Here is a 254,901-nt window from a genome sequence, read left to right on the forward strand (position 1 = left end):
CTAGTATTGACTAGATACGTGCCTGTACTTGGTATCATTACAGTGGATGTAAGGTGTAGATCCACTAATGACGTTTGTTTACATTTTGACGCCGGTGAGCTACGGTGTGTAGTGAAGCATGTTTAGCTATTCCTCATCCTGCAGGGATGATACTTGTAAGAAACTTACTTTATTTGTCGCCATGGAGACCAGGATTAGTGATTTAGAAGTCGCTAAAACACTGCATATGCGAATGGACTTTAGCCGCTCGCTATCTAGACATGTCTTAAAGGCCTACTTTTTTGGGACAGCATGGTGGCCAGCTATTAAGTCGTCTGTTTTCATCGCAAAATTCCACAGTATTCTGGACATCTGTGTTGGTGAATCTTTTGCAATTTGTTCAATGAACAATGGAGACAGGAAAGAAGAAAGCTGTAGGTGGGAAGCGGTGTATTGCGGCCGACTGCAGCAACACAAACACAGCCGGTGTTTCATTGTTTACATTCCCGGAAGATGACAGTCAAGCTTTACCATTGGCCTGTGGAGAACTGGGACAACAGAGACTCTTACCAGGAGGACTTTGAGTTGGATGCGCAGACGCGGTACCGTGAGTACGCATGCAGCTGCGGCTTCCAAACATTTGATCGCTTGCCCGTACGTGCGTGCCGCTATGTGCATGTCACGTTCGTAACTTTGGGGACTTTGGGGAAATATATGTGCTGTATGAACTTTGGGGAGGTGAACGGTACTTTGGGCTGTGGGATTGAGTGTGTTGTGCAGGTGTTTGAGTTGTATTGGCGGGTTATATGGACGGGAGGGGGGAGGTGTTTGTTATGCGGGATTAATTTGTGGCATATTAAATAAAAGCCTAGTTGTGTTGTGGCTAATAGAGTATATATATGTCTTGTGTTTATTTACTGATTTAGTCATTCCCAGCTGAATATCAGGTCCCACCCGCCTCTCACAGCATCTTCCCTATCTGAATCGCTCCCACTGCCCTCTAGTCCTTCACTCTCACTTTCCTCATCCACGAATCTTTCATCCTCGCTCAAATTAATGGGGAAATCGTCGCTTTCTCGGTCCGAATCGCTCTCGCTGCTGGTGGCCATGATTGTAAACAATGTGCAGATGTGAGGAGCTCCACAACCTGTGACGTCACGCTACTCGTCTGTTACTTCCGGTACAGACAAGGCTTTTTTTATCAGCGACCAAAAGTTGCGAACTTTATCGTCGATGTTCTCTACTAAATCCTTTCAGCAAAAATATGGCAATATCGCGAAATGATCAAGTATGACACATAGAATGGACCTGCTATCCCCGTTTAAATAAGAAAATCGCATTTCAGTAGGCCTTTAAAGCACCTCTTCCTGAGGGCGTTTCAGTGTTATAACTTCACCTTTTTCGTTAGTTTTTAAGCCAAAATGCATTCGTTCTCCCTTTTCTGTCTACACACTGTGTCTGGTTAGTACTCCGTGATTGTGCGCTGCCGAACATGCTCGTCTGCTTGTAAACCAGCAATGTCACGACGTGACGACTGCGGGGGACCGGTACTTTTTAGAGGCGGTATAGTATCGAATATGATTCATTAGTATCACGGTACTATACTAATACTGGTATACCCTAATGTAGATATATATAGGCTATACTGACGCGCGATCTAGACTACATAACCTGTTTAAGCACGTTAAAAGGTGCGCTGCGGTGTTGTGAAGTGGATCTGGAATGATCCAGGCACAAGAAAAGGCATATTGCAAGACGTTAAAAATGCCAACAGACAACAAAACAAATTAATTGAATTAATTTTTTAAGCAGCCCTTTAAGTCATCCAGCAGCTACAAAATTATAAAAGGCTACTGCTGAATGAACGCTGTGTCTATTTTTTTTGTTTACTTCTGACACTCTAAATATGTTGACACACACACAGATGGAATAATCTCTCTCTCTCTCAATAATCTGTCTTTGCAGGACGTTCGCCTCCATTCTCACAGCCATTTGTGCGAAACTGTGCCAGTTAGCACAAACATTACAAACATGCTAAATAAACTCTTTTAGTCTTGGTAAATCCCATCGCAAGTGCTAAATGATTATATTTGCATCTTCTCCTTTCCGTATTGCGGGCGTTCTGATCATATATATTCTGCATATTCGTGAAGACCGACACACTAACTCAGGGGTCGGGAACCTTTTTGGCTGAGAGAGCCATAAAAGCCAAATATTTAAAAATGTATTTCCGTGAAAGCCATATCATATTTTTTAACACTGAATACAACTAAATGCGTGCATTTTTAAATACGGCCAACATTTTTAGAGTACCGTATTTTTCGGATTATAAGTCACAGTTTTTTTCAAAGTTTGGCCGGGGGTGCCACTTATACTCAGGAGTGACTTATGTGTGGAATTATTAACACATTACCGTAAAATATCAAATATTATTATTTAGCTCATTCACATAAGAGTCTAGACGTAGAAGATTTCATGGGATTTAGCGATTAGGAGTGACAGATTGTTTGGTAAACGTATAGCATGTTCTATATGTTATAGTTATTTGAATGACTCTTACCATAATGTTACGTTAAAATACCAGGCACGTTCTCAGTTGGTTATTTATGCCTCATATAACGTACACTTATTCAGCCTGTTGTTCACTATTCTTTATTTATTTTAAATTGCCTTTCAAATGTCTATTTTTGGTGTTGGGTTTTATCAAATAAATTTCCCCAAAAAATGCGACTTATACTCCAGTGCGACTTATACAGTATATGTTTTTTTCCTTCTTTATTATGCATTTTCGGCCAGTGCGACTTATACTCCGGAGCGACTTGTACTCCGAAAAATACGGTATAATAAGTCTCTTTTTCTTTTTAATAACAGTTATTCTGAAGATAACCAATAATAAATAAAATACTTCTTACAATTAATGCGACTTCTGGTGCTGTACGGTTTTGCTGATGGCTTTGTAGTCTGGTTGATATGTGGTTATTTTTAACACTGTGATTACCAGCGGAATTATTCATTACTTATCGTGTTAAGCAATGTCAGCTAGGATTTATCTGAGAGCCAGATGCAGTCATCAAAAGAGCCACATCTGGCTCTGGAGCCATAGGTTCCCTACCCCTGCACTAACTGGATTGCACTCTCTAATAGCGCTCTCTGCGCACGAGCTTAGTAGATCAGCTTTGCATGTACTATCAAGTTTGCTCGTGTTTTAATACACGCAAACCTTTAGTAGATCATGCCCTTTGTCTTCCAATGACAACTGACGAAGACATGAGGCTAAGACAGGGGTCAGCAACCCGTGGCTCTCGAGCCACATGATGCCCGAGTGGCTCCCTGGAGCATTTTTAAAAAAGGATTGAAAATGGAAAAAGATGGGGGAAAAATAATGTAAAATCTTCCACTCCCTCTTTGTCTCATTTTGTTCAGCAAATGTTTTATACTGTGTGTAAATGCACAAAGGTGAGATTTGTTGATGTTATTGACTTGTTAGACTGCTAATCAGGCATATTTGGTCAGAGCATGACTGCAAGCTAATCAATGCTAACATGCTATTTAGGCTAGCTGTGTGTACATATCACATCATTATGCCTCATTTGTAGGTATATTTGAGCTCATTTAATATCCTTTACTTTTATCCTCTTTGGATTTAATGTATATTTGTATGTCTCATGACACTTTATCGGTATGTAATATTGGCTGCATTTCAGATAGTTGTTTGTGTGCCATGTTGTTCCAGACCACAGCAAACATTACCATGTTGTTCCAGACCACAGCAAACATTACCTAGCTTGCCAAAGATTGTAATAAATCTATTAGAAGAAGACAGCCTGTCGTTTCCTTTAACTTGGACACACACATCTATACCTTTAGCCATTCTAAGCCAGTAATTTCCAGGAGTTATCTCACCTTCTGAGTAGCCTCTGATTCACTAATGGTTTCTAATTAGAGATGTCCGATAATATCGGCCTGCCGATATTATTGGCCGATAAATGCTTTAAAATGTAATATCGTAAATTATCGGTATCGTTTTTTTTATTATCGGTATCCGGTTGTTGTTTTTTTTTTTTTTTTTTTTTATTAAATCAACATAAAAAACACAAGATACACTTACAATTAGTGCACCAACCCAAAAAACCTCCCTCCCCCATTTACACTCATTCACACAAAAGGGTTGTTTCTTTCTGTTATTAATATTCTGATTCCTACATTATATATCAATATATATCAATACAGTCTGCAAGGGATACAGTCTGTAAGCACACATGATTGTGCGTGCTGCTGGTTCACTAATAGTACTAACCTTTAACAGTTAATTTTACTCATTTTCATTAATTACTATTTTCTATGTAACTGTTTTTATATTGTTTTACTTTCTTTTTTATTCAAGAAAATGTTTTTAATTTATTTATCTTATTTTATTTTATTAATATTTTAAAAAAAGGACCTTATCTTCACCATACCTGGTTGTCCAAATCAGGCATAATAATATGTTAATTCCACGACTGTATATATCAGTATCGGTTGATATCGGTATCGGTAATTAAAGAGTTGGACAATAGCGACATTTCGGATATCGGCAAAAAGCCATTATCGGACATCCCTATTTCTAATGTTGTAAAAATGTGTAGAATAAATATTACATTTCAACATTTCTGTCAACAAAGATTTGCTTCAGCCTGCGACACAAAGTCATTTTGATAGTAGGCTATTATAGCTATTATAGACACTTACACCATGTGTTGTCTTCATTATAACACTTATATAAGACTTTTAAAGTCATTTTGATAGTAGGCTAATATAGCTAATATAGACACTTACATCATGTGTTGTCTTCATTATAAGACTTCCATCCATCCATCCATTTTCTACCGCTTGTCCCTTTCGGAGTCGCGGGGGGTGCTGGAGCCTATACAGCTTTTCATTTTTTGCGGCTCCAGACAGATTAGTTTTTTGTATTTTTGGTCCAATATGGTTCTTTCAACAATTTGGGTTGCCGACCCCTGGACTAAGGGGACACGTTGTGCAAAATGCTTTCTAAAATTCCCAGATGTCCCCAAGCTAGTGCAAAAATAAGATAAAACAGAACAAAACAAAACAAATAAAGCCCCCAAAAGCTAAACGCATATTGAACTGAGGTCTGAAACTTTAAAGTTGTTCCCAAAATTCTGAATTATACGACCGTGTTGAATCTGAATAACTTATCTCCCCCCCCCCCCCCCCCCCCCAGTGTCACATGATGTGCACATCAGTGAGCTTGCATACAGAGACCAGATCCACATTATGCATCCATGTGGTGTCACACTAGGAGTTTGTTTGAAGTTTCAGGCTTCCTTCAGACCAATATTTTATCCATATTTTCGATAAACAAAGGAATATCTGTACCCATGTGCTCCAAATAATGAGGATGGATCCATGAAAGAAATAAACTTGACTGATGCAAATGGTGCAATGAAAAGAAGCACTGTTAGATACTGTAACACATGACCTATACATGCACCCCACCCCCCTTTACCCTTTGTTACAGTGTAAGGACAAAGTGCTGGCAAGCACGTGTGGAGGAAAAGGAAGCTCGACTCCAGGACACTGACAAAAAAAGCAAACGTACAACAAAGCAAAGAAGAGGTGGGGGAAAAGATGGAAAATATGAGAGGGATCTTAAAATTGATACACCCTCTTCTGGAGTTGTATTTTAATATAATTTCATGTTATTTCATATTTACAAACCACTATCTTATGGAGAAAGATGTCATTGTTGAGATTTATTACTAATCAGATTTACTAAAAGTAAAATAATTTTTACGTTCCCCAGGGGAAGGAGACGACACAAGGACAGGAATAAGTTCAACGGGTTTATCGAACTTAATGATGTGTTGGGGTGTGTATGCTACTACGAGTGTATGGTGTAAGACGATGTGAAGAATTAGCAATGTAAATGTTACCAGAGGGTGTTGTCCGTGCGTGTTGGATGAATTGTCCAAAAGTCCAGAGGGGCAAGGCAAGAAGGGAGTCCGTGAGCAAGCGAGAGGTCGGGGGTTGGAGAGAGGCGTCGAGGTCCGTGTCCGAGCGGGGGTCGAGGATCGTGGGAAGCAGTCCAAATTTCGGAGGGAAGCCCAAAGAAACGAGGCGCACAGCTCGATCACTGGAGACGGAAGGAATACTGCGGGGGACGCAGGGGACATGTAAGACACGGGCAGAGGGAAAGCACAGAGAGCAGGTACGAGGAGGGAAGCCAGAGACGGCATGCTTACTACAAAGAGTGAACTACAAACCCCGTTTCCATATGAGTTGGGAAATTGTGTAAGATGTAAATATAAACGGAATACAATGATTTGCAAATCATTTTCAACCCATATTCAGTTGAATATGCTACAAAGACAGCATATTTGATGTTCAAACTGATAAACTTTTTTTTTTTTGCAAATAATCATTAACTTTAGAATTTGATGCCAGCAACACGTGACAAAGAAGTTGGGAAAGGTGGCAATAAATACTGATAAAGTTGAGGAATGCTCATCAAACACTTATTTGGAGTATCCCACAGGTGAACAGGCAAATTGGGAACAAGTGGGTGCCATGATTGGGTATAAAAGTAGATTCCATGAAATGCTCAGTCATTCACAAACAAGGATGGGGCGAGGGTCACCACTTTGTCAACAAATGCGTGAGCAAATTGTTGAACAGTTTAAGAAAAACCTTTCTCAACCAGCTATTGCAAGGAATTTAGGGATTTCACCATCTACAATTCGTAATATCATCAAAGGGTTCAGATAATCTGGAGAAATCACTGCACGTAAGAAGCTAAGCCTGTGACTTTCGATCCCTCCGGCTGTACTGCATCAACAAGCGACATCAGTGTGTAAAGGATATCACCACATGGGCTCAGGAACACTTCAGAAACCCCCTGTCAGTAACTACAGTTGGTCGCTACATTCTTAAATGCAAGTTAAAACTCTCCTATCCAAGGCAAAAACCGTTTATCAACAACACCCAGAAACACCGTCGGCTTCGCTGGGCCTGAGCTCATCTAAGATGGACCGATACAAAGTGGAAAAGTGTTCTGTGGTCTGACGAGTCCACATTTCAAATTGTTTTTGGAAACTGTGGACGTCGTGTCCTCCGGACCAAAGAGGAAAAGAACCATCCGGATTGTTATAGGCGCAAAGTTGAAAAGCCAGCATCTGTGATGGTATGGGGGTGTATTAGTGCCCAAGACATGGGTAACTTACACATCTGTGAAGGCGCCATTAATGCTGAAAGGTGCATACAGGTTTTGGAGCAACATATGTTGCCATCCAAGCAACGTTACCATGGACGCCCCTGCTTATTTCAGCAAGACAATGCCAAGCCACGTGTTACATCAACGTGGCTTCATAGTAAAAGAGTGCGGGTACTAGACTGGCCTGCCTGTAGTCCAGACCTGTCTCCCATTGAAAATGTGTGGCGCATTATGAAGCCTAAAATACCACAACGGAGACCCCCAGTCTGTTGAACAACTTAAGCTGTACATCAAGCAAGAATGGGAAAGAATTCCACCTGAGAAGCTTAAAAAATGTGTCTCCTCAGTTCCCAAACGTTTACTGAGTGTTGTTAAAAGGAAAGGCCATGTAACACAGTGGTGAACATGCCCTTTCCCAACTACTTTGGCACGTGTTGCAGCCATGAAATTCTAAGTTAATTATTATTTGCAAAAAAAAAAAAAAAAGTTTATGAGTTTGAACATCAAATATGTTGTCTTTGTAGTGCATTCAATTGAATATGGGTTGAAAAGGATTTGCAAATCATTGTATTCCGTTTATATTTACATCTAACACAATTTCCCAACTCATATAGAAACGGGGTTTGTAAGATATTTTACTTTATTCTATTTTATTTTTTTCCCTGAACACTAATAAAGCATTTTTGAGGCAAAAAATAGAGACTTTTCAGCTCAGCAAAGAACTCTCTGTGAAAGGACATTTTTAAATATAGTAGTAGTACTTTTCATTTCATACAATTCTAGACCAAACTGTCATGACAGTTACTTTTCTTTAGGAATCATTTTGTACTTGACTGTGATGATTTTGTGCAAAAAAGTTTGTATGTTCGGCACTGGATCTTCAGGTCTAATGATGGCGTCGGCCATCATTAGATCCAGGTGCACTGATTGTAGATTGCCCGATGCGGGAAGAGCGAGCAGGGGCGCTTGCTGCGGATGGAATGCGGGATTGCTCATGCGCCGTGACAATAATAATCTGGAATGTTCAAACTATTATGTTTTCATCGTTGCACTTTGCTAAAAAAAACAACAAAAAAACAGGGATTCCAAAAAGTGGCTCTATGACCATTTCTGACCCGTATCAATGTTTTTGAATGACTCTCGACATGTTGTAAAAACAAAGTAACTAATGAGATGTTTTATTAGATATTATACCAGTTTTTGATTTTTTTTTTCTTATTACACAGATGTTTTGTTCAGTTTGCTTAAATATCAGAATCAGAATCAGAAATACTTTAATAATCCCCGAGGGGAAATGAAGATTTTCAGTCCAATCCCATTCAAGAGCAGACAAACATTACAGGGAGACAGAAGAGGATCGCTTACAAAAAAGTTGAGAAACAAGTAAATGCTGGGGAGGGGAGTGGGGGGGGGGGTGAGAAAAAAAAATTAAGTCCAAGCCTGGGCCCCTGCATGTGTGTAAGAGGGAATATATCAGATATATCAGAGGTGGGAGAAAGTTAGTGTTTTGCAAGTCCCGAGTAAACCAAGTCTTTGATCCCAAATCTCAAGTCAAGTCGCAAGTCAAGACAAACCAGATTAAGTCAAGTTCCAAGTCATCATCTTGAAATGTTCGATTCCTTACAACTCAAAGGCGCTGTTTAGTGTTTATGTTCATCGTAAAGTGCCATAAAACATATGCGCCATATGTGTTCTGAATTGATTTTTTTTTTCAACACAATAAAACCAAGGTTTCTTTGATTCCCACCCGCGTTGATCATGCTTTAATCTTATAGTTATTATGAGAGCACGGACGTAGGAGTCAGGACTTAAAACACTGGCGCACATGTAAATAACAGTTATTCACAACAGGAAGTAGTTATGTGGCTGAGCTAGGAATAAGCTTTCAGCTCCCTCCGGCGAGGCAGTCTGAACCATCACAGCTCCTTCCTTGTTGCCGACTCTTAGTCCTGCCCAGGTGAGGTCGTCCGTGCCGCTGCCTCCGTTCCTCCATGTTCTGGGGATGTCGCCTGAAACGACGGCAGCTGCGTGAGCGCCCATCCCGAGCATGTCCATCTCCTCATTTAGCTGCAGTGATGGTTCTTCCAGGGACACCCTGCACGCCAACCGAAGCAACGCCTACACTCGCCGCCGCCACCTGACGCTTCTTGGCTGTATGCAGGGGACTCATGGCCTGGACTGGCGGGCAGTTTGGCCCTCCACTCTACTTTAGTTTTGGCCTTCTTAAACGTCTGGTAACAATTTTGTCCTGTCATGATCCTTCATGCCAGTTTTGGACTTTGTTCATCATTCTCCTTTGTTTTTTGCCATTTCCTGTTTGCGCTCTTACTTACTTACAAACCCCGTTTCCATATGAGTTGGGGAATTGTGTTAGATGTAAATATAAACGGAATACAATGATATTCAATTGAATGCACTACAAAGACAAGATATTTGATGTTCAAACTCATAAACTTTTTTTTTTTTTGCAAATAATAATTAACTTAGAATTTCATGGCTGCAACACGTGCCAAAGTAGTTGGGAAATGTTCACCACTGTGTTACATGGCCTTTCCTTTTAACAACACTCAGTAAACGTTTGGGAACTGAGGAGACCCATTTTTTAAGCTTCTCAGGAGGAATTATTTCCCATTCTTGCTTGATGTACAGCTTAAGTTGTTCAACAGTCCACAGTTTCCAAAAACAATTTGAAATGTGGACTCGTCAGACCACAGAACACTTTTCCACTTTCTATCAGTCCATCTGAGATGAGCTCAGGCCCAGCAAAGCCGACGGCGTTTCTGGGTGTTGTTGATAAACGGTTTTCGCCTTGCATAGGAGTGTTTTAACTTGCACTTACAGATGTAGCGACCAACTGTAGTTACTGACAGTGGGTTTCTGAAGTGTTCCTGAACCCATGTGGTGATATCCTTTACACACTGATATCGCTTGTTGATGCAGTACAGCCTGAGGGATCAAAGGTCACGGGCTTAGCTGCTTACGTGCAGTGATTTCTCCAGATTCTCTGAACCCTTTGATGATATTACGGACCGTAGATGGTGAAATCCCTAAATTTCTTGCAATAGCTGGTAGAGAAAGGTTTTTCTTAAACTGTTCAACAATTTGCTCACGCATTTGTTGACAAAGTGGTGACCCTCGCCCCATCCTTGTTTGTGAATGACTGAGCATTTCATGGAATCTACGTTTATACCCAATCATGGCACCCACCTGTTCCCAATTTGCCTGTTCACCTGTGGGATGTTCCAAATAAGTGTTTGATGAGCATTCCTCAACTTTATCAGTATTTATTGCCACCTTTCCCAACTTTTTGTCACGTGTTGCTGGCATCAAATTCTAAAGTTAATGATTAAAAGGTTTATCAGTTTGAACATCAAATATGTTGTCTTTGTAGCATATTCAACTGAATATGGGTTGAAAATGATTTGCAAATCATTGTATTCCGTTTATATTTACATCTAACACAAATTCCCAACTCATATGGAAACGGGGTTTGTAGTTCCACTTCCCTTGTTGACATGCCAGGCATTGACTTAACTCTTGTTGTGAGCGCTGTTCTCCTCACCTGTACCCTACTTAGTGTCAGCTGTTCGTAGTTGCCAATCAGGAGGGTATCGATACATTCTGGTATCAGTACCAATGGTGATATTGAGACAACACTATTTTAAAGTCATCAAAATTGTGATTCGAGTCACTTGACATACAAAGCACAAGACATGCACCTGGGGATAGGCTGATTGGCAACACTAAATGGTCCCTAGTGTGTGAATGTGAGTGTGAATGTTGTCTGTCTATCTGTGTTGGTACAAGGTGTACGCCGCCTTCCGCCTGAGTGCAGCCTGAATAGGCCCCGGCCTCCCCGCGACCCTGAGAGGGACAAACGGTAGAAAATGGATGGATGGATGGATGGATTTTATTTATTAGAGAATTAGCTACCAGCCTTTAAGCAGTGTTTAATGTTTCATTTTATTAATCATTAACCCTCTGGGAACATTCGATTTTAATTATCTTGAAAGCCAAACAGGACATAAAAGTACTCAAGTTTATGAAGGGCATGAAAACATTTTGGACTCATATTTTCTCTTGCTTTTTTAAGCTATAGTCCTAAACAAAATATCAAAAATATATCGTTGTTTGTTGCTTTTTTTTTTTACCCTTTCTGTACCCAAAACCAACCTAACGGTGACTTTAAATGTGCCTATTGTGAGAACCCTAATAAGTTAAAGTTAAAGGCCTACTGAAACCCACTACTACCGACCACGCAGTCTGATAGTTTATATATCAATGATGAAATCTTAACATTGCAACACATGCCAATACGGCCAGGTTAACTTATAAAGTGCAATTTTAAATTTCCCGGGAAACTTCCGGTTGAAAACGTCTCTGTATGATGACGTATGTGCGTGACATCAATAGTTGAATCAGACATTTTGGAATAGGTCGGTCGCCAGCTTAAATCGTCTTTTTTCATCGCTAAATTCCACAGTATTCTGGACATCTGTGTTGGTGAATCTTTTGCAATTTGTTCAATTAACAATGGAGACTGCAAAGAAGAAAGCTGTAGGCGGAATCGTGTATTAGCGCGGCGGCTGCAGCAACACAACCAGGAGGACTTTGAGTTGGCGAGCAGACGCGCTATCGTGACTACAGCTTTGTCTTTCAAACATTTGATCGCTTGCCCGTACGTGCGTGCCGCTATGTGCATGTCACGTACGTAACTTTGGGGAAATATATGTTTCTTGCCGACTCTGATGGCGGCCGGGGTGTCGTCGAAATCTACAACGCCCACCGCCGCACTGCTGTCCTCACCTGTCTGGGTTGACTTCCTCCTTCTGCGGGCCGCCGACCGCATCGATAATCGGGTGAAGTCCTTCGTCGCGCCGTCGATCGCTGGAACGCAGGTGAGCACCGGTGTTGATGAGCAGATGAGAGCTGGCGTAGGTGGCGAGCTAATGTTTTTAGCATAGCTCTGTCGATGTCCCGTAGCTAAGTTAGCTTCAATGGCGTCGTTAGCAACAGCATTATTAACCGTGTGGTTACAGGTCCAGAGTTTGGTAGTATTGTTGATCTTATTTCTGTCTATCTTTCCAGTCAGGGGCTTATTTCTTTTGTTTCTATCTGCATTTAAAGGGGAACATTATCACAATTTCAGAAGGGTTAAAACCATTAAAAATCAGTTCCCAGTGGCTTATTTTATTTTTCGAAGTTTTTTTCAAAATGTTACCCATCACGCAATATCCCTAAAAAAAAGCTTCAAAGTGCCTGATTTTAACCATCGTTATATACACCCGTCCATTTTCCTGTGACGTCACATAGTGATGCCAATACAAACAAACATGGCGGATAGAACAGCAAGATATAGCGACATTAGCTCGGATTCAGACTTGGATTTCAGCGGCTTAAGCGATTCAACAGATTACGCATGTATTGAAACGGATGGTTGTAGTGTGGAGGCAGGTAGCGAAAACAAAATTGAAGAACAAACTGAAGCTATTGAGCCATATCGGTTTGAACCGTATGCAAGCGAAACCGACAAAAACAACACGACAGCCAGCGACACGGGAGAAAGCGAGGACGAATTCAGCGATCGCCTTCTAACCAACGATTGGTATGTGTTTGTTTGGCATTAAAGGAAACTAACAACTATGAACTAGGTTTACAGCATATGAAATACATTTGGCAACAACATGCACTTTGAGAGTGCAGACAGCCCAATTTTCATCAATTAATATATATCTAAATGTTTTTAAGCTAAATTATTGGTAAACACAGTTTATGTATAATAATTTACGTAAAACCGCGAGTAATGAATAAAGTTTTCATCAATTAATATATTCTGTAGACATACCCTCATCCGCTCTCTTTTCCTGAAAGCTGATCTGTCCAGTTTTGGAGTTGATGTCAGCATCTGCTTTGAGTGTCGCAGGATATCCACACATTCTTGCCATCTCTGTCGTAGCATAGCTTTCGTCGGTAAAGTGTGCGGAACAAACGACTGACCATTTCGTCGGCTTTCCCCACAGCCTCGTATTTTGAACAAATTTCGTCCAATTTCTTGCCACTTTCGCATCTTTGGGCCACTGGTGCAACTTGAATCCGTCCCTGTTCGTGTTGTTACACCCTCCGACAACACACCGACGAAAGTGAGAAAATGGCGGATTGCTTCCCAATGTGACGTCATCGCTCCGAGAGCGAATAATAGAAAGGCGTTTAATTCGCCAAAATTCACCCATTTAGAGTTCGGAAATCGGTTAAAAAAATAAATGGTCTTTTTTCTGCAACATCAAGGTATATATTGACGCTTACATAGGTCTGGTGATAATGTTCCCCTTTAAGCACGATGCTATCACATTAGCTCCGAAGCTAAAGTGCTTCACCGATGTATTGTCGTGGAGATAAAAGTCACTGTGAATGTCCATTTCGCGTTCTCGACTCTCATTTTCAAGAGGATATAGTATCCGAGGTGGTTTAAAATACATATCCGTGATCCACAATAGAAAAAGGAGAGAGTGTGGAATCCAATGAGCCCTTTTGTACCTAAGTTACGGTCAGAGCGAAAAAAGATGCGTCCTGCACTGCACTCTAGTCCTTCACTCTCACGTTCCTCATCCACAAATCTTTCATCCTGGCTCAAATTAATGGGGTAATCGTCGCTTTCTCAGTCCGAATCGCTCTCGCTGCTGGTGTAAACAATGGGGAAATGTGAGGAGACTTTCAACTTGTGACGTCACGCTACTTCCGGTACAGGTAAGGCTTTTTTTTATCAGCGACCAAAAGTTGCGAACTTTATCGTCGTTGTTCTCTACTAAATCCTTTCAGCAAAAATATGGCAATATCGCGAAATGATCAATTATGACACATAGAATGGATCTGCTATCCCCGTTTAAATAAAAAACATTCATTTTAGTAGGCCTTTAAAGTTAAAGTACCAATGATTGTCACACACACAATAGGTGTGGCGAAATTATTCTCTGCATTTGACCCATCACCCTTGATCAGCCCCTGGGAGGTGAGGGGAGCAGTGGGCAGCAGCGGTGGCCGCGCCCGGGAATCATTTTTGGTGATTTAACCCTATTAGAGCCATAACATAATATATGACATTTTTTAATAAAAGCCCCCATAAAAAACTGATGCAGTTAAGACCTATCCAATGTACTGAAACAGCAGTCTGAGAAATATCCGTTTAGGAATGAGAGAGTAATCATTTTCGCTGGAGGGAGAGAGAAAAAAAGGCGCTAAACGGTGTATATCTGAGCTCCCTGTGTTCAATTTAATGCTTTGACAGAAATCCTACTGTTCGACATCGCAGAGTTCTCAGACAAATGCAATCTGAAAGCAAGCTAATAGCCGTGTAGCTCAACCCGAAATGTGCAAATTGTTAATGAGGAGTGAATATTGACAGAGCAGCTGCTGCAGCTTATTATCAGCTCCGCTCTACAGGCTGTTTTCAGGGAAACACCTTCATTTGGCAACCCGACGTCTTATTAATTTCAGCGATAAGCCGGCTTTTTGTGTCGAACCGAGGCTACTTATTTTTCCCTCTACCGCCGGGGAAATGGAATCATAAAAGACACTTCTCCCGTAAATGAAAAAGGCCGTCGTAAAGGCACATTACCCCGAAGTACATTTCTCTGCACCTTCCATTCTTATCAATATCACCCTCCGTCCCCTTGTGCCTCCTCTGGCCCCCCTTCAGGAGCCCTTGAAACAACGCTTAAAAGCTTTAGGAAGAGACGCAATATGTCATTGCAGTAACGCAAGATAAAATAAAAGTCGTTTAAAGCTGAAACCCCGAGTTGTTTTTCTCCCGGCGCCGTCAGTCTTATAGTCTTCCTCGACACGTACATTATTTGAAGAAGAGCTTAGTGAGCAGAGTGTACTTCCATTTCCATACATGCATTTTCTTGTTACTGTCAATATGCAAAAATGATACTCACTATAGCCGGGGAGGCATAATGTACTCCAAGCAGGGACATCAATAACTGAGCCGGAAAAGGAGAAACGCAAAAAGGCCTCGGATGAAGATAAGCTATATAACATTTACAACGCATTAAACACAAAAACGTCGAAAATATAAAGCTTGCACTTTCGCCGAGGAGACAGACGCTCATTCATCTGTAAGAGGAAGGAGGGAATAAAAAAAGGCAGCTTTGTGTGTTTCATTTACTCCAGCAAAGTCAGTTATCTGTTTGCAGACAAGTCTTTTTCTCCTGCTAGACCACCATCACACACACACACACACATTATTAAAGCGACAATATGTCATAATTTGACCATAAAATAACCGTTTAAAAAACAATTTGACGGTACGCTAGCTTCTAATAGGTAGAATAGTATATTTGTCATTGTTGTGACAGTGCAGGAACTCCTATTTTAAAGGGGACCTATGATTATTAAAGTTAAAGTTAAAGTACCCATGATTGTCGCACACACACGAGGTGTGGCGAAATTATTCTCTGCATTTGACCCATCACCCTTGATCACCCCCTGGGAGGTGAGCAGTGAGCAGCAGCGGTGGCCGCGCCCGGGAATCATTTTTGGTGATTTAACCCCCAATTCCAACCCTTAAAGGAGAACATTTTCACCAGACCTACAGTATGTAAGCGTCAATATATACCTTGATGTTGCAGAAAAAAGACCTTTTTTTTTTTTAACCGATTTCCGAACTGGGCAGCACGGTGGAAGAGGGGTTAGTGCATCTGCCTCACAATACGAAGGTCCTGAGTAGTCTTGGGTTCAATCCCGGGCTCGGGATCTTTCTGTGTGGAGTTTGCATGTCCTCCCCGTGACTGCGTGGGTTCCCTCCGGGTACTCCGGCTTCCTCCCACCTCCAAAGACATGCACCTGGGGATAAGTTGATTGGCAACACTAAATTGGCCCTAGTGTGTGGATGTGAGTGTGAATGTTGTCTGTCTATCTGTGTTGGCCCTGTGATGAGGAGGCGACTTGTCCAGGGTGTACCCCGCCTTCCGCCCGATTGTAGCTGAGGTAGGCTCCAGCGCCCCCCGCGACCCCAAAGGCAATAAGCGGTAGTAAATGGATGGATGGATGGATTTCCGAACTCTAAATGGATGAATTTAGGCGAATTAAACGCCTTTCTAATATTCGCTCTCGGAGCGATGACGTCACAACGTGGCGTCACATCGGGAAGCAATCCGCCATTTTCTCAAACACCAAGTCAAATCAGCTCTGTTATTTTCCGTTTTTTCGACTGTTTTCCGTACCTTGGAGACATCATGCCTCGTCGGTGTGTTGTCGGAGGGTGTAACAACACAAACAGGGACGGATTCAAGTTGCACCAGTGGCCCAAAGATGCGAAAGTGGCAAGAAATTGGACGTTTGTTCCGCACACTTTACCGACGAAAGCTATGCTACGACAGCGATGGCAAGAATGTGTGGATATCCTCCGACACTCAAAGCAGATGCATTTCCAACTGCACTGGACAGATCAGCTTTCAGGAAAAGAGAGCGGATGAGGGTATGTCTACAGAATATATTAATTGATGAAAACTGGGCTGTCTGCACTCTCAAAGTGCATGTTGTTGCCAAATGCATTTCATATGCTGTAAACCTAGTTCATAGTTGTTAGTTTCCTTTAAAGGGGAACATTATCACCAGACCTATGTAAGCATCAATATATACCTTGATGTTGCAGAAAAAAGACCATATATTTTTTTAACCGATTTCCGAACTCTAAATGGGTGAATTTTGGCAAATTAAACGTCTTTCTATTATTCGCTATCGGAGCGATGACGTCACATTGTGACGTCACATCGGGAAGCAATCCGCCATTTTCTCAAACACCGAGTCAAATCAGCTCTGTTATTTTCCGTTTTTTCGACTGTTTTCCGTACCTTGAAGACATCATGCCTCGTCGGTGTGTTGTCAGAGGGTGTAACAACACGAACAGGGACGGATTCAAGTTGCACCAGTGGCCCAAAGATGCGAAAGTGGCAAGAAATTGGACGTTTGTTCCGCACACTTTACCGACGAAAGCTATGCTACGACAGAGATGGCAAGAATGTGTGGATATCCTGCGACACTCAAAGCAGATGCATTTCCAACTGGACTGGACAGATCAGCTTTCAGGAAAAGAGAGCGGATGAGGGTATGTCTACAGAATATATTAATTGATGAAAACTGGGCTGTCTGCACTCTCAAAGTGCATGTTGTTGCCAAATGTATTTCATATGCTGTAAACCTAGTTCATAGTTGTTAGTTTCCTTTAATGCCAAACAAACACATACCAATCGTTGGTTAGAAGGCGATCGCCGAATTCGTCCTCGCTTTCTCCCGTGTCGCTGGCTGTTGTGTCGTTTTCGTCGGTTTCGCTTGCATACGGTTCAAACCGATATGGCTCAATAGCTTCAGTTTCTTCTTCAATTTCGTTTTCGCTACCTGCCTCCACACTACAACCATCCGTTTCAATACATGCGTAATTTGTTGAATCGCTTAAGCCGCTGAAATCCGAGTCTGAATCCGAGCTAATGTCGCTATATCTTGCTGTTCTATCCGCCATGTTTGTTTGTATTCACTATGTGACGTCACAGGAAAATGGACGGGTGTTTATAACGATGGTTAAAATCAGGCACTTTGAAGCTTTTTTTTAAGGATATTGCATGATGGGTAAAATTTTGAAAAAAACTTTGAAAAATAAAATAAGCCACTGGGAACTGATTTTTAATGGTTTCAACCCTTCTGAAATTGTGATAATGTTCCCCTTTAAAGTTAAAGTTAAATTACCCATGATTGTCACACACACACACGAGGTGTGGCGAAATTATTGTCTGCATTTGACCCATCACGCTTGATCACCCCCTGGAAGGTGAGGGGAGCAGTGAGCAGGAGCGGTGGCCGCGCCCGGGAATCATTTTTGGTGATTTAACCCCCAATTCCGACCCTTAATGCTGAGTGCCAAGCAGGGAGGTAATGGGTTCCATTTTTATAGTCTTTGGTATGATTTGGCCGGGGTTTGAACTCACGACCTACCGATCTCAGGGCGGACACTCTAACCACTATACCATACCAATTTTATTCATAAAGGATTTCTTAACTTTAGTTTCGACCGTGACAGAAAAAAATAGCGGTCATCAGGGGCACCGAAAAGGGGGGGTAAAGGAGACGGATTCTAGGGGCCCATGATGGAGGGGGGCCCAGAGAGGCCCCTAATGATGATGAAATTATAATACAGAAAATTAATGATACTGTGTTGGGGGCCCTGTAAAGATTCTTTTCATGTGGCCCAAAATCCCTAGCGGCGCCCCTGGCGGTCATGTTCGTCTTTAAGATATACATTTTAACAGTGTACATTTTGAAAAGATTCATTTGCAGTCTTAAGGGAACACCTCTACACATGAATCGTTCGTAGACAAACTAAAAATAGGGTGGAGTAAAATTGACGCAAAACTAACACCAAATCATATCCAATACATACTATCTAGACCACAATGAAGTGTTTTAAATGTAGATTAAAATCATCATAGGTCCCATTTAATGTTATAGAATAGAGTTGGACCAGGCAGGAACCCTAATTCACCTGCTCAGTGGTCTTGTGGTTAGAGTGTCCGTCCTGAGACTGGAAGGTCGTGAGTTCAAACCCCCGGCCGAGTCATACCAAAGACTATAAAAAGGGGACTCATTGCCTCCCTGGGTTGGCATCAAGGGTTGGAATTGAGGGTTAAATCACCAAAATGATTCCCGAGCGCGGCCACGGCTGCTGCTCACTGCTCCCCTCACCTCCCATAGGGTGAACATGGAGATGGGTCAAATGCAGGGGATAATTATCGTTGGGACTTTAACTTTTTAACTTTAATTTGTTACGTTAGCAAGAGCAAAAAGGTTCCATACTGTGGATTTTCTTACTTAATTATAATTTCATTTAAAATATCTAAGTACGTAAATTACTATTCTGTTCAACTTGTATGTCACAAAATTCAGTAAAAGTGAAATTGCATTGTTTTTAAACATAATTTGTATGTTTTCTATTTCTTTTAGTATGGCTGCCGGCACACTTTTTTATGTGCAATACTTTTTATAGTTTTCTGAATTAAATTAGATGCATGTTTTGAACTAAAACAAATTTTGGGGCGAAAACAAATATCAATAATTATGTTTTATCGTGTTATATTTTTAACATTATTAAAACATAATTTTTTAATTCATCCCAAATCCCCTTTGACCGGGATTCCATCCCAGTACCATGTTTTTTTGTGACAAGCACTACCAGTGTGTGCCGCGGACAACAGTATGTCTGCTTGGGGAATTTTGTCATTATATTCTAATCAATGACGGAGCAGGAAGCAGCGAGGAATATACTAAAATTGCATATGAACATGCTTTCATATGCTATGTCATTCATAAAGTGACATTTTACATGCGCTTCTTTAGGCAAAACAGTGTTTAGTGTTTATTACAATAATTCTGGGGGCGTTCACAGATTGCAAATGAACCCACGCCCCACCCTCTTCAAAAGTATCATAATCTATCTTTTTAAAATATACACAGTTTAAATGAATAAATAATAAATGATAAATGGGTTGTACTTGTATAGCGCTTTTCTACCTTCAAGGTACTCAAAGCGCTTTGACACTACTTCCACATTTACCCATTCACACACACATTCACACACTGATGGAGGGAGCTGCCATGCAAGGCGCTAACCAGCACCCATCAGGAGCAAGGGTGAAGTGTCTTGCTCAGGACACAACGGACATGACGAGGTTGGTACTATGTGGGGATTGAACCAGGGACCCTCGGGTCGCGCACGGCCACTCTTCCACTGCGCCACGCCATAATAAATATATATATATCGTATTATAACTAATTGGCATTATTGGAAATGACTGCCAGATTCAGTTTCAGGAGCAAAAAAATACATATATATCTTATCATTACATAGATTCACCCTGTCACAACTTTAAATAAACCTACAAACTTGCCGATCGATTTAGACTCTGGATCAAAAATGTTGTTTTTAGCAGCATTTATGTCACTGCATGTCGTACGTCTGTGTTATTATGCACATACCATGATTAAAAAAAATATATTATCTTATCATTTTTTTTTGTTTCCTCATAGCTTGATGTAGAGGGGGAGAAGTCCTGGCTCAGAGTTTGACTTAATGTACCACAGTGATTCTCAAACAGTGGTATGGGTACCACTAATGGTGCGCAAGTGTTTTATTTTTAAATATTCAAACACAGTGTTACTGTTCAAACTGTGTGTAATGTTACAGTGGCAAAAAATATTAAATGCACCTGTATATTTATAGGTCCACTTCAAATAATATAGTAGTTTTACATGCATTATAAAAAGGAAAATGTATTCCATACGATATTTGTTTTTGTTGTGTGTATATATATTAGAGATGCGCGGATAGGCAATTATTTCATCCGCAACCGCATCACAAAAGTCGTCAACCATCCGCATCCACCCGAACCAACATTTTATCAAAACCACACCCGCCCGCCATCCGTCAGTTGTTATATATCTAATATAGACGATGCAAGCATATTAGTGAGGTTATAAAGCTTTTGCCTGTTAAAGAAAGGAGACTGATCCAATGCAGCAGAGACTGCGTGCCACGCATTAATATATCTTGGCCACACATTAGTGGCTAAGTTATATTAATGCGTGATAATATTATTTATCATTATTATAGTATTATTGTCATTTCCATTAAGAAAGTGTTGACTATTGTTGCCAATGCCCTCAGATCAGGAGTGCGTTCCTCACACTTTGTGTGCGCAGTTGCAGAAAGCAGAACGAGGCTTTTAAGAAGTTAAAACAATGTTTTAGAAAGACTAGGCCTATATTTTCGTTAGGTAAAAAAAATGTTCTGAATTTATTTCAATGAATATTAACTTGGTAATGTTATAATGCTCAAATAGGGACGAGGGTGGGGTGCACAGTGAAACAGTGAACAATTTTGCGACAAAGATGAACCTTTATTGATTGATCTGCAGCCATGACAAAATATCAGACAATCTCCATTGTCAACGACAGGCAGGAAAATAAAGATAAACACATAGCCTATGTTGTAGGCATAGGCTCATACGTTTTTAAGTTGAAATAAAAAAAAATAAAAAAAATGTGCCTCATAAGCCTTAGGCTGTCAATCACGCACACAAACTTAAATTATACAATAACATATGTATGTCATCTCTATTTAAACAAAAATAAATTAAATTAATAATAATAACAAATTACCTGCAACTTATTGGCCAAGGCAAATAGCTGAAGGGGGGAAATCAAACCCATCAGACTGCACTTTATCATCAAACTTGAATTATAATGAAAATAGACGGTCGCGACAAACAAAGCAGGCTAAATATCCTTACATTGTCGCCAATCGGAGATGCGCTTCACTTGAAAGCGAGGCCAAATAATTATTCACACATAGTAGTATATCTCGAATAGAAAAAAACCACAATAAACAACGCCATTGCCTTAATTCCTTTGCACTGTAGTGCGCCCAAACAACACGTAACCATCAAAATTATTTAGCTGACCGAACCCAATATAGGTTAGACATGGGCTCATTTGGTATAGCCTATAGGTAAAGTAGACTAATTCGTTTAACATATCCAACCGTATGTCTACTTACTTTTTTTTTTGTTAGCACTATGCAGGAACAAAATGGCATCTACAGTGCCAGGATTCATGCGAGAGCGCCTGGCCTCTAAAATGCGCCCTGCTGCGCTGAAGGAGCGCTCACTTGCGCCACTTGTTGCATGGGACGCGGTGCCTGATTAATAATTGACTGTTTCAAAGAGTGCTGCTCGTTTTTCGTATGTGGGTAACAACATTTAACTATGTATATATATTTCCGAATTGGTTCAACCGCCAACCGCCCGCATCTATTTTTACCCGCCCGACCCGCGGTTTATCCGCGGACTCCGCGGTTGTCTCCTCAGTGGCCTAGTGGTTAGAGTGTCCGCCCTGAGATCGGTAGGCTGTGAGTTCAAACCCCGGCCGAGTCATACCAAAGACTATAAAAATGGAACCCATTGCCTCCCTGCTTGGCACTCAGCATCAAGGGTTGGAATTGGGGGTTAAATCACCAAAATGATTCCCGGGCGCGGCCACTGCTGCTGCCCACTGCTCCCCTCACCTCCCAGGGGGTGATCAAGGGTGATGGGTCAAATGCAGAGAATAATTTCGCCACACCTAGTGTGTGTGTGACAATCATTGGTACTTTAACTTTAACTTTAAACCGCGCATCTCTAATATATATATTTATTAATTTTTTATTTTATTTTATTTTATTCTATTTTTTTCCCCGAGTTTTATTGATGTAAAATGTTCTTTATCACATTGTTTACATGTCTAATAAAGATTTGGTTAATGTATGATGTCTCAGGTGTGATTCACTACAATAGAGCCCCACAGTACACTGGATTCCAGTTAATTGAAATACCACAACACTGGATATTGTTCAGATAAGTTAAATTGAATTTAAGAACTTGCACACATAGCAACACTGGAGGTGACTATGACGTGCGCATTTTCCGCGCATGCGTATTAGGTCGCGTTGCACCGGAGGGGGCAGGGGGTCTTAAACGGTGGCATTGTTGTGTGTTAGGTTAGGTGTGATTTACCCTGACGGAGCCTATGGCTGCTGGACGAATTGGCTGGGGAGAAGGAAGTTTGGCCATGTCTGCTTAGGCTACTTCCCCCGCTACCCGACTTCGGATAAACGGAAGAAGGTGAATGGATGGACGATCTTCTTTATAACATGCTTTTTCTGCACATTCACACAGCAAAATGCAAGTTTATCGTGTGACTACCATGTTTCTATCTATAAAAATGTGTCGGAAGAGCAGCAGTTTGAGAGGACTCCCCTAAAAAGCATCAGTGTGCACCTCCTGCGGGCCAATTGGTGCGCCACATAACACATGTTCCTCCCTGCTGGCAGCCTCGAGAGCAGAGCAGGCCTGCTCGGTCTGTGGTGATGACTTCAGTTGCTTCTGGTGCATTTTCTCCCACTGGTTTGACATTCAAGATTGCTCAATTATGTATGAACGGCAAGCAATATCCTTTACCATCAGGCCCCCATGAAACATATTTCATTTTCAAGGGCTGCACGACACAATCAGAGCCTCTGTGTCATTATGACTTATTAAAAAGGAAAATTATCAGAGGATCTGCGGACTGGTGTCCAGATGGAGGGCGGCGTTGGCGGCCGTCGCTTTCTTCAGGATGCTAGAAAGATGCCTAGCGAATTCTATGAAGAGAAGGGCCATCATTCATAGTTTGCGTGAGATGCTTTTGAACCGAAATGAGCAACTTTCAGGAATAATCAATCCTCGGACTTGTTACAATACACTTGAAGTACTTTCGTGACTAGTTTCCGCTTCCTCCACACAGTCTCATAATGAGAAAACACAGTTGAGCAGAGAAAAGACATCTCAAACAACATGTTTACCCTTCACACAACATGGTGGAATTAAAAATGGATGAGCGCCTCCATCCATTATTTCAGCCTCCAAATGGCAAAATCTGTATAAACCTCTGAGTATCCGTCTGGGTGAAAATAAATAAATCAAACATGCACTTCAGCCTTTCCTGCTCATTTTCTGCGCGGGGTATGTTTTCGTGTTAGAGAGGACGCCGCGTCCTGCTCTTGCAAACACAAGCGGCTTTCTCAACATATATAAATAAACCAAGAGTTTTCAATTAGCGTTCACGTCTTTTCTGTTAATTCAAATGATTTTGTCACATTTGCGAGGCACTGCATTTAATATTTAGTCCACTTCCAGACATCCAAAGCAAGCACAATTCCCAGCTGAATTTCCCCCTATCTGAAGTATTCTAATTTGTGAACACTGGGGTGTCAGAAGCGATTTTGCTGTAAAGCCACTAATTATATGCAACATCGACGCGATGTGGAGGGGAAAACGTTAAAAATTTAGCATCACAAGACAAATGGAAGAAATGCGTGCTGAAACAAGGAAAAGAGGCACTAACATTCACAGCTTTGCCATGAATAATGCAGGAATTTGCCTCCTCCGCCAGCACCCTCTCAGACTGGCTGCGGTGTCACTCGCGTTTTTATCTAAAATATGTGTTTATGACTTTTAACATGCAGCACTGCTCTTTGCATCCACTCATTAAAGGAACTGTTGACTGCATGAGGCAATGTTCAGTGAGCTGATGTTATTAGCAGTGCTGGGAAAACACGGAAAGAGATCATTTGAGCGAGAGCAGACTTTGTGTGATTATACAAATTACATTTTTCTCCCTCAGTGAGAATATAATGCGGGAGAGGGTGGGGGGGGGTAAATGTTGCAAGACGGACGGTATTTTTTTTTATCAGGGCTATTAAAGTTAACGCGTTAACACATGCGATTCGTCACAAAAAAATATTGCATTATAAAGACAGATTATTTCCTTTATCCTCATGTGCGGGTGGTTACCTGAAAAGTGTGGGTTGTTACACAATGGGTGATCAGGTCAATGCAAAGACAAGTGAGGAGAATCGCAAATTGGCTTTTAAAATATACCCCCCACATTAAACTGATTGAGCTAATAAATGATGTGCATTCAAGTAGAACATTTAAAAAAATGCTCCTGTATGCCATTCTGACAATAAAATTGCATATGTGTCCAAATATTGGGGTCTTTTTTTTCAAATTAATTTAAATCACGCAAGCAGGTAAAATTAATTTAAAAAGTAATTACATTTTGATTTGAAAAATTAATTGTTTGACAGCACTCATTTTTATCTCTATTAAATAGATTTAAAAACGTTACAATGTCAAGTTGTTTTTTTATGAATCATAATTACTTCTTTTATTTATCTTTAAATCCAATTTTATTTCCATTATTTATTCTAATTGACTTCTTATCATATTTTCTATTTGTTTTTTCATTCATTCATTATAGAAATTTGTTTCGCATTATTTGTTATGGCAAATATAGTATCTTTATTTGCATGAATTCAAAAGTGGAGATGTGCCGATTGATCGGTCACTGATCAGTTTTGGACATTTTTCGTGACAATGTACTTGATCGCCATTACCGATTAATGCATTTTATTGCCAACAACAAATGCCAATCCACTTTAGCTGACAATGTAATCATTTGTTGTCCCCCGGCTAGCAACTAATTATGTGTCTCCAGACACAGTGTGGAGCCGCTCCTCTAGGACAGTGGTTCTCTACCTTTTTTCAGTGATGTACCCCCTGTGAATTTTTTTTAATTCAAGTACCCCCTAATCAGAGCAAAGCATTTTTGGTTGAAAAAAAGAGATAAAGAAGTAAAATACAGCACTATGTCATCAGTTTCTGATTTATTAAATTGTATAACAGTGCAACATTTTGCTCATTTGTAGTGGTCTTTCTTGAACTATTTGGAAAAAAGATAGGTTTTTATTTATATTTATAAAGGATTTTTTACTTGTTGCTATTTTTAGAATATTTTGAAAAAAATCTCACGTACCCCTTGGCATACCTTCAAGTACCCCTGCTCTAGGATAATAAAAATCACCATCCGTTAGACTTAGACTTAGACTTAGACTTAGACAAACTTTAATGATCCACAAGGGAAATTGTTCAACGCAGTAGCTCAGTTACAATGATGGAAAGTGTAAGGATGGAAAGGACACTGCAGGTATAAATAGACTAATATAGCGATAAAAAATCTAACATATATACGAATATATACATAATATGTGTACAGAATAATATATATACAGATATATTATATTATGTCTATAACATATATACAATATATACTGTACAATATACAATATATACAACAGATGTACAATATTACAGTATATACAGTATATGTGACAGCAGCAGCATAAAATAGAGAGTATATCCAGCAGGAAATAGAAAATAGACATTATAAACATTATAAACAAAGAGAAGTAGCTAACATGTCAGGTGTCAGGTAATTTTATTTACGGAAAATAAACTGCATTTCTTTGCATCTTAAGTATCATTATCAGCATTATCACTGGAGGACGAGGCCGATCATCTTACACGGAGGAAGAGAATAAGGAAGTAGTTTAAATATTCTGTTGTTGATATTGTTAAACTGTCAACTTCACTCACCATAAACACCTTGTAAAAATGTACAGTTGATACATGTGATCGGTCTTGGTATCGGCCGATCTTACTCACGGATGATCCAAATCAGCAGCATTAAATTATTTAAAATATTTAAAAGAATGTCCAGCCGTAGTTCAGTTTGAAAAGATTTGCAGTGCATACAAAAGTGAGGCTTTCTAAAAAATCATAAGGGGTTTACAATTACTATTATTTGCATTATTTGGATATTTATTTACTTATCATTTGTTGGTATTACTGTCCCTACTTGTACAGTATATGTATGTGCCTATACATATGTATGTTGTGTTAAAAAAAAGGTGTTAATAATATTTATAATATTTTAAAATAAGACCAGTAAATTGTAGATGATAATGACAAGAAAGCTAGGTAGTCATTTTATGAATAAGATGTTGGAGTAAATAAATTAGGCTTATCCCACTTCTTTTTTAATACAAAAAAAAACCTAATCATTATATATATTGTTTTATATTTTATGTGTTTTCATTTGTTTCTATATCTGTACTTTACTGTAATGTTATTATGATTACTCTTCTTTGTATTATCATTTCTAAAGCTTTGTTTTTATGGCCAAAATAAACTACTAGTACTGTGTGTTTAGTACGACTTTTCTCCTTTTTCAACTACATTATCTGTTTATTTATTTGGTATTTTGGACATTTTTCTACCTTCTACGCATTTATTATGGTCATATTTACTATCATAACTGTTTCTTTTTAACACGAGAGCTTTACAAACGCAGAATAAAAAAGGAGTCTGTACTTTCATGTGCTTGCCAAATGGCATGCAGCAATGTGCACTTCCTGCATAGAAGTGCAAAGGAGGTTGATAAACTGTTGCAGCATCGAGCTGACAGCCGCTAACATCACCCGCCTCTCCTCACTCTGTTAACCAAGACTGACACGCCGGGTCATCTTTGCGCCAACAAACAAGTTGGCTTCGTTTCCAAGCAATTCTTCATCGCTCCTTTTAAACCGTAATTGTATTCCCTATCATTAGGTGTTGTAAAGTCTATTGAACCCTGGTAAACCTACATTTACTAAACTGGAACTGGTAATGAAATAGTGTTTTAATTAGGGTGGGGTGTCTGAAGGGGTCCTGGTTTTGTTTTGGCTTTGTGGTTGACTGAAGGGTGCACATCCACTGGAATATCCTAATTAAGACGTGCCGTTTAACTGTTTACAGCCAAAGCCAGCGCCATTGTTTATGCCCCTCATGCCAAGAGCAGCGCCTGCAGTATGTGAACAGTCACTACTCTATGAGTCAATACAAATATATCTTTTTTTTTGTAGGTTTTTTTTTCGGGGCCGGGTCATTTTTCAAGCTTGACTGATTGAAAGTGGTACGACTACTCAAGGTAACAACTGCAGAGGGGGTGAGGCGGGGGGGGGTTGCTTCTTGTATAATGCAGTCTTTGGCAGGCTCTCTCTTTGTATTAGTAGGGAAATGTGCACTAAGTTAAAAATGCTCATGTGAAAAAACATGGAATGTATTAAATTAATGGTCTCTTTTGCCTGGGGGCAGTAATGAAAAGGGACCCCCAATGAGTTCATTTTTCACGGCTTCGGTTATGCACTCAACACTCTAATTGAATTTCAATGTAAGTTTTACAAAGTCTTTATTACCCTGACGCTTGATGTAAATTACATGTGATATATATCGTGGGACTTTCAGCCATTAAGTAATTTAATTGTGACATGCACTTTCCACACACCTCGTGCTTTTATTCATATGCCGAGTCTATGGGAAGAAGACTGGGAAGACATTGAGGGGAAGAGCGGCTCCTAAAAAGGAGTAATTGCTCTTGGAGCGAGGGGCGGAAGGGTATTTATCCTAGAGCGTAGACACGGGGATGTTTGCAGATGATACCGGGGAGTATACCGTACTGTAGATATATCTAACAGATTCATCCGGTGAGGATGCAAGTAAGATATCTTCCAGCAAATCTTATGTAAAAAGCAAGCGTTTGCACAAACTGTTGCACAAGGCAAAGTTGGGGGGAAAAAAGACCTGAGTCAACGTTATAAGGACTCTAGATGGAATTCAGCTATGAGCTAAATCTGGTGTATTTAATCAAAAAAAAACTATTCACGAATGAAACTCGAAAAATGTGAATACATTGCAAAGGTTACTTTATTCCAGCATTTATATTTACAAGGTAAAATTAATATATGGCGTAGGCTCATACCATGCAACATATTGCGTGCAATAATTAAAGACTTCTTTTGAAATAATTGTGATGATTATGGCTTACAGCTAACGAAGAACTTGGATGAAAATCTCTGTAAAAAAAACTGTAAGTCGTGATCATCAAAATCATAACAAATAAAGGCTTGACACATGTCACTTTGCAGGCAAGGTGTCATGTCTGTGTAATCATGTTTTGTTTTAGTCATGTTTTTAGTTATTGGACTCTTTAGTTTCTGGCTTTTCACTCCCTTGTCTTGTTTCCATGATTACCCATTAGTTTCACCTGTTCCACGTTTGGACTCATTGTGCACTCTTGTTTGTCACCATAGCAACCCATTAGTTTTCACCTGTCACGTCACGCACCTGTTTCACGTTTTGAGTCACGCACCTGTTTTCGTTAATCATGTCTGTAGTATTTAAGTTCATTGTTTTTCAGTTTGTCTTTCTGGTGACATCCCCGCATTTATACTCTCCACACACTTATGACCCTTGCTGCGCTTTTTAATGCCGTTTTTTCATCCAAGTAAGTTTTCTTTATTCAAGCCATAGTTTGCAAGTTTTGTTTAATTGTTCATAGTTTCTGCCAATGTGCAAGTTCTGTGTTTATAGTCTAGTTTTGTACCTCCGCCCCTGTGCGCACCTTTTGTTTGATCTTTTTTTTTGTAGTTATAGTGTTTAAATAAATCATGTATTCCCCTTCACGCCACGTATGGTCCAAATCTTTTGCACCTCGGGAGAACAAACCACGCCATAGTCCAAGTCGTGACACAAGGAGGTTATGTCACATATTAGTTTCACATTTGGATTTGAACTGTTGAAATGCATGGACTTTTGCACGATATTCTAATTTTTTTAATGTTGCACTTGTATACTAAGGTTGCTCAAATACATTCTGTTTATTGTTTATTCCGATTTTAAATCGATTAAAAATTTAAAAAAAAATGTTTTTTTTAAGAATCGGTTTTTAAATGACATTTTTAAATAATCTCTACGCTTACTTGCATATATGTCATACATCAGCAACCAAACAGAGGTTTTGTAACCTGGAACCTGTTTTGAAAAGGTTTTATTACATTTTAACCACTGTACCAAAAAATATATTGTGAGATTCAGTTTGAATCGAGAACCGTGTTGAATAATCAATAATCGATTCTGAATGGAAAAGTGAGATAACTAAAGAGTTTGTGTTAAAATGTCATTTGCATTTGTAACTGGAAATGACACAAGGTTAGAAAAGACACATTCAAATTCAAAATTCAAATAAAATACTGTTGATGGACGTGTGATCTACTAAGGCTATGTGTACAACTGATAACAAGTGCAAAAGTATTTCAGTTATTTAAATAGGGTTTCTGTGTGTACTTTGTCACCAAGGAGACACTCCACATTGATGACATAATATGCTCCAACAGTCTAAGCTATGCTGTTTTTCATCATGTTGATGACATGCAGCACACAAATTCACAATGAACTACATTTTCTATGTAATATAGAACTGCGATCTATACGACAAAACCCATTTTTTTGCACCTCAAAGGTGCACTCTGGGAGATGCCGGTATTTAGGATAGTTCATCTGGAATGATCCGGACGCACGAAAACACATATTGCAAGACGTTTTTTTCATATGGGAGGTATATTATTAATAAAACACCTCCTATATGAAAAAAAACAAACACAAGCAGACACCAAAACTAATGAACTTATTTTGTTTTAATCAGCTATAAAATTAAAAAATGATATTGCTGAATTGACAATGTGTCCATTATTTTTATTTCTGACAAAATATTGATGTTGATATGCACACAGCCGGAGGATTCTCTGTCCATTGTTTGTCTTTACAGCACAATCGCCTCCTTTTTTCACCGTCGTTTGTGCATTACTGTGCCAGTATGCACACACATTCCAGACTAAAAAAAGAAACAAAACAGCGGCCGCAGAACAGTTTTAGTCTTGATAAATCCCATTGCGAGTGCTAAATGATTATATTGGCATCTCGTCCTCCCAGTATTGTGGGTGTTCTGATAATCAGCATATATTCTGCATATTCATGAAGACAGACACGCTAAATGTTATGCTCTCTATTTTGCTCTCTATTTTGCTCATTTAAGCGAGACAATCCTGTGCACACGAGTTTAGTAGATCAGCTTTGCGTTTGCTGTAGTAGGCCAGGCCCATTGTGTTTGAAGACTATGATTTTGTCACTGGAATGGAGGGTAATAGGCAGTTTTTAAAAGAGTTCTATAATTTCTAACTGTCTGTTAAGTCGTGAATGTGTACAGGCTGAGTCCTGACTGGTGATAGGATGAGCGTGACGATGTCAAGGAATGGAAATGAATAGTTGCACAAGAGAGACGCTGACCTCATCTTCCAGGTTTCCAAAAAGGAACATTTCAGAAACGAAAGAGTTTAATTGTGCAATGACAGATTCCTTTGCCTTCACTGACAACAACGTTGGCCTGCCTGTCTGTTTGATATGTTGAAATTAGAAAATAACAACAAATGTTACAAACACATAGCATTTTCTAAAAAGTGTTAATATATTTAAAAGTAAGCGTCATACCACGCTGGACTTGCACAGGAACTCGAGTGTTAAGTCAAGCAGCGCTAGTCAGTGAGCTAAAGGCTGAAGGCTAAAGGCTGTCAACTTGCTGTGCAGTGCAGCTCTTAATGCACTGGGGAGTAGGGATGTAACGATATTAAATTTAATATGACAGGTATTATGACCGAAATTATCATGATAATACATATATATACACACAGCTATATATATATATATATATATATATATATATATATATATATATCAGTGACGTGCGGTGAGGTTGATGGCTGGTGAGGCACTGACTTCATCACAGTCAGATTTACAAACATATGAACCCTAAAGAGTATCTTATTCACTATTTGATTGGCAGCAGTTAACGGGTTATGTTTAAAAGCTCATACCAGCATTCTTCCCTGCTTGGCACTCAGCATCAAGGGTTGGAATTGGGGGTTAAATCAACAAAAATTATTCCCGGGCGCGGCGCCGCTGCTGCCCACTGCTCCCCTCACCTCCCAGGGGGTGATCAAGGGATGGGTCAAATGCAGAGGACAAATTTCACGACACCTAGTGTGTGTGTGACAATCATTGGTACTTTAACTTAACTTTAACTTTACACATACAAACTGTAGCACACAAAAAAGCACATTTAATTAAAAAAATGTTATTATGGTCTTACCTTTACTTATAAGTGCGGGAACAGTGGTGTTCGTGTTGGAGGAGTTGTGAATGAATGAAATATGAAATCCGTGCTGCAGTCTGCAGGTGTACCTAATTTTGTGTCCCTGCAGTTGTTCACGGCTCCTCCGGCGCGAGCATTATTGTTTTTGCACTTTTTGGCTTCTTGTTAAGTGACCTTTTTTGGGTGTACTCGGTCTTGCACGTGGAGGGTTTGGGTGTGGGCTTTGGTTGGTGTGGCGCTCCCGTCGGGGGGTGCATTCTGCGGCCGGGGTGCATTAACCGGCACCAGGAGGCGGGATTACTGCGAGTCTCACACAGTGCGTCTTCGCAGCAGTTTTATGATTGCTCAGCACAAGAAATACGTTACACACATACAGTTGTTGACAAAATACACTGTACATTATATACCTCAGCTAACTAAACTATGGAAATGTATAATATAGTTCATATAGCAATACGGTCTCACTGCACAGCAGGCCAGCAGTTAGCCGAGTCCGCATTTCATGTTGAGGCACAACTGAGTGACGTGCCTCAACTGGCTGCTGATCACCGCACCGTCTCTTCTCAGTATTTGAACGGCAAATGTGAAAATTCAGCGATTTTAAATAAAAATAATCTAAAACTGGTGAAGTTAAATGGAAAATAACTTTATAGTATAATCACTGAATACATATAACAATTTAATAAATTTTTTTTCTTTTTACATTTTTTTTCTTTCCATGATGGCAGGTGAGTGACCGCACGTCACTGATATATATATATATATATATATATATATATATATATATATATATATATATATATATATATACATACGTGTGTGTGTGTGTGTGTTTGTATATATATATATATATATATATATATATATATATATATATATATGTGTGTGTAAGTATAATATATGTGGATAAGCGGAAGAAGATGGATGGATGGATGGATGTGTGTGTGTATATATACATATGTATGTGTATATATAATGCAGAGAGTAATTTCACCACACCTAGTGTGTGTGTGACTATCAGTGGTTCTTTAACTTAATATATATGTATATGTACATATATGTATGTATATATGTACAGTATATATACATATACATACATATACATATACATACACATATATATCCATCCATCCATTTCCTACCGCTTGATCACTTCGGGGTCGTGGGGGGCGCTGGAGCCTATCTCAGCTACAATCGGGCGGAATACACATATATATATATATATATATATATATATATATATATATATATATATATATATATATATATATATATATATACACATCAGGTACATCTTTTTGGGCTTAACTGTGAGTTTTCTGTCTCCATCTAGTGTTTCTGTTTCAGACATCCTGAGAATAAACTCAAAAACATCACCTCCCTTTTCCTTTAAAATTAAGGCCACTTAAAGAACAAAACGCTATTGAAAAAAACCCACATAAATCTTCATTTCTGTGTAAAACAAGAAGTGTGTATGGAAACAAGATGTTTGACTGCTGAGGCTGATTTGACCTGATCATTAGCGGGGGGAAGAGGCTTGACCTGAGATTTCCTCTGTTGTTTGCTCAGGAAAACGGGGCGTTATTGTAAAAGGACTGTTAAGATAAATAACCCTGCTGTTTCCATGGCAAAGACACAAACACTGAAGACAAAAGAGCCCGAGATAATAAATCCAATACTGTCAGTTTTGTTTGCTTTTCGGAGTGTTTTTAAGGGAAATATGGCTGCAAAACAAGAGGCACTTTTTCCACGGAGAAAATGAAATCAGATCTTCTTTTTTTTCTGTACAGGACATGTTACATATTAGTGTCCGGTGCAAAATGGCTAATAGGAATAACTGACACCATATTTTGCCTTAGGATCAGGAAACTCCTTGTACAGCTGTATACATGTTTTTATAGCCTCCCAAAGAAAGCCTATTGTCTTTAAATTCCAAAGAATGCTTTGTCCGGCCTTGAAATTTAAGTGAAAATCCATCCCGGTCGCTCCCACTCTTTTTTTCTTTTTTTTTTGCAGGCTGAACAATTGAAGTGAACATGTACCTCTGCCTTATTCATGAGGTCACTTTAAGTTCACCTCATTACGACAACTCTGGGTTCAAATTGCCATTAAGTTTTAATATCAGACATGTGTACATTAACATAAAAAGGGAAGTCGCGATGAATGAAATAAAAAGTGCCGGCTTCAGTTGCTACGCTTTCATCAGTGTCAGGCCTTGTTCACACTGCAGGTCAATTCCGATTTGTTTGCCCACATGCGACCTGTATCGGATATTTTCATGTAAGTGTGAACAGTGCAATTCCGGATTTTTCATATCCGACCCAGGCCTTATCCGTATGTGGAAATAAAACAGATATATATGCAATGCATCCTCAATGTGAACCCTACCGCATTCAGGTCGCGTTCATCCGACCACATCGTCACCAAAATAAACGGTTGCAATATAAATAGTTGACAACAGACAAGAAAACAGGTACAAATAAAATGTTTTAGGAACTTCAGTGAAAGTTGTACCATTTCTTCACTATAAAAGTGGGTGACATTGTTATCGCCAGGAAGGATGAGGTCACCTACCTAGGTTCCATTCTAGAGGCTAATCTTTCCTGTGATAAAATGGCAACCAAGGTAATCAAAAAGGTCAACCAACGAACAAGATTTCTCTATAGAATCTCCTCTCTGGTCAACAAAAGCACCATGAGGGTTCGGGCGGGAACTCTCATTCAACCCTTTTTCGATTACGCATGTACCTCCTGGTACCCTAGCACCTCCAAAACCCTCAAATCTAGACTCCAAACATCCCAGAACAAGCTAGTCAGATTACTTCTAGACCTCCACCCCAGATCACACCTCACTCCTACCCACTTCTCCAAAGTGGGCTGGCTCAGGGTGGAAGACAGAGTAAAACAACTTGCACTGAGCCTTGTCTATAAAATCCGCTACACCTCCCTGATACCGAAGTACATGTCAAACCACAACACCAGGGGGAGCTCCACTAACCACGTTAAACGCAGATTCCGATCTAACAAAGGTCTTAACTCATTCTCTTTCTATGCCACATCAATGTGGAATGCACTCCCAACAGGTGTAAAAGAAAGGGCATCTCTATCCTGCTTCAAAACCGCAATAAAAGAACACCTCCAGGCAACTTCAACCCTAAACTAACACCCTCCCTTCCTCATCATACCTCTTCGGATTGTAAATAATCAAATGTAAACAATCAAATGTAGTCACTTTTTCTTATAATTTCTGATCTCTCTCTCTGTGTCCAATACTTGCTGTACATATGTACCAAGTCAGACCTACACTGTTCCAATGTCAATTTCTCTGATGATGACAATTGTTGATACCAACCAAACTTAACCCCCCTCCATATCCCCGGATTGTAAATAATGTAAATAATTCAATTTATATACTGTGATGATTATCTTGTGTGATGACTGTATTATGATGATAGTATATATCTGTATCATGAATCAATTTAAGTTAAACAAGTTGAAAAACTTATTCGGGTGTTACCATTTAGTGGTCAATTGTACGGAATATGTACTTCACTGTGCAACCTACTAATAAAAGTTTCAATCAATCAATCAATCAATCCTGTCTCCGACTGCTCGCCCACAAACGGGCTCTTCAAGAAGACATCAAAGCAAAACTGCCAGAGCCAAAATATTTGTCCTCTTTCTTCTTATTAATGTTCTACGCGCAATAATTTGGTCCAGAAAATGTTGACTTTGATTGCACTGAGACTGAGGCCGACTACAGTGGAAGCCATGTTGTGTACTTAGGTAAACACTGCAGTGCATGCAACGTGATGATGTCATGTGTGCATGCGGGTCAGGTTGCAATCACATTAGAAATCACCTTTTTTTTTTTTAACGGTCACTAAAAATATCGTATTTGACAAAAAATCCGAATTGGACATCCGGCCCTGCAGTGTAAACTCCTGAGTTCAGTTGAAAACTTGGGAGACCAACATTTTTGCAGCAAATTCCTAAAACCACCAGACTTCTCCTGTTCTACAGAGGAACTTGGACCACTGTAAACACATTGGCAGATCCCATTGGCATTTTAACCTTGCTAGCAAGCATAGAACAGTGGGGTCATTTATAACTTGTCATTTACATAACTGAGGCGTTCTTAAAAGGCACCTCTTTGTGTCCTGTAGTTTTTTGATAGTTACAATTGTTTTCTTTATGTGATTTCTATTCGGGCTCCAGTACTCTGGAATGCCATACCAGCAACAGTCAGATGCATACTTGCCAACCCTCCCGATTTTCCCGGGAGAGTCCTGAATTTCAGTGCCCCTCCCGAAAATCTCCCGGGGCAACCAATCTCACGAATTTCTCCCGATTTCCACACAGACAAAAATATTGGGGGCGTGCCTTTAGCGTCCTCTCTCACCTGAAACCTTCACCCTTTAACGGCCGCACGCTGTCCTCAGTCACGTCCGCTTTTCCTCCATATAAACAGCGTGCCGACCCAGTCACATAACATCTATGGCTTTTGGAACTCAGTGCACACACAACAACCTATCTGGATTCCATAAGAGATTCGATAAAGAATCGGTTCGATAAGAGGATTCGCTAATGGCATCGACATCGATAATTTCTTAACGAACATCATCCCTATCCTCCTTCTTTTATATATACAAAATAAAAGAAATACTTGAATTTCAGTGATTTACAGCTATAATATATATATATATATATATATATATATATATATATATATATATATATATATATATATATATATATATATATATATATATATAATATAATATAATATAATATATATATATAGGGACGGCGTGGCGCAGTGGAAGAGTGGCCGTGCGCGACCCGAGGGTCCCTGGTTCAATCCCCACCTAGTACCAACCTCGTCATGTCCGTTGTGTCCTGAGCAAGACACTTCACCCTTGCTCCTGATGGATGGCAGCTCCCTCCATCAGTGTGTGAATGGGTAAATGTGGAAGTAGTGTCAAAGCGCTTTGAGTACCTTGAAGGTAGAAAAGCGCTATACAAGTACAACCCATTTATCATTTATTTATCATATATATATATATATATATATATATAGCTGTAATTCATTGAAATTCAAGTTAAGAAATATTTGAATTTCAGTGAATTACAGCTATATATATATATATATATATATATATGTATATATATATATATATAATAAAATAAATACTTGAATTTCAGTGAATTACAGCTATATATATATAGCTGTAATTCACTGAAATTCAAGTTAAGAAATATTTGAATTTCAGTGAATTACAGCTATATATGTATATATATATGTATATATATATATAATAAAATAAATACTTGAATTTCAGTGAATTACAGCTATATATATATATATATATAGCTGTAATTCACTGAAATTCAAGTATTTATTATATATATATATATATACTGTAATATATATATATATATATATATATATATATACACACACATATATATATATACACACCCCCAGCGGGCCTTTTGAATATCTCTCTAATTCTGAGATCTCAAGGTTGGCAAGTATGGTCAGATGCCACCTTGGTAGAAGCATTTAAGTCCACCTTAAAACTCACCGATATACTCTAGCTTTTGAACAGACTCTGTCTTAGACCAGTTGACCTGCCGCTTGCCCCCCTCTCCTGCATGGAGAGGTTACCAGGTGGCCACGGATAATCATTGGAGAGGTACTAGTCTGGAGCAGGCGCCAGCTGTTCAAAGTCGTGACCCGGGGAGGACCACTCTATCATTGCATTGGTCGGTGACATTTGCGGATAATAATTACTGCATTTTTCGGAGTATAGGTCATAAAGGAGTATAAGTCGCACCTGCTGAAAATGCATAATAATGAAGGAAAAAAACATATATAAGTCGCATTTTTGGGGGAAATGTATTTGATCAAACCCAATACCAAGAATAGACATTTGAAAGGTAATTTAAAATAAATAAAGAATAGTGAACAACAGACTGAATAAGTGTACGTTATATGAGGCATAAATAACCAACTGAGAACGTGCCTGGTATGTTAACGTAACATATTATGGTAAGAGTCATTCAAATAACTAGAACATATAGAACATGCTATACGTTTACCAAACAATCTGTCACTCCTAATCGCTAAATCCCATGAAATCTTATACGTCTAGTCTCTTACGTGAATGAGCTAAATAATATTATTTGATATTGTTACGACTTGGCGAGAATGAGGACTCAGGTGCAGAAGGGGAACAATTGACACAGGCTTTATTTAAACAGTTTTCTTTGAAATCTCTTTGAACAGAGTGATTAAAACAAAGCGGCTACAGAACCTAGCTTTGATACATTAGAGAAACAAAAGACATATAGGCATAAGGCCATAAACAGAAAGTCACTCCATAGGGAGGAAAAAGGCAACAGCAAAATTACACACGAATCTAATAACAAAAAAATCTATGATTAGCTACAAAAAGGTAAAAAAAATCATGCAGAGGAGACTAGAAACTATAAACAGAAAGTACGCTACAAAGAGCTGATATAACTACAAACTAAAGCGCTCCAAGAGGAGGAAAAAAGGAAGGCAAGGCACTATGAAATAACACACAAAAAACTTGATCAAAAAACTTTAGCAAACGAAAATCACTCTTTCTCAGAGGAAACAAAGAAATCAATAAATAAGGCGAGGCAATACTTAACAACTTGGTTTGATGCTGTGGACAAAGGCTGGAGGTACGTGACGAGACGATATACTCTGGCACAAGACAAGAGGAGGAAGAGACATTTATACACATGAGGGAGGGTGACACAGGTGGGCACAATCAGGCAATCAGGAGAGACATCAGACCAGTGAAACGGGAGGAAGGGCAAGTGACCTGAAATGAGAGGGAGAGTTAACCTTTCAAAATAAAACAGGAAATGACAAGACAACATGAAACCAGACGAAACCCAGACAAGACTTCACCCAGGTGTGACAGATATTTTACGGTAATGTGTTAATAATTTCACATATAAGTCACTCCTGAGTATAAGTCACACCCCCAGCCAAACTATGAAAAAAACTGCGACTTATAGTCCGGAAGATACGGTACTGGTTTGCAAAAAATATTGTTAATCCAATTAGGTAAAATTGCATAATCTCCCACGGCAGCACAGTGGTTGAAAAACTACTGCAGAGGACGCTGGTTCTCAGGAATATACAAAATAAGACTAATAGTGAAGGGAGAAGTCCGGCCCCCCGCTGCTTAGCTTTCTGCAAATGTGGCCCCCCAAGTTGAATGTCCCTGATGTAAGAAATGTGTCACAACCCAAGGCTGCTCCATGCTCACCCCGGTAGGGGAGAGATGTGCCTCATCAGGTGCGAGGATGAGGAACGGCAAGAGCAAACACAGGAGTCTTTACGACGCCTCATCGAGATTACTGGCCTTTAAGAAGCCCTGAGACAGCGCCAATCCCAAGTAGCGCTTTATCTTGACAGTTTGCGCCGCGTTGTTTGCCTTTTCTGTGAAGCCGGGCCATGAAAGAGCAGCCTGTGTCTGATTCCCATCTAATTGTTAACATTCACCGGGCCTTCCACAGCATGCACGTGGCGTGGCCATGCAGCAGGTACAGACAGAGGCCCGCCAAAAGAGGTCCGTGCTCGCTGCTCTGCGTTGTTACTGCTGAAGTACTAGTTAGCGCACAGCTCGTCGACATCATCAACAACAACAACATCAACAAACAGGAATTGATGGCGAGTGTTTATTATGGAGTTTAATTGCTTCTCATCTGGAGTATCTGACAGTTGCGGTTAATGAGAGAGGGAGAGGAGGCACATGCTGTTGGCAGCCTGCTTTACAGCACAAGACATATGCGTGTGTGTGTGTGTGTGTGTGTGTGTGTGTGTGTGTGTGTGTGTGTGTGTGTGTGTGTGTGTGTGTGTGTGTGTGTGTGTGTGTGTATCTTTTTTCTGTTTATTGTGTCCAAGTTATTATGCACTGATCTATTCATCCATTCTTCCGTCTGTCATAATTTTTTTTTTTTATTTGAATCAGAAGTTTGCAATGCAGGTTTTCAAACTATCACATAAATGTGTCCTTTCTTTCTACGACCTGTAAATAAATATCTACTGTATGTCTACCCTGTTTACGCCAACCAACCACAACATGACCTCTTGCACTGCTTAATTATACAAGAGCGTATCATTAAATGCTGCTTTTACAAAGAAAACAATGCTCAGTTTTACACTGAATATTAGCACTTAATACGTCAAGGAACCATATTTGACCACTTAGAATTACAGTAATCTCTTGTTATTTGCTATTAATTGGTTCCGGACATGACCAAGACTTTCCACAAAGTGTTTATCATTACCGTATTTTTCGGAGTATAAGTCGCACCTGCCGAAAATGCATAATAAAGAAGGGAAAAAACATATATAAGTCGCACTGGAGCCCGGCCAAACTATGAAAAAAACTGCGACTTATAGTCCGAAAAATACGGTAATTATAAATGAAATATTTTCACAGCAAGAGCATAAACAAAAGCTGTTTATAAACTTCTAAATACATTTTTTAACATTATGTGAACCCTCTAGACCAGGGGTCGGCAACCCGCGGCTCTAGAGCCGCATGCGGCTCTTTAGCGCCGCCCTAGTGGCTCCCTGGAGCTTTTTCAAAGATGTATGAAAAATGGAAAGAGATGAGGGGAAAAAAATATATTTTTTGTTTTAATATGGTTTCTGTAGGAGGACAAACATGACACAAACCTCCCTAGTTGTTATAAATCCCACTGTTTATATTAAACATGCTTCACTGATTCCAGTATTTGGCGAGCGCTGTTTTGTCCTACTAATTTTGGCGGTCCTTGAACTCACCCTAGTTTGTTTACATGTATAACTTTCTCCGACTTTCTAGGACGTGTTTTATGCCACTTCTTTTTCTGTCTCATTTTGTCCACCAAACTTTTAACGTTGTGCATGAATGCACAAAGGTGAGTTTTGTTGATGTTATTGACTTGTGTGGAGTGCTAATCAGACATATTTGGTCACTGCATGACTGCAAGCTAATCGATGCTAACATGCTATTTAGGCTAGCTATATGTACATATTGCATCATAATGCCTCGTTTGTAGCTATAATTGAGCTCATTTAGTTTCCTTTAAGTCCTCTTAATTCAATGTATATCTCATGACACACTATCTGTATGTAATATGGCTTTTAATTTTTTTGCGGCTCCAGACAGATTTGTTTTTGTATTTTTGGTCCAATATGGCTCTTTCAACATTTTGGGTTGCCGACCCCTGCTCTAGACATAAAATATCACTCTTTAGTCACCTTTACACCTTTTTAACCCAACATAGTAATTCTGCCGAGGCTGAGCCAACAGCCAACAGCACGCTCTTTGGTCTCCTCTAGTAGCCAATACTACTGTAGTATTGTTTTTTTAGTTAATTTAGCCATTTTTATGCTGAACAATGCTTATTTTGTAGAAAAATGTTGTAGAATATGGTTTTAAAAAACAGTTAAAGTGCAATGTGGCCAGGGATGACACGCTACGCGCCTTCCTATAAGGAAGTATTCGAACCAGGTGACTTCAACCAGCCAATGAGGGATGAAAAATCAGCCCTCGCCACATCATTGTTATTTATTTGTTTTTAATTTTTTTGCCTTTTGGTTCGGGTGTTCGGTTCGGTGGCACTTTCATGACTTCTGCGGTGCTTTTTTGTGAACTTCTGGATCTGCCTCCCGGGAGCCTTTTGGCCATGGAGACCAGTTGCTGGGTCTATGCCACACCAGAGTCCGTTTGGAGAGACTGGAGGAGTATGCGGATGAAGAGACAAGGCTGCGGAGCTGGTGCTGAGCGCCGGGACGGATAAGCTTCACAGTGTCTTGGCTGAATGAGCAGGTGTCGGACACCTCGGTCTCCTTGGACGTATCCTCGCTCATCCATGCGGACTGGACACTGGCCGAGATTTAGTGGGCGGCCGAGGGTGGAGTCGGCTCTCTTGGTTGCTTTGTTGGGGCTGCTCCTGTCTCTGGTCATGTTCCCCCCACCCCAGCAGACGATGGCGTGGAACACCGCAGAGGTCACTACAGTGTATATGTTTTGGTTTTACTGTATTAGGTTATTTTACTTTTGTGGTTGTGTGCAGAAGTGCCGCCCCCAGTGTTTACCTGTTTTCTTACCTTTTTTGTAAGGGGCGTCGGAAGTTGGCTGACCTGTCAGCGATCCTGTTCTGTCTCCCTGTAATGTTTGTCTGCTCTTGAATGGGATTGTGCTGAAATTCTTAATTTCCCCTCGGGATTATTAAAGTATTTCTGATTTTGATCATGCTTTGAAGTTTGTGGCTTCATTCCATCGCAGATTTTTTTCCATCCATCCATTTCCTACCGCTTGTCCTTCTCGAGGTCGCGGGCGATGCTGGAGCCTATCTTTTACGTTCTATTTATTTATTGCATGAATTAAGCATAACAACGGCTGAATAAACTAAAAATATCAATACTACGGTAGCATTGGCCATGAGAAGGGACTAAACCAATCAGAACAACTGTTCAGTATAGTGGCCACTGATTGGCTGAGCCTAATGCAACGTTAAAGGGGAACATTATCACAATTTCAGAATGATTAAAACCATTAACAATCAGTTCCCAGTGGCTTATTATATTTTTCAAAGTTTTTTTCAAAATTTTACCCATCACGCAATATCCCTAAAAAAAGCTTCAAAGTGCCTGATTTTAACCATCGTTATAAACACCCGTCCATTTTCCTGTGAATGTTTGGTTCTCATGGCGAGAACCAAACATTACTTAACAATTTATTTATGTAATTAATAATACTAATTGTCTATTCATTCATTTTGTTTATTTACTTGTTTATTTATTTATCACTGTGTTGTTTCAAATATAGTACAAACAAATGTTAATAACTGATATGATACAAAAAGGGGCATGATTAAATAGGCTCTGCTTCCTCCTATTCCTTTTCGGACCTGCTGAAATGAAAAAAAAATGCAAATGTGTGATGTATTACATTGTAATTGTATGCATGTCTACGTCTATGATTGTGTGTTTTTTATAGGTGAAAACACACACCAACACATGTGTAGCATGATGTCAATGACATGTGAGTCTGTAATAGAAGAAGTTCACTTTCCTTAACCAGCATTTATTTTCAAAATCACAGTGTTACTGTTCAAAATGTGCGTAATGTTACAGTGACCAAAAATATTAAATACACTTAAATTACTTGAATATACCTATGCCTGGTGTAAATGAATACTTAGGCCTACTAGGCAATTGCTATTCGTACGACTACAACTGCTGTAGTAGGTTTAATAATATGATTCCCGAGCGCGGCCACCGCTGCTGCTCACTGCTCCCTTCACCTCCCAGGGGGTGGAACAAGGGGATGGGCCAAATGCAGAGGTTAATTTCACCACACCTTGTGTGTGTGTGACTATCAATGGTACTTTAAATACACAGGTCCCATTTTAGAACCTTTAGATTAAAAAAAACATGCATTTTAGGCTAATTAGAAATTGTCTATAGGTGTGAATGTGAGGGTTAATGGCTGGAGACTACACCAGCTGAGACAGGCTCCATCTTGAGGAGGAGCAGTATAGAAAATGGGTGGCAGACGTTCATAACGATTAGTCAAAATCAACTTGTACTAGTTGTAGGTGCTCCACTGACCAGCCAAGTGCACAAACAAATGACGGCCATTACCAGCACTTTACATTTGTCATTCAACGGGTTTGTTATTATTGTGGTTGTAGTTTACAGTGTCACACAGTAGGAAGGGGATTCATAGGGCCCCATTTGTCACAGTTTACCTGACACATGAAACGTGACAAACACTTTCGGAATATCGGATATCGGCAAAAAGCCATTATCGGACATCCCTAGTTGTGAGTTCAAACCTCGGCCGAGTCATACCAAAGACTATAAAAACGGGAGCCATTACCTCCCTGCTTGGCACTCAGCATCAAGGGTTGGAATTGGGGGTTAAATCACCAAAAATTATTTTTGGGCGTGGCCACCGCTGCTGCTCACTGCTCCCCTCGCCTCCCAGGGGGTGATCAAGGGTGATGGGTCAAATGCAGAGAATAATTTCGCCACACCTAGTGTGTGTGTGACAATCATTGGTACTTTAACTTTAACCGTGCTGCTTACGGCCATACTACCCTGAGCACGCCCGATCTCGTCAGATCTCGTCAGATCTAGGTCGGGCCTAGTTAGTGCTTGGATGGTAGACCGCCTGGGAATGCCTGGGTGTTGAATATCTTAAAATGTGTTTTGTGGCAATTCCACCTTTGACCACAACGTCAGTTGCTATATTTTCAGCAGACTGCATTGCATAATTATTCAAGTTAAAGTTCCAACGGTAGTCATCCCCATGTTCACCCCCTGGGAGGTGAGGGGAGCAGTGAGCAGCAGCGGTGGCCGCGCTCGGGAATCATTTGGTGATTTAACCCCCAATTCCAACCCTTGATGCTGAGTGCCAAGACCCACTCCCCCTCTTCCTCTGACGCGAGATCCACCCAGAAACGGGGCCACTTGAATCCCTTCCCTACTGTACCATTTTCCTGCATCATGCTGGCAGTGTTATCTTACTACAAACGACAACCACAATAATAAGTCAATTAAAAAATATATATATTTTCAAATAGCCGCCCTGCATGCAACGCAACCTGTGTGTGTGTGTGTGTGTGTGTGTGTGTGTGCGGTTTCACACAATCACATGCTCTTTGCAGCAGTCGTCCAAATTCAAGCAAAGACAGGATATCTCTCAAATTGGGCCTCTTCCTTATTTTATTTTTTTTCATGTGGGCTGCAACAGGCCTGGCTGTGGTCCAACCAGAGACCTCCCTGACATTGTCCAGTGTCTCACACACACACACACACACACACACACACACACACATAAAAACAGGTAGGTAATGGTAGATAGTGCAAGATGCTTTGGAGGAGCAGAAAAGGAGCTTAGTTGTTTATGATGCTGTTGCTTCTCTGATGATAGTCCTTGTAGGCCCAGAGGCCCACCTAAACAAGGCGTGGAAACACACACCGCCACAAGCACCATCAGACGCTTGCCATCCCATTCATAAATTTCTCTTCTTAAACCCGCCCCTTTTACTACTCCGGCTCAGCGGGCCCATGTGGGAACAATTAGGTTTCCCGGCGAGTTTGGCAAAGGTCCGTAGCAACAGCTGCAGATGTTTTTATTTACCTTTTGCTCTGCTGCTGGATAATGTCCCCGGCACATCTGCTACTGTGCAACCTAACTGCGGTTACATGCGTGGTTGACCCATAATTCTGTAATTACCCGCCAGGCGAGATGAAAAGGCCCGACAACCGCTCTCAGCCACACGTATCGCCTTCCTTCCCCCCAACCCCCTCCCTTCCTCCGGTGGCGTGAAACGCTGTCGCGGCTGTGCCAAAAGCAAATGCGCGGAGAGAAGAGGAGGCTGGGGATGCCCAAACTTCCGCAACTTGGTGTTGTTAGATAAACAGTTGTATAGTAGTGGAGATGTGACCTCTGCGAACGAGTCAAATCTTTCGAACGGCTCTTTTAAAGGGGAACATTATCACAATTTCAGAAGGGTTAAAACCATTAAAAATCAGTTCCCAGTGGCTTATTTTATTTTTCGAAGTTTTTTTCAAAATTTTACCCATCACGCAATATCCCTAAAAAAAAGCTTCAAAGTGCCTGATTTTAACCATCGTTATATACACCCGTCCATTTTCCTGTGACGTCACATAGTGATGCCAACACAAACAAACATGGCGCATAGAACAGCAAGCTATAGCGACATTAGCTCGGATTCAGACTCGGATTTCAGCGGCTTAAGCGATTCAACAGATTACGCATGTATTGAAACGGATGGTTGTAGTGTGGAGGCAGGTAGCGAAAACAAAATTGAAGAAGAAACTGAAGCTATTGAGCCATATCGGTTTGAACCGTATGCAAGCGAAACCGACGAAAACGACACGACAGCCAGCGACACGGGAGAAAGCGAGGACGAATTCGGCAATCGCCTTCTAACCAACGATTGGTATGTGTTTGTTTGGCATTAAAGGAAACTAACAACTATGAACTAGGTTTACAGCATATGAAATACATTTGGCAACAACATGCACTTTGAGAGTGCAGACAGCCCAGTTTTCATCAATTAATATATTCTGTAGACATACCCTCATCCGCTCTCTTTTCCTGGGGGTCTGGCGGCAGATTTCTTTGACTTTATCGTTGGAAATGCATCTGCTTTGAGTGTCGCAGGATATCCACACATTCTTGCCATCTCTGTCGTAGCATAGCTTTTGTCGGTAAAGTGTGCGGAACAAACGTCCAATTTCTTGCCACTTTCGCATCTTTGGGCCATTGGTGCAACTTGAATCCGTCCCTGTTCGTGTTATTACACCCTCCGACAACACACCGACGAGGCATGATGTCTCCAAGGTACGGAAAACAGTCGAAAAAACGGAAAATAACAGAGCTGATTTGACTCTGTGTTTGTAATGTGTTTGAGAAAATGGCGGATTGCTTCCCGATGTGACGTCACGTTGTGACATCATCGCTCCAAGAGCGAATAATAGAAAGGCGTTTAATTCGCCAAAATTCACCCATTTAGAGTTCGGAAATCGGTAAAAAAAATATATGGTCTTTTTTCTGCAACATCAAGGTATATATTGACGCTTTCATAGGTCTGGTGATAATGTTCCCCTTTAAGTGAATGAGGCCTTTTTAATTAAAAAAAATCGCCCAGGCCTGTTGTAAAGTAGTTTGTCAGGTTTGTCCCTGACAGTTTGGTTATGTTTTAGTTTTTCCTCTGTGTTTGTCTTTGTTTCCTGTCAGCGCTCTTATTTTGGTTGTTTCCTGCTTTTCTCCCTGAGTGCTGTTTTCCCTCAGCTGCTACTTAAACCTGCCTTGCCTTCCAGTCTGGGCTGGAATATTGTCGTTCGAGCTGATACTTGTCGCTAAGACTTGTCGATGTCAGTGTAGCTGTATGCGATAGCGGTAAGCTGTATTCTGTAGCTGTTTGTAGCTTGCTGTCTTTTTGTTCCTCGTCTTCTAATTCCTGACTTCCTGTCTCCTGGTTCCTGGTTTGTGTTTTCTTTATTTCATGGACATTAAATCATGTTTTGTTGCACCAATCCTGCCTTCTCTGTAGTGATGGGTTGATGAGGCGTCATGAAGCGTTTCGACACATTGCAAAACTGTATTGATACTGTGTCGATACTGTGTCGCTAAATACTGACATCTGCTGGACATTAAAAATCCCTACAGGCAACCTATGGACTCAACTGACACTGACTTTATGACCTAGTATATACAATAATATAAACCAAGTCATTGTATTTCATTTAGGATTATTTCATATCTTCATTTAAATAAAAATATATTTTTATCTTTTTAGATACAGTCAATAAATAATGTGAACATGTATCATAACTAGGGATGTCCGATAATGGCTTTTTGCCGATATCCGATATTCCGATATTGTCCAACTCTTTAATTACCGATACCGATATCAACCGATACCGATATCAACCGATCAGGGGCACCGAAAAGAGGGGTAAAGGAGACGGATTCTAGGGGCCCATGGTGGAGGGGGGCCCAGAGAGGCCCCTAATGATGATGAAATTATAATACAGAAAAAATAATGACACTGTGTTGGGGGCCCTGTAAAGATTATTTTCATGGGGCCCAAAATCCCTAGCGGCGCCCCTGCAACCGATATATACAGTCGTGGAATTAACACATTATTATGCCTAATTTGGACAACCAGGTATGGTGAAGATAAGGTACTTTTAAAAAAATAATAATAAAATAAGATAAATAAATTAAAAGCATTTTCTTGAATAAAAAAGAAAGTAAAACAATATAAAAACAGTTACATAGAAACTAGTAATTAATGAAAATTAATTACAAGTGTATGTAAACTTTTGACCACGACTGTACAGCTTATGTAGGTTGGAATTATATCAATCGAAATCTCATAATTGCTACCTGTCATTGTTTACTTGATCATAATAAAAAACTAAAAAATATATATATAATAACGAGCCAGTCTTTTGATTGCCTCTTTGAGAAGAACGGTACCTCAACACCAGTGTTCTAAATAAGTGTTGCTTCATCAAACAAACGCAACCAGCTATGTAATCTGATAAGTAATGGATGAATTTTGATGAACATTTTCAGAACATTTCTGAAAAAAGTCCTGGGACATGTGCTTCTTTATTTTTTTTATTTTTTGTTTTATTATTCATATATGAGCTTGTCAAAATACTTGTTGACAAAAATGTTGTCAATATACGGTATGGACCAGTGATTCTCAAACCGTGGTACGCGGGCTCCATCTTGTGGTACGCCAAAGAACCACTTGATTAAAGTAGTGTTTTATTTTCATATTTTCAAAATCACAGTGTTACTGTTCAAAATGTGCGTAATGTTACAGTGGCCAAAAATATTAAATACACTTAAATTACTTAAATATACCTCTGCCTGGTGTAAATGAATACTTAGGCCTACTAGGCAACTACATTTTAATGTTTGTCATTATGGTGGTACTCAGAAAGCCAAATATTTTTGGAGTTGGTGCTTGGTGAAAAAAATATGACAACCACTGGTATAGATAAACAACCAGCCATCCCTTATAGGCTAATCAAGGCTTATACCGTTTGGTTTGTTTCCTGGTATGGTAAATAATGCTAAAATAACCACAATATAGCAATGTTTTTTACCTTAATTGCTATGACTATTCTGTTTGAGGAAACCTTAAGCCTTGATGTGTGTGCGTGTGTACGCTCAGTATCATTGGGTAGTACATTTTTACGAGTAGCACATTTTCTCAGAACACCGGCTCCCTTCAAATAACCATTAATCCCACCTCTAATATGTAGTATTTACTTAATTACACTGCCTTCTACATATGTACAATCAACGTTTTGATGGTGGCATCATGGTCGTGTGCTCTGAGCAACTGGCTCATACTCGCAATAGACGCAAAAGAGAAGGTTTTGCTTTACAAAAGGAAGTTTTGATGTCTGTAATGTAAATAGGAAAGCTACTATATTTCTATTATAAACAAAGTAAAGCAGAGATGTGAGAAGTCTGCCCTTGAGGCCGTTTGCAGACCACAGCATATCCGAAAACTAAAACTAGACATGGTTTACTTCAGGACATGAAGGAGGTTACAAAGAAATGTTAAACAATACACAATATTACACTAGTACTTGTCATTCTTTATTTTTTTTTATGTATACTGCCCTCAGTGTAAAAAGTTGTAACCCTTCCTGATGTAGAGTGAAATTAGTCCACTTTATTTTATGTTTTAACTGCTAAAATATACCCTGCACCAGGGGTGGTTAGGTGGGTGGTAAGTGAGGAAGTTGCACAGGGGCCCGTTGTAAAAATATATATATATATATTCTAAATAATTAAATCTGTCAGTTATAAAAAAAAAAAAATCCACATCATAAATGTTAATATTAATATAATGTTGCCATGGAAATTCAATAATAAGGTTGAATCAAATCAAGAATGTCTAAAGTCTGTGGCAGCATAGCAGAACATTAACTATGGTGCGTTCAAGGACCCTGGATGAAAGGTGGAAACTGAGGCATCACTGAGTTAAGACAGGAGAAGCACTAATAATAATAATAATTTATTATTATCATATTAATAATGTTAATGATGTATTATTATGTTCCTATCAGGTAATTTCTACTAATCTGGACATGTTTAAACATATTTAAGTGAAGAATGACTATTTATTCAAATTCAGACTTTATAATGTACAGTACAGGCCAAAAGTTTGGACACACCTTCTCATTCAATGCTTTTTCTTTATTTTCATGACTATTTATTTACATTGTAGATTGTCACTGAAGGCATCAAAACTATGAATGAACACATGTGGAGTTATGTACTTAACAAAAAAAGGTGAAATAACTGAAAACATGTTTTATATTCTAATTTCTTCAAAATAACCGCCCTTTGCTCTCATTACTTTTTCGCACACTCTTGGCATTCTCTCGATGAGCTTCAAGAGGTAGTAACCTGAAATGGTTTTCACTTCACAGGTGTACTTGAAGCTCATCGAGAGCATTGGTATTGTTCATTATCGATAGCGCTATTTCTATTGGTATTTGTATTGCTCCATTTGTAGTGTAATAATGCTCATTGTCATTTCTGTATTATTTTTTATTTTCGCTAACTGCTTATTTGCTATTACTTTTACCATCATATTTGTACATGTCGTATTTGCTGATGTTGCTCTATTGTTGTTGCTGTTGTTGTTGTTGTTGTTGTGTTTGCTGTTGTTGTTTTTGTCTCTCTGTCTAATCCCCCTCTTGTCCCCACAATTTCCCCCTCTGTCTTCCTTTTTTCTCTCTTTCTATCCCCTCCTGCTCTGGCCCGGCTGCACCAAATGATAATATAAATACATTTAATAAAGTCAAATACAAATAAGGCAACAAGTGAAGTATCCTACACTTCTCTTTTGTAAAGTAAATCTGAACAGCCGATATGGGCATCTACATCAACTATATGATTTGCCTGAGAAGCTGGACAGGACATATATTTAAAAAAATAAAATAAAAAAATAAAAATAAAAAAGAAGAAGCTCATCGAGAGAATGCCAAAAGTGTGCAAAGCAGTAATCAGAGCAAGGGTGGCTATTTTGAAAAAAATAGAATATAAAACATCCATCCATCCATTTTCTACCGCTTATCCATTTCGGGGTCGCGGGGGGTGCTGGAGCCTATCTCAGCTACAATCGGGCGGAAGGCGTGGTACACCATGGACAAGTCGCCACCTCATTGCAGGGCCAACACAGTATGTTTTCAGTTATTTCACCTTTTTTTGTTAAGTACATAACTCCACGTGTTCATTCATAGTTTTGATGCCTTCAGTGACAATCTACAATGTAAATAGTCATGAAAATAAAGAAAACGCATTGAATGAGGAGAAGGTGTGTCCAAACTTTTGGCCTGTACTGTATTTGTCGGCACATTTTTATAAAAAAATCTAACTTTCAAAATCTAAATTAAATTATTTGGGGGGGTATGTAGATTTGTTCTAGATGGTTTCAACCGAATGCATGCAATAATTCGTTTTTTAGTGCATATAAACATACCAAGTGTGTGTGTATGGGGCGGCGACCTTTTGGAGGAGAGGCCCGTCGGTGCTATGCCCCTGCTTACGAATCTAAATATTTTCCCAGGATAATAAGGATTTGGGACATAAACGTATGTTTTGAACTGTAATAGAAACAGGGGGAAATTGTGTGACGATTCCAACTCCAAGCCAGGATCAAACTTTTGATCCATGAAGTTGCAAGTGTGTTGGCAAGTCTTAAAAGTTTTTAAGTATCTTCCAAAGCAACCTCAAAGCAGTCGTTTTTTGTTTTTTTTAAAAAAGGACTTGTTTTGAATAATGATGAGTAATTATCAGCAATAACAATGACGACCATACGTGTGTGTGTGTGTGTGTGTGTGTGTGTGTGTGTGTGTGTGTGTGTGTGTGTGTGTGTGTGTGTGTGTGTGTGTGTGTGTTGGGGCCGTTAGATTGGATGCCACCACGCTTAGCATCTCCCAGATGTGCAAACCATATGTTCTGACTGAAATTAAAACAAAATAGGAACAGTGGAACATGAAAAGGTTTTTTTTTAACTTTGTAAAGATAGTTAACAGTCCCTACAGATAGGGTGACGGCCGAGAAGACGCCACATGAAAGAGGCGCGGATGCTGCTGTGCTTTTTGAACCTCTCGTTCCTATTTCCTGCTCGTAAGTTCACCCAGCAGATGGGGACCAAAGGCGCAAGGAAGTTTAGATTTTCTGCCCCACAGCCCATTGTATATGATGCATGTAAGTGCGTAACACTGCAGTGTTATCATTTACAGATGCTTGAGTGCATAGCAGGAGGTCACAACAACAATGGGGGAAAAGGGCAAACACACACACACACACACACACACACACACACACACACAAACACACACACACAAGGACGGCTCTTCCGCCATTCTAATATTAATTGCTGGCATTTTGTGGATAATACATTCAAGATCCGGCAGTCAAACTCATTTATGATCTGCACTTGCAATGGGGCGTTTCAAATCTTTCGTCTTGATTGAATTGGTATTTTCTATGTGGTTATTTCAATGATAAGATGTGAGTTGATTAAATGTGCGAGAGTTTTGAGAGAAAACATGTTAAACTGGTTAAGTGGTTTTAAAAAAAAAAGCTTGTGGGGGAATTTCACTTTAAGATGAGGTCTTTAAAACAAATGCAACAGTGTCCTCTACTGGCAATTTAGTGAACTGCAACAGAGTGGTACAGTACTCAGGAAAAACAAATGTGCCTTTAATTTAAAACAATGTCTCTAACAATTTTTTCCTATGGCAGCTATTTTGATTAAATGAAAACAGCTGAAAGCTTTTCCTATTTATATAAGATGGATAAATGTTATATGTTTAGATTGTAACCGTGTGCTGAGGTCATTGAAGTGTAACTGCAAGACGCCTGCTATTTTTATGTCACTGCTGCAACCAAACTACAGTCATTTAACTTGTTTTATTGATTTCTTGATAGCATACCTGTCAGAGTCCTATGATTCTCCCTATGTGGCACATTAGTGTTGTTTAAGGACTGCAATTGGCTGACCCGTACCCCTATCTTTGACAGTGGCATCAGCTGTGTAGTGTTGTCTGCAAATTATATAAACATGTTTATCTAAAAGCCTGCCTCGTTTAGGTCTGGATAACCTCTACCCACAAGGTTTGGATGGATTTCTGAGTGTAAAGCAAGCCTTGACACGAATGCAGACCTAAAGAAGCAGAACAATCAATAAATGTTCCTACAAGGGAAATTAGATTCATAATCTGATAAATACAATATTGCCCAAGTTACTACACCCATTACATCTCAGCAACTGCAATTATTACAGTATATATTTTCAAAGCTCAATACTACAGAAATGAAACTTGGATATACTGAAAATGAATCGACATAAAGCCATTATTGTATTGCCTATTCAGTCAATCACGGCGGTCTGCATGAGTGCTGCCGACGCTGGGGAGTTGTGGTTCATTAGCTTTGTGTACATGGACACAGTTAATCGGGTTGAAAGCATAACCGGAATAAAAATGCTTCATGTAAACACGCCATTAGGAATCTTCTTACCAGACCACACACGTTCGGATAAAAATGTCCCTCTGATCGAGACGGGTGGTTTATTCAGATTGGAGCGCACAAAAATACTTCTTTCAAAGTTTGGGTCAAAATTATCCTTACTGGTCATGTCTATACTTTGGTGGTGGAGGGGGAACTAAATTTAATAGTGTCACAATGAAGCGATTGTCTTGCTGCTGTCTTCCCCTATTCAACATGTACAGAATTTTGAATTTGTTGCTCTTAAAACGAGACTAGCAAAAACAAAAGCACAGCTCCATTTCAAAGAGAGAAAAAGAGAGGTAAAACAAAAGTAGCGAACAGAAGGAAAATTTGATAGATAAATAACGTGACAGTGTTTACAGCGGAAAACACTGCTTTTTCTTCTTCTACTTCCGTTTAGGGTATGTGTTGCACATGTCAAAATGAAGTATTCCAATTTAAGGTGTGATGCATGAAAACGCACGTCATAATCGGATCATTTTTTTCAGGGTCCATGTACACAGTAACATTCTAATACCAATCATGATCACATTAAATACATTTTGCCCATGTACACTTTGCTATTGATGGAAAGATAACAATGGTGCTCGCACTAAATATCTACAATTTGGACATGTTCACTGAGAGGTGTACTCACTATTGTGTTGGCAGCCATTTTATGGAAGTATTGTTGTAGCAAAACAATATGCGAATGCAAAACCCAATCTGTTTGTGTGTAATCAGATCTACTTTGTGTATATATGTTTTGATTTGTGTGTGTATAAAAAAAAAATCAATGTGTCCATGTTGCAATTTGTGTGGGTGTTACTAAGATTTGAGAGTTTGTGTAAAAAAAAAATGTGTGTATTTGTTGCAATTTGTGAATGTGTAAAATAAAACTGTGTGTCTGTGTTCTAATTTGTGTGTTTGTGTTGCGACTTGCGTTTCTGGTCCAGATCAAAAACCACTGTACATAACGTTTTCAAACCTGGACAAGATTATTCCACAGAACCTGAAGATTCATATAAAACACTGTGATTTGTGAAACCTTCATTCTATTTGTGAAAATGTAATTAAGGCCAATCTAACTCGTGTAGAGCTCCCCAAACAAGCAATATCAAATATATGAGCACATTTCTGGCTGTTAGAGCATGCAAAAGTTGTAGGACAATGTTAGGTCACGTGAAATTTACCTCTATTGGATTCTAGCACGATTGACAACCTTAAGTCAAATGTAGTCCGTCCGCCCCAAAATTTAAAAAAAATGTGACCGATGACATGCCGTACTGCAGTGATTCCCAAACTGTGGTAGCCGGTCTACGGGCTCCATCTAGTGGTAGGCCGAAAAATCACTTTATTAAATATTGAACCACAGTGTTACTATTCAAACCGTTTGGAGTGGTACAGTGGCCAAAAATAATAACTTTACTTGTTAAATAAAACGTCTGCCTTGTTTTTAATGAGTACTTCGGCTTACCAAGCTAAAACTATTTTTTGGTACTTGACGAGACATGTTTTTCTGAGGTGGGACCTGGTATTAAAAAAAGTTTGAGAACCACTGACCTACTAAATATGATCGATGGCTTTAGGTCGGGGCTCGGCAACGCTCGGCTTTCGAGTCACAAGCGGCTCTTTAGCGCCGCCCTAGTGGCTCCCAGGAGATTTTTCAAAAATGTATGAAAATGGGAAAAGATGAGGAACAATTAGGGATGTCCGATAATGGCTTTTTGCCGATATCTGATATTCCGATATTGTCCAACTCTTTAATTACTGATACCGATATCAACCGATACCGATATATACAGTCCTGGAATTAACACATTATTATGCCTAATTTGGACAACCAGGTATGGTGAAGATAAGGTTCTTTTTAAAAATTAAAAATAAATAAAAAATAAGATAAGATAAATAAATTAAAAAATATATATTGAATAAAGAATAAAGTAAAACAATATAAAAACAGTTACATAGAAACTAGTAATTAATGAAAATTAGTAAAATTAACTGTTAAAGGTTAGTACTATTCGTGGACCAGCAGCACGCACAATCATGTGTGCTTATGGACTGTATCCCTTGCAGACTGTATTGATATATATTGATATAGAATGTAGGAACCAGAATATTAATTACAGAAAGAAACAACCCTTTTGTGTGAATGAGTGTGACTGAGTGTAAATGGGGGAGGGAGGTTTTTGGGGTTGGTGCACTAATTGTAAGTGTATCTTGTGTTTTTTATGTTGATTTAATAAAAAAATCAAAATCAAAATAAAAGAAACGATACCGATAATAATGAAAAAACGATACCGATAATTTCCGATATTACATTTTAAAGCATTTATCGGCCGATAATATCGGCAGCCCGATATTATCGGACATCTCTAAGAAAAATATATATTTTTTGTTTTAATATGGTATCTGTAGGAGGACAAACATGACACACCCCTTCCTAATTGTTAGAAATCCCACTGTTTACATTAAACATGCTTCACTGATGAGAGTATTTTGCGCGCGCCATTTTGTCCTAATTTCGGAAGTCTTTGAACACACCGCAGTTTGTTTACATGTAAAACTTTCCTTGATGCTGCCACAGAAAGACGTGTTTTATGCCACTCCTTCTTTGTCTCTATTTGTGTCATGGGGGGGTTGCAGCTTGCTGCGGTTTGTTCTTTCAATGTAAAAAGACGGCTCCGGACGAAGGCGTAAAGGTAGGATGGGATTTATTAACATAAATCACTCAACTACCAAAAACACAAACAACACAACAAAAAGAAAGGCGTGCCTAAAACACGTGAAGCTAAGACTAAACAGAAGCTATGGCATGGAACAAGAAACTTACTTGGTACAGGCGTGACACAGACAGTGTGACATAAACAATGAAGCCAGGCCGACTGACTGGCAAAGATAACTTAAATAATGCCTCTGATTCGTGCTCGGGAAGCAGGTGAGCGAGCGAGCACTAATCAGAGACAGGTGAACACAATAAGTCGCCATGGTGACAAAGACAAACAAGGAAGCCTAAACGGGAACTAAAGAAGTCCAAAACTAATAGAACATAACTAAACAAAACATGATCCAATCAAACAATTTGTCCATCAAACGTTGTATGCTGTGCGTGAATCCACAAAGGTGAGCTTTGTTGGTGTTATTGACTTGTGCGAAGTTCTAATCAGACATATTTGGTCACTGCATGACTGCAAGCTAATTAATGCTAACATGCTATTTATGCTAGCTGTATGTACATAATGCATCATTAAGCCTCGTATTGTAGGTATATTTGAGGTCATTTTACTTGTTGTTTCCATTTCCTTCAACTTGAACGCACACATCTTTACCTTTGGCCATTCTGAGCCAATCATTTCCTGGAGTTATCACACCCTCTGAAAAGCCTCCGTTTTAGTAATGTTTTCCAATGTTGTAAAAATGTGTAGAATAAATCTTACATTTCAACATTTCTGTCAAATAAGATTTGCTTCAGCCTGCAACACATAGTCATTTTGATAGTAGGCTATTATAGGCTAGCTAATATAGACACTTACATCATGTGTTGCCTTCATTATAACACCTATATAAGGCTTTAATTTTTTTGCGACTCCAGACAGATTTTATTTATATTTTTTATTGGTCCAGTATGGCTCTTTCAACATTTTGTGTTGATGACCCCTGCTTTAGGTAATGCGACTTTGAAATGAATTATATTTTTTTTAAATATGTCTGGCTTGCTCTGGAATGCATTTGCAGCAGTATATAACTGGAATGTGTGATATTAAACTAACAGCAACCGTCTCTGCATAAAAAGAGACATGTGATTGATCAGGTTATTATGGATAGAATAATATATTTAATATAAAGAAGATAAATATTGCCTTGTCAACAAATAAAACAATGTTGTTTTTGTTGTTATTTTGCACTATTGACATAGTTATTCTATGATCTTGACATTTTAAGTAAAAAGTATTAAGTCAGTTGATGTATAAAGAGAGTACGGCCGACTCGGTTTTAGGTGATCTCCTCAATGATTGGTCAAAAGGCACTTGTGTGACTACAGGGCGCCATGACTGCTACTAACTTTGAGCTGATGTTATGTGTTTACGGCGCTGCCTTGTTAGTTTTTCCACGTGTAAAAATGCCCTGTTGTGCAGCACGATCCTGCCCCGCCCGCGACAATTGTGAAGTGAAGTGAAGTGAATTATATTTATATAGCGCTTTTTCTCTAGTGACTCAAAGCGCTTTACATAGTGAAACCCAATATCTAAGTTACATTTAAACCAGTGTGGGTGGCACTGGGAGCAGGTGGGTAAAGTGTCTTGGCCAAGGACACAACGGCAGTGACTAGGTTGGCGGAAGCTGGGATTGAACCTGGAACCCTCAAGTTGCTGCCACGGCCACTCTACCAACCAAGCTATACCGCCCCTCAAATCTTTCCTTGTGGAAAGATTTGACATCGCTTTCCCCACGGACCCGGAAAGAAGACAAGTATGGGAAGTGAAGAGCCACCGATTACAGGGTCTTGTGCCAAGTAAACACACGGCAGAAGCTAATACAAGTAATGACAGAATAAATTAGTACATTTAAAGAGCTGGTTTGACAAAAACAGACTATTTTTGAATTTTAGTAAAAACTAAAATAATGTAATTTGGTAACAGTCGAAGAGAAAGTCAAACACAAATACAAATAGACGGACATTGAAAGAGTAAAAGAAACCACATTGTGTGTGTAATAATAGATGAGAAAGTGAACTGAAAATCTCGTTAAAAAATTTCAAACAAAAAGTGACTAGAAATATATAAATAATAAATCAAACTAAATAGGTTCTGGGATAGGCTCCAGTACTCCAGATGTATCAAGTGAATACTTGATACATCCTCAAACCATCCATTTGTTTTTCTACTGCTTGTCTGTCGATCTCGCAGGGGGTCTGGAGCCTATTCCAGTGGCACTCAGGTGGAAAACAGGGCTGGAACAAGTCGCCGCCTCATAAACCGTCACACTGAAAATATATTTGACGCTAGCGAAGCCAAACATCTGTTTGTGGGGTATTTACATTGTTAAAAGTTCTATTTTTAGTCTACTTTTCAGAGAAACAACATTTTCCAGACTGATATAAAAAAAATGTCACTGTAGATGACACGGCTTCCCATAATGTAGAAGTTGGAAGACACTAAACTGCACACTATTGTTTTACACTTGTTACACAGGATCCTTACATTGTTATTTTAAAGACATCAACTGTAGGTTATTATTTTAAATATTCGCTTGAAACAGTAGATGTTACTGCACATGTATTTGCACTTACAAATACTTGTTTGTAGTAATAAATATGACTAGAAATATTTGTAACATTATGTTTGTGTTCAATTACAGTAAGTGTGTTCATCCTAAACATTCCCAACACTTCATATTACACACTATGGCATTTTTACCAAGATTTGTTTTGGACATATACCAGAATAATATTGCCTTATTACCGTGACAAAATCATACAATGACATTTGATCCCGTTACATCCCTAATAATGAGTGATACATATTGATTACAAATATAGTGGAGGCAGCCACCACAGTTGACATCCTGCACACACAAGTCATAATTTACCCGGGATTGTTGGTCCAGAGCTATTGAAGATTTTGGTAAAATGTGTAATTAGTTATTTTTTGGTCGTTCTGTGTAGTTTTTTTTAGGTTTATTGTGCCTGCTGGTCACGAAACACTGCAGGAATGTAGCAGCAGAGTGCGTCAAATACGGCCTCAAAATTATACTTTCACCAAATTAAAGCATGTTTTATTGTAAGTTTATGAGCTGGAAAATATTTAGCACAATATACGAACGTATTATTCTGGTCAGAAAAACTAACGTCAAAACGACAGCAATTGCATGCAACCTTGGTAGCAGTCATTGCGCCCCTCTGGTGGGTGCGAGGCGCCAACTAGTGGTAAATATAGGCAAAGGAAAAGGGAATTTAGAGCCACATTTTTTCCACACGTTCGGATTCTGCACACACGCACAAATCTTCCATGGCAGACGTGTAGCAAAAGTCACGCGTAAAGAGAGAGAGTTAAACACACAAATCATACGTGCCCTTATAGGTCCTTGAGTCACATAGAAAAGATCAATAAAAATAATACAAATGTATTTAAGTGCAATTACACACATATGTTTTTTTTTAGTTGAGTTGAGTTTAGTTGAGTTTGAGTCTATTTGGAACATGCATGCATACAACATGATACATCACAATGTCCAGTTCCTCTATTCAACATGTTCGAAAAGGATTAGGAAGAAGCAGAGCTTATTTAATCCTACCCCTTTTCCTTTACATAGCAGTTGCTAAAACTTTTGTTCACTTCCTGTTCTCAGTTTATTCACATTATACTCCTAAAGTACAAACCCCGTTTCCATATGAGTAGGGAAGTTGTGTTAGATGTAAATATAAACGGAATACAATGATTTGCAAATCCGTTTCAACCCATATTCAGTTGAATATGCTACAAAGACAACAAATTTGATGTTCAAACTGATAAGCCTTTTTTTTTTTTGCAAATAATCATTAACTTTAGAATTTGATGCCAGCGACACGTGACAAAGAAGTTGGGAAAGGTGGCAATAAATACTGATAAAGTTGAGGAATGCTCATCAAACACTTATTTGGAGCATCCCACAGGTGAACAGGCAAATTGGGAACAGGTGGGTGCCATGATTGGGTATGAAAGTAGATTCCATGAAATGCTCAGTCATTCACAAACAAGGATGGGGCGAGGGTCACCACTTTGTCAACAAATGCGTGAGCAAATTGTTGAACAGTTTAAGAAAAACCTTTCTCAAGCAGCTATTGCAAGGAATTTAGGGATTTCACCATCTACGGTCCGTAATATCATCAAAGGGTTCAGAGAATCTGGAGAAATCACTGCACGTAAGCAGCTAAGCCCGTGACCTTCGATCCCTCAGGCTGTACTTCATCAACAAGCGACATCAGTGTGTAAAGGATATCCCCACATGGGCTCAGGAACACTTCAGAAACCCACTGTCAGTAACTACAGTTGGTCGCTACATCTGTAAGTGCAAGTTAAAACTCTCCTATGCAAGGCGAAAACCGTTTATCAACAACACCCAGAAACACTGTCAGCTTCGCTGGGCCTGAGCTCATCTAAGATGGACTGATACAAAGTGGAAAAGTGTTCTGTGGTCTGACGAGTCCACATTTCAAATTGTTTTTGGAAACTGTAGACGTCGTGTCCTCCGGACCAAAGAGGAAAAGAACCATCCGGATTGTTATATGCGCAAAGTTGAAAAGCCAGCATCTGTGATGGTATGGGGGTGTATTAGTGCCCAAGACATGGGTAACTTACCGTATTTTCCGCACCATAAGGCGCCCTGGGTTATAAGCCGCGCCTTCAATGAACGGCATATTTCAAAACTTTGTCCACCTATAAGCCGCCCCGTGTTGTAAGCCGCATCTAACTGCGCTAAAGAAATGTCAAAAAAACAGTCAAATAGGTCAGTCAAACTTTAATAATATATTAAAACCAGCGTGATGTGGGCGCGCATGGAATCGTATATCAACATGGACAAAGCTGCGTGAAAAAAGCCACCCGGCCTCTTCGCGTAAACTTAAACTTACCTTAACCACTCGCTCATCTTTTCTTCATCCATCCCTTCGAGTTAGCTTTTATGATGACGCCGGCTGGAAAGGTCTCTTTTGGCAAGGTCTTCCTTTTGAATATCACCATGGGTGGAAGTTTCTGGCCATTAGCATGGCAAGCTAGAACCACAGTGAAGGATGACTTCTCATTCCCTGTGGTGCGAATATTCACCGTACGTGCTCCCGTTGTATCCACAGTGCGGTTCACAGGAATATCAGTTGCTGTGAAATAGTAATCCGTGTGCGGATGGAGAGATTGCGTCTTTTCATGAACCGGATCCCTGTCGTTTAGTAGGAGCCATTTTGTGGTCTTTACAGATGTAAACACACAAAGGAAATGAAACGTACCGTACGGTAATATCCGCGCGCTTTTTCTAATTCTACGCGGGCGGGTGGTTGCTTACAGTAGAAGAAGAAGCGCTTCCTGTTCTATGGGGGCGGGTGCTTACCTTGGCGGTTGCTTGCGTAGAAGAAGAAGCGCTTCCTGTTCTACCGGGAAAAAAGATGGCGGCTGTTTACCGTAGTTACGAGACCGAAACTTTATGAAAATAAATCTTAATATTTATCCATATATAAAGCGCACCGGGTTATAAGGCGCACTGTCAGCTTTTGAGAAAATTTGTGGTTTTTAGGTGCGCCTTATAGTGCGGAAAATACGGTACACATCTGTGAAGGCACCATTAATGCTGAAAGGTGCATACAGGTTTTGGAGCAACATATGTTGCCATCCAAGCAACGTACCATGGATGCCCCTGCTTATTTCAGCAAGACAATGCCAAGCCACATGTTACACCAACGTGGCTTCATAGTAAAAGAGTGCGGGTACTAGACTGGCCTGCCTGTAGTCCAGACCTGTCTCCCGTTGAAAATGTGTGGCGCATTATGAAGCCTAAAATACCACAACGAAGGACACCCGGACTGTTGAACAACTTAAGCTATACATCAAGCAAAAATGGGAAAGAATTCTACCTGAGAAGCTTAAAAAATGTGTCTCCTCAGTTCCCAAATGTTTACTGAGTGTTGTTAAAAGGAAAGGCCATGTAACACAGTGGTGAACATGCCCTTTCCCAACTACTTTGGCACGTGTTGCAGCCATGAAATTCTAAGTTAACTATTATTTGCAAAAAAAAAATCAAGTTTATGAGTTTGAACATCAAATATCTTGTCTTTGTAGTGCATTCAATTGAATATGGGTTGAAAAGGATTTGCAAATCATTGTATTCCGTTTATATTTACATCCAACACAATTTCCCAACTCATATGGAAACGGGGTTTGTAATCCATCCGTCCATTTTCTACCGCTTGTCCTTTTCGGGTGACAATAAAAATAAATACATAAATAAATAATACTTGGTGAAGTAAGTTATATTTTATATGGTGAGATGAGGAAGATTATCTTGAAAATGAATGGATGGATGAGATAAATTCAGAATGCAAATATATAATTTGCAATATATGCCAAACTGTACCCCCTTGCATTGACGAATACTTTGATGAACTACAAACATTTGAGAGGATAAACTCTTGTTGAAAAAAGAAGACAAAAAAACAGCTGCCAATAATAAACAACTTAATGACTTTGCAGTTTGCTGTGCTTGTCAGTAGCAAACTCACTTGCACGAGTTGGTTGGTTCTCTGTGCTCCAGCTGTAGATCATGTGGTTTGTCTTTGTGCAGAACAGCTTTCAAGGTGGTATATTGTGCAGTCCTGTAAAACATGTTGAGTTGAGGTTTATTTCTAGATTTTACAGGATACGTGTTGTGGCAATTTACTATTACGGGGGGGAAATACCAAACCACAAGAATGCAATATGCAAACTGAAGAAGCATTCATTGCAACTTAAATTGAGTGTACATGTTTCTAAGTTTTAGTTTAGTCTAGTGGATTGAGTTTTTTCTTGCCCTGATGTGGGATCTGAGCTTGTGCAGCCCTTTGAAACACTTGTGATTAAGGGCTTTATAAATAAACTTTGATTGATTGATTGAGAGTTTAAATCACTAATTATATAATTATTTTCTGCAGTTACACATTAGCAAAAGCATTTTAGTAGAACTACATGTGTGATGAGGTGGTGACTTGTCCAGGGTGTACCCCGCCTTCTGCCCGAATGCAGCTGAGATAGGCTCCAGCCACCCCCGCGACCCTGAAAGGGACAAGCAGTAGAAAATGGATGGATGGATGGATGGATACATGAATGACTACAACCAAACTTGATCCACTGATATTAAAATAATCAAAACATTCAGAGGCCATTCTGATTATTCTGAATTGCTCAACCCTTGTGCACCCATAGGGCCCCAAACAGGCGAGATGTGTGTTCCTAATGCGATATGATTGGTCAGTTTGAAAGTTAGCAGCCTGGGAGTTTTTTCACAAGTTTTTTTGTAAAATCGCGTTGTGTTTTTAATTGCAACGTTGTTAGAATATAATATACACAAAGTATACACACTTTCTCTTAAGAACTCTTTCAGCCCCACTGACTCCAATTATAACTGCTATTTTGCCAGACTTAATTCTGGTATATCACTACGTTGTTTTTTTCTTGAAAACTTAATTAATTTAATTCTTGCCGATTGAAAAACGAGAAAATATTGTATTAGTGTAAGTTTACCCCTTAACCACCAGAGGGCGCTGGGAAACCCCTGAGCATAATTCTCAGTGCTTTTAAAAGTGTAAAAAAGTGAGTTGAAAAGCCATTGAAATGCAATAAACATTATCTTGGCCAGTTATGGTTCATGGTTTGAGTTTATTTCAAACATGTATACAGTTACCAAGGGATACATTATATAATTTACATAGTTACCCTTCTCATTGCAACTTGTTAGAAAATGAGTAGGAAGAAGCCAGGCTTATTTATTTCTACCCCTTTTCCAAGTCATAGCAATTTACAGTACTAACACATATGAACACTTGCTGTTCTCATTAAACACAACAGTTCTCTTAATAAATAGTTAAGTTAGTTATGATTCACATATGAGATGAATAATACCTCATTTTCAATAAAATTCTAAATGTTTATCAAATTGTTCTTTCTTGTACTTTGCAAACACTTTTAGTTTGAGCAGCCTCCTAAACTGGATCATATTAGCACAGGGATGTCAAACTGGTTTTCATTGAGGGCCACATGGCAGTTATGGCTGCCATCAGAGGGCCGCTTGTAACAGCAAATAATGGATGAATTTGCCTCTGGATTTCATTATTAATTATATACTGTATATATATATATATATATATATATATATATATATATATATATATATATATATATATATATATATATATACACAAACCCCGTTTCCATATGAGTTGGGAAATTGTGTTAGATGTAAATGTAAACGGAATACAATGATTTGCAAATCATTTTCAACCCATATTCAGTTGAATATGCTACAAAGACAACATATTTAATGTTCAAACTGATAAACATTTTTTTTTTGTGTGCAAATAATCATTAACTTTAGAATTTGATGCCAGCAACACGTGACAAAGAAGTTGGGAAAGGTGGCAATAAATACTGATAAAGTTGAGGAATGCTCATCAAACACTTATTTGGAGCATCCCACAGGTGAACAGGTAAATTGGGAACAGGTGGGTGCCATGATTGGGTATAAAAGTAGATTCCATGAAATGCTCAGTCATTCACAAACAAGGATGGGGCGAGGGTCACCACTTTGTCAACAAATGCGTGAGCAAATTGTTGAACAGTTTAAGAAAAACCTTTCTCAAGCAGCTATTGCAAGGAATTTAGGGATTTCACCATCTACGGTCCGTAATATCATCAAAGGGTTCAGAGAATCTGGAGAAATCACTGCACGTAAGCAGCTAAGCCCGTGGCCTTCGATCCCTCAGGCTGTACTGCATCAACAAGCGACATCAGTGTGTAAAGGATATCACCACATGGGCTCAGGAGCACTTCAGAAACCCACTGTCAGTAACTACAGTTGGTCGGTACATCTGTAAGTGCAAGTTAAAACTCTCCTATGCAAGGCGAAAACCATTTATCGACAACACCCAGAAACGCCGTCGGCTTTGCTGGGCCTGAGTTCATCTAAGATGGACTGATACAAAGTGGAAAAGTGTTCTGTGGTCTGAGGAGTCCACATTTCAAATTGTTTTTGGAAACTGTGGACGTCGTGTCCTCCGGACCAAAGAGGAAAAGAACCATCCGGATTGTTAAGGCGCAAAGTTGAAAAGCCAGCATCTGTGATGGTATGGGGGGGTATTAATGCCCAAGACATGGGTAACTTACACATCTGTGAAGGCGCCATTAATGCTGAAAGGTACATACAGCTTTTGGAGCAACATATGTTGCCATCCAAGCAACGTTATCATGGACGCCCCTGCTTATTTCAGCAAGACAATGCCAAGCCACGTGTTACATCAACGTGGCTTCATAGTAAAAGAGTGCCGGTACTAGACTGGCCTGCCTGTAGTCCAGACCTGTCTCCCATTGAAAATGTGTGGCGCATTATGAAGCCTAAAATACCACAACGGAGACCCCCGGACTGTTGAACAACTTAAGCTGTACATCAAGCAAGAATGGGAAATAATTCCACCTGAGAAGCTTAAAAAATGTGTCTCCTCAGTTCCCAAACGTTTACGGAGTGTTGTTAAAAGGAAAGGCCATGTAACACAGTGGTGAACATGGCCGTTCCCAACTACTTTGGCACGTGTTGCAGCCATGAAATTCTAAGTTAATTATTATTTGAAAAAAAAAAAAAAGTGTATGAGTTTGAACATCAAATATCTTGTCTTTGTAGTGCATTCAATTTAATATGGGTTGAAAAGGATTTGCAAATCATTGTATTCCGTTTATATTTACATCTAACACAATTTCCCAACTCATATGGAAACGAGGTTTGTATATATATATATATATTAAGTAGACTGTCGATTTTACAGGAAAACTTTACATTTTACAGGAAAACTTTACATTTACAAAATGTTATTGTAAAATTGTGTTTTTGTATTTCTTACAACATTTTACGGTAAATATAAAAACAACACCACTGTTTTGTTTTTTGTTTTTTACGGAAAACGCTGGCAGCTTAGTTGCCAGAATTTTACTATTAAATTGACATTGGTTTTTACAACATTATATTGTTCATGGAAAAACAGTACAAGTTATTTTTTTATTCTGGCAACTTAGTTGCCAGTTTTTCTACCGTAAAAACAAATGTATAGTTTTTCCATTTACAGTAATACACTGTTAAAAACAAGATTTTACAGTAAAAAACTGGCAGCTCAGTCAACATAATTTTAACACAAAAAATGTGTCATTTTTTCAATTTACACTAATATGCTGTAAAGAACAGCGTAAAATGTCTTGTAATTTTTATTAATTTGATAGGTAGTTTGCTGTAAAATCATAAGTCAAGCAGATATTTAAGTATTTATTTTTATTTAGACAAAACATGTTTGGAAAGTATGATAATATACTGTAATATTTGTTGCAATATTGGATACTACTAAAGTTTAAAAGGTATGCAATTTCAAGCAGTACATATATGTTTTCTGTCAAAATGAAAAAAATCAATTACATGTAGTGACAAAATATATAAAGTACTTTATTGACACATATAATTTGCAGGTGTTTGCGGGCCAGATAAAATGATGTCGCCAGATCTGGCCCCCGGGCCTTGAGTTTGACAGCTGTGTATTAGTACATTGTTTGACTTCTTTGCTTAATCCATTCCATCATTTAATTCCACATACTGATACACTAAAGCGTTCAGATCTATCTGTCGATATATTTTCTAAAAAATATATTGTATGTCTTTTTTGTCAAACCCTGTTTTTTATGGCAACAATACGGCGGCTTGGAAGTGCAAAAAATTTTAACATTTCATGAAACAGATTACAATAACTTTTATGGACAGAATTTCTAGGCGCAGTCAAGGCGTTGAGGGGATCTGGTTTGGTGGCTGCAGGATTAGGTCTCTGCTTTTTGCAGATGATGTGGTCCTGATGGCTTCATCTGGCCAGGATCTTCAGCTCTCACTGGATCGGTTCGCAGCCGGGTGTGAAGCGGCTGGGATGAGAATCAGCACATCCAAGTCCGAGTCCATGGTTCTCGCCCGGAAAAGGGTGGAGTGCCATCTCCGGGTTGGGGAGGAGATTTTGCCCCAAGTGGAGGAGTTCAAGTACCTCGGAGTCTTGTTCACGAGTCGGGGAAGAGTGGATCGTGAGATCGACAGGCGGATCGGTGCGGCGTCTTCAGTAATGCGGACGCTGTATCGATCCGTTGTGGTGAAGAAGGAGCTGAGCCGGAGGGCAAAGCTCTCAATTTACCGGTCGATCTACGTTCCCATCCTCACCTATGGTCATGAGCTTTGGGTTATGACCGAAAGGACAAGATCACGGGTACAAGCGGCCGAAATGAGTTTCCTCCGCCGGGTGGCGGGGCTCTCCCTTAGAGATAGGGTGAGAAGCTCTGCCATCCTGGGGGAGCTCAAAGTAAAGCCGCTGCTCCTCCACATCGAGAGGAGCCAGATGAGGTGGTTCGGGCATCTGGTCAGGATGCCACCCGAACGCCTCCCTAGGGAGGTGTTTAGGGCACGTCCGACCGGTAGGAGGCCGCGGGGAAGACCCAGGACACGTTGGGAAGACTATGTCTCCCGGCTGGCCTGGGAACGCCTCGGGGTCCCACAGGAAGAGCTGGACGAAGTGGCTGGGGAGAGGGAAGTCTGGGCTTCCCTGCTTAGGCTGCTGCCCCCGCGACCCGACCTCGGATAAGCGGAAGAAGATGGATGGATGGATAGATTACAATGACAGAAAACGCAAAAACAAAAGCTGAAACAACTTAAAATTTCAGAAAACCAAACACTTAACAATTTCAGAAAACAGTGTTGATATCAACCAAACTTAAACGCCCCTCCATATCCCACACCCCGGGTTGTAAATAATGTAAATAATTCAATGTATATACTCTGATGATTATCTTGTGTGATTACTGTATTATGAAAATAGTATATATCTGTATCATGAATCAATTTAAGTGGACCCCGACTTAAACAAGTTGAAAAATGTATTCGGGTGTTACCATTTAGTGGTCAATTGTAAGGAATGTGTACTTCACTGTACAACCTACTAATAAAAGTTTCAATCAATCAATCAAAAACACCCCTGTTCTAGTACGATAATTTGTCACTTTCCACCTGGCAACTTTGGCGACAAACGACCCCCCAAAATCGCATTTAGGACATGACAAGAAAACATTTTTATTTTATTTATTTAAGAGAAACTGGAATCATGATACATTTCAATAAAAAAAACAAGTCATTACTTACCGATTTTCAGGCATTTCCAATCTTGTTTGTATTTTACTTCGGTGTTTTCAGTGTCAATAAACTTTTAAACACGCCAGATGTGAGCTCAACAAAACAACATACCGCTAAACATTCAGCGGAGAGTATTAAAGGCTGTTCAAACACAGCAAATAACTACTTTTAGCGTCAAATGTAACGCGTTGTATCGCCAGGAAAACAAGGGTGCTCATGGGGGTGACGTCATTCCTGAATGTTAAGCAGCCATTTTGTTAGCTAACTTCGCAGGTAGCCGGCGCGTGTAGTTGCTCATTGTGATTCGCTTAACCTCCTACTTCAATTCCCGTAATTTGTGTTATTTGTGTCTCCGTTTGGCCATAAGACGTCGGTAAGAGGATAGCGTTTGTGTCTGTAGACTACAAAGCCGCCGTCGGAGTGGACGCTCATTCATTTTTCGAGCCGTCTCGCGTTTGCTAGCTTTCGTAGCTAGCAGGCAAGCTAACTTGTCTGCGGGAGAAAAAGTGACGCTTTTTAACGGCCGCCAGCTATTAAATGTTCCATCCCTCGGAGCGGTGTGACGTTTTACTGGTTTGTTCTTGTTGCAAAGTCGAGCGACAAACTCCGGCGCAACATTTGCGTATCGAGCAATAGCCCTTCGTAGCATATTAGCACACGCAGGCTTCAAGCTGGCCGCCAGTCTTTCAGAGAACATGTCCGAGTTGTACATTCGGGTGGCCGAAGATGAGAACGAGGAGCCGATGGAGATCCCCTCGGAGGACGACGGCACGGTTCTGCTGTCGTCGGTCGCGGCTCAGTTCCCAGGGGCGTGCGGGCTCCGCTACAGGAACCCCGAGTCCCAGTGTATGCGCGGAGTCCGGCTGGTGGAGGGTGTCCTGCATGCCCCGGAGAGCGAGTGGGGGAACCTGGTCTACGTGGTCAACTACCCCAAAGGTGAGGAGGACATGTCCACTCGTCACTTTGGCAGGGTCTTCTAATACAAAGATAAGGCCGCAACAACATCTTGTATTATCAATCAATCAAAGTTTTTTTTATATAGCCCTAAATCACAATCAATCAATGTTTATTTATATAGCCCTAAATCACAAGTGTCTCAAAGGGCTGCACAAGCCACAACGACATCCTCAGTACAAAGCCCACATAAGTGCAAGGAAAACTCACCCCAGTGGGACTTCGATGTGAATGACTATGAGAAACCTTGGAGAGGACCGCATATGTGGGTAACACCCCCACCCCCACCCCCCAGGGGAGACCGAAAGCAATGGATGTTGAGTGGGTCTGACATAGTACTGTGAAAGTCCAGTCCATAGTGGATCAAACATAATAGTGAGAGTCCAGTCCATAGTGGGGCCAGCAGGACACCATCCCGAGCGGAGACGGGTCAGCAGCGCAGAGATGTCTCCAACCGATGCACAGGTCCACCCCGGGTCCCGACTCTGGACAGCCAGCTTTTTCATCCATGGCCACCGGACCTGTGTGTCTCCCCCTCCACAAGTGAGAGGGGAGCAGAGGAGAAAGAAAATAAACGGCAGATCAACTAGTCTAAAAAGGGGGTCTATTTAAAGGCTAGAGCAGGGGTAGGGAACCTATGGCTCCAGAGCCAGATGTGGCTCTTTTGATGACTGCATCTGGCTCTCAGATAAATCTTAGCTGACATTACTTAACAGGATAAGTACTGAATAATTCCGCTAGTAATCAGTGTTAAAAATAACGTTCAAAATATACAACATTCTCATGCATTTTAATTCATCCATCCGTTTTCTACCACACCTGTTCAAGAAGTCGCATTAATGGTAAAAAGTATTTTATATATTATTGGTTAGCTTCAGAATAACAATGTTGTTAAAAAGAATGAGATACTTATTATACTCTAAAAATGTTGGTCTTACTTAAAAATGCATGCATTTAGTTGTATTATTATTATTATGGCTCTCAAGGAAATACATTTTAAAATATTTGGCTTTCATGGCTCTCTCAGCCAAAAAGGTTCCCGAGTAGAGTATACAAATGAGTTTTTAAGATGGGACTTAAATGCTTCTACTGAGGTAGCATCTCTAACTGTTACCGGGAGGGCATTCCATAGTACTGGAGCCCGAATAGAAAACGCTCTATAGCCCGCAGACTTTTTTTGGGCCCTGGGAATCACTAATAAGCCGGAGTTCTTTGAACGCAGATTTCTTGCCGGGACTTATGGTACAATACAATCGGCAAGATAGGATGGAGCTAGACCGTGTAGTATTTTATACGCAAGTAGTAAAACCTTAAAGTCACATCTTAAGTGTACAGGAAGCCAGACATAGGGAGACCCGAAAATAATACGTTACAGTAATCAAGACGAGACGTAACGAACGCATGAATAATGATCTCAGCGTCGCTAGTGGACAAAATGGAACGAATTTTAGCGATATTACGGAGATGAAAGAAGGCCGTTTTAGTAACACTCTTAATGTGTGACTCAAACGAGGGAGTTGGGTCGAAGATAATACCCAGATTCTTTACCGAGTCGCCTTGTGTAATTGTTTGGTTGTCAAATGTTAAGGTGGTATTATTAAATAAATGTCGGTGTCTAGTGTCTCAAAGGGCTGCACAAGCCACAACGACATCCAAGGAAAAACTCAACCCAATGGGCTACAATGAGAAACCCTGGAGGGGACCGCAGATGTGTATAAGCTTAACTGTCCTGGGCATGACGTTGAAGTGCATCCGGCAATGGAGGCTCCTCTATGGGGTCTTGGGGCACTAGGAGGTTAACCCCTTTCCTACTGTTACCCCAGGTGGCCCTTGGCAAAGGTCTAGTACCTGACTTCCCCCTAATCCAATCCAATCCACTTTATTTATATAGCACATTTAAACAACAAAAATGTTGCCAAAGTGCTGCACAACAATATTAAAAACAATATTCAAATATTATCCTTAGCTCCACCAATGACTGAATAAAAACAAAAAATAAATATGATTAAAAAACGATTTTAAAGGGTAAAACCAATTAAAACAGTATATAGAAATCAAAATTTATAATAAAAAAAACACAGACAACAGAGGACCACACAACTCACGTAGTGTTCAAAGCCAAAGAATAAAAGTGGGTCTTAAGACGAGACTTAAAACACTCCACTGTGGGAGCAGTTTGAACATGGAGGGGCAGAGTGTTCCAGAGCTTAGGGCCGACCACAGAGAAGGCCCTGTCTCCCCTGGATTTAAGTCTGGTCTTGGGCACCACGAGCTGGAGCTGGCTCTCGGACCTCAGAGCGCGCGCAGGATTGTAAATTTGGATGAGGTCCGAGATATACCGAGGTGCCAGTCCATGTAAAGCTTTAAAAACAAACTGCAAGGTTTTAAAATCAATTCTAAAATGAACAGGGAGCCAGTGCAAACTCTGAAGAATTGGGGTTATATGCTCGCGTTTCCTGGCCCCTGTTAAAAGTCGTGAAATTTAGATGAAAGCCATTTTGCTAAGATCGTTCTTTTGTTAACACATAACGCTATTATTGTAAAGCCCGGAAGTATGTGACTGGTGGGAAATAAGGAGAGCTCTTGATGGTGGCAGTGTTTAAAAGAGATGGTGGCTTTTAAAGTGCCTCTTGTGTTCCTGTCTGCTGTCCTTCCTTTTTGCTACATTTTACCAGACCCTCGATTTCAGTAGGTTACCATTATGACTGCTATAAAGAAGCGGTTCTTAAACTTTTTGATCCCCGGGGCCCAACTTTTCCATGCATGGGGAGGCTTGGGCCCACTCAAATATTAACACTAAATTAGTAATCTTACTCTTTGTTTTAATAATATTCAATAATTTTCCAATCTACTTAAAGTTTACGACCTTGTCAAATGATACGAACCCATGTAATAATAACAAAGATTATTATTGATTTAACACTTAAAAGCAGAGTACTAAATATACTGCATAAGAAAGCCCTCATAAATACTGACAAATGCATTTACATACAATTGTATTTTTTGTGCTAAAATTAATAATTATAGGGACAAGCGGTAGAAAATGTTAGGATGTTTTTTAACTGTCGATAAAATTAAATTGCAAATGAAAATACAGATTCACCACTTAAGTCATTATTTTTGCGCTCAAGCAACTTCTCTCTGATTTCAGGCCACTGCCTTAATGTACATCAGTCCATAAATACACCAGTTAAACATTTTGTTTACTTACATTTAACCACACTTCTTCTCGACAGACAACAAAAGAAAGATGGAGGAAATTGACGCCGCTTCAGCTGTTAAAATCAAAAGGGGTTTTCAGAAGACATCAGACTTGATTGTCCTCGGCCTGCCATGGAAAACCACAGAACAAGACCTGAAGGAATATTTCAGCCCCTTTGGCGAGGTCATCATGGTACAGGTACTTAAGCATGTCATCCTATTCTTTTCTTTGATACACTATGTGCTGTGCAGAAGTCCCAAGATGCCACAAGGTTTGTAGTTGTGATGGATAGATAGTGAAATTCTAAATAATGGAACATGGTTAGCATGAAGATTGATTTGCAACAAACAGGGTATCTGCAAGGTCTTAAAGTCTAAAATCCAATAATTGGAATTGAAGGTCTTAAAATATCATCAAAATCTCGTGAAATGTTTTAAATATGGCAATAAAAAAGTTTTTAAAATATACTGTCGTGTTTTGTTAAAATACACTAATAAAAAATCATCATAACATAATTTTGAGGGCACTATTAACAGAACTAATAAAGTGCCTGTGAAGCCCAGTCAGAATTTATGGAGCACAGCGAATGTGCTATGTTCTGTGTGCGGAGCGGTATGTTACAGCAGAGTTAAGCTAGCAGCAAAGATTACAAAAGCCCACAGCAAAGCAGAGTTATTTGTGTAAGATAGGTAAGTGCCAGTCCAACGATTTGTGGCTCCAGAGCAAACAAGTTAATGCATGAAGCTAGTGGATAGAAACATTTCAAGTGACGTCACAACTCAGGTTAGAATCTGGATACGAAGCCATTGTTGAGGACAGCGTTTGTAAACATTGCAGTGAAAGTGAATGGAATTATAATGAAAAAGCAAAAAGAAAATCCAGCACAAGTCTCTGGCAAACGATGCTGAAACGCAACAAGAACTTGGACAACCGTACAAGGATCAACTTAACACCCCAGGTGAAAATGTATTTAAGGTGAAATACAAATTTTAATGTTATCCATATTCTTCAATTTCTTTCATCCTATCCAAATTTTGTCTGACGCTTGCAATCTGTGTTCTGTCTGCGCTCCGTTTTGTTGCAACTTGTTACAAAGTAGATGTTCTATGTTTGCTCAATTCTGAAAAAACTGCAAAAGTTAACCATTTAGTTTTAAGCAGCGCTGCTAACATTTCCCTTCACAAATGACATATTGTTGTGCTTTCCTTCACCATGGCCAACTTTCCGGTTGTTATTGTTATTGTGTAAAACCACTCAATATGAAGCACACTGCACCTTCTGAAAGAAAACTTAAGAAAGTTGGGCATAAAGGCATTGGAATTCAATGGCAAATCATAAAAATGACCGTTGTTATGTTAAGTTAGGTTAAACATTTAGTTTTCCAATGTAAACAAACAGGGACGGACTTAATATACTTACCATTTATTCTCGGCCTCCCATTTTCCTTCATGTCTTTGTATTTTTTGTCAGTATGTACCGTATTTTTCGGAGTATAAGTCACACCGCCGAAAATGCATAATAAAGAAGGAAAAAAACATTTATAAGTCGCACTGGAGCCCGGCCAAACTATGAAAAAAACTGCGACTTATAGTCCGAAAAATACGGTATATGAAATGGTGTTAAAATATATTCATTATAGTCTTTTAAAAGTCTTAAAGTGATTTGCATGGGATAACACAGTAGCCTGGAGGTTTAATGTGTGTTAAGTGCAACATCAGAGGTATTAGCGGCACGCTGAATTTTGTCGAATCAGTTTTCCTGTCATGTCTAGCGTAGGCTCCTCCTTCCTGCGAGAGTACTCCTCCTCATATGGTAAATGGTAAATGGATTATACTTGCATAGCGCTTTTCTACCTTTTCAAAGCGCTTTGACACTATTTCCACATTCACCCATTCAGACTAATTGTGCTCCCCACACACGTCAGTGTTTCTTATACATTCATTTATTTATGGCCAGAAGTGAAATTTAACCCATCACCAATGTTTTTTGTGCTTTCGGTTTTTCCTCACTCGTAAACAAACCCATGTAAATGATGCCAAGACCAAAAACATGTGAAAGCATCGGGGGAGGTTGAGATGGACGCTGTGTTTGCTTGAGTCTTGCCACCATCTGACTGATATTTAATAATAGTATTATAAACAAATACTCACTAAATATATGGACAAAATGTATAATGGCGTACATAAATAGTGATAACTGACCTAATCTGTATGTTAAGCAGAGTTACAATGTCATCTAACATAACTCCTAATGGTGGCCTAATACTTAAGCACAGTTCTCTACTTTTTTGGACATACCCCAAAAGTAACAAGCATTAGAAAATGGATGGATGGATTAAACAAAGCATTACCATTAAGCAACTATTTTATTTGTATTATTTCCAGATCAAGAGAGATGCAAAGGGCAACTCTAAAGGTTTTGGCTTTGTGCGCTTCACTGACTACGAAACCCAAGTGAAAGTGATTTCTCAGAGACACATGATTGATGGGCGATGGTGTGACTGCAAGCTGCCCAACTCAAAGGTACCACTGACTTGTAAGACTTACAATTCATCATTTCATTGCTCCTAACGAATTGTACAATTGTTTGATTCGTGGAGTGTAATACTTAGCTGCAACCAGTAGAGTTGGTTCAATCAATTAGTTTGCTGTCGGCAGAAGAAAAGTGATAGTAGATGGAACTACTTCCAACCCCTTTGGCAAATATTACCCTTTCAATACAAAACTGGCGTGAAAAAATTCAAAGAAAAAGTAAAAAATAAAGTTATTTTTTATATTAAAGCCTCAAAAGGGTTCCTCATAAAAATATAGGTAAAACACAATGTTTCACAACATAAAAAAATGTCAACGACTTCAGCCCTAGCCATATACAGTAAAGCCTTGGGAGGTGTTTCTGGGCTCGTTAATATTAATAAATGATAATATTAATGCATTATTTTTGGTGCAAATGAAAACCATGGCTGCCTTGGGGTAGATTGACAGAAACATGGCTGCCAATTTGCGCCTACGGCCTCTCAATAACTAGACATGGCACTGACAATTGAGGAAAACACCACACTGCAGAATAAACATTAAATTAACGATCTGAATAATGTAATATAAAATATTTTTAATATAATATAACTAATAACAGAAATTGGGGAGAAAAAAAGTAGTAAAATTAGCAATAAATAAAATAGAAAATAACAAGAACCTAAAAAGGGTTCAAATAGCTCCATCCTGGAATGATCAATATTGTTGACTAGGGATGTTCGATCAGGGTTTTATGTTACCGATTCCAATCATCCATGAGTGAGATCAGCTGATATCCATCACATCAATTAACTGACATTTTTTCATGCATTTACAATAACTGCTAATGACAGATTAACTACATCAACACAATATTTTAACCATTTCCTTATTTTCCTTTATTACATCCAAATGTTTGATCAAAACAGTCAATAATGCGCAATAACTAAACAAACTCTACTGTTTGCTACTCTTATACATCCTTTGGTTTTTGCCCTCCAAGGCTGCGTGTGTCCAGGGATTTATTCCCTGAGCTTCTAAACATGAACAAAAACCTGGATATAGATCTGATCACTCTAGTATTAATCATATATCATATTTCATGTTGATATCTGCTTATTTTGTGCTGCAATGTACTTCTATCTACACTTCTTGAGAAATGCAGCTTAGTTTCTTGAATACATGTGATCTTTATTAGTTTAGGGGAGCAGCTCCACACTGTTTTCACGAAAATCGCCCCATCGGTACATACCTAATGTTGACTTGCTCACAATTTTAATAAGCGTGTTTGTCATCCTGGTCAGGCCTTACCAGACGAGCCAATGCGCAGTCGTAAAATCTTTGTTGGCCGCTGCACAGAAGACATGACCCCAGATGAACTGCGACAGTACTTCATGCAATACGGTGAAGTCACTGACGTTTTCATCCCTAAACCTTTCCGTGCGTTTGCGTTTGTGACCTTTGCTGACGACCAGGTATGATTCTTCATCCAGAAAGTACACTTTGAAGAAAAGGTGGCGTGATCGCCATAACGACTTGTTGACATTTCCTCAGGTGGCTCAGGCGCTGTGTGGCGAGGACTTGATCATCAAGGGTGTCAGCGTGCACATCTCCAATGCGGAGCCCAAACACAATAACAGTAGGCAAATGATGGAGCGAGGGCGCTTCGGGGCTGGCGGGTTCAGTCAGGTGTACGGCAGTAGTCGCGCAGGGCTAGGCAGCGGTAGCGGGGGGGTTAATTTCGGGGCCTTGGGCTTAAACCCGGCCATGGTGGCAGCTGCGCAGGCGGCGCTCCAGAGCAGTTGGGGCATGATGGGTATGCTGGCTAACCAGCAGGGTATGACGTCTGCTACGGGCACACCCTCCACCACCAGAGATCAAACATATAGTTCCACCAACACCAATTACAGCGGCGGTGGCGGCACCTCCGCTAGTCTGGGCTGGGCTGCAGGCACTAACTCCGCCTCCAACAGTGGTTTCAACTCCAGCTTTGGTGCCTCTATGGATACTAAGTCTTCAAATTGGGGCATGTAGATAACATTTAAGTTGATTCTATAATAGGCTAATCTGGTAAGTACAAGCGGGGAACTGGGTATAAAACACACTGCCTTTTTTTGTTAACTGTGTGTGACTGATGTGTAGTTGGACTGGGGTTAGTTAGACCGTTTGAGATACAGTATGTGCATGCAAGATTATTTATAAACATGCGCCTGTCACATTAGTGCTATAAGACGTGATTATGTTCTGAATGCAGTGCATCTTTTTTTTGCCATCTGATGGAAACGCCTTGATGAACGTCTCTCCTGCAGTTCACCAACTCTTTCGCTCTCTCCCGGGAGGAAGCGCCTCACTGGCAGCAATGTTCTACAGATCTCAGTATCAGTTGCCCTCCTCGCACGTCTAAATGCTTTGCCATCAAAGAACACAAGCTTCACTCTGCATTTACTGTGCTCGACGGTGGGTGTTGCCTTCTATTCCTCTCCCTTTGTCATGGACTTCTTGTCTGAGATCGATGAGTGGGATGATGTGCAGCGAGCGAGTGCAACGTGAACGAAAGCACGAGTGAGGAAAGACTGCTTGTTTTTCTTTTGGCTATTTTTTTTTTCTTTTTCTTGTGGAAAGGACAAATGCCTGCAAGAGTTGGAAGAACCTGTGTCTTTGTGCGAGTGAGTGTGTCCCTAATGGTCATCACAAGGACATTAATCCACTCTTTCTCTCACCATTTCCCAGCCCGAGTAGTGCTTAAGTATAAACGGTCACATGCTTGTTTCCTCTAGATGTCTAATTCAATGTGGACTGTTGTGTGTCTGTCGTGTGCTTTATTTTCTCTCTGTTACCACCCTCTGTGTGTGAAGATCAGACCCGTGCTGCTTGAGTGTTGGGGGGGGGGACGTGTGCTGCAGATGTGGTAAATGTTTGACATGGTCCTCCTGGAAGTTTGAGTTTTGAATGAGGGTCCTTTTCTATGTTTTGTCAATGGAAAATAAAATAAAAAGAGAATTTGACTAGTTAAGATGAGCTCTTCACGGTGGATTCTTTCTGACCGTCCATTAATTGAACTGCCAACGCTTTAATTCACATGTTTAGGGGCCTCGGACATGGAACACTGGAACCAGGAGTGTTGAAGACAGACGCTGGCTGGGATTTCTACACCAATGCCTTAAATCCAGAAAAGGATCATCGTGAGGAACCTTGGACCATCCCATGCTTAGTTGGAAGTTTGCTTCCCACAACACAAACGAGGCCCAAATACCACTGACCTGTAATCCCATCATAATTTAAAGTACGATTTTTTCTTTGCTTCCTTGTAAAACATTTGGAGCGCACAAGCTGAAGTGGATATCTTTTAGTAAAGACAAAATAAAAAGCTTTTGAGTTGATCTTCTTCACCTGTCGTTTGTTATTGGAGATTAGGACAACCATTTTTATTTTTAGAGCACTTAGAAGTCTATTTATTCTGAGTGCCACTGTTGTGGTTTGTTCCCATTGCATCACTTTTTATTTGAAGTCCTCACTGCTACATTCAAACTATTACATTCATGCTGGTTGCTTTGTGGAGGTTAAAGCATGCATAATGTTTCAAGCCTACATTTTTAAAATGCAAATGTTCCCTTATCGATTAAAATTCTGGAATCAATTACAATCTAAAATACTTTATTTCGCCATTTGAATACAACGTAATGGATTCTACGTGACTGCTGGACAGTGGATACGACTAGATTGCATTGTCTTTCAACGAATTTGAATCCTGGCAGGACCAAGTAAACAAATAATTGACGTGATTGCCACAACCAACAGCATTGGCGCCACCTTGTGGACGAAGGAAGGAATTACAGAAGAATACATTTCAGACCCATTTTAGATATGCTGTGTAGGGCAACTTAATTCTAATATGCTGCTATTGAAAAGTTAATCCCGTGGCCTCGATCAGTGGTTCTCAAACATTTTTCAGCGAGTACCACCTATAAAAACTTGGCTCTCCAACTACCACCATAAAGACCAACATTAAAATGCAGTAGCGTAGTAGGCCAAAGTATTCATTAAAAACACAGCAGTGGTTCTATTTAACAAGTGTATATTTAATATATTTGGCCAATATAACATTGCACAGTTTGAACAATAACAATGTGTTTGACTATTTAAGTAATTGTTTGGTGTACCACCACGAGGCCTCCATTACCACTTCCTGTTTAGACGTTCCTTTTTGAGAGCAAACTGTGCATTTTTTTTTTAATTGCCACAATAATACATTTATTTTTGTCTTTGTTGCAATGAGTTACTAAAACAACTTTCAAATGAGGTACTAGTAAACTGCAGACCGTTTCAACTAATTTAAGGGACAATCCAGCCAATCAGTGACCGTGCAGTGATGATTGATGTCGAGTTCGTCCAATGATGCATCAGCAGTCAAATTATGAAGTGGACGTTCCACTTAGTAGAATTGCTGTTTATTGTGTACATTTGTTAATCATGAATGTTATTTAATATAGAGGTGTACTGTTCTTTTAGTAAACAATGTGTCATTAGCTATGTTGTGTACACTGCAGTGTGGATGAGCTTAAGAATGCTGCCAACTTGTTGCCTAATTTAGAATTACAAACAAACCCTTTTCAATCCTGTTTAGGGCACCTGGAGAGTAAGGAACGTGCAAGCTAATTATAAAGGGATTGAAGTCTTTATTTAGTCTAACACAGCACAGTGCAACACTTTGCCTTAATCCAGCGTTAAGCAGCCTGACAGCTCATATACACTTTAGTCATCTGTCATTCTACGCGTTGAAAAATAAAAGTGCAACGACACGCGATTGGGAGTTGGGAGCGTGGTTAAAAAGGTGGAATGTGTAGCATGTCCACTTTTCCTCACAGGTAACATCACCTCAGCCATGTTGTCCTCACTAAGCGTTGTAGGACGAGGAGGAGACGTTCCCACCGTGACCCGTCCAGTTGGTGTGGATGTAGCGTCCCGGGTTGCTGAGCAGCTCGTACGTGTGAGCTCCAAAGTAATCTCTCTGAGCCTGAACAGAACACAAGGCTTTACCTTTGTTTGCTCCAAAAGCTAATGGCAGCTCTTCGTTTGATGCTGTTTACCTGGAGGAGGTTGGCAGGCAGCATGTGGTGTCTGTAGCCGTCATAGAAGGACAGCGCGGTGGTGAAGCAAGGCATGGGGATGCCGTGCTGGACGCCAGTGCTGACTGTTCTACGCCACGACTCCTACAAAGCAAACATTACCTTCTTGGTTCAAAAAGTCACCTTAAAATGTTCTTGCTCTTTTCTGACATAAAAAAATGATTCCTCACTTTGGACACTTCATTAGGTACACAGTCTAATGACATCCAATACAAGAGTTGTATAAAAGAATACGGATACGTAATATATTTCTTTCCAAGCCGATACCAATAACTTATTTATATCTCAGATTTTATTTTAAGTATATTTGACTGTTGTTTCTGCGCACTTTTTCTCCATGCTTAGTGTTTGCAGGGCATTTGGTTCGTGCAGGACACGGGACATTTTCCTCTAAAGGAGTAAAGAAGTCCCGCACAGCCGACACCATGTTTGGTTACACTGTGAGGTCCAATGAGTTTAGGGGCAGTTTGGAACCTTCTACACCAGGAGTGTCAAAGTCAAGGCCCGCGGGTCGGAACTGGCTGGAATGAATTATCTATGGCCCCTGGGATGATTTAGGATTAGTATTGGAACCGGCCCGCAGGCCACAGCCGCCTGCTGCTGTTTTGTACGCACCAATACTCCATCAGTTTTGGCGTTAGTAATTTTCAAAATGGGGTCCCACAGTACATTTTTGGGGTCCCACTTTTTTGTAACCGCTTTGAATACAAATGATAAATGTATACATTATCCTGTTATATCTCAAATTCTATATTGTGTTTTGGAAAAAGGTTGTCATAAATGTTACTTAATTTATTAAAAAATTATACAAAAGAAAACACATTTTTATGCATATGTAAATGTATTCAGTTATAAACATTCATTCACTTTCTTCTTTCCTTCATGGATCTAAACTTTACCGCTGCCAGCATTTTTTCTATATTTTTATTGTAATATTTTCAGAATGTGTTTGTTCTATTTTGGCCAAAGTAAGGCAAAGAAAACAATCTGAAGTTGTCTTTATATTTAATGCCATGATTTGAATAGTCCGGCCCACATTAGACTTAGACTTCCTTTTTATTGTCATTCAAATTTGAACTTTACAGTACAGATAAGAACGAAATTTCGTTACATAAGCTCATGGTAGTGCAGGATAAAAAAAGCAATACGGTGCATATATAAATGAATAAATATATATAAATAATATATATATAAAATAAATAAATATATATAAATAAATAAATAGATAACTGTACAGATACATATATTGCACTTTATATTTGCACAGATTTTCCTCCATGCGGCCCCTGAGCTAAAATGAGTTTGACACCCCTGTCCTACACGGCAGGAGCGCTTGATTTGTTCACCTTAAAGCACCAACTGCACAGTATGATTCATCTCGCCTCATTGAAAAATTTTCCAGCAAGGATGGGCAATATGTCCTAAAATCTATATCATGATATATATCCTGCGATACCAATATGTATCACAATAAATTATTTGGTACGTAAATGGCAATTGAGCCAATTTAAAACAGGTTTAAAAAGATTCCTAGTTATCTGCTGATGTATTCAGTAACAGATTGTGTCATTTCTGGTTGTATTATTTTCTTAGAACTAATAAAAATCTACTTGCTAATTTGTTCGATTTAATACCAAGTAGTTACAGAATATGCAGTATTGGTCAAACCAATGCTGATACTTACATTTTTAAAGATCATTGAATTATTTTTTTATCACAATTATAACTACACAAAAACACAGTATGGTGGTGTAAACAATATCAAATAAATTCCTTTGGTTTTTGCCTCATGTGTCCAGGGACTTATTTCCTGATTTTGTAACAAAAACGACAAAATATTATTTGAAAGTAAAGATTATCAATCTAACCAACGTAGTACCAACCTGATACTATACTATTTGCTTTTGTTTCTGTCGATATTTGTAAACACCCGTCCACTTTTGTTTACATACAAGCGCTTTAGCTTAGTTACCATGAATTGATTAACGTGGACCCCGACTTAAACAAGAAAAACTTATTCGGGTGTTACCATTTAGTGGTCAATTGTACGGAATATGTACTGTACTGTGCAATCTACTAATAAAAGGTTTCAAGCAATCAATCAGTGGTTAGCATATCCTACAGTGTGTAGTGTGGCATGTTTAGCTAATTTTTGTCCTCCAGTGATAAGGATACATGTAAAAAACAGTTTATTTGTCGCCATAAAGGCGAGGATTGCTGTCTTAAAAGCGGCTTTGCATTGTGAAGGGACGTTAGCCGCTAGCAAGAACGCTACATTGCTTTGAGGACGCCTTTGTTCACGTGTCGCTGTCAAATTTGCGGGACACAGCTAGAATGTGTCATCAACATAATAATCTCATCAGCCAAATTGATATCATTTATATCTTCTATAGCATGCAACCCTAGTTTGATTGATTGATTGAGTAATTGAAACCTTTATTAGTAGGTTGCACAGTGAAGTACATATTCCGTACAATGGCCACTAAATGGTAACACCCCAATATGTTTTTCAACTTATTTAAGTCAGGGTCCACTTAAATTGATTCATAATACAGATATATACTATCAAATATATACTAACATCATAATACAGTCATCATACAAGATAATCATCAGAGTATACACATTGAATTATTTACATTATTTACAATCCGGGGTGTGGGATATGGAGGGAGGGGGCGGGGGGTTAGGTTTGGTTGGTATCAACACTTCTGTCATCAACAATCAGCATCAACAATTGCATCATCAGAGAAATGGACATTGAAACAGTGTAGGACTGACTTGGTAGGATATGTACAGCAAGTAGTGGACACAGAGAGAGAGAGATCAGAAAGTATAAGAAAAACTATCTACATTTGATTATTTACATTTGATTATTTACAATCCGGGGAGGTAGGATGCGGAAGGGAGGGTGTTAGTTTAGGGTTGAAGTTGCCTGGAGGTGTACTTTTATTGCGGTTCTGAAGAAGGATAGAGATGCCCTTTCTTTTACACCTGTTGGGAGCGCATTCCACATTGATGTGGCATAGAAAGAGAATGAGTTAAGACCTTTGTTAGATCGCAATCTGGGTTTAACGTGGTTAGTGGAGCTCCCCCTGGTGTTGTGGTTATGGCGGTCATTTACGTTAAGGAAGTAGTTTGACATGTACTTAGGTATCAGGGAGGTGTAGCGGATTTTATAGACTAGGCTCAGTGCAAGTTGTTTTACTCTGTCCTCCACCCTGAGCCAGCCCACTTTGGAGAAGTGGGTAGGAGTGAGGTGTGATCTGGGGTGGAGGTCTAGAAGTAATCGACTAGCTTGTTCTGGGATGTTTGGAGTTTAGATTTGAGGGTTTTGGAGGTGCTAGGGTACCAGGAGGTGCATGCGTAATCGAAAAAGGGTTGAATGAGAGTTCCCACTAGAATCTTCATGGTGCTTTTGTTGACCAGAGAGGAGATTCTGTAGAGAAATCTCGTTCGTTGGTTGACCTTTTTGATTACCCTGGTTGCCATTTTATCACAAGAAAGATTAGCCTCTAGAATGGAACCTAGGTAGGTGACCTCATCTTTCCTGGTGATAACAATGTCACCCACTTTTATAGTGAAGTCACTGACTTTCTTAAGGTTGAACAGGATGGATTCCGTTTTACCCAAGTGTATGGATAGCTTGTTGTCAGCGAGCCAGGTGCAAGTTCTACAGAGTTCAGCACTGAAGATTTTCTCCACCTGTGACTTGTCCTTGTCTGATACCAGCAGGGCCGAGTCATCAGTTATCAGAGCTATTTTTCTAATGTCATCATAATTCCTCATTTAAATAAAAAAAAGTCTACCTTTTGAGATAGTAAGAAAGGTGATGATGTCAAATACTACTAATTTAACGACAATATTACATCTCTCAGGGTGTTAATCCATCAAATGCGTGATGACAAAACGGTAAAAACAGTGTTGCTTCACTGCAGACTTTTGTAAGAGGAAATTAGCATCATTGCAGGTATTGCATCATCACCCTTCGTCATACCTGACAGTCCTGCACGGCGTTGTTGAAGAAAGAGTCCAACAACAAGTTTTGCAGCTCAGCGTCTCTGTCGAACGCCTCCTTAATTTTACCCAGGAACACACTAGAAGTACAAAGACAAGTTAATTAATTATGATACATTCTAATATCAATTCCTCAAATCATGTTGACATTGCTTTAAGGATTATTGAAAAATGACTTTTTTCCCTAGGGGAGTGCCTAAAAAGGCATAAGATGAGGTCAGTGCTCTATTGCTGATATAAACCTGCGTATGATGCAGCCTCCTCGCCACATCAAAGCGATGCCGCCGTAGTTGAGGGACCAGCTGAACTCCTTGGCCGCCTGGCGAAGCAGCATGAAGCCCTGAGCGTAGGAGATGATCTTGGAGGCATACAGGGCCTGGAAATAGACTTGATATGAGCACGTTTCATCAAATACATCGTGTCACATATCTTACACAAGATGGACATCCAGACAGTATTCACAGCGCTTCACTTTTTCCATGTTTTGTTATGCTACAGCCTCAAAATAGTAATACATTCATTTTTGTCCTCACAATTCGAGACACATTATCTTATAATGACAATGTAAAATAGTTGTTTTTTTAGTATTTAAAAAAAAAAAAAAAAAAAATCACATGTATGGAAGTATCCACAGCTTTTGCTCAATACTTTGTTGATGCAGCTTTTGGCAGCAGTTACAGCCTCAAGTCTTTTTGAATATGATGCCACAAGCTTGGCACACCTATCTTTGGGCAGTTTCGCCCAATCCTCTTTGCAGCACTTCTCAAGCTCCATCAAGTTGGATGGGAAGTGTTGGTTTTCATCCAGGATGTCTCTATACATTGCTGCTTTCATCTTTCCCTCTATCCTGACGAGTCTCCCAGTTCCTGCCGCTGAAAAACATCCTCAGAGCATAATGCCGCCACCCCCATGCTTCACTTGTATGGTATGGGCCTGGTGATGAGCGGTATCTGGTTTCCTCCAAACATGATGCCTGGTATTCACACCAAAAAGTTCAATCTTTGTCTCATCAGACCACAGAATTTTGTTTCTCATGGTCTCAAGAGTCTTTCAGGTGAATGTTTACTAAGAAATGGCTTCCGTCTGACCACTCTACCGTACAGGCCTGATTGGTGGATTTTTGCAGCGATGGTTGTCCTTCTGAAAGGTTTTCCTCTCTCGACAGAGGAATGCTGGAGCTCTGACAAAAGTGACCATCGGGTTCTTGGTCACCTCCCTGACTAGATAGACTAAGATGAATGCAGCAATGTGCAGAGACATCCTGGATGAAAATCATCCAATCTGATGGAACCTGAGAGGGGCTGCAAAAAGGAATGGGCAAAACTGCCCAAAGATAAACATCATATTCAAAAAGACTTGAGGCTGTAATTGCTGCCAATGCTGCGTTAACAAAGTATTGAGCAAAGGGTCTGAATACTTATGTACCGTATTTTCCGCACTATAAAGCGCACCGGATTATAAGGCGCACCTTCAATGAATGGCCTATTTTAAAACTTTGTTCATATATAAGGCGCACCGCATGATAAGGCGCATAGAATAGACGCTACAGTAGAGGCTGGGGTTACGTTATGCATCCATTAGATGGAGCTGCGCTAAAGGGAATGTCAACAAAACAAATAGTGATTGTACTGACACTTCTACTTGCTGCTCTCTGTTCAACAACCCACTGTTCGAGTTTGTCCTCCAACTGGAGCCATCTCGCTTTGTTCCCTCGTAAACTCTGTTTAGTCTTCTTTCCTTGGCGCAGGTCATCATGTTGCTTCCTCCACATCCTCACCATTGATTCGTTAATGTCAAATTCTCTCGCTGCTGCTCTATTCCCGTGTTCTACTGCGTGACTGATCGCCTTGAGTTTAAACTCTGCGTCGTAAGCGTATCTCTTAATAGGAGCCATTTTTGGGTCTTTACATAAAGTTTAAGTCTCGCAACTACGGTAGGCAGCCGTCGACTTCATTAACTTCTTCTTCTACGGTAAGCAGCCGCCGACTTCATTTTCCACCGTAGAAGAAGAAGTTCTTCTTCTACAGTAAGCAGCCACCTACTTCATTTTCCATAAGCAGACGCCTACTTCATTTCCCCCCGTAAAAGCAGCCGTAGAAGGGGGAAAATGTAGCTGCGAGACCTGTTGTGGCTCAATAATGATTCATATATAAGGCGCACCAGATTATAAGGCGCACTGTCAGCTTTTGAGGAAATTGGAGGTTTTTAGGTGCGCCTTATAGTGCGGAAAATACGGTACATCTGATTTTTAAAAAAAAGTATTTTCACATTGTCATTATGGGGTATTGTGTGTTGAATTTTGAGGACAAAAATGAATGTATTCCATTTTGAAATAAGGCTGAAACATAACAAAATGTGGAAAAAGTGCAGCGCTTTGAATACTTTCCGGATGCACTGTTAAGTATTGGTGTTGGCACGGTGACAGTCCCCTTAGACAATATAATAGTTACTCCTCAACAGGCTTTAATTACTATTATGTGTAATACGGCTTTCATAGTCAACATGTGATGAAAGGACCAAGAAAAAACGGACATCATAGTTAGGAAATCTAATTGAGCAACCATGTGCCACTGACAGTTCTACCTTCCTAATGTCCTCCAAGAATGCGGCCTTGTCCCCTTTGAAGGTGACTCCCTGTGGTCCTGACAGGCTGTGGCTGGCCTCCACTCTCTCTTCTTTCAGAGAGGACAGACATCTGGCGAAGACAGCCTCCCCTGAAGACGCAAACACAAATGAGTGTTGTGTGCAAAGAAGTTTCCAGTCAACTTGCAAAACAGGTTATTGAGCAAGCAGGAAATGGTGGAAGAGTCCAAAATACATGAAGTAGCTTGAATACAAGGTAAGCATGACTTGCTAAAATACACACAATTGTAAAGTTCAACCTGGGGTTTGAATGAATCAAAAAATCTTCTGTTACTTTTTCACAATTCTAAAAGCATTATGTTAACTTCAAGAGCATTCTAATTAACTTAGTCTAAGTTCATTTTAATCAATTTAGTCACTAATTAATAGTAGTCTTTATGGCAATAATGGAATCCCTGGACTTGTCCTTGCTCCACTATCATAATAGTGAAGCAGGAAGTAGTCTGCTTTGAAGCTCCACATTATTTACATGACTTAGTGGAGGCAAGATGAGTCAATGTCTCGTTTAATGAGTAAAATACACGGAAATAAAATGTAAATATTTTAGGTTTCCCTAAGACTGCTCGAAAAGAGCGCACTTAGATAGATAGATAGTACTTTATTGATTAAAATGGGAACGGTGCAGCATTTGGTGATGCAGATCACGCTGCGGGTGATGTGTGACAGGGACAGTGCAGTGCAGATAAAGAGTGATGTTTCAAAGAAAAACACCCACAAGGTAGAAAGAGAGCAAAGGGCCCAAAGAAGATGAGGAATGCTGTCAAATGGTTTGCTGTCATTTTGAGCTGAGAAATACAGCACTGTCAAATAGAGCTAGTATTACACAAATCTCACTACATCAATGATGCAGCACGTTATGAGAAAGCATCCCACATATTTAAGAGCAGCAAACAAGCAGAAACAAGGAAAAAGTCTCTTTTGGTAGCTAATGCTATCTTAACCTCGTACTGGTGTCACAGGAGAGTTCCTTCAACCCTTTTACACAGTCACCATTACACATTTCTGCATGTTTGTTAATATCCCACAGACTGCATTAGCTGCAGCGCACACAAACTTGCTGTTTCCTGTAACCACTTTTGATTGGCTAACTGGCAAAGGACGCGAGGTTTGACGATTCTAATTTCAAGTCAGACGAGTGAAAAATATGAGGTGTAATAATAATGACAATAAAAATAAGGTGACCACAAACATATATGTTATCCTAAAACGTTAGTGAAATTACAAGCAAGCAAGCAGTGCGGATTATTTCGACACGGCTTGGAGAAACACCTTCTCCAACTAGCAGGACGACCCAGCGGAGCAGCATAGTCACGTACCGCTGCGCCACAAAAGATGGAAGCACGGCACGATGACCAGGCTAAAGACTCTGACTCTGATTACATCTCTTCTATTAATCATCTTTCATTATCATTTACTAGGAGTCAGTACTTATTAGGGGTGTAACGATACACAAAAATTTCGGTTTGGTACGTACCTCGGTTTAGAGGTCACGGTTCGGTTCATTTTCGGTACAGTAAGAAAACAACAAAATATAAATTTTTGGGTTATTTATTTACCAAATTTGTAAACAATGGCTTTATCCTTTTTACATTGGGAACACTATAATAATTCTGCCCACGTTAATCCACATTAAACTGTCACAAGTTGTTGCTCAGATTAAATAAAATGACAAAACTTTTCTTCTACATATAAAAAGTGCAACATTAAACAGTTTCAAGTCAACTCATCATGCTTAATTGCTTAATTTATCACAGCATTTGGGAAGCCTGTAGTAGATTTTTATTATGTAAATGTTATATTTTTATCAACATGTGATAGCAGGGACCCTGCCATTCAAAACTAGGCTGCTCCATTACTAATAATTAATGTAACTATAGCTGAAAAAATAGTACAATAGCAATAGGAGAGACTATTCATCCCTGAACACCATGGAGATCATGTAGGCTTAATAATGTAGTTACATTATTATATTAACGATCAGAGACAGAAACTCTTCATTTCCCGGGCGCGGCCACCGCTGCTGCCCACTGCTCCCCTCACCTCCCAGGGGGTGAACAGGGGGATGGGTCAAATGCAGAGGAAAAATTTCACCACACCTCGTGTGTGTGTGCAACAATCATTGGTACTTTAACTTTAACTTAACATTTTCTTTTATCCTCCTATTTATGTTGCATTTACCACAAATGGGACAGCACGGTGGCACAGGGGTTAGTAGTGCATGTGCCTCGTAGGTGTACTCCGCCTTCCGCCTGAATGCAGCTGAGATAGGCTACAGCACCCCCCGTGACCCCAAAAGGGACAAGCGGTAGAAAATGGATGGATGGATGGGTGTCTGACTTGTATAAAATAACGTTCTAGTTCGGCGATGCAGCGCCACCTGTTGCTTTGGCATGCACTTCACATCCTGCAAAAACATTTAGGGGATGTTTTTTTGTGTACACGTGAGTATTGCTTGTATAGCCTGTGTCCACAGAACTATCCCGGCGAGGAATGTCGACACTGGCGTGACAAATGTGCAAAATACACCATGTTGGCTTGCAGCTCCACTCTTGTGCAATGAGGCCGGTTGTACTGCTATCTCACACACAGCAATGCCAAACTCCCACACTGCACAGACTTTAAATATGAAAATTGTACACCTCCTGACCTCCAGGACCAACCTTGTCTGTTTATGAAAGGCAGATCGTAGGTCAACAAATCCTCCTTATGTCACCCGAGATGAGTAGACTGCTAGAAAAGCCTTCAATCTTCTTAAGGATGGACACAAATCAACCTCGCTGCCAGGAAGAGACTCACTTAGCCAGCTAGCATTCACACTTCCTCATGTTTGAAACAGGTTTGATGGGCCACTATTGGCATAACCGTGACAACGACAGATGAGTCAGAAGAGGAATAAGTTAGGAAAGCAGCTACTTCCTTACCAATCAAAGTCACAGGTGTGCCGTATTCCAGGGCTGAAATGGCAGTCCACTTCCCTGTGCCTTTCTGTCCTGCGCTGTCACGGATCTTGGGCAGCAGGTGTGTACCATCGGGGTCTCGGTACTTCAGGATGTTGGCGGTGATCTCGATGAGGAACGAGTCCAATTCCGTTTTGTTCCAGTTTTCGAAAGCCTGAGGGGTTCAGACACAAAGCAGGTGGATTAGGTCTACAGAAAATAGCTTCTAAAGTCGTCCAAGAACGCTCACCTGTGCCATCTCATCATGGTCCATGCCAAGCACGTCCTTCATCAAGTGATAGGCCTCGCAAATTAGCTGCATGTCGCCGTACTCGATGCCGTTGTGGACCATTTTGACAAAATGCCCCGCGCCCTCGTCTCCCACCTGCATAGACAATCACTCGGTTATTACGAGGTACAAAAGACGCCACAAAGATCCCCCATAATTCAAACGTAGACACTCACCCAATCACAGCAGGGCTCTCCTGTTCCCACCTTGGCAGCGATGCTTTGAAAGATGTCTTTTATGTGAGGCCTTTAACAGAAGTAAGACATGACTATCACACACCTGTCAGTCTACCCCAGGGCAGCTGTGGCTATGAAAGTAGCTTACCACCACCAGGTGTGAATGAATGATGGCTTCTCACTTCTCTGTGAAGCGCTTTGATTGTCTAGAAAAGCGCTATATAAATCTAAGTCATTATTATTATTATTATTACTATGGCGTCAAAACACTGCCAAAATAGTTGCGCGTAAAAACCACGCTCAGCACTTGGTTTGTGTTCGCGATGTGTCGGTGGCTCCATCCAGTAGTATGCCAAAGAATCGCTTAATTAAATAATCAAACACAGTGTTACTGTTCAAACTGTGTGTAATGTTACAGTGGCCAAAAATATTAAATATACTTTTGAAATAAAACCTCTGCCTTGTTTTTAATGAATAATTAGGCCTACTACGCTACTGTACTATGATGATGGTCATTATGGTGGTACATGGAGAGACTATTTTTTTCCAGTGGTGGTACTTGTTGAAAAAAGTTTGAGGACCACTGGTCTACACAGAGGACATGCGAAGGTAAAATGAGTTTGCGCGCACAAAACGAGTATGCCCATGGTAGACAACCACTATGTACATTACCAGGCATCTTATATTCCAACTCAGCATTCAAATACTTTTCCAGCTTGATTCCCACATTAGAATCTTGCTTTCCTGCCTCACCCAGCTCAAAACCCAACGCTCATTTTTTCCAATGCATGGTACCTACTCTATCCACTCCTCACGACTTTACTCACTGTTAGCACTTTTCCGTGTGCAAAACCTGGTACTAGATAATGTAGTACTCGGTCAGCCAGGGTTTCAAGTGTGTCAAGACAAAAATAATACAGCAACGTAAACACACATCATGTGTTGGTGTAGTCTCCACTTTCCTTGCAGGCCCAGAGTCTCTTCTTGAACAACGTGTATTTTGTTATCTTTATTTTTGTTTTTGTTTTTGAAAAAAAAAAATTCTTTGCTTTTTATAAATGTAATAATTAGGGATGTCCGATAATGGCTTTTTGCAGATATCCCGAAGTGAAGTGAATTATATTTATATAGCACTTTTCTCTAGTGACTCAAAGCGCTTTACATAGTGAAACCCAATATCTAAGTTACATTTAAACCAGTGTGGGTGGCACTGGGAGCAGGTGGGTAAAGTGTCTTGCCCAAGGACACAACGGCAGTGACTAGGATGGCGGAAGCGGGATTCAAACCTGCACCCCTCAAGTTGCTGGCACAGCCGCTCTACCAACCGAGCTATGCCGCCCCGATATTGTCCAACTCTTAATTACTGATGCCGATATCAACCGATACCGATATATACAGTCGTGGAATTAACACATTATTATGCCTAATTTGGACAACCAGGTATGGTGAAGATAAGGTCCTTTTTTTTAAATTAATCAAATAAAATAAGATAAATAAATTAAAAACATTTTCTTGAATAAAAAAGAAAGTAAAACAATATAAAAACAGTTCATAGAAACTAGAAATTAATGAAAATGAGTAAAATTAACTGTTAAAGGTTAGTACTATTAGTGGACCAGCAGCACGCACAATCATGTGTGCTTACGGACTGTATCCCTTGCAGACTGTATTGATATATATTGATATATAATGTCGGAACCAGAATATTAATAAGAGAAAGAAAGAACCCTTTTGTGTGAATGAGTGTGAATGAGTGTAAATGGGGGAGGGAGGTTTTTGGGGTTGGTGTACTATTTGTAAGTGTATCTTGTGTTTTTTATGTTGATTTAATTTTTAAAAAAATTAAAAAATGTAAAAATGTTTTTACAAAAACAAAAAAAATAAAAAATAAATAAACGATACCGATAATAAAAAAAAACGATACCGATAATTTCCGATATTACATTTTAAAGCATTTATCGGCCTGCCGATAATATCGGCCTGCCGATATTATCGGCCGATAAATGCTTTAAAATGACATCTCTAGTAATAATACATATTTATTTTCTTATCTTGAGAATACGCGCCCTAGGGGAAATGAAGGTTCCAATATCAGCAACACCACATACAGTATACAGGACAGTTGCAATAGCAGCACAACACAAAGAGTAAACAGGTAATAGATCAAATGGAATAATAAAGTAGGAATAAATAACTGATGATGAATAAAAATGATGCGTTCATTGCTGTACTACAATAACTAATATTGTATTGGAAAAGGCTGCAATGAGAGTAAAAATCATAGTAAAGTTGTGATATAATACAAATATAATTGATGCGTCAAACTTTATACATTTTTCTGTCCCGCTTGGATCTCTAACACTTGTATAAACAAAAATGTGTATTCTAGAATGACAATAAATCTAATCAAACATTGTCAGCGACAATGCGAGACTTACCAGGCCTCTGCGTGTCCTCCGGGCATAAGCGAGGGTCCTTTTCGTGCGCCCTCCTCACCGCCGCTGACTCCGCTTCCCACAAACAGCAAGTTCTTCTCCTTCAGGCTCTTACAGCGCCGCTGTGCAAAACAAACACAAAAAAACAACAGTTGTTGACATGCACAGCAATATGGTGTCCTTTTCCTTACCGTGGTGTCTGTGTACTCAGAGTTGCCGCCATCAATGATGATGTCTCCGGCTTCAAGCAAAGGAATCTGAGCGAGGACAAAAGCAAGATGAAATTGTTGCGTTCAGGCGATTCTAGCAACGTCAGAATAGGGCTGAAACAACTAATCGATTAAATCGATTAAAATCGATTATAAAAATAGTTGGCGATTAATTTAGTCATTGATTCGTTGGAACTATGCTATGTGCATGCGCGGAGGCTTTTTTTTTTTTTTTTTTTTTAAATAAACCTTTATTTATAAACTGCAACATTTACAAACAGCTGAGAAACAATAATCCATAATAAGTACAAAAACAGTACAAAACAGCGCTGAGGCTACGTCTCATGAGGTGGAGGTAAGCCAGCCAATGATGTGTCATGTGCAGCTCACGTGACGACGCCTTCCCCTTTGCTGGAAACATTCGAAAAATGGCGCAGGAAAACAGTACCGATAGTTCAGCGGAAAAACATTTTGAGGTTATTGCTTGAATGGAGAAAAGTGTACGACTTAAGTCGTCAAAAGTGTGGGAACGCTTTACTTTAAAGACTTCAAAGAAGACCATTTCCTGCAAAATGGCACGGAAGTACAACATTGCTTCAAGAGCACCTGAAAAAGAAACATGTTGGAGCCGTGGATGAAGGGAAGAACTCACGGTACGTAACTTTTTAAGTCCATAGTGGCAACAGGCATTCATGAGTTCAGCTTTTTTGTGAGTAACGTTAACGTTATCCCTTTGTTGCAACGCGGGCCTGATAATGTGTCTCCGGCACATTTGACTCCGTTTTGAGAGAGAAAACGCACGGTTACCAATTTCGAAATATACGTAACGGACAGAAATATCTCAGGTTGGTTTCATAATGGATCAATGTAGCCGGGCCCGATAAAGCTATATAAATATATTTAGATTTGAGTGACGCTTTAGTATAACTAAACGTTATGAAGGTGCTGGAATATTTCATGCTATTATTCAGAGGCAGCCTAAAATGAATCCTTTATTATTCACAACAGAAACGTGAACAATATCTGATCCAGTTCTGATCTGATGAGTTACATTTCTGTGTTATTATTGGTGTATGCTGCATCCCCAATCTCCAGAACATGGGGCCAGTATGCTGTTTTTTTTTCAATAAAATACTGGAAAGGATAGAAATGTAGTTTGTCTCTTTTATCCGATTAATCGAAGTAATAATCGACAGCTTAAAGGGGAACATTACCACCAGACCTATGTAAGCGTCAATATAAACCTTGATGTTGCAGAAAAAAAGACCTTTTTTTTTTTAAACCGATTTCCGAACTCTAAATGGGTGAATTTTGGCGAATTAAACGCCTTTCTATTATTCGCTCTCGGAGCGATGACGTCACGTGACGTCACATCGGGAAGCAATCCGCCATTTTCTCACTTTCGTCGGTGTGTTGTCGGAGGGTGTAACAACACGAACAGGGACGGATTCAAGTTGCACCAGTGGCCCAAAGATGCGAAAGTGGAAAGAAATTGGACGAAATTTGTTCAAAATACGAGGGTGTGGGGAAAGCCAACGAAATGGTCAGTCGTTTGTTCCGCACACTTTACCGACGAAAGCTATGCTACGACAGAGATGGCAAGAATGTGTGGATATCCTGCGACACTCAAAGCAGATGCTGACATCAACTCCAAAACTGGACAGATCAGCTTTCAGGAAAAGAGAGCGGATGAGGGTAGTGAAGTGAAGTGAAGTGAATTACATTTATATAGCGCTTTTTCTCAAGTGACTCAAAGCGCTTTACATTGTGAAACCCAATATCTAAGTTATATTTAAGCCAGTGTGGGTGGCACTGGGAGCAGGTGGGTAAAGTGTCTTGCCCAAGGACACAACGGCAGTGACTAGGATGGCGGAGGCGGGGATCGAACCTGCAACCCTCAAGTTCCTGGCACGGCCGCTCAACCAACCGAGCTATACCGCCCGTGTCTACAGAATATATTAATTGATGAAAACTTTATTCATTACTCGCGGTTTTACGTAAATTATTATACATAAACTGTGTTTACTAATAATTTAGCTTAAAAACATTTATTTTTTTCAATCATTCGAGTACATTCGGGTAGTCTTGTGTAATGCAGTATTTTGTGTCTATTTAGGTATGGTTAACCTGAGTGCTGAAATCGTGGAAAAATATATGTTCTTAGCGCGCCTGAAATGGGCTGTCTGCACTCTCAAAGTGCATGTTGTTGCCAAATGTATTTCATATGCTGTAAACCTAGTTCATAGTAGTTAGTTTCCTTTAATGCCAAACAAACACATACCAATCGTTGGTTAGAAGGCGATCGCCGAATTCGTCCTCGCTTTCTCCCATGTCGCTGGCTGTCGTGTCGTTTTCGCTTGCATACGGTTCCAACCGATATGGCTCAATAGCTTCAGTTTCTTCTTCAATTTCGTTTTCGCTACCTGCCTCCACACTACAACCATCTGTTTCAATACATGCGTAATCTGTTGAATCGCTTAAGCCGCTGAAATCCGAGTCTGAATCCGAGCTAATGTCGCTATTCCTTGCTGTTCTATCCGCCATGTTTGTTTGTATTGGCATCACTGTGTGACATCACAGGAAAATGGACGGGTGTATATAACGATGGTCCAAATCAGGCACTTTGAAGCTTTTTTTTAGGGATATTGCGTGATGGGTGAAATTTTGAAAAAAACTTCGAAAAATAAAATAAGCCACTGGGAACTTATTTTTAATGGTTTTAACCATTCTGAAATTGTGATAATGTTCCCCTTTAATCGATTATCAAATTAATCGTTAGTTGCAGCCCTACTTCAGACACCAACCAGCTTGTCGATAAAGTCGTCCACAGCCTGTCCAGCCTTGACCAGCAGGACGATCCTCCTGGGCTTTTTCAGCTTGGACACCATGTCCTCAAGAGACTCTGCTCCGATCACCTTGGAGCCCTTAGCCTCGTTCTTGAGGAAGTCGTGCAACTTGGAGACAGTCCGGTTGTAGGCACACACCTGAGTAAGGGAACCGTGGGGTAGTATTATTGAATGTACATTTTCAGGAACATGTAGAAGAGCTGATGAGCACTTACAACAAAGCCATGGTCATTCATGTTCATGATGATGTTCTGGCCCATGACAGCCAAACCAATCAGTGCAATGTCAGCTCTGTGATAGTGTAACAAAGTAAAACACAAACTCTTAAGTAGTAGTAGTAATAGTGAAACTAACAAGAATATCAGCAAAAAGTCAATGTTTAATCAATAATATAATTATAATTGAGAATGTGTGGTAAAATTTCAAGGAAGTGAATTTCCACGCCTCACTTTCCAGGCTAAACCCACCCATGCACTAGCAAACAAGCTATAGTAGCGCCATTGTCACGCTTATAATTCAAAACCAAATAAGTAGTTAAGCCCATATAACATTACAGCTTCAAAACGTTCTAGTACAAACAAACAAAAAGCACACAGTGTTAAAAACTTACTTAGCCATTGTGCTCAGAATGACGTTGTTACCGAGAGGTCTCCCAAATGACAGAACTCTTCTTTCCTCCTTCTGAGCTCAGCGAGTTAAACCCCACCCCCCGCTCGCAACATCAGCCAATCACAGGCCACCATGACCGCTGGAGCGATGCAAGTGACGAAATATGATTGGTCAAGAATCGGAGCGGTCGCTTCCGTTATTGCAAGAGTGGGCTGTCACTCCTTACGTAAGCGTATCTCTTTCATTTTTTTAAGGAAGGGTTGCATATATTAATCAAATTGGATTTTAATTCTAATTCCTATTTTTTTGTGTTTTATATTTTTTGTTCCAAAGACGCCTTTCTGCGATATTTCTATTGCTTATTTTTGTGGCTGATTTGGTCAGCCCCTTTATTATAGAACAGTGGTTATAGACATGTAATAGGGCTACAACGATTAATCAACATAATCGAACATTGATTATAAAAATCTTATGTACATTTTTTTTTCTGTTTATAGGAAATCTTGCAATTTATTTGTACTGTGGTTGCATACTTTGTGTAAGTATAATAAAGTAAAACTCAATTTCTCGGTCATGTGTTTATTACATTTGAATGTACTATATAATAGATTTTAAAAATGAGTTAAAACTAAGTTTGGCTTGTTTGTCTAGTGCAGGGGTCAGCAACCTGCGGCTCTTTACCGCCGCCCTAGTGGCTCACTGGACCTCTTTAAGAGATGTGTGAAAATGGAAAAAGATGAAGAAAAAAATATTTTTTTTGTTTTAATGTATTTTCTGTAGGGAATGACACATGACACACACCTTCCTATTTGTTAGAAATCCCACTTTTTATGTTCTACATGCTTGAGTATTTGGAAAGCACCGTTTTGTCTTACTAATTTCAGCGATCCTTGAACCCATCGTAGTTTGTTAACATGTACAACTTTCTCCGACGCTGCCACAGAAAGACGTGTTTTATGCCACTCCTCCTTTGTCTCATTTTGTCCACCAAATGTTTTATACTTGTGCGTGAATGCACAAAGGTGAGCTTTGTTGATTTTTTTGATTTGCTGGAGTGCTTATCAGGCATATTTGGTCAGTCCATGACTGCAAGCTAATCAATGCTAACATGCTGTTTATGCTAGTTGTATGTACATATTGCATCATCATGTTTGTGTGCCATGTTGTTCCAGACCACAGCAAACGTTACCCAGCTTGGAAAGATTGTAATAAATCCATTAGAAGAAGACTACATTTGGCCATTCTGAGCCAGTCATTTGCAGGAGTTATCTCATCCTGTGAGAAGCCTCCATTTTACTAATGATTTCCAATGTTGCAAAAATGTGTAGAATAAAAATTAAAATACAACATTTCTGTCAACGAAGATTTGCGTCAGCCTTTGATAGTAGGCTAATATAGCTAATATAGACACATACAAAGACTATAAAAATGGGACCCAGTACCTCCCTGCTTGGCATGATTCCCGGGCGCGGCACCGCTGCTGCCCACTGCTCCCCTCACCTCCCAGGGGGTGAACAAGGGGATGGGTCAAATGCAGAGGACACATTTCACCACATCTAGTGTGTGTGTGACAATCATTGGTACTTTAACTTAACTTACATCATGTGTTGTCTAACACTTATAAAAGGCTTTTAATTTTTTGCGGCTGTATTTTTGGTCCAATATGGCTCTTTCAACATTTTGGGTTGCCGACCCCTGGTCTAGTGGAACAAATCATCGCTGACTATTAAAATATTCACTAGTTGGAACCCTAATATGTACATGAGTGGTTGCACATAGTAATACTGTACAATATTATGACCTGACTCTATACAAATTAAATTGCTGTATATGCTCATACTGAATACATCCTATTGTATATTGTTCTCTTCTGATCTTATGACTGGTTTGAGACCAATATTATTTCTGCAGGGAATGTTATCAGGGTATTAAATCACACAAAATGTCCTCTGTTCTTCTCACACAGCATATGTTTTGATACAGTTAAACGCATCGTAACCCTTTCTATCAACTCCAGAAAATGACTGAAAACCACCATATATTTATACTTATATAAACATAAATATATACACTATATTGCTAAAAGTATTTGGCCACCCATCCAAATGATGAGAATCAGGTGTCCTAATCACTTGGCCCGGCCACAGGTGTATAAAATCAAGCACTTAGGCATGGAGACTGTTTCTACAAACATTTGTGAAAGAATGGGCCGCTCTCAGGAGCTCAGTGATTTCCAGTGTGGAACTGTCATGGGATGCCACCTGTGCAACAAATCCAGTCGTGAAATGTCCTCGCTTCTAAATATTCCAAAGTCAACAGTCGGCTTTTGTTATAAGAAAATGGAAGAGTTTGGGAACAAGAGCAACTCAGCCACGAAGTGGTAGGTCACGTAAACTGACAGAGAGGGGTCAGCGAATGCTGAAGCGCATAGTGGAAAGAGGTCGCCGACTTTCTGCAGTTGCTACAGAGCTCCAAACTTCATGTGACCTTCCAATTAGCCCACGTACAGTACACAGAGCTTCACGGAATGAGTTTCCATGGCCGAGCAGCTGCATCTAAGCCATACATCATCAAGTCCAATGTAAAGCGTCGGATGCAGTGGTGTAAAGCACGTTGCCACTGGACTCTAGCAGTGGAGACGCATTCTCCGGAGTGATGAATCACGCTTTTCCATCTCGCAATCTGATGGACGACTCTGGGGTTTGGAAGTTGCCAGAAGAACGGTACACCTAGGACTGCATTGTCCCGAGTGTGAAATTTGGTGGAGGAGGAATTATGGTGTGAGGTTGTTTTTCAGGAGTTGGGCTTGGCTCCTTATTTCCAGTGAAAGGAACTTTGAATGCTCCAGGATACCAAAACATTTTGGACAATTCCATGCTCCCATGCCCTTCCTCTTCCAACATGACTGATCACCAGTGCACAAAGCAAAGTCCATAAAGACATGGATGACAGAGTCTGGTGTGGATGAACTTGACTGGCCTGCACAGAGTCCTGACCTGAACCCGATAGAACACCTTTGGGATGAATTAGAACGGAGACTGAGAGCCAGGCCTTCTCGACCATCAAGTGTGTGACCTCACCAATGCGCTTTTGGAAGAATGGTCGAAAATTTCTATAAACACACTCCGCAACCAGAAGAGTTGAAGCTGTAATAGCTGCAAAAGGTGGACCGACATCATATTGAACCCTATGGGTTAGGAATGGAATGGCACTTCAAGTTCATATGTGCGTCAAGGCAGGTGGCCAAATACTTTTGGCAATATAGTGTATATATATAATTCTAGTAGAACATGTAGAAATAAAGCCTTACTGTACAAGCAAAAGCTGTTGCTTGCACCCAGGAAAAGAAAAACAGGCCTCACTCGTTCTGCTAATTTGCACTTTTATTGTTTCCTCATTCACTAAACAGACCAATGGTGCAGGGTTACCGTACACAGATTATAATTATTAGTATATCTGCATGACACATCTATATGCTATACAGCGAATGGATTATAATTATTACAAATACAGTCAACATATTTACATTTTTTTTAAATTCAAGCTCAGTACAACACATATATTTACAAAATAAGTATGAAAACAAAAAAAAAACAATGTACAGTGTTAATGGTTGCCTTTTTTTTTTTTTTACTTTTAGTGATCCATAGGGATAATAATAATTGCCAAGAGGGGAAGCTTGTTCGGTTTAAAAAGGCATCAACGGAAATGTGTCGAAGTGATGAAGCACAAACAATAGTTAGTCATCTTCATATCACTAGCTACCTATTATTATATTCCCTGATATAAGACAAATAAAGACCTTATGGCTGGCTAGCATGAGTAGTGAGTAAATGTATTTGCAAACCCAGGCAGACGTTTGCTTTATTCCCTTTTCTAATGAAAAAGGGAAGCAATCATACGACCCAGTGTCTCCAACAAGGAAAAACAGGCTCCATTTTTCTTCTTTTTTACCCCCTTTTAGCTTGTTTTTTACGCACATCTTCACAATACATTCGACTGCCACGCCATCATTTGGTTAAAGAGCAACTAAACCACAGATTTTTTAAATATAAGTTAGTTGAACCTTATTTTTTATTATTAATATGTGCAAAGATCTGCAAACTAATATGTACATTGCAAACAATAAATACACAAGAACTCTACAAATTATCCACTCATGGGAAAAAAAACCTGCCCTGGCAAGAAAAAGCTGTTCTCCTAAGTGATCACATTTCATACCCAGCAGGTTGGCTGACCTGGGGACAAATGATTACTTTTGAGAAAAGTCGACACATTTTAGTCCCTTTGTGGACCTTCATTTCACACAAATGTATTCATTGTGCAGCAGGCAACTACTGGTTGGTTGGCCAGAGTTAAATAACGCCCATCTGCACCCTTCACAAAGAAAAGAGGGCGCCAAAAGTGCATATGTTGCACAGAACTAATTAATTGTAATTATTTTTATACTACCATAGCCTGGATAAAGAAACTGTGTATATTGTGTCCCTTAGTATCTCTTCTTTCAACATTTTTGAGTAACAACCATCCAGTGTAGCTTTGATATGTGCTTTTATAAAAATAAAAAGATCGGTCCCAGTCTTGCTATATTGTGTTCACATGTGCAAAATTAGGTTAAAAACTCAAATATTGCAATAAAACTTCCCTGTTCAATTATGAAACGTGTAATAGCAACATAATAGTGAGAAGAATAGATATAACATGTGGCGTCGACACAGTGACATTAAATGGATGCAACCTAAAAAAAACAAACAAACATAAAAAGCAGGCTGAGCCCAAAACGCTCACTGACCTCAGACCAGTTATCAATGTGCGCACATGATATAAGATCCTCTTCCTTCATCAAACCATATTCTTTGTTGACACTTTTATCCATGCATGATTGTTAGTTATCACTCAGAGAGAGAGCTGGTTATTTACACATTGTGGCTCTCTCTGAGATGTGAACCTCAACACCGTGTTTGTTATGAATGTTATCTATTATAATGGAGATAGTTACAGGAGGAGGGGCCTAAGTGTTTATGTTAGAAAGAGGCAGTAACCTGAAGCAAATCTTATTCACTTTAGCAGCAATTGTTCCGACAAGATTTTGCAGGAGCATTCCTTGGAGCGATTAAATATCATATATGTTCCCTTCATGACTTGTTATCAGTAAGCAAACTGTGTGTTCTCCTGAGGACGGCTGCTCTTATCATGCGGCAATTATTTCAACAAACAAAACAAAAAAAGGGAGACAAATAACACTGATGGGACGTTATTACACATGATTGGCAAACGGAAAATGAGTGGCCCGACAAACATTATCTGCAGAATCGTGCACACAAGTACACTATTACAACATGCTACTAGTTAAGCGACGCATGGGTGAAAGACAGCAAAGCAGAACAAAATGTTGTTGTGAAGAAAGCAAAAGACAGAGGATCGATACAGGGGGAGGGGAGGAGCGCTAAATCGGCTTGTCGGAAGGTGTGAGGAGGTCTTTTGTCAAACGTTTAGTCGCAGGAAAGGAGACTTTAAAGCCACAAGTCTACTTACAAGAGAAAACTGCCAAGAATCACAATGATTATTAGGTGTTAACACTTGGTTTGTTCAAAGGCGGTTTTTTTTCCTTTTTTTGTTTTTTTGTTTTTTTTTTAGAAATATCGAAGCTGGCGGTGTCCTCTTCAGTTCTTGATGAGACCACTACGCCTCCTTGCCAGCTTGGACCTGAAGGGAAACCTATTGTTATTCATACTATTGATATACATCATTCAATGAATGCTAGAAGTGTGCATACCTGATGGTTCCCGCAAGCAGAGGGTTAAAAGCGTACAGCCAGTCGTTCATGTCTTTCTCGTTGTTGGCCTGCAGGAGGATCCCTCTGTGCTTCGTGCACACAGCAAACGTGTTGGGTGTCTGCAAGAAAACAACACACTGAAATGTCATTTGACATTATTTTTGGACTATTGTTTTTTTTTTCTTTCACAAATTCTGCCTAGCAACACATGACCACATGTATTCCTCCTATAATGGCGGAGGTTATAATAGTGTTTATAACCTCCATCTATCCATCCATCTTCTTCCGCTTAGAGCTTCTCACCCCATCTCTAAAGGATAGTCCTGCCACCTGATGGAGAAAACTCATTTCGGCCACTTGAGCCTGTGATGTTGTTCTTTCGGTCATAACTCAAAGCTCATGACCATAGGTGAGGATGGAAACGTAGATCAACCGGTAAATCGAAAGCTTTGCCTTCCGGCTCAGCTCCTTCTTCACTACGACGACCAGGTTTATAACCTCACGGCGTTTATAATGGCGGTGGAATATATTTCTATTAATTTTAGTGTTATCAAATGATATTTTTTCATACTTTTAAATTTGGTTTGATAATGATAACCGGTAATCATAAGTTATTAATCATTTGCGTAATTTAAATTAACTTAAAAAAAAACAAAACTAAATATTTGGACATAAATGCAATTTTACCGTCAGAATGTCATACAGGAACGATTTTAAATTGTTTGACTTAAATGCAAGTCATTTATCTGTTCAAAACTTGGTAACAGTTTTATCTAAAGTCCAGTCAGAGTTTACTTTGAAGTGAAATTTTCCAGCGGAGCACACCAGTTATCTTTGCACTGATGTATGCATTGACCTGATCACTGACAGTATGGCAACTTGCGCCACTTTCAAGGTAAGGGAGCATCTGCGGTCGAAATAAATTGTGTGATTAATCTGCATACTTACATGATTATTGCAATCATTTTTGGTGATTTTTCAATATTTTTGACAGCTCTAATTTATTTATTTGTAATTCCATTTTTACACACCCAATTATTTTTATGGGAGTCATATTATAAATACTATAATATATACATAATAATAATATATTTATTTCTTAACAAATAAATGGTATACTGTATACACTAATTTTTTTCCCACAGCAAGTCAAGAGCATGAGAGATTTTGGCTTCGTTTCGACACCAAATGCATTATATGATACAACCCTGGTCGGGAATCAAACCCATAACCTCTGCTATGAGAGGCAGAAGTGCGTACCATTACATTACCAGGGATTTATGACACACTTTATATTACAGGTAAAACTAGTTTTACTAAACCAAATAAAAATACTTTTATAGGGACAGCAACAAGCACTTAGGCAGGCTGTATAAAGGCAGACTGGAGGGAAACATATCTGAGTGCATGTAGTATAAAACAAAATAATGGACAAAAACAACACTGCACTGGGAGCACAGACTGGACTCTGACTCTAAATGTGTGTCTCTACTTAACGTAGAAATAAAGAGTGCCTTTAATATGACGCAGGGACCTCGTGAACAACATCCTAGTCTCAGTAGGTGCTGCTGTTTTGATGAGGATCAGCGAGCTCAATATTGAAATGTCCACACCTGAGATAATCACAGATCCCACAATTTTTTGGAGGGGGAAAACGCTGGCAATTTATTCAGTGACTGTAAGAAGCTGATGCATCTTTTTCCACAGTTCAACTATGTTATGGTGTTTACAAGCTGGCTAAAATTGTGCGCCAGGTGCATGATTTTATAATGCTTCATTTAGGGCTTTGGTACATTGCAATTGTTAGAGATACAGTAGTACCCAAACGTACGACTCGAGCACAATTAGTTCCACGACTGGTCTCGTAACTCTAAACACTCGTATCTCAAATAAGTCCCGCCCATTGAAATTAATTAAAATAATTTTAATCCGTGCTTAGCCCTCCCAAAACAGCAACATTTTAACATGTCTTACTAAATATTGTTTGAAAAACAATACAATAGAATGCACTAGGGGTGTGGGAAAAAATAGATTCAAATTCGAATCGCGATTCTCACGTTGTGCGATTCAGAATCGATTCTCATTTAAAAAAAATCTATTTTATTTTTTTTTTTTTTTTTTTTTTAATTAATCAATCCAACAAAACAATACACAGCAATACCATAACAATGCAATCCAATTCCAAAACCAAACCCGACCCAGCAACACTCAGAACTGCAATAAACAGAGCAATTGAGAGGAGACACAAACATGACACAGAACAAACCAAAAGTAAAGAAACAAAAATGAATATTATCAACAACAGTATCAATATTAGTTACAATTTCAACATAGCAGTGATTAAAAATCCCCCATTGACATTATCATTAGACATTTATAAAATAAAAATAAAAATTAAAAAAAAGAATAGTGTCACAGTGGCTTACACGTGCATCACATCTCATAAGCTTGACAACACACTGTGTCCAATATTTTCACAAAGATAAAATAAGTCATATTTTTTTTCATTTAATAGTTAAAACAAATTTACATTATTGCAATCAGTTGATAAAACATTTTCCTTTACAATTATAAAAGATTTTTACAAAAATCTACTACTCTGCTTGCATGTCAGCAGACTGGGGTAGATCCTGCTGAAATCCTATGTATTGAATGAATAGGGAATCCTTTTGAATCGGGAATCGTGTTGAATTGAAAAAAAATTGATTTTGAATCGAATCGTGACCCCAAGAATCAATATTGAATTGAATCGTGGGACACCCAAAGATTCACAGCCCTAGAATGCACTATAAAAAACTAAAGTAGTTTTATGAAACAATGTAATAAAACTGTTCAGCATATACATTGGGGAGCCACCTTTGTAAGTGTCTCCCACAAGCTGTGTCTGTGTTGTGTAACAATAGGAACTGGGAAAAGTTGTTTATGCTGCACACGGACATATTTAAGTGACAGACCGGACAGGTCAGACTCGACAACAAGCATTAGATGTGTCTCGTGTATCAAAAGTAATGCTCAAATGTCGCGTTTGTTGAGTCAGGAGACCAAACAAACAGAAACACGTCAAACACAGCATCTGCAGCTTCTCAATATTTTTTATAAATAAAAATTTTTGGCCGTGTGTGTGGCTGCATGTTACAAAGGCTGGCTGCAGCTTGTGTCCTAACAGGTAGGACATATTTTGTATGGTTTGTTTCTCTAATTTGGTCGTCTGCTTTTCGTCCTGTGCACTACGTTCTCAGTTCCGGTGCTTGGAGGGCAGGATGGTGTCGATCTCTGAGTGATGCTCAAACGTACACATCAATTGTCTAATCAAAACTTATTTTTGTTTTGAAGGAAAAGCAACATGTAACAATTAGGGCTGTCAAGTAAATACTTTTTTAAACGAAGGTAATCGTAAGTTGAGGTACCATTGTAATACAATACAAAAAAAAAACAGTGAAATAATTTTCCTGGTAGCCCACATAAATGCTGGTGCCCTACAATTGTATGTATTCTGGTATCTATAGTGCAAAGGTCAAAGTAAACATTTATTCACTGGAAAATCTACCTTGAGCATGGCTTGCTGGTCTTCACTGTATTCCACCTGCGCTGTGGAAAGGTTAAGGACACCTCGCTCCACTGGGTCCTTGTCGCTGTTGTAGATGAAGACATAAGGCCGCCGCACGACCACAAAGTGTTTCACCCACGAGTTGGACCTTGGCTCCATGAAGCTCAGGAAACCCTTCTTGGACACGACAGATCTAATAGAGAGCAAAAATATGAGCTGAGAGTCTACCACATAGCCTTTAAATCACGCCACATAAAGATGTCATATCCATTAAGTCATGGGCTTCATGGCAACTCTTACCCTGGCCTCATTTCTTCAATATCAGGCACCAAGTTGAGGAATTCGTTCTTCCCAGCACGGGCAAGGTAGGACGCCTCCAGTGTGGGCACCATCGGGAAGTTTTCATAATCCGAGCAGGAAGGGCTGGACGCACGGGAGCAGTTCTCTGGTGTCCTTGGGTAGAAAAACACAAAACTGTCAGTAAAAGTTGAACATCTCTAGGCTGGTCGCTGACTGCACAAAAGATTTACTTCTGTTCTACAGAGCCACAGCGGGAGTCTGACAGAGATGGGCAGGTGGAGGAAGGTGTGAGGGTGGCGCTGCTGAAGCTGGTCACCGACAGGTCACGTCCGATCGGAGAGATGTCGGAGAGCTGAGAAAAGAAGACGGATGTTGGCGACCAAGCGTGACAACATGTGACGTCAGCGTTCTGGTGCGGTTGTGACATGTCTCACCTTGCAGTCGCTGATGCTGTTCACCAACTGGTTGTACTCGCTGTTGAAGGTGTGAGTCAGGAGGCGGAGGCACTGCGTCAGAGAAGAGTGACAACTGTTAGCGTCTGGATGAGACCTTATGTTATTGATTTAGTATGAACTTTTGCTCAATAACAATTGTGTGGCTCATGTGGAATTTCATAGATTCATAGTTTGTATTGAAACAATGGAGGACTACTATATTGCACTACTTGGTAGCAACCAGCAGAGGACTTAAATCAATTCAGACCAAACTAATTTTCTGGATATAAACATGAATAAAAAAATAAATGTGATGAGGTTGAATTTAGAAGGCTTCATCTTGTAAATATGATTTTTTATGACTCTATAATAGATGAATATCAGCAAATAGAGTAACAATAGTAGACTCTATTTACATACAATACTACCACAGTAGGTGGAGCTGCTAGACTAACTGACATACTACTTTCACATGTTGACAAAAGGGATGTTCCCATCAGGTTTTAACCTGCCGATTTCAATACCGAACATCTATGATTTACAAACCCCGTTTCCATGAGTTGGGAAATTGTGTTAGATGTAAATATAAACGGAATACAATGATTTGCAAATCCTTTTCAACCCATATTCAATTGAATGCACTACAAAGACAAGATATTTGATGTTCAAACTCATAAACTTTTTTTTTTTTTTGCAAATAATAATTAACTTAGAATTTCATGGCTGCAACACGTGCCAAAGTAGTTGGGAAAGGGCATGTTTACCACTGTGTTACATGGCCTTTCCTTTTAACAACACTCAGTAAACGTTTGGGAACTGAGGAGACACATTTTTGAAGCTTCTCAGGTGGAATTCTTTCCCATTCTTGCTTGATGTACAGCTTAAGTTGTTCAACAGTCCGGGGGTCTCTGTTGTGGTATTTTAGGCTTCATAATGCGCGACACATTTTTAATGGGAGACATGTCTGGACTACAGGCAGGCCAGTCTATTACCCGCACTCTTTTACTATGAAGCCACGTTGATTTAACACGTGGCTTGGCATTGTCTTGCTGAAATAAGCAGGGGCGTCCATGGTAATGTTGCTTGGATGGCAACATACCGGTATGTTAAACCTAAAACTGTATGCACCTTTCAGCATTAATGGCGCCTTCACAGATGTGTAAGTTACCCATATCTTGGGTACTAATACACCCCCATACCATCACAGATGCTGGCTTTTCAACTTTGCGCCTATAACAATCCGGATGGTTCTTTTCCTCTTTGGTCCGGAGGACACAACGTCCACAGTTTCCAAAAACAATTTGAAATGTGGACTCTTCAAACCACGGAACACTTTGCCACTTTGTATCAGTCCATCTTAGATGAGCTCAGGCCCAGCGAAGCCGACGGCGTTTCTGGGTGTTGTTGATAAACGGTTTTCGCCTTGCATAGGAGAGTTTTAACTTGCACTTACAGATGTAGCGACCAACTGTAGTTACTGAGCCCATGTGGTGATATCCTTTACACACTGATGTCGCTTGTTGATGCGGTACAGCCTGAGGGATCGAAGGTCACAGGCTTAGCTGCTTACGTGCAGTGATTTCTCCAGATTCTCTGAACCCTTTGATGATATTACGGACCGTAGATGGTGAAATCCCTAAATTCCTTGCAATAGCTGGTTGAGAAAGTTTTTTCTTAAACTGTTCAACAATTTGCTCACGCATTTGTTGACAAAGTGGTAACCCACCTTTCCCAACTTCTTTGTCAGGTGTTGCTGGAATCAAATCTAAAGTTACTGATTATTTGCAAAAAAAAAATGTTTATCAGTTTGAACATCAAATATGTTGTCTTTGTAGCATATTCAACTGAATATGGGTTGAAAATTATTTGCAAATCATTGTATTCCGTTTACATTGTATTCCGTTTATATTTACATCTAACACAATTTCCCAACTCATATGGAAACGGGGTTTGTATTAGCATGCCTGCTCCTAGCTTGCTCTCAGTGTGTAACATGTTTAGCCTTGCCCTCCAGTGAAAATTAAACATAATATACTAAGAAAGTTTATCTTATTGTAGTGGAGGTAATTTTGATTAGCTTAATCATTAGCTGCTAGCCACTTGTCAGTCAGGGGACTAAAAATAAATACAGTGTCAACCATTTGTGACTAGCATCAATCAGCAATTGCAATCATACACTTTTTCACAAAAATCTTCTAATAATGATTGGTGGCCGATTGCGCGCCCAACCTGAGTTGACAATGCTTATATATGTTGTGAAGATGTTTAGCTTGCAGCCTCAATGCATACATAAACTAAATTATACAATTTTCGGACTACTTTTTAAGTAAATATCCTCAAAGATCTACCCCTAATCATTTTACTATCAATACATCACACATTTGTCCTCACCTTAGTGGCCAGCTCCTTCTCACGATCGACTAGGCTCTCAATGTCAGCAGAGTCATAGCCGCTGCTCTCACTGGGCGTGATGGCGCTTTCGAAGGTAGTGCTGGAGATCTGCGAGGAGATGGAGGTGGAGGTGGACAAGGTGCCCGAGCTCATGCTTGGAGACAACAACTCGCTCAGTGACTTTGTGGTCGGAGCCGTTCCCATATGAGCGGTTTCTCCCAGCTTGTCTCTTAGCAGGAGGAGGTGGCGAGTCTTCTCCACCTGAATGGAACGTGGGTGAAAAGTGAAATTTAAAAGAAACAGAAACATGTTTTTTTTTTCATATTTAAACCTTATACCTCCTGAAGCTGCTCCATTTTTTCCAGCTCCCATTGGTGTTCCACGATAAGGCTGTCTCCTCTGGGCCTCCAACCTGCCAGATTCTCTTCACCACGCACATACGCCACAGATGTGTCCAAGACCTTCCTCCTCCTGCGTTGCATGCCTGGGTTCACAAGCCAAACTCTCAGAGTTAGCACTTTTGGTAGAAATGTAGGTGTTGTGTTGCGCAATAATAATAATAATAATAATAACTGGGATTTATATAGCGCTTTTCTAAGTACCCAAAGTCGCTTTACATGCAGAACCCAGCAATATAGACGATATACCATATAAATGACATAAATTGGACAGGCGATAGAACTTCTATTATGATCGTAAGGGCTAACGTCCTTCCACAGTGCGAGTTGCTAATCCATGCCTCCATGGCTGCAAATAAAGTAATTGTATTACATGTAATATTATCACTGGAGGATAGGGATGTCCGATAATGGCTTTTTGCCGATATCCGATATTCCGATATTGTCCAACTCTTTAATTACCGAGACTGATATCAACCGATACCGGTATCAACCGATATATACAGTCATGGAATTAACACATTATTATGCCTAATTTGGACAACCAGGTATGGTGAAGATAAGGTACTATTAAAAAAATAAATAATAATAAAATAAGATAAATACATTAAAAACATTTTCTTGAATAAAAAAGAAAGTAAAACAATATAAAAACAGTTACATTGAAACTAGTAATTAATGAAAATTAGTAAAATTAACTGTTAAAGGTTAGTACTATTAGTGGACCAGCAGCACGCACAATCATGTGTGCTTACGGACTGTATCCCTTGCAGACTGTATTGATATATATTGATATATAATGTAGGAACCAGAATATTAATAACAGAAAGAAACAACCCTTTTGTGTGAATGAGTGTAAATGGGGGAGGAAGGTTTTTTGGGTTGGTGCACTAATTGTAAGTGTATCTTGTGTTTTTTTATGTTGATTTAATAAAATAAAAAAACATTAAAAAACAAAAAACATTAAAAAACAAAACAAAACGATACCGATAATAAAAAAAACGATACCGATCATTTCCGATATTACATTTTAACGCATTTATCGGCCGATATTATCGGACATCTCTACTGTAGGACGAGGAAAAGCTTAACATCCTACACTACACACTGTAGGAAGATGCAAGAAAACATGCAAATGCTGAAGTTAGTGCTATTGAATGTAAAAAGGGGTTGGTGGATCGATACAAACAAGTAACGTAACGAGTAACGATACCAAGTATAGTATCAGTATATAGTCGATAAAATAGTGATTAGATCCCATATTTTTTACTATCCCAAAATCGTTATTGTATACAAACCAGGAAATAAGAGCCTGGACACAAACAACTAATTATTTAAATAAGGGCTAATAGCATGTTTTGCTGTATAAAATGAAAGGGAATAATTCAATAATTTATATATTTAATTGATATTGTAACATCACCATTCTGTGTTTTTTGTTTGATTATAATTGTGATAAAAGAATGTATCATAATTATTCAATGATCTGGAAATTTTGAAGTATCAGTATCGTATGGACGATACTGCCCCTATAACAACTTCGTATTGAAGCGATACTAAAATTTGTAGTATGGCACAAAACTATAATAAAGTATCCAAACCACAGAAAAATAAGTATTTATTATATTTTAACAGAATTGTAGATAGAACCAAGTTACAATATAAAGTAACCAGATATTAACAGTAAATTAGCAAGGAGATTAATAATATTTTTGAGAAAAATATACAACCGGAAATTATGCAATATGGTACGGCATACGTTAGCAGTAACCCGTTTTGAAATGATCTTTTATCATTTACACACAAAATTATATATTGTTATCACATGAGGCTGGAATATAGATTTTAGGCCATATCGCCCATCCCATGGCTGTTCCATATCATATCTGGACAACTTTCATATTGCTCACCTGGACTTCCAGAGTCAGACATCTTGCACAAACTCAGCTCATAGATTCCGGTGACTCGGTTACTGTGATTAGAATACAATGTTGCATTTTGGTTGACTCTCAAATAATGTTACATGATTTTAGAAGAGTAAAAACAGCTTGCAGCCTCACCAGTCCGGCGTTTTAGAATATCCACTACCGAAGAGGTTCCTGAGGGAACGGGGAGGGGAGATCTTTGCGTCCCGGGAGTAGAAGACCATGCAGATGTCTTTGGTGATAATGGCAGGCTGAATGCAATGATCCAGCTGTGCAGGGAAGACCAGCAACACATTTAAAAACTAGCAGCTAATCTTGAAGGGATACGACCAAGAGGCTGTCATGGCGTACCTCCAGATAAGCAGACAGCGTCATGTAGATCTTCTCTCCATAAGGAGTGACTCGGTTTAGCAGGAGGGAGTTGTGCAGGGAGCTGTCCCACACTGCCTCGAAGCGGTAGAAGGTCCTACAGGAGAACAAAAACAGTTAGCAGAAAATGCAAGACATCTTAAGGAGTAGGTTAAGGAGGTGAGCAATATAAGGTCAGAGGTAGGCATCATTCCCTTGCAGAGCCACAGTATTTTTTGTGTAGTGAGTGAAGGAGCCTGAGAGTAAAAATAGTTGACACTGTGCAGCCAAGTGGCACTCACGTGTTTCACAAGCAGACACAATAAATCAGTGCTTGAAAGTGTAGCAAGGTGGGCGGTAGACAGGAAGCTTGCAAAATAGCAGGTTTTATGTCTTAGGTGTCAAACTCAAGGCCCAGGCGCCATATCTGGCCCGCCATATCTTTTTATGTGACTCGCGAAAGCCTGGACATAATGTGCGTCAGTTAAGAATTTAATCTTACTCCTTAAAAGTATTTGTTCTTTCAATTTTGACAGAAGAAATTAACTGCATCATTCCAAACTCTGATATCATCTGATCATGTAACAACATATTTTAAGCTGTTTTTTTTTTTTTGAGGGGGTGGGGGGGGGTTATCAAAAATGCTTGTCACTTTGAATTTATGATTTCAAAGAAAATTATTTACAAATCTGTTTGTAAAAAATACAACAATCAAATGCATAGGCCACATCGCGCTTCCATGTTTGCGGCTTCACTACATTACAAACTTATTATTGTGGTTGATTTGAAACATTTTCTAAGTATTTTTTATCCTAAATTGACTATTTCAAGCATAAAATGGCATAAAATTATCAATACCAGTTGCCAATACCTGTATTGGCAACATGATGAGACCCAGCCAACTGAGCCTCAGGCAGCCTCAAGTCCCACTTTTATGAGGCTTAAGGTGACTTTGTGGGTGTTATTTAACGTCTAATAGGCTTTTATCATGTAAACATATTTAGCATGTTTTTATGCTCTGTGAAAATATTATCTTTAATAATTAATCATTAATAATTCCAACATTCCGGAAATTCTTATACCACGGTCAGATATGAAATCAATTGCCAGCGATAAATAAAGGTTTATTATATTGTTTTGTAAAATTAATATAAATTTACTTCACCTTTACGAAGGCCCCTCTGAGGGCAGCCGTGATCGCGACAACCCAATAAAAATGAGTTTGACACCCGTTTTATGTGATCTACATATTTTCTCACACAACACAGCTAAACTCTCGCTGCCTCAAGCAGTTGTGAAGGACATTTCCCATTTTCTGCAGCAGGGGGTGCTCTTATGCACAAGGCAATCTTTCCAAACTCATTATGGTCTTAAAGACTCCACTATCTTTTTTTTAAGGCTGCAGACTGAAACTGATCTGTTGACCTACACTACATCTATATATAGATATATATTAATGAAAAACTGTCTTTACTTAGGGCCTCCAAGAAGATATTAATGACAAATACTGGTGCATCAAGGTGAGAATCAGTAATACCCAACACACTTTGCATATGATCACCTTTACTTCTGTATACAGTGTCTGGCTCAAAAGAAGTCACCACCTCTATTGGATGAATTTTGCAACGGTCGATATGTTAAAGCTCACAGAGCGTCATTTAACCCAGAAAAAAATACTTCAATTTGCAGTTGAGTGTGATGATTGAACTTTGGAGCAATGCATTAACGGATTGAGCCTGTTCCAGGGTAATGGGCACATGAGGGAAATGAGAAAGGGCTCAAATGATAGATGGACTTGTTATGCAAAGAGCCTTCAGTACAAAGAAGGGCAGTGTTATGATCTGGGCTTACTTTTGGTAAGTCAAAAAAAGAAAAGACAGCTGACTTGCTAAATGTTTCCCATTAAACTATTTCCTGAAAGCATGAACGTATTCCAAGAAAGGAATGCCAAGATGCATTGGACTTCTAGAGAAATAGTGGTTGATGGCGCAAATGCACGCTGTAGTCAAAGCTACATTTAGTGTGGGACTGTGGGACTTTTTGATTGGACAGACGGTGTATATAATAATTTGCAAATAAAGGCAAGCATAATACAACACACCAACAAACACACAGACTGTATAGCAACTGAATTCTATGAATCCACGTAACTAAAGAGAAGTATAACATTCTTTCAGGAAGGAAGGAACCTTATGTTCTCTGGGCTCTACTAGTACCTATCAATATCTTTATCAATAGAAAGCCTGAGTACAATCAAGAGTCCAGCAGCAGCAGGAGGAGGAAAGAATGCACAGAAAAAAGAGAAGCACAAAGAGTCAGGCAACAGAGACAATGGAGCAAATGAACAACAAAATGGTCATGCAAATGTAAAACACATATACACAATCTTATAACTGTAAAAGCAGATTTATATCCCAATATGTGGTGGTAAGTAGATATTTTCAATTAAATAAAAATACATGCCAAGATCATGAAAATCTGTCCAGCATACCTGTTGGAGTTGTGGGATGATTTGATGTTTTTGGCAGAGATGATGTTGAGAGACAGGATGGCATCAGCAGCGCCGTCGTCTACTTCAGCCTTGTTCCTTATACGACCTGTAAGGACACACAAAAAATTCCCAGTGTATCAAAATCACTATTATCACAAAATAGCGTACAGCTTTCTTATACGGCTGTCTTGATATTTGATATAGATATACTGTAGATAGCACTTTGGTTTGTTTCTGGCAGTATGTCAAGTTGTTAAAGTACCAGTAAAGTGGAAAAACAAGTTGACTTTATATGCTTAATTGTGTTTCATTGTATCCATTAAAACATATCCAACTGTATTTACAATCTGCCAAGTATGTGAAAATATCGTCTAAACATCGCAAAATGCCACAAATTCAGTCAGCCATTTTGAATATTCCGCTCCAAACGTCTTCGCTAATTTCCGTAGATTGACGTCACTGGAGTAACACTTCTACTGGAAATACGCAGAAATTAGAGATGTGCTGTATATCATCAGCAATCCTTATTATCTCTATTCTGTCCATAAAACCAAATAAAAACCCATCCAAAACCCGCCAACAGTACAATATATACATATCGTGACCTGAATATTAACCAAATGTTAGCAATGTTGTTATTATAAGCGCTAACACAAACAAATTATATTTTTGGATTGATAGCACACAGCTCAGTAGCCCTTTGCTGCTTTACTGTGAGCCAGCAGCAATGTCCTGCTGCTCCCGCATCACCGCGTCTCGGCTTGTCAAAGTTATTCTAGATTATGAATCATGCCTCTCATCTAGATAATAGGAGGTTTTAGTCAGACATCCAGAAGTTGTTCATCTGCAACATTCAGTTTATACCTGGAGATGGAGACAAACACACACAACCGAAGAGGTGTCTGCAGGAGGGCTTTTCCGTGTTAACCCTTCGTGTGCATCATGATTCATTCTTCATATAAACGGGAAGATATGGCCATCCTATCAGTCGTCATCGAAGTAAGAGCCGACATCGTACAGTAAGCTATCGTTTTTTTATGTTTGTAGTTTGTATTTCTTGTTTAGCACTTAGCAATACTGCTACATGATGCTTGGTGTTTAACTCAAGCTGGATCTCAAGCTTCTAAAACTTGTAGCTCATCCTCCTTATATTAAGGATCAAGAAAATAAGTTTTTGGATCATCATTTTTCCCAAAGTAATTGTTGTTGACTCTTACAAAGTCTGCATGATTTAAATTGTTGTTGATGGGAAAGGGATCTGTGGTTCCTACCGCTACGTCACGCGATCACGTGTCTGGCTCGCTCATTATGTCTCAAAATGGCTCGGGGAATCTCTGTGAGATTGATACTATTTTAACTACCGTATATCTATCTATTTGATAGTAGCTTCAATATAGAGGCAGCTTGTTTTTCCACTCTACTGGTACTTTAAAAGTATTGTGGAATGTGATTTGTGTTAGCTGCTCCACTGACATCTCTAGAAATTGTAGTCAAACATACATCAGTTTAGTTTTTTTCCACTTTCTCTACCATCTCGGATGCACCATGTGCTTACCCACGACCAGCTCGCGAACATCCTTCCAGTGTAGTTCACTACCCTTCTCGTGGATGAGCGTCACAGTGATCCTCCGCTGGATCCCCTGCAGCATAAGATGACAGCAGCTTAGGATCAGTAGTTTTATTGAAAATTTTTTTTTGTGGCAGTGCAGGGGGTAATGGTGCCCAAATCTTTACTGTATGTAAATGTAGACTGAGCCTGTGTACAATAAAGAAAAGAGTATTCATTTCTGGTACCTGGTGCAGCAGGTAAGTGCCATGGCAAGGCAGGCCTCCACTGTGATCTACTATGGCTGGAATATACCTGGGGAGGTTGAGAGGTCAAACTAAGTCAACATATTTGAAGGTGAATCATTAAAAAACACAAATATTAAATGACTGTAAACATATGTCAATAATTTAGTAGGCCTTAAGAGGTGTACATGAGTCTATCATAGCATGGACAACAGAAATAACATATTCCTGTGTGATTTTGTTTGTTTGTTAACAATCTAAAGCTTGCAACCGTTAGTGAATGAGGCTAGTTTGGCAGTCTGACGCACCACACCTAATGCACATAACCTAGTATGCCAAGTAAAAAAATCACTGTAATATACTTGAACTGTTTCATGCAAAAGCTTATAAAGCTGGCAAGTGATGTAGGGTTGTTATATTGTTTCTCAGAGAGAGGTACTGTATGATCTGAATGAGCATTGTTTTTGTGCATCATCCCTTCTATGCTCAATAAAATATATTATATAGAAACAAAAAGGTAGAATCTGTCTATCTAGGTGCCGTCATCTACTAGTTCGGAGTGTGAATTCAACAGCAGATCACAGAATATTTGACAGAGGTACATTTAGCGCAAAAATATGCAACTAACGAAAAAGGAGACTTTTATTTTAAGTGTTGTCATTGTGCATCATTCAATGTATGAAGTTTTGTGTTCCTCTAAATAAATAAAAACTGCATGATATTGAAAATTAGAATCATAAAAAGTTCATATTTTTGCCATTTTAAAACTATATTTAGGGGGCTATTTGCACATTTTTTAAACCAAAATTACTAGTAGTGGTTCAAATTAACTGATCAAATATACCGGTACATGTTTTTTAAAGTGTCTTTATTTTATCCATCCATCTATATTTTTCAAAAATACTAATTATATTAAATACAAATTGCTTGTCTGCCATAGTAAAAAGTCTGGCTTTCAGACTGTTCCTCACCAACCGTCTTGTAATGTACACATGAACACGCCCAGAGCACCACGCACATAAACAAAAGTAGTTCCAGAGAAGCAACTAACAACTTGCAGTCATGTTATTAGAATATAAAATATACAATTAATATTAGCTAATATTAATAACTAAACGTTGCCAAATTGTTACCATTAGCTGAAAACACACAAACAAGTGTGGGCACAGTTTTAGTGCCCAAAAAAAAGCAGGATATCACTCTGGAAAGTTAGCGCCCTCTGGGGAGCCTTGTAAAGTTAGCAAACATTCCCTTTGAGTTATCTATTGTACAACAAGCACATATAAAAAAAAAAAAAATACTTATTATTTATACTTACTCTCCAGTAGGTTCCAGTTCGCTGATCTCAAACCAGACGAGTAGGTCGTATTTGCTGACACATTGGCCCAAGTTGGACTTTGTGATTGTGTTCAACTTGGTGGCTGGAACTGACACACACAGAAACGTTAAGAGAAAATTAAAACTCTGACTAAATGAAAAGAAGGGTGACCTATGAGGTCTTAAATTTGGGATGATCAAAAAAAGACGTGTGTGCAACTGGGATGTCGTGCCTGTATCTTAAACACATAAAACTAACATTTAAAGGTAAAAGCAAATAAAGCATTTCACCTTAAATATGTCACTGACATATACAAACACTCAAGTGCACATATTGACTTACTAAGGGAAGCTAAATATAAGACTGATCCACTACTGACAGGATCCTCATTGTGTCTACAGCGCTGTTCAAGCACATTCATCTGAAAGGCAAACAGCTGTTCACCACCTTTATTTTCAGTGGAGTGAACTACGGTAATTGTATTTTAACATGAAAACTACAGCAGCCACACTGCAGCTGAAGCTATAAAGACTACTTTTAGTTTTAGGACGTTGCAAAAACAGCAAATTGGGCAGGAGTGGAAATGGAAGATGGGGTCATTAGTAAACAACAGCAGAGAGTATGACTAACCACACCTACGGGAAGGTGCATCACACCAATTAATGACTTTTACCTGCAGGAACAAGGCTACAAAGCACTAGTCTAATCATCACACACTGTAAGCGACTACCCTGCCCGCTGTACCAACCATGGTGCCTGGGCACAATGAACACGGGGTCATCGGGCACCGGGAGGAAGGGGAAGTGCGACAGCTGGTCAGCCTCATCATCCAGGCTGGCCACAGCAGATGAGGCAAGGGCATTGGCGTGCTCAGACAGCGTGTCCAGCACTTTGCCATTCATATAGCCGCTCATCAGGTAGCGGACCAACTCTATCTTACGAGTATGGTCTGGATTTGGATTTTTATCACATGATCGAGTAAAAAAATCAGAGGGAAGCAAAAAATGAAAGAAAAGCGGAAGGAAATGTGAATCATGCTGATATAACAAAATAGGATGATGGTGAGAGGCTTCAATATCGTAAAGAAAAAAGCCTTACCAGGTTTAGACAGCGGCATTGGAATTGGATAGTATTTCCTGGAAGGTGTTGGAGGACTGTTGGAACGAATGAGAACTTTAAAGTAAAGAAAATCACTTCTTCCAAATGAATTACATGCTCCGTCACACACCTGATGAAGTCCTGGCCATGTTGATGTAGTGGGTGCTGTTGGTAATGGCCAAACACCTCAAACACAATAGGCTTGGTCTTGATGTACTCAATGAAAGACTCAGTCACCTCCACTGAAATCTGCTCGGGCAGTGAACAAAAATAAAGAATGAACCTGCATTTCACTGTTCAAATGTCTGCATGAATACTGTATTTACTTACATTTTGGACATGGTAAAATCCCAGAGGAGTGCCTTTGCCGGTGTTTTTCAAAGGCTCAGTGGAAAAAGCTTCATCGTGACGATGCAGGAAACTGAAAGAAAACAAATGTCAGCGCATCACTGACTTAAATATGTTCACAGACCTTTTCCTCGGAACCAACAATTACACGTTGCTGTTGAAAGGTAAAGTACTAGTCAAATACATGGCAATATTAAAAAATGTACTAGCTCACTTACGTCCACTAACATTTCAGCAACCATTTTTATAACAGCATATCTCATCAAGAGGAGATACTACACAAATGAAGCTTGGATATACTTTAGAGTAGTCAGTATACAGTTTTTATGGCAGTATTGTAAAGCTGTGATGTTCGCGGACGAGTCAAGTCTTTTGGACGGCTCTTTTAAATGAACAATTAGAACCGATTCGCATCGCAAGCCGTTCGTTTGCCATCTTAATACAAATTGAGCAGGCATATGTGTCCGGGTCAAAATACAGCAGTGTTTGGATTCACTTGTAAACACCAGGTAGAGAAATACAATTTTGCATTCACATTTTCACCTATTCCTAGTGGGTGTAACAGTTTTGTAGATACCGCGGTATTTTGGTTTCAACGTCTTCATAATAATACGCCTGACAGTATAAAAAAAAACTTGGTGTGTAGTTTTTTCCGCCGCTTTAAATAAACTACATCTACCAAAATCCTCTGCGCAGGGCGGGCCGCCAAGGTGGGGGCGTAGAAGGCTGCAAGCAGGAAGTGAAGTGTGTTCATAGTCGATGGGAGAAATTGTTTTTGTGGACATTTTCTGAAAAATGTCAACAAAATCTAATCATAACTATTTAATTTATGTTGCTAAAAACAGACATCCTGGCGAAAACAACCTCCTTGGCAGAGGTAAGATAGTATGCGTTCTGCAAAGCAATACTTGTGTCTCGGGTATTTCCAAGGCGACACAGAGCCAGCCGATCACATTGCAGTGCGCCAAAGGAAATCACCCCAAAAACTGTACATTGCGGGAAATACGAGTAAAGTGAAAAACTGCTTGATTAATCCTCAGTATATCCATCCATTTCCACCGCTTGTCTCTTTCGATGTCGCAAGCGGGCTGGATGGAGCCTGTCCAGCTGCTCTCGGGCGGAAGGCAGCGTACAACCTGGACAAGTCGCCACCTCATAAACCGTCACCCAAAAAATATATTTGAAGCCAGCAAAGCCAAACATCAGTTTGTGAAGTATTTACACTATTAAAAGTTAAATTGTTAATTAACTTTCTGAGAAACAGCATTTTCCAAACTGATGTAAACTTGTCCTCTGTGGAGGACACTTATTGTCAGAAAGTAAACGTTGAAAGACACTAAAGTGAACATTATTGTTTACACATGATGTTTACATTGCCACTTTAAAGACACTCAACTGTACGTTTTTTAAATATTTGCTTGAAACAGTGGATGTTCCTGCACAATTCTTTGCACTTAAATATTTATGTTTGTAGTAGTAAATATGTTTAGAATATTTGAGCATTATGTTTGTGTTCAATTACAGTAAGTGTGTTCCTCCTTAACATTCCTGTTACTTTATTTTACATTTTACCATTTTTTAGCCTTTTTTTATTTTTAACATATACCACAATAATATCATACTATGGACTAAATACTGTGATGATATCGTACCAGGAGATTTGACACAGTAACATCCCACACTTGTTCTAATTTTTATTTTATATTTTTATATATATATTTTTAATAGACTTTGTGCCGGTAAATACCGGTACAGATGGAAAGATCTGGCACATTTACATTTTTATATCCATTAATGGCCATTGTCCCATGTAACAAATAAATATATAGATTTGATATACATACAGGCATATTCCTTAAACTTAAAATAGTAATCTCATTGGTAATGCATATTGGATGGTATCACCCTATTGAATGTTAACAATGTAAACAAATCAAATTATAAATTTTTCAGAATAATTCCCACCAATCGAATATAAAGTGGTTTGAATTATTTTGATCCAAATCTTATTTTATAACTGCAACCATTGATTGTGTTCTTGATAAAAACAAATTATAGTCATCTCTTGCCACACCGCGACTCGAGCTTCAAATATTGCGGCTTCACCACATTGCTGATGTTTGGGGATATTTATATTTTTTAAATATATTCTACACTTTTTTGGTCGTAAATTAAGTATTTTTAAGCATAAAAACGGCAAAATTCACTAAAATATCAACACTAGAGTAGTATTGGTCACTAAAGGAGACCAAACCAATCAGAGCTTGCTGTTCAGTATTGTGGCCACTGATTGGCTCAACCTCAGACAGCATATTATTATATTGGATTAAAAGAGTGTAAAGGTAACTACAAGCTGTTATTTCATGTTTAGAGGGTTCTGATAATGTTGAAAAAAGTATTTAGAAGGTCGTAGTAAGCAGTTTCTTTATGTTCTAGCTTTGAAAATATTTGATTTAGAATTATTCCTAATTTTCAGAAATGAATCAATCAGTTAACAGCAATATACGAGGGACGACTGTACTTCTTAAAAAATGAGGAATATATCGAGCCAGTCTTTTGAACGACTCTTTGAAAGGAATGGTTCCTCAAGATCTGACTTCCTTGAAAGAGCCATGAATCCCATCTCTAAAATATAGATTTGATATCCACGGAACATGACTCAACTCACAGCTATTAATGCGGAAATAGCTGGCAACGCAAGTGAGAGGGAAGATGGAGGGAAGGTGAAGGAGTGTAAGGTGTCTAACATAAATCAGCTCCACCAGTGATGTCATCATGGAGGAGTGGAAGAGGATTCCAGGAACAACATGTGCAGCTTTGGTGAATCTCAACCCCAGGAGGGTTAATTAAGGCAGTGTTGCATTGACTAATCTAAGTAATATCATTATCAGTTTAATTTCTATAGTATTGTGCTATGAGAATGTATACATAATAAAATACTTGCTGAAATGTAAGGAGTTTAGATACTTAGACTTAGCCAAACTTTAATGATCCACAAGCGAAATTGTTCAACACAGTAGCTCAGTTACAATGATGGAAAGTGTAAGGATGGAAAGGACAATGCAGGTATAAATAGACTAATATAGCGATAAAAAAAAATCTAACATATATAAGAATATATACATATGTGTACAGAATAATATATATACAGATATTTTGTATTATGTCTACAACCTAATATAATATATCTGTATATATACAGTACAACATGTTCATATTATATTGTAAAAATCCGATGTCTTAGGTTTGTGTGTTTTTAATGTCACGAGACAATGTTTGCCACTCGCGTTGCTTCATTCAGACTTGGAGGATTACGGACTCACTTGAACTGGCAGAAGATGTCAGCGTACTCTGGAGGGATGGCGGTGGTCTGGAGCACAGTCACACGGAAGGTGAAAGTGCTGCCTATTTCCAACTGGCCGGGTAGACCGTCATCACAAGACATCTTGGTCTCCGGAATGTTATCCAGCTTGAGCTCTGAAGGGAAGGTTTGCACTTTAAATTGTGGTTTAAAATCTGCATGCAAATTGTTATCTAAGGCTAGAACCTTTTCTTTTTTTTTTACAAAGCTCATGATTTGTAGCACAGCACAACAGCTTTTGTGCACATCCTTAACTACGTCAGCCTCATTTCCATCACCAAACACTTTAACGTCCTATTTTGCATTCGACATGGCCATCTGCCAGGGTCGAAAGCTGTGTGGCAAAGAGTGAGTGTCTGGCAGTCGTACCCATGTCATTGATTCTGTTGAGCTCTTCTGAGGGGGTGTTGATCTCCGAACTCTGACCCTGGCCCTCCACAATGCGCAGTTCTTCCAGGGATAATCCAGAGTGAGTCATAACTGGGGATTGGTAATCATTCTGATGGGACAACAGGAAAAAAAAGGATGTTAGCATTTAGAAAGACAACAGAGAAGATATATATGTTTACAACACTTGTCATGTGACTCAGGGGCTTACTTTTGTGAAGTATTCATCATCAAAGGAGATCTTGGCAGTACCAGACTGTCTCACTCCAGACCCGTAGTCTGGGGCCTCCTCGTCAGCTGCAAAGAGACACATCATCCTCTTATCAGCATCTATCGGCAACACGGCACATTCAACCTCACACTGTGAATCAAAAGAAATGAACCCACAGGAGCGTTTTTGTGTTTTTTCTTGACACAACAGCCTATTTCTTTTTTTCTCCCCCCTTTGTTATGTGGGAAGGAGAGGGTTGAGTGGAGGAAGGTTCCACTATAAACTTGTTTTTTTTTTATCTGAGCATTGTAACTTATGTGTTGTACTGCACTGTTAATGCTGAAAATATTTACAAAAACAGCCTTTTTAGGATACATTTCACAGATTATTTCACAACTGAAACCAAGCGGTGCATAACGAGCAGAAAAGAATGTGAGTATGAAGACCAAGCTCATTAATTACTCACCAGCTATAGCCTGAACCCCCACACGCAGGAATCCTCGCACGTCACCTTTCTCTGTTACTATGGCAACACGGTGCACCAGCGGCACGGGGTAAAGCAGGTTGCTCAGGTACACGAAAGCTCTGCAAGTGAAAAAGGAAGAGTGTAAACACGTGAGCCTCTGCGGTGTTTTAAGTTAACAGCTGGATTAAAAGGATGTCCACACTTCTTAAAGATGTATTTTTTTGTCATTAAAAAGTGTTCATATGCAAATATTTCACTACAATCCATCTATTATTGCACTTTCAGAAGGGGTGATGCAGTAGAGATGATTATCAAAAGATGGTTTTATAGTGCCGCGTTCGTACAACCTTGTGTTTTGGCTAGTATGATTTGTTGTGTTGCTCCCTTGGCGGCCCACACTATCTCTACACTGCTCCCCTCCACCCCCTTCTCTGCGGGCCAATGGATATCAATCTGCAGAATGTCTGAAGTCATGGTGACGCAGGCAGGTAGTGGTTGCAGAGTCTGTCTGGCTGCGCTGCTCTGTGCATAGTGTCATTACCGACCTGATATTTAGGTCTTGGGAGGAGGCAAATTGTATCTGCATCACAATATATCAAAAATGTAACCGCAAGCATTGACAGCAAATACAAAATGAGTTAATACCTCAAACACAAATGTTAAAACAGAATCAATAAAAGATGATTAGCAAAACCAAAAGTAAAACAGGATTTAAGGGATTAATTGAAAAAAAAAAAAAGACAAGACGTGATCAATTTAAGACACAGCATATACATGAACATCATACACAGATGGAAGTTAACAGTCAACATTACCATGGCGACAAAGAATGACACGTCACAGTGGGAGATAGAGTGTGGGACAAAAGAATGGTGGCTTTTTTACTTTCTGTGCTTAGATGACACAGCAGGCTTGTGTGGAACATAAGTGTGACTAATCATATTTTCCTTTTTAGCAAGCCAATGCAGCAAGTCTCTTAGTGCTAGCCTTTATGTGCATGACATGGGAATGCCACCTCCATTCACCAACCTTCCCACCAGGATGAACCAGGGGGAGCGGTCATAGAACGGGTCCTGGCCGTCACTGAAGATGTCAGATCCCTCCTCCGTGCCGGCGTCTGAGCTGGTGTCGTCCACGAACGCCTCGTCGTCAATCAGGTCAGACATCTCGCTCTGGCGTTCGTCGGCCAGTTCGGTTATCTCCGAGTCGGTGGTGGAGAAGGTAGGCGAGGGCGTGCGGTCGGCCAGGTGCTCATTAACGCAACCGTTGAAGATGGGGGAGCTGAGAGGTGAGGTAGTTTAGGCACCAAGCAAAGGTCACAATACATATATTTGTAATTTAGGAATGAAAACAGAGCTACATGTTTTGTAGTTTGCTTATAATATATTTTTTTTATCAATGCTTATTTTCTTTCTTTTTTACAAATTGTATTTTTTTTCTCTTTGAATTGTGTGGATGAATAGTATTTTTGGTTTTCTTATGTCCGAAATAAAAATACATACAGTACATAAATGCAATAATTACAAATAGCAAGTAGCATTCACAACACCACAAATATGTTTTTCAAGAATTATTGACTAAATTATCTCATATATGTTGTCTGCAAGAGGAGCAAATGAAAAAATGACACATGATGTATTTTTCCATTGGTGTGAGGTGGTAGGGGTATCAGAATGACAATGGAAATTAAAATGAAAAAAATAACATACATGGCAAAAATAAACAACAAAATAACACACATGGTAAAAAAAAAAAAACATATTGCATCATGCATGACTATATACATGTTATATTAAAATGAATCAAATAAATAAATCACAACAGTATTTACATGAAAACCAAAGCACCAAACAAAACAACAAACAAATGTTTGTGATCACAACATGAGAAAAAAAAGACATAACATGATTTTTATGAAAAAGTGAAGTGAAGTGAAGTGAATTATATTTATATAGCGCTTTTCTCTAGTGACTCAAAGCGCTTTACATAGTGAAACCCAATATCTAAGTTACATTTAAACCAGTGTGGGTGGCACTGGGAGCAGGTGGGTAAAGTGTCTTGCCCAAGGACACAACGGCAGTGACTAGGATGGCGGAAGCGGGGATCGAACCTGCAACCCTCAAGTTGCTGGCACGGCCGCTCTACCAACCGAGCTATACCGCCCCACAGAAAAAGAACCAAACATAAATAGTGAGATATGGTTTTGGCCAAACAGAATGTGTAATTGTGCAACACGAATGAGGAATTGGGATGGAAGTGAAACTATGTGGACCCAGTTTAGGCTGACATTGTAAACTAGATGGCCATTGGCCACCAACACAAAACATGTCAAACAAGACCAAAAGCTAACAATTATATGACATATTAAATACAGTGGTACCTCTATTTAAGAGTGCGTCAACTTAAGAGTGTTTTGAGATAAGAGCTGTCTTTCGGCTAATTGTTATGCTTTAAATTACAAGCAACATTTATTGTTTCAAGCATCCCCACCATTAGCTAGCGTAGCAAATGTCATAGTGAACCCCTAAGATCCCCCCAAATATCTGGTCTTACTCGCTATAGTTAGCTTATAGCTAGAGATTGACATAACTTTGTTTTTCCAAGCATAAAAAGAAGACCGTGAGTGTGACAGACAGTGCTGAGTAGAAATATTGGATGATCCTATGAGGGTGGTAGCACTGCTGGTCTGCAACATACTAACGACACTCCGGGATGTAAAATAATAGCAAACACCTGCCATTTATCCATGAAAAAGCTGCTGATGGTGTGTTTGATGGAGAAACCGCTGGAAGGAGATACCGTAGAAGTCCACTCTCCAAGGTAAATACTGTGCAATATTGTTACTTAACTTCATCAAACTACTGTAGTTGTTTGTAAAACATTCTATTGTATTGTTTTTCATACAATATGCGTTATCTAAAAGTTTGTTTTTCCTTTCGGAAGGCATGTTACATGTTAAAATTGTGCTCTTTTTGGGGCCAAGCACATTTAACTAAATTAAATTAGCGATGATTTGATTGAAGTGTTTTAAGTTGAGAGCATCGTCACAGTACTAATTAAGCTTGTAAAATTAGGCTACTATTTAATATAAGACAATATATCTACTAATCTCTAATGTGGTTATTGTATGAATTATTGAGCTGTATTTTTGTATGTTCCAGTGTGTTACATACCTCCCCACAAGCTTAAACCAATGGAAGCGGTCATAGAAAGGGTCATTTCCAGTCAAAGTGCCTTCACCACACTCCTCCTGATGCGTGGAAGCCATTTCTCCTGCACGGTCATACATCTCCCTCATTTGGTCGAGGCGCTGCCTATACATCAACAATAATTACAAGTTCACACGAAGTAGAGAGAGACTAACGTGATGATACAAAACTAAATAGGTGGCTTGTCAGTACTTGAGTTTATCAAGGGACCAGTAGTGTGTTGCTCCATTCTTCAGGTCCTGAACTTCAACAGCCACCACCGTGCGAGGGAAAGTCCTGGAGTCACGTTCCTTCCCAGGTTCCGAGGGTAGCAGCTCAGGAGGCAGCGGAGAGTACAATGTGTCTGTCAACAAGACAAACTGGAACTGGACCTGAAAGATTGAGGGGAATGGTAAATAATATGGATCTTAAAATACATCCAAGTAGGTTTGATTTTTGTAGCAGTAGAATTGCATTGAAAGGTCAACTACAGATCAATTCTGTGCCTTGTGCTAAGGAGCAAAGCACTAAACCAGGGGTCGGCAACCCGCGGCTCCGGAGCCGCATGTCTTTGATCACTCTGATGCGGCTCAGCTGCATACTTACCGACCCTCCCGAATTTTACGGGAGACTTCCAGATTTCAGTGCCTCTCCCGGAAATCTCCCGGGGAAAACATTCTCCGATTTTCACCCGGACAACAATATTGAAGGCGTGCCGTGATGGCACTGCCTTGAGCGTCCTCTACAACCTGTCTTTGCGTTTGCCTTTTCACCATACTATCTGCGTGCCGGCCCAGTCACATGTTGTATGCGGCCTCTGCTTATACACGTAAGTGACTGCAAAGCATACTTGGTCAAAACCCATACAGGTCACACTGAGGGTGGCCGTATAAACAACTTTAACACTCTTACTAATATGCGCCACACTGTGAATTCACACCAAACAAGAATGACAAACACATTTCGGGAGAACATCCGCACCGTAACACAACATAAACACAACAGAACAAATACCCAGAATCCCATGCATCCCTAACTCTTCCGGGCGACTTTATACACCCCCGCTAGCAAAAACCGACGCACGAAGGGGGGGGGAATTTGGTGGTAGCGGGGGTGTATAATGTAGCCCGGAAGAGTTAGGGATGCAAGGGATTCTGGGTATTTGTTCTGTTGTGTTACGGTGCGGATGTTCTCCCGAAATGTGTTTGTCATTCTTGTTTGGTGTGGGTTCACAGTGTGGCACATATTAGTAAGAGTGTTAAAGTTGTTTATACGGCCACCCTCAGTGTGACCTGTATGGCTGTTGACCAAGTATGCCTTGCAGTCACTCATGTGTGTCTGCAGAAGCCGCATACAACATGTAACTGGGCTGGCACGCTGTTTGTACAGGTTGTAGAGGGCGCTAAAGGCAGTGCCATCACGGCACGCCCTTATTATTGTTGATAGGGTGAAAATCATCAGACAATCGAGAGAATAGTTGCCCTGAAATTCGGGAGTCTCCCAGAAAAATCGGAAGGGTTGGCAAGTATGACGCTGTGAAGCGCCATTCATATAAAACTCGCTATGTGCTATGTATAAACCAGGGGTCTCAGCCATGCGGCCCGCACCTTAATATGAAAATTGAATGTTCGTGCGGCCCGCGTGTCTGAGACCCCTGGTTTATACATAGCACTAAGCAAAAAAAAAAACTTTGTATGCAGTGTTATTTCATTTTAAATTTCAAAAGAGTTTTGTGGCTCCCATTGTTTTCTTTAATTTGTGAAACGGATCAAAATGGCTCTTTGAGTGGTAAATCAAATCAAATCAAATCAACTTTATTAAGGCTGCCGACCCCTGCACTAAACCAATTCAAACCACTGGATATAAATTATATACACGACAAAAGCTAAGATAAATGTCGCTGACGCACCGCAGCCGTGTCCACTATGAATCACTTCACGCTTTGAAGGAGACACGGCTATCAATCACACTGATCTCCTGATGAGAAAACCAGTGTTTGATTTGTGGCAAATTAAGTTTTTCAGCGCCCAGTAGGGATGATTTAAAGAAAGGGTGTGGAAACTACAGCCTGGGGGCCATATATAACTTGCCATGCAATTCTAAAAAACAATAAAACCTCAGTTAAAAATGTTGGGTAATTTTTTGTCCTTTCAGCTAATTTTTTGCTGGTTTTTTTGCTAAACCTTGGTTGTATTACTCCAAATAGAATATTTTTTTCTCCTTAGAAAGCTTTTTTCATGTTTAGTTTTAATGTTTTTACTTCAAATTCTTTCATGCATCAAAAATATACTGAGAAATCATTTTTGCCCAATAAAGCAGTGCCAGGACAAAAACATCATTGTTTTTCTGCATTAAATAGAAAACATGTCATGTTTTTATATATTTTTTATTTTAACCCTTTGAATGGCCATTTGACCTAAACACGTCATTTTCAAAATGTTTTGTTTGGAATTAGGTGAGACAATTTTGGACAAGTTTTTCTCAGTAAAATAAAACAACATAATTAGGTGGAATTGGCATTCAAATAGGTAAATACAATAACAAAAATATGACACGTTAGCTGTTTATTTTTCGGACTAAAGTTGCTTGGGAGATTTGAAAAAAAAAATTAATCCAAAAATATTTTATACACTCTTTGCTCCCAGAGGACTTTTTCATCCAGGCACTACTCTACTGCTAATAAATTATGTATGCCCCAAAGCAGGGGTCTGCAACCTTTACTATGAAGAGACATTTTGAAGAAAAATAGTACAGAGCCGGAAGACGTAACACAGCTCGTAAACTTTTGAAAGTTTTCATCTTTTTATTTTACAGGAAAATAATTCTGTTCATGTTAAACTAAACTCTATTTTTTTCCTTTTCGGCAAGTATTCATGGTTAGCTTACGCAAGGTGTTGCACACTCGAGAAGCTTGACTGAACAGAAAGGCTTCCAGTCTGTTTTACTTGCTTTCCTAGCGCTTCATAACTCAGCCTGTGCGTGATCACGGCCTCACAGATAGTCAAAATACATACAATTATTTTTTTAAATTCAAACATTTCTCAAGATGAGAAGAAATCTGAGGGAACCACAACATGGAGGCAGAAGAGCTGCGAGTTGCAGATCCCTGCCCCAGTGGGTTAAAAACCCCAACATATTTAACCTACAGATGTCCTTACAAGCCTATCTTCCTCATATTCCTTCAAATATTTCATCTGCATATATCAAAAAAACAAAAACGTGTTTACTAATTCTGATTCAAAGGGTACGGTTTGTGCAATGTATCAAACATACTGTATCCATACATCACGATACATCAAGAATCTTAATGGACAGTGGAATCATTAGGATATATATATATATATATATATATATATATATATATATATATATATATATATATACTAATAGGCCATTTCTCTTACTTTTTTCTTTAATTCTACACTGATGGCGTTGGCTTCCTTCAGATAGACGGCGTTCCCCCAAAGTTGGTCCCGGAGTGACGTAAACTGGTGGAACCTCCACTTCCTGAAGGCCCACTGAGCCAGCTCGAACTCGTGCTGAGTCCACGGCACTATGGGAAGTCGGGAGATAATGCATCCATGAATAATAACAATACTGCCAGGAAGCCCAGAGGATACATCTGGTAGATTATGTGTTGATAAAACTCCAATGTTGTTGCAGTCAGGAAATAGGTATTATTTCGCACGCACGCACGCACACACACACACACACACACACACACACACACACACACACACACACACACACACACACACACACACACACACACACACACACACACACACACACACACACACACACACACACACACACACACACACACACACACACACACACACACACACACACACACACACACACACACACACACACAAAAGGTCAGTTTTAATTTCTCTACTTTAACTTAAGAGAGCTAGTCTACTGAATCAATGCCATTTGTGTCCCCAGGCAACAAAATGTATGAATACACATTAAAAAATAACTTTTATATTAAGCAACATGTCCTGCACATTTATCTGTTTGCATATTGCATATTTCCATCATTTTCTACTGATTTACCCATTTGCTCTTTTATTACACTTTATTCGTGTTTTTTTGTAATTATATTTTTAGAATGTGCAGAGGGTTGTTAAAATGTTTTGCTTTGGGCCGTAAATTGCCTGAAAATAATGTATGTTAGTAAAAATGTATTTGTTCTTTCTGTTTGAACAGAAAAAATATACAGGTATGTTCTGTATATAATTGGACCTATTTTATTTATTGTCTGATCATGCAACAAATACAATACTACATATTGTATCACAACAATGTTTTTGTAGAAATAGATATACTTAAATATTTGCTTATGTCACCTCGACTTATGATTTCCAAGTAAGTTATCCATCAGTTTGTACATAGAAAAACTTCTAATCAATGTGTAATAATATCATGAGGCGATTATACATTTACAGTGCATCCGGAAAGTATTCACAACGCTTCTCTTTTTCCACATTTTGTCATGTTACAGCATTATTTCAAAATGGAATACATTCATTTTGTCCTCAAAAGTCTACAGACAAAACCCCATAATAACAATGTGAAAAAGCATTAAAATTTGTTGAAAAAAACAACACATGTACATAAGTATTCAGACCCTTTGCTCAATACTTTGTCGACGCACCTTTGGCAGCGGTTTCGCCCATTCCTTTTTGCAGCACCTGTCAAGCTCCATCAAGTTGAATGGGAAGCATTGGTTTTCATCCAGGATGTCTCTGTACATTGCTGCATTCATCTTTCCCTCTATCCTGACTGGTTTCTCAGTTCTTGCCGCGGAAAAACATCCCTAAAGCATGATGCTGCCACCACCATGGTTCACTGTGGGGATGGTATTGGCCTGGTGATGAGCGGTACCTGGTTTCCTCAAAACATGATGCCTGGCATTCACACCAAAGAGTTTAATCTTTGCCTCATCAGACCAGAGGATTTTGTTTCGTATGGTCTGAGAGTCTTTCAGGTAAATGTTGGCAAACTTTTGACTAAGAAATGGCTTCCGTCTGACCGCTATACCACACAGGCCTGATTTATGGATTGCAGCAGAGATGGTTGTCCTTCTGGAAGGTTTCCTCTCCACAGAGGAATACTGTAGCTCTGACAGAGCAGAGTGACAATCGGGTTATTGGTCACCTCCCTGACTAGACTAAGATTATGCAGCAATGTACAGAGGCATCCTGGATGAAAACCAACACTTCCCATCCAACCTGATGGAGCTTGAGAGGTGCTGCTAAGAGGAACGGGCAAAGGAGTGCGTGAAACTGCCCAAAGATAGGTGTGCCAAGTTTGTGGCATCGTATCCAAAAAGACTTGAGGCTGTAAATTCTGCCAGAGGTGTATCAACAAAATATTGAGCAAAGGCTATGGATACTTGGGGGACGGCGTGGCGCAGTGGCAGAGTGGCCGTGCACAACCCGAGGGTCCCTGGTTCAATCCCCACCTAGTACCAACCTCGTCATGTCCGTTGTGTCCTGAGCAAGACACTTCACCCTTGCTCCTGATGGGTGCTGGTTAGCGCCTTGCATGGCAGCTCCCTCCATCAGTGTGTGAATGTGTGTGTGAATGGGTAAATGTGGAAGTAGTGTCAAAGCGCTTTGAGTACCTTGAAGGTAGAAAAGCGCTATACAAGTACAACCCATTTATCATTTATCATTTACATGTGATGTTTTATTTTTAATCCATTTGCTAATTATTTTAAAACAAAAACTTTTCACATTGTCATTATGGGGTAGTGTCTGTAGAATTTTGAGGACAAAAATGAATTTAATCCATTATGGAATAATGCTTTAACAATAAAATGAGGAAAAAGTGAAGCGCTGTGAATACTTTCTGGATGCACTGTACATCCATATTCATTCAGTGTTACGAGTGGGCCTCTGAAAGCAGCCATAACTGCTATGTGGCCCTCAATGAAAATGAGTTTGACACCCGTGCCCTAACAAATAACACAACCCCCTCCATGGGGAATATTACACAAATTCAAGAGCAAGTTCACTCATTTATTTTCTGTATATGCGATGATATTGAAATATCAATAAAGTCTTGTTACATAAAACATTTTTTGGAAGTTATATTTAAAATGCAATAATTTGTTGAACCACTGTAAATTTACTCAGTGTCAACATGTTATTAGCATGAAGGCCATGTGGCTCGAGTCCATGCATTTGTTAATTCTACGCTTAACACTCATGCCTGTTACGGCTTAGGAACCTTGTCAAAAAAGAAATAAGGTTGCCTGATATGGGTTAATAAACATTTTAAGTAGTCAAATATGTATTATCAGATTTATAGTTCAACAAAAATTCACTTTAAGCTCCAACAAACCCAACCGAATATATAAACAAACCTTCTTCTTCCTCCTGCTCCTCGAGTTCTTCCTCATCAGGTGTTTCGGCAACCAGGGAACGAGTCTCAACCTGTTTTTGAAGTTCTTGCAGTTTACTCTCATATACCTGGATGACCACAGTGGAGAGGAAAAAGCACACAAATACATTTTGATCAGATCATCTTACTCGTCATAACTACAGCAGCAAAACATTAGTGTTCTTCAATATCTAAAATTTTTTTTTTAATTTCCAGTGAACACTATTTACTAATTTAGCACTAGATGTTGGAAAGAAAGGGTGTATCAGTGGAACAATGGCTTGCAGAGAAGTGAGGTCCTGTAGAGGCACAGTCAGCTATAATCCAATGAGGGGCGCCATCATCGTCATCATCATCATCATCATCGAGCGCAGGACAGCCTCCAGTCCTGGTGACCTCATAGTCTTTGTTCAGTGTCTTGAGGGAAGACAATGAATGCAGCCTTTTCATTTGTATTTGACCTCCTCCCTGCCTGTACTCCTACCAACAAACTGCAGCTTGTTGCCCTCAGTTGACACATTGAATCATTTTACTTGAATGGTTTGGGGCTCAAATCTCGATTGCAAAATAAAAAGAGCTCAAGAGATAAGGTTGTGGAGTATGACATTAAATCTAACATTGGCCTAAATCTGTCTGCTTTGCAGTTAAGTGATACTAAAAAGTAACATGTCTGTGTATTACCAATATTATTGAATATAACGCATAAAATAACTACACACTGTACAACTTTAATAACTTTAAATTCACCATATTTGGATAGGATTATTCTGTGGTAAATTGCACAATGGGACAACCGCAGATCCTACTCGACATAAGTCCCCTATTATGCAAAACTGACCAGTTAACTTAGGTGATTAATCACAAAAAATATCTCAATAATCATGTATATACACAGTTCAGCCACACAATTTATTTTGACTGTACATGTTCCTTTGCCATAACTGCGAATGGTTAACTGAAAGGCGGCACTAGTTGTCATAAGGTCATTGATCAGGGCAATGCATACGTCAGTGCAAAGACGAGTGAGGCAGACAAATTTCACTTCAAAATACACCCAAACGGAACTTGATAAAACAATTACTGTAGCAGGTTTTGGGCAAATAAATGACGTGCACATTAAAACATTTTCCTGGATAATATTCTGACAATAGTAATGTATATTGTCCAAACTTTAGGTTCTTTTGTAAATCAATCGAAAATATGTAAGCGAGTAATAACCTGTGATTAGTGTGTGGATGTGAGTGTGAATGTTGTCTGTCTATCTGTGTTGGCCCTGCGATGAGGTGGCGACTTGTCCAGGGTGTACCCCGCCTTCCGCCCGATTGTAGCTGAGATAGGCTCCAGCGCCCCCCGCGACCCCGAAGGGAATAAGCGGTAGAAAATGGATGGATGGATGGAATCATGGTTAATCCAAATTCAAGTGTGATTAATCAGATATAAAAATGTATCATTTGACAGCACTCATTTTGAATGATGCTATAGTAGTAATATGTTTATAAGCACCAAATGTGAGAAAATATCTCCCTCATTTATGTGCTCTACTTTTGAATATAGAGGTGTGCAAACTGTTGCTTTTTGAAGTTCTGGGTTTTTATGAGATCATGGATGAAAAACTTCCTATCTCGTGTACATGATACCCTGGGAACTGCCACTTTTTTTTAGCACTATCTGTCAGTCAACTCCAGATGTGGAAGCTCTCATTTATATCATTTTGTTTTCCTAAGTTAATAAGTTAACAGAGCATGACACTGTTGTTAAGATGTGATGTATACATATATGTATATATGCTGAAGCCTGATTACCTTTATAGTAGTGTCTATCAGAATTCAAGAGTTTTTCCAACCTTTGTGGCTAATAAAGTCAACAGACGTGCATTGAAAATGTTCTAGGTCAGTGACTACGTGTGGCTGCAATGTATTACTCAAGGAATTAAGGCAATTTCCAAAATTCACAATACTTGTTGTCTTACACGATTCCCCTAATTCCCAGATGACTCACCACTTAAAATAAGAATCCAATTCCATGGTTGTGTTTTGGTTGCGAAAATATGCAGCATCACTCCCATTTATAACAAATGCATGTGCTTGGAGCATGTCATTTTATTACAGTAATACTTTGCAAATGAGTCTCCAACAACACAGACATCGGTATATTCTTTCAAATACTGCGTACAACAATGTTTGCACCAAGTACGACTACCGTGAGGCAATTTGATTACGCAAAATCAAAACAGCAGATGTACAACAGACATGTATACTTCAAAATGTCAAAACATACGGTAAGTACACTGTACATTGGATATTTTATTCCAGTTTACCTGGCAGCTATTGGCACGAGTGCAAACATTAAAGATAGCCATTTTGACTTACAAATTTAAGGAGATGTAAGTTGTTGCATGCAAAAGATAGTCAGCGCAGGGCAGGGAGACTACAAGTGTTGCATAAGCCATTGTTATATCATTTGGTTTCTGTTACAGCGTAGTTAAGGCATAGTAAGGATAACTTGAAGACACTGATAGGCAGAGTTACTGCTAGTAGGCACTGGCTAAACATTCAACTGTTTTATTAAGGCTACATAGGGTTCAACATTGTGTACTATATGATGCATTTAAAAACAGTGGTCAACACCCTTTTCCCTTCAAGATGTTTATGGCAAGTCTTTGGGAACAATGAGGAAGACTGACAACATCCGTCATTAGGTAAATGCTCATCTTAAGTCTGTTCATCATGGGCCCTCATTAAAAATGAAGATTGTATGAAAAGAAAACATAATGAGGTAAACTAAGCGCATATACTGTAGTTTTTACAGGGAGAGAAGACATTTGAGACAGTTTTCTAAAATATAAGATAATTGGATATCAGATTTGATAGTGCCTTTCAAAACATTACCTCATTATAAAAAGCATCAAAAAGAGAAGTATACAATTACTTGTAAAAAAACAAACAACAGGTAGCATGTTCATTCTCACATGCTCTATGCTTCATGTGTTGCCAATTTTTGTTTTTTTGTTTTACCTAACTGTATCATTTAATGAAGGCCTGCACTAAGCTACTAACTGCACTATGTGTCCACAACTGATAAGAAGGTGCAAAATAGTTTACTACTTACTTGCATATTAAAATTCCACCACAAAAACATTACCAAGCAAGCTGCAGACTACTAAATCAATGTATTATAATAATGGATCTACGGTCATAGTTCAAGGCAATGGAATTTAGCCTAAAACCTTGTGCATAAGAACCAAACTCAAAAGCAATCAAAGAAGACATAAATGAGCACTTTTCAAGTTGTGCATTGAAATACGCTTTTTTCATTGACTCCTTTTTAGAGAACACCTCTATTGCATGAGCCGCTGTTTCCTATAGACGCCAGTTGTGTGGTGTACAAAAACTGGGTTTCTAATTAGCGCTTAACAGCCATGGCTGTCAGATACCTCTGGATTTGAAGCACCATCCGTAAGTGATCAGCAGCTTTATCTACCTCTGCATAAACTTTAAAATGCTGGTTGCGGTATTAATGCTAGCTGAGCATTTTCCTTTCCACTTTATCACGCATCCCCAAAATTATTTTGGGAACATCAATAAGCTATGAGTTTTCTAATTTAGGAAATAATAGCCTCTCTCCAATTAATACTTGCTTCCCCCATTGCGGTTTAGGTACAGTAAATACAGTTATAATTAGAGCATTTACACAACATAATATTTTCAATCAAACTGAGGTTCAAAGGCATTCATAACAATATGAATAAATTTAATTTGACCATTCTGTTGCATGGTTAAAGGGAAGAGATAGGTGCAAAGGGATTTTGGGGTCTACATTTGTGCACTACAGCAAATAAACTGACACTTCTGTGTTCATACTGAAGAGGCTACACATAATTAGAAATTAAAAACAATAACAATTAAATGGCAAATATGTAAACAATGAACGTGAACCATGAAGACACATTTGGCAAATCAAAAGTATGACTGAATGAACAGTGATCATGGCATGCGTATTGTGATAAAATAGTATGACAATGATGAAGTATCACTTTTATAATACATACATGTTTGGATCAACCAATAACAGCCTTTGTATGTGCAGTTGTGATCTGTAATGTTTTTTCCTACTAGAATGAATTTAAATTCTAAACCACTGTCTCTCTGTTTGCTTTCAGATTTGGGGCAGACATTTGCCTGCGCATGCGAGGGGGGGCCTGAAAGTTAATTGGATGGTTGGCATGGTTAGGCTGATGGTACAGCTGGTAGCCATTGAAGCTGCCATCCATGTACATTGTGCTATTATAGTGGCATGGCTGCTGGTGGAGAGGTTGGGGGTAAAGAGGCTGGTTCTGGTGGTGGTGGCGGGGCTGGTAAAAAGCCTGTGTGTACCTCTGGCTGGCGTCAGGCTGCTGCAGGTGCTCTGTGGAGCCTGAAGGCTGCTGACGGGTATTAAAAGAGTTGCTGCGGCCTCGTTCGTGGGGCTGTTGATGGTGGTTATTCCTATAGTTGTGTCTCTGACCCTGGTTTAATACCTGCTCAAAAGGTTTGTTTTGCCACTGGACTGATGGACTTGGCAATGGAGGAGTGAACTCTACTACAGAAGCAGCTATCTTTTCCTGAAGCTGTGCCCCATCTGCAACCTGGTTTTCAGTTTCTTCCTCCTCTACAGCTTCTTTTGGCACTTTTAGCTCAATGACCTTCTCATCTGTGATAATGATATGGGTGCCAGGGCTCCACGAGTTGCGGTGTTTGGGGTTACTCTTGAAGGGGAAACGGAGCTTTCGGTCTTCTGGCGGTATGAATCGGTGCGGCCCAGCCTGGCGGCGGAGCTGCTTGGAGATCTCTTGTTGCTGGAGGTTCTTAAGGCGCAGCTGCTCTTGGCGTATCCAACGCATGTGGCCTCGTTTTAGGGGGGAGTCATCGCCTGCACTTTGGCCCGCTTGGGATTCTCCATTCTCTGCATCTGATGTTTCAGGCACAGGTGGTTGAGGGCTCAGAGTACTCTCCGTGCTAGGTGGAGATTCTGTACTAGGTCTCTCTTGACCCTCCGGTGTGATGAGTGGAAGCACTTTCTCCATTTTCACCATCTTATTCCTGAGAGCACGGATCTCCTCATCCTTCATGTTGTTCTGTTTCTTCACCTCATGCAAGATGTCCTCAAGCTTATCAATATGCACCTTAAGCTCATCCATGACAACCCCGCCTGCTCGAGAGCCATTGGTGATCACGTCCTCAATACGTTCATCGCCAACCCCCACGGTATCCCAAACATCCCGAGCCACAGCCCTCCATGAGTCCCGCTCGTTGGGGTCCTTCTTACGATAGCTGGCGCAAAGCTCCTTCATTTTCACAATGGCAAGAGCTTCAATTTCCTGCCGTGTGTGGCGGAAATCGTTGAGAGCTACTTCATAGCAGATTTCTTTGACCGCCTGGATCTTCAAGTCAGAGACGGTCACCCACTTGGAGTCCTTGGTGATGCGGCGCCGCTGCGGGATCTGGTACATTTTAACAGGCTCTCTTCTCTTACCACTGCTGGGTAATCCACACTTTTTCACTATAGTTTGCAGTTTGCTGGGGGGCAGCTTTTCTCTCAAGGAGGTGATCAGTCTCCAGCTCTCCTCACAAGACCTCTTATCTGAGTCATCCCCACTATCAGAGTCGCCATCCTTGAAAGAACAACACAGGAAACAAACCAAATGGTGCCCCCCAAAAAAGGAGAAATTACAATGTGAAATCAAAAAAAGAATGAAAGATGTTTTTAAAAAAATAAGAATGAATACAAACGTATGAATATGCAACATGGGAAATCAGAATGTCCATAACTCAGGGCAGTTTATACGAGTTTTGAAAGGAACCTTAACAATGTTATCTAAATACAGTGGTGCCTCATTTTTTGTATGCACCGGCTTTCTATAAATTCGGTTTTCAAGGAAAAGGATCGCCATAAATAAGTCTTGTTTTTTCTATACCGTCTGTTATCGTACGGTATAATATATCGCACGGAATGACCTAAACAACATCACTAATCAATTTGCTCGCATATCATATCGTTGGTGACTCAGTCTTATCGTGTCATTAATAAACGACATGAGTGCAACGTGCCTGTTATCCTGCTTTCAACTCCCACCAAGGAATAATTCTCCACGAGCTCAGTCGCCCCTCTATGTCGTCATCACCGGCTGACCTTTAGTTATTTGCTAACACAGGTTTCTGCTTTTTCATTGAGTATGCTTCAAAATAAACCACTATGAGGCTAAAGAAAGGTGCAAGTGTCAGCACTCCGATAAAAATATAAGGTACAACATATGTATAATAGGTATAAAAAAAAGTGAGAAGCACTATTGAATTAAAGAAAAAATTTGTAGCAAAAAACAGGTGGCTATCCCTTCCCCTCCTCCTTCGCCACTCATCGCCTTCTTTGCTATCAAGAGTATTGAATAAAAGCTAAGTGATGTTTTATGTTAATTTATCCATTTCATTTGTCATTTATTTGTATTTACAAATGTTTTCTGTAAGTGTAACTCTTTATATTATATGAAATGTGTTTTGTATTCAATGTTTGGGTGTTTGGAACTGATTAATTGGATTTACATTATTTCTTAAGAGAGAAATTTTTGACAGACCCTGTGGAACGGATTAATAACAAACACAGAGGTACACCACTGTAGTTTGCATACATCATTACTTTACCAGATGTATGGCAACATGCACCATCATTCAAAGTAGAATGATATAATTTACAATATAATAAACAAAAAAACAGTGGCTTCCATTGACTTTCTTCTATTTCAAGTCTAAGATTTTTTCGTGGACATATACATTTTATAATTTGACATGGAAACAATCTGAAAGATTGTAGTGACAAATAATGTTGCTAGCATCCCTAAATTGGCAGTCTAAGCTTTAACAATACTGCTCCCAATGTTGCATATTGATATTGAAAGTAAAAGCTGATTTAAATAATGAGCAAAGAAATATCAACAGAGAATAGTAGCCGCTGATTGGAGCCCTTTTTTATTGTTCTGTCAAATTCCTCTCCAGAGAGTAGTTATTGGAGAACATGCTACTTGCAGATAGCTTGCATGCATGTCACTTTTGGAGCTTTCCCCATTCAGTCCATAGGGGTTCAGCATTTTTTAGTATTAGCGGTGAGTTAGAAGAGAGTGTTCTTGCAGCTGAATAGAAAGCCAGAAGAGAATGTTACAAGAGACTGTGGTGAAGGTAAGTGTTAATCCACTACAAAAAAATGTTAGTAGAAAAATGGAATGCAGTTTCTCATTTTGGTAGACAAATAACATTACAGATCACAACCACTAGGGTGTACCGGTATATATTTTAGGTATTGCATATTATAGTAAAGAACTGACTAGAACTGTACGAAAAATGTTCCGTCACTGAAATTTTGGAGCCTAACACCTGTTGCTATAAGCCATGAGAGATGATGCTGGAGGTCTGTAATACATCGATTCAGCTGTGAGCAGTGATAAGTTTGTTTGTGGGTGACGCCCGTCAGCCTCAGTGCACAGATAAGGCTCGCGAACATGGGTAACCAAAGAAGTCAATGAGAAACCACATTGTCACTGCCAAAAACTACAGCAAGATTTTTTGTAATCACAATGCATTGTACACGACATCAACTGCATTGAAGAGATGAAACTCAAGAGCAAGAAAACTAGTCTAGTCAAAGATGCAAATTTACAGCCACCTTAAAAGTGTACTAGCTCGACAGTAAATACTGCAACTGAGTCCAGAGCCAGCCCTCAATGAGTTAAGAACACATGCTATGAACCGTGCAAAAGCAGCATTTATGCATGTTTGGATTCTGATCACATTTAAATGTACGTATTTTGTTTCACACCAAATTTCCATACAATTAAGAATACATGCTGTTTTGCAAGATTCAAATACGCTACAGACAATACGAGAGAAGTGGAACAGGGATTTGGAAAGAGGAAAGCTTTACAATCTAATTGTTGCTCCATCAAATTGCTACAGCTGCTTCAAACAAGAAGTTTTCCATGCAAAAAAAACAGACATGCACTGGTGCAAACACACACATCTCAAAAGTGCCAAAGCTCAAAGTGAGAATTAGTACTAAGCAATTCAAATGGGCCGCTGACTACAACAGTCTCACGTACAGTAATATTGCTTTATCACTCACAAAGCTACCTTAGTCACACAAATGATCGAATGTGTTGCTAAAACCCACTTAACCGTTTCCCTTTCTACAAAAAAAGACTAAAAATCAGTTTGTAAAAACACCAGCCACTTTGAACTCACCAATCTCTGCTGCTCCAGAAGTTGGTCTGCTTCCTCTTTCTCCTTTTTGTATAGGATTTCCATCTCAGTGAGCCTGGCCAGAGATTGTACAATTTGAGAAATACATTATGTCATGCCACACATCAACTGAAAGCAAACGGTTTACCTTTTTTCCATTTCTTGCTTCATGTCAATTCCCTGTTTCTCCAAAAGCTCTCTCTGAGCAAAGGTCCAGTCCACTGGTTCCACAGGGGTCTCAGCCGTTGGTGTTTTCTCCCTCTCCGCCCTGGCTTGCTCGGGGTGGTTGAAGCGAAACACGTGGTTCTTTCCCATAATGATACGGTTTCCTGAAATAGTGCATGTGGATGAAGTAGGTGTGAAAAGACTGCATTTGTTTTACAAAAAGGAGAGGCTAATAGGAGTATTACAACTGAGAAAAATGTTTCATTCAAAATGAATGCACCTGAGCGCAGTTGGATCGCATCTTCAACACGCTTGCCGTTGACGTAAGTCTCTGATCTCTCACAGGGCACAAGCATGACTATAACTTCAGCAAAAACACACCAAACAATACACAATTAGTAGGGTTTACATTTCTTTGTGAGAGACGATTCAGTAAACATCTAGGTCAAATACAAATAAGGCAACAAGAGAGGTATCCCTCACTTATTTTTGTAACGTAAATCGGTGCAGCAGATATAGGCGTCTACATCAACAATATCATATGCCTGAGCGGCTGGACAGGACAGATTTTTTTTTAAAAAAGAAAAAAAGAAAAGGGTTTATATTTTTTTTTACTTGGAACGTCCAATGGGCCAGATTGTGGAATGCCGGTAGGCTCAATCCAGCCCATGGGCCATAGTTTGGGGACCCCTCACCTAGATGCACGGGTTACGATACAATTAAAATAATTATTTTAAAAACAGAACGATTCGATAAGATTTGATACGGTGTGTGAACAATCCAATCCTATGGTTAACATTTGTTGAAGAACATTATTTTTACAGCTCAAAAGAACAAAAGCATTCCTTCCTGTGCATAGGCTACTCCTGTTAGAAGATGAATAGTTAGAACCTTGATATCAAGCCCTCAGACTACACCTGTGCAATCTAAGTTTGTGAGCATGAACTGATGAAAACTACTCGGATGAGGACTCTCACGTTATTTTAAAGACAAGATCACAAAACCCATCAACTTATTTTTTTGTTTCGCGCGATACCCTGATCTATGTTTCTATGCGCGATTAATCTAAGTACTCACAGCTGATTCTTATCGATTGAAGTCGCAGCTACCGACGCAGGCGAATCACTCACTTGTGTAACCGGATATCCGGTCACATCGTTTTATTTTTCACAATAATTAGACACTCAATCTGCAAATATTTTCATTGACAAAAATGTGACTACAGCAATTCCAATATAAGTCAATAAACCTTAACAAATTGTGAAAGCAGTACACTTCACAACATGGTGCCTCACCATCCCCATTGGCATTTCTCTCGCTGTGGAAAATGCAGTGCTCCTCCCTGATGTGAGCGCCACTTAAAACTATATCCTGTCGTCTTTCGGTGTCAGCCTGTCCCACCCTGAAATGATTAAAAAGGCCAGTTTTAGAGGGTGAACACTTCACATTTCTGCAAAAAGTCAGCATTTGACATTAAATGGGCTCTTAAATCCAATGGGTGATTTATCCGTGTTTCTATAGCCCGCCATTGATTGGTAGTGGGATGGGATGGGACTGGGATGATCTTTCGGGAGGTTAAAAGGATGAAGAAGTAAAGGACAGTATTTTTAGATTTTCCCTTAGTCTTAATGAAGCATTTTTGTAGCCGGTATATGGCAGTTTTTTTGTGCGTCAACACTACTCAAAGACAGGAGAGGATGCTAAATCTATTTAGCAGCATCAGAGATGGCAAATTATATGTTGTAACTTGGTTAGTTAAAAAGGGGAAATACAAAAATGGCAAAAACAATACCCAGGCTAAAATTTGAGGCGGAATATATGATGACTGTTCAAGTGTACAGTTTCACTTTTTTTTATATCTAAATAATATTCCAAACTTTTTCTAGTTATCTTCAAAGCATTAAATGAAGTTTGGTTTACCTTGTAACTCCATCTTTGATGTAGTAGAGCAGACACTCTGACATGAGAGGATCCTCATTCAAGTTCACCAGGTGAGGAGTCTACAGAAATGGTAACCACAGAGCAGTCATGATTGGCAAAGGTTTATAGCAATGTACAGGTAAGAGTAAAAAAAAAAATCAGAATATCATGCAAACGTCCATTTATGTCAGCAATTGAACTTTAAAATGTGAAATTAATATATGATATACACTTATTACATGCAAAGTGAAATATGTCAAGCCTTTCGTTATTATAATTTTGATGATCATGGCTTACAGTTTTTGAACACCAACTTTTCAGAGATTTTCGATTTGAGGTTTCCATAAGCTGTAAACCATAATCATCAAAAGTACATCAAAATAAGGCTTAATATATCTTGAGGTGCACGTTATGAGCCTTTGTCATATATTAGTTTCACCTTGTAAATCTATTTGCTGGAATAAACGCACCTTTGAAAGATATTCAAATCTTTTGAGTTTCACCTGTAAATTACTATTAAATGGTCACATCCACACAAGTGCTGAGACCGCCTACTGTCTATGATTAGTTAGAGCTACCACAACACATTACAGTCTTGAAACAACCAACCTTCTTTGGGGAGAAGACCCCATTAAAGTCTGTATAGAGATCGCAAGGCTTCTCAGTGAATTGCTAACCAATGGAGCAGCAGTGCGTGAAAGGGGAAAAAAGAATGGAATACAGATGGATGTGAACACAAATGGGAAAACAACAAAACATGATTAACAGCAGTGGAGGGTGGAACTACAACGTAAAAAAAAATTCCCGCCCAAAAACTGGCACTTAACAGTTTGTGTTTGCAACTCTGACCAGCAATTATGAGTAGAGTCAGGATGATGGCACAAAAGTGTTTCCTCGCCACTTTGCACTTCACTTACTAGAGTTTCAGTGCATCGCAGATTAAAAAATGGTAAATATGTGTTGGTGTTTTTATATACATGTATTATTGACATTACCAGCCGTCTATCACATGCAGCAATGAAACCTTCACCCACATGACATTGTACATGGCACGCTATTGGCTGATGGCAGACCAATTATGGAGCATTGTGTTCTCTGTCCTGGCAGTTGATTCGCTCAGCCACATTAACCTCCTCTTTGCTTCAGCTCTGTAGCTCGCTTTGTTCTGCTTGTGTGTTTAATAGTTTTTCTGGCAACATTTTAAATCTATTCGAAGCCCTACGATGTCGTCTAAACGGCTTGTGGCACGGAATCCAAGCCCCAGAGGAAGCTTCGTGCCGTTCGAGAAAAGGAGAACTTCCTCATTTCTATGCTAAAAGAATGCAGAATGTGAATTAATGTTTGGTGGTGGTCAAAGGGGCCCTAGGCGCAAATTGGCACCCATGTTTCCGTCAGACTACCTCAGGGCAGCTCTGGCTACAGATGTAGCGTACCACCACCAAAGTGAATGAATGATGGCTTCTCTGTTTTCACTTCCAAGCGCTTTGAGTGTCCAGAAAATAGGGATTATAACGACCTAAATTGCATAAAACATTCATACAAATCATAAAATAAGAGAACCTACTTTGTAGAAATTCAACTATACATGGGGGGTCTAGAACGTAACTCCAGCAATAATCGAGGGAACATTAATGAGTTTTTCCACTGCATAGTACTGGCATGTCTCTGCTGAGTTTCTCCATCAGTATCAGTCGAAATGAGATACAGTACATTAACCAATAACCACAAGAGATTAAAAGGAGGGTCTCCTTTATTTACTTTTCAGCATGAGACTGCTGGCCACGTATCGGAAAGGAAGTTTATCCAAAAGGTAAATGAGGGAAGCAAAAAAACATAATGCTGCAGACAAGTGGAGAATATAGCGTATAACACTGCAGCATCCAGGGCAGTGGTTCAGTCACGTGGTACTGGCTCAGCATATTTGGAACCCAGGCTTAATAAATAGGTGCTAGAAATAGTACCTGTTTTTCCAATGAATGCATCAATAGCGAGTACAGCCATTTAGACCCAGGTCGGTACCATGCAGTAGAATATGAACATATCACATCATCATCTAATTACCTAAAAAAAGGGTTGTTTTGTTTAATTTTACATAGAAAACTAGAGCTGTAGAGCTACTCCAGGTGTTCCACATGGAAAAAGATAGAATTATCTTTAAAACTACTCTCTTTCTCTGGGAACTACTCAGGAATTATACATCATCTGCCAACTCGACTAAACAAACCTTCTTGGTGGGACAACAATCAAACTGCTCATCAAATGGACTTTCATGGCTGAGCTGAGTACATGAAGGAGGCACGTTATCAGAAGGGAAGAGAAAGCCAAAATGATAAGAGACGAGATGAAAAGTGACGAAATCAAAGACAGTGCATGGAGGGTTTTTGTAGGAACACATTACCACATGAAACCAGATAGAAGAAGTGAAGACAAGAGAGGAGTGAATCAAAAACAACAACAAAAAACAATCTGGAAACATGTCTCACTTGTTCCACAGTTGTGTGCATGTGTCTGATAATGGCTGGCCTACCTTTTTAGGAGAGAAGACACCCAAAGTGCCTCCATCTTCACGTATTGCCACACCCATTTCTGCAAGCAAGGCCTCCCTAATAGGGAACAGGATGTTCTTTAAACTAATATTCAATAAATGTTGTATATTGTCAAAATAAATACACACTATTTTGAGTATTAGCCTACATGTTAGAGAAAAGTATGTGTGACCGTGTATTCTGGGATAAAAAGCAAAGCTTATGGTGTGTGCGTGTCAGTTAGTACAACAATGATTGAATACAGCTATAATAAGACTGTCCTGATAGTGACCTCTCCATGCGTATTGCTTCAGTCTTTCGCAGCTTCTCTTCCCAGGTTTCATTGAGCTCAGCAATTATCTTTTCAGACTCCTAAAACACAAAAGTCAAAACGTGAAATTGTCTGGAAAAAAAAAACATCTATTCTTCTCGTATTGTTGATGAACAGCTTAACATTCAATGTCTATGCTTGGATATCATGCCAAATTTTTTTTTTTTTATTGCAATGGTAACAAACTATACATATGTGCTCCACCTTTGAATATAATGTGCCTTTCTTTTAACTGAGAGGAAATAAGTTGGGAGTTGTTTTTGTGCCCTTTCCTTCATATCTGCAATAGAGCTTGACGTCATTTGATGACAGACAAGAGTGGGCACCTCGGTCACCATGGCAACTGCAAATACTTAGCGGTTGCAATCTTGTGCACTGCTCTAGATTGAGATTATACTGCTGGCATGATATAAAGTCAACTGAGCAAAATCGGACTGGCAAAAGGCTATTTAGGATTTGATATTAACATAATGGGATTTAAGAAATATCCTTAATTTGATTTAGGATTAAATTTAAGCAATCATAAAGAGAGAAAAACGTAAGTCATAAAAGGCCATAAAAGGAATACTTTGATTAAAAAGAGCTACTGACTATACTGCCAACAAGCACAGCTATGCAAAAACACACCACTGCATCCTGGGATTTATACGTATTATACGGAAAGTGATTGGCCAGTTAAGAAGAGGGAAAGAGGGTTTAAGTATAATAAAATACATCACACTTATTCATTCTTAGGGGGCCTCAGAGTCTATGCTTGGACACCACAATCCAACTTTACCTTGAGTCTTTCAATAGCTTCCTCTCCACCGGGAGTGGACATGATACGCTCTTGGATGCTGGTGACCGACTGCAGAGCCCCCTGGTTGCACAGTGAGCCAGAGGACGGTGAAGCTGTCAAGGAACCGATAGGGGCTGTGGAGAAATGGCCAGGGCGTTGGTTCTCTGAGGCTATCAAGTATCTATTCTTATTGTTGTGAATGTCTTTGAGGTCTGAGCCAACAGCAAGAGGGAAGGAAAAACAGAGAGGAAAGTGGGCCAGGACGGGATGGGTTGAGGTGATGAAAACAGATTAAATGAAGGGAATGTAATAGAAAAATCAGGAGAGAGGAAGAAGAGAAAGGACAAAGGGAAGGAAGACCAAATGTAAGACACACATTGTACCAAGGCATTAAGACAAACATACATAATTGTGTCAGCTACAGACAGAAGCAGTTTTCACCAGATATGTTTTTTTATCCGGCTGATCGCATTGCAGCATTTAGTGAAAAGCACGTTCTGGAAATTAACATTAAATATTTTTCCTGACCTTTGGGCACCTCCGTATTGTTTCTTTTCAACACACTGAGTGAAAACTGCGATTACTATATTGGTGTATGCGTGGGTGGGAGATGGAGACTGCAAAGATGGTCCAGAGGCCAGACAAATTACACTTAATGGCACATGCTGCCACAGTTCAACGCACACACACACACACTCACACACTCTCAAGGTATCACTCATTCCTTATTAATAGCATCACGCCAAAGGCACAGCAACATATTCAGACATGTCAATCAAACATATAAGAAAAAACACAACTAAGTTTATGTAACAAATGAGGTGAAGTATAAATGTTTGCATCAAGATCACGAGCCAAATTTAGCTATACAACTTGGTCTGGAAACAGTTGTTTTGTGGTTAGTGTTTGGTAGTGCAAAGGAAGGGTTTTACAAGAAGTTAGAGCACAAAAGAGCACAAGGCACACTATCAAGTCAACTACTCACTCCAGGTTAGTGGAATCTATCATTTCTATATATTGCACCTTTTGGTCTGTAGCTCTGAACCTCTGTTTGACAACTGAGCAGTGGCATTGTAATGCTTTGAGAACTGTCACCTGCAGTGGATGGTTAGTAATAAAATAAGTAAGTACAAAGAAAGACAGCTGCATCAATGGGTTAAAGGATGACATGGCATGAAAGGGATATAGAGAGACAATAAAACTAGCCTTTCAAAAAAATGACACTGTCAGTGATCACTTGTGACTCTGCAATTAGCAGCCTTTATAAACACAAGCATAATTCATGCTAACCAGATGGCATGCTAACTATTGCCAAACAAAGGAAGCCTTGCATTTATAAACAGCTTTAGCATATTTTTGCATTTACATGCAAAGCTGTGAGCATTTTTAAATAAGGCCGGGCGATATGGCTAAACCGCACCAAATATTATTGCTTTTTCTGTCTACATGAAATGAAGGATCAAAATTATTCTGAAAAAAACACTGACACAGGAAACAGCTCCATAGTTGTGCACGATGACATTTTTAATCATGCTGTTTTTAACATATTTTATAGATTTAATTGTTCTCTTCCATGATGACTTTGAAAAAAAGACACCACGTAACACTAATAACTACAACAGAGGTGTCCATAATGTGGCCCAGTGGCCAATTAAAATCATTACCATATATTTACGGTACCATCTTAGCAGATTTTGGCCTGCACATGACTACTACCGGTACTTATAGCAAGGTTAAAAAAATAAAAAAATCTTTAAATTAGAAATTTTGGACACCCCGGAACTCGCTAACTTTAGAATATCGCCCAGCCCTGTTTTAAATATAGAGCAATGTTATCCTAACTACTATAGAGCAAACAGTGCATGACAACCAGACATATACAAACATTTGATTTCACTTCCTGGGCAATCATTCCCCACAGGATCAACTGAAGGGAAGCAGGAAAAGATGAGAGGTTTCAGAGTTCAAAACCAGTAGATTGGTAGGTTTTAGAGGTTTTAAGACATGTTTTACTCTGAACAGAATGAAAATGAAGACAGTGATAAAGAAAAAAATGTGACAAGGGTCTTGTTGATGAGTCAGGAATGAGCAAGTTAGGCCCGTATTGTACATCTCATCTAAATCTAGACATTCATTCAAAAACTCAGAAAAGTTAAACATTGCTTAAAATTGTGTCTTGAAAATAAGACACAGCTTGTGACACAATCACTCAATGAAAGGTAAAAACTATGTTATTAATCAGTTTTTGTTTTTTTAAGGAAAAAAAAAAAGTTTTGTAAATAGGAGTTGTACAACTTTTTAAATGGTCTTTTTTAGCCTTAAAAAGATCTAAACTAAATGCTGTACTCCATTGCTTTGGAAATATAGATGTTTAATAAGAAGGCAGAAGACAGGAGATGTTGAAGACAGAGTCTAAATGCTGTGTGGTTGTAAAAGTGGAATGTTGCGGTGAAGTAAAACTCACTATCCAAGATGTCTCCCAGTCCTTGTGCACGCAGCAGCTCCTTCAGTCGAGCCACTTCATCCTTAAGGTCCCGCACCAGTTTATTGTTTGGATCTTCATTGATGACAGCATTGCATTTAATGTTCTTTGCGCGATCAGCATACCTACAAGTAAACACAAATAAAAAATGAATACAATGGAATTATGGAATTATGTACCGGTATCCATGTTTTTGCCTTATCCAGGAGAATGTGGAATCCTTACCGCAGTGTGCTAAGAGTTTCATCATAATTGATATCAGCAGGACTAAGCGCAGCTACCATTGCGGTTCTGGAGTTTCCACCTATGTGTGAAGTTTAAAAAAGCATTAGCTCCCAAAGAAACCGTTATAAATATGTCCAACTATTAGCAAATCAGCCCCACCATAGTATCAGTTCACATCATGACAAGCTGCAGCCAGATACCCGGGCATCAGTTCAGTTCATTTATTTGAGCTCAAAAATTTAAAAAAGCAATACATACATATTTATACTGAGCATAAGCAACAAGAATGTTGTGTGCACCCAGTTACATAGCTGAAGCACCTCGAGCTCAAAAAGGGTAAGCAGAAGTCAAACTACTTAAGGGGCGGTATAGCTCGGTTGGTAGAGTGGCCGTGCCATCAACCTGAGGGTTGCAGGTTCGATCCCCGCTTCCGCCATCCTAGTCACTGCCGTTGTGTCCTTGGGCAAGACACTTTACCCACCTGCTCCCAGTGCCACCCACACTGGTTTAAATGTAACTTAGATATTGGGTTTTCACTATGTAAAGCGCTTTGAGTCACTAGAGAAAAGCGCTATATAAATATAATTCACTTCACTACTTATCCTATCCTAACCCTTTTTTTATATACCGGTAGTCTCATTTCATTGTAGCTGTTGAATGCTTGCATATAGTCATACCAACGACTATAAAAATGAGACCCATTACCTCCCTGCTTGGCACTCAGCATCAAAGGTTGGAATTGGGGGTTAAATCACAAAAAATTATTCCTGGGCGCAGCCACCGCTGCTGCTCACTGCTCCCTTCACCTCCCAGGGGGTGATCAAGGGTGATGGGTCAAATGCAGAGAATAATTTCGCCACACCTAGTGTGTGTGTGACAATCATTGGTACTTTAACTTTAACTTTAACAATGAATACCACAAGTTTTTACAGAAATCAATTTTAAATTCAGATTACCGGTAACTGATTGTTTAGTGTACATCCATGCTCATGTTCAAACACTTCCAGTGCGTGTGTATGCGCATGAATCCTGCAGAGGCTAGTGTGTGTGTGCAGCAGAGCCTAACACACAAATTTGTCAAAGTTAGGGTAATACATTACAGAGATACCTGAGTCAGAGTGATACTTAAATAAGTCATCGTCATCATCATCATCATCATCATCATTACAACAACAGTATTTTATGAGGTACCAGTTTTTTTGTGATCCCTCTTCATTGGCATATTATCTAAGTACACTTAATTTATACAATCTTGTAGAGTTAGGAAAATGTAGTGATACTGTTTATTTACTCTTCAAGTTAATTCCACAGGTCAACACCACGCCGGTATGCTGCAACACATGCCCAAACAACTAACATTTATCTATCCATAAAAATATTGAAAAGCCGTACATGTGTATTTCCGTATGTTCAGTCTAGTACTAACTCAACAAACTGGATGGTCGAGCATTTAGTACACAAACATACACAACGCTTGCTGTGAATGTCTTTCCGAAAGAGACTTTCCTGGTCACTCGCTCAAAAGACATCAGAGATAGGGTTTCCAGATGTGACGAAAGAAACACACAACAGGACTATGAAAACAAGTCGTTAATAAGAGAATAATACTTGGACTCTGCAACACTGGACGGAGTATCAGCCCGAAGGTAACATTGCATTAGTCTGCTCCCCTAGGCAAATGCTCTACAATATTATTAAAATATTACCTAAAACTATGGAGGTTGTTTGTACTACATTCTGTTGTATTGCTTTTCAAACAGTATTTTATCTGTAAAAGTAAATTTTTCTTTTTAAAAAGATATATTACATGTTAAAATGTTGGTGTTTTGAGAGGGCTAAGCACAGATTAAATTTATTTTAATTCATTCCAATGGGCGGGGCTGTTTTTAGATACGAGTGTTCTGAGTTACAAGCTTGTTCGTGGAACAAATTGTACTCGTAAGTTGAGGTACCACTGAGGTAGTTGAGGTATTACCATTCTACCATCTTTTATGTTACAGGATATTCTGACATTTCATTGCAAAGTATTCATGCTCATACCAAGGTTCTCCCTTAGCAGCCATGTCAAGACAGAGTCTCTGTATGGGATGAAATCAGTCTTCTTCTTCTTCTTGCTCTGAAATATGAATGCAAATACATTATTCAGGTTGAGGAGGATTTTAACAGTGTGTGCTGCGATGACACGTTTTATATGAATCTAAGTTAGTGATGGCAGGTAAGATTGTACAATACATTACGACGTAAAATTGGTCCACATGAAATGGGCAAAGGCCTAATTAGAAGACTGTTTGCAATAGAGCAAGGCATTTTACAGAGCATGATGACTAGAAGGGGTTAAACATTAACAACATTTGGCAAAAGGCAGTCTATTATGTCCCATGGGAGGAATCAAAGGTGAAAGGTTGAGCTGCCAAAGGGTTTACCTTGCTGGTACTGTTATCCTGTGTAAGCAGGTAGTATTACATGGACAGGAGAAAAGACAAAGACAAACATTACAGCATGCCAGGTAACAAACATTAATTCCTTAAGAAGGAAGGTAAGAGAAAGGAAAAAAAAATAAAAATGAAATGAGCCATAAAAGCACTCACCACTTCAGCCAGGGCAGAGATGACCTTTCCTAAAGTGGTTAGGGATTTGTTGATGTTTGCGCCTTCCTGTAACCAAATACACGTTATACAAGTGTCTACATGTTAGACAATAAACCATTGTTTAGTGTATGCCATAACGGACTCCTACCTTTAGCCTGGTACCTGTAGCGCCGGTGGAATCTGCTCGTTCGCTCCCTGCCAAGTCCACTAGACTAATTTTACTGACCTGTAAAAGGACAAACATTTTTATAACAAATAAATAAACATATTAAAAAAAGTTTTAAATGAGGGTGGGAACGGCTGAACACCACGCCATAGTTTGCCAAGGTCAACTAGTTAAAAACATTTAAACATACCCGTGGGCCATTAGGATATTGAATCTGTCCCAAAAGCTTACACTGTGTTTCACTTTTGCATTGCTGTTCATAGAGGTATTTATGAATTTATTAAAACGTGATGAGGTGGCAACTTGTTCAGGGTGTACCCTGCCTTTTCCCTGAGTGCAGCACACACGATCCTGAGAGGGACAAGTGGTAGAAAATGGACGGATGGATGGATAAATTGCTGTTATTTACTGTTGATATTGTATTTCAACTGTACCTAACAGAGTAGCCACCTATATTTTCGTCACGCTCTCATGTTTTGATGACATTAAAGCACTCTATTATATTCTATTGGATAAGCGATAGAAAATGTATGGATGGATGGATAGGGGAAAAACATTTATATTGTGAGTGAGAGTAGTGATTACCCCCAGTTAGGTACCCAAAACAAAGCGCAAGCTCAGAGGGGACAGAGCTTTCTCTGTTGCGGGTCCCAAACTCTGGAACAATCTCCCTCTCCATGTGAGACAGGCCCCTTCTTTGGCTATTTTTAAGACCCTTCTTAAAACCCATTTTTATTCACTGGCTTTTAACCCAGCATGAAACTTTGAACTGTTTTTAGCTTTTAACTTTTTGAACTGTTTTTAACTTTTAAACTGTTTTTATCTAACAAACTGTTCTTAGGGTAATTTATATTTGCTTTTTAAATGTGTATTTTTATTTCTGTTTTAAATGTTATTTTTTAGTCTGTCCTTTGCCTCCATTTCTTTGTGGTGTACAGCCCTTTGTTTTTCAACTGTGCTTGTTTTTAAAGGGCTTTATAAATAAAGTTGGTATGGTATGGTATAGTTAAAGCCATTTACAATTGTATCTTACTGAGAAATATTAAAATGGAGCAAGGCGGTATTTTCTGTGGCAAAACACACACTGTTCAAAAACATCTTAGCGTTTTCTGACCTTTTCAGTGGAAAGGTCTGTCTCGCTGTCGTGTTTCTTCTGAGTAAAGACAATAGTGAAAACTGCATGGGACCTGCTGCTGGTCTCATTCATGTTGGTGGCTGCCACAGTTCTGTAGGTAAAACATACAGATGTACTTAGTATAACATATTCTCTGCACATTCACTTGTTATGTATTTCAATTACCGTTCTTTACCTAGCTCACACAAACACTCCCAATTTTCTAGTACACGAGTAATCCTCACCGGGTTTTACACCTATTAGAGTCACTTAAATATTAGAGATTATTCTGCATAGCGGAGGTGGATTATACTATAAAGACATCAAACACAAACCGCACAAGGCCGAGTAGGAGGGCTTATTTCTAGAACATGGCGTGTAAAACCCGCATCTCCTCCTGTGACTATCCCTCTGAGTAAGCACAGGAAGATTAAGGCAGGGTTCAGTCCTCCCTGCATGGAAGTGCACAATGACACAAAAGCATGCGCACAAATAAGCACATAAAACGTCATGCAAGGAAAACATGAGAGAAGTGCTCAACATCCAAGTCAAAAAGCGGCTTGAATATACGCATATCTGTAAAACATAATATATGCAAGATTTTGTCCAAAGAACTAACATTACATGTTATGTAGACCACAAGTTAGTGCCTTTTAAATGTTGAAAAAAAACTTACATATTTTGAACCCTTTAACAGTGCTGGAACCAACTGTAAGCACACCCTGCTTTGTCTCCCACAGAGTAACTTACCTTGCCTTATTGCCCGCATCCATGAGGTCAGCGATGTCAGTGTAGGAGGTCACGGCCAGTTTCGAGAGGTCCTCCACATAGGGGCCTAAAAGAGGATGTTCTCTCACCCGTAGATTCCCTTTGTTCTTGGGGTTGAGGAGATCACGCACCCGCTCACAGTAGATCTCCATGTAACTAACCTATTGGCCAAAGATATATGCTCAGACAATTTGTAAATATGTTGACCATCGTTTAGTCCAATATCAATTAAGTCCACAATTTTAGTGGAAATATGCCACACGAAAATGGTGTATTCGTCAAATGTCAGCAAATTTTGAGACCTTAGTTAAGAGAGTTAATGGATTAAATCTGAGTGTGTCAAAAGTGCCCAAATGAAGATTCAAACCATCGACCACCTGGCTGTAAGACCAAACTACAAAACCGAAAACCAGTGAAGATGGCACGTTGTGTAAATCGTAAATACAAACAGAATACTATGGTTTGCAAATCCTTTTCAACCTATATTCAATTGAATACACTGCAAAGACAAGATACTTAACGTTCGAACTGGTAAACTTTATTTTTTGCAAATATTAGCTCATTTGGAATTTGATGCCTGCAACATGTTTTAAAAAAGCTGGCACAAGTGGCAAAAAAGACTGAGAAAGTTGAGGAATGCTCATCAAACACTTATTTGGAACATCCCACAGGTGAACAGGCTAATTGGGAACAGGTGGGTGCCATGATAAAAGCAGCTTCCATGAAATGCTCAGTCATTCACAAACAAGGATGGGGCGAGGGTCACCACTTTGTGAACAAATGTGTGAGCAAATTGTCGAACAGTTTAAGAACAACATTTCTCAACGACCTATTGCAAGGAATTTAGGGATTTCACCATCTACAGTCCGTAATGTCATCAAAAGGTTCAGAGAATCTGGAGAAATCACTGCACGTAAGCGGCAAGGCGGAAAACCAACATTGAACGCCCATGACATTCGATCCCTCAGGCTGTACTGCATCAAAAAGCGGCATCGGTGTGTAAAGGATATCACCACATGGGCTCAGGAACACTTCAGAAAACCACTGTCAGTAACTACAGTTTGTCGCTACATCTGTAGGTGCAAGTTAAATCTTGACCAATCAAAGCTAGAGCCATTTATCAACAAGACCCAGAAATGCAGACGGCTTCGCTGGGCCCGAGCTCATATAAAATGGACTGATGCAAAGTGGAAAAGTGTTCTGTGGTCTGACGAGTCCACATTTCAAATTGTTTTTGGAAACTGTGGACGTCGTGTCCTCTGGACCAAAGAGGAAAGTCCATCCAGATTGTTGTAGGTGCAAAGTTCAAAAGCCAGCATTTGTGATGGTATGGGGGTGTATTACTGCCCAAGGCATGGGTAACTTACAAATCTGTGAAGGCACCATTAATCCTGAAAGGTACATACAGGTTTTGGAGCGACATATGTTGCCATCCAAGCAGCATTTTTTCATGGGCGCCCCTGCTTATTTCAGCAAGGCAATGCCAAGCCACATTCTGCACGTGTTACAACAGCGTGGCTTTGTAGTAAAAGAGTGCGGGTACTAGACTGGCCTGCCTGTAGTCCAGACCTGTCTACCAATAAAAATGTGTGGCGCATTATGAAGCGTAAAATATGACAACGGAGACCCCGGACTGTTGAACAACTTAAGCTGTACATCAAGCGACAATGGGAAAGAATTCCACATGAAAATCTTCAAAAATTGGTCTCCTCAGTTCCCGAACGTTTACTGAGTGTTGTTAAAAGGAAGGGCCATGTAACACAGTGGTAAAAATGCCCCTGTGTCAACATTTTTGCAATGTGTTGCTACCATTAAATTCTAAGTTAATGATTAATTGCAAAAAAAACAAGTTTCTCAGTTTGAACAATAAATATATTTTCTTTGCAGTGTATTCAATTGAATATAAGTTGAAAAAGATTTGCAAATCATTGTGTTGTGTTTTAATTTACAATTTACACAAAGTGTCAACTTCACTGGTTTTGGGTTTTGTACTAATCACAAGACAAATCATTGTCAATCATTGTTTTGGTGCTCACTTTGTTGTTTGCAACACCAAGCTTATTATTTAATTGACTTTTTCATCTCTCATAAACACCAACGCAGCAGGAGCTCTTCACATATCATGGGCCTGATTTACCAAAGGTCTGCGTGTACTAAAACACATACACACCCGATAGCACACGCAAAGCTGATCTACTAAATGTGTGCAAAGTGGATTGCGTCTGTTAAGTGAGCAGAATAATGTGTGCAATCCATTTTTCTGTCTCTCTATAATATATGCTGATCATCAAAACGCCCACAACGCTGGGAGAAGAAGATGCAAATATATTATACAACATGCGCAATGTGATTTATCAATCCTTCTCACCGTTTTGCGAGCAATTGTTAGCGTTTTATTTAGCACGAGTGTGAAGGACGTGCAAACTGACAGTTCTACACAAGGCTGCAAGATCAGTGCTCACGCTGCAAAGACAGACGAAGGAAAGACGAGACTCTGCTGCATGTTTGAAAACATGCAGCAGGTAGGAGCAAAAATGAAGGTGCAGTAAATGAAAGCGTCTCTGTGATGATGCCCTGTATAGTTTGCGCAAAATCCTCATTTAAATATAAGGCGGTCTTTTCAATGTTAATAAATCGCACGCAACACACCCACAAATAATACACGCTATTTAATAGATTGCACACTCTGTTTAGTGCATGGTATTTGGATGTTAGTGAATCAGGCCCCATGTCTTATCTAAAGCCAAGTATATGCCTTTTGGGCCACTCTTCCTAAGATATGGAACATCAAATCTCAGTAATCAGACTGGTATAACACAAAACTACATATTGTCAAATACACTGTACAACTGAGGCTTACTAAATTTTATACAAAAGACGACAACAGGAAAGCAAGAGGATGATAGAAAGTAACTTGGAAGTCACCTCAACAGAGTAGGAGAGCTTCTCTTTGTTGTTGTCTTCATTGATTTTCTCAAAGAGATCTTCACAAAGCTGTGGTGAAGATAAGATAGATGTGAGGAAAACATGTTTGTTCAAATAGCATGTGGTCCACAAATGGCATGTGGTCGAGTGATAATTACAGAAAACCCTAATTTAATCATAGTATATTGAAACAACAAAAAAAGGAATGACAAACCATGGGAATGATTCCTTCCTGTCCCTCCTCCTGCTTTCCCATCATGGTGTAGGATTTACCAGCTCCAGTCTGGCCATACGCAAAGATGCACACATTGTAACCTTCAAAGGCGTGCTGCAGCATTTCCTTGCCAATGTCATTGTACACTTGGTTCTGTGCGGCAAAGCAGGGGTCTTCCGGCTGAAAAGGGAACAAAGAGTACAATTTATTTATTTATTTATTAGCCTTTATTTAACCAGGTAAAATCCCATTGAGATCAAAGATCTCTTTTCCAAGGGAGACCTGGCCAAGAGGGCAGCAGCAAGGTTACATTAAAAACAGTAAACAAATACATAAAACATCACATTTACAACATTAAAACTTGCTCACATGACACATGTGCATACAGACAAGGTAGACTGCAGTCCTTTCACAGAAGCTTTAAACTCATTCAACGTAACTAAGGTTTGAAGTTTAATGTTCGGTTGTAGGTTATTCCAAGCCTTCGGTGCTGAAAACCTAAATGCTTTCTTGCCCAGTTCAGTTCTTACTTTGGGGACGACAAATTGCAGAACATCCATTGAACGAAGATTGTGACTTCCTTGTTTCTTTGTTAAAAGACAAGACAGATAAGATGGAGTGATACTAGAATGGTTTTGTAGATGAAAACATACCAATGATTGAGGCGTCGAGCACATAAAGATGTCCAGTTAACCATTGAGTATAACACAATACATAAAACATCACACCCAAGAAAGCCAAAATACGCTTTTTTTCCCTCATTAGTCATCGTACTAAACATGCATGAAAAAGACTGAACTCACCGTTGTGTGGGACCAGTAGGAATAATCAAAACTGAAGGTCTTTGCTGGTTCCTTTGGGGCTTTGGGATTGAGAATAGCTGTGAATGAAGGAAAAAAAGAAATAAGACACTTACAACCATGACACATCAATTAGATTACAGTTACGTTAAATTAGCAGTTTAAAAGTACAAAACATTAGTATTCATGTAATTCCTGAAGTCAAGTATTGGCCCAAATAACTAATAACTTGATGTTCTTCAACCTTGACAGCCACTGATGGCCCTTTCTCAGTCTTCCTTGCAGTCAGTACTATAATTTGGCACTGAACACAGCGTGAAACAGTAGGTATTTTTCTCGGAACTGCATCAATTGTTACCAAAATATGTTGCTTTTAGTTGTTCCCAAGCATGCAAACAAAATGGAGCCTTGCCCTACTAAATTGTGTTGGGGAATACACCTGTTGTATCTGCCATAGACCTTATGACTATTCACTTATGCATGACTGGAGTATTCCCTTTGGCCACACAGACATTTCCTAATGAACAAGAATCTGCAAGCATGTCTGGCATTTCATCCCTCCCAACCATGCTTTCAGCTAGCTGCGGGAATGCTCTTAAATCTTTCCACACACATACAGTATACGATACGAGAAGAAAATAAATGGCATTGAGAATGATGATATTAATATCCCGGCCCACTGTTTTTTATCCTATTGTCAATTAGATGTGAACAAGCAACTAGCAACAATGCAAACAGTAACTATAGCCTACCAAGAAGAGTATTGGCATGTAAAATTAATAGTACGACCGAATGAATAAACCAATACCTCAAAAATAACCTAACCCCAATAAACACTACCGTACTTTAGAGCCTTTTTGGTATGCTGTTACACAGTTTAATGCAACTTCTGAGCTTTGCTAACAGGCAAATTAAAATCTCTTCTAGTGCCTTGACTTAATGGCGCTTCAGGAGGCTTTCACATCAAGATGTCCCCGGCTGTGCTCAGAGGATTCAGCGCACTTATCAATAATGCAGAAGATGTGGAGACACGGATTGTGTATCGCCCTCCGTCGGTCACATGCTGACAGAAATGCACAGTGTGTCCTTAGAAACTACAACACTGCTCTAACGCTAAATATGTGAGACGTTGAAGCTGCTACACTTTAAGTTAAAGACACAACACCCCAAAATGGCTAAAAAGAGCAACTCGTGTATTAATTAGTTTTTGAGTTTTGAGAATTCTGACAATTTTGCGGAAATCATGTTTGAAGCAACTTAGGCAAAATGGGGTGCACTACAGCAGAGGTTCTGTTGATTCTCTACAGGTTTGTAGTCTAATGAAGGAGAATATAATGGTATCTATTGCAAGTTAAGCTCTGTCCATTAAGACCTTGGCTTTGCACAACTCACACTAGTTTCAAAATAGGAGTTTAAAACATTCAGCGAACATCTAAAAATAATTAATTGTAGAGCAGGGACGATTTGTGGATTTAGTCGATGTCATTGATGACGTAAATATCGTTCATTTATGTGCCTTACATCGTGGAGTTGAAGACTGTTGGCCGCGCAGGAAGAAAAAGACGCCACTAGTGGTACGCCAATCAATCAGCCTCTGATCAGCAGCTAACTTTGTATCTACTACATGTCCCTACACAGTGAGAATCCACCCCTTTAAGTTACCATCCCCTCCATGGTGAAAAATTTACTTAATCTTTTTCAAATATTATCACTGGGGGACTGTAGAACATGGCTAAAAATGTGACACCAAGAAAGAGCAGCAGGCCACAAGAAAACATGCTAATTTCTAAGCGAGTTTAAAACAACAGAAGTTCACTTTAACAGTGGTAGAGAATTGCAGCAGAAAATAATCAGATATAAGCTGGAAATTAACAAATAGATTAATAAGAGTCTAGAGTCAGATTTGTAGTATGGCCCACTACTAATTCACTTCCCAAAAAAAATAGTCATACAAAAACCAGAACAACAAAGTGCTCTGTAAACTGTACAAATTAGAAATTACTTTTTACAGCAGTTGTTGTACACGGCACTCTCCTGGATGGTGGAGGAAGTTAAACAGCTATGTAAGACAAGGTACTTTTTTTATCTCCGACTGATCAACATGCATTTAAAGTTTCTAGACACATGAAAATTGTTGGTGTGGTTTAAGGAAATTAATTTATAAAATGTGTTTGACCACTCCATTAAAAAAACATTTAAATACAAAGGGAAATGTATTCTACAGATTAATCACTCAATCATTAAAAAAATCAATAGATGAATCGATTTATGAAACAATTGTTTGGTGCAGCGTCATCAAATCCCCGGCATCTACCAACAGGTTAAGGCGCAATAGCAAAGCAAGAGCTTCCATATCAAGTACTGAAAGAGGATACAGCGGGACAGGTGGCTAAATAAAGCCTGTGTTCACCTCTGCCCTGCCTCCAAAGGGAAATTAGACCCAGGGTATAGAGAAACATAGGGGTTGTTTTGGTTACCAGTGTCCCAACACTACTCTTTCCTGGAAAAAGAAAAGTGCACTGGCGAATCACAAGGGGGGCAGCTTAAGCGATGCACTAAAAAAACAGAAAGGTGACAAGAATTATGTGGGATGGTCACGATGTGGGAACCAACTAGTCTGACTGATAATCACACATAATGTGAGCACTCGATTCAGGATCCATGGTTCAGTTTTGGGCTTTGATTAGAGCCATAGAATGATGCCGATGGTCAACGTACTTCAGTGCAGATACACAGAAGCAGATAGCAGGAGATTGCTCATCAACTGAGGGTGAATCATGCTCGCGATATGACGTCAAAGCCACGCTCCCCTGCGCTCACAAATCTGCCTCACCCATGTGGTCCTCTCAGTCCCTTGGGGGAGCGATTCAATCAAGTCAAACTATAAGCTCAAAAGAGGCTGTAAAAATGGTGAGAACTACCCACAAGAAAGAGTGTCAGCCGGGTGCCAGAATGTTTATTAAGACGTTTTCCATTTATAGTTAATATTCCTAGTAGAGAAACCATCCAGGACCTAAATTGGCAGACGTGTGTGCTAAGTAGTGAACAGCGTCATCACACGTCTTTCTGAACCATGGCAACAGGTATAGAACCAGTTTTTGGTTGCCATAGCAACCTCAACTTGGCTCACAAGGAGAGGATGCGACACATTGCACTGTTTTCTTTCCCTTCAGCAATTTCCCACTGATGTTGAAATGACAATGTGTAAGAGGATAATCATGTATACATTACGCACAGTGATGGGCAAGCTACTTGGAAAATGTAGTAAGCTAATCTAATGTACAAATGGACCAATAAGGGTCCATTACTATTACCGTAACTATCTGTCATTTAGCTGGACACACCCTACAACTACCTCTAGGGGTCAACGCACCCCACTCTATGTATTTATTTAGTTTGCCTTTTCTTTGGCCCACCCCTATATTGTTATTAATTTTCTCTACCTACAGTAAAAAAAAATCCAGAATCTATCTATATCTTGACCAAATAAAACCAATGACTTGTGTGTTGTTTGGGAACGCAGTTGGTAAAGGTTATGTGCAGTAAAACTTTTAATGAACTCAACTCACCTTAGTGTATACTACTAAATGAGTGTTGAACGTCTTAGATGAAGAGAGCAGTAACTATATTGGTTAACAGAGTAAACAGCTGAAAACTTTGTTATCTCTAAACAAATATATTTCTCTAAATATGGCCAAGGACACGCATTGTTGTGGGTTTCCTGCACGTCATCTTTATTACTAAAGGAAAAATCTAATCTGCGGGAGAGAATTCCTCTGGCATTTTCAAGTACCGTAATTTTCGGACTGTAAGTCGCAGTTTTTTTCATAGTTTGGTGTGGTCGCTCCTTATACTCAGGAGCGACTTATGTGTGAAATTATTAACACATTACCGTAAAATATCAAATAATATTATTTAGCTCATTCACATAAGAGACTAGACGTATAAGATTTCATGGGATTTAGCGATTAGGAGTGACAGATTGTTTGGTAAACGTATAGCGTGTTCTATATATTATAGTTATTTGAATGACTCTTACCATAATATGTTACGTTAACATACCAGGCACGTTCTCAGTTGGTTATTTATGCGTCATATAACGTACACTTATTCAGCCTGTTGTTCACTATTCTTTATTTATTTTAAATTGCCTTTCAAATGTCTATTCTTGGTGTTGGGTTTTATCAAATAAATTTCCCCCAAAAATGCGACTTATATATGTTTTTTTCCTTCTTTATTATGCATTTTCGGCGGGTGCGACTTATACTCCGGAGCGACTTATACTCCGAAAAATAAGGTATATTTTTTGAGTGGTCAGCTTGAAGCATCCCTCTGTCTCTGACTCTTTCGTTGTTATGTGACATGAGTACGTGTCTGTTATGATTTTACTTTCTGGTTTCGAAGAGCCCGCCTTGTTGTGCCTCTGATTGGTGAAAAGATTCAGAATTCAAGAGTAAAACACTAAGCTATTCAACATATCTAACGGACTTACTGAAACAACTATGATTACACAAAATGCATACAAAATATGTTTGTATGACTAATATACACAAGCGAATGTAGACTTTAGTCAACATCTAATTACCAAAACATACTCATGTTACATAAACCGATGAAAAACAATCACTATGTTTCCATGTACTGATTAGTCTGATTTCTCAAATAATTAGTTTTTTGTATTTTCACACCTATGTGTGAAGTCCAAGTGTCCATGCATACTCTCTAATGCGACTATTGGTCATACGACATGTGCCTCCCGCACAATGGGGGACGCTTATTTCTTTTTAGCGCGGATACAGTTATTGCTCTTCCGATTGACCTATGATGTCACACTAGGCATCTGCAGATCCTTACAACTTGTTGTAGGTGATGTCCGCTGGAATTTTTTGCACAAATTACAATATTAAGTCTCTAATGGCTATGCTGATGTTAAATAGCACACAGTATCAAGAAATGAACTTGAATTGCGCTACGAACATGACGCTACTACCAAGAATGCATCGAAGCGGATGTAGGGTCCAAAGCAAAAAAGACCAGCAGGAAAGTATTTCGGATGAATTTTCGTACAGACAATCATGGAAACAAAACTTTTTGAATATCTTGGAGTTTTAAATCCGAAAGAAAAGAGTGTTCGTGCCTCGACTGGTACTGTCAAAGATGAAGATTGCTGTTGTGTCGGACTATCTTGCCATTTGTGTGGGATACAGAGTTATTGGTAATCAGTGTGGAGTGCACAAATGCAGCGTGAAGAGGTTTAAGTAAGCTTTATTATTAGCCTTTAATATACCTGCTTCATTCTATTTCTTCTCATTCGTATTTCGTTAGGGAGACTGAATTAAGCCAGCATTTTACATTTCCTGAGCTACCTTCTTAAATTAATCGGTTTCTTTTTTCCTACCATTCTGTTCTCATCTTCATTCCAATTGTTGCTTATGTTTTAATTGAATGGTATCTGCTTTCGGGTTATATCCAGAGCATTGAGACTAGTGCATGCGCGATACGAAGGAGGTCCTCTCCAGCCGCACAGAACCCCTCGAGAGAACTGGTTTTCAATCGCAGAATCCAGCAGTGTTAGACCAACTTCTCAAAAACCGAACACGATCGGATTAAGGTGTTTCCATAGGTTGTAGGAGACTTATTTAGAGCCAAACTATTCGAGGAATCGGACTAATTTAGTGCATGGGCACGTACTGACGGAGACACGTTTAAAAATGTACTGCACAAAAAACAATACTGGGAGGCGACAGTCAAATTTGTATTTGGCGCTAAATGTCACAGATGTGGATTTTCATCTCCTGATGAGCAGGATATGACAGACAAGTCATTAGCCCTCCATGGGGGCTTCCCATTTCCCAGTGAGGTGTATAGCAGTTAACTAACCACATCCTGCTCTCTGAAGGAAATCACTCAGCTGGTCGTAGCCGGCAGACATTTTGCACTCCTACATTCAACATGGGGCCAATAATTTGGCCTGAGGAAAGTGAAGATACCCTCAGTGATTAGGTTGTTAGGGTGTCTCCGCACACCAGATGGGGACTAAAAGCTTGTGCAATTCATCTGAGACGAACAGAAAGACAATTCTGCCAGGAAGGCCTCTAGGAATTTTCCCACCCCGGATGACAGAATGTACACAAAATAAATATACATTAAAAAAAGATAACAAGGAAAAAGGAGTAAATGTTTAACGAATTCAATGTGAACGTACAGAATTCTCATTACCACATGTGCTTCTTTCAGCCAAAGGAATGTTACGACCATCTTTGTCGCCTCTAAAAAGCATGATTCAACTCTTAACCTTCTGCAGCTACCATGCAGATTGGGTGGTATAACCGTACATGCACTCTATGGATGTGAATCTTGCGACAACTCACGATTCAAATAATCATATTGGGGTGACGATTAAATTAAACTCAATTCACACCAATTCTTGCTGTATATTATCAAGTACATGCATTTTAATAAAACCTTCTCAAACCAAGTTACAAAAGGTCCTCTTGGCTGCTGACGTATACGCACAGCTCGTAAGCGTCGAGATGGCCTAAAAACTACAGCTATAGTGCATTCTAAAATGCATAGTGAGCATTGTGCATACAACCTTTGACATAGCTTGACAGTTTTATCAGAACTGGCAACGTTTCTTCATTAAAAAACAAGCTAAGAAAAGCCATCAAGACTCCTCTGAATGACTCTCATGCTTGGTTGCTTGTCAAGTGTACATGTACAAATTACCTCTGTGTAATAGATCTCGGCAATAGTTATCTGGCGACCGACCCACAAACCCCTGCGTAATGAAAGATATGCCTCATGCATATAAAAGCCTTTAGCATCATCCAGCACAAATGCTAAACAATATCAAAAATGTCGGATTTTACACTTGGTGGGAAAAAAACATTCGCTGAGATGGGCCGGTCGTTTGAACAAGGCCACTGGATGCTAATGGTTGTTCAGTCTTAAATAGCATGAGTATAAGGACGACAGAGCACACATTCTGGCATTATCACAGAAATGTGTGCTGTGTTGTATCCAGTATCTTTGAGAGTGTGTGATGTGGCTTGGTTGCCCGGGCTGCAGCACAGATGACAGTTATCAAGGGATGCAACTCAAAGCTGAGAGCTATAAGTAGTGTCTAAGCACCGCTGTTCAACATTTGACAAACAGCTGAGCTTGTTGCAGCCACAACACAAGACATACAACATTTCCATAACAACTTTGTTTACACAGCCTTTAATCACAAAGCCTGCTCACAGCAACGTTTGTCTATTGAAACAATGTAGCTGTGACAGAGCTCCTCATTTCAACCTTAAAGATGGATCACGTAATTTCTGTACTGGAGTGGAGATAGAGGACAGGAAGAGTGTGGAACAATTGCACTGAATACAGAGTACTGCAATTGACAACACAGCCTCCAAAACATGTTAGGTAATCTGTTATGACAAGGCTTTATGTGCCCAGCTCATGCCATTACAATAGAACTTTTCACAGTTTGACTCACTTTTGAATCTCCTTTTTATAAACCCACAAAACAAGAAACATTGGCTTGAATAATGCTGGCAAACTAAGTTAAATGTTGCAATTGAAAGAGCTGAACTGTACAGGAAATGTTGTGTTTAACCTAAAATTAAATTACATTTTATACAATTGAAGTTAAAGTTGCAATGATTGTACTTGATCATCTATAGAATGTAGTCCTACATACTTACTTACTCTTCAAACAAATGGTGTATAAATGCAATTAACTAGATTATAATGAACAATGTTTGAAGAAATACAACCGGTAAATTGCATTAATTTGACATAGGAATACACTAACAATTACGAATGTCCCGATCAGCATTTTTGGCCTCCAATCTTGATTCGATTTTTTGGCCGTGGCTCCGATCTGGTTTCGAGTCCCAATCAGATACTTTGACAATGTTATAATTAGGGCTGTCAAAGTTAACGCAATAATAACGCGTTAACTATAAGTTCCTTTAAAGGCGATAATTTTTTTAACAAGCGATTAACGTTTTTGACTCTTGGCCTGTTCCGTAATTTGGGTACATGTGTAATGGTGTCCAAATAGCTAACAGAAATGCACAAAGAAAGGGGCACCTTATCGAAATCTAAGATCCAAAGCCATGGCAATCGCCGTGAGATAACATCATCGAACGCTGAGCACCAATTGCTGCTTGGAGTGTAAGAAGAAGCCTCACGTCCGTTTTTGGATTCAGTTAAGTGCAATGAAAACATAACATGTAGATTGTTCCTCGAAGTAAGGGACGGCGTGGCGCAGTGGAAGAGTGGCCGTGCGCGACCGGGGGGTCCCTGGTTCAATCCCCACCTAGTACCAACCTCGTCATGTCCGTTGTGTCCTGAGCAAGACACTTCACCCTTGCTCCTGATGGGTGCTGGTAGCGCCTTGCATGGCAGCTCCCTCCATCAGTGTGTGAATGTGTGTGTGAATGGGTAAATGTGGAAGTAGTGTCAAAGCGCTTTGAGTACCTTGAAGGTAGAAAAGCGCTATACAAGTACAACCCAGAAGTGCTTTAGTAAGATTGAATACAAGCTCAGCAGAAACAAAGATGGTAGAGAGGAAATCTAAGGTTACTTTTTCTGGGATTTTCATTCAAACATGTCAAGGCTTTTCTCATACCAATCACACGTCCGGTTGGCGGCTTCACAATAATAGCACTACGTTTCACATCCTGTCTAACCAACAAAACAAGGAAAAATCGTCTTTCGATACGATCCTGCTATTCTAATATTCTGTGTTATTTCTACCTAAATACCGTAAATGTTTTTTGCCAGATTTAAATAGTAATGGCAGGGGCGATATGAAGGAGAAAGAATTGTCTTTGAACAAACTCGCCTTCTTCTTCGCTACCACTGAGACTAGGTTTATACTGCAGGTTTTTTTTTTATTCTCCTCAAAAACGTGTTTGTATCTTTTTCGTGTAGAACTGTTTCAAAAAGCATAATGTTTAAAAACATTTAATTAAAGCAAATTAATTTTCCAGTCATGGTATTAAACACTTAAAAATTATCTGTCTAGTGTACACTTATTTATGACAAAAAATTATATCTTTCTGCGATTATTTGCGATAATTTTGAGTTAACTATGAACAATTTGATTAATTGCGATTAAATATTTGAATAGTTTGACAGCCCTAGTTATAATAGATGGTGGAACTGAAATAAATAAATACATCAACTAATTAGCAAATAATGAACATTTCTAAACTCTGTTACAAAATACAAATGTACTGTATTTTTTCACATCACCATAAACAACAGGTTTTAAGTGAAAACTTGTAATCTTAACAATTTGATCTTGAACTGTAAACAAGACTGTCTAAAGTCTCGTATGAGCATTTAAGCAAATTTGAAATAAGAAACGAAATGCAAGTGAAAGTGTACCGTACTTGTATTGCAACATTCCACCGCTAAAAATTACATTACTTTATTGTTTCTAATAATAACAGTACATATGTAAGCTATTTTTCCTAACACTGCCTATTTTGTTAGAGTAGTCAGACAGAATGTAACGAACAGCAAATGTATTGTAAAGGCCATAGCTGTAATGTTTTTTGGAGCACTTGATAACAGTATTGTGGTGCAGGGAGATAAAGATTCCAAACTATCGAGCTTGTGCCATATCAGCAGGCTACTTACAATAGTCAGTTAAAAACAGTTTCTGTCCAATTTTTACGTCGCATGATGATGACGTTTTGTGTTTTGAGCAGCTGAATGAGCTGCCTCAAGCCAACGAGTAGGGGCGTAAATATTTGCTAACAAAAGTTGCTTGAAATGGCCTCTATTACTGTAACTTTATGGTCGGTGAAGAACTGGTTGGTAATTAGGGCTCGGCGGTTATAGGATGCTGATAAAAATTTCAGGTCGATCACGGTGATCAGCTGTGAGCAAATAATCAACACCATTAAACATAACGGGAAAGCCAATTGGAGTTGACGTTTTACCGCCCAACTTCCGGTTCCAAAGTACGCAGAAGTAAACAGAATCATAGATATGAACAGAATGGCCGAACTTGGAGATAAACATGCAACTGATGGCGGAAAATAAATGTCAGCCATAATTTGGAGTTATCTGGAGGTCCTATGATTTACGCGTCATTGAAATCGCAGTTGGAATCAAGGAATTGTTCGTTAAAAGCGGAATCTACTATTACATGCGGAAAGTCACGGAAATTGACGGATTGACTAACAAACACCTTCATGGAGCTTGTCCAACCAGGGGCCAGTTCTCCAGCCGGAAGCCCTGCACCCTTCTCGGGCCATCTCTGTGCCTGCCTCCAGGACACTTGTCACTCTCTACCTGTCGTTTTTGGCAGGTAATGAGTACTTCTTTTTTTTTTTTTAAACAAAAATATGTGTATCAACACATGCATATGCTGAACATGAACTGCAAATGTGAAGACTTTGTCAAAAAAAAATGTTTTAATAAAGTTACATTAGCAGTGATGTAGTGTGCAACCTTGGCCTTTGTGCCAGCTGTTACAGCTCTGACCACTGTCTATTTTTACATGAGCAGATGGCTACTGGTGCTTTGCATGCCGACAAGACTTGTCAGTGACAGAAAGGAATGGAAAGATTTCAGCTGCCCAACAGTCCTGCCACACTCACTGCCAAACCATACAGTACACTGCTCACACAGACCACAGGCACTGATAACTGTTGCATACTGCGACTGTCTTTTGATATTAACAGCTCAGGCTGACCCACACTGCATCCGGAATAACAGACACTAGAAGGGAGGGGCAAAAGTATTGGGGAAACTACCAGACAGGAGAAAACATGCAAACCTAGCAGGACTCAATTCGGGACCTAAAAAAACAACAGTGCGACAACAAAGAGAAGCCTCTCTCAGGTGATAGCATGTGATGTTGGAGCTGCATAGTACGCTAAGCTGATAACACAGAGTTGAAAATATGGGCTCTTGTGAGTCAACTTGTTTACTGAACAATCGGCTGCTTATGCCTCATTGTTATTATTAACTACATGATACAGGATCTGCTGACTTCAATGTTTCTTATGCCTAAAACAGATTTCTCTATTTTGCAGGTGTGGCCTTTCAGCACACATCATGTGCCATATAAAGTCATGGCGACAGTACCATGACACACTACAGAAAGTTGTGCACTTCAAAGATAGACCATTTAATAAAAACTAGAGCTTATGACGTTTGTCACAGAAACCGTGAGAAATAGTAGAGAAAGCACAGTGCACATTGGACTACATCTCACTCTCTAGCTTGGACTCGACGGTGGGTGCCAACAAAAACACGAAAACCTCCGGATATTAAAAGCTGTCACTAACACAGTCTTACCTCAAAGCACTGTGACTGCAGACTTCTGCTTAATTATCCTTTCCTATGGCTGTACTAAACTCACGACAGCCTCACTTCCTGGTTGCAGCCAACCTGTGCACTGCATTTTGCCCAAATGGCTTTAAGACGTGATCAATCTACAATTCATTCCACACAATTCACTATTACCATAATTACAAATATAAGGTCATTTATCCAGTAATTTGACTAATGCTAATGAAGACGAGTAGTATTATTTATAACGCACAAAGCAATAATGAACACCGTGATGAGAAACACACTCCTCTTTGGTGTTAATGTGCTAATTCAAATTTCAAACATACCTTATGAATAAACCATGTCCCAGATTTGAGATCATCATATTACCACGAAGTAAAGACCGCACTGTTCAGACATGGGAAACACAGAAGCTCTTACATTCACTGCTAACAACAGGCACCCATTTTAAAGAGCAGTGACCTGGATTTCCTCAACTAGCCGCAACTCAAGAGACACAAGTCTCGCTTTAAATGCTTTCAGGGTTTACGTAAGCACTATGACATCATGGACAAATCTCTGAGATGGAACTGTGAAAAAAAACACAGCCTATTGACACTTTGTAACTGTTCAAAAAAGTACTGTACATGTTGTGTACTCAATCCTGTCATATTAAGCACCCCTTACAGGGATATGTGCATGTATTGTCTTTTGCTTGTACTGATTGCCAAAGAAAATCAATAATAATTAAAAAAAAATGTTTAATTAAAATAAAAACAGCCAAATGACATGAAAGAAGATTGATGCTTCAAGCTAACGTCAGATTATGAACCATTATGCATTTTTTCTGTAATGGGTGTGAATGTGTAGTACCGTATTTTTCGGAGTATAAGTCGCACCGGAGTATAAGTCGCACCTGCCGAAAATGCATAATAAAGAAGGAAAAAAACATATATAAGTCGCACTGGAGCCCGGCCAAACTATGAAAAAAACTGCGACTTATAGTCCGAAAAATACGGTATTTATTTTTTTATTATCTGTTTAGAAGCAGCAGAGAACGCTGCAACACATACTGATGGCCAGTCAACAGTCTCCAGTAAAATTAAAGTTTTCGAAAATGACTTTCTAAAAATCTTCTGACATCGTACTCACGAGTATTACAAAGTGAGCATCATACCCACCGAGCTACCTGTGCCTTGATTACAAAACTGTGCATTTGCACTCTCAATTCAGCCATTACACTGTGGGAGGAAATATGAACAAAAACTGTCTGGAAAAAAAGCAGAGTTGGGTTTGGGCACAAACACTAAGAAAATACACATTAACATTTTTTAATGTGAGTGAAAAAACAAGGTATTGCAACCCGAGCTCAGCACAGAATCAAAGCGAAGGTAATGGTGCAGACGTACATCTGAACATTTAGCCGTCTGTTGACTTGCATCATTAAAAGCCATTTACATTTTGGTTTGGTGTTTGGAATGGTCAAATTCAACCTGGCTTGGATTTGCAGGCATTATGCAGATAGTTGCATAAGACACGAAAATAGTGTATCATCACATCAGTTGCTACAGAACAAACCTTCAATTAACTCAACATTTAATAGGAAAACAAACGTAAAATCCCTCACCGACGGAGTGACGCAACTCACTCGAGAAAACAGGAGCATGAAGGAGACGATGTTGGACCTCCAGGCGAGAAGCATGAGGGACAATCTGGTCTTCGCGGGAATACCGGAAAAGACCGAGGAAGATCCAGAGGAAACCATCAAGTCCTTCATGGAACACCAGCTCAAGCTTCCAGCGGACACCATCAGGAACATCACCTTCCATCGCGTCCACCGGCTTGGAGCCAAAAAGCCGGAGAACAGGAGGCCGAGACCCATCGTGGCCAAATTCGAACACTTCAAGCAGAAGGAGCGGGTGAGGAACCAGGGCCGAGAGCTGAAAGGATCCAACTTCAGCATCAACGACCAGTTTCCAAAGGAAATTCTCGACAGGCGCCGCCATCTGTTCCCGCTTCGCAAGAAGTTTATCACCGAAGGATGCCGTGCAGTCATCGCGGTGGATAAACTTTTCATCAACGGCCAACTTTACCGTGATCCAGAAGCCACGCCGTGGCTGTATTATTAGCGTCTGAAACACGGTAAATGTTGTATTTTTTGTTTGTTTTGTTATTCCATTATGCTTCAATCCCTCTCTTTTTTCCCCCCTCTTGCTCACAATACACCTGTGCGTCACATAGCGCTCACGTAAACACATACGCTCTCTCTCTCTCTTTCTTTCGGTAAACCAACATGTTTACTATTTTACTTTCTTGTTTTCCTTTTTATGTCACTTATTTCACTACCTGTTTAATCCACCACTTTCTTCTTTTCTTTTTATGTTATGCTTTTTGTTTTGTTTTTCTCTTTCTATTTCTCCACCTGTTGTGTGTCCCCTTGTTGTCATCAGCATTTACACTCACAGCTAATACATGCACAACTATACACTCTGCACACCTACATATATGCATGATAGGTTTACATTTAGATACAGACATGCATTATTTACACATAAAGTACACACATACATCCACACACTTAGTTACAGTCTAATTTAGTATGTCCACTATACAGTTTGTCACTTGGAATGTGCGTGGTGTCGGGTCAAAGGAAAAAAATATAAAAATTCTTAATCATTTGAAGAGCATGCAAGCAGACATTGCTTTACTACAAGAGACTCACCTCTCCAAGTCCGATACCTCAAAACTGCATTCATCGCAATACCCACACACATACCTTGCTAGTTACAACTCCAAACAGAGAGGCGTAGCCATTCTCATAAGTAGAAAGGTCAACTTTACAGTTCATAACTCCATTACTGACATAGAGGGAAGATACATAATTCTTAATATTTCTATTGACGGGAGAAACTTATGTATCGCCAACATTTATGGTCCAAATGTTGATGACCCCTCCTTTTTTCACACTTTCTTCTCTTCACTTTCTCCTCACTCAAACCACTGCTTGATTCTAGGAGGGGACCTTAACTTAGTATTTAATCCAAATATAGATCGGTCCAGAGTGACTGGGAGTCACCGTGAGTCTCAGTCAGTGGTAATACTTAAGCAATATATGAAGGATTATGGTCTTTGCGATGCCTGGCGTTCTTATCACCGCACTCTTAGGGAATACACTTATTTTTCTCCAGTTCACCACTCATTCTCTCGCATTGATTACTTTTTAACTAGTAGCTCAATTTTATCTGACATCTCAAACATTCACATCCATCCTATCATCATCAGTGACCATGCACCTGTCTCACTTTCCCTCACCAACAAAACTATCACTGCACCTATCAAACAATGGAGACTTAATACATCATTACTAAAGGACCCAGACTTCCTAAACTATTTTGAGAAAGAATGGACAGATTTTTTAGATTTTAATGATCAACCAGAAATCACGGCGTGCGTTCTCTGGGAGACGGCAAAAGTAGTTATGCGAGGAAAAATTATTTCTTATTCATCATACAAGAAAAAAAAGGAACGTTTACTAGAGCAGGAACTTGAAAATGAAATAAAAATATTAGAATTAGCTTATGCGAATTCACAACATGATCACACTCTGAACAAACTGAGAAAACTCAAATTAGATTTAAGAGAAATAATTGATAAGAAAAGTCAATTCCTGCTCCAGAGGTTACGCTTAGAAAAATTTGAACATGACAATAAACCAAGCAAATATTTGGCTAACCAACTAAAATTAAACAAAGAAAAAAACTCTATACCATCCATCAAGGATTCAGCTGGGAACATTACACACGTTCCTGAGGAAATTAACTCCATCTTTAGAGACTTTTACAGAAATTTGTATACACCCCAGATTGACCCATCTCTTTCAGACATTGAGACATTTCTCAATGGTATAGACTTACCTAAATTGAATACAAGGCAGGTATCAAATTTAGATCTTGCTATTTCTGTAGGCGAACTACACGATGCTCTTCAACAGATGCCAAACAATAAAGCTCCAGGGCCTGATGGGTTCCCTGTGGAGTTCTACAAAACATTCTGGTCACTGCTAGCTCCGATATTTACGAAAATGGCTTTAGAGATTAAAGAAAACTCATTCCTTCCTCCAAATATGAACTCTGCCACGATCAGTCTCTTGCTAAAACCTGATAAAGACCCAACACTTCCATCCAGTTACCGGCCAATCTCCCTGATTAATGCTGATCTTAAAATTATCTGCAAAGTATTAGCTCAAAGATTAGAAAAAGTCACTCCATATATAGTACATCCTGATCAAACAGGTTTCATCAAAGAGAGACAATCGTCCAACAATGTTCGCCGTCTACTCAATGTGATAGACTATTCTGTTATTCATAATCTAAAAACAGCTGTTGTTTCATTAGATGCTGAAAAAGCATTTGATAGAGTGAACTGGAATTTTCTTCTAGCTACTCTACAGAAATTTGGATTTGGAGACTCATTTATAGAATGGATTAAGGTCCTATATAGTTTTCCTACAGCTTCGGTTAGAACGAACAGCCAAATATCTCCAAGGTTTAATCTTATGAGGGGCACAAGGCAAGGGTGTCCACTTTCTCCGTCACTGTTTGCTATATTTATTGAACCTCTTGCAACCGCTATTCGACAGCATGCAAATATTAAAGGCATCCATACCGCAACCGTTCATCATAAAATAAGCCTTTATGCTGATGATGTATTACTTTTCTTACAAAATCCACATTCTTCTCTTCAAGATACAATCTCACTTATCAATAAATTCAGTTCTATTTCAGATTACTCCATCAACTGGTCCAAATCTACTGTGTTACCAATTAATTTTGACTTTCAGAGCACCTCATCGATTCCACTGCATAAAGGGAACATTAAATACCTGGGAATCAATATTTCCTCCACATTGTCAGATCTGAATCGCTTGAATTACTCCCCAATCTTAAAATCGATTGAGGATGATCTGGCGCGTTGGAAAACACTGCCAATCTCACTTATGGGAAGGGTTTCTACCGTGAAAATGATGGTCTTGCCTAGGGTTAATTATCTATTTTCAATGATTCCAACCAAACCTTCTCAAATCTGGTTTAAGTCACTAGACTCACACATCAATCAGTTTCTTTGGAAGAGTAAACCAGCACGAATCAGCCTTAAAACTTTACAAAAACCCAAAGAACATGGGGGTCTAGAACTCCCAAACTTTTCCTATTATTTCCTTGCAAATAAACTACAATATATATTAAAATGGATCAATCCCACTTTATTAGATAGTTTATGGTTAGAGATTGAACAATCACTTAGCCAGGAGATCTCAATTTCTAACTTGCCCTTTATTAGCCAAATTCTCCGAAAACACAACTGCTTTAAAAGTATTAATATACGCACTACCTTAACAGCTTGGTGGGAGTTTTTGAAAATAACTGGGTCCCCGCTCACTCCATGCCAATTTACGCCTATTTGGAATAATCCTGATTTTCTTTTAAACAAGAAGCCATTGAACTTTCCAACATGGTATGATAAGGGCGTCGGATGCCTTGGGGATATCATCAATGCAAACAGTTTTATCTCTTTTAAAAGTTTAATAACACAATATGCAATCAATCCTAATAAATTTCTAGAATATATACAAATCAAATCTGTAATCAGCGCAAGATTCAACAAAACAACATGGGAAACTAATCCTACGACCGTTAAATTCTTCAAAACATCTGCCCCCAAAGCTTTATCCAAATTATATGCTCTCTTATCAAAAATAGATAACACAATAAGTATTCCAACTTCTAAATGGCACTCAGACGTATCAACAAGCTGTGACCCAGAATTCTGGAAACAAATATGCCTCAATACTACTCGTTTGATTAAGAATCCAAATGTACGACTGATTCAGCTCAAAATACTTTACAGAATACATTACACCGGTCTAAGAATGTATAAAATGGGTTTAGCTGACTCTAACATCTGTGTACACTGCTCAGATAATAAGATAGATAATTACTTGCATTCAATGTGGTCCTGTGCTCCCGTGAGTAACTTTTGGCTTGGAGTGTGCGAGAACCTATCATTAGCGTTAGAGATTCCTATTCCCATCTCCCCCGCACTCTGCCTGTTGGGTGATCTCTCCGCAACTGATCTTGATATAAACAAAACATACCTCCTTATAAATGCGTTGGGCATCGCCAAGAAAACTATTCTCATAAATTGGAAATCAAAAAATAATTTATGTATAAACCTTTACAAAAACATTTTATTAGATTATGTAGTTATGGAAAGAATGTCTGCTGAATCAAACCAACAACTGACAGAATTCCGATCTCTTTGGGCACCGCTAATTAATTTTCTGACCTGACTCCCTTGGGGGCCGGGGCTGGGGCTCTGTCCCGGGGGTCTTGCTCCGTGGGTGGGCGGTCCTGGGTGCCGGGGGGGCCGTGTGCCGCGGGGTCGGGGGGCCTGGGGTGTGTTTCCTGGTTCCGGCCTGGCGGGCCGATCCGTGGGTGGTCTGGTGGCTGGGGGTGGGTGGAGGTGCCTAGGCGGGTGTTGGGGTGCGGGTGGGGCTGTGGGCGGCCGCCTTGGGTTGGTTGGGGGGGCTGTCCCTCCCGTGGGTGGTTGGGCGGGGGGTTGCGCCCGTGGGGCTGGGGTCTTGCCGCTGTCGGGCGGGCGTTGCCTCGTGCCCCGCTGGCTCCGGTTGTCCGTGGGCTTCCTCCTTCCCCTGGGGCGCGGGGCGGGGTCTGCCCGGGGTCGCCCTGCGCTGCGGCTGTGCGGGCCTGCCTGGTGCCGGGTTGGGGGGACTGCTTGCCTCCCTTGTTGGGGCCCCGGCGGTGCTGCCCGACTGCCCTGCGGGAGTCCCCCTCCTGTGTTTTACTCTGCCCTTATTTTTTTATTAATTTTATTTATTTATTTTAATTTATTTTATGTGTATATATATATATATATATATGTATGTATGTATGTGTATGTATGTATATGTATGTATGTATATATGTATGTATGTATGAATGTATGTATGTATGTATGTATATATGTATGTGTATGTATGTGTATATATATATATGTATGTGTGTATGTATGTATATATATATATATATATATATATATATATATATATATATATATATATTATTATTATTATTATTATTATTATTTATTTATTTATTTTATTTTTTTTAATCTATTTAATATATTTAACTTATTCTGTTAAATTATATATGGGTACGCGTGTATGTGGGTGTGTGTACGTTTGTATATATGTATGGTGAAATCTGTGTGTATGTATGTAGGTACATATGTATGTGTCGCTGCCCCGGTGTGTATTGCTGATCGCGGCGCCGGGTCTGCTGAGGTGCCGTGGCATGCCGGCTGTGGACGCAGGGCTGGGCCCTTATGGCTTTTTGCCGGATGGGATGCCTGGTGGGTGGTGGGCGGGGGGGCCTGGACGTGCGGGAGGGGCTGCGGGGTTTGGTGGCGTTGGGCACTGTTGGCGACCAGGCCTCTTGTTTATTTTTATTTATTTTATTTTATTTAAAGGGTTTATTTTTTTATTTTTTTTTATTTTTTTATTTTTTGTGTGTGTTGTGTATGTATGTGTTTGTGTATATGTGGGCTTATGTATATGTGTGTGGGTGTATTAATGTGTATATATGTGTGGATGTGTATGTTTATATGTATATGCATACGTGTGGAAATGTGTGTGTGTGTATGTATATGTATATGCATATATGTATGTGTGTATGTATGTGTATATGAATGTGTAGGTGTGTGCATGGGTGTGGATGTCCGGTGGCTCAATTGGCCTGGCTGTGGATGAGTTGGGGTAGGTGGGTTGGTGGCCTCGGTGGTAGCCGGGGGTGTGCGTTGTTGTGGTTTACGGGGTCGGTCGCTTTTTTGTTTTGGTTTCGGCGGCCGCGGGTGTTTACGCTGCGGACGGGCGGTGGTGGTGATGGTTGCTGCGGTGATACCAGCGGTTGGCATCGCTGTGTTGGGTTGGAGTGGTTGGGGGACTGTGGCTGGTGTCTGTGCGCTTGTGGGGTTGTGGGGATGGCTGGCGTTGGCTTGCCGGCTGGTTTGGGGGCTGGCAGGCGGACGGGATGCATTGGCTTCTTCCCCCGTTGGGGGGCTCCTTCCCCTGGCCGGGACTCGTATGGGCACGTTGCTGTGTGGATGGCCGGGATGCGGTGTTTGCATTGGGCGTGGGGGCTGTGCGGTTTCTCTGCGTTTGGTTGCCGGTATGGGCTCTGCAGGGTTGGGTTGGGGCGGGCGGGGGATGGCTTTGTTGGGCGGGGGGAGGGGCTCGCGTGGCGTCACGTCAAAGTGGTCTGGTGTGGGTCACGGGCTGTGGCGGGGGGTGGCGGCCTCCTGGCCGTAGTTCCTGGTTGTCGGCCGCGTGGACTGGGGGGATGTCCGGGCCCTCTACTCCTCCTACTTATAGCGCACACAGTCACACATATATAGGACTTTGGGGATTGTCCTGCGGGGAGGCATGGCGGGGGGTTGAGGATGCCTCCAATGGGGCTCCAGTCCTCCTTTCTTGTCCCCTGCTCGTCCATCCCTCAATCTTAGCTGCATATTAGACACTTAGGATTTGGGGGGCTTGGTTTGGTTGGGACCCACCATGACCTTGATGTCCCCCAATTTTAATCGCATTATTAGTTCCCACAAGCATACATATCTCACTCACGCTACAGTACACACATCAATAGGGACTGGAGGTCGGCTGTAACGGCTGACCTCCTAATTTTAACTACACAGTAGACACTCTGGGGGCCTTGTACACATGCATGGGGGGTTTGGGGTTCGGCGCACCCCTCATTGCCTCGTCGGCCGGCGGGGACTGCGGTCTGGTGGCCTGCCAGGCTTTTATTCATTTATTATTGTTATATATATATTTTTTATTTTTAATGTATTTATTATTTTTATTTTTATTATTACTCATTTTTATTTTATTTTATTTTTTAAATTTTATTTTTTATTTTATTTTTTTATTTTTATTTTATTTCATTTTTTTTTAATCTTATTATTTATTTGTGTGTGGCGTCGCGCGGGTCTCACTTCCTGTTGGATGGGGTCCGTGCCCGTGTGGCCCGACCTTGCGCTGTGGGGTCTCTGTTGGTGACTTGGTGTGGTGGCGGCGCAGCCCCCGTGTCTGGTCTGGATGCTGTGTCCCGGTTGTTTGGGCGGTGGTGTGTTTGTGCGGGTTTGGGTTGGGGTGGGGGGCCTTTTGGTTGGGGGGGGTTGTTGGTGTCTCTTGTTTGCGTGTTGGCGTTCGGGCTGACCGGCGGGCTGGCGCCGGCTGGTCTCCGTGGCCCTGGTGGCGTGTGGTTGCTGGTCGCAGTTTTTCTTTGATCGCTTTAATTTGATTGGCTGGTGCTGGCTGTCTGGGGTTATTGCGGCTGCTGTTTCTGCTGCCGTTTGTTTGTGGTGTGGGCGCCCGTGGCTGCTGGGTCTGGTGCAGGGGTGTGGCTGATGTTGTGACTGGTGGCAGCGCGCGCGCGTGATGGCTGTCGGGGCTGACGAACTGTGTATATGTATGTATATGTGTGTGTATGTATGTATGTTTATATATGTGTATGTGTACATATGTGTATGTATATGTATATATGTGTATGTGTGGGTATGTATACGTGTATGTGTGCATGTGTATGTGTATGTGTGTATGTATGTATGTATGTATATTTCTGGGGGTACGCTCTGGGCCTGCCTGTCAGACGGGGGTCGACGCCTCAGGCTACTGCATCCGAACTGCGTGTCTGGAGCTCCTGGGTCCCGCTGTCCATCCCTTCCGGGTGCCCGTCTTGGTTGGGGCCTGTTGGGCCTAGTCCCTGCGTCTATTGTGGTAGCTTGGTGCTGCAAGGTATTCCGAGGTGCTGCGAGTCGGCCAGTTGCTGGGGTAGTGACCTTGTTTGTCAGCATGTCTGTGATCTTCTTTTAATTCTTTTTTTTTTTTAATTAATTAATTAATTAATTTATTTATTTATTTATTTTTAAAATATATTTTATTAATATTATTTTTTAATTTTTCCCCTCCCTCAGGGGTGGGGCTCGGCGGGGCGGTTGCTGGTTGTTCCATCTCCATCGTTGGGGTCCCTGCGGGTGGGGTGGGTGGTTCCCGTGGCCCTGTGCCTGGGTGGTCCTGCGGCGGCCGGTTTGGGTGGGGTGGCCGGGGGCTGGCCTCGCCGCGCTCTCCGGGGGTGGGGGGTGGGCTCGTGGGGGCCCGGTTGCCGGTGGGGCGGGGGCGGTCTTCCCGTCCGGTTGCGGGGAGTCTCTGGGTCCTTCGGGCGGGGCGTCTCGCCTTTCTGCCCGTGTGGGGTGTGGTCTCTCGCTGGCTTGGGGTCTGGCTGTCCCCTGCTTTTCTCGTGCCCTGTCCTCCGCCGGGTGCGTCTGTCTGCGGCCTGCTGCTGGCCCTTGTGGGCGGTACGGTGGGTCGGGCTCTGGGGTTCCTGTCGCTGGCCGGCTTGGCTGCGTGGGGGCGGTGGTCCCTGGTTCCCTGGGCACCACGCCTCCTGTTTGTGGGTTGGGCTCTCGGGGGTGATGGGGCCGTGCTCTGGCTCCCACGCACTCTGGGAGTCGAATGTATTGTACATGCAAATTCACGTATGCTCACATACGTACATAGGTACCTACGCTCCCACATACATACACAAATACAGTACATATTTACCTACCTAATGTTCGTACATCCACACGCACATTCAATATACAAACATACACATACACATACTGTACATATACATTCACTGTACAAACACATATACACATTCTGTACATATACATTCATTGTACAAACACATATACACATTCTGTACATATACAAGTACATATGCATACTTACACTCATGCACATAATCACGTTTCATCAAACATATATTAACGTTGTTGCCCTAGGGTAAACTGGGTGTAACACATGGCACACTGACAAAGCTTAACCTATTGTGACTATAACAATCTACAAGGTTAATGTAGGTTGCTTCTCTTTCTCCCCCTCCATTTTTCTGCATTCTTTCGTATCTCAAGTTATCATTACGTATATGTATTGTTGCATTTAAACAACTGTATTGTTGATAATAAAGGTAAATTATTGGTATTGTTCATTATCAATAGCGCTATTTCTATTGGTATTTGTATTGATCCATTTGTAGTGTAATAATGCTCATTGTCATTTCTGTATTATTTTTTATTTTTCGCTAACTGCTTATTTGCTATTACTTTTACCATCATATTTGTACATGTCATATTTGCTGATGTTGCTCTATTGTTGTTGTTGTTGTTGTTTGCTGTTGTTGTTTTTGTCTCTCTGTCTAATCCCCCTCTTGTCCCCACAATTTCCCCCTATGTCTTCTTTTTTTTTCTCTTTCTATCCCCTCCTGCTCCGGCCCGGCTGCACTAAATGATAATATAAATACATTTAATAAAGTCAAATACAAATAAGGCAACAAGAGAAGTATCCTACACTTCTCTTTTGTAAAGTAAATCTGAACAGCCGACATGGGCATCTACATCAACTATATGATTTGCCTGAGAAGCTGGACAGGACATAAAAAAAAAAAAAAAAATAAATAAATAAAAAAAAAAAAAAAAAAAAATTAAAAAAAATAGTAAAACAAACAACTTTGAATCCTATCTCAATTGTCAAGCATTAAACATAAAAAAAAAAAAGTGTCCTTCCTACTTCATTTTAGCGGTGGTACGATTCTGTTGAGTAATCATCAGAAGGACAGCACTTTGCCTCCCTCCACCCTCTTACTGTGGTTCGTGCCAAAGAAAAGGGATGATGAAAAACAGTACTGTAAAGACTGAATCAATGTTTTCACTATGCTAATGGTAATGATGATGGTAATAGATTAGGTAGTTCATTTCGAACATACTTAACAAAACTTACTATAAAGGAACATCACATTTACACAAGCAAAATTTAAAAAATCTGAAAGGGAAGAAAGAGAATACTAACAAACAAAGAATTATGCATGGTAAAACCAGGGCTTCAGTCTGGGATGAATGGAAGATGAGCGCTGCTGTGAGTACAATCTGATTGGAAGAGCAGAGTCACTGCTGCTTTTGTATTGTCATAGTGGGCCTACAATATAAGAGGATGTTTATGGAGCTAACTCGATAATCTCCTTTTGTATACCATAGTCAAGTGTACATTTGGCGAAAATAAATTAAACCCCAAATGACAAACATAACAGAGGCGTAAAGACGTTCTCTTAACAACAATTTAACTTATTGAGTGGTTCACAAGTACATTGAAATACACTCATATAGCATTAGCACCGTCTTTCCTAATGCTTATGTCATCGATAATTACAAAATGATTTCGTTATGTCGATGGTGACATGATACATGGCTTTTTGATGACAAACTGTTAAAACATAATGAGACGTGTGCCCGTTTTCATCAACAAGACAAGACTGGAAGAAAATGCGCAATACTTCTTTGTGTAATCATTCTGTGAAAGCTAAAAAATATTACTTGGTGTCAACTATCGCCAGCTAGTTTCAGGCTAATAGCTTGGTTGTACGAACATCAGTTCATGAGCTATTGTGTGTTACAGTTATGTGAATAACATGCAGATATTTCTGACCGGGCAGCAAGTGTAATATGTTGTCATATTGACCGATGTACTTGGCTTCTGTTAATTTAGTGACGGTGTGGCCATCCATCTCTTTGTTTATGTTCTGTCAGCACGTTGTAATATGTTAAACAGGTTGAGTTATATGTGCTTGGTTAGGGGGGGAAGCATACCAAAAACAAACCATTCAGCAGTACAGAAACATTATACGTTTGGTCATTGCTCAGAAAGTTTATGTACAGGGTGGGTGCCAGTTATGTGGTTATTACTAAACTATCAACACATTTTTTTTTATTGTTTGATAGTTAAGGTCATGCTATTTTCTTAACATATTTGGTCAAAATGATTATGTTGAACTTGTAGAGCTGATATTTCTACATAATTTATGTAACACTTTTGTCTGATTAAGTAGGGCATCAAATCATGACAAAATATGGAGGTAAAGGTTTCTGATAAACAGCTTGGCAGCATTGCATCGCCATCAGTAGGACAATCCAGGCTCAAGATATTGATCTGCTAATGATTCAGGTGGTTATCCAAAAGCGGTAAAGTTAAGTTATTATTAATTACAACAATTGATATAACCTGGATCCTAATTTTAATACTATTGATCTAAATTATTTAGTAAAAAGATTACATCTTTCTTTAACTAGAACTAGGCTCAAACCTTTTAGAGCTTCCATCGACTTAAACTATACTAAAAAGTTTGAGTTTTCGTCAACTGAAACAGAACTAAAATAATCACATGTGGAAATGACTAAATGCGACTAAAACTAATAATACGTTTCACGCAAAGCTGATCTCCAAAACTTGTGCGCTGAGGATTGCGCCTCATAAGTGAGCAAAATAGAGTGAAATACATTCAGCACGTCTGTCTTCATGCAGAATATACTGTATGCTGATCGTGAGAACGGAAACAATACTTGCTGGAGAAAATGCTAATTTAATTTAACACACACAGTGTGATTATTTCAAACTAAAACTGTACTGCAGGAGCTGTTTTGCGTCTTTTTTTAGTATGTCTAGAATGAACATACAAACTAGCAGGCAGTTGGGCAGAAATAGCTGTGAGTAAGGACGCCATCACGCTGCAGCTCCATCCTACATATGCTCGTCAACATATACACAATGTCAAAAATAAAAGTATTGGACATATAGTCTTATCAGCAATATAATTTTAGAGCTGCTGGATGACTTAGCCCTCAGTATGGTAAAAAGTGGATTTTGTTGTAGATGCACTGCAGTGCTGCTTCTAAAATGCCCATAAAAAGTGGTACATGTCTATTGCATGTTTCAAAACATAAGAAAATGCCACTTGTAGCAGCAAAAACACATGAATGTGCAGTAAATAGGTGTTCCCATGGTGAAAGCCGCATAGTCCACGCACAAACCCCATTCAAATAAGGAGGTCTGCACCAGTTATCTATTGTACACACAGTATTAGTAGATCACAGGCAACACGCCCACAATAGTAAATTACATTTTATAGAGGCACACGCTGTTTCGTGACTGTAATTTCGATTTTAGTAGCTCAGGTCTTAAAACTAAGACTAAAACTTAGATGGCTGTCAAAAACAACAGTGGTCTTGCTAGGTGTATACGTACTACAAGGGAAGGCTTACTTACTGTATATATTCAGCAGCACAATTCCTAAGTTTCTTTTAAATACAAATAGCCCTTACTTGAGCACCCATTTTTTGTTGTTGTTGTGAGGTTTCAAACTGCTAAATGCCCACTTATACTGACAACAAGTGAAATGAAAACTGAATTCCATCCATCCATTTTCTACCGCTTGTCCCTTATGAGGTCGCGGGGGGTGCTGGAGCCTATCCCAGCTGCACACGGGCGGAAGGCGGGGTACACCCTGGACAAGTCGCAACCTCATCGCAGGGCCAATACAGATAGACAACATTCACACTCACATTCACACACTATAAGTGAACTTCATATCTTCCATTAAGACAGACTCCGCTAATCACTGGAAACATTTCGTAGCCAATTCCTAAAAGCCACCTTTGAAAAATCAACATTCTGTTGCGATTCAACTATCACTTTAGTTTTGGATTAAATCATTTTTGCTTCGGTTTTAAACCTAGCCCGGAGACAGTGAAAGTCATGCACAAGCGCTGTTCACGTGCAAGGCAGCGTGAGGCTACATCACACAGTCTCTGCTACTGTGGCTGCTTGAACATTAGCCCAACCCCCACCCTTTACCCAGCTCACCAGTGAGCTCAGCTCCCACTCCCTAGCCATTTGTTGACGTCACAAGCTGAAATGGGACAATGTGCGGAAAAAGAATGAGGTGGACAAAATTTGGCACAGCTCAAATGTTCTATACAATAAGATGAGGAATACTTGGGGCCTGATCTACTAAAGGTTTGCATGATAAAACACTTGCAAACTAGATAGTACTACACTGATGCGCAAAGGACTGTGTCTTTTCAGTGAGCAGAATAAGGAGCACAATCCATTTAGCGTGTCTGTCTTCATGTATATGTAGATTAAATGCTGATCATCAGAAAGCCCACAATACTGGGAGTATGGGAGGAATGCAAATATAATTATTTACCACACGCAGTGTGATCTATTAAGAAGGAAATTGTTGTGCAGCCGCCATTTTGCATCTATATTTAGTAAGTTTACAAAGAATGTGCAAACTGGTTGCAGAAATAGCTGTTATAAAGGAGGCGATCCCACTGCAGCACCGTCCTATGTACAGTATGTGTCAACATACTGTATATAGAGAGTCAAAAATAAAAATATTAGACATATTGTCTATTCAGCAATATAATTTTATAATTTTATGGCTGCTGGATGACTTAAGGGGCTGATTAAAACAATTTAAATTAAGGTGTCTGCTGGCGTTTTTAAATCCTGTTTGTGTTTTCATATAGGAGATATTATTAACATATCTACTATATGAAAAAAAAACTTATTGAAACATTCCAGCACACACTAGCTGTTATTGCCAGCATCTTCTATGAGCGCACCTTCAGCGCAGTAAAAATGGGTTATGTTGTAGATCCCACTGCAAGACTGCTTCTAAAATTCTCAGAAAAAAATTCCACAGGTAGGAGCATAACACGAATGTGCAGTAAATAAGTGCCTCCACGGTGAAAGCCACGTAGCACCCGCAAAAACCTAACTTAAATAAGGCGGTCTGCAACAGTTATTAATAATACACGCAGTCTTAGTAGACTGCTATTTAATAGTACATGCAATTTCATAGTTTGCACATGCTGTTATGCACGTGCTATTTAGATCCTAGTATATCAGGCTCTTGGAGTACTGAAACGCTCATGCGCAATACTCAATGACACTACAAATCAATGCACTTCATGTTTTATCTCTTCAAAATACATGTATTTACAGTAGCAACTTTATACAAAGTCTCATTTTAATTTGAATATTTCAGGTTAATGTTTAAAATATAATTGTGAATTGAAACGCAGTTAGGTACCTAAAGGGGGATGGGGATTTTTTTTAAATCTATGGCTCTATGCTGAAGCAGAGTGTTATATCACTGGATATTCCGGTAAAAAAATAAGCTGAATTTTTAGTGCTGATCATAACTTGTTAAATGTACACAAGAAAAATGTTTAAAAAAATAACAACAATTTGTACAATAGCAACAACTAATTATCATCTGTTTATATTCACAACTACGTGTAAAAAGCCTGTATTTCAACTTTGATAATTCACCATCTTACTTGCTACTTCCACTGTTGCAGTATTGCTGTCATTGCAAATGACAAAATATTGTGTTTAATGCTGAAGGCTAAAGTAATTACTTGGTTATTTGGATCTAATTTACTTACAGTTCTATTCCTGTTCCATTTTAATAATGTACTGTATTGTTGTTTCATCATGCAGGCCCGCATTAGAAACTATATGCAAATAACTAACTCTTGTATTTTAGTTTACTACAAAAAGGTATTAAATATCTGAAAATAAAATATTCTAGTAACAGACTGAGAACTTTTTTACTCATATTTCAAAAAAACATGTCTGATGACTTCCTCTACAAAACATTAACATCAAATGTTGCTTGAACTTTATATAGTGCTTAATTTTCCTCTAGCTTTGTGGTATATAACTGTATGAGTCAAATAAATATGTGTGCAATTTGCAATTATCCTTGCAGCGCAACAGTCTTATGACAAAGTGTGTGCTGATAACAGACACAGACATCTGCCTGTCCTCCTTCCCCCTCATTAGGAGGTCAGACTCAAATGTCAACCCGCTCTCTGAGTGGGCGCACGTGGGCATATGTGTGTGTTGGTCCAAGTGAATCCCAGTGTGAGGCGATGAGGAATTTGACACCCCAGAGTGTCAGCTCGTATGTGTACACCTACAAGGGTCACGGGGATTACGGCTGCAGGGCGTGGCATCCCCGAGCAAGCTTGTGGATTACTGCTCCTAATCGGGTCAATCAGGACTGTCTGCAGAAGGTGCAGCGGCATCATGATAGGCCGTGTTAGTGGGACCCTGACCAAGGAGCTGTACCATCCACTTTAGTTCACTACTTCACTCAGCTAAATTATAGCTGATAGGTGACATTTTAATTGGCGTGTTGACCTTCATCTTGTCTCAATTAGTGCGCGTTCATCTTTGTTAAGTGGCATTATGTAACACTCACTTCAAAGATGGGGTACGCTGGTGTATTTGCCTAAAGGATTCACTCAGATAGCATGCGTGACACAAAACCACAGGCCTGTTCCACTATAATCAGCGCCTCTCTGTGTGCACTGTGTAAGATCCCGCGACCATTTTTGGCCATCCATACGTGCAAGGCTGCCCACCGAACAGAGAAGGGAACATAACATGAGTTACATAACAACACAGAGGACGATGACATGGTGAACACGTCAGGCCTCAAATGAAGGCAGGCTGTGGATGCCATTTAAAGTACTAAATAAATGGACCATCCTTTTATAATGATATTCATTCTGCTATGTTTAAGAGTTCCCTCTCAAAAAGAGGCCTTTATGTGTTTGCAGCCTGCTTGCAGAGGTCTTGGACACATTCCCCGCACAGTGAATAATCAATTTGCTCTCACCCGATCCCCGACAACCTTCCATGCATGACGAGTAGGTGAGTGAGGCAGACAGCATATCCTGCCCTTGCCCCAAGCTGTCTGTTTTCCTGTGTTGTTGACACAAACAACCCCACAATACACCCTTGAGCCATGGACCACAATGAGGCGAGTGTCACATCCTCATCTCTCCCACCTAACACCCCCACAATCACCAAGAAACTCGATTTAATGCCCATTTCTATCATACAGAAGCTCCAAGGTTGGCCAGTCAATACCGCTTTTATGTCATACAGACGTGGTTCTTAAGAGTTCAACCAAATGGATCTGTGCAATCAGGTCTTCTTTAAAGCAACTCAAACTGTATTTGCACATGAAACATCCATTTATACAGCAGAACCCACTTATCTTTATTATAAGGTATTTTTAACATACAAACCCTGTTTCCATATGAGTTGGGAAATTGTGTTAGGTGTAAATATAAACGGGATACAATGATTTGCAAATCATTTTCAACCCATATTCAGTTGAATATGCTACAAAGACAACATATTTGATGTTCAAACTGCTAAACTTTTTTTTTTTGCAAATAATCATTAACTTTAGAATTTGATGCCAGCAACACGTGACAAAGAAGTTGGGAAAGGTGGCAATAAATACTGATAAAGTTGAGGAATGCTCATTAAACACTTATTTGGAACATCCCACAGGTGAACAGACAAATTGGGAACAGGTGGGTGCCATGATTGGGTATAAAAGTAGATTCCATGAAATGCTCAGTCATTCACAAACAAGGATGGGGCGAGGGTCACCACTTTGTCAACAAATGTGTGAGCAAATTGTTGAACAGTTTAAGAAAAACTTTTCTCAACCAGCTATTGCAAGGAATTTAGGGATTTCACCATCTACGGTCCGTAATATCATCAAAGGGTTCAGAGAATCTGGAGAAATCACTGCACGCAAGCAGTTAAGCCCGTGACCTTTGATCCCTCAGGTTGTACTGCATCAACAAGCGACATCATTATTTTTATTTTTTATTTTTTGTGTTGTGTATGTATGTGTTTGTATATATGTGGGCTTATGTATATGTGTGTGGGTGTATTAATGTGTATATATGTGTGGATGTGTATGTGTATATGTATATGCATGCGTGTGTATATGTATGTATATGTATATGCATATATGTATGTATATGTGTATGTGTGTATATATGTGTGTATGTATGTGTATATGAATGTGTAGGTGTGTGCATGGGTGTGGATGTCCGGTGGCTCAATTGGCCTGGCTGTGGATGAGTTGGGGTAGGTGGGTTGGTGGCCTCGGTGGTAGCCGGGGGTGTGCGTTGTTGTGGTTTACGGGGTCGGTCGCTTTTTTGTTTTGGTTTCGGCGGCCGCGGGTGTTTGCACTGCGGACGGGCGGTGGTGGTGATGGTTGCTGCGGTGATACCAGCGGTTGGCATCGCTGTGTTGGGTTGGAGTGGTTGGGGGACTGTGGCTGGTGTCTGTGCGCTTGTGGGGTTGTGGGGCTGGCTGGCGTTGGCTTGCCGGCTGGTTTGGGGGCTGGCGTGCGGACGGGATGCATTGGCTTCTTCCCCCGTTGGGGGGCTCCTTCCCCTGGCCGGGACTCGTATAGGCACGTTGCTGTGTGGATGGCCGGGATGCGGTGTTTGCATTGGGCGTGGGGGCTGTGCAGTTTTTCTGCGTTTGGTTGCCGGTATGGGCTCTGCAGGGTTGGGTTGGGGCGGGCGGGGGCTGGCTCTGTTTGGCGGGGGGAGGGGCTCGCGTGGCGTCACGTTAAAGTGGTCTGGTGTGGGTCACGGGCTGTGGCGGGGGTTGGCGGCCTCCTGGCCGTAGTTCCTGGTTGTCGGCCGCGTGGACTGGGGGGATGTCCGGGCCCTCTACTCCTCCTACTTATAGCACACACAGTCACACATATATAGGACTTTGGGGATTGTCCTGCGGGGAGGCATGGCGGGGGGTTGAGGATGCCTCCAATGGGGCTCCAGTCCTCCTGTCTTGTCCCCTGCTCGTCCATCCCTCAATCTTAGCTGCATATTAGACACTTAGGATTTGGGGGGCTTGGCTTGGTTGGGACCCACCATGACCTTGATGTCCCCCAATTTTAATCGCATTATTAGTTCCCACAAGCATACATATCTCACTCACGCTACAGTACACACATCAATAGGGACTGGAGGTCGGCTGTAACGGCTGACCTCCTAATTTTAACTACACAGTAGACACTCTGGGGGCCTTGTACACATGCATGGGGGGATTGGGGTTCGGCGCACCCCTCATTGCCTCGTCGGCCGGCGGGGACTGCGGTCTGGTGGCCTGCCAGGCTTTTATTCAGTTATATATATTTTTTTTTTAATGTATTTATTATTTTTATTTTTATTATTTACTTATTTTTATTTTATTTTATTTTTTTAAATTTTTTTAAATCTTATTATTTATTTGTATGTGGCGTCGCGCGGGTCTCACTTCCTGTTGGGTGGGGTCCGTGCCCGTGTGGCCCGACCTTGCGCTGTGGGGTCTCTGTTGGTGACTTGATGTGGTGGCGGCGCGGCCCCCGTGTCTGGTCTGGATGCTGTGTCTCGGTTGTTTGGGCGGTGGTGTGTTTGTGCGGGTTTGGGTTGGGGTGGGGGGCCTTTTGGTGTGGGGGGGGGGGGGGGTGTTGGTGTCTCTTGTTTGCGTGTTGGCGTTCGGGCAGACTGGCGGGCTGGCGCCGGCTGGTCTCCGTGGTCCTGGTGGCGTGTGGTTGCTGGTCGCAGTTTTTTTTGATCGCTTTGATTTGATTGGCTGGTGCTGGCTGTCTGGGGTTATTGCGGCTGCTGTTTCTGCTGCCGTTTGTTTGTGGTGTGGGCGCCCGTGGCTGCTGGGTCTGGCGCAGGGGTGTGGCTGATGTTGTGAATGGTGGCAGCGCGCGCGCGTGATGGCTGTCGGGGCTGACGAACTGTGTATAAGTATGTGTATGTATGTATGTATATATATGTGTATGTGTACATATGTGTATGTATATGTATATATGTGTATGTGTGGGTATGTATACATGTATGTGTATGTATATATGTATGTATGTATGTATGTATATTTCTGGGGGTACGCTCTGGGCCTGCCTGTCAGACGGGGGTCGACGCCTCAGGCTACTGCATCCGAAATGCGTGTCTGGAGCTCCTGGGTCCCGCTGTCCATCCCTTCCGGGTGCCCGTCTTGGTTGGGGCCTGTTGGGCCTAGTCCCTGCGTCTATTGTGGTAGCTTGGTGCTGCAAGATATTCCGAGGTGCTGCGAGTCGGCCAGTTGCTGGGGTAGTGACCTTGTTTGTCAGCATGTCTGTGATCTTCTTTTAATTCTTTTTTTTATTTTTTTATTTTTTTATTTATTTTTTAATATATTTTATTAATATTATTTTTTAATCTTTCCCCTCCCTCAGAGGGGGGGCTCGGCGGGGCGGTTGCTGGTTGTTCCATCTCCATCGTTGGGGTCCCTGCAGGTGGGGTGGGTGGTTCCCGTGGCCCTGTGCCTGGGTGGTCCTGCGGCGGCCGATTTGGGTGGGGTGGCCGGGGGCTGGCCTCGCCGCGCTCTCCGGGGGTGGGGGGTGGGCTCGTGGGGGCCCGGTTGCCGGTGGGGCGGGGGCGGTCTTCCCGTCCGGTTGCGGGGAGTCTCTGGGTCCCTCGGGCGGGGCGTCTCGCCTTTCTGCCCGTGTGGGGTGTGGTCTCTCGCTGGCTTGGGGTCTGGCTGTCCCCTGCTTTTCTCGTGCCCTGTCCTCTGCCGGGTGCGTCTGTCTGCGGCCTGCTGCTGGCCCTTGTGGGCGGTACGGTGGGCCGGGCTCTGGGGTTCCTGTCGCTGGCCGGCTTGGCTGCGTGGGGGCGGTGGTCCCTGGTTCCCTGGGCACCGCGCCTACTGTTTGTGGGTTGGGCTCTCGGGGGTGATGGGGCCGTGCTCTGGCTCCCACGCACTCTGGGAGTCGAATGTATTGTACATGCAAATTCACATATGCTCACATACGTACATAGGTACCTACGCTCCCACATACATACACAAATACAGTACATATTTACCTACCTAAAGTTCGTACATCCACACGCACATTCAATATACAAACATACACATACACATACTGTACATATACATTCACTGTACAAACACATACACATTCTGTACATATACATTCATTGTACAAACACATATACACATTCTGTACATATACAAGTACATATGCATACTTACACTCATGCACATAATCACGTTTCATCAAACATATATTAACGTTGTTGCCCTAGGGTAAACTGGGTGTAACACATGGCACACTGACAAAGCTTAACCTATTGCGACTATAACAATCTACAAGGTTAATGTAGGTTGCTTCTCTTTCTCCCCCTCCATTTTTCTGCATTCTTTCGTATCTCAAGTTATCATTACGTATATGTATTGTTGCATTTAAACAACTGTATTGTTGATAATAAAGGTAAATTATTGGTATTGTTCATTATCAATAGCGCTATTTCTATTGGTATTTGTATTGATCCATTTGTAGTGTAATAATGCTCATTGTCATTTCTGTATTATTTTTTATTTTTCGCTAACTGCTTATTTGCTATTACTTTTACCATCATATTTGTACATGTCGTATTTGCTGATGTTGCTCTATTGTTGTTGTTGTTGTTGTTTGCTGTTGTTGTTTTTGTCTCTCTGTCTAATCCCCCTCTTGTCCCCACAATTTCCCCCTCTGTCTTCTTTTTTTTCTCTTTCTATCCCCTCCTGCTCCGGCCCGGCTGCACTAAATGATAATATAAATACATTTAATAAAGTCAAATACAAATAAGGCAACAAGAGGAGTATCCTACACTTCTCTTTTGTAAAGTAAATCTGAACAGCCGACATGGGCATCAACATCAACTATATGATTTGCCTGAGAAGCTGGACAGGACACAAAAATAAATAAATAAATAAATAAATAAAACAAGCGACATCAGTGTGTAAAGGATATCACCACATAGGCTCAGGAACACTTCAGAAACCCACTGTCAGTAACAACAGTTGGTCGCTACATCTGTAAGTGCAAGTTAAAACTCTCCTATGCAAGGCGAAAGCCGTTTATCAACAACACCCAGAAACGCTGTCAGCTTCGCTGGGCCTGAGCTCATCTAAGATGGATTGATACAAAGTGGAAAAGTGTTCTGTGGTCTGACGAGTCCACATTTGAAATTGTTTTTGGGAAACTGTGGACGTCGTGTCCTCCGGACCAAAGAGGAAAAGAACCATCCGGATTGTTATAGACGCAAAGTTGAAATGCCAGCATCTGTGATGGTATGGGGGTGTATTAGTGCCCAAGACATGGGTAACTTACACATCTGTGAAGGCGCCATTAATGCTGAAAGGTACATACAGGTTTTGGAGCAACATATGTTGTCATCCAAGCAACATTACCATGGACGCCCCTGCTTATTTCAGCAAGACAATGCCAAGCCACGTGTTACATCAACGTGGCTTCATAGTAAAAGAGTGTGGGTACTAGACTGGCCTGCCTGTAGTCCAGACCTGTCTCCCATTGAAAATGTGTAGCGCATTATGAAGCCTAAAATACCACAACGGAGACCCCTGGACTGTTGAACAACTTAAGCTGTACATCAAGCAAGAATGGGAAAGAATTCCACCTGAGAAGCTTAAAAAATGTGTCTCCTCAGTTCCCAAATGTTTACTGAGTGTTGTTAAAAGGAAAGGCCATGTAACACAGTGGTGAACATGCCCTTTCCCAACTACGTTGTCACGTGTTGCAGCCATGAAATTCTAAGTTAATTATTATTTGCAAAAAAAAAAAAAGTTAATGAGTTTGAACATCAAATATCTTGTCTTTGTAGTGCATTCAATTGAATATGGATTGAATATGGATTGAAAAGGCTTTGCAAATCATTGTATTCATTTATATTTACATCTAACAAAATTTCCCAACTCATATGGAAACGGGGTTTGTACAAGTATTTGTTGTCATAATTCATTTCTATTGGGATTATTCTGTTTTCATATGATATTGTAGCAACAGGAGCATTGTGTATCGTTCTGAATAGGAATGTGCCAATTTAATGGTATCGGTCATTTTTCGTGAAAAAATATTGCCGGATAATGCCTTTTAATGCCGGTCACAAACACTGATCCTCTCTGGCTGACAAGCGGCTAACAGCTATTTATTGTGTCTCCATACACTTCTCTTTTAAACTAATAATAATCACCTCCATTACAGCAAATAAACTTAATTTATTAGTATCTCAAGTATCATTATCAATTATTATTATAACTAGATAATGTGACTAAACATGTTATATACCGAGAGCAAGCCAGGAAAAGGTTTGCTAATAGCTAAGCTAACCGCTACGCTAGCGTTAAACGACACCAAACAATAAGTGCTTTGTGAAGTTAGAGAAGTGAAGATAGAACCGTGTTACAGCAGAAAGTAAGCCGCTATTAACAGGAAATTAACAAGTAGATTAAAAAGAGTCAAAAGGGAGGATGATATAACAACTGTTGGTTTGTCAGCACTGTCAAGAGTCTGTACACAACATGTAAGGGAAGGATCGGTTCGACTTCAAAATCGGTGGTGTCGATATTAAAAGGGAACTACACTTTTTTTTTGGAATGTTGCCTATCGTTCAAAATCATTATGAAAGACATGACAAATAATGATAAATGGGTTATACTTGTATAGCGCTTTTCTACCTTCAAGGTACTCAAAGCGCTTTGACAGTATTTCCACATTCACCCATTCACACACACATTCACACACTGATGGCGGGAGCTGCCATGCAAGGCGCTAACCAGCAGCCATCAGGAGCAAGGGGTGAAGTGTCTTGCCCAAGGACACAACAGACAAGACTAGGATGGTAGAAGGTGGGGATTGAACCCCAGTAACCAGCAACCCTCCGATTGCTATGACGACAGATTAATTTTTTTTTTAATGTATTCTAATTATTAGATAAACAGAAATAAAAGTCAATGGGAGAACCACTATTCTGCCCAAAAATCCAATAAATAACTATTGAAATTGCACCAACAATACTCAATTAACATTTCGTGACTTGAATATTAACCAAGTATTAGCGCTAACACAGACAAACTATTTATAGCGGCACCTATGTTTACGTCATCGAGTGGTCTGCTACTTTCTTGTTCCACTGCTCCCTGTAAATTTATTGTAGATCATATATCATGCATCTCACCTAAAAAGTAGATGGCTGGGAATATAATCCGACAAATTGGGACACTTTGATAGCCATTTAGGACCTGAAACTGGTGAGAACAACACAAAGCGTGTTCCCCCCACCCTGTTTCTTTGCGAGTATTATGAGACATGAATTGAATTACCATGAATTGATTAACGTAGACCCCGACTTAAACAAGTTGAAAAACGTATTCGGGTGTTGCCATTTAGTGGTTAATTGTATGGAATATGTACTGTTCTGTACAATCTACTAATAAAAGTTTCAATCAATCAATCAAAAAACATTATTCATCTAAATGGGAATATATGAACATCCCAGCAGTCAGCATACTAATGCAAGCAAGCAGATCTTGCATGGTAAGTGATGTTTTAATATGTTTGTTGGCTCTCATAAAGTCTGCAGTGAGCAGAAATCAGTGATGGGAAAAAAAAAATGTTATCATGTGTTTTTGAAATGAATGTGCCGCGTATGCTTAAAATGATCAAAATACGTAAATATTAAATGTTATTATAAATGTGCCCATTACTACATTGCATATGTACTTACATCATGTAAATAAAACCCTAATGGAGGTTATTGGGTGTTTTTTTAAGGTGACTATCTTCATCGATTGCCACAACATAATAATAGAAAGAAAAAAAAATTGTTATTTTATTTCTTTTAAATGTGATGTCGTGAAGCTGCAATATTTGAAGCATGATGTAGCGATGGACTGTAGCAAAAAAACATGGTAGACTGGGGCTTGTTGAGCTGTTTGACATAGAAGTGGGGCCAACTCAAGTGAGTTTCACTGTATTTAGTGTTCAATTAGTACTGACACCCAATACTCACAATGCATCCACTGCAGTAAAGCAACATCAGAATGTCACATGGACTAAATAACAATGGAAATGGGTAACTACAGTATTAGAGATATAATGGTATCAACTCTCACGGTACGATATCACGGTAATAAAGGGGAACAGCACTTTTTTTGGAAATTTGCCTATCATTCACAATCATTGTGAGAGACAAGAACGCACTTCTTTTTTTTATTTTAAAGATGATTAAAAAAAACTTGCAAGATGCGGCTACCGGTAATTGGAGTCACCTTTGTCGCCTCTAAAACAATTTCAAAATCCTCCATCATTGTTTTATATACACACTGCAAGTCTATATACTGTATAATGTAGTAACAGACAGGTTCATAACAATATGTAATATGTACAATATTTACCATATTTTGGTCATTTTAAGCAATACCGGGACTTCTTTTCCCGGCGCATTTATTTCTATTTCTATAGCAGCACACTTCCGACAATTAACAAGTGTTGTTCCTACTCCCGGAAACAAACTCGAGTGTGTTGTAATTGTGGGAGACTTGGTAACAGACAACGAAGACGACTATTTTTGGACAAATGAGAATTCACAACCGTATCTTTCTAAAGCTGTATATTCGAAGCATGAGCTGCTGCTTATAGAAGCGAGTACAAAGAAGGAGGTGAAACGCTGGAGCAGACGGAACCCAAGAGAGTGAGGTCGGTGTGACATGGTCACGATGCAAATGTGGAACTTTGAGCCAAGCAATGTTGAATTAATGGTATTCTTACCCAAATCAAATGGAAATGTCCCCGGCCAGCTGGGCCAAACGGACAACTGTCCATTGACTATAGTATTGTTCATGATACATGCAAAACATCTCCGTAAACTGCAGTGCATACGCTGCCGAGCTACCAGTGTACAAACAAAACATGAAATATGGGCTAATACTGTAATATAATTGTTCATGTTTTTAGTCAGTACAGATTGTTCTATCGAATTTTGTTGGTTTATTACAAATACAAACGCGATTCAGGTGCTGAGTTAGAAGCTAGCTTATCTCTTTCCGTAGCTCACTCTCGGCTAATACCGTAACACGCCGATGTGTTAGTGCGCTAGAAAAAAAGAGTACCTCCGTGTTCACTCTTACAATAACAATGTTGCTACAGCTTGATTATTTTACAGGTTATGAAACACAAATGAAGTATTGTGGTGGTTTTTGAATGCATTTTAAAGTGATTTCGAGGTAGAATTGATTGCTCCCATTGGCTGCATTGCTAGTCACCGAGAACAAGCAGATTTTTTAATGTTAAAAAAAAAAAAAACATTTTGGCTTCTTGTCGGTCATAAGGATTGTGAACGATAGGCAAAATTCCAAAAGAGTAGAGTTCCCCTTTAAGGCCACAGTACCATATTATTGTGGTATATGTCCAAAAAGAAAAAAGCTCGGCAAAAATCCCACAGTATGTAAATTGAAGTGGCATGAATGTTTAGGATAAACACCCACACTGTATTTGAACACAAACATATAGCTAAAATGTTCTATAGTTCTAATCATATTTTTTACTACAAATAAGTATGTTTAAGTGCAATTAATTGTGCCGGAACATCTACTGTTTCAAGCAAATATTTAAAAGAATAACTTACAGTTGATGTATTTAAAGTAAGAATGTAAACATCAAGTGTAAAACAATAATGTACAGTTTAGTGTCTTTCAACTTTTACATTATGGGAAGCCGTGTCCGCTACAGTGGACATTTTTTATATCGGTCTGGAAAATGTTGTTTCTCAGACAATTTTACTAACAATATAACTTTTGATAATGTAAATACCTCACAAACTGATGTTTGGTTTCGCTGGCTTTAAATATATTTTCTCTGTGATGATTTATGAGATGGCGAGTTGTCCAGAGTGTACGCAGCATTCCGCCCGAGTACAGCTGGAATAGGCTCCAGCAAAAAACTACGCTGACAAAGATTTAATTTTATACGGCATCACGTCACAGTATTATTGTGATGATTTTGATACCCAAATACAGCGTTATGTATAAAACCATTACACCACTCATAATTATTGAAGGAGTCTTCTTTAGAGGGATTTTTCCTTGCTTGTGTCACCAAGTTCTTGCTCATGTGGGGTTCAGTTGGTTTTCTTTCAAGTTTGAGGATCATCATCCATATTTAAAGTGCCTTGAGATACTGTAAATAAATGAGCTGTATAAATAAATAGGACTTGACTGGAGGAACTAATTGATTGATTTTGTACTAATACTTGAATGTGATTAGAGAATCTAGTCCGTATATGTTCTGAACACCTGTCTCCATGTCAGTGTTGTATTGAGCAGAATGAAGCTGCACTGATGAGTTGTGCCGTAAAGTGAAATTCCAATAGTTGATGTCAAGGCAACTGTTGTGGCTGAATCAACAGCACTTCCCCTGGTTGAAGACAAATGGTGCACCCCATGTCTTCACATTTCTTAGCAAAGATTTTGACTAAAAGCTGTTTGACATGAAAAAAAGTGCAAAAAGTAGCGCTTTACACATTAACTTCAAATGTTTTGAGTTCTTCCTTGTTAAGTCAGTTTTATTATTATAGCATTAATTCAACATTAAAATATATCTCCAAGCACTTTTAATATGCAACAGATACATATGTTCCTCATACATTAAAGAAAACACACAGAAAAAAATTCCTTGTTAGAAGAATCTGCATTTCTTCTGTATTTTACAAGCTAAAATGTGTCTTGCTGGAGGCCAATGGCTCTGTTGTTATAATTAGTGATCACCTCCAAAAGCGCTGTGAAAACCATCTCATAACAATCAGAGTGTTTGTTTACTAGAGGGTGATCGTACGTCAATAGAGTATTCACACTACATGTCAAGTCTTGACAGCATGTATGAAAGTGTGTGTGCTGCATTCTGCCTCTCAGCACCTTAATAAGACAGCATTCTCAACATACCATCTGCAATGAAGTCCCAATGAAGGGAGCTTGTGGCCGTCTGCCAGCCCCCCTTTCTGCACTGCAATCTGCCCATGTGATGGAAGGACTATGCAGAGACACAAAGCCACCAAAATGCCGCATATTCCACTGCGCGTGTGTGTGTGTGTGTGGTCTGTAGCAGACACACACACACACGCACACATACATACACATACACACTACACTACCCTCCAAGGGACATTGGCATAATGAAAATCCAAGAAGAAGCACTGTGGGGATTTCACACACAACTTTTCTTTGGGGAAGGGATAAAAGCCAGTAAGCCATAACTGGTTGAGTAGATTCGTGTTGGTTTAATCTAATAAGGCTGATATGACTGGCAGAGCAAACTCAAAGCAAACACAGTAGGGAGAATAGTTTTGTTGCTACTGGGTCAATGAATGTTCATGCGAGATAGACTTGAGTTCATCTCTCAGAACAGGAAGCATGGCTTAAGTGGAAGCTGGCACTTTGCAGATCCTAATGACAGAGTCACATGAGAGCAAGTTCAATCACAAGACTTCCATCACCCATTTAGGTCCTCGACCATCGCCTTTGTTTTTATTGGCAGTCATTGTCCAACGATAGTAGCAGAGCAATCCATTATCACAGAATAAAGCTAGCAATGGCTCAGTCAGTGCGTATGATGTCAGTAACTTTTAAGATTTTAAGATATTTAGCATGGCTGATTCCTTATGTAAGCTAATGAAAAATTCCAAACATAAGATTTGAACACTTTGTCATTCAATTGAGCTCAGTTCAGCTAAGTACCAATGACCGAACGTGTTTTGCTTTCTCTATGGATTTTTTTAATTGCATTCCTACTGCAGGAAACTCACTCGATGCCACTGTTCTCTCCCATACATTCATATACTAAAAAATTTGGGGAATGTTTTTTTTCATGTTTCACTAAACATTGTCTGCAGTATTTGTTTTAAAATTAGAGTTTGAGGTTTGAGCTACCCTTGCTAGTCAGCACACGAGCACACACACAGTGCCGTGCAGCAGACTGGCCTGGTAGTACAAAGTTGGTGCTCAATATTCGTTTCCACAGAGTTTGGTCACTATATGCCGTAAGTAGAAATGCATTTGCAGTTCTATGTAAATTGTCTTGCTTAAAATCCCATTTGTTAAACGTTTGTACAAGTTGAAAAAACAACTGCAATGCTATTCTCAGGGCATTCAATCGATCGCAACTAGACTGTTTGGTTTGTCTTAGAAGATGTTTTGCCTCTCTAAGTAGGCTTCATCAGTTCATGCTAATAGACTTAAATTGGTCAGATCGAGTCTTAGAATTAGATTGGTCAGATCTAAGAGATTGGTCAGAATTAGATCTGACCAATCTTAGTCTATCCATAAGTATGAACTGATGAAGCCTACTTGATGAGAGGCGAAACACCTTCTAAAACTAACCAAACAGTCCAGTTGCGATCGATTGACTGCCCTGAGAATACAATCACCTGGATGAATGAGAACATTCACAGACAAACGGGATGTTAATTTTTGTTAGCCTGTCAATGAGGACGTCTTTTGTATGTTAGCATTAAGCTAGCGGCATAAGACCAAACCTTTACCCTGTATGGTTGGATTGCTTTTTTCAGTTCATACCAAGCTGTATTGTCCCTACATATATGTGCACTTAATGTGTATATTAATGTATTATGCTTTCTTGTCTTAGATTTACAGTAACTTCATTGTGGACACAGTCAACAAACAACTTTTTTTTTTTTTATGTTATTCATCTCTAATTGAAAAGACTGTTTACCTATCTGCCAAACTAAATTCCAACATTCAGGCAGGGCAGAATGATGCATGTAAATTAACCATAGGTGTACAAAGTGCAACAGCAATTTAAAAACACAGTAAAGAAAAATTATTTTGATACTCATTACACAGATTTGTCTTTAAATATATGTGAAACATTGTTTAGTTGTTTTTTTTCAAACACACACACATGTGATATGAATAAATTAATTATAAGATCCCCTGTGACTATCAGTTGGCTTCCAGATGGACATTAACTATTAACTTAATTCAATAATTATACCCACTTGACATCCAATAACCCTGGAAGGGGTGTCCCTACATCTGCAGTCCCTTATCATGGTTTCTTCTTTTTCCCCATTCGGGGTCTTTTGAGTTTTTCCTTGCCTGAATGTGGGTTTAGATCAAGGGATGTCAAAGCTTTGTGAGACACTTGTGATTAAGGCCTATATGTTTTGTTTTTGCTTTGTTATTGTCAATAGTACTCTGTGTGTGTGCGTGTTTGTAGGTTTTCTTCTCTTTTTTTTTTTTTTTTTTGCACAGCACTTTCTGTTTGCCACTTGCCTGTGTATGAAAAGTGCTATATAAATAAAGATTGATTTGATTTTATATATAAAATACATTTTGATTGATTGACATTATTTAGTCACACACCCTTGACCACAACCCCACCGCCACAAATTAGTTGCCGATCAGTGGGAAACTGTTGTGGTTATCTTTGTTTTTGCTGCAAAATTGTTCGAGGCACATCTGCGACTTTAAAACTGAGTAAAGAGTGGTTTGTTATATGGACAAATTCGACTTTTTACGACACTTGCAATGCCTGGACTGGTAACAAAGGGGCAATGATGTTAAAGGTTTGATTCTTTCTGTTCTATCCAAATGGGTAGTAAAATGTATGAGAGGAAAATAAATTGTAGGTCACAAGTCCTGGGAAATACTGTGTTAGATTGACCCTTTAGGTTCCAGTGTACTGATTGCGTCTTGAACAACTATTTGCTTAGGTGGATCCTATTAACTTTGCAAGAAGGTAAACACTTTGTTTAACTTCACTTTGTTGTAAATTTTACAGTCCAGTTAAAGTATTCATGGGCACAGAAGTCCATGATTCAGCTTGACAATACCTATTAAAAAAGTTAATGATAACATACCATAAAAACACAAGGGTACTCACAGTTCCAATCAAAAAGAGACAGTGAGGGCATGATGAATGGGGAGGGGATGTGTGTAAGCATGTATGCAGGCCCGGGCTGTGAACCCTTGGTGTTCCACCACAAACCAACTCAGCATTTCTCATAGACAAAAACTCCTCAGGCATGCAGGCCCCTTTAGAGGAGGAGGAATTTCACCCGGCAAGCCTTTTTATTTATTCTCTTTGAGGCCTGTTTGTCCCCAACTGTTTGGCTATTCACTGTTCTTGTTTGGCTATTTACTGTTCTCTGCTGAACACCTCCAAAAAGGGAAGGCGACACAATCCAGAGAGACATGAATGGATGCGGACACAGTCTTGTTTAGGGTACTTACTCGTAGTGTTGCCTTGCATCTGAATGATACATTTTGAATCCTTGCTCGTCTCCCTGGAGTTGAAGGGTCGAACTCGGACGGCGACTTTTACCGAAGCCCCGGACATGTTTGCAGTTTTCGGGCAACCTCCCGGTGAATTGTGGCGTATGTCCCCCCTAAAGATAAGGAAAAAAATCACTTAAAATACCAAAAGGCATGACAGTAACACACAACAAAAAAGCATTCTACCATTTGCATTTGCAGTAAATAGAATAATAACGATGCCATTGTGTAAATCTATCTTGACTTTTCATAGCTGAGTTAATGTTGTGCTTGTTTAGACAGCAAACTAGTTGAGAATGAATCAACAGCACCTCTGATTTTGACAGTCAAGCGGTAAATTCCAATTTTCCACAACTGCCTCGAGATGTGATTAATCAACAATAAACTTTCATTTTTGTTGTGGAAAAAAATTACAAAAAAACATGCCCACATTAAGAAAAAACATCTGAACTTTACATGAGCTAACATTTGGGTGACAGAGGCAAGGAAAAAATCCTTTAAATCATAACGGTTTAAAACAGTCTTTATTTTATGAATATTATTAAAATGATTACACTATTACTATTAATATTAGTATGAATAAAAACATTTCATTTAGGCTGAATAAGAATACAGTTGCACCTGCCTCGTCATGCGCGTACATTAAAAAAAAAAATGTGATTAGGGTTGCAGTTTATTTTAGTAATTGAGAAGTCTATCGATTAGTTAGTTTAATTAACCGAACAATAGGTTAAATCACACTTTATAGCCTTAATGCGTACAAAAATGTTAATGAACAAAAAACGATCTGCTTGCCAAAACAATAATGCACATCATCAACATTGAAATTGCACTTTTAACATGTGTGCATTATTACAATATTTAAAAAGTAAAAACCGCCGTTGTTTGCCAGCACACAAATCACAGCACCCACACATCGCCGCTCTCATGTGTGCTCTATTGCAGCAGCAGTGCGGAAAATATGTCCATACATTTAAAGTTCCGGGCACTCCAGGTGGTCCGGATTTAATCCATGTTTATGATTTAAACTACTTAGGCAACAGAATATGAATTGAATCTTTTTTCTATCAAGTTAATCAATTTAATCGGTTAATTGTTGCAAACCATAGAGCGATGGTGGTTGTTATATTTCCTGTTGAATGCTTTTCATAACGTTCCATTATCCTTTTCCTGCACGTGTGACTTTTCTGCTTGCCATAGCCTTCTTTTTTTTTTTCTAATAAATGCACATCATCGGCATTGGAATTGCACTTTTAACACGAGTGCATTAATAAAAAGTTAAGAAAAAAAATTATCCGGTGTTTGCCGTCACATACCACCGCTTCCTTATGTGCTCTATTGCAGCGCCCGTGCGGAAACTATATCTGCGTATTTAAGGTTCCATGCGTTCGGATTTTATCCAATTTTATGAGTAACACTAAATAAAATAATGAATTAAAGCAACTAAAGAGGTAACGATTAGAACATTTCATATCATGTTTATTGTAACCCCAATTATCAGTGTCACAGCATTGTTGAATGTGCTTAAAAAGTACTTCTAAACACACTGAAATCTTTTAGACAAGCTTTATCTAAAAAATAAAACAGACACAATATGTATCTTTGTATTCACCACTCTGTGCACAATTGAATAAGTTGCTCAAACAGCAATGTGATTAAATAAGTTTAGATTGGGGTGTGATGTTAATATGTTTTGAATTCATGTTAGCATTTAAGCTAGCTGGCAATTAGCGTGCTAGTTGCCAGCTAGTGATTAGCAGCGTTAGCTGCCAGCTAATGATTAGTAGCGCTAGCTGACAGTTAGCGATTAACGCCGCTAACTGTCTTCTACATCAGTTAATTATTTTGATAGAATTACGGTTCTCAATCATGGTTTTACGATCATTTTATTTGAAACTGTAATACTAACCGTCAGGAGTTTTGCCGTGGTTTATAAATAACACCAGTAATTGTTACATCCCCAGAAGCAACAGAATATAAATCAAAGCTTTTCCTTAAAATGGAATTAATCTGGTTTTCCGATTAATTTTTGCAACATAAAATTGTCCTCGCTATCGAATTTAGCTTGGCAAGGAAAAGGATCAACTCTGTAACGTTGTCTAATGACTTTCTGTAATACTATTCAAAAGATCGCTAAGATTTGAATACCCCAAATGTCATACAGTTAAAAAGATGTCTTGAGATCCCAAAATTAAATTTTTGCACATTTTTTAACCATAATCATATGAAGCAATATTATGCCATAATATCATAAAACAAGACCACTTTGCAAAGTATCTAAAGTGCGGCCCGGGGGCCATTTGCGGCCGGTAGCTGAATTTTTAACAGCACAATCATTAGCATTCTAATATAAGCATTCTAGCTTTTTGGCAAATTTTGTACAACTCAGCGTCAAATATTTTGTTACTTGACGACTGATACGTTCGCATGTTAACGTTTGTTTGTTTAGCTATTGTTGTAGGTATACACCTTAGTCATTTTTGGTGTTTAATGTATTTTAAAGTAAACAGGCTTTGCATTTTAAACACATTTTTCAGATACACACCTCAGAGGAATATATTTTGGTACTTGATGCATGTTAAAGTTAGCCTTTTAGCATGCTAGATTCTTTTTTAGCTAATTTAACAGGCATGCACCTCAGTATCATGTTTTTACCATGAATTGATTAACGTAGACCCCAAGTTGAAAAACTTATTCGGGTGTTACCAATTAGTGGTCAATTGTACGGAATATGTACTGTACTGTGCATTCTACTAATAAAAGTTTCAATCAATCAATCAATGTATTGCGGTATTTCACTCATGCTAACTGTAAGCATGCCGTTGTTAGCATCGTACTGTAAGCATGCTAGGTTTTTTATCTAATTTTGCTCATTATATTTGTTACTTGACGCTATCTGGTCAGCGTGCTAACTGTTAGCATTTAAGTTTGATTGATTGAAACTTTTATTAGTAGATTGCACAGTACAGTACATATTCCGTACAATTGACCACTAAATGGTAACACTCGAATAAGTTTTTCAACTTGTTTAAGTCGGGGTCCACGTTAATCAATGCATGGTACAAATATATACTATCAGCATAATACAGTCATCACACAAGTTAATCATCAGAGTAGGCCTGCAACAACTAATCGATTAAATCGATTAAAATCGATTATAAAAATAGTTGGCGATTAATTTGGTCATCGATTCGTTGGATCTGTGCTATGCGCATGCGCAGAGGCTACTTTTTTATTTATTTATTTTTTTAATATATGTATATATATATATATATATATATATATATATATATATTTTTTTTTTTTTTTTTTTTTTTTTTTTTAATAAACTGCAACATTTACAAACAGCTGAGAAACAATAATCAAAATAAGTATGGTGCCAATTAGAGATGTCCGATAATACCGGCCTGCCGATATTATCGGCCGATAAATGCTTTAAAATGTAATATCGGAAATTATCGGTATGGTTGTTTTTTTTTTATTATCGGTATCGTTTTTGTTTTTTTGTTTTTTTATCAAATCAACATAAAAAACACAGGATACACTTACAATTAGTGCACCCACCCAAAAAAACTCCCTCCCCCATTTACACTCATTCACACAAAAGGGTTGTTTCTTTCTGTTATTAATATTCTGGTTCCTACATTATATATCAATATAAATCAATACAGTCTGCAAGGGATACAGTCCGTAACCTTTAACAATTAATTTTACTCATTTTCATTAATTACTAGTTTCTATGTAACTGTTTTTATATTGTTTTACTTTCTTTTTTATTCAAGGAAATGTTTTTAATTTATTTATCTTATTTTATTTTATTATTATTTAGCCATACCTGGTTGTCCAAATTAGGCATAATAATGTGTTAATTCCATTACTGTATATATCGGTATCGGTTGATATCAGTATCGGTAATTAAAGAGTTGGACAATATTGGAATATCGGATATCGGCAAAAAGCCATTATTGGACATCCCTAGTGCCAATATAGTGCCAGTATGCTGGGGTTTTTTCTTCTTCAATAAAATACTGGAAAGGATAGAAATGTAGTTTGTCTCTTTTATCCGATTATTAATCGATTAATTGAAGTAATAATTGACAGATTAATCGATTATCAAATTAGTTGTTAGTTGCAGCCCTACATCAGAGTATATACATTGAATTATTTACATTATTTACATTATTTACAATACGGGGGTGGGATGTGGAGGAGGTTGGGGCGTGGGGGGTAGGTTTGGTTGATATCAGCACTTTTTGATTGATTGATTGAATTGAAACGTATTAGTAGATTGCACAGTTCAGTACATATTCCGACCACTAAATGGTAACACCCGAATAAGTTTTTCAACTTGTTTAAGTCGGGGTCCACTTAATCAATTCATGGTAAAACTTCAGTCATCAACAATTATATCATCTGAGAAATGGACATTGAAACAGTGTAAGTCTGAATTTGTAAGATATGTACAGTGAGCAGTGACTTAGGCTCTTCAAAATTTCCATGAAATTTCTAACAAAATTGCATTTTCTAGTTTTTGGAGAGAGAAAAAACCTATAACGAAATGGTTTTAAAAGTGAAAACTACCAAAATGGCCCTGCATCCTTAGATTTGTCAGTCTGTGGCTCTCAGTGGAAACATTTTGGGCACCCCAGTTATTTAGTATATTTTTTGTAGAACCTTGCAGTCAGCCATACATGCTGAAGCATACGCCCATGAAATTCTATCTGGCCGAGTTCGCTTGGAGCTACGGTGGGACGACAGCGAGCCAGCAAGCCATCCCCCGCATTTTTGGATTTGTCAACATAAAAATGTGTAAACATTTCTTGCATTTTGTCCAAACAAGAGAACAGATGTTGGGAAGTAGGTTAATCCTCTACTGCTGTATGTTGTGGAATAGTGCTAGGACGCAAGTTGCGTGCTTATTTTTGCCACGGCCGCACTGTCCCCAACGAACCCTGCATGGGCGACTAAAGTCAATAACAAAACATGGAAAATAACACTCCACGTAAATGACATGACATTGTTATATTAATCGATACTGATAACGCTAATCGGTGCATCGTGACCGACTGAGACTTCAGCATCGTACGAAACTCTACCCACATCCGGTGGAGGAAACAGCGAAAAAAAAAGCAACTTATTTCCGATGTATTTTTACGAGGGTTAAACGTTTTGTTAACTATTTAGGATTTTAATTGGTATATTAGGAGTGGCTAACGGTCCGGAGACATCCGCCCGTCTTGGACGAGCTAAAGCAGGCTAACGCTTCACGTGCCAAACGAGCAACAAAAGCCTGGTATTAATTTGTAATAACTACCTTGGTTTGGTGGTGACATTTAAACATATACATCGATCACTTTGACTGTCTTCGCTTACCTTAGAAGCGTCTCAGTTCAGCAGCGCCAACACCATAGGACAGCGGCGACTGTTTAGCTAGCGGGCGTCAAACGTGTTGTTTTTCTATCAAAATGCGCAAGCAGGAAAACTGTCGTAAAGTCCACTTGCGTAGAAAAAGCCCATTATAGCGGTATCCTGCGCCGGGAACTCTCGACCAAGGCCTCCTTGTCGGGCCTTGTTTTCCCGTAATGCCTTAAAAACGGGGACGTCTATCTATTCTGCAGCGAAGCGGAGAGGGAGACTTGATAAAACTGCCTTGATTTACCGAGATTACGTCAACTCCCTGGCGAGGGCGTTGATTGACAGCAACTTTAGCCAATCAGAGAAGGCACTTAGATGACGAATGGGGAAATGATCAAATAGGGGTCCAGTGTTGCGGAAGAGGCGTGTTCGCCCCCTCCTTGCTGTGACGTTACACTGCAGGATTTCTTCCCATCATCCCCAGTCACGGTATGCATCCGCAAAGAGCTCCGTCTACCGAGCAGTAGGTAAATAAGTACAAGTAAATCGTGTAAAGTCGTATGATTGCACCCAAGACTACGTATCACATAATGTAATAACTTACATATAGTTCTTATAGCTAGAGGTGGTCATAACTTGGAAGGAAGAAAGTCGTGAGGATCTGTACTGAGATCCATCCATCCATCTTCTTCCGCTTATCCGAGGTCGGATCGCGGGGGCAGCAGCCTAAGCAGGGAAGCCCAGACTTCCCTCTCCCCAGCCACTTCGTCCAGCTCTTCTCGGGGGATCCCGAGGCGTTCTGTACTGAGATAATAATAATAATAAAAATAATACATTTTATTTATAAGGCGCCTTTCTGGGCACTCAAGGACACCGTACAAAATCAAAACAATAAAATCAAATTGGATAAAAACAACAATACCAACAACAGAGATAGAGAAGAAAAGATGATTACAATGAATAAGCAGTCAGGAATAGGTGTGTTTTGAGTCTTGATTTGAAGAGGGATATTGAGTCTAAGTTCCAAAGATGTGGGGCAGAGCGTCTGAAAGCTCGGTCACCCATGGTGGACAGTTTAAATAAAGGGACAGTGAGATGGATGCACTTGTTACTTTCAAAAAAACAAACAAAATTATGGCTAGTAGAGCAATAATCGTGTTCCCATGTTTAGTTTTTACTCATTTTTACTAATTGGTTTTTATCTAGTCTGCACTTTGTCTGTGTTATTATTATTATTGGCTTTTATCTAGTTTGCACTTTGTCTGTATTATTACTATTATCATTATTATCGACTCATTCTATTTTTTATTTTCCTATTTTAATGATGTTGGATCTGGGGCAGCACGGTGGAAGAAGGGTTAGTGCGTCTGCCTCACAATACTAAGGTCCTGAGTAGTCGTGAGTTCAATCCCGGCCTCGGGATCTTTCTGTGTGGAGTTTGCATGTTCTCCCCGTGACTGCGTGGGTTCCCTCCGGGTACTTCGGCTTCCTCCCACCTCCAAAGACATGCACCTGGGGATAGGTTGATTGGCAACACTAAATGGGCCCTAGTGCATACTTGCCAACCCTCCCGAATTTTCCGGGAGACTCCCGAAATTCAGCGCCTCTCCCGAAAACCTCCTGGGACAAGTATTCTCCCGAAAATCTCCCGATTTTCAGCCGGAGCTGGAAGCCACGCCCCCTCCAGTTCCATAGGACCTGAGTGAGGACAGCCTTTTTTCATGACGGGAGGACAACAGGGTGACAAGAACTAAATCATCCAGACTAGAGATAAATTGTATTATTATGTTTATCTTACCTAAAAATAAATATATTTATTAATTAAAATAAAAAATACATTTTTACTATATTTTGCTAAAAACATAAAAATTAATTCAGTAAAGAATCTGGGTATTATCTTCGACCCAACTCTCTCGTTTGAATCACACATTAAGAGTGTTACTAAAACGGCCTTCTTTCATCTCCGTAATATCGCTAAAATTCGTTCTATTTTATCCACTAGCGACGCTGAGATCATTATTCATGCGTTCGTTACGTCTCGTCTCGACTACTGTAACGTATTATTTTCGGGTCTCCCTATGTCTAGCATTAAAAAATTACAGTTGGTACAAAATGCGGCTGCTAGACTTTTGACAAGAACAAGAAAGTGTGATCATATTACGCCTATACTGGCTAACCTGCACTGGCTTCCTGTGCACTTAAGATGTGACTTTAAGGTTTTACTACTTACGTATAAAATACTACACGGTCTAGCTCCGTCCTATCTTGTCGATTGCATTGTACCATATGTCCCGGCAAGAAATCTGCGTTCAAAGAACTCCGGCTTATTAGTGATTCCCAGAGCCCAAAAAAAGTCTGCGGGCTATAGAGCGTTTTCTATTCGGGCTCCAGTACTATGGAATGCCCTCCCGGTAACAATTAGAGATGCTACCTCAGTAGAAGCATTTAAGTCCCATCTTAAAACTCATTTGTATACTCTAGCCTTTAAATAGCCCCCCTGTTAGACCAGTTGATCTGCCGTTTCTTTTCTTTTCTCCTCTGCTCCCCTTTTCCTTGAGGGGGGGGGGGGGGGGCACAGGTCCGGTGGCCATGGATGAAGTGCTGGCTGTCCAGAGTCGGGACCCGGGGTGGACCGCTCGCCTGTGCATCGGCTGGGAACATCTCTGCGCTGCTGACCCGTCTCCGCTCGGGATGGTGTCCTGCTGGCCCCACTATGGACTGGACTCTTACTATTATGTTGGATCCACTATGGACTGGACTCTCACAATATTATGTCAGACCCACTCGACATCCATTGCTTTCGGTCTCCCCTAGAGGGGGGGGGGGGGTTACCCACATATGCGGTCCTCTCCAAGGTTTCTCATAGTCATTCACATCGACATCCCACTGGGGTGAGTTTTTCCTTGCCCGTATGTGGGCTTTGTACCGAGGATGTCGTTGTGGCTTGTGCAGCCCTTTGAGACACTTGTGATTTAGGGCTATATAAATAAAGATTGATTGATTGATTGAATTGTATTTTTCTTTGTATTTTTTCCTGACTCCTTATTACATCCAGCCACAGAATTATACATTAAAATAAACATATTTGAAATAATTGATTTTGAATTATCATAATAATTCATTTAAAATGACCATATTTAATTATTAAAATAATTGCTTGTTTATCAACAACTTTAGCATTTTATTCATTACATTTTGAAACTCTCAGAAGCCAAGTTATGTTATATTCCTTAAGATTTATTTATGCAAGTTTGAAGTATCAATTATCTAAACACAGTTTTGTTTGCATAATTTCAGGATGTATATATATATATATATATATATATATATATATATATATATGTATATATATATGTTTATATATATATATATATATATATATATGTATATATATATATGTATATATATATATATATATATATATATATATATATATATATATATACATATATATATGTATATATATATATATGTATGAAATACTTGACTTGGTGAATTCTAGCTGTAAATATACTCCTCCCCTCTTAACCGCGCCCCCACCTCCCGAAATCGGAGGTCTCAAGGTTGGCAAGTATGCCCTAGTGTGTGAATGTGAGTGTGAATGTTGTCTATCTGTGTTGGTCCTGCGATGAGGTGGCGACTTGTCCACGGTGTACCCCGCCTTCCGCCCGATTGTAGCTGAGATAGGCTCCAGCGCCCCCCGCGACCCCGAAGGGAATAACCGGTAGAAAATGGATGGATGGATAGATGGATGGATCTGGGTTGTTGTTGTTGGGGACAAGTGTTGTAAATTAGCTTTGGCTACAAACACTACGATGCATACATTGGATAACTGTTTCAGATGTCTATGTTTTTGTATCTGTCCCTATTTCAAATAAACCTCTATAAAAAAAAAAAATGAAGAGGATCTTAGGGAACGTTTGGGCGTGGCGACATGGATCAGGTCAGAGAGATAAGATGGAGAGAGGTTATGGATGGCTTTGAAAGTGAGGAGAATTATTTTAAAGTGGATACGATGTTTGATGGGTAGCCAGTGGAGTTGCTGCAGAACAGGGGTGATGTGCTGGATTGAAGGGGTTCTGGTGATTATCCGGGCTGCAGTTTTGGAGAAGCTGGAGTTTGTGAAGTGACTTGTGAGGGAGACCAAACAGGAGAGAGTTGCAGTAGTCCAGGCGAGAGGTGACCAGGCTATGGACTAGTATGGCAGCAGTATGTGGGGTAAGGGATGGGTGAAGACGATTAATGTTCCGTAGATGAAAGTAAGAAGACCGGGTAATGCTGTTTATGTGGGCTTGAAAGGAAAGTGTGCTGTTGAGGATGACACCCAGACTCTTGACTTGGGAGGAGGGGGAGACAGAGGAATTGCAGAGAGTAATGGACAAGCTGTTGGTTTTGGCAAGAATGTTTTTTGTAATGGATGATAATTGAATTAAAGAAAGAAATGACAGCGCGTGTAGTAGACTTGGCGAAGCAATTCTAGTGTAACACTGCTACTGAAAAACAATGAGTCTAACGCCAGCAAAGAATGTTAAAATAATTTCTAAACGTCTGATGTTTATCCATGAAACTATGGAAAAGCTGCGGACGGTTTGACGCAAAAGCAGCTGGAAGGAGATACCGTAGAAGTCCACTGTAGTTGTTAGTTGTACATTCTATTCTATTGTTTTTCTTACAAAATTATTTAAAAGTTAGTTGTTTTTCTTATAAAAGGCATGTTATGTGTTAGAAATGTTTTGTGGAAAAATAACTCATTAATTTGATCTCAATTAATTCCAATAGGAGACAGTGTTTTGAGTTAAACATTTGGTCACCAATTAAGCTTGTAAATAATACTATTGTATTATGTAAAAATTCAACTGAACACACAATTTATGGGGATAAAAAACAAACACTGTTTGGAATAATGTGTATCTTTTATTTTCAGTTGAAAATCCTAGCTTCCAAAACAGGTGTGTAGTTAAGAGATTTCCTGTACAGTTAAGGTCAGCAAGGTCAAGTTAGGTACAGTGAGAGAGCGAGAGAGCGAGAGAGAGAGAGAGAGAGAGAGAGAGAGAGAGAGAGAGAGAGAGAGAGAGAGAGAGAGAGAGAGACTGTCCAGAGATGTGATGTCAAGTTGTTGCAATGTTTCTAGAGCTCATGCTACATTCCGTCATGTTCTGGCCAAGTTACCTACCCTTTACTATAAATTTGTTCTTGAAGCACTAGAGGGGCGCTAGATAGCAGCGATGTGCCCATAAGATGTTAATTCAGTCTTTCAAAGTCAGCAGAGGGGGGAAACGTGACAAAATGAAAAAGTCCAGAAATTATATTTTTGGTACACCACTGCTCAACATCTGACTGCATTTAAATAAAAAAGGATTGTGCAACGTTAGGCTACATCCTCCATGGACATTCCCACTTCTAAACTCAACCTACAACAAGTACAAATCAGTTGAACACCTGGGACTTCTGCACATTATACCAACTTAAAGTTGACATTGTGAGTCTGGTTTACAATGACTCAACAACCCTGACACTTTCTAGCCCCTCACCCTAAAATAATTACACGTCTTTAGTAAAGACCACATACACAATGTTACAAAACACACAAGAACCATAAAGTATTGAAAATGTTCAAGGAAATGACTGTATTCATCCTGCTGGTAAACCGGTTTGTGATGAAGACTGATTCTTGCAGCATTATAATCCCTAAACATATGTGTATATTTGGATATACATATACAGTATACACAAATCCAGGAAGCAAATAAAAAATCTTAACTTTATTATGTTGTTTTTAAGCATCATTAGGGCAAAACGTGTAAATAAAAATAAAAATCATATAATAATGTTGGTTATTGTTGGTAGCAATGACACTCAATTCAGGCGATTTGGGGCCAGATCCCTTGATCATGGGTGTAGTTGACATTGAGTCTTTAAACAAGTCGCCCTCCTTGTTTTTCTCTCATCCATGCGTGGATCCTCTCCTTCAATTCAGGGACTGTGGGATAAAACAAGGCAATGTCTGAAGCTGCTGCTTTAAGTGCATTTTCCGATTAAAGTGGTTACCTGACTCCAGCATGCTCTCTGTGAGAGGCTGCCGGTTGAAAGGATCAGTGGGCGAGTTGAGCAGGTGGCGCAGGATGATGGATCGATCCATGATGTTTCCTGAGGGCAGGATCACGGGGTCGGTCATCAGCGTGTCCATCAAGGGGTCTGTTAGAACAGTTCAGAACAAAACAAATAATATAATACTCCTTAGGAGCATTCAGCCTACTGTCCCACACTAGGTTGTTACAGCTCGCAGGTTATTAAATACAAATCCAGCATGGGAGATTTTTTTTACTACAGAGAAACTCGACACCTGTTGCGCGACACACTCCTGTTGACCGTGGTGGGTTTGGCAGTCTTATCTGGAAATCAAAGGAGGTATGTAGGCCAAACATTCTGACTCCAATTCTGGATTATAATAAGTCGGTGGTTATAGGATAGCCTTGCTCTGTAAATTGTCTATACAACCTCTATGGGGTGACAAATCCCCTGCAAATGTCTGCTATTCAATAGTAGCGACAGCCTTCATGCACCCACAGGCCTGGAAATGTATGAATGGAGTATAAGCATTGAACATTTAACTCTACAGTATATCGTATAGAAAGTACTTTGGGTACAATCGCTTTACTGTAGAATAAGAAAACAGTTTACACTTTACAGGTTATATTTTACATTAGTAATGCTTTCATTTCATTTTGAAATTAATTTATTTAAGACATGCAAAATGTCAAAACATTTAAAAAAGGTTATTCTGCCTTAATATCAACATATGAAATAAAGGTAATGATGATGTATTTTGTAGATGTCTACCTCTTCTTTTGTTGTGCATTAATAGTGTCTTTGCATTGTTTTGGCTCATGGTTGGTAGATAAGGACTCTGGCAGTGTGAAGCACTTTGAGATTTAAGAAATATAAAATGCAAATAGAAAAATGGAAAAGACAAGCTAATACATGCTGTAGTAAAATCTAAATGCGGCATGAGGATAGTGAGAGGGAAGGAAGATGTCAAGCTGTGCCAGCAAGTGAAACTGTACCAGACATATTTAGAATCAAAAGCACATGTGCGTCTCACACGCACATACAGTATATATTCTCACACACCTTTGAACTCGTCAGGTGCGTCACTGTAGTCCATTTCTGACTGGGAGTTCTTGGCAACTATTTCCTCCACCTTTTCAGATAGCAGCTTGAATTTTTCAATTGCGATAGATGACTTGATGCCAGCCTTCCTCATCTTGGAGATGACCTCTTCAAAGAGCTCTCGACTGTATGACCGCTACAGACACGGAACAAAAGATAAAAACAACATTAAATAAGGAAAGTCTCTGGGACTGTATACATAACATATTCAGAGTCGGACTGCAATATCATTGTTGACGTTTCTGCGATTTCATCTGTAATTAAAAAATAACATTATTCCAAAATGTGAACCAAAATGAGAGAAGAGAATAGGAAAACATTTCATTTGTTATATCAAAGGCTTGCAGTCAACGGGTGTAAGGAACCATATTTTACAGTGTGCTGTCACACATTTAGTATAAAATTACTAAAATGATGACATAGTACTTTGTGCAATATTAAAGCTGTCTCTTGCTACTCAGAACTGAAGATTCAGACATAGCCAGTTTTGCCGGATCAAAGAGTGGATTAAATTCACATAGCATAGCACAAACCTAAATTAATTTCCATGTCGTAAAGGTTTTTAGAAACCTAACTGAAGTATATGACAATAACATTGTTGTGTTTTATATCACAGCATCTCAGTAAAAAGAGTTTGCGGGTCCAACCTGGTCGTCCGCTATTGCCTTGGCAAAGCGGGCACAGTCCAGCTGCAAGTAGATGTCGGTCAGCTGGTCTAACAGCTTCTTGGGTTCGAAGCCATACTTCTCTGGATTCTCTACCTTCAGGTCCCGACACTTGGGCCCGCAGAGCTGCTGGAGGTTAAAGTTCAGCATAGCGGCTAAACGCGGCCCCAGCTCCTGCAAGAAGGTGATGCCAAAGTTAAGAATAGCTTGTCAGGTTGAGCGAGTGCATTTAGGGCGGATAAATAATGTCTTGGTACAACCTAGTTTATCTTGAAGATATATTGTTTGTTTAGCGATGTTTTGTAGATGCACTGATACTCACAGGCCTGAGGAAAGGTTTTTGGACTTGCTTGGTGAGGATGTGGAACATTTCAACCGTCTCTGTGGCCAAGGCTAGGTAGGAGCGAGACACCCGCTCATCCTGAGTCAGCTGGGACTGCCGGCTTTGCTGCTGTTCCTGAATGAGACCAGGTGAACACAAATGTTATTTAGGTGATAGATTGTGAGAGAGTCATTTTGAAGGCGACCTATGATGAACGTTGTCTCTTCTCAAGTGTAAATGTTGTTACAATTTTGGATACTATTCCAACGCATCAGATCATAAGGTTCATGCATTTTGGCGTGAACTTGCACACAGTTTTGGATGTCTCTGTTTGAGCACTTATTTGGACATTAAGTCAAGCTGTCAGCCAGGGCTTAACTTCAGGCTACGAGGAAACACACAAAAAAGGTAGGATAAAGTATTATTTTTAATCTGATCTTGGCATGCGCACAACAACAAATGTGCGACATGCAGTGACAAATGTGCTGAAAGTACCATAGCTGCTTTTATGCAGTCTAAATCGATCAGAGAATGTGTAGGTGTAACCGGGTGAATCTATAGAATGTTCATTAAGTTTATTTTCGACTGTGTCTGGAGAAAAAAATAGCGGTGACAACTTTAAGATTTATATCTAAACAGTGTACATTTTCAAAAGATAAATTATGATACTTTTGGAGAGGGCGGTGCGTGGTTTCATTCGTAATCTGGGAACACCTTCACAAACGGAAATATTGCAGACAGACTAAAAAAACGGATTATGTTTGTGACTGGAGTAAAATGGAAACCAAAGCATATCCAATACACATTATCTCGACCAAAAGGAAGCGTTTTAAATGTAGATTAAAATTATCATCGTTAATATTTTGTATTTGGCCCACTTTGGCTGAAGAAAAGAAGCTTCTTAATTATGCATGTCTTGATTGAGGGAGTTAACCTCTTAAGGTCACCAGTCCTTATTACTTAAATACACATCACCACCAGATAAGCTTAAATCCAATCAGCATTCAAGTTTATACAGATTGGAGTTGGGAAATACACATAACGATGATATGGTTAAAGTACTTGCCTAATATTTGTGCCCACAGTGTATTAAAAGCTGCGGCCAAGAGGTGATGAACAAAAAAGAAAGAAGGCCATGCTTTTTGACGGAGATAAAAATTAGTACAAATACAAACCCTGGGGAGCTGATCCCACTGATCCTTATTCTTCATCTCCTCTTGAATCTCATGGATGCGCTTCAGAGACTCAAGGCTCTCATCCAACAGGAAGGTGGTGTCATTGATCAACATGTTGATGTAGCGAACAAACTGTTTGCCGGCGCTAAGGGGAAGTAAGCATAACAAGAGTAGTGACGCTATAACTTAATATGATGTATTCCCAAAAATGGTTTGCGACTACACTCACTTGAACTCCTCCATGAAAGTGCCGTGGTGGGCGATGTTTTGCCATAGACTCTTAAAGATGGTACTGATATGGTACCTTATTGTGAACTTATCGTAGAACTCACTGGTGGCACCAGTGTGCTCAACATCTAGCCAGAGAAGACCATGAAAGAGCAGTCAAATACTGGCATTTGTGTTTATCAATGACACTATTGCCAATGGGAAATCACTTTTATCTCACTCTTACAACACAGTCACAAGAAGAACTCACCAGTGTAGAACTTCATAAGGGCGGGCACCAACTGTTTGATGGACAACGGGTGGTTCTCCATCATTTCAGAGAAGCGCTGAGTGCGAGGCTGCACAGCAGGGTTGGTGACAAACAAAACTTCAACCAACTTGGCGATAAGGTATGGATTCCTGATGTAGTTCTGACTGCAGATGAACACTACCAAAAAAGTGACGATGTCTTGAACACAAGGCTCGTATAAAACTTGGGGAGCATACCTGCAAGGAAGTAAAAGGAGATGAATAGAGTAGATGTTGAAAAAAAGAGCTGCTAGATTTTCCTGACAATGTAGTTAGTTGTAATGGTCTTGTTGTACAAATAAACACCATAAAATGGCTGAGGTAAGTTAATAGAAAAAAAAAACCCGAAATACTATAAACAGACCTGCCAACCTTGAAGACATTTTATGAGTACTTCCAAAGCAGGGCCACTCGGCTTCTGGACCAAATGTCAAGGTACAGTGTTCCTTGATTTTTGCGGAGGTTACATTTCAGAAAGCATTTATTTTACGATTTACGATTATTATATGCAATTAAAGTCTTTATAAGCTCTCCACACACTACACCCAGCTTTAACACTTACCGGTACTGTGCTCTTAAAACATTTAATACACCAAAAGCCTAAGAAATGTTAACATGAACACCTAAATTGGTACTAAATCTCAATTGTATCCATGCTGCACTGAGACTGTAGTAAGCGACGAGGAAACACTGCACACAAGTACACGGAATATAATCTAAAAATGTAATTTGACCAACTGTATAAATAACGGTTAACTGTTGAATCCTTTGTCGATAAGTGCACAAAATAACCATGGTGAAAATTTTTTAACAAAATCAGCAACCTCCTGACTTATATTACGGTAAATAAAAGTCGTAAAAATAACAGGCCTAATTTACTCTTAAAGCAACAACTTTTAATAGGCGTTAACTACTGCAATATTTATTATAGGCTAATTAACTAAGAAAAAAAAAAATTCCACAGGTGACAAAAGTGGTCTTAAATATCTTGGTGCACTTTTTTGAAAATGTTCCTATAATTCACATTTCTTATGAAACACGTCTTTTTTAATGTATTCTAACCCGTAAATAAAAGTCTGCTTACAATGGAGCCAATGGGAGCTGTGACGTCATTGTGTCCATTCCAAACATAAAACCCAATAAATAACCATCGAAAAAGTGGCAACAATACTCCATTTACATTTTGTGACCAAAATATCTAAAGTACTTGCGACATTTTTATTATAAGCACAAACGTTAAAGACCTACATTTAGCAGCGCATTGATCAGAGAGGCAATTTCCTTATGCTTCTATATTGACATCAGCTGGTGAGCTGCTTTCTCGCCTTGGAGCTCGTGAAAGTTTATTCTAGATTATAAGTCATGTCTCTCACCTTGTTAGAAAAATGATGTGGAAATAAACCAAGAAGGTGGTATACTTAGTCAATTTAGACCCAGATTTGGCGAGAAAAGAAAACAGACACGTTTTTTCAACCCTTTGTGAAGATAAGTCATTCTTCATCTAAACAGGAATATATCAACATCCTAACAGTTGACATCCCAGTGAGAGCCGACATTGTACAGTAAGTGATGTTTAATTATGTTTGTTGGCTCTCATGAAGTCTGCAAGATTGTAGTTAAAGGAAAAAGTGAACATTGTGATACATTTTTGAAATTAATATGCCGCCTTGTGCTTAAAATGAGCAAAATCCGTAAACATTACATTTTATTATTAAAATGTCTGTTACTACATTACATATATACTTACAAGGTGTATATGAAACCTTGATTGAGGTGTTTGGATGTTTTTTAAGCGCTCTATAGGCAGAATAGAGTAACTACTATAGGCTCCATTGTAAACAGACCTTTGCTAGCATTTATTTACCGGTACTCATTAGAATGCATTAAAAAAAAGAAAAATGTGTTCTCATTTTACATAAGGATTGTGAATGATAGGCTATGTTCCAAAACAGTGTAGTTCCCTTTAAGGTTGTAATGCATGTATACAAACTACATTTGATGAAATGAAGAGTGGGTTTATTATCGTGAGATACAAATGAATAAATATATATATATTAATACACGCACGCACGCACGCACACGCACGCACGCACGCACACACACACACACACACACACACACACACACACACACAAGGTAGTATCACATGATTATGTATTGTATTGAGGATTTAAAATCAGATTATCTGAGGGACGGGCAGGACAATATAAGCTTTTGCTTCTTCTTGCTCCTTTTTGGACAGACAGCATGTTTCTTTGTTTCGGTTTAATTTTCTTTTAATATTAATATTGTTTTTTGCAGATGAAGATGTTGCATTGGAGAAGCTTTTTTGTTGGTCTGAATTGTGTAGACGGTTTGTTGTGTGCGAAATAACTTGGTGAACTGAACATGGGTTTAGACATGTTTAAAGTGTGGACATGGACAACATTGTATTAAATGCCTCTTGTGTTACTTATCATACCAGCCTACAGAATGAGCTTATTGTACTAATTATACTATATAATACCATTATACTAGTTATACTGTATTAAGTAAACTAGCATATTCACAGCTGGACTTCTTGTCATTTTTAGTTTTAACTCATTAATTCGGCTAAAATAACCTGTAAATATTTATATTTAGTTGACATGTTAGATCGTGATGTTAAAACCTACATTTCTAGCCATTTCACCACTTTTTCTAAATACCCCCACTTACGGGAAGGGCAAATACGCATTTGTTACACAAATGCTTTATTAAAATAGTAATCTAGTTTTTAATATTATGTTTCAGGTGTGGGGTGTATTTGTGTGTGGGACTGTGATTATTAGCTATTGCCGCTTGGTGATTGTTGTTCATGTCGGTCTTGCAATTGGTGTAGAATGTGTGGTGAGGCAGCCTAGAACTAAAGGCTGGGCCATCTCTCTCTGTAGCTCTCAATAAATATTTGAACAAAAATTCACCAGAAAGTAAAAGGACAGAAGTGAGAACTTACTGCACGACAAAAAGCAAAAACTCAGCCACATCTTCAATGTAAAATTCTGGGAGAGCAGCAAAGCTTTTGGGGATCTCAGGGTTCAATGGCAAAGTGATGCTGTAAAGAAATAAACAGCTTTTTACTTCCATTATACACTAATACATTTACATGAACATTTAACATAGCATGAACTAAAACAAAAAAACAAGACAGGGATGTGATTTACTTAGGGTAAGCGGGGTCTACCATACGGAGTATGAGTTGAATGACAGTGCTGTAGAACTGGAGACATCTGCGGAGCAGGTTCTCATCCAGAAGGCCTACGTCAGCGCATGCTTTGGCTCGAACCAGTTTCTGACAGGGCAAAGTCACATGTAATCAGGATTACTTTTGTGTAAATATGTGTTACAGCATACAAAGAGAAACATGACTGCTCTATTATCCACATACTGCACGCTTAGAATGTACATTTGCATGCTTAGAATAAGTGTGTACATATATGCAAAATCATTAAAGACAGTTCATGCATATGAAAATACAAACCTTGAGTTGTGTTTTGCATCGCTTGAGCATCTCTCTATGTCGACTGGCCAGTGGTGAATCTTTCCATTGGCCTTCACTGTTTTTCAGCTCCTCTACGGTCCTAATAAGGTACAATAGAAAAACAATTAAATGACGATGAAGAACACTAAAACTGTGACACAGGCATTTGTCTATACCTGTTCAGTTCACGAATGGCCCGCAACCTGCGGATATAGCGCCTGCAGCCAGGCAAAATGGACAAATGGTGGGTGTGCAGGGTCAAGAAGAAACATTCAGTGGGAAACTTGGGCTCTGAGAATTTGGTGGCATCATCATCATCTGTCCATACAAAAAGAATAGTCAGTTTCACTGCGTCTTACTTGAATGTATCCATAACATGCAATTAAGAGCAGGTCTCAAATGTTGTTAATCTACTCTCCTCATAATTCAAAACGTACACTGGCCTGGAAATACAAAACACTTTCACATTTCATGAAACAATTAAAATTACAAAAAACTAATGACCAAATTACACACTTACAGTTATGCAAACTAAATTTAAAAAAATGAAACAATTTACAATTTCAGAAAACACAACAAAAAGCAAAACAACTTATACGTAATTACACAAATCAAATTAAAAAGACAATGTTTGTTTTCTGAAAGTGTACATTGTTTTGCTTTAGGTTAATGTGTTTTCTGATATTGTAAATTGTTTACTTTTGTGCTTTATAAAATGTTGTATTAATTGTTTTGTCTTTTGTTAATGTGGTTTCTGAAAATGTAAATCGTTTTGTCTTTTTTTTTTAAATTTGGTTTGCATAATTGTAATTGTATTTTTTTTCTGCAGTTGTAATTGTTTAGTGGAAATGTTAAAAGTGTTTTGCACTTCCAGGCCACGGTGAAAAAACATTTCAACCGACGCCAACTCACGGAGCTCAGACAGCCAGCTCTTGAGCTCTTCCATGGTGGCCTTCAGGCGGGTCTCCTCTGTGCTGACGACAAGGCGACAACGGGGGTGGAAAATGTAGAAGGGGTCCACTGTTTCCAACTTGATCTTCATGCTGAGCTGCTGCAGCACCCAAAGGAAGTTGAGCATGAAGCCATCTGTCGACACCAGCTTGTCATCAGTCTAGAAGAAAAGGAGGATGAATTAGAGCAAATTCATAATTGGATTTACGGTAACCTATTAGAAACACTACTTTATGCAATTCTACACCACTGTAAAGAATAAAACACATTAACCTATTGTTAAACCAACATGACAGTGTCAAAAAGAGGGATAGTACAAGTGTACAATTCATGGTAAAAGCAGTGAAAACACCACTGACTGTGTACGGAGCTATAAAACTCACCTGCATCTGGGCTTTCTTCACATTGTAGTTGACTAAAGCTGCCATGTAACTAAGAGCTAATTCACGTGTCTCTCCGTTTAGTAGGATGTTGTGAAGAACTTTAAAGAGGTCACCCTTAAAGAAAAAATATTCAACATCGCATTTAAATGACATTACAAGAAGTCATCACCGCAGAATGGATGAATAACAGAAACTCACCCTTGCTGACTCCAGATGATGCTGCAAGGATTGGCTGACAACTCTCGTGTTCTCAATGGTGATAGCTGGACCAGAGAAATATTTGTCTCCTACTTTGGTCTAAAAGGAAATGGAAAATAAGAATGAGATTAGGTAAATAATTAAATTGATTTTGTGCTGGATTTATTATCTGGTATAAGTAGTACAGTGCAATTTATTTCGTAAGATCAAATATATAAATGGAATGTGAAATGAAGTGAATTATATTTATATAGCGAGACTCAAAGCGCTTTACATAATGAAACCCATTATCTACGTCTTTAAATTACATGTTAAACCAGTGTGGGTGGCCCTGGAAGCAGGTGGGTTAAGTGTCTTGCCCAAGGACACAACAGCAGTGACTAGGATGGCAGAAGCGGGGATCGAACCTGGAACCCTCAAGTTGCTGGCACGGGCGCTTTACCGACTGAGCCACGCCGCCCCAATGTAAGTAAATTGAGTTATGGTTATGTACTCACATCATCCTCAGCAAACACAGAGAGGCTGAAGAAGGCGCCAAGGTAAGACAGTCTCTGAATTTCCCTGCCACATCCTGGACTCAGAGGTTTGAGACACCAAAGAGGAAGCGACGTTACCTATGGAGAAGAGCCACCATCATTTTATCAAAATCTAAAAATTAGGGGTGTGCTGATGAGATATTGATATCGGTCCGACATCAGCAAAAAAAACCAAGTATCTAAAATTTTCGATATAAGCTCAGATACAAACCATCTTGCAGCGTGTTGCTTGTGTGAAGCCAGACAGCTATTTAACAGATAAATATCCTCCAATAAGCACACAACGTTGGCCTTTTCTTGTATTTTAGTAAGTCATTTATAAATGGTAAACATGGTAGGCTATAGGCTACTGGCGAACTCACAGCTACAGAATAGCTAAACACAGATTCGCACACAAGACATATGTAATAAGTGTTCTTAATTGAACAATATTGTGATCTAAAACCCTTCTTTTGTCAATATAAGCAAGTATCAAATAGTTATAGTTGCATAATACGAACAGATACAAAGTCTGCACGACACAAACTTATTAGAATTTATCCATTAACTAACGTATCCACATCATTCCACTTACTGCGTCATGAGCTAAACTTAATACATTATTGTGAACATTAGGTGTCGCCTAAAACAAGTTATAACTGCACTTTAAAAGCATAAATCTGTCATAAGGTTAGTTTTTTTCATACCTACCACTATTTTCTGAGCAATTTATTTGATCGAGCCTTTTCTAACATTTCACACTACAAAATTATTTTACTTTGATTTGTGGTGATATTGTATGTGTTTAATATCGGTTTTGATCAACACTCAAGGCTTCAATATCGGTATCGTATCGGAAGTGAATAAGTTTTATCCAGAAACCCCTATAAATAATATCTCGTCCTAACCAGGAGTTTAACTTCATTGAAAATCATGGGACCATATAGGAATGGACAAATAAGTAAAAATCAAATGCAGTGGAGAAATCAAAACATAAGCACTAAGTCATCCAGTTTTGTCTTGCCAAAAGACAGTCTTACAGACAAAGCCTAACAACAGTGTGAGCTGTAAGGACAAAATGATGCATCATCTAGCTGTGCACTTACCAAACTGCACACAGGGTGAGTCTTTCCAAACTTGATTTCACAAATCTCGGCTAATGCCTGCAGAAACAAACAAAATATTATATGTACCGGTATATTTAAAAAAATGTTTTAATTCAACTAGCTGGTTTTGTTTACTCTTTAAATGTTTTTTAATGATAAATGAGGAATGTAAGATAGTGTGTTTCCCTGACAAAATAGATTAACATGCTCAGGTATATTACATTTCAGGTAAAAAGTATTCAAACAGAAGAAGCATCCCTATGGGAACATTATGTATTTTCTATATTTAACTACCTAAGTGTCAAATATTGGCATAAGGATCCAGAAATTCCATGCTATTGAGTAGATATACGGACTAGCTGCCAACATCACATTGATCCCATCTGGACTACCTGCACAGTCATCGTGTTAATTTGGATCTTTACCTTGTACTATAGATAGAACTAAGGCACCATCTTACCATGAGGGGGTATTTAAAGTTGTCGCTGTCAAAGGAACATTCTTTTACCGCTAGAGCCAGCCCATGAAGGATAGGAATGAAGATCTGGGAAGTTAACATCATGAGGGTCACTTTTTGAAATTTGACTCATAGTGCAAGAAAACCACAAATGTTTAATAGAACATTATTCTTCACAGTAAATATTAGCGGGTGGCAGTCAGTATCCATGTACTGAGCAGTTTCCGTGTTTTGAATGTCACACTGCAAAATTCCATGCTAGATAAATTTAGGTACAAATATATGTTCAGAACTTGCAAATGTGCTGTAGTGCCCACCTGTCTGAACACTTCTTCCTCCTGGTGGGTAATGCGCACCAGTTCCTGGATAAAGCCATATGGAAGGTTCCGACACAGCATATAAGGGACCAGCAGAGAATGATGCAGAGGGCTCCTGTATGTAGTGCACACAACCAAATAAATATATAAATTATGTGAGGGGAGGGGGAAAAAAGACAGGTCACCATGGAGACTGTGAAAGGAAAAAGAGACAGAATGTCCTCAAACAGATGGATGAAGGACCACAAATGTGTTGTTAGGTTCAGTTGTGTTGCAAGCTGGAACAGGCACATTAGGATAATAAACTATATGCATTTGAAAGAATAAATTAAATGTTTTAATTATTAAATGTGTTTAGTTTTTCTGTCAGTATTTTACTCCTGTATTTATTCATTTATGTACTGCATTCATTCATTCACCTTTAATCTCTTGCCAATGTATTTATTGTTTATCATGTCAAACACAGAGCTTGAACAAACTATCAGTACTAATTGCTGCGACATGTTGATTATGTAGAATTACGGTAAATAAACTCTGCTTTTTCCTACTCCTTTTCAAAGAAGTGTGCAAGTGTAAACCTGTGATGTTTCTTTATGTAACTTAGGACGGCTTGTTGGCGTGGTGATTGTCAGATTAAACCCTGTAGGATCCAAAAGATCTGGTCCACTGGCCTGCACTGGAAGCACCAGAATGGAGAAAGCAAGTGCGAAAGAGAGCGGTGAGAAGAACCAAACGATTCAAAGAAAGAAATCATAGCCGCAGCATCGTCAGTCTGCACAACCCTGAAGCAGGAGACATTATGAGGGTGTTTACCCATGAAAAAATGGAGACGCTACCAGTTGTGTGCCTGCCGTATTTCAGTTTGTTCTGTCTCTACAAACTGGACGATTGAACATTACCCTTGCTAACTGTATTTTTATTCATCAAGGTACCGGTACACAGACTTACACATCCCTTGCGGTCAGCTCTGACCTCTGGTCCGTCACTCAAATACGTCCGTGTGCAACATAAACCATAACAATAACAACTAACCAAAAACAAGCACAAAGGAGACGCCGCATTAGTCCACTCACCAAGGTAAATGCTGTACAATATTATCAATATATTATTTCATAAAACTCCTGTAGTTATTTGAAGTACATTGTATGGTATTGTATTTAAAACAATATTTATTATCTAAAAATTTTATTTTTATTTTTGAGAGGCATCTTACATATTAAAATGGTAATGTTTTTTTTAAAATTTTAATTCATTTGGCCGACGATTTGAAATGCGGGCGTTTGGAGTTATGAGCTTGGTCGTAGAACCAATTGGGCTTGTAAGTAAGTTGAGGCACCAATGTAATTGGGATTTAGAGCCAAAGTTAAAGAAAGAGCAAATGCGAATATAAAATGACCACTAGTGTTACTACAAATACATATTAAGCCAAATGTTTTAGCGTGGCGATATACAGTATATGTTATAGGCTTACTTACCTAGGCTGGGTCAGAGAACCTTGAAGGACAAGGGCAACGTGAGAGATACACTGAGAGCGAATGTTGCTAAGAAGCTGGCTGACATTAGGTTGGTTACACATCTGAGGAAAAGAAAGAAAAGCTCATATCGTAAGATTCACCCTAAAGAAAATAGTACTACATGCTGTTAATTTTTCTGCTACAAATACCTTGGGAGCTTTCCTCTCCTCCATGCCAACACTCTCAAAGCGCTCAATGAGGTAGTTCAGCATCTCTGTCTCTTTGCACGCTTCAATGGTGAAGCGGTCGCCGGCCGAATCACAAGACACCGACCCTCCGCATGCCCCAAGACTAAACACAAACAAGGAAAAACAATCACGTGAACAAAACATTCGCACGGTTTGAAATGCACTGTTAGCTTCATGTAAACAGCAGCTCTCTTTCACAGGCCCTGAAAGAAATGTATTAATGGCATTAGTGGCGGCGACAGAGCATGTTGCTCTTGAAATCAAAACCAATGCTACAGGTAAAAAAAAGTTGTGCACACTTTGTTAATTTGATACGAGGATTGTCCTTGCATTTGCTTTATTAGTGGCCAGCTACAGTATCACAACCTGGATGTGAGCTGCTTCAAAGCACAATAGAAAACCTCAAAATGTACAAGTAGAAGCGTTTGTTATTTAACAGACACAGGCGATGCATTGTAATTTGACAAATCAAATCATGACATAACCCTTCACATGTTAGATCATGTAATGTTAAAGAACATTTGGCCCTGTTGTGTTGGTAAAAATGGAAAGTTCCTGAACTTAGCCCCCATCCACTATCACTCAGCAGGAGCATAAAGCTGTGAATGAACACCTTTGTTCATGCACAAATATAGAAGACATGTGCTGTATGAAAAAGTACTGAGTAAATTTGATGCAACTGAAAAATACTCTTAAGGTTCATATGATGAAGCAAAAAAAAAACCACACAAAACACCTTAATCATTGTATGAAAAATGGAAGTGAAATATAAGCGAGGGCCAATTAATTTATGCTATCAGAATAAATCAATTCTTAAACTGTAACAACACATAATACTAAATATGAATACTAAAGCCTATAAACAAACAAATCATTCCTAAATAGCTGCATTTGTTAATCTTTCACCAGTCTGCCAGTGTGTTTGTGCTCCGTTAATGGCAAAGCCCACTGGTACATGCAGCAGGCCATTGCTGAGCAAGCACGCACGCGCAAACACACACACCGTGCAGTGGTGTACCTTGACCCAAACTGAACCCGTGCAAAATCTTCCTCCTCCTCAGGCTCTTCATCGCTGCTGTCCTGGGATATGTCAGAGACGGCAAACAACAGGAGGGACAAGGGGCTAACGTGATGGGGGAAAAAATAGGAGTGAGGTAAAGATTGAAAGAGTAAGAAAAAAAATAAGAAAAGGAACAAAGAGCAAGCAAGATACAAAAGATGATAAAAAGTGAAGTACATAATTGGAATGGTTACAACGAGGGTAGCAACGTTTATGGCTGTTGGTTGCATGTCTGTGTGGAGGCTAATTGTTCTCTAAATATTCACATTCAGCGTTGGCATGTGTCAAAACAGTTGTGTGAATTATCACACAAGCAGCTAGATCAGAAGAAAAATGTATTTTCTACTTGCATGTTTGGCTGGAGGATTATTTGCAAAGTGGTTAGTTTTGACCAGGGGTCTTTAACGTTTTCCAGGCCACATACTCACAAACTGATCCAGAGAATGAGCAGGGACCCCCTACTAAAATGTTGATGGTATTTTAAATTAAACTGGTTCTAAAGATGCCTTGTAACTGTGCAATACTATACTAAGATATTTAAATAATACAGTAAAGTGCCACTTATCGCGAGCTGACAACTAGCACGCTAATCCTTAGTTGGCAACTACCACCTTAATCATTAGTGAAGTGAAGTGAATTATATTTATATAGCACTTTTCTCTAGTGACTCAAAGCGCTTTTACATAGTGAAACCCAATATCTAAGTTACATTTAAACCAGTGTGGGTGGCACTGGGAGCAGGTGGGTAAAGTGTCTTGCTCAAGGACACAACAACAGGGACTAGGATGGCGGAAGCGGGGATTGAACCTGGAACCCTCAAGTTGCTGGCACGGCCACTGTACCAACTGAGCTATACCGCCCAGTTAGCTGGCAACTGGCACGTTAATTGCTAGTTGACAACTAGCGCACTAATAGCTAGCTGGGAACTAGCATACTAATCGCTAGCTGGCAACTGCAGCGCGTTTAGCTGACAACCTAATTGTTAGCTGGCAGTTAGAGCACTAATCGTTGGCTATCCTAAATGCTGACATTAACACAATAATATAACGCATTATGTTATTACAGTGAATTGGCCGGCCATGCCACTGTCATTTCTAAAATACACTACAATGTATTGAATCAATGTTAATGTGTATTTAAAGACATTTAAATTTGTATAAAAATATATATTAAAAAAAAGTAATCAACCCAAAATTTAACAACCCCCCTGCGTTACCTCTGTGGACCTCCTGTTGAAAAACTCTGGTTTAGATAGTCTCATTTTACTGTATTAAACAAATGGTCTGCTTTCTGGTCCATTTACAACCTACAGTTTAGTTCGTTGGGACAGGTTAATATTTTAGTAGGCTGCCTTGTGTGTGCACCACACACTGACATGCAAATGGTAGAGAAGATACCTAGAAGGTGGGATCCGGGAAGCAAAGGCGGCCTGTCGGGCTGTTGTTCTGGGAGAAGGGGGAACCACTGGGGCCGGTGCGGACAAGGTCTGGCTCTGAGCCATGGGTGAACTCAAGGAGAGGGAATGAGTGGTAGTTGCCGGCAAAGGGATCGGTGTATTGGGGGGCACAGCGGGACCACCTGGGCTCGGAGACGGCGCAAAAAAGCTAAATGCTCTTTGGCCTGGGCTGGATGGGGACGGAGCCCCCCAGGGAGATGTGACGGAGTAAGGCCGATAGCGCTGAGAGATGGGCATGGGGGCAGATGGAGGGTTGAGGGACTGTCTAGGGGGAGCAACAGTAGTAGTGGGTGGGCTGGGTGGAACAATAAATTGCGGCATAGAAGGTGTAGGAGGTGCAGAGGGATTGGTAGGAATATTTGGTGAAGTCCTCTTGGTTGCATCCAGAGCCATTGGGTAAGGGCTACCACACCCATACAGGCTGTAAATGATATTGATCACATCATGATTGCCATAACAAGGATAAACAAGCTAAACCTGGAACACTTGATCATTAGCAAGCAATTACAACAATTGGGAAGAAAAACAGCTTTGATATGAAGACCAGTAGAAGAAACATTTAGTCTTGTTACTTGCCTAGACAGAGAACTGGCACCAAAGGACCCCGTTCCGGGGCCCATGGGGCTGCCGCCTTGGCTGGAGGGATGCACCAGTGTCAAATGGCGGTCTGGAGATTTGGCTGCTGCAATTGGCTGCGAGGTGGCTGTCAAGCTAGCAAAGGTGTTGTGAACAGGCGACTGGGTGGACATCATGAGAACCTCCATCAGGATCTGGCTGATCAGGTCTTTGAAATCAGAGAATACTGCAGCAGACAAAATTAGTAAAGATGAGTCTCTACTGCTCCAGTCAAAAAAAAAACGCTGACTACTGGCATACCATCTTTAGGGTTGTGCTGAAATTCAGCTGCCAGCGAAGGGAGGAAGATGACATCTCTATGCTGCTCCTTCCATGATACGCGGAGGATCTTACAAACGAGCTGCAGAGCCTGGTCTTCTGAGAGGTCTGAGTTTGCAGAGGTGTCCTAGGAGAGTAGATGCAGCACAGGTTAGATCACACTACAGAATATTCTCTATCAGGACACATTAACTGGGACCCTTGATAATCGTGATGAAAGGAAAATACATCCAAGGAAGAAGTTTTTACATTTTGTGTAAGTTTGATGCAGGATTTTCTTTTTCTTTTTTTTTAATTATGAAAACTCCACTTAGTAATGTACATTTTTAAAACCTACATAAAAATACTTTGTCAACCTGGGTCTTTCTAGAAACATATTTCTCACTAACTGCCATAGTATTTTTTAGGAAAAATCCACATTAGCCATTTACTTTTTCTGTCATGTTTCTCTTCTCCCTGCGGTCGCTGTCGTCCACCTCCATGTTTTCTATCCCTGAGTCCACATCCACTTGAGACATACTGGAAAAAAACAAGTACCTTGTTTAAAGTCTTTTTTAGCCGCAAACAGACCTTGTAATCATAGGATGCTAGTTGTTTACCTCTTTTCGCAAGAGGTGGTGTCGATGTCCATGCTCTGTGATCGGGACAAACTTTGGGACTGTGTCTCAAGGCTGTTGGACGGGGAGCTGGACAGGGAGCTCACACCTTCACTACTTTGACTGCCATAAGCCACACCTTTCAAAAAGTACAACATAAGTGAGAAGACCAAAGACACGTGGAGGAAACATTTCAGTCAGACACAGGAGGACCAACTTCAATTTTTGTTTTAGGTTCATTTTGAACATGCATACAGTTACAATATGATACATCATATATTTCCATTTTCTCATTACAACATGTGCAAAAAGGAGTTGTTGAGTTGAGTTGAGTTTGAGTTTATTTCGAACATACAAGCATACAACATGATACATCGCAATTTCCAGTTCCTCTTTTCAACATGTTCGAAAAGGAGTAGGAAGAAGCAGAGCTTATTTAATCCTACCCCTTTTCTTTTACATAACAGTTGCTAAAACTTTTGTTCACTTCCTGTTCTTAATTTATTCACAATATACTCCATAAGTAATAACAATAAAAATAAATCAATCAATAATAATTGGTGAAGCAAGTTGTATTTCATATGATGAGATAAGTAAGATTATTTTGAGAGTGAAAGAATGGATGAATTAAATAAATTCAGAATGTTTATCATGGTTCTTCTTCTTTGTACTTTGTAAACACTTTAAGTTTGAACAGTTTCTTGAAGTGGATCATATTAGTACATTGTTTGATTGCTTTGCTTAATCCATTCCATAATTTAATTCCACATACTGATATACTGAAGGTCATAAGTGTTGTACGTGCGTACAAATGTTTTAAATTACATTTTTCTCTAAGATTATATTTCTCCTCTTTTTTTGAGAAGAATTGTTGTATATTCTTGGGTAGCAGGGTATAGTTTGCTTTGTGTATAATTTTAGCTGTTTGCAAATTCACTATGTCGTGGAATTACAGTATCTTTGATTCAATAAATAAAGGATTTGTTGAGTAGGAAGAAGCAGCACTTATTTAATACTACCCTTTTCCACTCCATAGCAATTACTAACACGGACGGTTGTTCACTTCCTGTTCTCAATTTGTACACAATTTCCGTACAAGTTGCTTTTCTGCGTTTTTTACCGAAACACGATAAAGTGCCACAAAAACGTACTTTTACTGGGGTAAAAGTAACTGTAAAGGATGCAACAGCATAACTGAACTAACAATGAACACCTCTAATTTGGGAGGTACAACAGGGCCTTACTAGATGTCAGGCTTAAATATATAGTTACAGTGGAATTTTTTTAAGTTGACATCTCTCAGATTGGCTGACTGATGTCCATACAAGCGGTTGTCGACATAAACCATCGCTTGCACATTTATTTATGACTTTTGGGAAGGGGAAAAGAGTCCGATTAAGGACTTTTGAACCTACCTACATAATTTTCCTCAATAGGGCTGTACTCTCAAATTTGCACTTGAGTGTTGTTCTATGTAACGAACGTTTCTCTAATTTGTATTCTCCCATCAAGCCTTTGGACACGCCCAGCCTGCCTAAGTAAGCCACAAGAAATGTTTCCCCTAATTTTTCATGTGTCTGAGCAAACGCAGAAACTCCCTGAGCATTCCTTGGACCACATGTGAGCAACACTGTCACCACACCAGCATCACACCTGTCCCAAAGCTGACATAAGTTAAATGTTTTATTATAATATTCATATAACAGCAGTCATTTCCATACCATTCCATTCCCAATTGCAATGAAAATAACAAATCTTTGTTTTTCATGAGCTGTATGTTGAATGGCTGGGTGGGGGTCCTGATGTGGAAGAATTTGAGACATGTTCCTCAGAGATCAAATTTAGTTTACCTTAAAACATTCACATTTTGCACATTGAGATGTGTGCTGTAACACAAGAATGGGATACAGTGTGTTAAGTGGTTTCTCACTGCGCATGTGTGAATGGCGTAGTGGTGGAGCGGAAGTGACATTGTCGTTTAGCTGGAGTGAGCCGTTGGTTGTCGTGTCATTAAACGTACGTATTGACCAAAACATTGGTAGCAGAGGATGGCCGCTGGTAATTATAAACATACGCCAATGCTTAAAGAGAAGTAATCTTACAAAAGCTGGAAAAATGAGACTTGGATAAAAAGAAGCAAGCCTTGGCGGTTGCCTCGTCGCTTAAGGGAGGGACAGTGCGCTGGAAATACCTATACCTACAGGGGATGTGAGCAAAGATTATGGTAAAACTACACTTCTGAAACAACTGGACTATGTGTTTTTGAAAGACGAAAAGGGCCGCCAATACTAGACGACGACGTACACATAGTTTGACCAAATAATTAAAGACAATTGCGTTTTGATGGTTGATTACATTGTCGAGTTTGAACGGAGATACAGCAGAATTTGGCAGTTTTAAAACAAAGCTCCTGGATGCGGTGTTAGCATTTAAGCTGCTAGACACTGCAGGACTGATTGTCAAAAACAAAATGAGGGCACCTACCGCTTGTCGAAGCCTCACGTTTGACAACATAAAGGCTGCCTACAACAAAGTTTGCTGGCAGGAGGGGAAGTCGGTCAAATATGCAACATCAAACAAATGTTCAAGGTACGAATCAACTTGACAGTTATGGTAGGAGAACGAGATGTGCAGTCTACCAAAGTGTACATCACTGGGCAAACGACTGCCCCCACATAGATGACAGTGCCAAACTAACAGAAGTTGAAGAACTAACATATTTTGAAGAATGCAACATTACTGTATTGTCTAAAGACATATTGTCTAACACAGAGTTATTCATGGAGTCTTTGGGACTCCGCCATGGGACACAGCTTGTACCAGAACAGTGCGTGGCGAAAAACGGCTTGATCATTATGTCAGTCAACTAACACAGGTTGAGTTGCTCAAAATGAGGGACATAAAAAGTGCAAGACCATTCAAGATAGATGATGGGAGAATTGTCCATTCCACAAAGAAAGTGACAGCACAGACTGGATGTCAAATTGAGACAGACCTTGTCCCAGAAGATCAAACTTTGCTTTTAAGCAAAACTTCACTGAGAAGAGCAGGTTCAGTTTTGGAAATTGAGAAGGACAAAGCCATAATGTTTAAGCAACCTGTGAAACGTCAACTGATATTGTCAGGACATTATTGTGTGAACATGCAGGCCACGAAGGCCCAGTTTGACCAAGACCTGCAGGCCAGAGAAGAACAAGCACAAAACGTTTGCTGTGGTTGCTGAAAATAAGCTGGAGATTGACCTCAATGAGCTGAAGGGACAAAATCAGCCAACAAAGGCAGGGATGAGGCCATCAAACAGCTTAAAAACTACAGGTGTAGATGAAGGACTACCAGAGGGAGCTGGATGGGGCGCGGTCCTCCAGGGACGAGATGTTCACACAGTCTGAAGAAAACGAGAAAAAAACTCAAGATCCTTGGTGCTGAAATTTTAAAGCTGCAAGAGGACCACGCGGCGTCAGAGAGAGCCCGTCGACATGCTAAACAGGAGTGAGACGAGCTAGCAGACAAGATTTCTAACAGCCCCTGCGGGAAGTCCATGCTGCTGGAAGAGAAGAGGAGGCTGGAGGCTCACATCGCTCAGCTGAAAGAGGCAGGGCAACATGGAGCTGCTCAATGACCACCTCAGGAAAAGCACGCTGCAGGTGGACGGCCTAAACACTAAAGTGGCTGCAGAACGCGGCATTGCCCAGAAGAACGCAAATGCTCGTCAACCGATGGAGCGGCACAACAAGGAGTCAAAGGTCAAGCTACCAGAATTGGAAGGGGCTGTCAAGTCCAAGTTTAAGGCCTCCATCACAGCTGAGGAAGCTAAGATCCCGCAGTGGGGGTAGCAGCTGGAGCAAGAAAACAAAATAAAGAGGAGCGGCCAACAAGACTGTTTGACATACGGAAAATAAATTGAAGGAAGTGATGCTGCAGGTTGTGTCATGTCAACCAGTACAAGAAGCAGGTGGTGTTCAGTGATTCATCCAGATGGAGGCATTCAAGGTGGGCAACTAATTATGCTTATGAGAGAAGGTGGAAGATTCTCGCCCATATGCAGGCAGTCAAAGAGGATCAGGAGATCCGTTCGGAGCATTTTCGCTCGAGACACTTTGGCACTTGGAGATGGCAGTTGTCTTACCTACACTGTAATCAGAGATCACCACAGTTACAGAGAAATATTTTTGAGTCGAAATTAGCAGTATCAAGGACATCATCCACTCTCGGACTATGCAGCAGATCATGTGGTCTGCAACTAAGGAGTAGCTCGCTGACTGTTTGACCAAGAAGGGGGCGTCTGCACTCGATTTGCTGAAGGCCCTCAGCGAAGGGGTATGGCAGCCTAAAAGCCAAATGGACTAAACAAAAAATACTTTTTCTTTACCGTTCTACTCTAGTTATTAAAGCTGAATGTTTAAATCTGACTTTCTGTTGAGGGCACTAAAAGAAAACATTTTCTTTGCACTGTTTTTCTTCATAGAGAAAAGGGGAGTTTGGCAAGTGCCACATTTCTCAATGCGCATGTGTGAATGACATAATGGTGGAGCAGAAGTGACGGTGTTTAACAGGAGTGAGCCGCAGTAAATTCATTAAACGTACAGTTGTCGTCGTAGTTATTGATCCAACACAGTGTACAACTTTTTATATCATATCATTACAGAGTTTTTATTAGCATTTATGTAATCTAGGAGCAGCAGTTCAGGATTAATATCCACAAATTAAAATTCGCAATACATGACACTAGAATGAAAATACATTTGTTAGGGGAGTGTGGGTGTACAGTGCTTGTTTGTTTTGCCAAAAAAAGAGTTAGCATGCAGCATTTAGCTGCTATAAGCTAACCTGCAAAACAGCAACATGCACACACACACTGTTAATGACATTGATTGGCTGCGTGTTAACCGCATCAGTGACTACGTTTACACTGCAGGACAAACAGGATTTTTTTTAATGATTTTTCCAGCTGACTGTTTAGATAACAAATAAAATGTGATCTTTATCAGGCTCCAGTGTAAACGCGAACAGGCCCCAATGTGGCCTTGACATCACTTGCATGTACAGTTCGATAAGGTAAAAACAAAAGAAATTGACCAGATTCTATAAATGAACAAGGAAGTCGCTACAACTACAAAATTAAATAAAAGTCCCCACCATAGATATGGTTGAAACACTTTAAAATTGTGTGGGGGGTTTTTACGTAAAAATAAATTAAAGTAATATAATGTATGAATGGATATCTATAGTGTAATACATTTGGGAGGGTTCTAATCTTTGTATGGCTGTTAAGTAGAGGGGGCACGGCACGGACATTAGCGTGGATCAACATGAACTATATTTTTCAACTCACACGTAAGCAAATACGTCACTGCGTCAATTCCGGTCCTTCAACAATCGCTCTGGAATCAAAATATACATTGAGCATTGAGACTGACAAAAGAAATCTGATCTTTGTCACCTGAGCGCAAAAAAAATTAAATTTGGTGTGCACTGTAAAGGGGGCCAGTCGAACGACCTGGCAGCTACACAAAGTTGCAGTGAAAATGGTACAGAATAAATTGTGTGTCTATTTTGTTTAGAGTTTAGGTTGAATTTTAGACTTGGAATTTGTGCGCTGCAAAGATTTTCCGTGCGCCGAGGACACAGAAGCGGTGCGCAATTGTGTAGGCGCGCACCTTAAAGAGAACATTGGGTACAAGTGTTCAAGTCGTGAATAAAGGCGGGCTCGTTATAAAAGAGGCAATCAGTCAAATCAATTGATAGATGCGACATTGTACATGTATTTTCTATTAAACAGTCATGTAGTTCGATATATGCACAGTCCCCTTACGCTGTGGTTGCACTCGTCTTCTCTTCCACTCAAGCAGACAAGACAAAAACGTGCATTTTGATAGTTAATCCAGAGTGGCATTATGATCATTGTATCCTTATCTAAATGGATGTTTCCATGTGTCTCAATTGAGGAGATCAAAATATATTGATAGTTTTCCGGCAATCTTTTCTACCATTTTATTATGTGTGGTGTAAACCGCATCCAAACTTTAAGTGCAATACAATGTTTCTACCTCCAGAGGCGCTGGACTCATTGCGGCCTCAGAGGCGCGTAGAAGCAAAAGTACTTAGAGGAACTTCTAATTTTGCCCATAATTTACAAAACCTATGTAAGACAAGAACACCTATGTTTTTATTTTATTTTATTTTATGGATTTTAATTCGTAATATACAGCAAGTATAAGGTGGAAAACAGTGCAGCTAAGGGCAGTACTATATTCTGCCCATAAAGCCCTCTGAAAAAACATTCAAAAACCACCAACTATACTCCCTTTACATCTCGTGACCTGAATATAAACCAAGTATTAGCGATGTTATTATAAGTGCTAACGCAGACAAACTACTTTCAGTGGTACGATGTTTACAGAGCGCTAACTAGTTTACGCTGCCACAGTGTTGACATCCTGAGCTGGTTAGATGCTGCTGCATTGCCTCATCTGAGCTGGTAAAAGTGAATTCTAAATTATACAGTAAATCATAGATCTCACCTCAATAGAAGAAGATTGTAGCCATAAACCAAGAAGTTGGTAAACTTCAACATTCAACTTAGACCCGGAGACAGCGATAAAGACACGAAAAAAACACTCTTTTGCGGTCCGAGTGTAGTGGGTGGGAGGTGTTGTCCATAATGGCTAGGAGTTTTGCTAGACTTCTCCTCTCTGACACCACCGCCAGAGAGTCTAGCTCCACTCCCACCACGTTACTGGCCTTCTCTACCAATTTATCCAGTCTGTTTGCGTCCCTCGCTCTCAGCCCGCTGCCCCAGCAGGCCACGGCGTACAAGAAGGCGCCCGCCACCACCGACTCGTAGAACATCTTCAACATCTTTGTACAGACGTTGAAGGATCCTAGCCTCCTGTAGAGTGCCTCAGCGTGTTTTGACCCATTCAGATTGTTGTCGATGTGTACTCCCAGGTATTTATAATCCTCAATAATAATCCAATATACGGTAATCCTTATTTACTAGAATACTTAATTGTAAGGCACAGACGGCACGCAGACGTAAGATTTTTTCAGATATGATTACTATTATGATACACTGTATGAGGCTAATAAGATTTTTTTTTGTTAAAGAATATAATTTAAGTACCCCAGCTTTAAGCACGAGAGAGAACAGGACATGATGTGCACAATTTTAATGAGTGTTTTTTCTTAGTCACTGAAAGAGGGATGAAAGGGAGAAAGTATCTTTGGTGATATTCTTTGAAGATAAGTGGCAGTAGCTTTCCAGTTGACCTCTCGCACACATGTTTCTTTGTTCTTATTAATATTGACGTAACTACAAAATACCTGCTTTGAAAAAAAACCCACTTGAACAATTAAGATAAGGTTAATGCTACAACCATCCATCCATCCATCCATTTACTACCGCTTGTCCCTTTCGGGGTCGCGGGGGGTGCTGGAGCCTATCTTAGCTGGATTCGGGGTACACCCTGGACAAGTCGCCACCTCATCACAGAGCTAACACAGATAGACAGACAACATTCACACTCACATTCACACACTAGGGCCAATTTAGTGTTGCCAATCAACCTATCCCTAGGTGTATGATTTTGGAGGTGAGAGGAAGCCGGAGTACCCGGAGGCAACCCACGCTGTCACGGGGAGAACATGCAAACCCCACACAATTTTTCTAAAAATGACCCCTTCCTGGCTCAAAATTTATGGCAAAAAAGCAGCGTCAGCTTGAGCAGGCATTTTTAATTATATAAAAGACACAATGGACCATGGCTGGATAAATTGGTCAACATTGACAGGTTCCTCTGTAAAAAGAAGACCTTGTTTACTTAGGATATGGATGCCCTGTAACGGTTTTCCAGTACGCCACAGAAACCATATGTCTCAAGACAAATTAAGGCAATACATGACATGACCGACAACTTCCCTGATTCTTAATATTTGTAAGTCTTTTCATACTGTAAAAAAGTATCTTACTTGTACATGTACCGTATTTTTCGGACTATAAGTCGCAGTTTTTTTTCATAGTTTGGCCGGGGTTGCGACTTATACTCAGGAGCGACTGATGTGTGAAATTATTAACACATTAGCGTAACATATCAAATAATATTATTTAGCTCATTCACGTAAGAGACTAGACATATAAGATTTCATCGGATTTAGCGATTAGGAGAGACAGATTGTTTGGTAAACGTATAGCATGTTCTATATGTTATAGTTATTTGAATGACTCTTACCATAATATGTTACGTTAACATACCAGGCACGTTCTCAGTTGGTTATTTATGCATCATATAACGTACACTTATTCAGCCTGTTGTTCACTATTCTTTATTTATTTTAAATTGCCTTTCAAACGTCTATTCTTGGTGTTGGGTTTTATCAAATAAATTTCCCCAAAAAATGTGACTTATACTCCAGTGTGACTTATATATGTTTTTTTCCCTTCTTTATTATGCATTTTCGGCGGGTGCGACTTATACCCCGGAGCGACTTATAGTCCGGAAAATACGGTACTAATCTAGCGTCAAGTAATTCTTACCAGTGGTGCCAATGGGCGATGTGGCTGGGGTACCGCTGTGCGCATTGAGCCCTAATAATTGAGAGGCAGCTGGTGCACCTGAGGGTCCAGGAAGTGGTCCCGGCGGAGTTTCTCTCTGTGGGGATGTCAGTGGGGTGCTGAGAGGGGTGTTAGGCTGTGAAGTCTGTCCCCCTGCCAGCCGTGCCAATCGCCTTCTGCGAATCTTGAGGGAACAGTAAAAACAACACACATTACTTTAAATATACTCCAGCTGTTGCGGTGTTCACATTTGTTACCAACATAAAATCAAAATTGCACAACATGTATGCTTGTTAAACTACTCAATTTTAACCAATTCAACAACAAGAGTGTGTCTTAACATTTTTTTATTTTACACATTTACCAATAAAATTATCTCCTAGCCCTCTACAACAGTGGTTCTCAAATGGGGGTACGTGTACCCCTGGGGGTACTTGAAGGTATGCCAAGGGGTACGTGAGATTTTTTTAAATATTCTAAAAATAGCAACAATTCAAAAATCCTTTATAAATATATTTATTGAATAATACTTCAACAAAATATGAATGCAAGTTCATAAACTGAACATCAAATCAAGTAGGCTATTCCATTCATTACCACAAACCCAGAGTTTCCCCCATGCCATGATGGTTTGACCCTCACTAAAATGTCTGTCAAAAAGAACTGTGAAAAGAAATGCAACAATGCAATATTCTGTGTTGACAGCTAGCTTTTTTGTGGACATGTTCCATAAATATTGATGTTAAAGATTTCTTTTTTTGTGAAGAAATGGTTAGAATTAAGTTCATGAATCCAGATGGATCTCTATTACAATCCCCAAAGAGGGCACTTTAAGTTAATGTGTAGAAATCTTTATTTATAACTGAATCACTTGTTTATTTTTCAACAAGTTTTTAGTTATTTGTATATCTTTTTTTCCCCAAATAGTTCAAGAAAGACCACTACAAATGAGCAATATTTTGCACTGTTATGCAATTTAATAAATCAGAAACTGATGACATAGTGCTGTATTTTACATCTGTATCTCTTTTTTTTCAACCAAAAATGCTTTTCTCTGATTAGGGGGTACTTGAATTAAAAAAATGTTCATCACTGAAAAAAGGTTGAGAATCACTGCTCTACAAGACAAACAGAAACCAGACTACATCACTATGAATAACCACTGTTTATCTTATGTGTAATAACATTGTGGGATTTGAAAGAAAAACCCAAACCGGGCACACAACAAAAACATGATTTGATTAGATGACAGTGTTTTCAAAAGGGAAAGTGAATGATTCGGTGGGTTTTATGCTGAGTCGCCTCGTAAGCTTATTTATGGCTACTAGCAAAACAACATGAGCCAATAGAGCTATGTTGAAATCGTGTCGGAAGCAGACTAATACCATAATCTGTCAACACATGCATGGCAAACAGGAGGCATTCGATGCTGTTGATGAAAAGGTTTTGTGAAACGTTACTGATCGGGAAATATTGATAATCGTGGCCTCAGCTATTAGCATTGGGTTAATTTACGATCGTACTGTTCTCCGGCATACACTTCCATAGAGCAATGGCAGAGGCGCTCTTTCTACATTAAATGCCTGTTGCATTTACAGTATTACATACAACCCTTGTAATTACTATTACACTGATGACTATGTGCAAACCCACGCTTGTATTATATAATCGAGGTGAACGTGGGGTTTTGTCGCGGATGCTAGCCTATTGCTAAGAGTAGCATTAAGCTAGCTGCTAACCTCACTTGATGAAGACCTTAAGATACGGGGCAATGCTTAAATGGGTATTAATGAATGACAAAGCGGAAAACGTAAAGCAATACAATATCTATTCCATGAGTTCCCCCCCCCAATCCAGCCTTACCTCATCTGCGCTCAACTCCTCCATCTTTCAGCTGAAGTTAACAAGCTATCTCACTTCCAACTCCTCCACTTGTGCCAGCCAGAGCCTGCTAGCTAGCCTCTATCCCAACTTAAATATGCATAGTCTAACTCGGTCAACTAAAATGTGTCAGTCTTGATTGTCTCGAAGGTAAAAACGAGGAGACTAGTCCGTGCCGAGTCGCGGCATGCGGCGAGCCCGACAAGTCTCTCCTTGGCTTGTTTTCTGTCTAGAGTGAAACAAAAAGAAAAAGTCGCTAGCTATTACACGTCAAAATATAACAGCGGCCATTTTGGTTCCTTTTGCTGTCACGTGGTCACTACGTCATAAATGGGCGGAGCAACACTTATTGAGTTGCTCCAGCACATACTTGCCAACCTTGAGACCTCCGATTTCGTGAGTGCGGGCGGGGACTAGTTTGTTTTGTGCTGGATTGGCTGTGTGCAAGCAATCAATAAAGCAAGATTTGCAACTAATCGCCGGACTGAGGCAGGAAAGGTGCAACAAAGCGTATTTCTTCATCTCATACTTGCCAACCTTGAGACCTCCGATTTCGGGAGATGGTGGGGGTGGTCCCGGGGGGGGGGGGGGGGGGGGGGGGGGGGGGCGTGGTTAAGAGGGGAGGAGTATATTTACAGCTAGAATTCACCAAGTCAAGTATTTCATATATATATATATATATATATATATATATATATATATATATATATATATATATATATATATATATATATATACATATATATATATATATATATATATACATATATATATATATATATATATATACAGGTAAAAGCCAGTAAATTAGAATATTTTGAAAAACTTGATTTATTTCAGTAATTGCATTCAAAAGGTGTAACTTGTACATTATATTTATTCATTGCACACAGACTGATGCATTCAAATGTTTATTTCATTTAATTTTGATGATTTGAAGTGGCAACAAATGAAAATCCAAAATTCCGTGTGTCACAAAATTAGAATATTACTTAAGGCTAATACAAAAAAGGGATTTTTAGAAATGTTGGCCAACTGAAAAGTATGAAAATGAAAAATATGAGCATGTACAATACTCAATACTTGGTTGGAGCTCCTTTTGCCTCAATTACTGCGTTAATGCGGCGTGGCATGGAGTCGATGAGTTTCTGGCACTGCTCAGGTGTTATGAGAGCCCAGGTTGCTCTGATAGTGGCCTTCAACTCTTCTGCGTTTTTGGGTCTGGCATTCTGCATCTTCCTTTTCACAATACCCCACAGATTTTCTATGGGGCTAAGGTCAGGGGAGTTGGCGGGCCAATTTAGAACAGAAATACCATGGTCCGTAAACCATGCACGGGTAGATTTTGCGCTGTGTGCAGGCGCCAAGTCCTGTTGGAACTTGAAATCTCCATCTCCATAGAGCAGGTCAGCAGCAGGAAGCATGAAGTGCTCTAAAACTTGCTGGTAGACGGCTGTGTTGACCCTGGATCTCAGGAAACAGAGTGGACCGACACCAGCAGATGACATGGCACCCCAAACCATCACTGATGGTGGAAACTTTACACTAGACTTCAGGCAACGTGGATCCTGTGCCTCTCCTGTCTTCCTCCAGACTCTGGGACCTCGATTTCCAAAGGAAATGCAAAATTTGCATGGTTGGGTGATGGTTTGGGGTGCCATGTCATCTGCTGGTGTCGGTCCACTCTGTTTCCTGAGATCCAGGGTCAACGCAGCCGTCTACCAGCAAGTTTTAGAGCACTTCATGCTTCCTGCTGCTGACCTGCTCTATGGAGATGGAGATTTCAAGTTCCAACAGGACTTGGCGCCTGCACACAGCGCAAAATCTACCCGTGCCTGGTTTACGGACAATGGTATTTCTGTTCTAAATTGGCCCGCCAACTCCCCTGACCTTAGCCCCATAGAAAATCTGTGGGGTATTGTGAAAAGGAAGATGCAGAATGCCAGACCCAAAAACGCAGAAGAGTTGAAGGCCACTATCAGAGCAACCTGGGCTCTCATAACACCTGAGCAGTGCCAGAAACTCATCGACTCCATGCCACGCCGCATTAACGCAGTAATTGAGGCAAAAGGAGCTCCAACCAAGTATTGAGTATTGTACATGCTCATATTTTTCATTTTCATACTTTTCAGTTGGCCAACATTTCTAAAAATCCCTTTTTTGTATTAGCCTTAAGTAATATTCTAATTTTGTGACACACGGAATTTTGGATTTTCATTTGTTGCCACTTCAAATCATCAAAATTAAATGAAATAAACATTTGAATGCACCAGTCTGTGTGCAATGAATAAATATAATGTACAAGTTACACCTTTTGAATGCAATTACTGAAATAAATCAAGTTTTTCAAAATATTCTAATTTACTGGCTTTTACCTGTATATATAAGAAATACTTGACTTTCAGTGAATTCTAGCTATATATATATATATATATATATATATATATATATATATATATATATATATATATATATATATATATATATATATATAATTTATTTTATTATATATATATATATATATATATATATAAATAAGAAAAATACTTGAATTTCAGTGTTCATTTATTTACACATATACACACACATAACACTCATCTACTCATTGTTGAGTTAAGGGTTGAATTGTCCATCCTTGTTCTATTCTCTGTCACTATTTACTAGAGTTGGTTTCTGGGTTCAACTCTATTTGTTTACAAACACTGGACACGATCGCGCCTTTCAAATGCCGCCGCTCTAAAGCCACGCCTCAGCCCTGGTTGAATGACGTCACTCGGGCTGCCAGGCGCGTATGTAGAAGAGCAGAGAGAAAATGGAAAAAAGACAGGCTGCATGTGTCCTTTGCCATTTTTAAAGAAAGCCTGTTTTCCTTTCAGATGACTGTAAAAGCAGAAATTAATATATATCTATCTATCTCAGATTATATCTTCTAACTGTAACAACCCCAGAGTTCTGTTTAAAACTATTAACACTGTCATTCATGCTCCCAAATCTGCTGGTTTTGATGCTTCTTTTGAATTCTGTGAAAATTGTCTCCATTTTTTCACTGACAAAATTGTGTCAACTAGAGCCAGTCTATCTCAGCCTTCATATGACCCTTCTGTTCCCCTGCATTTCTCTTCTGTTTTCCATCAGTTTGAGCCGGTGTCCTTTTCTTTTTTAAGTGACACAGTTAGTCATATGAAGCCCTCTGGTTCTCCTGCAGATGCCCTCCCACCTCGCCTGTTTAAGGAGGTACTTGCTACTATTGGATCAAGTGTCCTTAACATTATCAATAGTAGCCTCTCTTCTGGAATAGTTCCAGTAGAGTTTAAACATGCAGTGGTACGACCTCTACTTAAAAAACCCAGCCTCGACCCCTCTCTCCTCTCTAACTTCAGACCTATCTCTAATCTTCCATACATTTCCAAAATATTAGAGAAGGTTGTCTACAGTCAGTTGTTGCCCTTCTTAGAGGATAATGGTATCACTGAGCTGTTCCAGTCCGGTTTTAAAGCCCTCCACAGCACAGAGTCAGCGCTTCTAAAAGTTTTTAACGATATCCTCCTGTCCACTGATTCTGGTAAATATGTTGTCCTGGTGCTTTTAGATCTGTCTGCTGCGTTCAACACCGTCGACCACGCCACCTTAATCACTCGTCTTGAGAACTGTGTGGGCATTAAGGGCGCCGCCCTCAACTGGTTCCGGTCGTACCTAACCGACAGGAGTTTTTGTGTAAAAGTAGACAGTTTTATGTCGTCCACAGCTCCTTTACCACATGGGGTCCCCCAGGGCTCAATCCTTGCCCCAATTTTATTTGCGCTTTACCTTCTCCCCCTTGGTTCTATTTTTAGGAAGTACAGTATTGCATTTCATTTTTATGCCGATGATTGCCAGATTTATTTTCCCATGGCACAAAATAACACGGTTCAACGTCTTATTGACTGCCTGCACGACATCAAAGTCTGGCTTTCAGCTAACTTCCTGAGCCTAAATGAAGATAAAACAGAAGTTATGTTGTTCGGTCCAAGTCGCTCTCCCTCTCCCAACGTTGACCTCGGCACTCTGACCCCGTATCTCAGCGACTCTGTCACAAACCTGGGGGTAAAGTTTGACTCAGATTTTAAATTCGAAAAACAAATCAGCAGCGTCGTTCAAAAAAGCTTTTATCAATTACGCCAAATAGCGAAAGTGAAACCGCTTCTATCAAGACATGATCTTGAGAAATTAATCCACGCCTTTATCTCGACTCGTCTTGATTATTGTAATGCCCTGTATGTAGGCATTAGCCAGGCCTCCCTCGCCCGCCTGCAGCTCGTGCAGAACTCTGCTGCTCGTCTGCTAACACAGACCCGCAGACGTGAGCACATCACCCCTATTTTAGCGTCCCTTCACTGGCTCCCTGTGCGTTACCGAATCAATTTTAAACTCCTTTTATTTGTTTTTAAATGTCTAAACAACCTCGCGCCAACCTATCTCTCCGACCTCCTTCAGCCTTACTGCCCCACCCGATCCTTAAGATCAGCCGATCAGCTGCTGTTGACGGTCCCTGACACAAGCCTGAAGCTTAGAGGTGACAGAGCTTTCGCCGTTGCTGCTCCCAAGCTCTGGAACGACCTACCCCTGAGTGTTAGACAAGCCTCCTCTCTTCCTGTTTTTAAATCTCTCTTAAAAACATACTTTTATTCCATGGCTTTTAACACTGAGTGATATCCATCCTGCAATGGCGCCCCATAATACACCTGCTGTGATCCTGTTTTTATGTTTTTATGTTTTTATTAATTCTATTTTAACTATTTATTTTTTATCGTGTTCTGTTTGTGTTGTGTTGTGTTGTGTTTGCTCGGTACTCGTTTTATCTTTTAACCTGTTCATTGTACAGCACTTTGGCTACCCCTGTGGTAAATTTTAAATGTGCTTTATAAATAAAGTTGATTTGATTTGATTTGATATTTTTCTAACCATGCTGAACACCCTCTCTGATGATGCATTCTGCTTCGTCTCCTTGTTGTGTGCGCAGTTGTGCACTGCACTCTCTGAAAGCCCGAGATGTTATTGTCACATATGCATGTACAGTAGATGGCAGTATTGTCCTGTTTAAGAGTGTCACAACATTGCTGTTTACGGCAGACAAACTGCTTCACGGACGTGAAAACAGGCTGTCGACACGTCACTCAGGTCCGCATGAATTTCGGGAGATTTTCGGGAGAAAATTTGTCCCGGGAGGTTTTCGGGAGAGGCGCTGAATTTCGGGAGTCTCCCGGAAAATCCGGGAGGGTTGGCAAGTATGCTTCATCTTACTCGTAGTCGGCGTCGCCATGGTTGTATCTTCCTCGTTCTTCTGCTTCGTCTCCTTGTTGTGTGCACAGTTGTGCACTGCACTCTCTAAAAGCCGTATATGTTATTGATGTTATAGATGGCAGTATTGTCCTGTTTAAGAGTGTCACAACATTGCTGTTTACGGCAGACGAACTGCTTTACGGTAGACAAAAACATGAGTGCTGTTGTTGTGTGTTGTTACCACGCTGGGAGGACGTTAATGAAACTGCCTAACAACAAACCCACATAAGAAACCAAGAACTCGCCCTCGATCATTCTACAGTTATAACGTGATTGGGCAGGCACACTGTTTATATCGTGGGAAAGCGGACTCAGGTCCGCATGGAGCTGGAGGGGGCGTGGCCTCCAGCTCCGCCTGAATTTCGGGAGATTTTCGGGAGAAAATTTGTCCCGGGAGGTTTTCGGGAGAGGCTCTGAATTTCGGGAGTCTCCCGGAAAATCCGGAAGGGTTGGCAAGTATGCTCCAGCACTGTATTATACAGTTATATTTGCATTATGTTGAATATTTTATTATGTTACTCTACATTTAAAAGAAAAACACATGCTTTCTGACCTCTCTGTCTCTCTCTCTCTATGTCCACTTCTTGCTGTACATATCCTACCAAGTCAGACCTACACTGTTCCAATGTCAATTTCTCTGATGATGCAATTGTTGATGACTGAAGTGTTGATATCAACTAAACCTACCCCCCCCTCCACATCCCACACCTATCCATCCATCCATTTTCTAACGCTTATTCCCTTTTGGGATCGCGGGGGGCGCTGGAGCCTATCTCAGCTACAATCGGGCGGAAGGCGGGGTACACCCTGGACAAGTCGTCACCTCATCACAGGGCCAACACAGATAGACAGACAACATTCACACACATATTCACACACTAAGGCCAATTTAGTGCTGCCAATCAACCTATCCCCAGGTGCATGTCTTTGGAAGTGGGAGGAAGCCGGAGTACCCAGAGGGAACCCACGCAGTCACGGGGAGAACATGCAAACTCCACACAGAAAGATCCTGAGCCCGGGATTGAACCCAAGACTACTCAGGACCTTCGTATTGTGAGGCAGATGCACTAACCCCTCTTCCACCGTGCTGTCCTCACATCCCACACCCCGGATTGTAAATAATGTAAATAATTCAATGTATATACTCTGATGATTATCTTGTGTGATGACTGTATTATGATGATAGTATATATCTGTATCATGAATCAATTTAAGTGGACCCCGACTTAAACAAGTTGAAAAACTTATTCGGGTGTTACCATTTAGTGGTCAGTTGTACGGAATATGTACTTCAAAGTGCAATCTACTAATAAAAGTGTCAATCAATCAATTAATGATATTAAGGAAACAAAACATTTTGAGGGTCATTTATTTATATTTTCTTCAATTAGGGAAGATGTAATTATGCATTGATTTGTATCCTTTAACTCTATTGATTGATTGATTGATTGAAACTTTTATTAGTAGATTGCACAGTACAGTACAAATTCCGTACAATTGACCACTAAATGGTGACACCCCAATAAGTTTTTCAACTTGTTTAAGTCGGGCTCCACGTAAAACAATTCATGGTACAAATATATACTATCAGCATATTACAGTCATCACACAAGTTAATCATCAGAGTATATATATTGAATTATTGACATTATTTACAATCCGGGGGGTGGGATGTGGAGGGAGTGGGGGGGTTAGGTTTGGTTGATATCAGCACTTCAGTCATCAACAATTGCATCATCAGAGAAATGGGCATTGAAACAGTGTAGGTCTGACTTGGTAGGATATGTACAGCGAGCAGTGAACATAGTGAGTTCAGAAAGCATAAGAACAAGTATATACATTTGATTATCTACATTTGATTATTTACAATCCGGGGAGGTGGGATGTGGAGGGGGGGAGGGTGTTAGTCAAGGGTTGAAGTTGCCTGGAGGTGTTCTTTTAGAGCGGTTTTGAATATTGTATACTGTTGTGTATTATTCTTCAGTTAATTATGTACAAAGCATATTATAAGGCAAGTATGTATATATAATCATGTAAGCATGTTTGGTCTTAGGGAAAAGGTCATCAGAGAAATTACTTTTTGCTTCTTCCTGCTCCTTTTCGGATACACTCCTTTATTTTAAAATTTTTATATTAGTGATTCTTTTATTTTAGTAGTGCTATTTTGTTTAATACTGTCTTGACAAACATTATTTTTGATACTATTGTCTATCCATTATTGCATTTTTTTTAACCGCTTTTCCTCTCAATGTTGTATTCAAAATAATGTATGCATCAAATGCAATTAAAATGAATTAAGATAAAATACATCACCTCTTAGTGGAAAACCATAGAGGTGCATGGTCAGAAACGGTTTTAATTGTTCTTCACAGTCCACAGTGGTTCTCAAACTTTTTTCACCAAGTACCATCTCAGAAAACACTTGGCTCTCCAAGTACCTACATAATGACCAACAATAAAATACAGTAGCATAGTAGGCCTAAGTATTCATTAAGATCAAGGCAGAGGTTTTACTTAACAAATATATTTAATATTTTGGCCACTGTAACACTATACACAGTTTTAACAGTGACATTGTGTTTGAATATAGTACAATAAAACACTGTACTTTAATTAAGTGGTTCTTTGGCGTACCACTAGATGGAGTCTGCCACAGTTTAGCAAACACATTTGATATGATCATTCATAATTTGTGTCATATACACATACATGTGTAAAGGCGGGCCTCCCCTGTGAGGAGCCTGCACAAGATTTCAGGGAAGGTGCAGCATGATAAAAATAAAGAAAAAGAAAAAGAAAACAAAGAAACACAAATGCAAAATTTATTTCTTTTTGGCTCCGTACATGAGCGAGTTAACAGTCTGGGATTAGCAGATACCTTGAAACATTTTGAAAGCCCCTGGGTTAAAGTGTGTTGATAAAGAAAATGTTTAATCTCACAATTGTCTCATAAAACTACAGACATAAAAATGTAGAACTAAACAAAATCTTCTGATCCGGGGCATGCAATAATGCAGAACTCTAGCACCATGTTGCTAAATTGGACAAACATTATCCAACGGCCAAGGTTGCCCTCTTGTGGTGAAACACATGTCCTTACAATGAAGTCTTCAATTAATTATAACATGAAAGTCAATTTTTTAAAGACTTCACTACCCTAGACTCTTGTTGTTATCCCTTGTTCGGATCTTGATGAATTTCAACCACTACAGCGTCTCTTGAAAACCTGCTTGCAGATTTGTCCTTCACAAAATAACTCCTGAAAGAAGATCGAAATCAAATAATTTGATTTAGTTAAACACAAATATAACAGAAACCAAATGTCTAAACACTAAATATCAACAATCACACAGCTATACGTGGGGTGTATTCATACTGGAATAAAGTCAAATACATCTTACATAATTTATATGCATATAATTTATCAAGTCTTATTTATTTGTATAGCTTTTTGGTAAAGTTTTTAATATATTTGTTCATTTGCTAGTGAGCAGGCTTACATTACATCTATTTGAATAAACTTTTATTGAACTTTGTCAAAGGGCGAGGCTTGCACTAATAAAGCAATAATTACGTTTTGGTCCATATCCAAATAAAGGTTCACACCTATTTTCCGACAACATTACACTTACAACATTACACGTTGCACAACATTCATATTCTTAGTGGCTAATATGTAAATGTAAGCGAAAAATATATATAAAAAAAAAAAAAGTTTTTAGTATTGATACAGATGGTTGTCCCTTGTTATCGCTGTTAATTGGTTCCTTACCTGACCACGATAAATGCATTACCGTAAAGTAAGAATCATTAATTATAAATCAAATATTGTTGTAGCTAAAGCATACAAAATATTTACGACCTTCTAAATACATTTTTCAAAATTGTCAGAGCCCTCAAGACACTAAATAACATAATTTAGTCACCGTTACACTCTTTTAATCCAATATAGTAAAGATGACTGAGGTTGAGCCAATCAGTGGCCAGCATACAGAACAGCCTGGTCTGATTGATTTGGTCTCCTCTAGTGGACAATGCTACTGTAGTATTGATATTTTTAATTCATGGAGCCATTTTTATGCTCTAAAATAACAAATTTAGGACCCCAAAAATTTATAAAATGGTTTAAAAAAACTAAAAAATTCATATATACATAGTACAGGCCAAAAATTTGGACACACCTTCTCATTTCAATGCGTTTTCTTTATTTTCAAGGCCATTGATTGGCACTGAAGGAATCAAAACTATGACACTTGTGAAATGAAAACCCTTTCCAGTGACTACCTCTTGAAGCTCATCGAGAGAATGCCAAGAATGTGCAAAACAGTAATCAGAGCAAAGGGTGACTATATTGAAAAAAAATAGAATATAAAACATGTTTTCAGTTATTTCACCTTTTTTTGTTAAGTACATAACTCCACATGTGTTCATTCATAGTTTTGATGCCTTCAGTGACAATCTACAATGTAAATAGTCATGAAAATAAAGAAAACGCATTGAATGAGAAGGTGTGTCCAAAAGTTTGGCTTGTACTGTATATATATATATATATATATATATATATATATATATATATATATATATATATATATATATATATATATATATATATATATATATACATACATACAAGTACTTCATATGTTTATTAAACATCTTAACTTCAACATGGACCTGTTAATCCTTTTGTGTTATTAATAAAGTATTTTAAGATGGAAGTGCTTCAGTGAAAATATATAATATATTAAAATGTTGGTCGACTGTTATTTCATGTTATTTTTTGGTACTCAAATTTCCCATGGAGAGGACCTACGTAGGGATTTTAAGTTATTCTTTACTGTAGATGCATTAATTGCATTAACATTTTTAATCAGATTAACAATAATGATGAAATAATTTGAATAATAGTGTTAATTTTGACACCCCATGAGTAATCTTGCATGGCACTAATGAATAGAATAATAGTTTTGTGTAACAATTGATGTCAACGTCCTACCAGGTGAAGCTTGTCCTCTTCAACCCAGTGAATCCATCCTCTGTTCTTCTTCTCACCAGTCTGTTGACAGACCAGCTTGTTTCCCTCCCAGGTCACCAGTGTCTGGAAAGTACATAAACTTTGAATATGCAAAAAAACAACAATGTATCTGACATGCATCACCACTTTAATGCTTTGTGTGGCCCTAAACAACCAAATAGAGTATTTATGCCAGGGGGCAGTCCTGCTGAGGCGTTTTTACCTTCATGTGCCTGTTGTCTAACCCCATTGTGAACTCCTCAAACTCTTGGCACACTGTGAAGGAGAGGGTGTAGTTTCGCAAGACGCTGCATGTTTTGATGGTGCACTGGTCGCCTTGCTGATCAATCACTTTCTTCAGTTTCAATTTCAAAGCAATCTGTCTCAAGCAAGGGTTAATATCTGGAAGACATAACATTTACATATGGATAGAAGGCAACAAAAACAGTGGTTTAAAGTGGTCCAAGTTCCTCTACACCAGTATTTCTTTACCATGGGGCCGTTGTTGGGCCGCAAGCGCACCCTCTTTGTTGTACCGGTAGTTTTTAGCGCTTTCATAGCCACTGTACTGACAGATATTAGTTAGAACTGTACGCTACTGTTTGCGGAGGATGAATGCCCCACACCAAGAGGATAGAGATAAAGAAGGAGCTTATTGACAACGGCACGGACAATAACGTGCGTGCATTTTCGGGTCTTTTCCATCCATTTTCTACCGCTTGTCTCTTTCGGGGTCGCGGGGGGTGCTGGAGCCTCTCTCAGCTGCATTCGGGCGGAAGGCGGGGTACACCCTGGACAAGTCGCCTCCTCATCGCAGGGCTAACACAGATAGACAGACAACATTCACACTCACATTTACACACTAGGGCCAATTTAGTGTTGCCAATCAACCTAAGGTGCATGTTTTTGGAGGTGCGAGGAAGCCGGAGTACCCGGAGGGAACCCACGCAGTCACGGGGAGAACATGCAAACTTCACACAGAAAGACCCCGAGCCCGGGATTGAACTCAGGACCTTCGTATTATGAGGCACATGCACTAACCCCTGTGCCAACGTGCTGCCCTTTTTTTGGGGTCTTATGCAGATCCCAAATATACATCAGTAGGTACCAGTTAGTAAGAAAAGTTGGTTTTGCATAGTAGGTCTAAACAAAATGCCAGATACTATGTCTCCCAATAGGTTCCATTTGGGGGTCTTTATACATACAACATAACAAGACCCGTATGTCTAAGCACAGTACGTCTGACTATGGCAGCTGTAATGCGCCAACAATCCATTAAGTGGTACGGCTTCGTAGCTTACCAAAGTCGTGGTGTTGCTTGCTTTTGGGTACTTGCTAGCGTCTCCCAAGTTTTGACCTGAACTTAAAAGTTTTGGGACACCAGTTGAATAATAGAATAGAAAGTACTTTATTGATTCCTGGGGGTAATTCAGCACCACAGTTCGCTCACAATAGACAATAAATACTATACAGCATTATTCACAAGTGAATAATATAAATACAGTCTATCATACAGCATTATTCACAAATGAATAATATAAATATATTACACATATATTCTACATTTAAGTACAGTCAAGAAGGAACATATGCGTTATACAGTCTGATGGCTGTCGGTATGAAGGACCTCCTGTGTCGTTCCGTGTTGCATTTTGGGAGTCTGAGAATAACCCTGCTGTATAGGAACCTCATTAAATAATAGGAGTGTGGGAAAAAATCGATTCGAATTCAAATCGCGATTCTCACGTTGTACGATTCAGTATCGATTCTCATTTTTCAAAAATCGATTTTATTTATTTATTTCTTTTTAAATTTATTTTATTTTTTTTATTAATCAATCCAACAAAATAATACAAAGCAATACCATAACAATGCAATCCAATTCCAAAACCAAACCCGACCCAGCAACACTCAGAACAGCAATAAACAGAGCAATTGAGAGGAGACACAAACACGACACAGAACAATCCAAAAGTAGTGAAACAAAAATGAATATTATCAACAACAGTATCAATATTAGTTACAATTTCAACATAGCAGTGATTAAAAATCCCTCATTGACATTATCATTACACATTTAAAAAAAACAAAAAAAACAATTCAAAACACAGTGGCTGACACTTGCATCCCATCTCATAAGCTTGACAACACACTGTGTCCAATATTTTCACACAGATAAAATAAGTCATATTTTTGGTTAATTTAATAGTTAAAACAAATTTACATTATTACAATCAGTTGATAAAACATTGTCCTTTACAATTATAAAAGCTTTTTACAAAAATCTACTACTCTGCTTGCATGTCAGCAGACTGGGGTAGATCCTGCTGAAATCCTATGTATTGAATGAATAGAGAATCCTTTTGAATCAGAAAAATATCGTTTTTGAATCGAGAATCGCGTTGAATCGAAAAAAATCGATTTATAATCAAATTGTGACCCCAAGAATCGATATTGAATCGAACCGTGGGATACCCAAAGATTCGCAGCCCTATTAAATATATTTGGTAATTAATCAGATTTAATTGTTTTCTGTATAAATAGACAAAAAATCATATTACTGAAAAGTGTCCCAATGCTTTTGTCTATATACAGGTATTGGCTAAAAAAAACCATTAGTTTCACATACACAAAGTCAAAAACAGAAGAACATCAAGATTTCAATATTTTACCTAATGCAATCATGTAGCCCTCAAAGTTGACATTGCTGATCATGTCCCACGTGCCACAGAACCTGGAAAACATATTTGCTGACCCCGGCCAGGCATATACCGTACCAAAGTGGGTTTGTAGCGACTAGTCCACAAAGCAGTTCTCATAATAATGTTGTTTTTCCACTGGAGGTATTAGAAGTAGGCGTTCCTACCAACAAAGGAAGCTGGTGTGACAGGTGTAATTAAGTACGTCAAGAAGCTCTTAATGCTTTCGTGGCTTCTTTTGCAGACAACACAACACAACCGTAACAGCTCGGACCTATACTGTGTCTAATATAATGATGAGATATTACAAATACAATATACAATCACTTGTTATCAGTAGGACAAAACATTTTTCTAGCTGGCTGCAGGCCTAAAAAGCAACTGTGTACATTTTCTTCCTTGTTATCACAGACTGGTTGAAGAGACATACCTGTCTGTCAAGAAACAAACATCATATTGACACTGGCACTGACGCTCACTGTGGCATGAAGAACGGCCTCCAGATTGAAAGTGTAAATGTTGCACACAAAAACACGCCAAAGTTGTTCTACAACAGTGTAATTACCTAACTAGGTGATATTTAGTTTGAATGATCCGCGCTTTAAAACAACGTTTTGTTGTATTTACCCTGTAGTTAGGAGAACACTGGTCACTTAGTTATGCGCCTTCATGTATTTTTTATTAAATAAACTACTGCCCAATTGATACACAATGTTTATGTCAGTATTGCTAACTTCTGTATTACCTTATGGAATTATTATTATTTTCTATTTCTAGTAAATGTTTGCTATTCGCTACAGTTGGATTCCAAGACACCTGCAAATATCAAAAAGTTTGGGCTGCCAAAAATAACGAGTTAACTCATAGGGATTAATCACAAAAAATAAAACATTACTAATGTTTATTCGCAGGTGTGATCAGGTGGATAGAAAAGTGTTATATAATCTATTCCATTATTATTATTAATGTATATGTCAACATGAAGAGATGAGTGAGGAGACTGACTGGTGTGCTCGCTGGTAAAGTGACACCAAAAAAACACCCTCACTGTACCGTACTCTAGGTTAAACTATTACCAAGTTTTGAGCAAATAAATGACGTCGATTCAAGTAAAACAATAAAAAAAGTTCCTGAATGACATTCTGGCAAAAGAATTGCATTTGTGTCCAAATTTTAGGGCGTGTTTTAAGTCATTTTAAATTATGCAAGTGAGTGTTAATAACATGTGATTAAGAATGATTAATCAAAATTAAAAAAATATTAATGTGATTTAAAATGTATCATTTATATCATATACAAATGCAATTAATGGTCAAACCCATAAAAAGGTCTAAAAATGACTACCTTTGATAGTTTAGAGCATGGTATATTCAACTAAATTGTTTTGGGGGCCACATTTCCCAAAAGCTAAGGACTGGGTGACTGCACTTCTTATTATTAGTCTTGTTTTGTATATTTTGGAGAACCAGCATCTTCTACAGTATACATTTGATCTTGGTCCATTTATATAGTCAGAGTTACAGGATTTAAAGATAATCTCTATGACAGCAATCTAATGTTTTGAAGAATCGGCTGCAAAAAGTTTTTTTTAACTGAACTCACAGGCTACCAGTGTAAGATCACAAATGATGAAAGAGAGAGGCCCTGGAATGGAACCTTGAGGAATACCACAAGTACAATTAAATAAGTTGAACAAATGACTACTTAATGCATCTTAAGTGAACAGGCTACAGCAAGACGCTGTCTACACAAATCACACTTTGTAACTACCAAAAAAAGAGAGGTTTTAAAGGGGTATCTTGAGGAACACCTCAGTTATGTAAATCACAAGTCTTGACCCCAGTGTTCTATGTTAACATCTCAATGCGAGGATCTGCCAATATGTTTACAGCAGTCCAAGTTTCTCGATACCAGTGTTTTTCAACCACTGTGCCGCGGCACACTAGTGTGCTGTGAGATATTGTATGGTGTGCTGTGGGAAATTATGCAACTTCACCTAACTGGTCCAAAAAATATTTTTTGCAAATCAATAATTATAATCTGCAAATAATGTGCCGTTGCTTAGTGTCTGTGCTGTGTACAACTCGGGAGGGTAACCACATAATACTCCATGTCAGTAGGTGGCAGCAGGTAGCTAATTGCTTTGTAAAAGTCGGAATGTGTCGGGTGAGACGAAGATGATTTGTCGTGATCCCAATATGCAGACCACAGAGGGAGGCAGTGTGCAGGTAAAAAGGTATGTAATGCTTAAACCAAAAATTAACAAAAGGGAAAGGAAAAGGCAATGGCTATGCAAAACGAAAGTAAAACTGAACTGGCTACAAAGTAAACAGAAACAAAATGCTGGACGACAGCAAAAACTTACGGCGTCCACAAAGTACATCCGTACATGACATGACAATCAACAATGTCCACACAAAGAAGGATAGCAACAACGTAAATAGTCTTGTTTGCTAACACATAGCAGGTGCTCAAAGGAAGACATGAAACTGCTACAGGAAAACACAAACAAAACAGGAAGGGCCACCAAAATAACAGCGCAAGACAAGAACTAAAGCACTACACATAGGAAAACACAAACAAACTCAAAATAAGGCACGACGACCTGGTGGAGTTTCATTTTTTAACGTTTTCTGCTGGTGGTGTGCCTCCGTATTTTTTTATGAAAAAAATGTGCCTTGCCTCAAAAAAGGTTGAAAAACACTGCTCTATACAACAGGATTATGCTTGTGTTTTTAGGAATCTGCTCCAAAAATGTTTGTCTCCCAAGTTTTGAACTGAACT

General features: G+C 39.6%; 6 protein-coding genes across 24 annotated transcripts; 2 read left to right on the forward strand and 4 right to left on the reverse strand.

Annotated features, from left to right (window-relative positions):
- Positions 1–67,932: 67,932 nt before the first annotated feature.
- Positions 67,933–77,758, forward strand: tardbpa (TAR DNA binding protein a). Of its 3 annotated transcripts, XR_009816938.1 has the most exons (7): positions 67,939–68,648; positions 71,903–72,066; positions 74,253–74,390; positions 75,683–75,853; positions 75,933–76,017; positions 76,688–76,835; positions 77,466–77,758. XR_009816938.1 is itself a non-coding variant. In XM_061976772.1 (6 exons), the coding sequence occupies exons 1-6, from the start codon at positions 68,408–68,410 to the stop codon at positions 76,780–76,782; spliced, it is 894 nt and encodes a 297-aa protein (XP_061832756.1). In that variant the 5' UTR covers positions 67,938–68,407; the 3' UTR covers positions 76,783–77,391. The 3 variants fall into 3 exon arrangements, 2 of the variants coding, with proteins under 2 accessions (XP_061832744.1, XP_061832756.1); XM_061976772.1 differs by lacking the exon at positions 77,466–77,758 and having other exon boundaries at positions 67,938–68,648; positions 76,688–77,391; XM_061976760.2 differs by lacking the exon at positions 77,466–77,758 and having other exon boundaries at positions 67,933–68,648; positions 75,933–77,391.
- A 1,276-nt stretch (positions 77,759–79,034) lies between these two features.
- On the reverse strand, positions 79,035–95,762 carry pgd (phosphogluconate dehydrogenase). Its single transcript, XM_061976747.2, has 13 exons — positions 95,666–95,762; positions 95,271–95,346; positions 95,014–95,193; positions 92,192–92,257; positions 92,004–92,122; positions 89,566–89,635; positions 89,351–89,485; positions 89,086–89,275; positions 86,105–86,235; positions 83,764–83,897; positions 83,502–83,601; positions 79,466–79,588; positions 79,035–79,392 (listed from the first exon to the last, which is right to left on the reverse strand). Exons 1-13 carry the CDS (start codon positions 95,671–95,673, stop codon positions 79,273–79,275), a joined length of 1,452 nt encoding a protein of 483 aa, XP_061832731.1. The 5' UTR covers positions 95,674–95,762; the 3' UTR covers positions 79,035–79,272.
- A 3,267-nt stretch (positions 95,763–99,029) lies between these two features.
- On the reverse strand, positions 99,030–205,956 carry kif1b (kinesin family member 1B). 13 transcript variants are annotated; one of them, XM_061976612.1, is made up of 52 exons: positions 205,690–205,951; positions 200,275–200,429; positions 157,104–157,180; positions 156,301–156,480; positions 156,087–156,155; positions 153,144–153,322; positions 152,394–152,505; positions 151,262–151,339; positions 151,114–151,179; positions 150,949–150,966; positions 150,566–150,641; positions 148,526–148,604; positions 148,283–148,425; positions 147,704–147,745; positions 146,842–146,913; positions 145,819–146,030; positions 145,002–145,081; positions 144,712–144,787; positions 142,185–142,264; positions 141,560–141,666; positions 140,545–140,628; positions 140,248–140,428; positions 140,103–140,175; positions 131,822–131,927; positions 128,847–128,995; positions 125,656–125,834; positions 125,428–125,568; positions 123,284–123,535; positions 122,255–122,373; positions 121,789–121,874; positions 121,560–121,689; positions 121,153–121,306; positions 117,812–117,902; positions 117,612–117,730; positions 117,482–117,537; positions 117,132–117,332; positions 116,384–116,492; positions 115,069–115,135; positions 114,830–114,914; positions 113,275–113,380; positions 113,000–113,026; positions 110,787–110,901; positions 110,571–110,704; positions 110,421–110,482; positions 108,451–108,596; positions 108,113–108,373; positions 105,722–105,793; positions 105,518–105,639; positions 105,288–105,440; positions 104,988–105,180; positions 101,441–101,559; positions 99,030–101,370 (listed from the first exon to the last, which is right to left on the reverse strand). In XM_061976612.1, exons 2-52 carry the CDS (start codon positions 200,378–200,380, stop codon positions 101,328–101,330), a joined length of 5,787 nt encoding a protein of 1,928 aa, XP_061832596.1. In that variant the 5' UTR covers positions 200,381–200,429; positions 205,690–205,951; the 3' UTR covers positions 99,030–101,327. The 13 variants fall into 13 exon arrangements, with proteins under 13 accessions (XP_061832596.1, XP_061832624.1, XP_061832605.1 ...); XM_061976640.1 differs by lacking the exon at positions 147,704–147,745 and having other exon boundaries at positions 145,819–145,952; XM_061976621.1 differs by lacking the exon at positions 147,704–147,745.
- A 5,005-nt stretch (positions 205,957–210,961) lies between these two features.
- On the reverse strand, positions 210,962–239,394 carry ube4b (ubiquitination factor E4B, UFD2 homolog (S. cerevisiae)). Of its 5 annotated transcripts, none has more exons than XM_061976838.1 (29): positions 239,068–239,394; positions 237,265–237,388; positions 228,657–228,792; positions 228,489–228,576; positions 228,040–228,184; positions 227,740–227,965; positions 227,105–227,584; positions 225,666–225,770; positions 224,609–224,750; positions 224,421–224,521; positions 222,946–223,060; positions 222,632–222,715; positions 222,172–222,228; positions 221,048–221,164; positions 220,551–220,649; positions 220,353–220,466; positions 219,931–220,129; positions 219,195–219,336; positions 219,019–219,118; positions 218,702–218,829; positions 218,494–218,592; positions 215,482–215,717; positions 215,233–215,359; positions 215,004–215,148; positions 213,829–213,963; positions 213,489–213,680; positions 212,803–212,977; positions 211,720–211,866; positions 210,962–211,651 (listed from the first exon to the last, which is right to left on the reverse strand). In XM_061976838.1, the coding sequence occupies exons 1-29, from the start codon at positions 239,089–239,091 to the stop codon at positions 211,587–211,589; spliced, it is 4,047 nt and encodes a 1,348-aa protein (XP_061832822.1). In that variant the 5' UTR covers positions 239,092–239,394; the 3' UTR covers positions 210,962–211,586. The 5 variants fall into 5 exon arrangements, with proteins under 5 accessions (XP_061832822.1, XP_061832813.1, XP_061832805.1 ...); XM_061976829.1 differs by having other exon boundaries at positions 219,195–219,333; positions 237,187–237,388; XM_061976821.1 differs by having other exon boundaries at positions 237,187–237,388.
- LOC133612538 (myosin heavy chain, skeletal muscle) lies at positions 231,124–232,619 on the forward strand. Its single transcript, XM_061970024.1, is given in 7 exon segments — positions 231,124–231,242; positions 231,802–231,914; positions 231,917–231,955; positions 231,958–232,052; positions 232,054–232,244; positions 232,246–232,501; positions 232,503–232,619. Coding segments are annotated over 7 exon segments (930 nt in total).
- A 7,651-nt stretch (positions 239,395–247,045) lies between the features above and the next one.
- On the reverse strand, positions 247,046–252,454 carry rbp7a (retinol binding protein 7a, cellular). The gene is made up of 4 exons (XM_061976897.1): positions 252,091–252,454; positions 249,642–249,820; positions 249,401–249,502; positions 247,046–247,663 (listed from the first exon to the last, which is right to left on the reverse strand). Exons 1-4 carry the CDS (start codon positions 252,161–252,163, stop codon positions 247,604–247,606), a joined length of 414 nt encoding a protein of 137 aa, XP_061832881.1. The 5' UTR covers positions 252,164–252,454; the 3' UTR covers positions 247,046–247,603.
- Positions 252,455–254,901: the final 2,447 nt, after the last annotated feature.

This window comes from Nerophis lumbriciformis, linkage group LG01, assembly GCF_033978685.3.
Source record: "Nerophis lumbriciformis linkage group LG01, RoL_Nlum_v2.1, whole genome shotgun sequence".
Taxonomy (NCBI): Eukaryota; Metazoa; Chordata; class Actinopteri; order Syngnathiformes; family Syngnathidae; genus Nerophis; species Nerophis lumbriciformis.

Excerpts from the sequence above, each read along its gene's own strand:
- tardbpa (XM_061976760.2), top strand. The coding sequence starts at position 68,408 with ATGTCCGAGTTGTACATTCGGGTGGCCGAAGATGAGAACGAGGAGCCG. Across the intron at positions 74,391-75,682 it reads GCAAGCTGCCCAACTCAAAG|GCCTTACCAGACGAGCCAAT; the intron begins GTACCACTGACT and ends CATCCTGGTCAG. Across the intron at positions 75,854-75,932 it reads TGACCTTTGCTGACGACCAG|GTGGCTCAGGCGCTGTGTGG; the intron begins GTATGATTCTTC and ends ACATTTCCTCAG.
- pgd (XM_061976747.2), bottom strand. Across the intron at positions 92,258-95,013 it reads ACGACTTTATCGACAAGCTG|ATTCCTTTGCTTGAAGCCGG; the intron begins GTTGGTGTCTGA and ends GTCCTCGCTCAG. Across the intron at positions 89,636-92,003 it reads GGAGGACACGCAGAGGCCTG|GCCTCACATAAAAGACATCT; the intron begins GTAAGTCTCGCA and ends CTTCTGTTAAAG.
- kif1b (XM_061976612.1), bottom strand. The coding sequence starts at position 200,380 with ATGTCCGGGGCTTCGGTAAAAGTCGCCGTCCGAGTTCGACCCTTCAAC. Across the intron at positions 141,667-142,184 it reads ATCAAAGATGGAGTTACAAG|GGTGGGACAGGCTGACACCG; the intron begins GTAAACCAAACT and ends TAATCATTTCAG. Across the intron at positions 105,794-108,112 it reads AGAAGGAGCTGGCCACTAAG|TGCCTCCGCCTCCTGACTCA; the intron begins GTGAGGACAAAT and ends TCTCTGACGCAG.
- ube4b (XM_061976856.1), bottom strand. The coding sequence starts at position 239,091 with ATGGAGGAGTTGAGCGCAGATGAG. Across the intron at positions 228,185-228,488 it reads AGAGAAACATGACAGAAAAA|GACACCTCTGCAAACTCAGA; the intron begins GTAAATGGCTAA and ends CTACTCTCCTAG. Across the intron at positions 219,337-219,930 it reads GAGCTGGCTGTCTGAGCTCC|ATGATGATGATGCCACCAAA; the intron begins GTGAGTTGGCGT and ends TTGTATGGACAG.
- rbp7a (XM_061976897.1), bottom strand. The coding sequence starts at position 252,163 with ATGTTTTCCAGGTTCTGTGGCACGTGGGACATGATCAGCAATGTCAAC. Across the intron at positions 249,503-249,641 it reads TAGACAACAGGCACATGAAG|ACACTGGTGACCTGGGAGGG; the intron begins GTAAAAACGCCT and ends TGTACTTTCCAG. Across the intron at positions 247,664-249,400 it reads AAGAGGACAAGCTTCACCTG|GAGTTATTTTGTGAAGGACA; the intron begins GTAGGACGTTGA and ends ATCTTCTTTCAG.